The 280,841-nt window shown below is 37.1% G+C and overlaps 32 protein-coding genes, 3 long non-coding RNA genes, 1 other non-coding gene and 13 pseudogenes across 52 annotated transcripts; 31 read left to right on the top strand and 18 right to left on the bottom strand.

Annotated features, from left to right (window-relative positions):
• Positions 1–4,229: 4,229 nt before the first annotated feature.
• On the bottom strand, positions 4,230–8,928 carry LOC137742507 (gamma-interferon-responsive lysosomal thiol protein). Of its 3 annotated transcripts, none has more exons than XM_068482390.2 (6): positions 8,565–8,853; positions 6,399–6,702; positions 6,094–6,159; positions 5,584–5,724; positions 4,836–4,928; positions 4,230–4,672 (listed from the first exon to the last, which is right to left on the bottom strand). In XM_068482390.2, the coding sequence occupies exons 2-6, from the start codon at positions 6,684–6,686 to the stop codon at positions 4,463–4,465; spliced, it is 798 nt and encodes a 265-aa protein (XP_068338491.2). In that variant the 5' UTR covers positions 6,687–6,702; positions 8,565–8,853; the 3' UTR covers positions 4,230–4,462. The 3 variants fall into 3 exon arrangements, with proteins under 3 accessions (XP_068338491.2, XP_068338492.2, XP_068338493.2); XM_068482391.2 differs by having other exon boundaries at positions 6,399–6,777; positions 8,565–8,844; XM_068482392.2 differs by lacking the exon at positions 6,399–6,702 and having other exon boundaries at positions 8,565–8,928.
• A 425-nt stretch (positions 8,929–9,353) lies between these two features.
• Positions 9,354–33,716, bottom strand: LOC137741649 (phenylacetaldehyde reductase). Of its 3 annotated transcripts, XR_015952882.1 has the most exons (7): positions 33,395–33,659; positions 33,112–33,287; positions 32,822–33,007; positions 32,505–32,667; positions 10,961–11,147; positions 10,612–10,860; positions 9,354–10,470 (listed from the first exon to the last, which is right to left on the bottom strand). XR_015952882.1 is itself a non-coding variant. In XM_068481341.2 (6 exons), exons 1-6 carry the CDS (start codon positions 33,510–33,512, stop codon positions 31,346–31,348), a joined length of 975 nt encoding a protein of 324 aa, XP_068337442.2. In that variant the 5' UTR covers positions 33,513–33,716; the 3' UTR covers positions 31,188–31,345. The 3 variants fall into 3 exon arrangements, 2 of the variants coding, with proteins under 2 accessions (XP_068337442.2, XP_088535068.1); XM_068481341.2 differs by lacking the exons at positions 9,354–10,470; positions 10,612–10,860; positions 10,961–11,147 and adding exons at positions 31,188–31,490; positions 31,682–31,868 and having other exon boundaries at positions 33,395–33,716; XM_088678942.1 differs by lacking the exons at positions 9,354–10,470; positions 10,612–10,860; positions 10,961–11,147 and adding exons at positions 31,188–31,490; positions 31,690–31,868.
• Positions 11,607–15,282, bottom strand: LOC137743175 (disease resistance protein RGA2-like; annotated as a pseudogene). Its single transcript, XR_015953614.1, has 3 exons — positions 13,587–15,282; positions 11,862–13,123; positions 11,607–11,741 (listed from the first exon to the last, which is right to left on the bottom strand). The product of XR_015953614.1 is annotated as a disease resistance protein RGA2-like (transcript).
• On the bottom strand, positions 17,029–19,755 carry LOC137741461 (cinnamoyl-CoA reductase CAD2-like; annotated as a pseudogene). Its single transcript, XR_015952883.1, has 6 exons — positions 19,556–19,755; positions 19,261–19,436; positions 18,973–19,158; positions 18,579–18,741; positions 17,801–17,987; positions 17,029–17,331 (listed from the first exon to the last, which is right to left on the bottom strand). The product of XR_015952883.1 is annotated as a cinnamoyl-CoA reductase CAD2-like (transcript).
• Positions 19,936–22,864, bottom strand: LOC137741404 (putative disease resistance protein RGA1). Its single transcript, XM_088678941.1, has one exon. The coding sequence runs from the start codon at positions 22,785–22,787 to the stop codon at positions 19,938–19,940; it is 2,850 nt and encodes a 949-aa protein (XP_088535067.1). The 5' UTR covers positions 22,788–22,864; the 3' UTR covers positions 19,936–19,937.
• A 2,465-nt stretch (positions 33,717–36,181) lies between the features above and the next one.
• Positions 36,182–39,419, bottom strand: LOC137743178 (putative disease resistance protein RGA1; annotated as a pseudogene). Its single transcript, XR_015953522.1, has 2 exons — positions 36,542–39,419; positions 36,182–36,440 (listed from the first exon to the last, which is right to left on the bottom strand). The product of XR_015953522.1 is annotated as a putative disease resistance protein RGA1 (transcript).
• A 1,728-nt stretch (positions 39,420–41,147) lies between these two features.
• On the bottom strand, positions 41,148–45,111 carry LOC137741464 (cinnamoyl-CoA reductase 1). Of its 2 annotated transcripts, XM_088679289.1 has the most exons (8): positions 44,971–45,111; positions 44,457–44,642; positions 43,377–43,583; positions 43,094–43,269; positions 42,806–42,991; positions 42,463–42,625; positions 41,638–41,824; positions 41,148–41,446 (listed from the first exon to the last, which is right to left on the bottom strand). In XM_088679289.1, exons 3-8 carry the CDS (start codon positions 43,492–43,494, stop codon positions 41,302–41,304), a joined length of 975 nt encoding a protein of 324 aa, XP_088535415.1. In that variant the 5' UTR covers positions 43,495–43,583; positions 44,457–44,642; positions 44,971–45,111; the 3' UTR covers positions 41,148–41,301. The 2 variants fall into 2 exon arrangements, with proteins under 2 accessions (XP_088535415.1, XP_068337270.2); XM_068481169.2 differs by lacking the exon at positions 44,457–44,642 and having other exon boundaries at positions 44,971–45,020.
• On the bottom strand, positions 44,882–48,374 carry LOC137741463 (putative disease resistance protein RGA1). Its single transcript, XM_068481168.2, has 2 exons — positions 45,340–48,374; positions 44,882–45,254 (listed from the first exon to the last, which is right to left on the bottom strand). Exon 1 carries the CDS (start codon positions 48,170–48,172, stop codon positions 45,341–45,343), a length of 2,832 nt encoding a protein of 943 aa, XP_068337269.2. The 5' UTR covers positions 48,173–48,374; the 3' UTR covers positions 44,882–45,254; position 45,340.
• Positions 48,375–62,968: 14,594 nt separating this feature from the next.
• Positions 62,969–85,480, bottom strand: LOC137733253 (uncharacterized). The gene is made up of 24 exons (XM_088679405.1): positions 85,364–85,480; positions 84,937–84,960; positions 84,561–84,592; positions 84,409–84,477; positions 82,036–82,401; positions 81,898–81,936; positions 81,634–81,696; positions 80,466–80,520; positions 79,184–79,266; positions 78,920–79,026; positions 78,295–78,365; positions 75,950–75,979; positions 71,779–72,988; positions 70,656–70,742; positions 69,799–69,858; positions 69,104–69,186; positions 68,687–68,738; positions 68,494–68,578; positions 68,307–68,357; positions 67,484–67,668; positions 67,286–67,361; positions 67,123–67,199; positions 65,875–66,536; positions 62,969–64,647 (listed from the first exon to the last, which is right to left on the bottom strand). Exons 5-7 carry the CDS (start codon positions 82,395–82,397, stop codon positions 81,681–81,683), a joined length of 417 nt encoding a protein of 138 aa, XP_088535531.1. The 5' UTR covers positions 82,398–82,401; positions 84,409–84,477; positions 84,561–84,592; positions 84,937–84,960; positions 85,364–85,480; the 3' UTR covers positions 62,969–64,647; positions 65,875–66,536; positions 67,123–67,199; positions 67,286–67,361; positions 67,484–67,668; positions 68,307–68,357; positions 68,494–68,578; positions 68,687–68,738; positions 69,104–69,186; positions 69,799–69,858; positions 70,656–70,742; positions 71,779–72,988; positions 75,950–75,979; positions 78,295–78,365; positions 78,920–79,026; positions 79,184–79,266; positions 80,466–80,520; positions 81,634–81,680.
• LOC137735827 (small nucleolar RNA Z103) lies at positions 71,053–71,155 on the bottom strand. The gene has a single exon (XR_011068729.2). It is a non-coding gene; the product is annotated as a small nucleolar RNA Z103 (small nucleolar RNA).
• Positions 72,999–73,731, bottom strand: LOC148692703 (uncharacterized). Its single transcript, XM_088679406.1, has one exon. It carries the CDS (start codon positions 73,613–73,615, stop codon positions 73,097–73,099), a length of 519 nt encoding a protein of 172 aa, XP_088535532.1. The 5' UTR covers positions 73,616–73,731; the 3' UTR covers positions 72,999–73,096.
• Positions 76,176–77,477, bottom strand: LOC148692702 (uncharacterized; annotated as a pseudogene).
• An 860-nt stretch (positions 85,481–86,340) lies between the features above and the next one.
• LOC137742180 (small ribosomal subunit protein eS4x) lies at positions 86,341–88,452 on the top strand. Its single transcript, XM_068481967.2, has 5 exons — positions 86,341–86,468; positions 86,561–86,638; positions 86,965–87,145; positions 87,264–87,361; positions 87,752–88,452. Exons 1-5 carry the CDS (start codon positions 86,466–86,468, stop codon positions 88,184–88,186), a joined length of 795 nt encoding a protein of 264 aa, XP_068338068.2. The 5' UTR covers positions 86,341–86,465; the 3' UTR covers positions 88,187–88,452.
• Positions 88,453–89,640: 1,188 nt separating this feature from the next.
• Positions 89,641–91,580, bottom strand: LOC137743179 (uncharacterized). The gene is made up of 2 exons (XM_088679575.1): positions 91,576–91,580; positions 89,641–91,477 (listed from the first exon to the last, which is right to left on the bottom strand). The coding sequence occupies exons 1-2, from the start codon at positions 91,578–91,580 to the stop codon at positions 89,641–89,643; spliced, it is 1,842 nt and encodes a 613-aa protein (XP_088535701.1).
• An 854-nt stretch (positions 91,581–92,434) lies between these two features.
• Positions 92,435–95,357, bottom strand: LOC137743180 (uncharacterized). Its single transcript, XM_068483069.2, has one exon. It carries the CDS (start codon positions 95,083–95,085, stop codon positions 92,518–92,520), a length of 2,568 nt encoding a protein of 855 aa, XP_068339170.2. The 5' UTR covers positions 95,086–95,357; the 3' UTR covers positions 92,435–92,517.
• Positions 95,358–100,780: 5,423 nt separating this feature from the next.
• LOC137743686 (glucan endo-1,3-beta-glucosidase 9) lies at positions 100,781–103,492 on the top strand. The gene is made up of 2 exons (XM_068483617.2): positions 100,781–101,180; positions 102,198–103,492. The coding sequence occupies exons 1-2, from the start codon at positions 100,843–100,845 to the stop codon at positions 103,309–103,311; spliced, it is 1,452 nt and encodes a 483-aa protein (XP_068339718.2). The 5' UTR covers positions 100,781–100,842; the 3' UTR covers positions 103,312–103,492.
• Positions 103,493–103,837: 345 nt separating this feature from the next.
• On the top strand, positions 103,838–107,476 carry LOC137742207 (transcription initiation factor TFIID subunit 15b). Of its 4 annotated transcripts, none has more exons than XR_011069366.2 (8): positions 103,838–104,177; positions 104,275–104,392; positions 104,612–105,329; positions 105,531–105,681; positions 105,759–105,834; positions 106,280–106,400; positions 106,609–106,663; positions 106,771–107,476. XR_011069366.2 is itself a non-coding variant. In XM_068482001.2 (7 exons), exons 1-6 carry the CDS (start codon positions 103,952–103,954, stop codon positions 106,386–106,388), a joined length of 1,398 nt encoding a protein of 465 aa, XP_068338102.1. In that variant the 5' UTR covers positions 103,838–103,951; the 3' UTR covers positions 106,389–106,400; positions 106,609–107,476. The 4 variants fall into 4 exon arrangements, 2 of the variants coding, with proteins under 2 accessions (XP_068338102.1, XP_068338101.1); XR_011069365.2 differs by having other exon boundaries at positions 106,280–106,486; XM_068482001.2 differs by having other exon boundaries at positions 106,609–107,476.
• On the top strand, positions 107,474–110,920 carry LOC137743181 (protein DOUBLE-STRAND BREAK FORMATION). The gene is made up of 5 exons (XM_088679531.1): positions 107,474–108,336; positions 108,410–108,617; positions 108,861–109,004; positions 109,571–109,757; positions 110,366–110,920. The coding sequence occupies exons 1-5, from the start codon at positions 108,299–108,301 to the stop codon at positions 110,545–110,547; spliced, it is 759 nt and encodes a 252-aa protein (XP_088535657.1). The 5' UTR covers positions 107,474–108,298; the 3' UTR covers positions 110,548–110,920.
• Positions 110,921–116,906: 5,986 nt separating this feature from the next.
• On the top strand, positions 116,907–118,121 carry LOC137741334 (LOB domain-containing protein 12-like). Its single transcript, XM_068481061.2, has 2 exons — positions 116,907–117,197; positions 117,611–118,121. The coding sequence occupies exons 1-2, from the start codon at positions 117,039–117,041 to the stop codon at positions 117,980–117,982; spliced, it is 531 nt and encodes a 176-aa protein (XP_068337162.1). The 5' UTR covers positions 116,907–117,038; the 3' UTR covers positions 117,983–118,121.
• Positions 118,122–127,314: 9,193 nt separating this feature from the next.
• LOC137741430 (uncharacterized) lies at positions 127,315–129,286 on the top strand. Its single transcript, XM_068481146.2, has 3 exons — positions 127,315–127,915; positions 128,437–128,586; positions 128,691–129,286. The coding sequence occupies exons 1-3, from the start codon at positions 127,385–127,387 to the stop codon at positions 128,712–128,714; spliced, it is 705 nt and encodes a 234-aa protein (XP_068337247.2). The 5' UTR covers positions 127,315–127,384; the 3' UTR covers positions 128,715–129,286.
• Positions 129,287–135,168: 5,882 nt separating this feature from the next.
• Positions 135,169–137,810, top strand: LOC137742436 (UDP-glycosyltransferase 87A1). The gene is made up of 2 exons (XM_068482302.2): positions 135,169–135,840; positions 136,803–137,810. The coding sequence occupies exons 1-2, from the start codon at positions 135,333–135,335 to the stop codon at positions 137,708–137,710; spliced, it is 1,416 nt and encodes a 471-aa protein (XP_068338403.2). The 5' UTR covers positions 135,169–135,332; the 3' UTR covers positions 137,711–137,810.
• A 3,257-nt stretch (positions 137,811–141,067) lies between these two features.
• On the top strand, positions 141,068–142,947 carry LOC148692701 (uncharacterized). The gene is made up of 2 exons (XR_015953709.1): positions 141,068–142,626; positions 142,744–142,947. It is a non-coding gene; the product is annotated as an uncharacterized LOC148692701 (long non-coding RNA).
• Positions 142,948–144,880: 1,933 nt separating this feature from the next.
• LOC137743182 (UDP-glycosyltransferase 87A1-like) lies at positions 144,881–147,226 on the top strand. The gene is made up of 2 exons (XM_068483072.2): positions 144,881–145,528; positions 146,112–147,226. The coding sequence occupies exons 1-2, from the start codon at positions 145,021–145,023 to the stop codon at positions 147,017–147,019; spliced, it is 1,416 nt and encodes a 471-aa protein (XP_068339173.2). The 5' UTR covers positions 144,881–145,020; the 3' UTR covers positions 147,020–147,226.
• Positions 147,227–147,892: 666 nt separating this feature from the next.
• On the top strand, positions 147,893–150,247 carry LOC137743505 (UDP-glycosyltransferase 87A1-like). Its single transcript, XM_088678898.1, has 2 exons — positions 147,893–148,495; positions 149,184–150,247. Exons 1-2 carry the CDS (start codon positions 147,997–147,999, stop codon positions 150,068–150,070), a joined length of 1,386 nt encoding a protein of 461 aa, XP_088535024.1. The 5' UTR covers positions 147,893–147,996; the 3' UTR covers positions 150,071–150,247.
• Positions 150,248–155,894: 5,647 nt separating this feature from the next.
• On the top strand, positions 155,895–157,069 carry LOC137743183 (UDP-glycosyltransferase 87A1 pseudogene; annotated as a pseudogene).
• A 2,107-nt stretch (positions 157,070–159,176) lies between these two features.
• On the top strand, positions 159,177–162,493 carry LOC137742644 (UDP-glycosyltransferase 87A1). Its single transcript, XM_068482564.2, has 2 exons — positions 159,177–159,710; positions 161,508–162,493. The coding sequence occupies exons 1-2, from the start codon at positions 159,218–159,220 to the stop codon at positions 162,395–162,397; spliced, it is 1,383 nt and encodes a 460-aa protein (XP_068338665.2). The 5' UTR covers positions 159,177–159,217; the 3' UTR covers positions 162,398–162,493.
• Positions 162,494–170,506: 8,013 nt separating this feature from the next.
• On the top strand, positions 170,507–173,034 carry LOC137743184 (UDP-glycosyltransferase 87A1-like). Its single transcript, XM_068483073.2, has 2 exons — positions 170,507–171,052; positions 172,026–173,034. Exons 1-2 carry the CDS (start codon positions 170,560–170,562, stop codon positions 172,910–172,912), a joined length of 1,380 nt encoding a protein of 459 aa, XP_068339174.2. The 5' UTR covers positions 170,507–170,559; the 3' UTR covers positions 172,913–173,034.
• A 1,037-nt stretch (positions 173,035–174,071) lies between these two features.
• Positions 174,072–174,898, top strand: LOC148692700 (UDP-glycosyltransferase 87A1 pseudogene; annotated as a pseudogene).
• A 1,812-nt stretch (positions 174,899–176,710) lies between these two features.
• Positions 176,711–188,203, top strand: LOC137743797 (UDP-glycosyltransferase 87A1). Its single transcript, XM_068483735.2, has 2 exons — positions 176,711–177,295; positions 187,035–188,203. The coding sequence occupies exons 1-2, from the start codon at positions 176,803–176,805 to the stop codon at positions 187,916–187,918; spliced, it is 1,377 nt and encodes a 458-aa protein (XP_068339836.2). The 5' UTR covers positions 176,711–176,802; the 3' UTR covers positions 187,919–188,203.
• Positions 188,204–190,118: 1,915 nt separating this feature from the next.
• Positions 190,119–193,442, top strand: LOC137743575 (UDP-glycosyltransferase 87A1-like). 2 transcript variants are annotated; one of them, XM_088680112.1, is made up of 3 exons: positions 190,119–190,621; positions 191,639–192,139; positions 192,223–193,311. In XM_088680112.1, exons 1-3 carry the CDS (start codon positions 190,165–190,167, stop codon positions 193,140–193,142), a joined length of 1,878 nt encoding a protein of 625 aa, XP_088536238.1. In that variant the 5' UTR covers positions 190,119–190,164; the 3' UTR covers positions 193,143–193,311. The 2 variants fall into 2 exon arrangements, with proteins under 2 accessions (XP_088536238.1, XP_088536237.1); XM_088680111.1 differs by having other exon boundaries at positions 190,488–190,621; positions 191,620–192,139; positions 192,223–193,442.
• A 4,078-nt stretch (positions 193,443–197,520) lies between these two features.
• Positions 197,521–197,967, top strand: LOC148692699 (UDP-glycosyltransferase 87A1 pseudogene; annotated as a pseudogene).
• A 1,657-nt stretch (positions 197,968–199,624) lies between these two features.
• LOC137741301 (UDP-glycosyltransferase 87A1 pseudogene) lies at positions 199,625–201,128 on the top strand (annotated as a pseudogene).
• Positions 201,129–202,515: 1,387 nt separating this feature from the next.
• On the top strand, positions 202,516–203,717 carry LOC137743185 (UDP-glycosyltransferase 87A2 pseudogene; annotated as a pseudogene).
• Positions 203,718–203,826: 109 nt separating this feature from the next.
• LOC137742221 (UDP-glycosyltransferase 87A1) lies at positions 203,827–207,188 on the top strand. The gene is made up of 2 exons (XM_068482018.2): positions 203,827–204,290; positions 206,198–207,188. The coding sequence occupies exons 1-2, from the start codon at positions 203,846–203,848 to the stop codon at positions 207,073–207,075; spliced, it is 1,323 nt and encodes a 440-aa protein (XP_068338119.2). The 5' UTR covers positions 203,827–203,845; the 3' UTR covers positions 207,076–207,188.
• A 101-nt stretch (positions 207,189–207,289) lies between these two features.
• On the top strand, positions 207,290–209,004 carry LOC148692698 (UDP-glycosyltransferase 87A1-like). Its single transcript, XM_088678853.1, has one exon. The coding sequence runs from the start codon at positions 207,990–207,992 to the stop codon at positions 208,587–208,589; it is 600 nt and encodes a 199-aa protein (XP_088534979.1). The 5' UTR covers positions 207,290–207,989; the 3' UTR covers positions 208,590–209,004.
• Positions 209,005–210,035: 1,031 nt separating this feature from the next.
• On the top strand, positions 210,036–214,333 carry LOC137741442 (UDP-glycosyltransferase 87A1-like; annotated as a pseudogene).
• Positions 214,334–217,735: 3,402 nt separating this feature from the next.
• LOC137743189 (UDP-glycosyltransferase 87A1 pseudogene) lies at positions 217,736–218,242 on the bottom strand (annotated as a pseudogene).
• A 32-nt stretch (positions 218,243–218,274) lies between these two features.
• On the top strand, positions 218,275–220,647 carry LOC148692697 (uncharacterized). Of its 3 annotated transcripts, none has more exons than XM_088679760.1 (4): positions 218,275–218,310; positions 219,085–219,802; positions 220,124–220,235; positions 220,349–220,647. In XM_088679760.1, coding segments are annotated over exons 1-3 (789 nt in total). In that variant the 5' UTR covers positions 218,275–218,309; the 3' UTR covers positions 220,194–220,235; positions 220,349–220,647. The 3 variants fall into 3 exon arrangements, with proteins under 3 accessions (XP_088535886.1, XP_088535885.1, XP_088535884.1); XM_088679759.1 differs by lacking the exon at positions 218,275–218,310 and adding an exon at positions 218,491–218,632; XM_088679758.1 differs by lacking the exon at positions 218,275–218,310 and having other exon boundaries at positions 219,042–219,802.
• Positions 218,606–220,671, bottom strand: LOC148692696 (uncharacterized). The gene is made up of 2 exons (XR_015953333.1): positions 220,118–220,671; positions 218,606–219,798 (listed from the first exon to the last, which is right to left on the bottom strand). It is a non-coding gene; the product is annotated as an uncharacterized LOC148692696 (long non-coding RNA).
• A 3,682-nt stretch (positions 220,672–224,353) lies between these two features.
• On the bottom strand, positions 224,354–225,678 carry LOC137743188 (uncharacterized). 2 transcript variants are annotated; one of them, XR_015953332.1, is made up of 3 exons: positions 225,627–225,678; positions 225,085–225,427; positions 224,354–224,968 (listed from the first exon to the last, which is right to left on the bottom strand). It is a non-coding gene; the product is annotated as an uncharacterized LOC137743188 (long non-coding RNA). The 2 variants fall into 2 exon arrangements; XR_015953331.1 differs by lacking the exon at positions 225,627–225,678 and having other exon boundaries at positions 225,085–225,603.
• A 303-nt stretch (positions 225,679–225,981) lies between these two features.
• LOC137741315 (UDP-glycosyltransferase 87A1-like) lies at positions 225,982–228,810 on the top strand. Its single transcript, XM_068481035.2, has 2 exons — positions 225,982–226,832; positions 227,802–228,810. Exons 1-2 carry the CDS (start codon positions 226,340–226,342, stop codon positions 228,686–228,688), a joined length of 1,380 nt encoding a protein of 459 aa, XP_068337136.2. The 5' UTR covers positions 225,982–226,339; the 3' UTR covers positions 228,689–228,810.
• Positions 228,811–230,173: 1,363 nt separating this feature from the next.
• Positions 230,174–231,007, top strand: LOC137743190 (UDP-glycosyltransferase 87A1 pseudogene; annotated as a pseudogene).
• A 1,735-nt stretch (positions 231,008–232,742) lies between these two features.
• LOC137743544 (UDP-glycosyltransferase 87A1-like) lies at positions 232,743–246,578 on the top strand. Its single transcript, XM_088679082.1, has 3 exons — positions 232,743–233,272; positions 245,534–246,086; positions 246,124–246,578. The coding sequence occupies exons 1-3, from the start codon at positions 232,780–232,782 to the stop codon at positions 246,452–246,454; spliced, it is 1,377 nt and encodes a 458-aa protein (XP_088535208.1). The 5' UTR covers positions 232,743–232,779; the 3' UTR covers positions 246,455–246,578.
• A 2,772-nt stretch (positions 246,579–249,350) lies between these two features.
• On the top strand, positions 249,351–252,525 carry LOC137743585 (UDP-glycosyltransferase 87A1-like). The gene is made up of 3 exons (XM_068483508.2): positions 249,351–249,853; positions 250,878–251,378; positions 251,460–252,525. The coding sequence occupies exons 1-3, from the start codon at positions 249,397–249,399 to the stop codon at positions 252,377–252,379; spliced, it is 1,878 nt and encodes a 625-aa protein (XP_068339609.2). The 5' UTR covers positions 249,351–249,396; the 3' UTR covers positions 252,380–252,525.
• A 1,867-nt stretch (positions 252,526–254,392) lies between these two features.
• LOC137741647 (UDP-glycosyltransferase 87A1-like) lies at positions 254,393–257,466 on the top strand. The gene is made up of 2 exons (XM_088679491.1): positions 254,393–254,999; positions 256,188–257,466. Exons 1-2 carry the CDS (start codon positions 254,507–254,509, stop codon positions 257,063–257,065), a joined length of 1,371 nt encoding a protein of 456 aa, XP_088535617.1. The 5' UTR covers positions 254,393–254,506; the 3' UTR covers positions 257,066–257,466.
• Positions 257,467–258,595: 1,129 nt separating this feature from the next.
• On the top strand, positions 258,596–259,908 carry LOC137743192 (UDP-glycosyltransferase 87A2 pseudogene; annotated as a pseudogene).
• Positions 259,909–260,519: 611 nt separating this feature from the next.
• Positions 260,520–264,222, top strand: LOC137741646 (UDP-glycosyltransferase 87A1). The gene is made up of 2 exons (XM_068481337.2): positions 260,520–261,229; positions 263,144–264,222. Exons 1-2 carry the CDS (start codon positions 260,737–260,739, stop codon positions 264,019–264,021), a joined length of 1,371 nt encoding a protein of 456 aa, XP_068337438.2. The 5' UTR covers positions 260,520–260,736; the 3' UTR covers positions 264,022–264,222.
• Positions 264,223–265,880: 1,658 nt separating this feature from the next.
• LOC137741644 (CBL-interacting serine/threonine-protein kinase 10) lies at positions 265,881–268,557 on the bottom strand. 2 transcript variants are annotated; one of them, XM_068481335.2, is made up of 2 exons: positions 268,283–268,557; positions 265,881–267,869 (listed from the first exon to the last, which is right to left on the bottom strand). In XM_068481335.2, the coding sequence occupies exon 2, from the start codon at positions 267,459–267,461 to the stop codon at positions 266,058–266,060; it is 1,404 nt and encodes a 467-aa protein (XP_068337436.2). In that variant the 5' UTR covers positions 267,462–267,869; positions 268,283–268,557; the 3' UTR covers positions 265,881–266,057. The 2 variants fall into 2 exon arrangements, with proteins under 2 accessions (XP_068337436.2, XP_068337437.2); XM_068481336.2 differs by having other exon boundaries at positions 265,881–267,789; positions 268,283–268,435.
• Positions 268,558–278,740: 10,183 nt separating this feature from the next.
• LOC137743883 (LOB domain-containing protein 15-like) lies at positions 278,741–279,883 on the top strand. The gene is made up of 3 exons (XM_068483814.2): positions 278,741–278,834; positions 278,930–279,248; positions 279,332–279,883. The coding sequence occupies exons 1-3, from the start codon at positions 278,821–278,823 to the stop codon at positions 279,773–279,775; spliced, it is 777 nt and encodes a 258-aa protein (XP_068339915.2). The 5' UTR covers positions 278,741–278,820; the 3' UTR covers positions 279,776–279,883.
• The last annotated feature ends 958 nt before the right edge of the window (positions 279,884–280,841 follow it).

Genomic DNA, 280,841 nt, shown 5'->3' with positions numbered 1-280,841 from the left:
ATTAGAAAGGTTAATTTGCAACTTATACAATATCGTAATGCAGACGGTGTAAATAGATAGATGATCTTACACACCATGCTAGGGGATTTGTCTGATCCTTAATTTGCACTCGACATGAAATTTTGTCTAAATTTAATTAGAATTAGTTTATCTATTACGGCGTACTTAATCTTTATCTGGTGACTCCAGTATCATAACAGGAACTTTGTTTTTTAATGGTCATGCAACAGAAAAAAAAATCTCTTAAGTATTTGAAGAATCGCACCACACATAAATCCTTACATATAACTTAAAACCAATGAATTATGCATATTTTTTCTAAGCATTTCAAAAATCATAATCTACTTGCTTCTTGTATTATTCACTTTTATTTTCAATCTTGTGGTGTTAACCTTTACTTTAGTAACAACTACAGCAAATGTAATACCTGTTTCCCCTCCAGCTATTCATCCTAAATTCCTAATACTTTTCACTAATTTCTTTGTATCCAGGAAATAAGATGTGGTATTTATCTCCTTCAAGTATAATATGAGGAGTAGCCAAATTCCTTATAAATTCTTGCAAGATTTGGTCTTTTACCGATGTGAGACTTTGGATCCTTCACATTCTCACGGTTAATAGTCTGAAAAAAGAAATGAAAAGTGCAAGCTAACAAGATATTAAAGTTAATTAACATGTAAGCTGCAAGCTAATAATTAACTAAATAAACGTAGTATGATGGAATGAAGTATGTTATGTGATCATGTATTCTGAACACACCAAAAAGTTACTCGTACCATTAAACTATCATCCAATGCATGAGTTAAACAAATAGGGGTTAAACTTTCTTTAAATAAAGTAGGGTTAATCTAATCACAAACACTACACAAATCTAATCACAAAAACTGGAATAAAATAATTCAATGCAACAAGTTTAAAAAGAAAATATTAGGGATTTACCTTTCTTTTTTCTTGTTCCTCCTTTTACTTGAGCCGGTAGGGTAAAATAATTGCATAATACTCGTAAATATACAAGGCATACTTTCCAATCATCTTTTGCTAAATTTACCGATTACGTGATGAACAATTGTGAGAGAAACGTTGTATGCATACGTGACCAAACGCTATCCTTGACATAGATTAAACACCAATATTCATCGTAATTCATAGTTTATAATGTGAAAAAGGGAAGAATGAAAAGAAGGCTTTTTAGTCAAAATGATCTATGAGATTTGCATAACATATAACTTCGGTCCCTATGATTTAAAATTAATAGAAGTGGTCTTCGAGATTGTCCACCATCCATTATTTTGGTCATTCCGTTAAAAAACTCCGTTAAGTTGAGGGTATATATAACACATAACTTTGGTCCCTGAGTTTTGTATAACACCTAACTTTGATCCTTGAGATTATCCACCATCTATCATTTTGATCATTCCATTAAAAAACTCAGGGACTACTTAACGGAGTTTTTTAATGAAATGACCAAAATAATGGATGGTGGATAATCTCAAGGACCACTTCTATTGATTTTAAATCTCAAGAACTAAAGTTATATGTTATGCAAATCTCAAAGATCATTTTGGCTAAAAAACCTGAAAAGAATGATGTTTGATTCTAACTTGTTTGGAGGGAAAATATTGACCGAAGGGCAAAGGCCTTGTCAAATGGTGGTGCTTTCTTTTGTACAGAGTAACTGAGTAGGGCCTTTTGCTCTGAAGGAATTGGGAAAACAGTGGGTGGTGTCCCTTTGCATTCACGCATTAGCGGGGAGCCTAACGCGCAGAAAAAGCCAATGGCAGTAGAAGAAGAGTAATAATGTGCATAGATACGACCCTATAGTGATATATACTGATTTATGCACATATGTATATATGCATGGGTCCCTCCCGACGTTTTTGACAAACTGTAGTTTGAGTCTCCGACAAGATATATGAAGCGTAGATTTCTTCACAGACAGTATCCAATCGCTCTCAGCCTTGGATGCTCCAAGAAACAGACATAGAAAAAGGAAAATGCTAGTTTCAATCGCGCATGAATGAGTGATTAGTTTTTAACCGTGGATGTATTTGAGTCACGTGTTCATATAGGGCTAGAATCACTCACGCACGAATGGGCGACTGTGGTCGTCGGGTCGTGGCAGTCTTCTCATTTGCACAAAGTTAGTCCAACAAGCGAAGTTTGAGTTGCATCGTTGCTATAACTTAGAGAACAAGGAAATCAATGTGGTAGGACATGGGGTGGTAAGTGTTGGACTCTGGTTTTGCTTTGGAGTCATGGACCCTAGTGAGTACCACAAGGGTCTGACCTTTGCAGTACAAGACAAATTAAAGGAGCAAATTACAGAGTTTTAAATTGCGTGGCTCTTCGTTATTTTGGATGAATGTATCATCGTTGACCATTCATTCACTTGATGGGTTAGGGCAACCATATGATGTTTCTTGATAGAGACTGAAACTTTTGTAGTCCAGAGTCCCTAGCACCAGATTCTCGAGGAGGATCGGAGAGATTTGTACCGTATGTAACTGGGAAATTCCACGGAGATTTTGATTTTGCTTTAAGTTTACTGAGGATTTCACGTAATGAGAGTTACAGATACGAAGAAATATATTTCGATTGTATGTAAGAATTTTTCCAAAAAGAAGATGTCTTGAAAAGGAGAAATATGGATTAGTTAAGTCCACCCTAGTGCCAACAATCATGTTAAATGAGTGGCCGTTTTTCTTTTTTAGTAGTTTTTAGTTTTTGAAAACTAAACACTCTTTCAAGAAAATGAAAAACTGAAAATTGAAAGTCAAATTTTGAAAACTCAAAGAAAGTAGTTTTTTATTTTTTGGTTTTCAATTTTCATTTTGTTGAAAAGAAGTACGTATTTACCAAACGAGTTTTCAGTTAAAAAAAAAATGAAAACAACAATTAGAAACTGAAAACGATAGAGTTATCAAACTGTCCTTGAGAGTATTACAACTGATTGAAATTTTTACTACATGCTTATTGGAGATCGAGTTTGTAGACCCAAAACCAAAAGAGTATCTCCTTCCTGGACACTTCTTTTTCTTGTACTTTGCAATCAAGCCCTATCAAAAATCAAACTCCCAATCAGTCTCTTGACTTTTCATTCCTCTACGTTTCCTTCCTACCAAACATGGTGGTAGAGGCCACTTGATGAGATGTAGTTCTTATCAATTGTTTCTTAATGATTAAATCTTGTTGCTTCATATTTGGAAGATTCGAAGTGACCACTAGTTCAAAATCATAACTTCTCATAAGATAAAAATGGGATTAGACACGTCTTTGCCAAATTTGAGGGGTTTGTATTGAAAATTATTGAGGGCTACATGGAATGTGAGATTCTTTTTTGGTCTTAGAATGTGATATGACATAACCATTTCTCATTGCATCTCCGGTAATAAGACCAAGTGACGTATAAATTATGTTGTTCACTCATATTATAACATCTGAAATAAAAATATTAGGCGATTAATGTATGATCGGAACAAAGTTTATCCATATGAAAACTGACTATGCATGCTTAGTACAGTTTGGGGGAGTCTCTTGGCTTATATAGCACCTTGGAATCCAATCCAATTTGCAAGCAGGTTGAGAGTATTTAGCTATTGCGATTAGCCCATGAAAGCCAATGGGTTCTTCAGTCCGCCCAAATCACAAAAGTGTCTGGCATTGAGCAGTATAATAGAATAAAACATGATACTTTTTCAGTACGTAGTACTAAGTGGTACAAAAACCGAATGAAATTGAAAATAAAAAAATTTAAATAATAGTGGAAATGAAATCTAACAATTAAAACACATATAGCAAGCATTAAAACCACACCCCCCTTTAACATGATAACTATCTCTTGCCTCACTTATAGTGAGTTGCGAGCATTGTTAATTTGCACCATACATTACCTAAGCAATAATCAATCTGACACCATACATGGCACATCTAAGCAATAATCAAATCGTATGAGTAATTTAGATTTAGAATCCGATAACATAAGCATCAAAATACTTAAGTTCTTCAAAAGTCTCACTCAACAAATTGTCTTGAGACAGGCAAAGCAAAGAATAGTTTGGAGTGTTGGTGGGCCAAAATTTTAGAATGAATTGGCCATAGCGGCTGAAATCCATGACCTTCAAATTTCTAGCGAGGACTTGGATAACGGACTTGTATAACATCAGTACACCACCGTATATCGTCCTGTGCTAATAATACAAAAGTATCAATTGCAGAGACCCCCACAAAGCTTTTCAATACTAAAGTTTACAATATTATATATTTAAATTAAATAAACAGAATTCATTTACACGGCATATTTCTGTTCCTGTGTATTTATTGAGCACAGTAATGAGAAAGACACACTCCCAGCACAGTAAGGGTCTTAGTTCAGTACCAACAAACTCACAAAGTAACTGCACTCCACTGGAAACGGGAAATATGAAGAAGCTACATGAACTTCAAGCTATTACACCATGAACGTCTACATCCAAATTGCCAGGTTCATTTGACGGATCCACGATTTTATGGTCGATCCTATTCTTCCTAATACTGCTGGCATATTTCCCTCGCAGCCAACGGAATGGGTAGATTTGGAACTTTTCCTGGTATTGAGGGATATTTTACGGCAGGCCTCGAGGGCAGTGGTGCCATTATAGGCATTGCAGACATAGCTCAGGAAGTTTTCGTAGTCCTGCAACAGGAGAAGAACGCAATTTCTTGAAGATCCCAATGATAGAACGACAGTGGCAAATGTTCATCAATGGTCTAAATGAATAAAAACTACACATATGCATAACCAAACTTGGTGGCAATCGTAAAGCGTTGGGAATCTGATTTATGAGAAAGGAACAAACCTCATAAAGTGGCTGTCCATCCACAACTACCCATGGCACATACTGATGCGGAGGCTGGAGTGCACTGGTTTCAGTTGCATACTGTAGTTCAAGCTGCCAAAGAATAATTTCACTTATATTGTGTTCCTTTTTCATAAAAATCACATAACAAACGAGAAAACGAGAAAATGAGAAGCAGAATTTGCACCGTCCTACTCAACAGAATAACAGAGGTTGTTCCAACAATGCCATGATCAAGAATCAGTGAAATGTTAAAAAAAAAAGTGTTTTGACAGCGTGATGCATCCTACCCTTCACCTCTACTACCTATGCTGTCTTTGTGTACATGCTTCCTCTGTGTAATCAACTTGTTTCATGTAGTTTGGCCATATGCCACTAAAACACAAACTATTAGAGTAGTGGAAGGGTCAGGTTTCCAATGTTCTACAAATTTGAGGTACTACTTGCATGCCCAATTCGTACCATACAGTTAATAATCCAGTAATACAAGTGGCGGAAACATATACAGTCCGACAATATTTGGACACTACGCTTTTGCACGGCCTGCAATATACAACTCATATAATTGAAGAATCACCTTTTCAAACTCATACAGCAGAAAATCATGAGAGAAGACATAAAGTTCGATCCTTGTTAAAATACAATTAAATATGCATGCAGATGCATTACGAAGGCATGTTTTAAGTTGCAACTTTTTGAATTCTGTGAATAATTAATGAGCTGAATACAACAAGCACAGAAAACTAACCTCTTTACCAAGTCCACTGCTGTAGCATTCAGCAATAGGTTTTGAATCCAAGCCCAGTTTCTCGTAACATGACTCCCACTGGGGATACTTGTGCTTGTAAACCAAACTCTCGACGCAATAAATGAAAGGAAAATGATCGTTCTGCACAACAGTGATAGTGAACCAGAATTAGCGTTTCTAACTGAAATACTACTTTCTGTTAAGTCTGGCAAAAGTCCATAACTGGCATTCAAATTAGGATACATTTCTATAAAACCAACTGACAACCCTATATAGTACGAGCACTAATTATCCAAGTAGATTGAAAAATAATTACATAACGAATCCAAGGAAATATCACAAAGAATTCAGTAAATAATTCTAAAATGATTTATCAGTTTAACTAAACCACCATTTTATTACTATACAATAACCATCGAATAACAAACACCATTGCACCATGAAATATTTTGCAGGAAAATACTAAAAAAATGCTTAGTTAGGATTATAACTAGTTTGATCAAGGCTTACCAATGCAGGCCAGATCTCGATCGCACAGGCTTCCACAGTGTTCAATAAACATTCAGACGGACCATGCTGCAACCATAAAGAAATCCCAAGTTGACAAATTGAAATTGAAACACAAGTGAAATGCATAGCAACACTCAGAAAATTAAAACTTAAGAAAGAATAGACAAAACCCACATGTTACAATGTTTAGGCAAATTACTTTGTTCCAAAAATTAAGGACAATCATCATTCAAAGGACCGGTCAACGATTAAACCCCGATTTAAAAAAAAAGAAAAAAAAAAGAAAACAGGTTGGATTAGAGGACCTGGCAAGTGAATGTGTCGTTGTTTCTGAGCTTGGCATTACCCCAAGGAGAAAGCTTGAGATCAACAATGGAGATCAGGTCATCTTCGAAGAGCTTGACAAGGTAATTCACAATGAAGTTGGCACTGTAGGGGCAGAGGGACTCATAATACAAAGCCAACGAAACTTTACCAGAATCTGAAGGTGGAGTTCTGGCTGCAGAAGAAGGGGGTGTGAACACAGCAACCAAGACGAGGCAGGACATAAGAGAAAAAGAAAAGGTTCTACTTTCAAGCCGAGCGGACGCCATTGAATGATTAGGAAAGCTGAAAGAGAAAGGAAGAGCTTATTAGGTGTTTATGGGGTTGTTACTCAAGCGTTAATTACGCCATTTGTGAATCCTGTTGAACAGAGCAAGAACCAGAGATCAAGTCAGAGATTTTGCCTTTGCCCAAAATTGGTGGATAACAAGTGGAAAATTCAGACAAATAGTTGGCAGTTGATCTGTTTGTTTCTTTTTTAACAGTTGGCAGTTTGTTGTTACCTAAATACATGTACGATGTTTGACCAAAAAAAATACATGTAAGATATAAATTCATCGTCTATAATTTCGTTAATATTCCGTTATACCGTATTTTCTCCTTCTCTTCTTTTACTAAATTTTAGTCAATTATTTGGTGATATTTCAGTATTTCTCTAAATAGTGGTATTTAATAAATAATAGGTTTTACTCTTTTTCTCTTTATGCTTATGTTTTCAGAGTAAGATTCTCTCCCCTCTAAATTCCTCTGTCCTCCCCCTGTCCTCCAATCCTCTCCTATTTGTATGGTTACAATTAAGTCACGTTAATATTTTTTTTTTTTTTTTTGTTTTTTTTGTTTTGAACAAACGTTATTATCAACACTAAGAGGGAGGGGGTGGGCTACAATGGGCTGGCAATACTGTGGTTCAAATTCACCTTTGACAAGAATCGAACCTAAGACCTCTGACTTACAAGTGAATACCACTAGACCAGAGTACTAAGTGGCAGTCACGTTGACATCTGTTGACTATTTTTATAGAAAGAGAAAGACAAAGGTCAAAGATGAAATTACTGACTGGTCATTGGCACAGAGGTCACCTAGAAGCCTAAACTAAAACAAATATACTTAGTCTCTAGTCTCTACCCATGATAATTTGACAGTGTGCAAGAACTCTTCTTTGTGTATTGCCCTTAGACTTACTTCCTTGTTTCAATTTGCCCTTGTACTTTGTTCTTTCAATTTTTTTACGAGCCTCAATCTTTCAAAATGTGTCAATTTGTCCCTGCCATCAAATCTGTCAAGTTGGGAGCTTTTCTCATCCATTTAAATGTAGAACTAGCAGAAAATGTTACAACTTTGACGAGGTGGGGCAAACTGACATGTTTTCAAAGATTAAGGAACACATAACCAACTTGAAAGTCAATGAGACAAATCAACGAAATGTCATAAGTTGCGAGGCATTGCTAATTTACCGTTTTAAAACGTAATTTATGCATAAGTATAATTTAATATCAATCGCTTTATAGTGTTCAAACCAACATCATTTGATCGTCTGAATTCATCTCCTTCCGCAAATTACATTTTGATACGTGTAAAAAGTAACTAGTATAGCAAAATTAAATTACTTTACATGACATGTCAAATTTTAGGCTTTTTAGCCAAAATGATCCATAAATTTGCATAACTCCTCACTTTGGTCCCTATTATTTGAAATTAATAGAAGTATTTCTGAGTTGTCCACCATCAATCATTTTGGTAATTCCATAAAAAATCTCCATTAAATAAGGCTAAAACGATAAAAATACCCTTAATTTTTATCAAATCATTTGGCCCATTGTTTATTAAACTAAGGGCATTTTTATTAATTTGATCATTATTTAATATAATTTTTCATGAAATGATCAAAATTATTGATGGTAGACAAATTCAGCTTCTACTGATTTTTTATTTTAAACATCATGAACTAAAATGAAAAATTATGCATCGCAAAGAACATTTTGGCTATAAAGCCCAAATTTTAAGGTTTTAACACATGCAAAAGTAACTTATATTACTGTAAAAAAAAATACATTACTTTTATATTCCATGTCAAACTGTAATTTACCAACACAAATAATTTATCAACTCAAAGAAGGAGATAAGTATGAGCAGATAGAGAGAGGGACCTGGCAAGTGATGGTGCTGTTGGATCCAATCCTGGCGTTGCCGTAGGGATAGAGCTTCAGATCGGTGACGGAGATGATTCCGGTTTCGAAGAGCTTGATCAGATCATTAACAATGAATTGATAACTGTCGGGACACAGCGTTTCGTAGTAGAGGTCCACTCTGACTTTGTTGCTACTGCTGCTGCTTCTGCTCTCGGAATAAGCGGCGTAGGTTGGAGAGAGCGAAACGGAGCAGAGGAGGAGGAGGAGGTGGAGGAAAGAAGGAACAGATGAGGAGGCCATTTGGTGGGGGGCACTTGTATTTTGGGATGTTGTCTTTTGGGCTGAGGACTTACAGCCACCGCTCAAAATATTTTTTTATTTTTTATTGGAATTCAATGCCCGAAAATTCAGTAATGTACGTGCCCTGAAAAATAGTCCTAGTTCGAAGGTGGATGTTGGAAGATGGATACTTTGGGATGTGCCTGTTGATTTTCAGTGGGTAGTTTTTGTTTGTTATGTTGAGCTTCAATTTCAAATTTGGGAGTCAAGGCCCAATCCAGATACCCCAATCCGTGCCTGCTTCCCCATGGCCCATACACAAAACACACAGTAGTGCTTTGAGAAAGAAGAAACTTTTTGTCCATGGTCACACCGGTATAACTACTATCAATTTATTTATGAATTTGTTTTTATGTTCGCCAGACTGTCACATTGTGTTATTAGTTTTAGTGTTATAGTATGAATGAACGATATGATCAGTATTTGTGAGCATAAGGTCAAATAGTACATAAAAATACACATGCTGTATGAGTGAATTAGTAGTATTTTGTAAAAGTGTGATAATCACACAATAGAATTTCTCTATATTGAAAAATTCTCTTGGGTCAATAACCGTGCACATATCCAAATGTTTTAATGAGTAGATGACATGGTTGAAACTTTAGGAATGTAGGGTATTATATATCGGTATTGAAATTCTATACAGATAATAATACTGCTCTAAAAGTGAAAATTAATTGTTTCTTTTTTTAAGTGGATGAGCTAGTGGCTTCGTCACGTTAATTCATCATTCCAAAAACCAAAAAGACTCACAAAGATATTTAAGTCTCCGTAATCATGTGAAATCAGAACTAAACGACTAGGCTATCAATCAAGCCATGCTGTTGCCTATTGAGTAGAAGTTGAGACTTGGAGCGTAATCTTCAGAAACGATGGCGCTTCCCTTGAATGTCGTCGAATCCTTCTTGGAACTGTAAGTGTCCTGCAATTTAATCATCGCCATAGCTGCAAGATTTCACCACAAGACAGTTAAGAAAATCTCTTTTCGCCTTCTTCATGAATCATGATCAAGCTTTCCTTTTGTGGACGGAAGCATTAATGCTTGATGGTACCTCCTCCTCTCTTTTTCTTCTTCTGTTGTTCCTCGATGACCAAGGAACCTCTGCCTCTGTGCAAACAAAAACACGTCCGCTTTGTTTTCGATCAGCTTCCATTTGATACCGACTCTTCAACTTCTCAGCTGCCTTACTTTCCTTCTCGTTCACCTCCACTTTTGCCTCCAACAGTTCTTTCCATCTGAATGCAGCATTCGCGTTCTTAGTGTTTTTCGACAGCCTGATCGGCCCTTGAAGCACCGAACTCCTCCATGTAGAATTTCCACCACAACTTCTTGGTAACTGGACTCATATCTATGCCTCAACATTTATTTTTTGGGCCAAATCGTAATAACAGAGAAATAATGGCTAGAAAATTTCTTGACCATCACAGAACACTCCTGACCGGATCCGCCACAAACCATTTCTCTCCCTCCCTTGCCAACCCACCCGCCACCACCACAATCACCGCCTGGCCACAATCTGTTTTCGTCGAACTTGGAAATTGGATGGATAATAAGAGAGAAATTTGCAGATGAAAAAAGTGCAGGCTGCAGATGGGAAAATCAAACGTTAAGTTTATAATGCCATATTTGATAATTGATATGAACTGGTGCTGCAAAAACAGAATATAACAATTTGTCAAAATATAGGTTAACCATTTAACATAAAGCAAAACAAAATCGTCATACCAATCTGATTTCTACCTAAAAAGAATAGAACAATGTGTCGATGTTCGGGTCACACACAGAAAAATTCAAAGGAGTTGAAATCCAGTCATGCCTTGTAACATTTATTTTGTTCACATCCCTTGCTCTTTAGGCTCTCAACAACATTCTTGATATTTTGATCCATGGGAATGAATTCTAAATCCAAGTTCATTAGCTTCTTCGCTCCGTTTTTATTCCCTCAGCAAGCCGTGTTGGGTGTCCTTTGGCAAACTGCACAAAAGTACGCGCATTATCAGAAAACCAGACAACTAAAACATAAGATATGCACATAGTTTCGGTTGCATATCCATTTTGCAATACCAGAATTTACCTGGGAACCTTGTACTCAGGGTGAAGTTCAGCAACCTTCGCCATAAAGTCGCCATAATGTGATATAGCTTCAATGGACAAGTGCCTAGCGGTCGCTGATTTGTTCTCGTACACTAAAATGTGCGTGAGAGCTACATCTTTAAAATGCATAGATCCCATAAAGAAGTCCTCATATGTTTCAGTGCAGCCTACAGCAAAAATTGACAACCTCAAACCTTAACTAGAACAACATAGAAGGCGGCATGGATGGATGAACCCAGGAAACCCAACCAAACCTTATCGACATGAAATTTAAAACGTCAAGAAACAGGTGGTAGAAAGGAGATAGTACCCGGGTCACCATTTGTTGAAAAATATTAAAACGTCAAAAAATTCGTAGACGAACAAATAACAATGCTCAAAGTATTTTAAAGTCATAAATATATGAATGCCCTATTAGACAAATTGCTCTTTGAGTAATCATTCGAATTAAATTGACAAAAAAAAAAAAAAAAAAAAATACCAAGACTTCAGATTTGGTCTGACTGGAGGGAGCTAGAAATTAAGTAGTGGATAAAAAGCATAAAACCCTAGCAACCGCGGTTGTTTGCTTGGCATATATACATACATACGTACATATATATATATGCTGTCTAGCTTACCTTAATTAGTAACTCATTCAACGTAGTGGGATTTTGGAATTAATACAGCTTAATTTTGATCATAGTCGTGTCTTGAGGAGGGAACCAGCGCCGCACCAAGTGGCTTGGATGTTTATTTGACCTAGGCCTCTGCACAATTATCTGCAATTTAGAGTACAAATAATTATAATTGTTTTTTTTCATACTCTTTTCACCTTAAATAAATTGCATTTGTACATGCATATCCAAATCAAGTAAAAAAATCAAAGCACTGCAACTCACCAATATGAAACGTCATCACCGGCAAAGCATGAAACTCGATGTTTGGGACGTGAGAAATCTTGGGCCTCTCCTCATGCTTGCAACCTTCTTCAAGTTTCGGACACCAGAAAATGGTAAGGTTCTGCAGTGGTATTTTGCAGAGGAAGTCTGGCAGTGTTTCCAGAGCATAGCACTGACTTATTTCCAATGAAAAAAGGCATGGCATGATTGTGATTCCAGAATCCCCTTTGTTCCACCCTTTCACGTCTTCCCAGCGCTTCCAAGACGACATTTTGTAAAAGTGGAGTTGCTTCAGTTTTGGGAATAATATTGATGAGGATGACTTGAATGAAGAAGATGTTTGATCATCTTCTACTCCCAAAAACTCACCACCAACCTTTCTTACACCCGACATCTCCCCTACGTACAGTTTTTCGAGGAACGGCAATCTCCCAAGAGGAGGCAAACTTTCACAACCCGAATTATCCTGCAGAGTAAGGAATCGTAACTTTTTTAAAGAAAACATCCAATTAGGCCAGGTGGAGCCAAAATTCCCATCAATCCCTAAGGATTCAAGATTATCATGTGGTCGTAAGACATTCATTATTCGTACAATGCTTTCTCCAACCTCGCACAATTCAGCAAAATCAAGCTGGAGATGAAAAAGTTGCTTGTTGTCCCGCAATTGTGCTTCACCAACTTGGCTCCCATCTTTCAACTTCCCCAGTATTCTTATTGTGAGATTTCCCTGAAGGTGGTTCAAGGTTCTCAGATCTCCAACTTGAAATGCTTCGTCGTTGTCAACAGAAAGCAGAGGACACACGTCCAGTGTTTGCAAACTTGTTAATCTCCCTATCCCTTTTGGCAAGTGCTTCAATGAGTAACTCCCACCAATGTAAAGATGCTTTAAGCTTATCAACTTTCTCATGTTATCCGGCAATGTTTTAATTGATTTGCAGCTCCGAATGTCCAAGGTATACAAATTGTATAAATCACAAATGGTGTCTGGTAATTTCTCCAAATTTTGACTCCAAGACAAATCAATATGTCTCAAATGTATCAATTTACCAATCTCTCCTGGGAGTTCTTTGATAGAATTTTGAGACAATTTTATCGTCCTAAGACATTCAAATTGTAAAATGAAACTAGCGTATACCCTAGCAACACTTGAGTTAATTGTTTTGAGCGTACGTAGATTTTTGCAATTGCCTGAAGTGATAAAAAATAAAGCTTGACTGTCAGCTATAGCCATTATGGTCAAATGGCGAACCTTGCTACCCAATGTGTGACATCCCACATCGCCCAGGGGTGTAATCCTTATATGGATATTCCCATCCCTACCTAGCACGAGGCTTTTTGGGAACTCACGAGCAACTTCCCAGTGGGTCACCCATCATGGGATTGCTCTAGCCCCCTTCTCGCTTAACTTCGGAGTTCCTACGGAGCTCTGATACCAATTGTCACATCCTGGCCCGAGGCGGACCACTTCCCAAGCCCGCTCCACCACCGTAGCACGATATTGTCCGCTTTGGGCTTACCATTCCCTCACGGTTTTGTTTTTGGGAACTCACGAGCAACTTCCCAGTGGGTCACCCATCATGAGATTGCTCTAGCCCCCTTCTCGCTTAACTTCGGAGTTCCTACGGAACCCGAAGCCAGTGAGCTCCCAAAAGGCCTCGTGCTAGGTAGGGATGGGAATATCCATATAAGGATCACATCCCTGGACGATGTGGGATGTCACACAATGCCTCTATTTTATGGTTTGCACCCTCAGCCTCCGTAATTAAACATTCCTTCTTGGTGATAAATTGTACAAAGTCATGTACAATGTCATGCATTTTGCAACCTATTATTACACCAGTGTTGGAGTGTTTCTCAAAATCTTGGAAAAAAGATCGCGCAACTAAATTATCAAAAACAACTTGACCAATTTTTCCTTTATCTTTATTCTCTCTAGAATTAAGATAATCTTGTGCCATCCAAAGATTAATCAACTCATCTCTACTACACTCATAATCTTTTGGAAAAATAGCACAATATAAAAGGCAACATTTGTTTCTCGGGGCCAAATCATAATAACTTAGAAATAATGGCTGGAAAACTTCTTGCTCCACTTCTTCCCAATCCCATATTTTACTATTCAGAACCTTCAACCATTCACTCCTTGTTCTCTTATTGCGCATCATACTGCCTAAAGTCTTTGCAACAAGTGGCAAACCCTTACACTTTTTTACAATCTCCCCACTGATTTCTCCAAACACCTCAAACTCGCCTATTTCTCTATTAGAAAATGCCATGTGATTAAAGACTGACAAACAATTTTGTTCGCTCAACTCCACAAGATTGATCACGTGAGAGGTTGCCCTCGTCATATTAGCAACATTTTGTTTTCGGGTGGTTACCAATATTCTGCTGCCCTCAGCCCCATTTTGCATCAATGAAAATTTTAATTGATTCCACTTTTTACTGTCTTCGGTACACACATCATCCAACACAAGAAGAAACTTTACCCCCTCAATGGATCTAGACATATATTCTAAGACATGATCCAACTCATTTGAACTTGAGGAAGCATCACCACTAATCGCTTTGGCAATCTTTATCTCATCGAAAGGCTCTGACACACAAACCCATATTCTCTTTTGAAAATGAGCTTTAACTTGGCATCATTATAAGCTAGTTGAGCCAAAGTTGTCTTTCCCATACCTCCCATCCCTACAATAGGAATGATGAGGAGCCCCCTCCCTTCTCTACTAGTATCACTCACCAACTTCCTTATCAAACTGTCTTTTTTCTTTTCTCGACCAAATATCTCAGATATATCGACAAAAGACGAAGTTTGCTGTTTTTGAATGACTTTTTCAGTAAGCTGAAAATTATACATTTGTCTTTGCTTATAAATCTCAGCTAACTCCCCATTTAGATCCTTTATCTTGTGAGCAATTTCATGACGACTAATTACCTTGCCGACCGGGCCAAGACCAAAACAACGAGCGAAAATAGAGAAACATACCTTCTTCTGTGGAGCAAGATGAGTTGCACCTTCTCTTTCTCGTTTCTCAATTTGTTGTCTCAGAATGTCAGTGTTCCACTCATCCAACACATCCACCATCTGGTACGATATTTCCTTCAGGTTATCCAGCCAGTGTTGCACGTTGGCTTCCTTCATTTTCCTTTGCTCTGCATCCTCAAGCACAGCTTGAATAGCTTTGAGATTCCCAGCGAATTTTTCAACTTCTTTCTTAACATTTAGAACGAGTTTCACCTTGTCCTCTACGTACTCATAAGCCATTGCAGCCAGCTTCTCTAGTAGCGTGGAAACAAGCGCATCAGCCATATTCAGGTATAGAAACTCAGAAATCGGTTGAGAATGGAGAAGAAGTCGGCAGTGTAGGAAAGATATATGAAGAGGAAATTAATGCAGGATGGTTGTACTATTGCTTTTCTTCTTTGCTAGTTTGTATAGACAGTGGACACCTTTGGTTTCCCGTTTGCTTAAATAATGCAAGATTCTTTGCTCTTATTACCAAAAAGATTTGCGTTGATGCTGCTGCTGGTTTTGTTCTACCTAGTTATTTGCTTTGCTTTTAATCATAAAAAGAAAGATGGGAATATAACGTGACTTATTACCAAAAATATTTGCCTTGATGCTGCTGCTTACTCTCCTTGGATGAAAGGAATAACAAATTTTGAGGGATGAATCTATGGTGGCAGTGTCAGCAAGCAAGCTCATTTTTCAGAACGTAAACCTTCTTCCCCGAATCTGAATGTCTTTCTCGAGTGGAGTTAAAAGAAAAGCCCTGCTGTTGTCCGCTTTCAAATTATCAGAAATCTGAACTGTAGTGAACCAAAATACATAATACAAGATCATTGGTTTTGTATTTACTAAATTGTCTAACTTAAGCGTACAAAACTGGGAGAACATAGCCAAAGCGCTAAATTCAATCATGTCTATCCAAAAACTTCTTTATCGGCACCGGAAATGCAACTAATCCGGCACAACCAACACAGGCTACTTGCAGACCAGCTACAACAACACAAGAAATTAGTTTTGCACCAGAGGCTGGAGGAATAAATAAGTTTTGAACTTGCTAACTACGAGACTATAGGCAGGGTATAATTCTTTAAAGTAATGTTTAAAGATATTAAATCTTTTAATGACACCATTTGTCAGTTGTGTCAAAGACTCAGAAAACATTTATCCGTGTTCCTCTCATTCCTACATCTCAGGTTATGCAGTTTTTTGATAAAATTACAAATGCCTTGAATTTAAATAGAACATTGTCAGAAGAGGGACTGCATTTTATCAAAACTAAAATGGCCTCTAGGCTATCAAGCAAGCTCTGCTGTTGCCTGTTTTGTGGTAGTCGAATTTTGGAGCGTAATCTTCAGAAACGATGGTGCTTCGCTTGAATGTTGTCGAATCTTTCTTGGAACTGTAACTCTTTGCTTTCTTCATGTTCAAGCTTTCCTTTTTTCCGGACGGATACATTTTCGCTGCCAACCCCAAGGTGTTTCTGCTTCTGCTTCTACTTCTTTTGCTGGTCCTTGATGATGACGGAACCTCTGCCTCCGTGCAAACAACAACTCGCCGGCTTTGTTTCCGAGCAGCTTCCATTTGATACCGACTTCAACCTCTCAGCTGCCTTCTTTTCTTTCTTGTTGACGTCCTCCAGCTTTGTCTCGTAGAGCTCCTTCCATTCGAATGCGGCATTCGACTTCTTGGTGTTTTTGACCGCCTGATCAGCCCTTGAAGCACCGAACTCCTCCATGTAGAAATTCCGCCACAACTTAATCGGTGACTGGACTCAAATCTCTGCCTCTGGTACTCTTCTCTACGCACCTCAACTGCTCGACCGTACATTTAATCTGGTAGGATTTTCTCGAGAACATTGGAATCCACTTTGCTAACGTCCCCGCCAAGGTGGCGCATTATATCAAACACCGAAGATGGAGGAGCTGTTGCTGCTGCTTTTGCTTCCACAGTACTAGCCATGTTAGTAATTACTTGCTATTAGTCCTTTTAACTTTCGGTGCGGTGAAAATCAAGAGAAATTCTCTCATTATACAAAGAATTTGATGTAGACTGTGGGAGGACTTACGTGGAACTGGTTAGCCACCACGTAGCGTCCCAGTCCAACAATGCACTGATATTCTAACTTACAGCTACACCGATTAAGGTGTGAACTTTAAGGTAAACTTATCGTACACTCATATTAATATTATTTTCTTCACAGAACAAGGAATATTCAAGGGAGTTGAAACAACCATTCAGGTTACATATCCTCGCTACTAGTACAATACATACCTAGATCCCTGATCAGTTTCATATCCCTGCAGTTTTATTTATGAAATAAATCCCTTGCTCTTTAGGCTCTCAACACCATCCTTGATAATTTGATCCATGGGAATGAATTCTAAACCCAAGTTCATTAGCTTCTTCGCTCCGTTCTTTTCCCTCAGCAAGCCCGGTTGGGTGTCCTTTGGCAAACTACACAAAGGCAAACATATTAGCTCGATCATTTTCAAAATCAGGCACTCACACCACCTGAAATTTTTTTTAAATTCTGCCAAGGCAAGCAACAATGCACCAAAAGGTTGAAAAACTAGGAAATCAACATTTGGAAGGGATTCTGAATTAGACCAAAGAAAGACGATATATGTACATCTATACCCGCATGAAACTCTTTTACAGGAAAAAACAGATTTCAATTCGCTATTTTGGTCACGAATATCAAACAAGTGATGGGAGGAAAAAAAAGAAACAAAAAACCGTAGTCCTCCAGCCGTAGAAGAGTTCAGTGTCTCTAAGAAACCTCGGTACAAAATCAAGACAGAGTATATTTTAAGTTGTGCTTCTGAAAAGGGATGACACATTCACTTATCAGGAAACCAAACATCTAAAACATAAGATATGCACACAATTTCATTTGCAAATGCATTTTGCGGGCCAAAATTACCTGGGAACCTTGTACTCAGGGTAAAGTTCAGCAACCTTTGCCACAAAGTCACCATAATGTGATATAGCTTCCACACACAAGTGCCTACCTGCTGCTGATTTGTTCTCATACACTAAAATGTGCGCTTAAGCTACATCTTTAAAATGCACAGATCCCATAAAGAAGTCCTCATATGTTTCAGTGCAACCTGCAACAAAGATTGAACAACTCAAATCTTACTTTATACATGGTGTTTCTAGGGCCTCATCCCTTTTCTCAGTCCTCCCGAAGGAGGAATCCAAACAAACTTCATCAAAAATCCTTAGAACTTAAAGAAACGTGTGCTAGAAAAAGAGGTGTAGAAGAGTTCCTTTATGATCACACACATGCATGCACACATAATATACCTTCTCCAAGATTAGGGACTAACTGGAAAACAATCAGCAATCTCGACTGTTATGAAGGAAGAAATATTCCAAGTGCTCAGGTATCAAACTCAATCTTTCTTTAGCATAAATGTCTTAAGAAAAATAAAATACCTAATTTTTAGTTCATCAACCAACCGCAGCCTCATACATAATAAGTGGGAAATGTTCTCTTGCCATTTAGATGTTATATCATCGTACAAACTGTCAATTAAAGATCAAACTTCGTCTAAATTTGTGATTCGAGTGCAAATTTCACAACATTACATAGCATACTATCAGGCAAGAGAACATTAACCGCTAGTGGAGTATTCAAATAACTTAAGAGGGCAGTCCTAGAGGATATTCTAATACAAATTTGCAGAGCAAAGTACCCTCAAGAAGGCGAACGAGCATCAACATGCTAGCATTGAGCCTGGGTGAGATAACAGGGCCCATCACCGTGCCTGGATTCACCACAACCACATCCAGCCCCTTCTCCTTGGCAAATTCCCACGCAGCTTTCTCTGCCAGCGTTTTTGATAATGGATACCACAACTAGCCAAACACCAAACACAATCAGCATTACAGTCCCCAATTGTGATAACTTCAAGTAGTTAAAAATGAAGAATTAATAATCAAAGATGAAAGATACAATACAAGCAGGGGAAAAGCATACCGAAAGTTACAAACTTTCAATAAGAAAATAGAATGCGGACATTAGGCAGACAATAAACCGTATATAAACAGCGGTTTTTCAAAACACAACTAGGCATTGGAGTAACTCACTCCCTTCTGCTTGCAGTAGTCAATGTCTGTCCAGCAATCCTCGCCCTTGACCTTATCAGACGGCCAGCTTCGGCTGGGAGTGATGGCGGAAATGGATGACGTCAGCACCACACGGCTGACCCCAGCGTGCTTCGCCGCCGTCAGAACATTGAGCGTTCCTTTGATCGCCGGGTCCAGAAGCTCCTTCTGCAGATTAAACAAAAAAAGCACCACGCTTTCAAAATTACGCATAATTAATCAAACATAATCAAAATTAGAAGGAATCTGATAATGTGTACTCGTGCGAACCTCGGGGTCGTGGACTTGATCGACGATGCAGGGAGAGGCGAGGTGGAAGACGCCGGAGCAGCCATTGACGGCGGCGAGTATGGAGTTGTAGTCAAGGAGGTCAATCTGGAAGAGACGGAGGCGCGACTCTGCTCCCTCTACTAACGCTTCTAGATGCTTCGTCTCGCCTTCGTCCTCTGCAATACAGAAAATGAAGGCGTTTATTCAATTTAGACTGAAAGCGAATGGAATTGAAATGAAATGAATGACATTGTGGCAGTTGTGTAGATAAAGTGAAAAGACAGAGGAAATTTACTGAGATCCTTGACGGTGGCCTGGACGGTGTAATCACGGTGGAGGACGAGACGGACGAGCCACGATCCAATGCAGCCGCTTCCACCGGTGACGCATACGACCTCACCCTGCTTCGACATCCTCCCTCCTGTGTCCCTTTGCTTTCAGCTGTCGAGAGCTCTTCAGTTATTTCCAGCCGATTGTTGTTGGTGATCAAGTTGAATTGGACCGCGTGGATATTTTTCTTATAGAAAGGCCCAAAACAATAAACATCCATGATCTTATTCTTCTTCACTTTTTTTTTTTTTTTTCTTTTTTTTGCACTTTACACTTTACACCTTAAATTAATTGCATTTGTACATTATCCAAACGAAGTAAAAAAATAAAATCAAGGCATTAGAATACTAGAAATTATCAATCTCGACGTTTGGGATTTCAAAAATCTTGGGCCACTGTCCTTTTTTGCAACGTCCGGCAAGTTGCGAACACGAAGAAATGATAAGATTCTGCAATGGTGTTTTCCATAAGAAGCCTGGCAGTGTTTCTAGATCAAAGCACTGAATTATGTATAAAGAAGAAAGGCATGGCATGATTGTAATTTCACGATCCACGTTCCACCCTCTCACGCCTTCCCAGTCCTTGCAAGACGCCAGTCTGTGAAATTGGAGTCGCTTCAATTTTGGGAACAATATTGATGAGGATGATTTGAATGAAGAAGATGTTTGATCATCGTCTCCTACTCCCAAAAACTCGCCACCAACCTTTTTTACACCCAACATCCTCCCTACGTACAGTTCTTCAAGGAAGGGCAATTTCCCAAGAGGAGGCAAAACTTGACAACCCTTGTTCCCCGACAGAATAAGGAATCGCAGCTTGTTTAAAGACATCAGCCAATTAGGGAAGGTCGAGCCAAAATACACATCATTGTAATTCCAATTAATATCTAAATATTCCAGATCAACGTGCGGTCGGAAGACATTCATTATTCGTACACTGCAGTCTCCAGCCTCGTAGACCACTTTTCCAAAATCAAGTTTGAGATGAAAAAGTTGCTTGTTGTCCCTCAACTGTGCTTCACTCACATCTTTCACCTTCCCCAAAATTCTTATTTGGAGACTGCCCCGGAGCTGGTTCAAGTTTCCCAAATCCCCAACTTGAAATGCTTCGTCGTTGTCGACAGAAAACAGAGGACACACGTCTAGTGTCTGCAAACTTGTTAATCTCCCTATCCCTTTTGGCAAGTACTCCAACGAGCGGCACCCCCCAACGTAAAGATGCTTTAAGCTAATCAACTTTCTCATGTTATCAGGCAATTTATTCAGTGATGTGCATCCCCGCAGATCCAAGGTATACAAATTGTATAAACCACAAATGGTGTCTGATAATTTCTTCAAATTTTCACTCTCAGACAAATCAATATGTCTCAAATGTACCAATTCACCAATCTCTTCTGGGAGTTCTTCGATGGACGTATAAGACAAACGCAACTTTATCGTCCTAAGACTTTTCAATTTTGAAATAAAACTACCATACACCGTATCAACCCTTGAGTGAATTGTTATGAGAGTGCGTAGATTTTTGCAATTGCCAGAAGTGATAGAAAGTACAGCTTGACTATCAGCTATAGACGTTAAGGTCAAATGGTGAACCTTACTGCCCAATAACTCTATTTTTTTGTTTGCACCCTCAGCCTCGGTAATCAAACATTCCTTCTTGGTGATAAATTGCACAAAGTCATGTACAATGTCATGCATTTTGCAACTTATTATTGCACCAGTGCAAAGGTCTTTCTCAAAGTCTTGAAAAAAAGATCGCGCAGCTAAATTATCAAAAACAGCATGACCAATTTTTCCTTTATCTTTATTCTCCCTAGAATTAAGATAATCTTGTGTCATCCAAAGATTAATCAACACATCCCTACTCAACTCATAATCTTTTGGGAAAATAGCACAATATAAAAGGCAACATCTATTTCTTGGCGCCAAATCGTAATAACTTAGAAACAATGGCTGGAAAACTTCTTGCTCCACTTCTTCCCAATCCCATATTCTACTATTCAGAACGTCCAACCATTCACTCCTTGTTCTCTTATTCTGCATCATACTACCTAGAGTCTTTGCAACAAGTGGCAAACCCTTGCACTTTTTTACAATTTCCCTACTGATGTCTCCAAACACCCCAGACTCGACTACTTCTCTATCAGAAAATGCCATGTGATTGAAGATTGACAAACAATTTTGTTCGCTCAACTCGGCAAGATTAATCATGTGAGATGTTGCTCTCATCATACTAGCAACATTTAGTTTTTGGGTGGTTACCAATATTCTATTGCCCTTAGCTCCATTTTGCATCAATGGAAGCTTTAATTGATCCCACTTTTTACGATCTTCGGTCCACACATCATCCAACACAAGTAGAAACTTTACCCCCTTAATGGATCTAGACATATATTCTAAGACATGATCCAACTCTTTTAAACTTGAGGAGGTGTCATCACTAATCGCCTTGGCAATCTTTATCTCATCAAAAGGCTCTGACACACAAACCCATACTCTCTTTTCAAAATGAGCTTTAACTTTGGCATCATTATAGGCTAACTGAGCCAAAGTTGTCTTTCCCATACCTCCCATCCCTACAATAGGGATGATGAGGAGCCCCCTCCCTTCTTCACTCGTATCACTCACCAACTTCCTTATCAAACTATCTTTTTCCTTTTCTCGACCATATATCTCAGATATATCGACAAAAGATGAAGTTTGCTGTTTTTGAATGACTTTTTTAGCGAGTTGAAAATTATACATTTTTCTTTGCTTATATATCCCAGCTAACCTCACATTTAAATCCTTTATCTTGAGAGCAATTTCACGACAAATAATAACCTTCCCGACTTGGCCAAGACAAAAACTACGAGCGAAGATAGCGAAACTTACCTTCCTCTGAGGAGCAATATGAGTTGCACCTTCTCCTTCTTGTTTCTCAACTTGTTGTCTTAGGATGTCTGTGTTCCACTCATCCAGCACGTCCACCATCTGGTACGATATTTCCTTCAGATTGTCCAACCAGTTTTGCACGTTGGCCTCCTTCAATTGCCTTCGCTCTGCATCCTCAAGCATAGATTCAATAGCTTTGAGATTCCAGGCGAATTCTTCAACTTCTTTCTTAACGTTCAGAACGAGTTTCACCTCGTCCGCTACGTATTGATAAGTTGTTGAAGCCAACTTGTCTAGTAGTGTGGAAACAAGTGTATCGGCCATGTTCAGGGTTAGAAACTTAGAAATCGGTTGAGCGTCGGGAAGAAGAAAAAGTCGGCCGCGTAGGAAAGTATATATGAAGAGGAAACTAATGCAGGATGGTTGTGCAATTGCTTGTCTTCTTTGCTAGTTTATATAGACAGTGGACACCTTTGTTTTCCCGTTTGCTCTTTACAATGCAAGATTCTTTGCTCTTATTCCCAAAAAGATTTGCCTTGATGCTGCTGTTTACTCTCCTTGGATGAAAGGAATAACAAATTTTGAGTGTGAATCTGGAGTGGCAGTGTCGGCAAGCAGACAATTTTTTTAGAACGTGAACCTTCTCAGAATCTCAGATAAACAAACATGATCACTTACGAATCAATCCTCGATAACAGAAGCAAGCATTTATGTCACGGTGAAGCGGTATTTGGCATTCGTGCCGCTGTTTTCTTAGGCAATTATTTTTTTGGAAAAATTCTACTAATGTTATTTGATTGAGACTTTATTGTTTTTCTGGTTTTGATCGAAATTTCTAACATTAATTTATTAATACAACCATGTTTATATATATAAGAAACATTTAAGGGAAGGGATCCTCATTTTTTTTTTATAAAAATAAGGATTAGTTGTAGAGTCAACACCACATTGAACTTTAACGATCTGAACAGTCTATTTTTCAAATTGCACCTCATAGAACATCTTTGCAAAATATTTGCGTGGCGGTTTGTCAAATTACAAACCTAAATCAATGATCATACCGCTAGAAATACAATGTAGATTCTTATGGGAAATAAACCCCGCAGCGGTGGCTGATATGAACTACAATTTAGTGATTACCTTAATGACTATTAGGGGTTTAATTCAGAATTATTAGGCTCAATTTCTGTTGTTTAGTGAAGTTTGTTATGCCCGTTGGCATTTAAGGTGTCTTGTTTTGTTTAAAATGAACTGAGCTCCCCCAAAATGTATCAGATCAGAATTTACAAAAGAAATCAAATACAAAAATATTGAGCTCGGCTCTTCTCTCTTCCTTCCCTCTCTTCTATGTGTAATAGTTAAGGTTGAGCTAGGGTTGACAATTAGGTTCTATCAGGTGTATTCAAACTATAAAAATCTCGACTGTAGTCAAGAGAATGCATAATACAAAATCATTGGATTTGTATGATCGCCAGAACATCCTTTCATAAATTTGGGATAAATAATCATAACAAGGGCTCAAGTTGAACCTAAGCAAAAACATTTGTATCACCGCACAGGCAACGCGCTAAACTCAATCATGTCCATCCAAAAACTTCTCTATCAGCACCAAAAATGCAGAAAAGCAAGCGCAACCAACACAGGCCGCTTGCGGACCTGCTAGAACAGGACAACATAAGGAGGTATAAGAGTCTAATCTTAATATGCATGAAAACAAATTATGCAGATAGTAGGACTATGATGAGCATAACACTAACAAGGCCGGTACTTGTCCGGTTTATGCTTCTTTCACCCATGTTATATCACATATCTTTTAGGGCAAGGTAGTGTTCCATCAATGGAAATTACCAACATTCTACACAAGTAGAGTCGCGGACTCTGGATTCTTGTTTTGATGTCGCATGAGAAATAAAACCAGAATCTGTGGCTGAATTCATTGAATTATAAGGGTATATGCAACCTCTTAATATTTGAAATTATCGTGATGTAATAACAAATACAACAAAGAATCAACCTATAATGCTTGTCTAACTACTAGAATCCCTTATAAATAAACATGATGGCTAATGAATGAATTCCTTGATTCAAAATGAATCCTTCGACAACAGAAGAATCCACGAGGATTCTTATTCAATCTCCAATTTGATAAAGTAAACCAAATCTAATTATATTAAAGACACACAAACATGAAAATATAAACTCAAACACGAAAGTTGTGATGATTATATAAGCAAATAAAAACAGAATAGAAAATTAAAACTAAGATTAAATAGAAAAAAACGTTGGGTTTTAAGGCAAGGGATGAAAGTCTAGGGATTCATAATCAACCACAAGCAATCCAGATTAGGTTTCAATGCATTCAATGTTGAAGTTGTTGGAATCTCCTAGCCGTTAGGGTTAGGGTTCCTTGTTTTTAAGGTTTAGTTTTAGTCATGCAAATAATCTCTCCCATACTTGAGGGACAAGATTGCATTTTCCATTTCAAACCTAGTCATGCACCACAATCTTAGGCCTTGTAAATCGTGGGTTGTTATTTCCTTTCTTATATCATTTTAAGGCTATTTAACAGCCACAAGTGTTATTCAATTCAAGAAGAATCCGCCCAGTTTTCTAGTGCAATCAAGTCTTAAGCTCACAAAAGCTTTCTGCTATTTTCTTGGTTCTAAGATTTGGTATCAGAGCCCCACCATGGGGCCTGATCAAAGCCTGCAACAAAGTAACTAGCGTGAAGGAACAAAGATATGACATCTGAAAACAGTTTCGTGCAATGTGCCATTCCGAGGTTTGATGGACACTATGATCACTGGAGCATGCTAATGGAAAACTTTCTACGTTCCAAAGAGTATTGGAACTTGGTGGAGACGGGAATCACTGTAGAAGCAGAAGGAGCTGATTCAAGCGAAGCATAGAAGAAAGTGATTGAAGATCAAAAGTTGAAAGATTTGAAGTGCAAGAACTATTTGTTTCAAGGCATTGATCGTTCGATCTTGGAGACAATATTGAAGAAAGACACTACGAAAGACATCTGGGATTCTTTGAAACAAAAATATCAAGGAACGGCACGTGTAAAATGTGCCCAACTACAGGCTCTTCGAAGAGAATTTGAAGTGATGCCCATGAAGGCTGGAGAATTGATCAACAACTATTTTGGAAGAACTCTCATCATTGCTAATAAGATGAGGATTCATGGAAAGCACATGGAGGATGTGGTGATCATTGAGAAGATCTTGAGGTCTATGATTCCGAAATATGACTACGTTGTATGTTCTATTGAGGAATCAAATGACTTGGATACTTTGTCCATAGATGAGCTTCAAAGTAGTCTTTTGGTGCATGAACAAAGATTTAGCCGCCATGTTGTAGTGGAAGAACAAGCGCTGCAAATCACTTTAGGAGCCCAACAAAGAGGATGAAGTGGAGGTCGAAGTACCTATCGTGGAAGAGGAAGAGGAAGGGGCCGATTTGGGTTTGACAAATCAACCCAAGAATGTTATAATTGTCATGAGCTTGGGCATTTTCAGTAGGAGTGCCCAAAGAAAGCAATGGATCAAAAGGCAAACTATGTAGAGACAAAAGAAAATATGATGTTAATGGCGCATGTTGATTTTTAGGAAGCTGAAACTGAGCACATTTGGTTCCTTGATTTTGGGTGCAGCAACCATATGTGTGGCAAAAGGGATATATTTATTAACTTTGATAGCAGTTTCAAAGAATCAACAAAGTTGGGAAATGAATCAAGTCTTATTGTACAAGGCAAAGGCACGGTTCGAGTAGAGGTGAATGGAATAGTTCACGTAATCATGGAATAGTTCACGTAATCACGGATGTTTTCTTTGTACCAGAACTGAAGAACAATCTGTTAAGCATTGGGCAGCTGCAAGAAAAGGGACTCGCTGTGCTTATTCAACAAGGAAAATGTAAGATCTTTCATCTTGAGAAAGGTCTAATCATTGAAACTTAGATGACTCAAAATAGAATGTTTGTTGTGCTCACTCATTGCACACCACCAAGAGAGACAAATTGTTTCTCCTCTCTGACCACAGATCAGGTCACTCTTTGGCATCGTCGATATGTACACCTCAGCTGGAATGGACTCAAAGTACTCCAACAACAGAAGATAGTGGAAGGGTTACCGCAATTCAAAGACATTCAACGAGTATGTGAAGGTTGTCTGGTAGAAAGACAGCACCATGATCCATTCCCAAAGGAAAGCATATGAAAGGCTTCCAAAAGTCTTCAGTTGGTACATGCTGACATATATGGTCCAATCAATCCAATTTTGAACAGCAACAAATGGTATCTAATCACCTTTATTGATGATTTCAGTAGAAAAACCTAGGTTTATTTTTTGATAGAAAAGTCAGAAACCTTTGCTACTTTCAAAGCCTACAAAGCTAGGGTGGAAAAGGAAACCGGAGCATTCATTCGAAGTCTAAGAACAGATTGAAGGGGTGAGTTCACATCAAAAGAGTTCACAAGCTTCTGTAATGAGAATGGGATACACAGACAATTGACCACTGTATACACTCCCCAGCAAAACGATGTCGACGAGAGGAAAAATCGGACCATTATGAATATGGTACGAAGTATGCTGTCGGAGAAGCAAATTCCTAAAACCTTTTGGCTTGAAGCTGTGAATTGGACGATGCATGTGCTGAACAGAAGTCCAACTCTTGTCGTAAAAAGCAAGACACCTGAAGAGGCGTGGAATGGACTCAAATCATCAGTGAAGCATTTTAGAGTCTTTGGCTATATATCGCATGTCCATGTACCTGACAACAAGAGAGTTAAGCTTGATGCCAAAAGTCTCAAACGTGTATTTCTAGGGGTAAGTGAAGAATCTAAAGCTTATAGGATGTTTGATCTTATCTCAAAGAAGATAATTGTTAGCAGAGATGTAGTCTTTGAAGAAGACCAAGAGTGGAGTTGGGATGATGGCCACAAGCAAGCCATATTGGCTGATTTAGAATGGGAAGTCGACAAAAAGGCAAGTACAGAAGACGAAAACAATGAAGAAAAGTCTGAGGCAGTTGAAGAACTAGAGGAAAATGGGTTCGACAGCAGCAATTTTTTTGAAAGAGACACCTCAAATGTCTATGACTCACTTCCAGAATGACGAGCACGAAAACCACTTGCATGGATGAGAGACTATGAGACTGGTCAAGGTTTCTCCGATGAAGAAGGTGTGAATTTAGCCCATCTACCTTTGTTCACTAATAGTGATCCAATGACATATGAAGAGGCAATGAAAAGTGAAAAATGGAGACATGCAATGGATCAAGAAATTGAAGCAATAGAGAGAAATGAGACATGAGAACTAACAAATCTACTATCAAAAGGAAGGACGGTTGGAGTGAAGTGGATTTTTAAAACAAAACTTAATAAGCATGGGGAAGTAGACAAGTATAAGGTGTGGCTAGTTGCTAAGGGATACAGCTAACAATATGGAGTGGATTATGCAGAAGTATTTGCACTAGTGGCTCGCTTGGACATAATTCGTATGGTGTTTTCCCTTGCTGCATAGAAAAGTTGGATGATTTACCAACTTGACGTCAAATCGGCCCTTCTGCATGGAGAAATTAATGAAGAAGTGTTTGTTGATCAACCTCCAGGTTATGAACAGAAGGGGGAAGAATCAAAAGTCTATCGACTCAAGAAAGCATTGTATGGACTCAAACAAGCTCCCCGAGCTTGGTACAGTTGCATAGAATCATATTTTGTCAAAGAAGGCTTTAACAAATGCCCTTACGAACATACTTTGTTCAATAAAACAGCGAGTAGAGGTAAAATATTGATTGTTTGTCTGTATGTTGGTGATCTTATATTTATTGGGAATGATGAAGTTATGATTGAACAATTTAAAAAGTCCATGATGGTTGAATTCGACATGACTGATCTTGGAAAAATGAGACACTTTCTGGGAATTGAAGTGTTGCAAAGGGAAGATGAGATCTTTATAAGCCAACGAAAGTACGCTCAAGAGGTTCTGGAAAGATTCAACATGGATCAGTGCAACTCGGTACAAAATCCAGTGGTTCCTGGTTTCAAACTCACAAGGGATGAAGAATGAGTGGGAGTTGATGGTACTCTCTACAAGCAAATGGTGGGAAGTCTCATGTATCTGACAGCCACACGCCCTAATTTGATGTTTGTTGTAAGTCTAATCAATAAGTACATGGAACGTCCCACTAAGTCTCATTTGATGGCAGCGAAGATGATTCTAAGGTATGTGAAGGGAACAACTTGTTTTGGGGTGTTTTATAGGAAGGGATGAGATGAAAAGCTCTTTGGTTACACGGACAGTGACTATGCCGGAGATCAGGATGACAGAAAGAGTACGTCAGGCTATGTCTTTATGATGAATTCAAGTGCAATATCTTGGTCTTCAAAGAAACAGCAGTGGTTACTCTTTCTACCACCGAAGCTGAGTTCATTGTTGCAGCATCAAATCCTTGTCAGGTTGTTTGGCTAAGGAGTATTTTAAAAAGTTTAAGTCATGTGTAATTTGAATCTACGGTGGTGTGCTGTGACAACATTTCAACCATCAAACTCTCGAAGAATCCAGTAATGCATGGTCGTAGCAAGCACATAGACGTTCGTTTTCATTTTCTTCAAAATCTGGTCAATGATGGAGTAGTGGAGCTAAAACAGTGTTCTATCCAGGAGCAAATTGCAAATAGTATGACTAAGTAGTTGAAGCTCGAAGTGTTTTCAAAGATACGAGAAGCAATGGGTGTTTGCGAATACCTGGAATAAACTGATTGTTAATGGCATTCAGTTTAAGGAAGGATGTTGAAGTTGTTGGAATCTCCTAGCCGTTAGGGTTAGGGTTCCTTGTTTTTAGGGTTTAGTTTTAGTCATGCAAATAATCTCTCCTATACTTGAGGGACAAGATTACATTTTCTGTTTCTGACCTAGTCATGCACGCCGATCTTTGGCCTTGTAAATCGTGGGTTGTTATTTCTTTTCTTATCTCATTGTAAGGCTATTTAACAGCCACAAGTGTTATTCAATTCAAGAAGAATCCTCCTAGTTTTCTAGTGCAATCAGGTCTTACGCTCACAAAAGCTTTCTGCTATTTTCTTGGTTCTAACATTCAATAGAATATTTTGTCTCTTAGATGACAATTCTTGTATCTAAGTCTGGTTAAGGCACTATAGACCATAGTTCTCCTTACGTATATGATTCTCTCCAGTTATGACAGAGGTCGTATATCTTCAAACACACCTTCTTCTATGGAGCAAGATGAGTTGCACCTTCTCTTTCTTGTTTCTCAATTTGTTGTCTCAGGATGTCAGTGTTCCACCCATCCAACACATCCACCATCTGGTACGACATTTCCCTTAGGTTATCTAACTAGTGTTGCACGTTGGCCTCCTTCATTTGCCTTTGCTCTGCATCCTCAAGCACAACTTGAATAGCTTTGAGATTCCCAGCGAATTCTTCAACTTCTTTCTTAACATTTAGAACGAGTTTCACCTCGTCCTCTATGTACTCATAAGCAATTGTCACCAGCTTCTCTTGTAGAGTGGAAACGAGCGCATCAACTATTTTCAGTTATAGAAACTCAGAAATCGGTTGATAATGGAGAAGAAAAGGTTGGCAGCGTAGGAAAGTATATATGAAGATTCTTTGCTAGTTTGTTCTATTACTTTTCTTCTTTGCTAGTTTGTATAGACAGTGGACACCTTTGGTTTCCTGTTTGCTTCAAGGTCTTAAGTTCGAAAATCGTGGATGGCGAATTCGATACCAAATTAAGCTGCCCATTGTGTGATTTTGCCTAACTCCCTCTCCCTTAAGTGTAAAAATATCGATGTACTGAATGAAAGAAAAAATTAATGCAGTTTTTGATAAAATTACAAATGCCATGAATTTGAATGGAACATTGTCAGAAGAGGGGCTGCATTTTGTGGTAGAAGAAATTTGGAGCGTAATCTCCCGAAACGATGGCGCTTCGCTTGAATGTTGTCGAATCTTTCTTGGAGCTGTAACTCTTTGCTTTCTTCATGTTCAAGCTTTCCTTTTTTCGGACGGATACATTTTCGCTGCCAACCCCAAGATGTTTTTGCTTCTACTTCTTTTGTTGGTCCTTGATGATGACGGAACCTCTGCCTCTGTGCAAACAACAACTCGCCGGCTTTGTTTCCGAGCAGCTTCTATTTGATGCCGACTCTTCAACCTCTCAGCTGCCTTATTTTCTTTCTTGTTGACCTCCTCCAGCTTTGTCTCGTAGAGCTCTTTCCATTTGAATGCTGCATTCACCTTCTTGGTGTTTTCGACCACCTGATCAGCCCTCGAAGCACCGAACTCTTACGCGTAGAAATTCCGCCACAACTTATCAGTGGGACTCAAATCTCTGCCTCTGGTACTCTTCTCTACGCACCTCAACTGACCGTACATTTAATCTGGTAGGATTTTCTCGACAAGATTGGAATCCACTTTGCTAACGTCCCCGCCAAGGTGGCGCATCATATCTAACACCAAAGATGGAGGAGCTGTTGCTGCTGCTTTTGCTTCCACAGTACTAGCCATGTTAGTTATTACTTGCTATTAGTCCTTTTAACTTTCGGTACGGTGAAAATCAAGAGAAAGTCTCCCGTTATACAAAGAATCTGACATAGACTCTGGGAGGACTTACGTGGAACTGGTTAGCCACCACGTAGCGTTCCAGTCCAACAATGCACTGATATTCTAACTTACAGCTACACCGATTAAGGTGTGAACTTTAAGGTAAACTTATCGTACACTCATATTAATATTATTTTCTTCACAGAACAAGGAATATTCAAAGGAGTTGAAACAACCATTCAGGTTACATGTCCTCGCTACTAGTACAATACATACCTAGATCCCTGATAAGTTTCCTATCCCTGCAGTTTTATTTATGAAATAAATCCCTTGCTCTTTAGGCTCTCAACACCATCCTTGATAATTTGATCCATGGGAATGAATTCTAAACCCATGTTCATTAGCTTCTTTGCTCCATTCTTTTCCCTCAGCAAGCCCGGTTGGGTGTCCTTTGGCAAACTACACAAAGGTAAACATATTAGCTCGATCATTTTCAAAATCAGGCACTCACACCACCTAAAAATTTACAAAATTCTGCCAAGGCAAGCGAGAATGGAGCAAAACATTCACTTATCAGGAAACCAAACATCTAAAACATAAGATATGCACCCAATTTCATTTGCAAAGGCATTTTGGGAACCAAAACTTACCTGCGAACCTTGTACTCAGGGTAAAGTTCAGCAACCTTTGCCACAAAGTCACCATAACGTGATATAGCTTCCAAACACAAGTGCCTACCGGTCGCTGATTTGTTCTCATACACTAAAATGTGTGCGAGAGCAACATCTTTAAAATGTACAGATCCCATAAAGAATTCCTCATATGTTTCAGTGCAGCCTGCAGCAAAGATCGAACAACTCAAAACTATATATATGTTGTTTCTACTTTCTAGGGCCTCATCCTTTTTCTCAGTCCTCTCCAAAACAAACTTTATCGAAAATCCTTAGAACTTAAAGAAACATGTGCTAAAAAAAGAGGTGTAGAAGAGTTCCTTTAGGATTACACATATGCATGCTCACACAATCGACCTCCTCAAGCTTACGGACTAACTGGCAAAAAATTAGCAATCTCGACTGTTATGAAAGAAGAAATCTTATAAGTGTTGAGGTACCAAACTCAATCTTTCTTTAACAAAAATGTCTTAAGAGAAAGAAAATACCTAATTTTTACCTCATTTTTAGTCCATCAACCAACCACAGCATCATACATAATAAAAGGGAAATGTTCTCTTGCCATTGAGATGATATGTCATCATACAAACTGTCAATCAAAGATCAAATTTCGTCTAAATTTATGATTCGAGTGCAAATTTTGCAACATTACATGGCATACTATCAGGCAAGAGAACATTAACTACTAGTGGAATATTCGAACAATTTAAGAGGGTAGTCCTAGAGGATAAATAAAGTCAACAATCTACTTCTAGGTGCAGTCATAGAGCATTTTCTAATACAAATTTGCAGAGAAAAGTACCCTCAAGAATGCGAAGGAGCATCAACATGCTAGCATTGAGCCTGGGCGAGATAACAGGGCCCATCACCGTGCCCGGATTCACCACAACCACATCCAGCCCCTTCTCCTTGGCAAATTCCCACGCAGCTTTCTCCGCCAGCGTTTTCGATAATGGATACCACAACTAGCCAAACAACAAACACAATCAGCATTACAGTCCCCAATTGGGAAACGTGCACCGAAAGTTACAAACTTTCAATAAGAAAATAGAATGCGGACATTAAACAGACAATAAACCGCGGTTTTTCAAAACACAACTAGGCACTGGAGTAACTCACTCCCTTCTGCTTGCAGTAGTCAATGTCTGTCCAGCAATCCTCGCCCTTGATCTTATCGGACGGCCAGCTTGGGCTGGGAGTGATGGCGGAGATGGATGACGTCAGCACCACACGGCTGACCCCAGCCTGCTTCGCCGCCGTCAGAACATTGAGCGTTCCTTTGATCGCCGGGTCCAGGAGCTCCTTCTGCAGATTAAACAAAGAAAAAGCACCACGTTTTCAAAATTACGCACAATTAATCAGATATAATCGAAATTATAAGGAGTTTGATAATGTTTAATGGCGGGAACCTCGGGGTCGTGGACTTGATCGACGATGCAGGGAGAGGCGAGGTGGAAGACGCCGGAGCAACCATCGACGGCGGCGAGTATGGAGTTGTAGTCGAGGAGGTCGATCTGGAAGAGACGGAGGCGCGACTCTGCCCCCTCTACTAACGCTTCTAGATGCTTCGTCTCGCCCTCGTCCTCTGCAACAAACAAAACAACCGCGTTATTAATTTTGGACTGAACGCGAATGGAATGAATGGAACTGTGGCAGTTGTGTAGATAAGGGGAAAAGCAAGGGTGAAGTTACTGAGATCCTTGACGGTGGCGTGGACGGTGTAATCACGGTGGAGGAGGAGACGGACGAGCCAGGATCCGATGCAGCCGCTTCCACCAGTAACGCATACGACCTCACCCTGCTTCGACATCCTCCCTCCCTGCAGGTTGCAGTGTCCCTTTGCTTTCAGCAGTCGAGTGCTCCTCGGCTGATTGTTGTTGGTGATCAAATTGGATTGGGCCGACTGGATAATGAAGATAATGAAGATCGAAAATTGAGTGTATAATGTACACACAATATCTCGAGTTAAAACGCTTGCCCTCCCTTTAATATTTAAGGAAAACTAACCAAAAACGCTTCAAAATTTTGAGTTTTAACAAAAAATCATATATAAATTTTATTTAATGATAAGGACAAAAATTAAAAAATTAAAAATAATCCAACTCAACCGCGCGGAAGCATGCGCCAACCAATTCAAATATCAAATCAAACCTTTGTTGTAACTGTGAGCAGATAGAACTGATAAGAAGATTAACATGCAGTGCAAAATAAGTAGTAGGAGTAGTACAATGAATGATGAGATGGAATGGATGGATGAATTAAATTATTTTTAAAACATTTCATTGGGAAGGAAAACGTGAGAGTGAAGCTCAATGACTCTTTTTTCTTTTAGAGAGGGAGAGAGAGAAATCTGTTTACGTACAAAAAGAAAGAAAAGAAAAGTAGTAATTTTCAACAGAAAATCAACAATGCAAAATCAGCACCCAAATTACTTTTTAAATATTTCATCGGGAAGGAAGAGAGGGAGTGTGTAAGGAAGAGAGATTGTGAGGGTAAAGCCAACCAAATCCTTTCAAACTGACATCAACAGACTCCAAAAAAATTTAAAAAGAGAGAGAAATTTGAGATAAAAAAAATATATTGCTGACATCAATACATGACAGTAATTTGTAAGGAAATAGTTTAAAAAATAGTGATAGTGCTAGTGTTCGATTTTAAGAAATAGTCAGTGTTTAGTTTACGAAATAATTAGCTTTTTGTTTAAGAAATAGTCAGTGCTTAGTTTACGAAATAGTGACAGTACTAGTTTACGAAACAGTGATAATACTAGTGTTTGGTTTGAAAAATAGTCAGTGCTTAGTTTACGAAATAGTGATAGTACTATTACTTGGTTTAATATATATAGTCAATATATATATAGTCTATTGTGTTCAGTTTAAGAAATAGTCAGTGTTTAAGAAATAGCCAGTGTTTAGTTTACGAAATAGTAATAGTACTAGCGTTCAGTTTAAGAAATAGTCAGTATTCAGTTTACGAAATAGTCAGTGTTTAGTTCAAGAAGTAATGATAGTATTAATGTTCCATTTAAGATATAGTTAGTGTTTAGTTTAAGAAATATTGTTCAGTTTAAGAAGTAGTCAATATTTAGTTTACAAAATAGTGTTTGGTTTAAGAAGTAGTCAATATTCAGTTTAAGAAATAGTGTTCAGTTTAAGAAGTAGTCAATGTTCTATTTAATAAATAGTCACAGTATTAATGTTCATAAAACTAAATAATGAAATTTTTCTTTATTTTTGATTTTGTAATATTATTACTTAGTTTGTTCTAAAACAATTGAAAGAATAATCAAATAAACAAATAATAAAATAAAATAAAATGTTTATGGAGTGAGGTGAAAGGAGAGAGGTGTCACATCCCGGTCCGGGCGGGACTACTTCCTAGGCCCGACTCCACTACCGTAGCACGATATTGTCCGATTTGGGCTTACCATTCCCTCACGGTTTTGTTTTTGGGAACTCACGAGCAACTTCCTAGTGGGTCACCCATCATGGGATTGCTCTAGCCCCCTTCTCGCTTAACTTCGGAGTTCCTACGGAACCCGAAGCCAGTGAGCTCCCAAAAGGCCTCGTGCTAGGTAGGGATGGGAATATACATATAAGGATCACTCCCCTGGGCGATGTGGGATGTCACAATCCACCCCCCTTAGGGGCCCGACGTTCTCGTCGGCACACACGCGACCAAGGTTAAGCTCTGATACCAATTGTCACATCCCGGCCCGGGCGAGACTACTTCCCGGGCCCGACTCCACTACCGTAGCACGATATTGTCCGCTTTGGGTTTACCATTCCCTCACGGTTTTGTTTTTGGGAACTCACGAGCAACTTCCCAATGGGTCACCCATCATGGGATTGCTCTAGCCCCCTTCTCGCTTAACTTCGGAGTTCCTACGGAACCCGAAGCCAGTGAGCTCCCAAAATGCCTTGTGCTAGGTAGGGATGAGAATATACATATAAGAATCACTCTCCTTGACGATGTGGGATGTCACAGAGGAGAGTGGGGAGAGGTGGAAAAAAAAAAAAAGTTGATGTGGATGGGTGAGGTGAAAGAAGAGAAAAAAATGGATGTGAACATACCAAAGAGGGAGAGAGAGAAAGAGGTTACACAGTTAAGTGAGGAAGAGGGTGTGTGTGATGCTGATGCGCGGTCCCACGTGTCAGTATATGTTTTTTTTTGTTTTGTTGTTATGTAAAATTTTTATCCTTTTCATTAAAATTTGAGTCATTTTTATTAAAATTTAAGTTTTTTTATTAAATAAAGTTAGTAGATAGTTTTTGGTTAACTAAAAATTTTGAGAAGCCCTTTTCATTAAAATTCCCTAATATTTATGCCCAATTTGTTAAATTAGTAATATCGTTTGTAATAAAAATAAAACAACAATACCGGAAATAACTTGGATATATCAAAATTATTGCAGAAAACTCTGGTGAGCCACAATTTGTTAAAAAATATTAATATCTTTTGTATATGTCCTTTGTTTAAATTTTAACGGATCACTACATGGAAGTTAGCAACTGCAGTTGTTTGCTTGACATATATACATACATACGTACATACATATAATATATATATATATAGATATATAGTAATGTCTAACTTGCCTTAATTAACAACTCATTCAACGTAGTGAGATTTTGGAATTAATACAGTTTAATTTTGATAGTCGTCGTGTCTTGAGGAGGGAACTAGCGCCGCACCAAACAGCTTGGAGGTTTATTTGACCTAGGCCTCTGGATATTATCTGCAATTTGGAATACAAATAATTATAATTATTTTTCATATACTTTTCACCTTAAATTAATTGCATTGGTACGTATCCAAAATCAAAGCACTCCAACTCACCAAGATGAAACGTGATTAGCACAAATCTCGACGTTTGGGATGTGAGAAATCTTGGGCCACTCCTCTCCACTGCCTCCTTTGCAACGTTTTGCAAGTTTTGGACGGTAAAAATGGAAAGATTCTGCAGTGGCATTTTGCAGAGGAAGTCTGACAGCGTTTCTAGCTCAGAGCACATAGTTATGTCTAGGGAAGAAAGGCATGGCATAATAATAATTCCAGAATCCCCTTTGTTCCACCCTTTCACACCTCCCCAGTCCTTCCACGACGACAAGTTGTAAAAGTGGAGTCGTTCAATTTTGGGAATAACATTGATAAGGATGATTTGAATGAAGATGTTTGATCATCTTCTACTCCCAAAAACTCGCCACCAATCTTTCTTACACCCGACATTGCCCCGAGGTAGAGTCCTTCAAGGAACGGCAATTTCCCAAGAGGAGGCAAAATTTCACAAACACAATTATCCTCCAGAGTGAGTAATCGCAACTTTTTTAAAGACATCAACCAATTCGGCCAGGTCGAGCCAAAATACCCATAAATCTCTAAAGATTCCAGATCATCGTGTGGTCTTAAGACATTCATTATTCGTCCACTGCTCTCTCCAGCCTTGTCGCGCACTTCACCAAAATCCAGTTGGAGATGAAAAAGTTGCTTGTTGTCCCGCAATTGTGCTTCACTCCCATCTTTCACCTTCCCCAAAATTCTTATTTGGAGACTGCCGTGGAGCTGGTTCACGGTTCTCAAATCCCCAACTTGAAATGCTTCGTCGTTGTCAACAGAAAACAGAGGAAAGACGTCTAGTGTTTGCAAACTTTGTTAATCTCCCTATCCCTTTTGGCAAGAACTTCAGTGAGTCACTCTCCCCAACATAAAGATGCTTTAAGCTAATCAACTTTCCCATGTTATCAGGCAATTTATTTAGTGATTTGCATCTTCGAAGGTCCAAGGTATACAAGTTATATAAACCACAAATGGTGTCTGGTAATTTCTCCAACTTTCGACTTCCAGACAAATCAATATGCCTCAAATGTACCAATTCACCAATCTCTTTTGGGAGTTCTTTGATGGAACTTCCAGACAAATTTATTGTCCTAAGACATTTGACTTGTAAAATAAAACTAGCATATACTGTAGCAACACTTGAGTGAATTGTTGTGAGCGTACGTAGATTTTTGCAATTCCGAGAAGTGATAGAAAGTAAGTCTTGATCATCAACCACAGATGTTAAGGTCAGATGGCGAAGATTACTGCCCAATACCTCTATTTTACGGTTTGCAACCTCTGCATCGGTACTCAAACATTCCTTCTTGGTGATAAATTGCACAAAGTCATGTACAATGTCATGCATTTTGCAACCTATTATCGTACCAGTGTCGTAGTGTTTCTTAAAATCTTGAAAAAAAGACCGAGCAACTAAATTATCATAAACAACTTGACCAATTTTTCCTTTATCTTTATTCTCTCTAGAATTAAGATAATCTTGTGCCATCCAAAGATTAATCAACTCATCTCTACTAAACTCATAATCTTTTGGAAAAATAGCACAATATAAATTTGTTTCTCGGGGCCAATTCATAATAACTTAGAAATAATGGCTGGAAAACTTCTTGCTCCGCTTCTTCCCAATCCCATATTTTACTATTCATAACCTTCAACCATTCACTCCTTGTTCTCTTATTGCGCATCATACTGCCTAAAGTCTTTGCAACAAGTGGCAAACCCTTCCACTTTTTTACAATCTCCCCACTGATTTCTCCAAACACCTCAAACTCGCCTATTTCTCTATTAGAAAATGCCATGTGATTAAAGACTGACAAACAATTTTGTTTGCTCAACTTTGCAAGATTGATCATGTGAGAGGTTCCTCCCATCATACTAGCAACATTTTGTTTTCTGGTGGTTACTAGTATTCTACTGCCCTCAGCCCCATTTTGCATCAATGGAACCTTCAATTGATCCCACTTTTTACGGTCTTCAGTCCACACATCATCCAACACAAGAAGAAACTTTACCCCCCTTAATGGATCTAGACATAGATTCTAAGACATGATCCAACCCAGTTGAACTTGAGGTGGCATCACCACTAATCTCTTTGGCAATCTTTGTCTCATCGAAAGGCTCTAACACACAAACCCATATTCTCTTTTGAAAATGAGCTTTAACATTGGCATCATTATAGACTAACTGAGCCAAAGTTGTTCTTTCCCGTACCTCCCATCCCTACAATAGGGATGATGAGGAGCCCCATCCCTTCTTCGCTACCATCACTCACCAACTTCCTTTTCCTTTTCTCGACCAAATATCTCAGACATATCGACAAAAGACGAAGTTTGCTGTTTTTGAATGACTGTTTCAGTGAGTTGAAAATTATACATTTTTCTTTGCTTATAAATCCCAGCTAACTGCTCATTTAGATCCTTTATCTTGAGAGCAATTTCACAATGAATAATAACCTTGCGGACTTGGCCAAGACAAAAACAACGAGCGAAGATAGTGAAACTTACCTTCCTCTGAGGAGTAATATGAGTTGCGCCTTCTCCTTCTTGTTTCTCAACTTGTTGTCTCAAAATGTCAGTGTTCCACTCATCCAGCACGTCCACCATCTGGTACGATATTTCCTTCAGGTTATCCAGCCAGTTTTGCCTTTGCTCTGCATCCTCAAGCATAGATTCAATAGCTTTCAGGTTGCCAGTGAACTCTTCAACTTCTTTCTTAACATTTAGAATGAGTGTCAGCTCGTCCTCTACGTACTCATAAGTTGTTGTCGCCAACTTCTCTCGTAGCATGGAAACGAGCGCGTCAGCCATTTTCAGGGTTACAAACTTAGAAATCGGTTGAGAGTGGAGAAGAAGTCAGCCGCTTAGGAAAGTATATATGAAGAGGAAACTAATGCAGGATGGTTGTGCTATGGCTTTTCTTCTTTGCTAGTTTATATAGACAGTGGACACCTTTGTTTTCCCGTTTGCTTTCTACAATGCAAGATTCTTTGCTCTTAATACCAAAAAGATTTTCCTTGATGCTGCTGTTTGCTCTCTCCTTGGATGAAAGGAACAACAAATTTGAGGGGTGAATATATAGTGGCAGTGTCGGCAAGTAGTCTAAATTTGTTTTTTAGAACGTAAACCTTATGAAGAAATTGGAGTTCCACCATAAAACCAGTTGGCAATATGGGGAAGTAGCCCAACTTACTTGTAAGTCCATGCAAAGTTACTCCCATTAATGTAAGATTCATTCTTAACATCTTCTCAGAATCTCATATAAATAAATTAACATGATGGCTTACAAATCAATCCTCGATAAGAAGCAAGCATTATGTCACGGATATTTGGCATTCGTGCCAGTGTGCTCTTAGGCAATTATTTTTTTGAAAAAATTTATATTCGGTTTCTAGCTACTAATGTTCTTTAATTGAGACCTTATTGGTTTTCTGGTTTTGATATCCGAAACCATTTGCCTATTTAATTATTAAGATGAAATTTCATTGTTTCTTATAGAATAAAATGTTCATCAATTTCATTGTTTTTTGAAAAAATTTAATTTAATCTGAAACCATTTGCCTATTTAATTATCACGATGAAATTCAATCCGAACCGTCTATGGTGACTTGTTAAGATTCTTTGATCTTATGAAGCATGATTCTTTGATCTACCAAGATTTTGCCTTGATGCTGCAGTTTACTGTGTGGAGGGAAAGGATTAACGAAAACTTTAGGAGTGAATCTGAATGCCTATCCAGCAAGCAAGCTCATTTCTTTAGAGCGTATACCTTCTCAAAATCTGAATATCTTTCCCGAGTTGAGACTTCCTATCGGGAATTAATCCTTTCGTAAGGGTTTATTCTTAACATGCACGAAAACAAATTATGCAGATAGCAAGCTACTATGATGAGAATAACACCAACAAGGCCGGAGCTGTAAAACTTTATTAGCCTATATAGATTAAAACACAAGTAACTAACCTGAAGACACCATGGACGAAAGCTTGGTGCGCAAAGAATCTTGTATGTTGTACTGATCCTTAGCAATCAAACCGTATGGGGAGTTTGTGAATATTGCGTGTATCAGCAAATGCAGGGAACTTCACTCATATAGGCATGTTAACCTAATAGGCTTAGCCCATCATTGAGACCTAATAGGTAACTGAATATGTCTATATCTCCTTAACCAATCAGGATTAGGAACCCCTTTAACAAGAATAACAACTTAATATTACACTCTTTTTGCAACAGACAAAGTCCAAGTTAATTCCCTAATTCTAACTTGATCGTAACTTACAATGATTGTGAGACCACAAAATCTTGTGAGAACGGGATTTTACTCCAACATTCTCCCACTTGGTCGAAGCAAGCATTGTATGAAACTTAAGAGAAACCAAATTAGGATTACTTTAGTGGCCATGGAAATCACTTAAACTTAAAAGTTCCTTATAGCTTCTGTCAATTAGCACAATCACATAGAACTAACAATGCACTGATATTCTAACTTACAGCTACCACGTAGCGTTCCAGTCAAATAATGCATTGATATTCTAACTTACAGCTACCACGTAGCATTCCAGTCCAACAATGCATTGATATTCTAACTTTCAGCTACCCCGATTAAAGTGTGAACTTTAAGGTAAACTTATCGTACACTCATATTAATATTATTTTCTTCACAGAAAAAGGAATATTCAAAGGAGTTGAAACAACCAGATTACATGTCCTCGCTACTAGTACAAGAGATACCTAGATCCCTGATAAGTTTCATATCCGTGCAGTTTTATTTATAAAATAAATCCCTTGCTCTTTAGGCTCTCAACAGCATCCTTGATAATTTGATCCATGGGAATGAATTCTAAACCCATGTTCATTAGCTTCTTCGCTCCGTTCTTTTCCCTCAGCAAGCCCGGTTGGGTGTCCTTTGGCAAACTACACAAAGGTAAACATATTAGCTCGATCATTTTCAAAATCAGGCACTCACACCACCTAAAAATTTACAAAATTCTGCCAAGGCAAGCGAGAATGGAGCGAAACATTCACTTATCAGGAAACCAAACATCTAAAACATAAGATATGCACCCAATTTCATTTGCAAAGGCATTTTGTGGACCGAAACTTACCTGCGAACCTTGTACTCAGGGTAAAGTTCAGCAACCTTTGCCACAAAATCACCATAACGTGATATAGCTTCCAAACACAAGTGCCTACCGGTCGCTGACTTGTTCTCATACACTAAAATGTGTGCGAGAGCAACATCTTTAAAATGCACAGATCCCATAAAAAAGTCCTCATATGTTTCAGTGCAGCCTGCAGCAAAGATCGAACAACTCAAAACTATATATATGTTGTTTCTACATTCAGGGGGCTCATCCTTTTTCTCAGTCCTCTCCAAAACAAACTTTATCGAAAATCCTTAGAACTTAAAGAAACATGTGCTAAAAAAAGAGGTGTAGAAGAGTTCCTTTATGATTACACACATGCATGCTCACACAATCTACCTTCTCAAGCTTACGGACTAACTGGTAAAACAATTAGTAATCTCTGACTGTTATGAAAGAAGAAATCTTCCAAGTGTTGAGGTACCAAACTCAATCTTTCTTTAGCAAAAATGTCTTAAGAGAATGAAAATACCTCATTTTTACCTCATTTTTAGTTCATCAACCAACCACAGCATCATACATAATAAATGGGAAATGTTCTCTTGCCATTGAGATGATATGTCATTGTACAAACTGTCAATCAAAGATCAAATTTCATCTAAATTTATGATTCGAGTGCAAATTTTGCAACATTACATGGCATACTATCAGGCAAGAGAACATTAACCGCTAGTGGAATATTCAAACAACTTAAGAGGGCAGAGCTAAAGGATAAATAAGGTCAACAATCTACTTCTACGTGCAGTCATAGAGGATTTTCTAATACAAATTTGCAGAGAAAAGTACCCTCAAGAATGCGAAGGAGCATTAACATGCTAGAATTGAGCCTGGGCGAGATAACAGGGCCCATCACCGCGCCTGGATTCACAACAACCACATCCAGCCCCTTCTCCTTGGCAAATTCCCACGCAGCTTTCTCTGCCAGCGTTTTCGATAATGGATACCACAACTAGCCAAACACCAAACACAATCAGCATTACAGTCCCCAATTGCGAAAATTTCAAGTAGTTAAAAATGAAGAATTAATACTCAAAGATGAAAGATACAACACAAGCAGGGGAAAAGCCGTATATAAACCGTATATAAACCGCGGTTTTTCAAAACACAACTAGGCATTGGAGTAACTCACTCCCTTCTGCTTGCAGTAGTCAGTGTCTGTCCAGCAATCCTCGCCGTTGACCTTATCGGACGGCCAGCTTGGGCTGGGAGTGATGGCGGAGGTCGATGACGTTAGCACCACACGGCCGACCCCAGCCTGCTTCGCCGCCGTCAGAACATTGAGCGTTCCTTTGATCGCCGGGTCCAGGAGCTCCTTCTGCAGATTAAACAAAAAAAGCACCACGTTTTCAAAATTACGCATAATTAATCAGATATAATCAAAATTAGAAGGAATTTGATACTGTTTAATGGCGGGAACCTCGGGGTCGTGGACTGGATCGATGATGCAGGGAGAGGCGAGGTGGAAGACGCCGGAGCAACCATTGACGGCGGCGAATATGGAGTTGTAGTCGAGAAGGTCGATCTGGAAGAGACTGAGGCGCGACTCTGCCCCCTCTACTAACGCTTCTAGATGCTTCGTCTCGCCATCGTCCTCTGCAACAAACAAAACAACGGCGTTATTAATTTTGGACTGAACGCGAATGGAATGAATGGAACTGTGCCAGTTGTGTAGACAAGGGGAAAAGCAAGGGTGAAGTTACTGAGATCCTTGACGGTGGCGTGGACGGTGTAATCACGGTGGAGGAGGAAACGGACGAGCCAGGATCCGATGCAGCCGCTTCCACCGGTAACGCATACGACCTCACCCTGCTTCGACATCCTCCCTCCTGTGTCCCTTTGCTTTCAGCTGTCGTGTGTCCGTCATTTACTTGAGCTGATTGTTGATGGTGATCGGATTGGCCCAAAATCTAATTGGAATTTTCAAATAAAAAGATAAGGAGATCGAAATTGAGTATATAAAACACACTATATCTCGAGTTAAAACTCTTGCCTTCTCTTTGTATACCAAATTAGTAATATCGTTTATTTTTAGAGAACTGTTATTAATACTCTAAAAATTTTATTCTACGTTCTTCATAAATGTAATGTTTTTACTAATTATAGAAAGTTTAGAATGCAAAATGAGAATTTAGAGTGACAATAACAATTTTCTATTTTTATTATAAACAAGAGATAATGTCACCTAAAAAATTTGTAAAATTCCGCCAAGGCAAGCGAGAATGCACCAAAAGGTTGATAAACTTGGAAAGCGACATTTGGAAGTGATTCTAAACAGACCAAAGGATGCACCAAAGAAAGATAATGTATGCAAATCTATACTCGCATGAACATTCTATTATAGGAAAAATCAGATTTCAATTCGCTAATTTGGTCTCAAATATCGCACACATGATGGGAGGAAAGAAAGAAAGAAAGAATGAAAGAAAAAACCATGTTCCACCAGCTACAGAACAATTCAGTGTATCCAAGAAACCTCGGTTCAAGATCAAGACATAGCGTATTTTTAAGTTGTGCTTCGGACAAGGGATAAGACATTCACTTATTAGAAAACCAACAACCAAAACATACGATATGCACACAATTTCATTTGCAAATACATTTTGCCGACCAAAATATACCTCGGAACCTTGTACGTAAGAAAAACACAATACAAGCAGGGGAAACGCGCACCGAAAGTTACAAACTTTCCATAAGAAAATAGAATGCGGACATTAAACAGACAATAAATCGTATATAAACCGCGGTTTTTCAAAACACAACTAGGCATTGGAGTAACTCACTCCCTTCTGCTTGCAGTAGTCAATGTCTGTCCAGCAATCCTCGCCCTTGACCTTATCTGACACCCAGCTTCGGCTGGGAGTGATGGCAGAGATGGATGACCTCAGCACCACACGGCTGACCCCACCCTGCTTCGCCGCCGTCAGAACATTGAGCGTTCCTTTGATCGCCGGGTCCAGAGGCTCCTCCTGCAGATTAAACAAAAAAAGCACCAAATTTTCATAATTACGCATAATTAATCAAATATAATCATAATTAGAAGGAATTTGATATTGCTTAATGAGGCGAACCTCAGGGGGGTCGTGGACTTGATCGACGATGCAGGGACAGACAAAATTGACAAAAAAATCGCAAACAAATAACAATTTCAAAGTATTTAAAGTCATAAATATGTGAATGCTTGCATTGCATGGCAGTCATAAGTGTATATCCTATCCTATTGGACAAATTGTTCTTTCAGTAATCGTTCGAATTAAATAGACAAAAAAATAACTACCAAGACAAATTGCAACTCACCAATATGAAACGGTTCAACGATATATGCCAGTGCAGATGTATATTTGGGCCACCCCGAGTCTGAAAAATATACATGTAAAGGTTTTACGAGCACCCTCTGAATGTTTGGTGTTTGTCCTTTTTGTGCCTGTCAAATGTTTGATGTAGTGCCTAATAGGCATATGTCGACAGGTTACATCGACGACACTCAGACAAGTTCTCTTGATATTGCTCATCAGATAAGCTGGAAACTTTTTTGCCCCTGTGCACCATATCTGTGGAAGGTTTGATGTTTTAAAAAGGTTCTGCAATTTGGAAAGCAAATGGTTAAATTGCATTTGTACGTATATATATCCAAATGAAGTAAAAAATCCAAGCAGTGCAACTCACCTTATATGTCCTGAATTTGGATGTTTGGGATGTGAGAAATCTTGGGCCACTCCTTTCCGCTGCCTTTTTCGCAACATCGGGCAAGTTTCTGACACGAAGAAATGGTAAGATTCCGCAGCGGTATTTTGCATAGGAAATCTGGCAGTGTTTTTAGCCCATGGCACCCAATTATGTCTAAGGAAGAAAGGCATGGCATGATTGTAATTCCAGAATCCACTTTGTTCCACCCTTTCACGCCTTCCCAGTCCTTCCAAGACCACATGTGAATAAATTGGAGTTGCTTCAGTTTGGGGAATAATATTAATGAGGATGATTTGAACGAAGAAGATGTTTGATCATCATCTTCTACTCCCAAAAACTCACCACCAACCTTTCTTACACCCTCCATCCAGTCTACGTACAGCTTTTCAAGGAACGGCAATCTTCCAAGAGGAGGCAAAATTTCACAACCCTTATTCCCCCGCAGAGTAAGGAATTGCAACTCGTTTAAAGACACCAACCAATTCGGCCAGGTCGAGCCAGAATACCCACAAATCTCTAAAGATTCCAGATTATCATGTGGTCGTAAGACATTCATTATTTGTACACTGGTCTCTCCAGGCTCCTCGTTCACTTCACCAAAATCAAGTTGGAGATGAAAAAGTTGCTTGTTGTCCCGCAATTGTGCTCCACTCCCGTCTTTCACCTTCCCCAAAATTCTTATTCTGAGACTGCCCTGGAGCTGGTTCAGACTTCCCAAATCCCCAGCTTGAAATGCTTCGTCGTTGTCAACCGAAAACAGAGGACACACGTCTAGTGTTTGCAAACTTGTTAATCTCCCTATCCCTTTTGGCAAGTACTTCAATGAGCGACACCCATCAATGTAAAGATGCTTTAAGCTAATCAACTTTCCCATGCTATCAGGCAATTTTTCAAGTGCCCTGCATCCCCGAAGGTCCAAGGTATACAAATTGTATAAACCACAAATGGCGTCTGGTAATTTCCCCAAATTTTCACTCCCAGACAAATCAACATGTCTCAAATGTACCAATTCACCAATCTCCTTTGGGAGTACATCCATGAAATTTCCAGACAAATTTATCGTCCTAAGACGCTTAAATTCTAAAATAAAACTAGCGTCTACCCTAGCAACACCTGAAACAATTGCTATCAGCGTTCGAAGACTTTTGCAATTGCCAGAAGTGATAGGAAGTACAACTCCTTCAAACGTTAAGTTCAAATGGCGAAGATTACTGCCCAGTTCCTCTATTTTACGGTTTGCATCATCAGCCTCCGGAATCAAACTGTCCTTCTTGGTGATAAATTGCACAAAATCATGTATAATGTCGTGCATTTTACAACCTATTATTACACCAGTGTCACGGTCTTTCTTAAAATCTTGAAAAAAAGACCGCGCAACTAAATTATCAAAAACAGCTTTACCAATTTTTCCTTTATCTTTATTCTCCCTGGAATTAAGATAATCTTGTGCCATCCAAAGATTAATCAACACATCCCTACTAAACTCATAATCTTTTGGGAAAATAGCACAATATAGAAGGCAACATCTATTTCTTGGGGTCAAATCGTAGTAACTTAGAAATAATGGCTGGAAAACTTCTTGTTCCACTTCTTCCCAATCCCATATTTTACTATTCAGAACATCCAACCACTCACTCCTTGTTTCCTTACCCCGCATCATACTACCTAAAGTCTTTGCAGCAAGTGGCAAACCTTTGCACTTTTTTACAATTTCCCTACTGATATCTCCAAACTTCTCAGACTCGCCTACTTCTCTATCAGAAAATGCCATGTGATTGAAGATTGACAAACAATTTTTTTCGCTCAACTCTGCAAGACTGATCATGTGAGAAGTTGCTCTCATCATACTAGCAACATTTTGGTTTCGCGTGGTTACTAGTATTCTACTGCCCTCAGCCCCATTTTGCATCAATGGAATCTTTAATTGATCCCACTTTTTGGGATCTTCGGTCCACACATCATCCAACACAAGAAGAAACTTTACCCCCTTAATGGATTCAGACATAGATTCTAAGACATTATCCAACCCAGTTGAACTTGAGGAGGCATCACCACTAATCTCTTTGGCAATCTTTATCTCATCGAAAGGCTCCGACACACAAACCCATTTTCTCTTTCGAAAATGAGTTTTAACTTTGGCATCATTATAGGCTAACTGAGCCAAAGTTGTCTTCCCCATGCCTCCCATCCCTACAATAGGGATGATGAGGAGCCGCTTCCCTTCTTCACTACTATCACTCACCAACTTCCTTATCAAACTATCTTTTTCCTTGTCTCGACCAAAGATCTCAGACATATCGACAAAAGACGAAGTTTGTTGTTTTTGAATGACTCTTTCAGTGAGTTGAAACTTATACATTTTTCTTTGCTTATAAATCTCAGCTAACCTCACATTTAGATCCTTTATCTGGAGAGCAATTTCTCTACGAACAGTAACCTTCCTGACTTGGCCAAGACAAAAGCAACGAGCGAAAATAGAGAAACTTACCTTCCTCTGAGGAGCAAGATGATCTGCACCTTCTCTATCTTGTTTCTCAACTTCTTGTCTCAGGATGTCAGTGTGCCACTCATCCAGCACGTCCACCATCTCGTGCGATATTTCCTTCAGGTTGTCTAGCCAGTTTTGCACGTTGGCCTCCTTCATTTGCCTTTGCTCTGCATCCTCAAGCAGAGAATCAATAGCTTGGAGATTCCCAGCGAATTCTTCAACTTCTTTCTTAACGTTCAGAACGAGTTTCACCTCGTCTGCTACATATTGATAAGTTGTTGAAGCCAACTTGTCTAGTAGTGTGGAAACAAGCACATCGGCCATTTTCAGGGTGAGAAACTTAGAAATCGGTTGAGAGTGGAGAGGAGGAAATAAATGAGGATGGTTGTGCGATTGCTTCTACAATGCAAAGATTCTTTGCTCTTATAACAAAAAGAATTGAGTTGGTGCTGCTTTAAGATTCTTTGCTCACGGCTCTCATTAATCCACTTGTTTCTACATGATTTAATTATTCATTTTTCTAATATTATTCAAATATTAATTATTTAATCATTCGTGTTGAAATTTGAAATTTGGATGTTGATTTTGTTTGGTTGACGTCGTTTTCGGTGGACAATAATGCAAAAGGACAAGTAGTCGGAGACAAAAGAATTAGGGGGCGTTTGTTTGCCCTTACTAAGTTGGACTGGACTGGATTGGACTAGCTATTAGTCTAATACTGTGTTTGTTTCATGCTGGAACTAACATTAATGAGACTAAAGAGGACTAGCATGGACAAAACCCTTCACTAAGAGGTCTTAGCGAGACCCTCCAATACCCATGAACTAGCTAAGACTATCCACTCTTTCTCGTCCTCGTCATGCTCAACGACCACTCCCGACAGACTCCTCGTCATCTCCGGTCACCTAGATCAATCATTAACTTTCCGACTCTCTTTCAGATCCATTTCACAACCAACTTTCATATAAAATATACCAAATTGAAGCTGGGAGTGATAAGATTACGATTTTACCTGAATCGAGGCCAAAATGTGGTCGAATGTGGCCGGAAAATGGCCTGGAAGTCTCGGCCTGTTTGGGCTTCTTCAAATCCATGACAGATTCGAGCATTCAAAGCTAAGATCTTGGTCCAGGGATGGTGATGAATTTTTTGGCGGTGCTAACTTCATCCAATTTAACGAGGGTTGGCTGGAAAACATATCAGGAAACCTGCAACTCGTCGGGAAAATTGGAGCCGTGAAGTTCCGTTCGAACAACGCATAGCTAGAGAGGGAGGGAGGACAGAGAAATAGACACTGGAATCAATAAGGAGTTTGACCAGGAATGAGAAAAAGACATGAATTGAGAGGTCTAAAAGGAAAAAAAGAGGGAGAGGGTGCGACGATGAGGGAAGAGGAAAAGAGTGGGATGGAAATGGTAGGAAAAGATGGAGAAAAAGATAAGATCATAATAAAATATTAATAATTTATCTATTAAATAATATAATATTAGAATTTGTGATTATCCAGCTTCTTAGTCCAATACTGCACCAAACGCTTCACTAAGTTAGTTCAATTTAGTCTAGTCTAAGCCAGTCCAGCTTAGTCCTTGAAGTTAATCCAGTCCGAGATAGTCCGGCGCAACAAACGCCCCCTTAAGGAAAAGCTTGACGGAGACCAAAAGTTGACATGGGAAGGAGGAATGAAACTTTCGATGGAGGTGGAAATAATTCATTCACATACTAATATTTCCTTTCCTGCAGTGTCCCTTTGCTTTCAGCTATCGAGTGCTCTTCAGTTACTTCAGCTGATTGCTGATGGAGATCAAGTTGGATTACTTTATCGGTGCAAAAGTATAATTCAGGGGAATTATACTTTCGGTGCATTTAAATGATATATCTTATTGTTGGCCCAAAAAAAAAAAAAAAAAAAAAAGGTAAAGTACAAAAAACTACTTCAATTATTGGGATCACGACGATTTCATACTTCATCTTTTAAAATTGACAATGTCATACCGCATCTTACGAATTTGTGACAATGTCATACCTCCGTCAAATTTTCTGTTAGTTTTTCTGTTAAATGTTGACGTGGCAAGAGACGGGGACCACTTTCTATTAAAAAAATAATAAAATATTATTAAAAACTAAAAATATATTTAATATTTTTTAAATATTAAAATAATAAATAAAAGTAAAATAATAAAAAAAGTGTAAAGTACAAAAAAAATACCTCAACTATTGGGGTCACGACAGTTTCATACCTCATCTTTTAAAATTGACAATGTCATACCGCATCTTACAAATTTGTGACAATGTCATACCTCCGTCAATTTTTCTATTAGTTTTTCTATTAAGTGCTCACGTGGCTTGATTCGGGACATACGTTCTATTAAAAAATTATTAAAAACTAAAAAACAATTATTTAATATTTTTTAAAATATTAAAATAATAATAAAAAGCAGAGAAAAAAAAAAAAAAAACCATCAGTTTGTCTCTCCCCTCCCCCTCCCCCCCCTCCTCTCTTAGAAGGGAGAAGGAGAAGGAGGAAGTTTTAAAACCATCAACTCCCCTGCGGAAGAAGAAGAAGAAGAAGGAAAAAAAAAACTATTTTGAAAACTCATCAAACCCCAAATCCACCACTTTCATCCATTCTCCACATCTTCTTCCACACCCATCCTCCACCTTCTCTGCTCACCCATCTTCCCGCCGACGGGATCTGGGTTTTTTTTTTAATTTTTAATTTTTATTTTTTTTGGGGATTTGCAGGTGGGGGGAAAAGATGAAGATGGGGAGAGGAGAGAGGATGGAGGAGGGGGAGGGGAGGGACGAAATGAGGGTTTTTTTTTCTTCTGCTTTTTATTATTATTTTAATATTTAAAAAATATTAAATAATTGTTTTTTAGTTTTTAATAATTTTTTAATAGAAAGTAGGTCCCGAATCAAGCCACGTTAGCACTTAACAGAAAAACTAACAGAAAAATTGACAGATGTATGACATTGTCACAAATTCGTAAGATGCGGTATAACATTGTCAATTTTAAAAGATGAGGTATGAAACTGTTGTGACCCCAATAGTTGAAGTAGTTTTTTGTACTTTACCTTTTTTTTTTAATTTTACTTTTATTTATTATTTTAATATTTAAAAAATATTAAATATTTTTTTTAGTTTTTAATAATATTTTATTAATTTTTTAATAGAAAGTGGTCCCCGTCTCTTGCCACGTCAGCATTTAACAGAAAAACTAACAGAATTCGGAGGTATGACATTGTCACAAATTCGTAAGATGCTGTATGACATTATCAATTTTAAAAGATGAGGTATGAAATTGTCGTGACCCCAATAGTTAAGGTATTTTTTGTACTTTACCCAAAAAAAAAAATGACATATCTTATACTTTCAGCACCTTCATCTACATAATTGATATTTTTGCGCATTTAAAGAGTTGGTTTGAAAATGATTTTAAAATAATTAAAAGTTCTTTTAAAGAAAATGTTTTTAACCCCGAAAAGCCCTTCAAGTGCTTTTTAAGGATTCTTTTGCATTTTTACTTAAAGATTAGGTAGTATTTTAAAAATATTTCCAAACACAAATTAAATCTAACTACTAAAACATTTGTAATCAGCGTAACAATGAAGCCCCACCCTGTTTTTGAGGAAAATTATAATTTCTTTCTTGGGTAAGTAAAGCACAATGAGCTACGTAAGATGATTTTACTTTTAATGAAATTAATTGGTCGGGTGGTTTAAGAAATGTGTCCCATTCTTTTTTTGTTTTCTCTCGTGTTGGCCATGGAGGAGACAACAGGGATCTTTGAATATTTGGCTGTTGACAAATCACCCAAAAAATCACACAAATTTCTGAAGTTGATGGTAATCTTATTACACATTAGAAATGAGTAGGTTTAAAGATAAGACCATTGTCTTTTACACACAGATTTCACACTATTTACAACAATGCCACAGCCAAATGGGGCTGGTTGGGAGGGTAATTATTAAAAGGTAGGAGGGTAATTTTGTCTCTGTACATGCTTTCTTTGCCACTTGATTTCACGCTATTTACATTTCTGCCATTGTGTGTGTGGCTGTGCTGTGGAGGGATTTCAGGGGGAGAGGAGCGGAATGGCACAGATCCTTTTCCCATTCAACAGACATCCCTCTAATTTTTTTATATTATTTCCTATCACATAATGCTGTGCACCATTCCATAATCCTTTGTTTTATTATTATTAGCAGAGAGCATATATTTGGTGTGTATGAATAATTTCTTTTAATAAGTGTATATTTTTTTCTGTACTATTATATTAAGAGAAGTCTCATTGTCAACTTTTCCCCTTTTTTTTCCCTATTTTGTCCTCCTTATGTATCAAAAGTGTTATTAAGAGAAGCCTTATTGTCAACTTTTTTCCCCTTTTTTTTTTTCTTATGTTGTCATCCTTATGTAAATATTGTATATCAAAAGTGAGGGTAAAATTGAAAAAATAAGTATATGATTGTTATTTTCTCAAAAAAAAAAAAAGTAAAATAAGAAAAATAGAGATATGATTGTCATTTTGTCAAAAGATACAAAATTACTATTTTACCCTCATATTTGTCAACATTATGTATAAAAAATGAGGGCAAAAACGAAAAAAAAGGAAGCAAAAATTGACAAACCCTCTTCTCTTAGAATAACATACAACATATATATATATATATATATATATATATATATATATATATATATATTTGTTTTTATTATTTGTTCCACATGGTGCCGAAGCACCAAAAACCCTTTTTTGTGTTTTATTATTTTTCTTTCTTCTTTTATTTATTGTTGCTGTCATTTTTTTAGTAGGATTCTCTTCTCTTCTATTACCATCCCTTTCCATCATCTTCCCTCATATTCTTTTTTTATCTTATTTTTTATATAAAAATTTCAAAATAAAAAGAGAACTTGACGTAATTACAACCGTTTAAATATGAAGACATAAAAGAAGACAAGATTAGGATATGAGAGAATCTTACTTCCTAATAAACAATCAAAATCACCAACTTTCAAAAGCAAAAGCTGGTTTTTCCTGTGTTCCCAAAAAAAAAAAAAAAGCTGGTTTTTCCCTTTTTTAATTTTAATTTTTTTAATATTATTTCATATCACATAGTGCTGATGCACCATTCCATAATCCCTTGTTTTATTACCGTATTAATATCCACGCGTTCAGTTTTCCTTTTGTTTCGGTCTTGCATGCCCTCCAGCTAGATCCTGAATATCAAGAATTTTACTTTGGTTTCTATGGACCAGGATCCTCTCCTAATTTAAGGATGAGAATTCTCATGATCAAGGGATGTGGACCGTTGAATGAAAATTCAACGGTTACAAACAAAGGGCCCCTTTAAAATTATAATAATTATAATCGTTGGATTTTCATCTAACGGTCCACATCCCTTGGTCATGAGGATCCTCATCCTTAGATTATGAGAGGATCCTGATTCGGTTTCTATCACCCATCCATTCCATATGACTGTCACTCTCTCTTATCCCTCCGATAAACTTTTAGTTGTGACGGGAACATGAGTGGCACACCACATATTTTTATATAAATGGTGAAAATTTTTATTTTTTAAGTTATTAACTTTTTCACACACATATCCTACCATTTATATAATAATATATGATGTACCATTCCGTGTGACAGTTACATTGAAAAATTTCTCCATCACTCACTACTCACTGCCTCTACCATCTGTCCCCCTCTCTCATCTCTCATCCCTCACATCTCTCTCTCCTCATTTTCATTGTTTTTCCGCCTGCCTTTCTTTCTCTCTCAAACCCTCTTTTTCTCCGTTTATGATCTTCTCATCTTCTCATTTTTCTCAGCCAAATCATATGTGCAAATTTCTTACATTTAAAACCCTTGGAAAAGTAAATAGTTACTGCATCTTGCGTTTAAAACTCTTGGGTCGATAAATTTTTAGTTGTGACAGGAACACAAAGAGTACACCACGTATTTTTATATAAATGGTGAAAAAAATTATTTTTTAAGTTATTAACTTTTTAACACACATATCCCACTATTTATATAGTAACACGTGATGTACCACCCCGTGTATCGATCACACTGAAAAGTTTCTCCCCTAGTTCAGTACCTAATTTGCTGGTTTTTCAATTTTATCAGGGTGGATTTGTTACCTCCAAGATCCACCTCCGTTTGGTGGTGAGTTTTTTAAACTTTCATAGTATTGCTGTTTTAATTTTTTTTTTTTTTTTTTTTTGTTTTTTAATTTTTTTTTTTGTAGTTTTCCTTGTTCAAGTGGGATTTTTGTATGAATTTTTTTTTAATTCTAGGGGTTTTCTTTATATCGTTGGATCCAATGTTTGGATGTATGAATTGTTTGTGTTTTTTGTTTCAGAACACGTTGCTCTATGTTTTTTGGAATTTAGTTTTTGGAATTTTTGGTGTTTTGTTTATATTCATAGATATGTCGCTTGGTTGTATGGTTTGCTTCTTTTTTTTGTTTCAAGACACTTAGCTCTTCGTTTTTTGGGGCTTATGTGTGCAGTTTCGAAGCCGTTTATGCTTAAGGTAAATAATTTCAGTTTTTTCCCTTTAGAATTTTATGCAAATTTTTTATTTTTTATTTTTAAATATTGTGAAGTTGTGTTTTCTATAGTGTGAAAGTCGAAGACCAAAGAACAAAACCGACCCCAACTAGATTTTGTCACGTGATCACAGACTCCTAAACTTACTTAATTTTGATGTTTCTTATTATGAATTTGTTTGGGCCCAAAATAATATTGTTGGGCCGAGTGTAGGATTGTGCTCGGCCTAAAGCCGTGTCAAAAATACTATAGGCTGTCTGGTGATTCCGAGCCATTCAGCAGGGATGGTCGAGTCATATCATAAGAAAAAGTAGTTCAGATAAGCACAAGGGGTCAAGGGAGTCCTAGTGCAATTAGGAGTCTCAACTAACAATGAATAAAGCCGCAAAAAAGGGGTGAGTTCAAAGTCTTAATGGGGGTAGGGTTGTTCGAAGCAGAGTTGGAACGGAACAAGAAATCTCAATCCATATATGAGCTTAATTCGATCTCAAGAAGGAGTTGGTGCTATAAATACAAGACATCATGCAACAATTTGGAGGTCCAATTCAACACACAACTGCCCTGCGCAAAACCTCTCAAACATCTTGAGATATATTTTTTTTTCCAGCCGACACATCTTCAGTTTGGATAAACAGCACTGTTAAGGCAACTGACGAACACCTTTAGTTTGGATAAACAGCATTGTTGCCGTATAATCAGCCGACCAAAGAGCACCTTCAATTTGGATAAACAGCATTGAGTCGAGGCCAATTGGTTACCTATCCAAGTCTCGGTCGAGAAGGGTTTTCGAATCCTTATTGGCAAAGGTCATCTTATTAGCCTTCTCGGCGAAGTAAGGTTTTACGAGTTACGACATTCGGCGTACTAGACGCCGAGTGATTTTATGATTGGATACTCACAAGTGAGTTTCAGAGTTCGGCATTATGACGGCCGAACCACATTCACCATCAAGACATACATCACCTTTGAATACTTGTGTACGTATAGTCTGGTGTCGATTCGACGTGCTTATAGTCTTACGAATATAATCACTGTGACCGAATCGAGTGCCGACGATTTGTGAACTTCGCAGAACTAGCAGCCTTGTCTTCAGGCTCGAGAATCTAAAGGTCGAGATTTGGTCCTTCCTCGGCCGCATTCGCAAGATAAAGAAGTCAGCAACGCGCTTAACGCAACATCAACAAATTTTACTCCTCGGCCGAGCTCGGCCGACAAGTTGGCACGCCCCGCATTCAACCGAAGGACGTAGTTAGCTTATTAGTTACTCGGCCTGCGCGCCACGTAGGCTTTGTAATTTTTAGGGTCAACAGTATTCAGTGCCAATTTCATCTTTGTTTCGGAACTAATTTAGCTAGAGTTACGATGTAGCCATGATTATGAATGCTTAAATTCTGAATTTTATTATTTTCAAGTTTTCAATTTTCATTGGGTATCGTTTGTTGTGCTTTTATGTTTGGTTTTAGTCTCGATAACTGTTGTGGTTTTTTAGATTCTTTGCATATGAATGCTTCTCTTTTTTTAATCATGGCTCACAGATAGTCACATATATTTATTTTTTGTATCCACCGTGAAAGAAACTTGTACTATTGTTTGATATAGATGTAGTGTAATATTGATTTTCGGAGATTTTTTGTCTTTGCAGGGTTTTATCTGGTTGAGCAAATGCCTTTGACATCGTTTTGTAGGTATAAGTTCTTTTAAGCAAGGCAATATAACTATGATATTCAGAAAATGGTTGATGAGGCAACACTGTAACATCTTATTAGTTCCTTTATTAGTTTGATTATAATTTAATAAATTTGTATAATGTAGAGTAGAAATCTCAAACTTCTTATATGAATGATGTTTGCGTGACGTAGAGAATGGGTTGACCTTTGAATTGGGGCTGTTGCTGGATCGGCAGGTAAAATTTGAATTTCTATTGGAATTATTATTATTATATATTTAGGGGTCCATCGGGTTAGAGAAGTTTGTGAAGAAAAATCATTACCTTCTTTCCTTTTTTTTGAATTAAAATAAATGAATTAGGCTTTAATTTTTATTGTTGTTTGAGCAAGTGCCTGTGTTTGTAGTATGAAAAGGTTGGTTTTTTTAAATTCTTGGTTTGTGATTTTTTAATTTTTTGACTTTTTATGTAGGTAAAGGAAGAACCCAGAAGATATATGTTCACCGAATGACATAATAGAAGTGGTCTTCATTGGGTTAGAGAGGTTTGTGAAGAAAATTCATTACCCTCTTTCCTTTCTTTTTTTTTTGAATTAAAATAAATAAATGAGGCTTTAATTTTTACTGTTGTTTGAGCATTGCACATAATCATTACGTCCTATTACAATTATTAAAGTTAATTCAATTAACTAAAGTTGATTGGAATGTGATGATCACATAATCATTACGTCCTATTACAATTATTAAAGTTAATTCAATTAACTAAAGTTGATTGGAATGTGATGATGATGGAGATATTTGCATGGGCGATATAATCTCACTGATAACTTTTGATATTGAGATGGAATTTGTGTATGATTTGCTTCTGTTTTTTGTTTCATGAGACATTGTTCTACGTTTCTTTGGGTTTTTGTGTGTAAAAAGTAAATAATTTTAGTTTTTTCCTTTGAGGCTTGCTTATTAGGACAAACAAAAAACGTTTTGATAAATGGATGCAGATGGTATCGAGAGTTTTGGCTATTCCCTCAGTGTGTTAGGCATTTATTCACGACTGGTTTAGTTTTGGAATTCTCTTTTGCTTCATATGGAAACCTTCTTTTGGGTCAGTTTTGCATCTTCCTTTCGTAAAAGTTTACATGAACACTTCCATTGGAAAATCCAATTCTGCTTTATATGTAGTATGTAGCTATACTATTCTTCCAATTCTGCTTTTCGTTGTTCGTACGTTCGAATGACAGAACAGGAATGAATCTCCATGCTGAAGGGGTTAGGCACACGGAGCTGACCCAAAGATTCTGAAACAGGAAGGTTTAACGAAAAATCCACAGTACTGTTAACTTTAATGAAAAATCATATTTTTACACTAAAGAATCAATCATGATACTATTTACTTTACCCTTTATTTTGTCCTTATCATTAAAACTCAAAATTTTTAAGTTTTTTTCATTAGTTTTCCTTTTTTTAAATTCTTGGTTTGTGGTTTTTTAATTTTTATACAGCTAAAGGAAGAACTCAGAAAATATATGTTCACCGAAGGACATGATAGGAATGACCTTCATTGGGTTAGAGAGGTTTATGAAGAAAAATCATTACCCTCTTTTCTTTTTGAATTCATATAAATAAATAAATTAGGCTTTTTTTATATTTTTTTATAATGAAATGATAGCGTTAGTAAGTTAAATGTTAGATTGGCTGGGTTTGAAGCTACATTATCATGCAAAAACATAACATATTTCCCCTACTATTGTAAAGGTCCACTTGCAAATAAATTAGGCATTAATTTTGAAATGCGCTGGACATAATCATTACTTGCTATTACAATTATTAAAGTTAATTAACTAAAGTTGATTTGAATGTGATGATGATGGAGACAACTTTCGATAGAATCTCTGTTTTTAAAAAAAGCTACAAAACAAGGGCCAGACATCATGATGATGCCTCCTTTTTCCTTTTTCTCCTGCTTTAGTGACGTGAAAGAAAATTTAGAAGAGAGAAAAAAATCATCACCGATTGGTACAAAAGAGAGATCGTCTTGCTTTTAAAAAAACTAGATAAATATCATTTATCCTTATTCTTTTCTTTCGGTGTAAATTTATTTAAAAAAGATAAGATTAGGATATGAAAGAATCTTACTTCCTAATAAACAATCAAAGCACCAACTTTCAAAAGCAAAAGCTGGTTTTTCCTGTGTTCCCAAAAAAAAAAAAAGCTGGTTTTCCCCTTTTTTAATTTTAATTTTTTTAATATTATTTCATATCACATAGTGCTGATGCACCATTCCATAATCCCTTGTTTTATTACCGTATTAATATCCACACGTTCAGTTTTCCTTTTGCTTCGGTCTTGCATGCCCTCCAGCTAGATCCTGAATATTAGGAATTTTCCTTTGGTTTCTATGGATCAGGATCCTCTTCTAATATAAGGATAAGGATCCTCATGACCAAAGTATGTGGACGGTTGGATTTTCATCCAACGGTTACAAACAGGGGATCTCTTTAAAATTATAATAATTATAACCGTTGAATTTTCATTTAACGGCCCACATCTCTTGATCATGAGGATCCTCGTGACCAATATCTAATGTACCATTCCGTATGACTGTTACATTGAAAAATTTCTCCATCCCTCACTACTCACTGTACCATCTGTCCCCCTCTCATCTCTCATCTCTCATTCCTCACATCTCTCTCTCTCCTCATTTTCATTGTTTTTCCGCCTGCCTTTCTTTCTCTCTCAAACCCTCTTTTTCTTCGTTTATGATCTTCTCATCTTCTCATTTTTCTCAACCAAATCATATATGCAAATTTCTTGCATTTAAAACCCTTGGAAAAGTAAATAGTTACTGCATCTTGCGTTTAAAACCCTTGGGTCGAGAAATTTTTAGTTGTGACAGGAACACAAAGAGTACATCACGTGTTTTTATATAAACGGTGAAAAAAATTATTTTTTAAGTTATTAACTTTTTAACACACATCTCACTATTTATATAGTAACACGTGATGTACCACCCCATGTACCGATCACACTGAAAAGTTTATCCCCTGGTTCAGTACCTAATTTGTTGGTTTTTCAATTTTATCAGGGTGGATTTGTTACCTCCAAGGTCCACCTCCGTTTGGTGGTGAGTTTTTTAAACTTTCATAGTATTGCTGTTTTAATTTTTTTGTTTTATTTTTTATTTTTATTTTTATTTTGTAGTTTTCCTTTTTCAAGTGGGATTTTTGTATGAATTTTTTTTTAATTCTAGGGGTTTTCTTTATATCGTTGGATCCGGTGTTTGGATGTATGAATTGTTTGTGTTTTTTGTTTCAGAACACGTTGCTCTATGTTTTTGGAATTTAGTTTTTGGAATTTTGGGTGTTTTGTTTATATTCATAGATATGTCGCTTGGTTGTATGATTTGCTTCTTTTTTTTTTGTTTCAGGACACTTTGCTCTTCGTTTTTTGGGGCTTATGTGTGCAGCTTAGAAGCCGTTTATGCTTAAGGTAAATAATTTCAATTTTTTCCCTTTAGAATTTTATGCAAATTTTTTATTTTTTATTTTTAAATATTGTGAAGTTGTGTTTTCTATAGTGTGAAAGTCGAAGACCAAAGAACAAAACCGACCCCAACTAGATTTTGTCACGTGATCACAGACTCCTAAACTTACTTAATTTTGATGTTTCTTATTATGAATTTGTTTGGGCCCAAAATAATATTGTTGGGCCGAATGTAGGTTTGTGCTCGGCCCAAAGCCGTGTCAAAAATACTATAGGCTATCTGATGATTCCGGACCATTCAGCAGGGATGATCGAGTCCTATCACAAGAAGGAGTAGTTCAAATAAGCACAAAGGGTCGAGGGAGTCCTAGTGCAATTAGGAGTCTCAACCAACAATGAATAAAGCCTAAAAAAAGGGGTGAGTTCAAAGTCCTAATGGGGGTAGGGTTGTTCGAAGCAGAGTTGGAACGGAACAAGAAATCCCAATCCATATATGAGCTTAATTCGATCTCAAGAAGGAGTTGGTGCTATAAATACAAGACATCATACAACAATTTGGAGGTCTAATTCAACACACAACTGCCCTACGCAAAACCCCTCAAACATCTTAAGATTTTTTTTTTTTTTTTCCAGCTGACACATCTTCAGTTTGGATAAACAGCACTATTAAGGTAACCGGCGAACACCTTCAGTTTGGATAAACAGCACTGTTGCCGTAGAATCAGCCGACCGAGGAGCACCTTCAGTTTGGATAAACAGCACTGCATCAAGGCCGACTGGTTACCTATCCAAGTCTTGGTCGAGAAGGGTTTTCGAATCCTTATTGGCAGAGGTCATCTTATTAGCCTTTTCGACGAAGTAAGGTGTTATGAGTTACGACATTCGGCATACTGGACGCCGAGTGATTTTATGATTGGATACTCACAAGTGAGTTTCAGAGTTCAACATTCTGACGGCCGAACCACATTCACCATCAAGACATACATCACCTTTGAATACTTGTGTCCGTATAGTCTGGTGTCGATTCGACGTGCTTATACTCTTACGAATATAATCGCTGTGACCGAATCGAGCGCCGACGATTTATGAACTTCGAAGAACTAGCAGCCTTGTCTTCATGCTCAAGAATCCAAAGGCCGAGATTTGTTCCTTCCTTGGCCACAGTCGCAAGATAAAGAAGTCAGCAACGCGCTCAACGCAACATCAACAAATTTTACTCCTCGACCGACAAGTTGGCATGCCCCGCATTCAACTGAAGGACGTAGTTAGCTTATTAGTTACTCGGCCTGCGCGCCACGTAGGCTTTGTAATTTTTACGGTCAACAGAATTCAGTGACAATTTCATCTTTGTTTGGGAACTAATTTAGCTAGAGTTACGATGTAGCCATGATTATGAATGCTTAAATTTTGAATTTTATTATTTTCAAGTTTTCAATTTTCATTGGGTATCGTTTGCTGTGCTTTTGGCCCTGTTTGGCAGATCGGATAAAGGATCAGATATGATTAGTTATACGGACTCGGGTGTTTGGCGTTCACTCGTACTAAATAAACGCCGGATTAATTTAACCGATCGGATAGGATAACACGATATACACCCGCTTAATAAAACCAACCAAAACGCCCGGATTATTTAGTCTGGGAAGAAGAATATAAGAGAGAAAGGGAAGGAGTTTGGGGGGTGTGGTGGAGAGAGTTGGGGAACAATTATTTGGGATTCTTCTGCAGTTGGGGAAGAAGAAGGGAGAGAGAGGGATGGTGTTTGGGGGGTGCGAAGAGATCTAGGAACAAAAAAATGATTTCACTTTTTTTTAATTTTTTTTTTTTAAAGTTTGATTCCTCCTATCTAGTATAATACTAAACACATTATAAATAATACGGTCACTAATCCGATACTGCACCAAACACCCGACTAATTTAGTCAGTACTATCCGGTGACTATTTATCCTATCCGACAGAAATAGTCAGTACAGTCCAAGCTGCCAAACGAGGCCTTTATGTTTGGTTTTAGTCTCGGTAACTGTTGTGGTTTTTTAGATTCTTTGCATATGAATGCTTCTCTTTTTTTAACCATGGCTCACAGATAGTCACATATATTTATTTTTTGTATCCACCGTGAAAGAAACTTGTACTACTGTTTGATATAGATGTAGTATAATATTGATTTTCGGAGATTTTTTGTCTTTGCAGGGTTTTATCTGGTTGAGCAAATGCCTTTGACATCGTTTTGTAGGTATAACTAGATAATAATGACCGCGTTATTGCGGAATTACAAATTGTAGGAATAATTATGTTTGAACGACTACCAAAGTTTAATCTAATATAATCAGCTGACTTTTTATTTTCAGCTATATGAACACATGTTGGAAAAAAAAAAATAATTAGAGTATGTATAAGCATAATTACTTGGTGAATTACCAAATCATGAGAAAATGAAGGGCTTGCAATTAGATGCAACCAAACCCATTAGGCCAAAATGCTAAAACAATACCGAAAAATACAAACCAGAGTTTTAAAATTTGATAAAAAAAATGATTAACATCAGAAACAACGAACAACACATTGAGTATATTTTGTAAATATGATGTTCTCCTTAAGTCTTAACTAAGACAGCATTTTCAACTGCAAACAAACTCAATCAATGAATACCAAAGGATAGAAAAAACCTTGCAATCCTTGTCGGCAACTTTGGAGGTGATGTAGTTGTGTCAACTACAAAGACTGGAAATGCATCAAACAAAATAAATAGCAAACTTAGTTATAAGCCTTGAGCTTTATCCAAGCTAAACAACAGTCAAACTTTAGGCACTCCAAAAAATGACAGAAAAATTAATGAGTAACATAATTTACACAAATAAACTACCATTGAATTTTAAGTTTGGAATGACTTTCTCCATATTCTCCAAATCATTAAAACAATCTTATTTACATCATGTGAAAAATCTATTTACAACCCTAAAAAGTGTTTTAACTACAGCATAACAAAAGCGTTTTGCAAGAATCTTAGTAGGAATTAACTAATTGAACTAATAAATGTATCTCTAAGTTTCCAAAAGTGTTTAAATTGAAACTAACAGATCGATGACTTAGGTTTCAAAGTGCACTATAAAATTGATTAATTTAAACAGAACAATCTCAGCAAAGCAAGCATTTTTATATCCTCCAGAAATTTATCTGTTCTGTTACCTACCAAAGCTAATTTGTTCCCAAGATCGAAAGCAAATGGTTTTCAACTTTGAAATCCCACAGCATAAGTAGATTAAAGAAAGAGTTTCTCCAAAATCACAATAACAAAATTTGAACAGAAAATCTGTTTATAAATCCAAATTACACTTTTAAAAACTTCGGCAGTTGTTGTTTGTTTCATTTTGGTTTCGGTTTCGGTTTCAGTTTTGTTAGAATATAATATTGTAAACCTTAGTTAGTTAGTTAGTTAGAGACATTGCTCTCTCTATATATACATCATTGTAATAACTTCTTGAGGTAGAAATCAATACAACAGATTCTGCAATTCATCTCTCTAAAACCTCTTCTCTCTCTCTCCCCCTCTCTAGTTCTTGAAACCTTAATCATTTCTCAATCTCTCTCTACATTAACATGGTATCAGAGCCATTAAAGCTTGATCAGCTTCTTTGATCCTTTCTTTTGCTTCCGCTACATGAAATTCTTTCTTCTTTTGTCTTGTGGGTATATTAAGATTACCCAGTTCTTCATTCTTCGCTCTGAAAGGTTGTGCACACCAAGTGTTTGAGTCTTTTCCTCAGACAGATTTCTCTACAATTTTTCCGAAATGGCAACTGCGAATCAACTTCAAATCTTGCAATCACCAATCACTGGATTGATTTCATCTGTTTCCATGTCTGTTACTACGAAACTGGATGAGACCAACTATCTACAATGGCATTTTCAGATGCAGTTGATGCTTGAAGTCCATGGAATTATCGGGTTCGTTGACGGATCAAATCTCTGTCCTGCTCAGTTTTCTTCCAGTTCTTCAAGAGATTCAAAGGTAACATCTGGTACTTCATCTTCAAGAACTGAAACTGATGAGTACAAAGTCTGGAAAATGCATGATCATTCCTTGATGTTGTTACTTACTGCAACACTTTCTTCATCCGCTATTTCCTATGTGATTGGTAGTAAGAGTTCTCAAGAGATGTGGGTTCGTCTTTAAAACCAGTTTTTCTTACCAAGTACAAAAACTAGTATAATCAAATTACAAACTGATCTTTACACCATTAAGAAGGGATCAAATTCAATTTCCCAGTTTCTTCAAAGAATTAAAGAAGCAAGGGATGGACTTTCTATTCTTGGTGTCATTTTTGCTGATGAAGACTTTGTGATCATTGCATTGAATGGACTCCCTCCAAAATACAACACATTTAAATGTGTACTCAGAGGGCGTGAGAGTATCATTTCACTAAAGGATTTTCGTGCACAATTGCTCGCTGAGGAAGCCATTGTGGATTGTGCTCTTGTTGAATGTGAGACAAAAGGTTCTTTCTTTCCTCTCTTTAGCTCTCAATTTCATGTTGGCTTCAATGGTGGTTATTATGCTCAATCCAATTTTAGTTCATGCCAGTCAAGCTATGGTAATAATGTTGATAGTTATAATGGAATTCTTGGCTCACCTTCATCTCTATATCCTAGTTCCCTGCCACCTGAAATTACTACATGTCAAATTTGTTCACATAAGGATCATCTTGCTGCCCATTGTTCTACTCAAACTACCAACTCATCTATTACACAAGATCCAAACTTGCACGATCAGCTTCAAGTTTCTGATTCAATGGAGTCAATTAAGAATGACTCTGTTATGGTCAATTCTTTCTCTCATTACCTTGAATCTTCCCTGCCACTTAATTCCACAACAGGAGCTTCTATCAGTGCTCCAAAGCAGAACGATTGTGATAAACATATTATAATGAAAACCGAGGAGCAGCCAGCTAGTTCCGTTGGTGCAGAAAGTTCACAAACTAGCGGATCAGCTAAATTACCAACATCTTGTGAATCAACCCAGTTACTAGAAGTGCAAGGACTATCTATACTGCATTTTTCGACTAGGCTCCATCTGTTACATCAGTTTGCTCAGGTTCTTGCAGACCTGTCACAGGGAAAGTACAATGCAAAACTATTTTTAGACTCGTTTTTGGTTCAACTTGTTGTTTTGGCCATATGGGAGAAATCTATTCAAATTGATGCACATGAGTTCAGAGGATCTTATGTATTTCGCTTATGCAATGTTGGAGGTATATTTGATATTCAAGTAGGATACCATATGGGCATTTGTGATAAGGGTGGCGGCACCAGGTCTATGTTGATTTGGCTATTATGGTACACATGATATAGCATCAACCTCACTCTCCACTTGTAAGGAATACTGCACTAATGTTCTTTGACAATCTGACTGCTTCAACCTCATGATTGGGTGCCCCAATCTTGAGTTTGAGGGGGGATGTTAGAATATAATATTGTAAACCTTAGTTAGTTAGTTAGTTAGAGACATTGCTCTCTCTATATATACATCATTGTAATAACTTCTTGAGGTAGAAATCAATACAACAGATTCTGCAATTCATCTCTCTAAAACCTCTTCTCTCTCTCTCCCCCTCTCTAGTTCTTGAAACCTTAATCATTTCTCAATCTCTCTCTACATTAACACGATCCACATCGAATATTTCATTCATTTAATTGGAGGTTCGCACATAATTAGGTCAATTAATTTCATCTTATGAAGTCGCTTTTGGGATTATGAATGTGAAGGTATTTTGATTAAATTTTAGTTGCACTCTTGTAGTGGTTGCAAAGAGAAACAAAAGAGCTCTCTATGAAACTCTTGACAAACTGATCATATTTCTAAGACCCTGTCAAGAATCACTTAGTTGAGAACTCCATTGCTCAAATAAGAATATAAATTACGTACTTATCGGTTTCAAACAATTAGTCATATAAATTCTTTTTCTTGGTCAATGTAGTTATTTTTTTTTTTTTTTAACTTCAAAAAACTTGAAAATGAAGGGCAATCATATTGCCTGTAAAGCAACTATCTGAATGTTCATATGATTTTCTATCTTTATGCAATAGGATTTCCACGTATTATCATGAGTGTCTTGGGTGAACCACCATTCTAGACCAACCAAAGCATCAATTTATTATATTAACGTTTCATAACCATCAATTATCATGATATTATCAAATTGACTTAACCTCTATTTGGATAAATATTATCATGATTCAGCAACATCCCTAAACTTTCAAAAACCCAAATAGAAACAAAAGCATTGGTGTAAATTAACTATCTAACTGAAGAAATCAAAACAAAAGTATATACCTCAAAATGTCAAGCAGCCAAATTCTTCCTCCAACGACCCAAAATTCTAAAAATTCCATGAAAAAGGTAAACCCATTAGCAATTCATAAGACTTTATAATAGCTAAAAAATGGGACAATGGTAAAGACGTGGTGAGAACCATCCCTCTTTTTGCTTATGTATTTGAAAAGAAATTTTATAAGTAGTTTATAGAGTCATTTTGATCATGTTGCATGTAAATTCCTTTCCACAGAGTTTAAAAAATAAGGCAGTTTATGGTATCAGTTGAATAACATGGTTGAAAGATTTAAAATGGATACATTCAATTTTTATGTCAAACTATAACATATAGCTAAAGATGTTGGGTCTATATACCCACATCAATCATGTGCTAATTAAAAGTTTATCGATGTAAATAGATGATTTCAATCATGTGATAACATAGTTTGCTTCAACCTAAATGCATGTGCGTGCAGATGTTTGTTAATGCGTCTCTAAGTAGATGGTTAATCAATTCAAAAGACTATTCTGTCAATTTGCTACTGAACTTTATGATCACTGTCACTTAAATTATTTTAATTAGCCAATTTACTCTCTCCGTTAAATTTCTATATACTCCATCCAAGTCAGTGTTAAAATTTTGCAGCAGCTCCAATTAATTGTGCAAAATGCCCAAAAATTTTCTGCAAACAAAAGATTCAAGTGTTAGACAATCGGTATGAGATAACCATGATGAAGTGTAAAGAAGAAAGTCAATTGGCAGATCCGTAAAATAGCATGGTCAAAATCAGCAAGATTGTTAAAGTTATTGGCTGAGTTGAGTGTAATTGTACATGTAAAGTGAATGATTTCATGTGCAACTGTTTTTCAGTGAGGTTTAAGTAATCAGGCTTTAGAAAAATATTATTCAAAAATTTCAACAAACATAATTAATTTGGTGATTAGCAATAGCCTGCATTGATAGAAACAGAAACTTGAATTCCAATGTCATGATGATTCAGTTCCCATATGCAATTGTGATTCTTATATCATCTATACTGCAAAATTTGATCAAAATAAGATGATGATTAATCCAGCCGGTTTCTTCACTCCTATAACGGAAGATCAAAATACCCACATCAGCACTACATAAGTCCTCTAATTCGTAAGGAAAACTTGTATTTAACCAACCTACTCTTTTCAAATGGAATTTGGTGTATAAAAAAAAATGAGAAAATCAAAAACTTTGCAGCAGAAATATAAAATAAAAAAAATAAAAAAAAATCTTACCATGTATTAAGACTTTAATTCCAACTGCCAATTCAAGATCCCTAGCTTTTGATCCATCATGGTCATACTCATAAAACCTTGACCATGAAACCAAAATCATTATTTTGACAAATAAATATAACCAACAACAAAAACAACTAAACTTTCAAATGCCAAAACTTACCAGCTGAGTTACTGAACACCACAATATCGGGTCTACCTCATCTCTCTTCCTCTTATGCTCCAACGCAGTTGAAATCCTGACCATTTCCACCCATCAAAACATAGAAATAATTAGATTTCATTTTTGGGTTTACGGAATCAATCAGATATCAATCAAACTAAAAAAGATACAACAAAGCAAAGATTCTTTGGTTCTCACACATTGTCCCTGTCGAATCTTCCCATGAAAAGCCGGCTTTTGTGGCGATGGTGCCCTTTTCTTCCACACTATTGGAATACCATCTCATACTTGGCTTGCAAATTATTCTTCTCCATCTCCTTTGCATGTATCTTTTCCTCCGGTTTAGTATAGAACCGCCCAAAGTAATTGTAAACGTTACTTCGCTAACAGAGTTAGCACACAGCAAGGGAAAAAATCAGAAAGATGCAAATGCAGAAACAACCACCCAAAAATTCAATATTCGTTTTCCCTTCTGATGCTATTTTTAAGAAAACTATCATCTCCCTCAACAGATTTATTCATGAGATAATTTAAAAAATAAAATAACTTTCACCATTAACTCATGAGATAATTTAAAAAATAAAATAACTTTCACCATTAACTGTGAATATCCTCATAGGCTAACGATTCTCAAAATTAATCCCTACCTACCTCCCATCCAGGATTAAACTTAGTTTTCCAAAAACAAATTATACTGATTGATTAGTATTTAGGAGCAATATGGGCATATGCAATAACACACTCATAATTTGTGAGTTTTATGTAAATGATCCATTAATTTTCTATCTTAACAGTTAAAACATAAGAAAAGCTAAAATATATTTACTCAGATTGATCAAATTGCTTAGTCTAATTCCCAAACTATGTAATGTCATGATCATCTTTATACAATTATCATGGAACAAACCAAAACCAACTTGGTGGATTTTAATTTAAAAACAAAGGTCAAACATATGGTAAAAATTACATTATGTATGGACATTGCATTAAAAACAAAAAACAAAAAGAATGGATCACTTACCGTCCAGTTGATATTGGACTCTCTCATTACACTAATAAGGCCTTCTTCGTACTGCAGAGATAATAAACAAAGCTTAAGTCCTTGAGGCAAAATAAGAAATAAATCATAATTATAAAAATAAAAAACAAAAAAAAAGTCGATAAAAATTTGATCAAAGTGAACAGAAGACGATCTTACAATGCCATACCCTATGATCAATGATAATTTGATACAGTGCTTCATGTGGAAATTCCTCAGCCATCTACTGAAGACTGAATCTGTGAAAAAATAAGCTGCAGAAGAATAGTAAACTGAGCATAAGCTGAAAAAGAAATCTTGGTTGCAAATTACCAGATAGTTAAAAGTAAACTCATAACCAGGCAGTCTGCAAATGAACTGACTTTTCTCAATTGATTGAAGGCATAGTCTAGTGTCTGATTGATAGTAGACAGTCTGCATTGACATCATAATCAGACTACAAATTCAAATTCAAAACACAAAAGGCAAATTAAACACAGAATTCAGAATTCACAACGCAAAATGATGCATTCCAAAACCGATGTGTTATAACCCCACAATATTGACATATAATCTGTATTTGCGTGTAATCACAACATACCAAAAGGAGTAAATACTAAAGAAAATCTCCACAAACATATCCAAGAAAAGCTGTTTTTTTTTTCTTTCTCAATTTCCTTCCCCAGTTATTTTTATTATTAATTCAATAGAAAACAAATCTTCTCAAAAGAAAAGAAGGTGGACAGTGCAGTGGATAAGACATCAACTCAGCTAAGAAAACTATAATTGAATTCACTTACCGAGTCCATCAACTGATATCGCGAAACAACTTATCCATGAGTTCTAAAGAAACTGAGACCCGTAATGATGCCCAGAAGTGTACCTGATGCAGAATAAACCAGGCTTGGAAAATCAGAAACCCGATCAGTTTCTTATTTTTTAAGATGTAAAAGAATTCACATGTTTATAACTATTGTTGTATGAAAAATAAACATGTTCAAAATGTAATTAATGGGATTAAAAACTAATGAATGATACTAATATGGCAGACTCAGATATCAAAGCTTGTGATTTTAATGAAAAATTAAGCTGGTTCACTATCTGTTTAGGGAGCAATCCAACTCATAGAGTTTGCTAACAAACAGCGATTAACATTTTTCTAAATTATAATGCTTTTGTATTGTATAAAACTACGATTGAAGGGAGCATGACCGAGACCTGAATTGGTTCCTCTGCTTAGCCCAAATTTTTTTCAAGACTTACGGACAAAACCAAAAATTCTAGCAAACCAAATAACAAACAGAGACAGAATCGGGAAGCAGCAGAGGCAGGAAACCATACCCAAAACAACTCATAATTTCCAGTGCCTAAAATCCAACCGAAACAGAAGATAGCAAACTAAACATATAAAGATGCTTCCAAATTCGTTGATTAAAAATAAAGCTAAGATCTCATTACAGCTTTGCAATCCACCACCTCACCAGCTAAATCTTACCCTCAAGTGCCGAGAAATGGTGCAGTGGCCAAGTTGTCCTTGTCTCTGTATAAACGAAACCTGCAAAACAAACGAATCAACCAAAAAATCCAAATCATAAATCTCAAAAAGGCCAATGAACTAAACCCATAACACGATCTGGGTTAAAAAATTCACACAAACAAAGATTTAACTTTTGATATTTTTATATGTAACAAAATCTAACCCGCAGTTTTGAACCAAAGAAAACTGAAAAGTTGAACAACCTTACACTGATTCGGTGCTTTCTGAGCAAACCAAGAGCTGAGAACGACAAAAAGCAGGATTTGAGAGCGACAGAACACACATTCGCGACCAACGTAAGCAAGGGTTTGAAAGGGAAAGAACGTGAGGTCTAAAAGTGATAGAAATGCAGAGACTAATCTGGGAAGCAAAAGTAAAAGCGGGAAGAATATAGGGGAAACGCAACAGCCTACGATGATCAACACGTGGGCTGGGCAAATGAATTGGAGTCACGCGTGGCCTAGAAGGGTAATGTTGTCATTTAACTGTGCAACAAAGAGAAAAAAGCTTGCTGGAAAACCAAACTGAGGGCATTTTCGCCACTCTACTGTCCGTGAACAGTACACTGGCGTTTGGGTTTTAATATAGAAATAACTAGTAATAGAGCCCGCGCGTTGCTGCGGGTTTTAGAAGTTTATAAAACATGTATAAAGTTGTACTTCAATAGTAGAAAACGATAGTAGGCAAGAGAAGCAAAGAGCTAGGTGCATAACAAAGCTTCAGTAATGCATAAATGATTTCATCAAATGTAAAGGAAAGGATTGCTAACTACTAAGACATGCAACTAACACAAAAATAGTTACTCTTGGACTTACAATTATGATTGTTGTTTGACCGAGATTATTCAGCTCAATCTGCTTTGTTCATCTATTTCTTACGCTTTCTGTGTTGATCTCTCAACCCTGAAAGGAATAACAATATCAATACAAACATAGTCAAACATAGCCACAGAAGCCAAACACCAACGATCTCTCATATTCTCCACCCAAAAACACATAGAAAGAAAAAGGAAGAATATGTACGTGTTGTCTCCTCTTCTCTTTTCCTCCTAAGGATACTCACAATGGATATCATTGACAGTGATAATATATTATTGTTTCTTTGGTCAAATGTAATCTAATATTGTCAATTGGTAGTTAGTTCTAAAACATTGTTTTTGCAAAAAAAAAAAAAAAAAAAAAAAAAAAAACGAAAAAAGAATTTTGTAGAAAGATGGATCATATATGTTTGGTTTGGTGTCTCTATGTAATATAGAGATATAATTTGCTGAGTTGTTTCAGCTTTCATGATTTGGACAAATAATCATCACTTCCATCTTTTCTCTTCAAAGGAATTGATTGTTACCAATTTGTAGATAAAGATTTTGTTATTTTGTTTATTGTAAATACATGGCCAATCAGTTGATTGTTTACTGAGGAGTTTATGGACATCTAAAAGTATAAACAGAGATGTTCCCACCAAAGATATAGTCTCTCTACATGTTTTAACTAAGCCAAAAAAACATCTTAGAGGTAGGGGAATTGTTAAATCTAACCAATAAGTAATGAAAGTGATTTATGTATAGATTTAACAATATCTTTATTGCCAAGGTGTTCTTTGGCATGATTAAGGCATGTGGAGAGGTTATATCTCTAGTGGGGATCTCAAGATTGATACTTTTGGATGTCCAACTAAACCGATCAACGATCAGCCAAGTAATTGGTCATGTATTCAGACCAAACAAAAGGAAGATAGTTCTTACCTACATTGGTAACAGGCGATTCCCCTGAAGAGAAACATTTGTAAACATTGAATTTAAATGTAAAATATTAGCAGAAGAAAATTAATAATCTGAATTGTTTTGGCATACTATTGAATTGTATGATTGTAGACTGTAGTTTAGGATATAAGGTATGTAAGAACGAACTGAACATGTTAAATAAGTGCAAGTATTCATACCTTAATTTCAAGCTTAACTTTCTTCTTGAAAATTGTTAAGCTACAAAAGATTTATGAATAAGAAGCTTAACAACAACATCTAAGAGCAAGAAAAAAAAAATGGAAGATGGATTGGTACAAAATCTTACAAACAAAAAGGAAATTCATGTCCATTTTAATATGAATATAGAAGTAACATTACTTGTCATTCCAGTCAGACTGAAACCTATGAAAAGGATGAACAAAAGGCAAACTATCAACGCTGTCAATATCATCTTGTTTCCCAAGCATAATCCCAGAAATGTCTTCCTCTGTTTCAGGCCAATTGTTTCTTTGGGAAACATCCAAGAAATGAAAACAAAGGAAAAAAGAAATAATACATTTATATACCTTTAGCACATAGGGTTTTAAGAATCTAAATCAAAAATCTCAAAAAGTGAAAACGCACCGTTTCTTGAAAGAAAAACAAAACGCGTTGAATATGCACAAAAACGATCTGAAAAAGAAACACATCAAACATGAAAAACTCACCTAGAAACGCTGAATTAGATAAGACTCAGCCAAGTTCAAAGTGAATCCAAAGTGGGCACAAAATTTCTAAAATAAAAAACCAAAGCACATGAGATACTAAGAAAAGCTATTGAAAAAAGATGGAAAATCAAAACCTTGTGCGGCAACAAACATGCAAAAGTTAGTTGGAAAATCTAGAAAAAAAATTATATTCTAAATGTTGGAAAAAGGGAATGAGAATGTTACATTTGGCTAGATTCATAATGGCTTTGTAAGGGGAGTTGGTATCATGAGACATCATTTGATAATTTAAATTTTTGAAGAAAATGGGCCTATGTAATCATGAATATACAGTTTTAAAAGCGAAATAGTTTACAACATTGAAAGCTTGAAAATAAAAAGGAATTAATCTAAGTTGAATAAACAGGAATCAACATTCATATATAGGAAAAGGTTGAGTTTTTACCTATTGGTCCAGCCATAGTAACCAAGACTACAACTCCTATTCAAGGGTCAATTGTTTTTCTAATAGAAAATTGTATGTTAAGCCAAATTTATTCAATTAGAATGAAACTAATGAGATTAAAGTCAAAATTTAAAACTAAGGCGGAAAATGGATTTGATAGCCAAAAAATTGATGATAGGACAGGTTGCAAACCTTGGTAAAGCAGAAGGGTTTTGAAAGCTGCAGACATAAACCATATAAAATGCAGACCAACGTCTGTTGAAACATAAAAGAGAATTAAATTACATATTTAAATGATAAATCTAATGATATAAATATAGAAGATCTAAAATTGTGTAAAATGTTATGCATCCATTAATAAAATTAAGAATTTTCTTCTAAATTTTGTAGCACATCTTTGAAAACTATGTTTAGAGTATAGTTGTTCAGATCATTTTCTACATTTGTTATCAAAAATTTTAAACCTTCTCTTGATGTGACTCTAGATAATGCAACATATAATTGACCATGAGTGAAAACAGGTTCGGGAAGATATAGTCCAACTTGTTTTAAAGATTGTCCTTGACTTTTATTAATGGTCATTGCATAACATGGCCTAACTGGAAATTGACGTCTTTTAAAAATGAAAGGCCACTTGTTTTCAGTTGTTGTAAGAGTGATTCTCGGTATGAATACTTTGTGACCAACGTTATTTCCAGTAAGTATCTTAGCTTCAATAATTCTAGGAAATAACTGTGTGACAATTAATCTAGTTCCATTACATAAACCATAAGATTGATTTAAATTTCGCAACAACATAATTGGCATTCCTATTTTTAAAATTAAATTATGTGCAGGTAAACCATTAAAATCAAGCTTATTTAAAAATTCTGTAGGATACATTATTTCAAGATTCTCAACATTTCCATTTGAGGAACACAAAGAATCATAACTTAAAAATGTATGTTGTTCTCCAGGTAACAAATTGATTATATAATTGTTTATTTCTGTTACTGTTGTATTTCAAGGTGTAACAATAGCTCGTTCTCTTAAGTAAACAAAATTGTGAAACAAATTTTCAAAATTAGGATAAGTTGCTTCAAAAATTGAAGAAATTGGGTTTGTAGAAGGATGAACTATTAAATCTTCAGGTATTTGAATAAATGATGTATCACTGTCATTTGAATGATTTGCATCGTTAATTTTTCCATCACCTATTTGTAAAATCCAGTTTGCAAAATCACTGATTTTCTTTTTTTCTTCAATGTTTAAATCATTTCTTGATAATCTCATGTTTTCTTTTAAACAGAAAATTTTAAAATGAGACCACAAATAAGAACTATTTAGGGAAGCATTTATTATATCTTCTTTGGTTCCTCCAGGTAAAACAGGTAATATTTGTCGAAAATCACCACCTAGTAAAAGAGGTTTACCACCAAATGGAAGTTTCTTATCTGAATTTTGCACATGTGATAAAATGTCGGAAAGTGATTTATCTAATGCTTCAAAACAATATTTATGATTCATAGGTGCCTCATCCCATATGATCAAATCAGTTTTTTCAATTAATGTAGCAAGATGTGTTTTTTTTCTTTATTGGACAAATTGAAGAATCAGTAATAACTAATGGAATTTTAAATCTGGAATGAGCTGTTCTACCACCTGGTAATAACAATGATGCTATTCCTGATGAAGCTACAGCTAAAACAATTTTTCCCTCAGATCTAAGTTTGCTTATGATTGTATCCCACAAAAAACTTTTTCCAGTTCCTCCATGACCATATACAAAAAAGAGACCGTGTTTTTTTCTATGCACAGTGTCTATGACAATATCATATACATATTTTTGATCTTCGTTAAGCTGTGATTTTAAAATTGTATGTTTTTTGGACAATTCTTTACAATCATAATTTAACTCTTCTCTTAAAAGTTTGTTTTTAATTTCTATCATTTTATTTTCATTAGGCATTGATAAATTATATTTGTTCAAAGATGTGGAAGCATTGTTAAAAAGTAATTCTAATTCAAATAAGACAGAATTTTTTAGTTCTTCTTCTGGTATAGCCATATTAGGAATTTCAAAAGTTTTTTCCAGTTTGTATAAAATATCATCATACATGGTTTTCCAATGAGTATCAAAAAGAATTTGAGGATTTGCAACATCACAAAATAAAACAATTGTAACAAATAGTTGTCTTAATTGAGGAGATGATGCAACATTTACAGCAGTTGATAAAGCTTCTAACCATTCTTTATCATCGCCTAATAATCCTAAAGATTTACATGCATCATGGTACGAAGAATGCACAACACCATTAACAGTTTTAATATCATTAAAATCTAATGGGCCTTTTTTCAAGTTTAAAAGCATTCTTAAATAATATAATTCACCAGACGCATGATGTACATATGCTATTCTACCAATTGATCCTTTACGCTTTCTTGGTTTCCAAATTTTATTCCGTGTGTCATACAAAAATTTTGATGGAATTTGAGCATAAGTTAGTAAACGAGCTTCATTATAAATTTTATTGGCTTCAAACCAGCTTGTTAACATCGTATGTTCAAAAGCTTTTTGTCTAACAATTGATTGAAGTGATTGATCACCACTAAAAACAATATTCTGTTCTAATGGTAAATGAACAGGTAATCGTTCAACAGAGGGTTCTCTATGATGTATTGAGTATTGAAACAATCTCCAAATAGCTTCATAAGGTGATATACATCTACAATTCAAATATGCTAATATTTCATCATTTTGATCTTGTTGAAAAATTAATCGTGCTCTATCCGGACCCTTGTTAACATATTTGAACAAATATTTTATAAGCATTGATTGACAACAGGATTCAACATTTATATGAGCATTGTATCTTAGCAATAATTCAGCATTATAAGGAACAACAAATCTATTATCAATTTTAATACCATTTTTAATCACAAATTTTGTATCATCATCACGGCGCCTATAAATCGAAAAACCATTAGATTCAAAAACTGTTTCATTTTTATATGATTTAGGAAAATTTTTGGAACATTTATTTTCCCTCATGCATGGAGATTTTTAATTAATATGACCACATGGACCATGAATCATAAATTGATTAACAATTTCATAAAGTTTAGGATTGAGAATTTTGTCTGGTAATTCAGCTGAAATAATAGAATCTATATCAGATGGTAAAAAACATTTGAAATTTGATTTTAACCATATTAACATATGAGAATGAGGCAAACCTCTTTTTTGAAACTCAATCGTGCAAACATCTGCAAGCAAAGAAAAGAAAAGAAAAAAGAAATAGATAAAGTTAGTTTCATAAAAAAATAATAATAATGATGAATAAATAAATACCAAACAAAAGAATAAGTTCTAAATATTTACTTGCTTCAATTTCTCCAAAAGGCTTTCCAGATTTTATAAATTCAAGCATATCATCGAGTTTCATTTTAAATACTCTAGAAATTATATCAGGTCTATCCTCAGGTTTGAATCCTGGTTTTTTTTCAAATTCTCTTATGATTTCTGGCCATTTGACATTGCAAGTAAATGTTATAAACAAATCAGGATGTCCATATTCTCTACAAATTGCCATTGCATCTTGATAATTATTGATCATGTATCTAGGACTTCCTGTATACGAAGCAGGTAATATGATTTTTTGACCCACATTATTTGCATCATTATCACCTCTTGTGATTGCATCGTAAATTCCTTTATAAACTTCAGTTCTTAAATTTTTTTGGTTTTGCCTAATATAATCCAATCTATCTTCTTCAAGTGTTGCATAAGAATCTACTATATATTGTTGAAAAAGCCTGCCTCCTTTTAACAATGTAGTTAATCATGGTTGTCGCTCTTGAATTTGATAAGCTATAAAAGCTCTCATAGGCACTCTTTGTCTTTTAGTTTTTGGACCTTTATAATTTTCATTCCATTTTAAATCCGGTCTATAACCATCTTCACCATATGGAAAAAGAATAGGATATTGCAATGCCATAAATTTTGGATTTAATTTTGTAACACGCTTTAATCCATCACTTTTAGACTCTATAATAATATCTCTATTAGAATCAGAGAGTCCTATATCACCAACTATTAAACCACCAATTTCATCATTTGTTGGTTGATCATATTGTTTGCTATCAGTTGGTTGTCTTGCTAACAATGTCATTTTTAAAGAAGTGACGCCATCATTTTCAAATTTATCTCTTACAGTGCGAAAAAGTTTAACTAATTCATTTGATTCATCAAACATTTTAATCAAACTTTCAACAATTTGTGGATCCAATCTTCCATTGTTTCCATCAGAATCAACAGCTCTCAAGCGATTTTGTACTTCATTATACGTATCATAAACATATAACTGAGCAAATTTTGGAGGTTGATTATCAGGAGGTAAAAGAGAGCCCATTAAATGACAAACTTGACCACTAATTTTAAAAATGTAAGGACTTGATCCATCATTAATTGAATGATCAATTTTGGCACCCATAGAAGTAAAGGAAAACATGGAATTGTAAGCTCTAATATTTTCTCGAAATGATGAACTTTTTGGACCTCCATTTGGATCAAGCAATAAATCTAATAAATATGGAGCTGGTTTTGCAATTGAAAGGCTTATTTTTCCTTGTTGACAACAAAGAGTAAAAACGGGTTCATTTTTTGTGCATGTTTGTTTAAGAGATTCTTTTAACCAAAAATAAGCACCACAATAACTACATTTATAATTTTTATCCCCAAAGTCTGCATACTCTTTGACAATACCTATAGAAAAAGATATGTTAAAAAAATTAATATTAAAAACAAATCATTAAGTAGAAAATAATGTAAAATTTTGAGATAAGAAATTATTATATAAGACAAAAAATACATACCAGTCCTGTTTTTTTGGAAAAATGCTTGACCTTTATTTATAAGATTGGAATTCTCAACATGCAAAGCTTTTTTAACTGTGTTTTCAACATCCCTTGAGATATTAACAACATTTTTTCCTTTTTTATCATATGGGTCAGAAATTTGTCGATTGCAAATCACATGTTGTGTTTCACCATGAATAATATTTTGACCTAAACATTGCATGCCACCAGATTGATTGCTGCTAGATTGATGGTCTAAGAACAAATTTGTTTCTGATTGACTGCTGCTAGACTGATGGTCTAAGAATAAATTTGTAGAAACAAATTCATCAATTTGAGGTAAAAGAGCGTGCGCACAATTTTCCATATATATATTTCTACACACTTTTTTTGGTTGATGATTATGTTTGAAAACCTCAGTATATTCATCATCCACAGTATTTTGTTCGCGTTGGACAGGTGTAATTGCTAAATTTTTTGCAGGTCTTTTAGACATAGTGTGAAAAATTTGTTCTAAGCAATTTACAAACAGACAGTTGTAAATTAAGCTGTAAAAAAAAAAAAGGAACAAAATTAATAAATACATGAGAAAAACACTAAAATATTGGAATTTTAATGGAATGAAGGATAAATAAAATAACAAACATAACAATGCTTGTAAAAAGAAAAATAAAATTATATATTTATGCTTTAAAAGAAACAGTTCCAAAATTTAAAGCACTTGCCTTAAACACGAAAAGCCTTGCACCACAAACGAAATGCTTTAAAATTCTACGTTGCACAATTTTGTGAGAACCTGTAACAATAAAAATGAGTCAGCATTAGTACATTAGAATCAAACTATTCAGATTTCCATACAAAGCAAAACCATATGGGCCCCATTTTTGTACAATAACTTGCAGATGCTGTAAAATACGTCTAATACAGGGCAAATAAATACTGATAAAAAAATTGTCAAATGATAAATACAGGCTTCTCTAAGTAAGCCCATGCAACTACACACAGAAATAAATCGATAATAAGAATATAAATATGTATACCATGCCTTGAAAACAATGAATAAATTAAATCATCATGTTGACAATTATAAAAAAAAATCAACTACATGAATAACAAAAATTAAGCCTAAAAAGAAACGCAGGACATAAAGATCTATTATAAATTGTTGCTTACATCAGAAACAAATGTTAATTTATTCAAAATCAAACATGGAAAAAAAAAATATATATATATATATATATGGAAAGAAGAGAATAGATAATAAGCGCAAACAAATTTTGTTCAGATTATTAATTCATATTGCAAATCATAGGTCACAAATTGAAACCAAATGATATCATTGAAGAGTACCTTTTGTGTTATGTCTTTATATTGATTGCCAACAAAATTGTCTTCCTTTTTTCTTTTTTTTCTTTTTTTTTTTTTCCTTTCTCAACCCAAAGTAGAACCACTAAACCCTGTAATGAAACAAAATATTGTTCATCGAAAATTCCAAAAATTTAATTAGATTTAACCAATACAGTCCTAAACCTATTTAATCTGAAAAATATAAAAAGAATTTTTTACATTACAAAATCAAATCAAATCATATAATTTCAAACATTTTATTCATACCTTTTTTATTTTGTCTTTATACCAATCACCAACAACCTTTATATATTTTTACTCAATCTTTGAAGGTGAATTTTTGTAAAAACCTGCAATCATGACCAAAAAAAAAAAAATTAATATCACAAAGATAGAAAAAAATTGCAGCCTTGAATATTTATAACATCAAGAGAAGGACCACACAAAGATAAGATTGATCAACAAAGATACATTTGTCCACCAAAGTCGAATAAAATACATCCAGAAAAGCTGTTCAGTTTTTACACTTACTGATCAAATAGACTTTAAAAACGAATTCAAATGAACTAAACGGAAAAGAATAACAAAAATTATTGTAAAAAAAAAAAAAAAGAATTTAAGCATATTAAGACCATGCACTGACTAACTCTTTGACTAAATCATCAACACTCTAAATACGAATAAATAAATGTGCAAGTAGAGGTGTAAAGTAGAGGATCCCATAATTGTCCCAATGTTTATTTCATGAGTAGTTTATGAAGACATGTGAGGACAATAATTACTTTGTCAATGATAGAAAAAATTATAATAAAAAAGAAAAATTAAATCATGTTTTTGTTTTTTAACAAAATACATCTACTTTTTCCATATGGGCACTTTCGTATCCACGCATTCTCATGCTGTTTTTCACCGAGAAAGAAACCAACAAAAGCATCATGCACCTTTTATAAATCTATTTCAAGCACAAAACTGATGGTCACTCAATTAACTTAGTAATCTACTACTATCACTGCTTGAAGCATGATCTAGGTTAAAAAATTAAGGAAAAGAAAAAGATTTCGTTACTGATATCTTCGTACACAACAAAAGAGAACTCTTTCTTTCAACCAAACTAAAAATCAGAAAAACCTTAAACTGATTTCTTATTTTCCCAGCAACTGCAAGCTGCAGAACTGCACAAAGCACCGACTGAAAGCAATAGCATGAAAATCTACGATGACCTGAAGCAGAAATTTTTGAGGCAAAAAGGATTTAAGCTTTGAGACCGATTGCAAGCCAAAGATGGAAATGAGAGGAAACAAAACGGGTGAGAGCGACAGCGAAGCAAAGTTGGAACTGAGAGGAAACAAAATGGAAGAAAATAAGACACAAACAAAGCACCACGCGATGACCAACACGTGGGCTTGACAAAACTGTGCTGCACTGTAGCAAAAACAAATGCAACCGATAAAAAAAAAGTGAAGCAAAGTCCAAGCCAAGCATAAGGAGACAAATATAAATTAAGGGGAAAATAACGAAGAATAAAAAGATGAGGCTTTTCAAAGCTTACCAAATAGAATCACCAAGCAATTTTCCAAAGCATTAAGTGATCTTTTGCAATCCTTCTTTGTAAATTTACAAAAAACATAGGAATAATTATATAAGCAACTAATAAGCTAAAAAGCTGATACAAATTAACAAAGAAAGCATTGAAGTTAAAAAGATACAATATTTTAACACAAATTGAACGATTCAAATCTCTGTATAGTTATCAATAAAATAGGTGAGTGCATTTTCAACTGTTTGGGTTATTTACTTTAAGTAGATTACACCCTTCACATGCTCGGTGAGGAAAATCAAAACCAATTAATAGCAAATTTCGGAAAAACATCCATTCTAAATATGAAACAAAAGCACATATATCAAGTTAATGTTCTTACTATATTCATTTAATCCAATGATAATATAAAAATTAAATTATACCTCTACTTTGTAATGTTTTGATTTTGTTTTATCTGCGGCCAAACCTAAATTTCAACGGTTCAAAATATAATTATGTGAAAAACCAGATAGCAACACCATGTAAAAGTCATATTGGGTGTCCACACCCACACCTATCAATTTACACATAAATTTGAACTTTGAATTATTTGGGTTTCAAAAATATTTGCACAAAAATTTGAAAAAAAGATGAATAAATTAAAACAAAGTAATATCTTCTGGCAATTGAGACTGACCCAAACTTGGTATCAAGCTCTACTATACGAAATAGAAATGGGCAATACTGTTGTTAATGTAGATAAAGGTAAAGGACACAAACCTATAACAACTAATTCAAATATATCCCTTTCAATCTATAGACTAATTCAACGATCTGCTCTTCCTGGATATCTAGGGAAAGGAATAACATCTCTAATGTTGTCAATAGCAGTAGCAAACAGAACCATCCGTTCAAATCCTAAACCAAAACCACAATGTTTGACAGCCCTGAAGCGCAGCAAGTCAATGTACCACTCATATGGCTCAGCATCAAAGATAAAATCTTTTGCAACACATAAATGGAAACACCAAGTCATCCAACACGATCCAAAACCATAAAACAACACAGCAACGACACCAAAATTAAAAAATAAATAAATCCCACAGATTGGACTTTCACACTACAGAAAACATAACTTTCACAATATTAAAAAATACAATTTGTTGCAGAAAACGTGTAAAAAACCTAAATTATTTACCTTGAATATAATTGGCTTCCAAGCTTGTACACAGAAGTCCCAAAAAACTAAGAGCACAGTGACCTGAAACACCAAACAACAGAGCTAAGGATATAAACAAAACACCCAAAATTACAAAAACTAAATTCCAAAAAACGTTGAGCAACGCATTTTGAAACGAAGAACACAAACAAATCATCGACCCAGACAGCGGATCTAATGATATAAAGAAAATACCCAGAATAAGGAAAAAAAAAAAAAAAAAAAGAGTGAAAAAATACTCACCAATAAACGACGGTGGACCTTAGAGGTAACGAATCCACCCTGATAAAATGGAAAAACCAACAAAGACGAAAATTAATAGAAACAAATTATTGAAATTAACACCCAAATTCCAGAAACGAAGAAAAATTGAAGGTTTACTTGCAGATCGGCAACGGCAACGGCAAACGATATCTAGAGGCAGGGTACCTCAAGATTGAGAGAGACAGCTGAGAGATGAGTGAGAAACGCAGAGAGAAGTCCAGAGATGAGTGCGAGATGCAGAGAGAAGTCGAGATTTGAGATCGATGGAAAGTGATGAGAGAGACAGCTGAGAGATGAGTGAGAGACGCAGAGAGAAATCGAGAGATGAGTGCGAGACGCAGAGAGAAGTCCAGATTTGAGACCGATGGAAGTGAAGACGGAAGGAAAAGAGAAAATGCCGAAGCACCTTTTTGCACAATGCGGGCAAATCCAGAAGACGGAGAGGATGAACGCGTGGCCTCGGAGGGCAAGGAAGCCATTTCACTGCAGCAAAGTTGGAAAAAAATTAGTTTAACAAACGAATTGAGGGGCATTTTGGTCCGCACACTGCCCTAGAACAGTAACCACATGTTTGGGTTTTAGTATATATAAACTAGTCATAGTGCCCGCGCGTTGCTGCGGGTGTTATAAGTGTATAAAACATGTAAAAAGTAGGACATTAAACTACAAAATAAGGAGCAAAATTAGTGTCTTCAATATCTAAGTCTCTGCCAAAATGATCTTGGATCTTCAGCTCATGCTGTAAACCTGGGTACTCAAACAATGTAAATTATTGAAAAAATGACAATAAATAATGTCACCTGAATTTCATCTAGGTTTGATCTAGATTTGAACTACATGCTGATGATCTGAATGAAAGAAGGTAATGGCAACAGTAGAAATTGGTTTGAATTTCTGATGTCATGTGTCAGTGGGTTTTAATTTTTTAGACCGCTATGCCTATTATATTTGTAGTAAGGAATGAACATTCACATATAACAAAAGGTTCAGGTTTTATCAAGACATTTCAACACAGTTAACTATCTATGCAGAGCTTTTAAATTAGTTTCCAAAAAGAAAAGTAACGCCTCGTTTCGAATTTTATTATCAAAATCTTACCCTCAAGCAATTTTATAGTGATCCCCTGCAAAAGAAACCGGCAAACAAAGAAAAAGGAACAAACGATGAGCAATAAAACTCACAGACCATAATACACAAAATTCCCTATAACGTAAATTGATAAAGCATTTTACCCAATCCAATTGAATTCCTGATCACAACACATTAGACAAACTAATAAACCATTTTATCAAAATAACCATTTAATTTTAAACACTTAAAACCGAAGAGAACCAAACGCGCATATTTGGAAAAAAATGGGGTGTTTTGAGTATCTAAACCTCACCCTCATCACTTATAAAATGTAGTGGTCCCAAATGGAAAGAGAACTTGCAAAACGGCGTCCCAGCACAAACACAACATATTAAACAAACATATGAAGACAAAAAAAGTTTTAAAAACCGACAATGAACGATAAAATTCAAAAATCCCAGGACACAAAATCGCAAATGACATAAAAATTAGTAATAAAAGTTATGAAAAAACAGACACCACTTGACATCAAATGGCTTGACACCAATGACAACCCCAAAGGCAAGCAAAATCCCAAACCAGTCAAGAAAAAAATTAAGAGTCCATTCCTCTGTCATATTCTTTTCCCCTGTTTTGCTACCCCTAATCCCAAATGTGTCTTCGATGCTCTTTGTCCCGTTTTTCTCTCACCCTAATATCTCACCTGCAAAATCTTAACGCTACTACTTTCCCCCGCCAGCAAACCCTCAACACCCTGTAATGCTATGTTCTTCCAAATCTATAAGAAAAAAATGCACACATAAACACGATAGAAATTTGCGAAAACCCACAACACAACCTAACTAAAAATCTCACGGACCAAAAGTTTCACCCAAAAGAACCCCCCCTCCCCATCTCTCTTATCAAATGAATACTCCAAATGCAATTCAATGCTTGATAACAACCCATTTAAAATTGAACCCAAAAAAAAAAATTAAAAGTTTCTGAGATTTAAAATTGAACAAAACACAATCCAAACATTATAACAAAAACTGCACGCTTAAACATGCTAGAAATTCACCAATACCCACAGCACTGACCAAGATCCACAAAATCAGCCAAAAGATACAAAATAGGGAAAAAAAGCTAAATATGGAAAAGGAATAAAAAGAAGGGGGCTGCATATTGAAGAAGCTGAAAAGAAAAGGAAGAAGGGCGTTAAGGGAGTAGCCAAACAGCTTCGAAAGCAATTCAATAGTTGATAACAACACATTTAAATTGAACCCAAGAAGCTTCTACCATTTAAAGTTCAACAAAACACAATCTATACAGTCGGAAAAAAAAAATACAGTACCAGATGCGAGATTAGAAGAACTCACCAAAAACAAAAAACGATTCCATCCAACAAAAGATTCAGGAAAAAGAATAAAAATGATATACCTTGTTGATAAAGAGCTTGCAAAGCCGCAGATAAAAACTGGAAAATTCGAGCAACAACTTGTGCTGCAACTAAAAATCAAAGCAGATCAGAAAAGTACACCCAAAGCTTGAAACAAATTAAATCACACACAATCAGAAAATAGAAAATTCACCAGTAAACGTTTGATCGTATCCTTAACTTTTCCTGAAATTAAAAATAAAAACACATCAGAGAACCACACACAAACCACGAACAAAAAATATTAAAATCCCATGTGGCAAGAAAACCAAATAACTCACCAAAGAACTTTAGATCGCATATCTCACAATGTTATTGTTAACATCCTCTTCGGTTCTATAAAATCAGAAAGAAAATTTGCACAGAAAACCCATTTTGATATTCATATTTAATTATAAACTCACATCATGTGGCATTTTTCAGATGCAGGAAAAAAGAACACCAAATGAATTCCCACGAATGTAACTCTTAAAAAATAAAAAAAATAATTCTACAACAAAACCCAAAAGCAAGCAACCAAAGTTTCTCACCTTAAGCACAAATGTCTTCCAAAGCTACAGACAAAAGTTCCAGAAAAATAAAAACCTGTATCCCCTGAAATTCAAAAGAAAACCTGATTATACACCCACATGCAAAACCCGATGGCACAAAAAAAAAAAAAAAAAAAAAAAAAAAAAAAACCAAAAATGAGAAGAGAAACAATTCCAACAGAAAATCCATTTACAAATCGAAAATCCATTTGTCAAGACCCACAACACAACCTAACTAAAAAACTCACGGATTAAAAGTTTCTCCCCAAAAACCCCATCTCTGTCATCAAACGAAAACTCCGAAAGCAACAACCCATTTAAAATTGAACCCAAAAAAAATTAAAAGCTTCTAACATCTAAAATTGAACAGAACACAATCCATACAGTTGCATAAAAAAGCTGCAGATGCAAGATTAGACGAACTCACCACAAAACTATCCACTTTGAGACCAACAGAGGCGAAGAGAGGAGAGAGCAGACGGCTACGAAAGAAGAGAAGCAAAAGAAATGGGAAAAAAAATGGACCAAAAGCAGTGAAAAGGAATCACTGTAGAAAACAGGAAAGAAAAAGAACCGGACAAAAATGTTGAAGGGCAAAGTTGAAATAACAAAAAAGAAGCAGGGGCAAAAAGGGAAGTACACTGCTCTAGAACAGTGTCACCCGAGTTTGGGTTTTAGTATATATAAATTTCTTTTAAGCAAGGCAATATAACTATGATATTCAGAAAATGGTTGATGAGGCAACACTGTAACATCTTATTAGTTCCTTTATTAGTTTGATTATAATTTAATAAATTTGTATAATGTAGTGTAGAAATCTCAAACTTCTTATATGAATGATGTTTGCGTGACGTAGAGAAGGGGTTGACCTTTGAATTGGGGCTGTTGCTGGATCGGCAGGTAAAATTTGAATTTCTATTGGAATTATTATTATTATATATTTAGGGATCCATTGGGTTAGAGAAGTTTGTGAAGAAAAATCATTACCTTCTTTCCTTTTTTTGAATTAAAATAAATGAATTAGCCTTTAATTTTTACTGTTGTTTGAGTCTTATCGTTAATCGTGTTCATTACCTTATATGGTTAATTTTATCAAATATTATTTATTTTTATTTTTAAATAAAAATATTTAAAATAATTTCTAATAATTACAATTTACGAATTCACGGAATTGTAAGGATCCGACTCAAAAGGATGGGTTTTGGGTTCGCCGACGGACATGATCATTTATTTCTTCGGTTGTGGAGTAATCGGACGGTGGTTCTTGCTTCCATGTCCCCGAATGGAAAGAAAACAAATGAGTTGCTAGACTCAATGGGTCCCACATCCACAACCAATCAGATCCGCTCAAAATCCCCGTCTATTCTGAGCTCGGCCGCACTGAATCTCGCTCCCCACATCGCCCAACCCTAAAACCCCTCTCCGATTCGCTTGCCCATATAAATCTTAGCCTCTATCCGCCGTCTCGTTCCTCTGTCTCCTCCTCCTCCCCCTCCTCGCCTGTGGTTTCTGCATCTCACTCTGCAAACATGGTACCTCTCTCTCTCTCTCTCTCCCCTCTTCTTTCTCTCTCTAGAGGTCTCTGCTGTGTGTGTTAACTGTTGGTTTATGTTGCGTTTTGCAGGCCAGAGGACTGAAGAAGCATTTGAAGCGGCTCAATGCCCCAAAGCATTGGATGCTCGACAAGCTTGGTGGTGCTTTTGTAAGTACTAACACCCTCTTCCCCTAATTAAAAAATTGAAGAAATTTTCATTAAAGCTCCAATCTTGTCCTCCATTGTGATATGGGTTTAATTCAAATTTTATCGTTAAATGTGTTTGTTAAGGCTCCCGAGTGAAAAATGAAGTTTCCCGGTAACTATACAATTTTTGCTTCAGTTTGATTTGGGGTTAATGTGAAATTTGGTTTCAAATGTGTTTGCTTGGGGACACCAAGTGAAGAAATGATGAATTTTTACATTATCTTCAATTTTTTGCCTGATTTTGATTTGGGTTTAATTGAAATATTGTTCCAAATGTGTTTGTTTAGGCCCCCAAGCCATCATCTGGCCCCCACAAATCCAGGGAGTGCCTTCCCCTGGTTCTTATCCTGAGGAACAGGTTGAAGTATGCACTCACATACCGTGAGGTTGTTTCGATTCTCATGCAGCGCCATATTTTGGTTGATGGAAAGGTCAGGACCGACAAAACCTACCCTTCTGGCTTCATGGGTATGTTCTAGAAAATTTCGCTGTATTTAGTTCCGTTTTCTTATTTTGCGGAATGATTTTATTGCAGTGTATCTGTGATGCTTAGAAATGTGCTTAAAGTTATTTCATTTGTCTTCAGATGTTGTTTCGATCCCAAAAACAAATGAGAATTTTCGACTGCTCTTTGACACCAAGGGTCGGTTTAGGCTCCACTCCATTAGAGACGAGGAGGCAAAGGTTGGTGCTTAGTTTTGTAGAAATGTATACATTTTGTTTAACTTATGTATATCATGGGCATTTTGTACTGGGATTATTGGCATTATTGTTAGATTCGTTGTTGTGTTGATGCAAAATAAATGCTACAGTTCAGGTGTATCGGCGGTTCAGTTAACTAATTCTACAAATAGAAAGTTTAGGACCTGCTACACTATTTTTATCTTGTACATTTTGGGTTTTTTTTTTTTTTTTTTGGGAGTCTAGTTTTCTTCAAGTTTCTGTTTGTTCTTTTTCAATATTGACATGTCAGTGGTGAGGAGTACTTTCTGAAATATATGTAGTTCAGTTTTGTTGTCTACTCTTGGCTAGATGATTAACTATTCAACTTGGTATTATAAATTCCATGAGCAGTTCAAGCTCTGCAAGGTCCGATCGGTGCAGTTTGGGCAGAAGGGCATCCCCTATCTTAACACTTTTGATGGCCGAACCATTCGCTACCCTGACCCGCTGATCAAGGCCAATGACACTATTAAGCTGGACTTAGAGACCAGCAAGATCACTGACTTCATTAAGTTTGATGTTGGTAATGTTGTCATGGTGACTGGCGGAAGGAATAGGGGACGTGTTGGAGTCATTAAGAACAGGGAGAAGCATAAGGGAAGCTTTGAGACCATCCACGTGCAGGATGCCCTCGGCCATGAGTTTGCAACCCGTCTTGGTAATGTGTTCATCATCGGCAAGGGTACAAAGCCTTGGGTTTCTCTTCCCAAGGGCAAGGGTATCAAGCTAAGCATCATTGAAGAGGCAAAGAAGCGACAAGCGGCCCAAACACCTGCTACGGCTTAATCAATATGGCGTCGACTATAGATTGTTGTTCCTGTAGTTTTAGAAATGGTACTTAGTTGAGTCAGTTAAGCAGTTTTACTTAATCAGCTTATGTTTACGGGGTTCTATTTTCTTTCGTTTTGGGGCCGTGCATTGTGGATTATCTAAGTTGCTATACTGGCTTGAATCCTGTTATGTTTTGTGCTGGAATGAGATGTGTATTGAACGATTTTTAATCAACTTCCTGCCTGTGTTATGCTGATATTTGCGTAATCAGTTCTTTAAAAGTTATCGGTCCTAAAATTTTTCCAGTTTTAGACCTATTAACTTATTTTTGGCGCAAATTTAGGCCAGAAATTTTTTCTCAGTTAGTGAGCTAGCCCACCACATGTGTATATATTTTGATGCACTTTAACTTTGTATATAATTAGTTAAAGATTTTGGAGATTTTTGAATTGTAATTAATATTTAACATTGTGCGATTCTGTCAACGGAGGGCAAGCCTAAAGTATGATGGATTTTAATCATCCAAGGCAGTTTAGGCTTCAAAAACAAATTATGTAAAAAAAATCGGACCTTTTTCATTACCGTCCGGATTATGTCGTTTTTAATTTTCTAATGCCTCTGAGTTTTTCTGGAGTTGTGTTAGTATCTTTATAAGCCCCTTGGCTATCTGTGTAATCTCATCATTACAATCTTTAAACGAATACTGGTTTTTGAGATTTCTCTCAAACCAGTGGCATCCAGACTTTTGGTTCTTCAGGGATTTTTTCTCCACTTTAACGGTGTTCTGTCTATTCCGTCAAAATAAGATTAAATGTAATGTGCTGACGTCAAAATAGGGTTAAATCGAATTTTGCTCCTCTTTCGATTCGTTCTGGAAATTCCAGGAAATAAAACCGGTTGATGCCATCGTCCTCACAACTCATCCTCCCTCCCCACCAACTCACATATCATCTCAAATTTGATTCCAATGTTGCTTCCACCAAAAATCCCAGGAATTAAAACTACAAATTAAGAGCTTGCATATTACATTGATTTTCTGTAAGGAGATTTGCATGGTGTCCACCATCTTCTTGGGCGAGATCCAAGCTTTGCAGTTTTCACCTCCTAAGACACTTAAGAACTCTGTGACTTGATTTGCCAAAAGCCTCCGCCAAATCATCAAGTGCGATCGCGTTTGAGTTTTTTGGCTAAATTTTAAGATGAGTATACTTTGATCAATCTTGGTTTTGTTGAATTTTATTAATTTGAAGGATAAAATCACTTGAAAAATTGTTTCAAGGGATTGAAGGCTTATCAAATGCCTTTTGGATCTAAATATAATCGTGTACACAGCTCGTGTGTTTCAGTGCCACACTAAAGGTACAATCATTGCTCAGACGACAACATATCGGATGCTAACTCGACTACTACAACGTGATATATATAATCCCCAGTTGCACGTAAGAATCTCACCTAAACTTGCTCCGAAACTATGTCAATCGGCAATGTACTCCAGGATTTGGTATTGCACGGTAACTGCCACCAAAACTGTGACCAAAACTATCACTAAACTCACAGTTGTTGGCAGCTGTACCAGAGTGCCCGTAGTGTCCATAATTTTCATACTGCCAAGATGACGGATTTGGCCGTGGATAGACTGGGGTGAAGCTTGGCACTGGAAAAGGTGTAGCAGCTGATTCACATGTCCGAGGATACTTGCTTTTGTGCTGTTGTTGCTCTTGATACCAGCTGGGGTCAAAAGTGTTGGTACTACGCTTCGCACCTGTACCATCCCTATTGATGATGGATTGATTAGTATGTTCCAATTCTTTCTGCTTCATTGCAAGCTCTTTCGCCCGGTGATCAAGTTGCCTCTCTATCGATGTCAGGATTTGGGTCTGTTTTTTAGCGCCTTTTTTTATTGAATCGATTGATTTCTGCTTCATTACAAGCTCCTTGGACTGCTCTTCAAGTTGCCTCTCTTTCGTGTTCAGGTTTTGGGTACGTTCTTCAGCTGATTTTTTGATCGAATCAATTTCTTTCTGCTTCAACGCAAGCTCTTTGACCTGATCTTCAAGTTGCCTCTCTTTCTTGTTCTGGTTTAGGGTATGTTCTTCAGCGGATTTTTTTATCGAATCAATTTCTTTCTGCTTCAATGCAAGCTCTTTGGCCTGATCTTCAAGTTGCCTCTCCTTCGTGTTCAGGTTTTGGGTATGTTCTTCAGCGGATTTTTTGATCGAATCAATTTGTTTCTGCTTCAATGCAAGCTCTTTCATCTGCTTTTCAAGTTGCCTCTCTTTTGATTTCAGGTTTTGAGTTTGTTCTTCAGCGGACTTTTTTATTGAATCAATTTCTTTGTGCTTCAACTCAATTTCTTTGGCCTGATCTTCAAGTTGCCTGTCTTTTGATTTGAGGTTTTCGGTATGTTCTTCAGCGCATTTCTTCATCGAATCAATTTCTTTGTGCTTTAATTCAATCTCTTTGGCCTGATCTTCTATTTGCCTCTCTTTCGACTTCAAGGTTTCGGCATGTTCTTCATCGATTTTCTTGATAAAGTCCTTCTGCTTAAATGCAAGCTCTCTGGCCTGCTGCCGAAGTTGGCTCTCTTCCCTCTGCAGTAAACTCTCTTTCCCTTGCAGTTGGCTCTCTTTCCCTTGAAGTTCCCTGGAGACTGCATCCAAATACTTTTCGCCTTCTTGTTTTGATTCTTCGATTTGCTTCTCTTTCAATTCAAGCTCCCTCACTTTCAGTTCAAGCTTACATGACCACTCCTCCAGTGCCTTCTCACGTAAGCAAACTTCTCTCTCCTTCAAATCTTCTTCCCTAATTAACGCTTCTCTCGATTCGAGTTCATTCGAACGCTCTACTAATGATTGCTTAATCAAACTAAGCTTCTCCTCTTTGACTTCCAACTCTTTGCCACATTCGTCGATCAACCTTAGCACCAAATTCAATTCCTCCTCTCTCAAATCAAACTCCCCCGTACTCGCCTCAATCGACCCCAGAATCTCATTCAATTCCCTCTCCTTCTCCCTCACAGAATTCTCTACTTCCTCCAATCTCTCCTCCTTAGCACCAACCTCACCGTTGTGTTCTTTGATCAATGATTCAAGCGAGCGCAAGCGGTTCCTACTCTCTACAATCAATTCCTCAAGCACGCTTAATTCCTTGGACTTTGACTCCATCTGTGAATTGAGCTTCGACTCTTCGATTTCCAACTGCTCGTTGCGGATTCCGACTTCCTCCTCGCGGTTCTTGAGCTCCCGGAATCTGGCCTCGATGGACTGGCGGGTGGACGCTAAGTGGTCCTCGAGTAATGTAGTTGTGCTAAATGGTTAAAGCAAGTTCACGTATTTGATTAAATAGAGACTGTTTTCCTGAAGGAAAGAGGGTTAGGAGAAAACAAAGGAAAGTGGTTTTCCCACAGCATCTAGGAAAAATAAAGGAAATAGGATTAAAATGATAATGAGATAATAAAAATTATTCAAGAAACCAAATTAAATTATAAATAATAGCTCTCTTGTAGGCGGAGTGTGGTAAATTGCATGCCCTAGAGGAAAAAAAGAAGAATGTAATTCATGTTTTCAAGGATTTAAATACTTATTTGGCTTCTTAGTCGAAATGTTATTTGAGATTGACATAATTTTTCATTTGATCACTAAGATTTAAAATCAATAGAAGTGGTCACTGAGATTGTCTACCGTCAATTATTTTGGTCATTCTACTATTACAAGTGAAGGGGTTGATTTGACAAAAATACACTTAACTAATGGAGATTTTTATGGAAGAAACAAATGATTGACGGTGAACAATTTCAAAGTCTACTTCTATCGATTTTAAATATTAAAGATCAAAGTAAAGTTATATTAATCTCTGGTACCACTTTAGCTAAAAACCTATTATTTTAAAGTACCATGTCCTACAGAACAGGGGAAGGTAATTTGGAAAGATAGCTAGAAAGAGAAATTGAGATGTAAGGCTCAAGTCAACGTTTTATAAATTACCTAAAAAACTTCGAAAGTAAAAATGATGTATTGTTCTGGTGGTTAGAATTTTTTTGTTCAATCCTTTGTTTCTCAAATACTTTGCAAGTACACACCACTCAATCAAACCGTGCGCCAAATCCAACCAAGAAAGCATCTCATCTCCACCGTTAGATAAGCATCTCATCTCCACCGTTAGATATCTATCTAACAGTGGAGATGAGATGCTTTTTTAAGTTCATTCGGTCGATCCCTTCAGTTGCATAATATTGTCCTCGATTGCACGTAAGAAATAACAGTCTCTCCAAAATCAAGGTTTTTATTTTTTATACATCAAAAGTTAAAAGTTATATTTCAAAACTAGCCAAACTATGGCAAGAGCATTTATAACAAAGTCCGACCAACATATCCGCGATGGCGTGTAGGAGGAGGGCCGGGAAAGTAGGGATGCGGCCGGTAATGTATTCCCGGATCCTGACCAAAAGTATGGATGGCGTGTAGGAGGTGTCCACCATTTTTGTAATGCCGAGATGGATAGCCTACTGGGGTGTAATTTCGCTCTCGATAATGTGCAATAGCTGATTCAGATGGCGGAGGATAGCCTGGGTCGAAAGCTGTCAGTGGAACAGCTGATTCGTATGTCCGACGAACCTTCTTTTTGCGCTGTTGTTGCGGTTGGAACCCGGAGTCAAAAGTGGCGGTACTGCGTTTCTGACCTCTACCATCCAAATCGATGCTGGATTCGTTACTTGCGGGAGAATGATCTGCTTTGCTGGCAAGGGTACCTTCCAATTCTTCGATCGAATCTTCTTTCTGCTGCACTGCAAGCTCTTTCCTCTGTTGATCGAGTGCCCTCTCTTTCGAATTCAGGGTTTCGGTGTGATCTTCAGCTGCCTTTTTGATCGAATCCAATTCTTTCTGCTTCAATGCAAGCTCTTTCGTCTTGTCTTTGAGTGTCCTCTCTTTAGATATAAGTGTTACAGCTTGTTCTTCAGCGGATTTTTTCATTAAATCGATTTCCTTCCGCTTCAATTCAAGCTCTTGGGCTCTGTCATCGAGTTGCCTCTCTTTTGATTTCAGGTTTTCAGCGTGTTCCTCAGTGGATTTTTTAATCGAATCTAATTCCTTGTGCTTCAATGCCAGCTCCTTTGCCTGCTCTTCGAGTTGCATCTCTTTTGATTTCAGGGTTTCAGCTTGTTCTTCAGCCATTTTTTTCATTGAATCGATTTCCTTCCGCTTCAATTCAAGCTCTTGGGCCTTGTCATCGAGTTGCCTCTCTTTTGATTTCAGGTTTTCAGTGTGTTCCTCAGCGGATTTTTTGATCGAATCCAATTCCTTCTGCTTCAACTCAAGCTTCTTGGCCCTGTCTTCAAGTTGGCCCTCTTTCGATTTCAGGTTTTGGGTACGTTCCTCGGCGGATTTTTTTATAGAATCAATTTCTTTCTGCTTCAACTCAATCTCTTTGGCCTGATCTTCAATTTGCCTCTCTGTCGACTTCAGAGTTTCGGTGTGTTCTTCAACGATCTCCTTCATCAATTCTTTATGTTTCAGTGCAAGCTCTCTGGCCTGCTGCTGAAGTTGGCTCTCTTTCCTCTGCAGTAAGCTCTCCTTCCTTTGTAGCTGGATCTCTCTCCCTTGAAGTCCCCTGGAGACTTTATCTAAATACTTTTCGCCTTCTTCTTTCGATTTTTCGAGCTCTTTCTCTCTCAATTGAAGCTCACAACTCCACTCCTCCACTGCATTCTCAAGCAAACCCAAATCACTCTCTTTCAAATCCATTTCCCTAATCCTTCCTACCCTCAATTCGATTTCCTCCGCTTTTGCTCTCAACTCCCTCTCACATTCCTCAATCGACCTTCGCGCCGATTCCAGCTCCTCCCCGCTCAAATCAAACTCCGCCTTTCGCGCCTCGATCGACCTCAGAATCTCTCCCAACTCCCTCTCTTTCAGCTCAATGTCGGCCGCTTTCGCTCTCAACTCCCTCTCACATTCCTCAATCGACCTTAACGCCGATTCCAGCTCCTCCCCGCTCAAATCAAACTCCACCTTTTGCGCCTCGATCGACCTCAGAATCTCTCCCAACTCCCTCTCTTTCAACTCAATGTCCGCCGCTTTCGCTCTCAACTCACTCTCACATTCCTCAATCGACCTTCGCGCCGATTCCAGCTCCTCCCCGCTCGAATCAAACTCCGCCTTTCGTGCCTCGAACGACCTCAGAATCTCTCCCAACTCCCTCTCTTTCAGCTCAATGTCGGCCGCTTTCGCTCTCAACTCCCTCTCACATTCCTCAATCGACCTTAACGCCGATTCCAGCTCCTCCCCGCTCAAATCAAACTCCGCTTTTCGCACCTCGATCGACCTCAGAATCTCTCCCAACTCCCTCTCTTTCAACTCAATGTCCGCGTTGCACTTGTCCATCAATCCCTCAAACCGCTCAGCCGCCTCCCGCTCCTTCGCCTCCATCGAATTCAATTTTCTAGTCCTCTCATCAATGCGCCCCTCGATGATCTCACACTCCCTCTCCTTCTCCCTCACGAAATCCTCCACTTCCGTCAACCGCCTCTCCTGAACAGCAACCTCTTCGCTGAGCTCTTGAATCACCGATTGGAGCGAGATCAGCTCGTCCTTTCTCGCTTCGATCAATTTCTGAAGCACTTGCAACTCATTGGATTTCGCCTGCATCTCCGAGCGGAAACTCGATTCTCTGGCTTCCAAATCCTCGTCCCGGACTCGGACTTCCTCCTCGCGGTGCTCGAGTTCTCGGAATCGAGCCTCGACGGATCGGCGCGTGGACTCCAAGTGGTCCTCCAGGTCCTTCCACTGTCCGGAAAAGAACATGAGGGACTTCGCTTGGGCGTGGACGCAGTCGTACGCCTGGCGCAGAGTCCTCTGCTTCAACTCCGATTTTTTCACTGCGGCTTCTAGCTTCTCCATTGTATCTTCCGCCGCCATGGCTGCTTCTGCATAACCTCCTAGAGGTGAGGAATCGCCCGCAGTTGTAAGCGAGATAATTGAGCGCAGCGAACCGTACTCTCGTTCAAGGAGACAGCGTCAGAGTGTGTTGTGGAGTTCCGTAGATTTTTTTAATTTGTAATTAATTTGAGCCACAAACGTTATCACAATGATTTACACTCGAGGGGAGACGGTGGAAAGCGAGTAATGATTTAGGCCAACGGGTCACATATCGGTCTTCAACTCACACGGTATTAATAGAAGATAATTTTCAGTCTATTAAGAACACGGGCACAATACACTATTATACAATTGTAGGAAAGTTTATTTTTAATGTATTCTTTCAATTGCATAATGATATGTGTTGTTTTGTTCTGTGTTCTGCGTATCTTAATAATTTTCTTCTAGTTAACATCATATTTCTTCATTTACCATTCAATGCCAACAACAACAACAAAAGTCTTACTTCGTTAAGTAGAGTCGACTGTATAATTCTTAGAATACCACCACGCTTGATTTTGCGCCAAATCTTTCATTAACTCCAATGATTTCATATGTTTTCTTAAAAATCTCTTTTCAAGTCTTTCTAGGTCTTCCTTTATTCATTTTGCTCCGACTCTCTGTCTTATTGTTGAATTTTTTTTATTGGAGTATTTGTATGTCTTTAGCTCATGTGTCTAAATTATCTTAACTAATTTTCTCTCATTTTACCTTCAATTGCGACTATTCTACTTGCCTTCGGATATTCTCGTTCATTATTCAATGCCCTAGGACTAAAATTCACCATTCACCATTCACCATTCACCATTCAATGCTTAGGAGAAGAATTCTTCGTTCACCATTCAATGCCCAGGAGTCAAAAGCAATTGCATCAACGGTAGGAAATATGGTTCACAAGCAAGTGTATACAACACACTTCCATACGGGTCCCATTATGTTAGCTTCTCACCAATTGTCGGCAGCAACTGGCACGCAAAAGTGATCCAAAGAAAGAAATGCATTAGTGGAAAGTAAAAGAGTGAGAAAAAGATGTAAATATTTGGATCCTCGTCATATACCCTCCCTGAGGATTCTGGGGATCAACGTGGATCGTTGATAAAAAATCGTATGGTCATAGTTTTTTACTTTTTTATATTTTCACGTAAAACGAGGTTACTTTACTTTTTAAAATATAAAAAATATTAAATTATGGCCGCATGATTTTTGATCAACGATTCACGTACGTTGAACCCTATGATCCCCTGGGAAGGGATCCGGTGAGGATCCAAATCCTAAAGAGAGGAAAAGGATCCTGAACTGGCACGCAAAAGTGATGCAGTTCTTGGTGACATAAAGAAAGAAATGCATTAGTGGAAAGTAAAAGAGAGAGAAAAAGATATAAAGAAAGGAAAAGGCTCCTCGCCAAATTTTTTTTTGAAGATCTGGGAAATTCCGTGATCGTTTATTGTACATTGTGTAGTCAGTTTTTGTTAAGTACTATTTATATTTATTTTTAAATTTTTAAATTTCAAATGATTTCTGATCACACGATGTACGATAAACAGACACAATCACTGGATCCCCAAGAAAAGGATCTAATGAGGATCCTTTTCCACAAAGAAAATGAGTTGGGATTGTGAATAAATGTATCTGAACGGAATTGAGGAATCTTATTTTTAAGTTTATGAGTATTTTAGTTACAGACTATATACTTTTCTTAGGGATCCTAGAGATCCCGTGATCTCACATGTTCATCGTACGATCAGAAATCATTTCAAAATTTAAAATTTAAAATTTAAAATTTAATATGAATAGTATATAACAAAAACTGATCGCACGATATACGATAAATGGGTGAGATCACGGGATCCCTAGGATCTTAGGAAAAGGATCCTTGTTGGATCCTTTTCCTTTAGTTACGACTGTTAAAAAGACAGGTGATATCTTATTTTAAAAAGTGCATTTATGAGTGAAACTAATTAATATAAGTTGTATTGCGTAATTTTAAGATTTAACATGATCTTCTTCGGAATCTTTTGGTGAGGATCATGGGAATTTATGAATTATGTCCGTTCATTGTACATCGTGCGGTTAGTTTTTGTCAAGTACTGTTTATGTTTATTTTTAAATAAAAATATTTAAAATGATTTCTGATCACACGATGTACGATGAATGAACACGATTCACGAATCCCCCGAATCTTCACAAAGAGAATCCTAAGGTGGCCGATGTGTTGCGTTTCTCATTGTTCAACATGTCTCTTCACTTAGAACTATTATTTAATGCATCAAACGTCCAATCACTTTCGCATCAGTTATTCAAGCAACTTTCTTTGGTATTATGTTGAGATTTCAAACATAATGATTAATGGTTCGTTACTAAGTTCATCTCCAACTGAAGGGTCCAGAGGGCCGAAAATTGTCTGAAAATCGTCTCCAACTAAGGGTTAGGTCAGAGGTCTCGTGGGCCCCACTAAATCTGAAAGGGCCAACTGGTGGGCCCAATTTTTTTATTAATGTTGTCGGATTTCCATAAAGAAAATGAGTTGGGATTGTGAATAAATGTATCTCAACGGAATTGAGGATTCTTATTTTTAAGTTTCTGAGTATTTTAGTTACAGACCATATCCTTTTCTTAGGGATCCCGTAATCTCACATGTTCATCGTACATTGTACGGTCAGTAATCATTTCAAATTTTAAAATTTAAAATTAAATATGAATAGTATCTAACGAAAACTGATCGTACGTTATACGATAAATAGGTGAGATTACGACTATTCAAAAGACGGTTGATATCTTATTTTAAAAAGTGCAGTTATGAGTGAAACTAATTAATATAAGTTGTATTGTGTAATTTTAAGATTTAACATGATCTTCTTCGGATTCTTTTGGTGAAGATCATGGGAATTTATGAATTGTGTCCGTTCATCGTACATCGTGCGATCAATTTTTGTCAAGTACTGTTTATGTTTATTTTTAAATAAAAAATATTTAAAATGATTTCGAACCGCACGATGTACGATGAATGGACACGATTCACGAATCTCCCGAATCCTCACAAAGAGAATCCGATGTGTTGCATTTCTCATTGTTCAACATGTCTCTTCACTTGGAACTATTATTTAATGCATCAAACATCCAATCACTTTCACATCAGTTATTCAAGCAACTTTCTTTTGTATTATGTTGAGATTTCAAACATAATGATTAATGGTTCATTACTAAGTTCATCTTTAACAAAAGGGTTCAGAGGGCTGAAAATTGTCTGAAAATCGTCTCCGCTAGGTCAGAGGGCTCGTGGGCCCCACTGAATTTGAAAGGGCCAATTTCTTTTTTTAATGAATTTAAACCTTTTTTTTTCCTATAAGACCTAAGTCATTCATACACCATTTCTCGAATAATTTCACCATTCCATACTATCTCACTTCATTCTATTTCAATTCTTCACATTATATTTTCTTACCTCTTCCAAAAATATTTCCTTCAATTTTTTCAATAATTTTCAAATGGCCTCATATGCAATGAAAGGTAGGCCTTGGACCCGAAAAGAAGATAAGGCTCTTTGCAGGGCTTGTAGATGGGTCTCGGAAGATAGTGTGAGTGGGATTTCTCAAACAAGTGAAGGTGTTTGGACTCGTGTGTCCAAAAAATATTTAGAGTTCTACGAAGACACCATTCCACCGAATACCCAAAACCACGAGAGTTGTCCTTCAAGATGGAAGAAACATCTTCATCCAAATTTGAATAAATGGCATCAAGTACTATTAGCATCCGCAAGTAGGGCATGAAACCGGTGTCAATTACTACGACGAAGTTAGTGTTTTCACAGTTTATTTTAAATGTTTAATCATATTACCTTTAATTTCATAAATTAATTTCCCTTAATTTTTGTAATTATATTTTCTAGGTACACCAAGCGGAGGAATTCTATATGAAGGGCAGCTCAAAACCCTTTCAGTTTCACAGTGTTGTTGAGAAATTTGTAAAGGGTGGGTGTTATTTGAAGATCCACCTCAACATATAGTAGGTCCTATGTCGATGTTCAGAATTGCATCCCCATCTGTATATATGGATGAAGATGGATCTCATACCATTCAACAAACAAGGGTAGAAAATTCATCTATGGGCGAAGGTTCCTTACCTAGGGCTATGGGACGAAACAAGTCCTGAAGGTTGAAGGAAAAGGGTAAGGCAAATGATGATTACGCCGCTTAACTGGAAGTGGCGGCCTCATTGTGATTACTGGCGGAGCAAAATGCCATTGTCACGGAAGAAAGGAACCGTAGGCATGATAAATGGGCTAAACAAATACAAGAAGAGATAGATGATAAGAACATGGAAAAGAACATTACAAATTACACTCCAATGAGTAAGGCCTATTTTGAGAGGAAAAAAAAAAGAAAGAAATTATAACCCGACGGCAGTTGTTTACCTCTAACTATACTCCTACAATGGCAGATGATGAAGATGATGTTGATTATGGATATTAAATTAATTTGTAGTTTTTAAGTTAACGTTGTTTTTAAATTTAATTTGTAGTTTTTAAATTTAAGTTGTGGTTTTTAAATATAAGTTGTTGTTTTTAAATATAAGTTGTTGTAGTTTTTAAATTTAAATAATAAATTATGTTTGGCCCTATGTCCCTCGGTTGGAGATGGAGGCAAATATGACCATATATTGTTCATTAAAATATTAATATTTTAGAGGGCTAGAGGGCTAAAACGAACCCTCTGGCCAGCCCTCGGTTAGAGATGGTCTAACCACACTAATACTATCACCAAATTAACCACCTATTCAATCGAATAGGCGTGAGGTTTTGATCCTAAATTTTCTTAGTGCAATTAGAAGTAGAATTATTTAATATAAGTTGTTATTTGTTTTATAAGATGATGGATGTCGAAGTTTTCTCATGATTCATCAATCTTATTGTAGTAAATGAATAATGGTAAAAACGGTTTTTAATTAGGTGGAGAGATATTTTCTTGTCACTAATTAACCATGTAGCAAGTATCCTTTTGAATGGGCCGTCCATTTTTGAACATGTGACTAATACCTATTGAGGAGTGACGATAATGCTTTGGCTGCAAGATAGAATCTCTTCTTTATGCATAGGTCTTGGAAGAAGACTTGGTGATCGGGATGACATGATGATATTAAAAAATAATAGAAAGTGAATGAAACATGTGAGATATGTGTTTCGTAGTAACATTGAACAATTATTTCATAAACATGGTATGGAATACAATACTTGTTTTACTATTTTGAGCAAATTATATATTGTAATGTCATATATTAATTTATGGAATTCATTTCTATGTCTGACATTCGTTAAAAATTTGTTAAGCTAGCCGATAAGTGATGACATAATAACAATGATTTCTACATTCGTATTGAAATACTACCAACTTATAACATTGACAGTCACGTCAATACAAACGTAGAACCCACTATTATTATACTATCAAACAACTAAATTAACAAATTTTCTAACAGATATATGAATTTATTTTGTGACGCAAGATTAAAGTGGTACACACATTGTTAAGGGGAATTAGATCTCCTCCGAACTATACTCTATAGCCTACAGATAAAAAAATCTAATTAAACTTCATAATTTATAGAGAGAGACGAAATTGCCAAGTAGGACTGCTGAATTAGCGGAGAACACCGCTAACTGCCAAAAGCCTCCACCAACATTCTCACTCATATACTACTTTTCAGCATAAAAAACTTTAGCCTTTTATCTCCCTCTTCAAGTCCAAAGTACAAACCCAGAAAATGCCCCCAAATCTCTGCACACTCCTCTTCCTCCTGGCGACCACCTTCTCCACCTGCGGATCCATAGGCGTGAACTGGGGTACGACGGCGTCGCACCCACTACCGCCGACCAAGGTGGTGGAGCTGCTGAAGTCCAACAATGTCACCAAGGTCAAGCTGTTCGACGCCGACCCAGGCGTCCTCGGAGCGCTTTCTGGGTCCAAGCTTAGCGTCACTGTGGGCATTCCCAATGCATTGCTTAAATCCCTCAACTCTTCCAAGAAGGCTGCCGAGAGTTGGGTACATGACAATGTCACTCGCTACGTCTCCAACGGCGGCGGCGGCGGCGTTAAAATTGAGTGAGTTTTCGTCCTTCTCTTTGGTTTTTTGCCCGATGGGGTTTTAATTTGATGCTGCGTTTGGATTTTAGGTGGTAAATAGTTGATTTACTGTCGATGAAATTTGATTGTTAGAAATACCCAATTGCTGAATTGCATTGTATTTGTGTAACACATTTAGAAAGAATGCATCTTGTTACTGCTTTTGCTCAGATTAAGTGATATCGTTGGCATTGTGTTGCAATTTTGGGGCAATGTAGATGTTAAAAAATCGTAGTTTTCGATCAAAGTTGCATTGCGCATGAAGTGGGGACTTTTGTGAAATTATCCTTAGTTCAATGTCTATGAAAAGAACCACAAACGAAAGGAGACCATGTCAAAATATTCATCATTATGTTTTTCAGAGTAGATGCTTAACCATCACGTCAAGGTTACTCTTTTATGTCGTATGAGCCAGCATATGGAATTTAAAGATACTTTTATAGTGTTCTTCATGGTTGAAGAATAAAAGAAAAGAGTAGATAATGGTATTTGTGTTCCGGTGCTTCTAGTTCAAGTCCCCTGGCATGTTCAACCGCTGCATTGGTGCTTGATTTTTTTCAAATAAACCAATAAACTTTCTAGGAGATGAGAGTTATGCCTAGAGGCTAGAGCAACAAGAAACTTTCCTCTGTCTATTAATCTTTAAAGAGGAGCCTGTTGCCTCTCCAACATGCCAGTATCAGTGATCTCTCACTGGGCTTAATTGCATTAGGACTGATCGAACAAGCAAATTTTGTAGTGAGAAGAAATCTTTGCAGGATAATGGTAGAATATCGCTTTTTCCTTTTAGGTTTAGTCAGCCGTGCAAGGACAATTTGACAGATAAAGTTTTGTAGCAGGGGTTCCGCGGTTCATGAACTCATTAGCCTCGTAGAGTAACTACTGAATGTTTGTTTATTGATCAAATCAGATGTCGAATGGATTTTTCTCATTCCTGAATCAAGATATGGTTGTTTCGTTTTTTTATCTACTGGTTTCTAACTAGTCTATTTTCAGGTATGTTGCTGTTGGAGATGAGTCATTTCTGCAGGGTTATGGTGAACAATTTCACCCATTCGTCATAGGAGCAGCAATGAATGTTCACACAGCTTTGGTCCGAGCAAAATTGGAGAGCAATGTGAAAGTAGTGGTGCCTTGTAGTTTTGATTCCTTCCTGTCAGAGTCTGGCCATCCTTCGAAAGGACACTTTCGGGCTGACCTCAATAGAACCATGATTGAACTGCTCACGTTTCTCAGCAAGCACAATTCACCATTCTTTGCAACCATTTCCCCGTTCATAAGTCTCCGCCAGAACAAAAACATTTCCCTCGACTTCACTCTATTTAAAGATAATGCAAAACCTCATAACGACAGCCGCAAAACATACAAAAACAGCTTTGACTTGAGCTATGACACCTTGGTTACTGCTTTGTCAAAAGTAGGATTTCCTAAGATGGAAATTGTTGTGTCACAGATTGGTTGGCCTACAGATGGAGCAGCCAATGCAACCACTTCCACTGCAGAGACATTCATGAAAGGCCTGATGGCGCACCTTCGCAGCAAATCGGGAACCCCACTCAGACCTCGGAATCCTCCAAGCGAAACATATGTTTTTAGCCTCTTAGATGAGGACCAAAGAAGCATAAGCACTGGAAATTTTGAGAGACATTGGGGTGTCTTCACTTTTGATGGTCAAGCCAAGTACCGTTTTGATTTCATCCAAGGTTCGAAAAATCTCGTGGACGCACAGAATGTGGAGTACCTTCCGGCTAAGTGGTGCGTGGTGAACAATAACAGGGACTTATCTAATGCGACTGCTAGTGCTTCAGAGGCATGTTTGCATGCCGATTGCAGTGCAATGTCTCCTGGCGGGTCTTGCTCCAATATCAGTTGGCCTGGCAATATCTCATATGCATTTAACAGCTACTATCAGCAGCATAACCAGAGTGCAGATAGCTGTGACTTTGGTGGCTTGGGTTTAATCACAACTGTCAATCCATCCGTGGATAATTGCAGGTTTTCGGTTCAGCTACGCACTTCTCTTTCAGATTCCTTCCGCCCGGACTACCTTTCCCTGTGGATGACCTTGCTAGTGACAACCCTTTTGTTATCTTTACCCCGATTTACATAGAAGATAGATTTCGAGGAAAGTTTTGAGAAAATAGATATGTGAGGAATTTTTTTGCCGCTGTATGATCCGACTGCTGATCGATTGTTGCCGGTTTTGTTGTTGTAACTTGTGTGAGGTTCAAACACTTCTTGGAGTTATTGCTCTACAAACATTCAAGATAGTAAAAGAAGGGTTTGGGAAATCTCTATATTTGTTTCTTGTTAGTATGCAGTGTGTGTGAGCATTTCAATTTCCCAATTAGTAAGAAAAGACGAGATCTACAAGCGTATGTGTGGATTAGGTCAGTTGGCGGTGGAGATATCAAGAGCTGATTTGTAATTTAATTGGTTAGATTAATGTACCTGCCACTTATGCTTGAATTCGAATCTCCCTCCTCTGACTTGTTAAAAATAAATATAAAAAAAAAGAAAAGAAAAAGGAAAGCTGTAACGGGCCTGGAGGCCCAAAGAAAACCCAATCCGGACTCAAAGGGCTTCGGGTTTGGGCTTTGACATAATTAAGTAACACGTGTTGGAGTCAAAGTCTTGGAGACCTATATAAAGTAGATGCTCTCCAGCGCGTAAGTATCTTTGTTCCGAGTCTTACCCTAATCTCTGTGTCCCTGTGATTGTTTCGCTTCTCTCTCGCTCGAACCTAGATCATGGCTGGAATCTACGGTCAAGGGGGCGATGGTGCCCCTCCGACATACGGATCTAGCGGCGGCGGTGGCTATGGGGGTTCTGGCGGATACGGAGGCGGTTCTGGTGGTTATGGAGGTGGTGGTGGAGGCGGGAGCTATGGTGGAAGCGGTGGTGGTGGATACGGAGGTAAGGGCGGCGATGGAGGTGGTTACGGTGGTGGACGGGGCGGTGGCGGTGGTGGCCGAGGTAAATTTCATTACTTTGTTCCTTTTGAGTTTATAAGAGTTTATAATTGTTTTAAATTCTTTTGCTTTTGATTTGACGGATTTGGTTTTGATTGTAGGTGGAGGATATCAAGGCGACCGTGGTGGTGGAGGCAGAGGTGGCGACCGTGGTGGTGGCGGCAGAGGCGGCCGCGGTGGCAGTGGAAGAGATGGTGATTGGCTGTGTCCTAATCCAGGGTAAGCCCTTTCTCTTTTTCTATCTCTCTTTCTTTCTATTTGATTTTGATCGGTTTTATGATTTATTTAATCTTATCCGTATATTTTATTGGTTTTAGAATTCACTTCTTAGAATTAAAACTAAAAGTATTAGCTTTAAGTCGAAATTTGTATATTTTTGTTTATTTTCCTTATTGCATATGTATATGTGGTTTATGGAATCGGTATGGTTGTATATAGCTGTGGGAATTCAAACTTTGCAAGAAGAGTTGAGTGTAATAAGTGTGGCACGCCCTCTCCTTCGGGTGCCGGTGGTGATCGTGGCAGTGGTGGTGGTTATAACAGAGGAGGAAGTGGTGGGGGCTACGGTGGTGGTAACCGTGGTGGTAGGGGTGGTAATTATGATGGGGGTCGAAGTGGTAACTATGAAGGAGGTAAAAGTAGCAGTTATGATGGAGGCAGAGGCAGTAGTTATGACAGTAGAGGCGGTGGTGGTAGTAGAGGTGGTTCTTATGGTGGTAGTCAAGGAAGAGATGATGGTGGGTATGGTCAGGTTCCTCCAAGTGCTCCACCGTCCTATGGTGCAGCTGGAGGCAATTACGCACCATCTTACAATGCTAGTTATGGAACAGATGCAGTTCCGCCTCCTACAAGCTATACTGGTGGACCTGGATCATATCCCCCATCTTATGGTGGTCCTGCAGGTGGTTATGGTGGTGATGGTCTAGGTGATGCAAGGGGTGGTGGGCGTGGGGGCCCTCCAGCTAAATATGATGGTGGATACAGTGCTGGTGGTCGTGGTGGATATGGCAGTGCTGCTACGGAAGCCCCAGCTAAGGTGAAGCAGTGCGACCAGAATTGTGATGATACTTGTGACAATGCTAGAATCTACATATCAAACTTACCACCAGATGTTACCGTTGACGAACTTCAGCAGCTCTTTGGAGGCATTGGACAAGTAAATCCATACCTACTTCTGAACTTTGTGCATCCGAGTTTATAAGATTGAATTTTGTTTACTGATTTTTATAGTTTGAGGATCTGTATGGAAATTTATTTTTCATTTCTCTAGCAGTTGTAGGAACAAGTTAAATTGCCTTGTCAGCTCCACAAATTGGTATACATTTTTTCGGTTACTTAATGCTAAGTTATTGTTCAGGTGGGAAGAATCAAGCAGAAACGTGGCTATAAGGATCAATGGCCATATAATATCAAAATATACACAGACGAGTCTGGAAAAAACAAAGGCGACGCATGTTTAGCCTATGAAGATCCCTCTGCTGCACATTCAGCCGGTGGATTTTACAATGGTAACTCTTTTGCTTTTATTCCGCATGGTAAGATGATGTTTAAGTCGTCCTTTTCTAACTGGGTATTGTGCTTACAGATTATGACTTAAGGGGCTATAAGATCAGTGTTGGAATGGCGGAGAGATCAGCTCCAAGGCCTTCGTTTGAACAAGGGTAGATATCTATGTACATTTTACGTTTTGAGTGAAGTTGAAAGTAACTCTTTTTCTTGTTGTTCATGTTCTATGTTGCTTCCTCAAATTGGGAGAAATTTCCAGTGGATATGTATCCTGATGTTTAATATTTGCTTGTGGGTTTTATATTTTGTTCTTTTTCCTGATGTCACAATCACTAAAGTCATTGATTAATTCAATTGTGGTATTCTGTTAATGGGTGATACACTGAATTTCCGATGTGGTTTATGAAATTCTTTTGCAATATATGGTTTTCTGTAGTGAAGAGATGTAGCTTTTTTTTATTATGGCAATTTGTTTGCATGCTGGTTTATTTTAACTGTGGGTCCAGTGTTTTTGCGTGAATTGAGTTTCTGGTTTGCTTATTTAATTTTGTGCACTTGGCTGCATGCTGAGTCCTGACTTGCTTTTTCTTGTGCAAGCAGTGGTGGTGGCGGTAGAGGTGGATATGGTGGCGGTGACAGGCGCAACAGTTATAGAGATGGTGGAGCTGATAGACATCAGCACGGCGGAAACCGTTCGCGTCCTTACTGAGAGAATTTCCAGGTGAAGCAGATTTTATGTAATGAGAATTGTTGTCTGAGGGTTTTTGTAGTATTCTGTTGGAGGGTTCTTAAACTGGAGACTTAGAGGTAGGTTGTTCACTAACCCTGAGCAAGGCCTCTGTCCTCCTATATTAACTTTACCTAAAACTACCTGGAGGAGTTTCAGTTATATGCATGGGATTGATTTTAGTTGTGTGAATGTTTTATAGAGACAAGTCGATAATCTCCAAATTGCTTGCTGCTATGGTAGGTTGATATTTTCAGGTGAGTGCTGCTCTTTCGTAACCATTATTAACGTTTATTTGGAGATTGCCCAGATTTGCATCACTGGGTTCTTGATTGCATCTGATCATTTTATATCTATGGCTCAGATGCAAGCATTGATATCTGTACATGCTTTCTGACTGAAAATTTGTCGCCCGTATGAGAAATCACTGAAGATGCTTCCCGTGGCTGGGAGTTTATATTGGAATGTACTCGATGTTAGATGTGAATCCTGACCATTGGATTGGATTTTGCTTAACTTTGATCTCCAGCTGAACTTATTTAAGTTGCTACCATGTTACAAGGAATAGGTTTTCCATTTAGGATTTTGTTATATTGGATTGGTTAGAGATTTTTGATCATGTTGTGTGGAGGCTCTTTTCCTACATCGAGGCTTTTGCTTTGCGGTGATTCTACTTCACCACATCAATCTAGTGTTTTTAAGATCTAGTATTGTGCCAAAACGTCATGGTGCCTAAAATTTTGCCTACCGGTTGCCTTAATTGTTCAGCTACTTACTGGGTGGGGCTTGTCTTCCTTGTGGGTGACTGCAATGTACTTGTGGATGACAAGAATATCCGCGTAGCTACTAGCTCCTTGCGTCAACTATCCTGTCCTTCATTCTGTTGCTGATGGGTGCTTGCTGTCATGTGCTTCGATTGTATTCTTGGCATTTGCCTTGTGGTTTTCTTTCAGTTTTTAGTTTAGGCAATGATGGAGTACACCCTAGTAATCACTTTGCGGTCGGAGTTCAAATTGTTGTATTACATCCCAAACATTTGCATATTTGAATCAAACCGTTTGTTTCCTTGATGTCTTCTCTATTTTTCCTTTTGTTCTGAAGTGGTGATTTGCTGTTTGTTTGTAAATTGATGTGCTACATTGTTGGGCTTAAAACCGCCCGTCTCCGTACGATTGGCATTTTGCGATATGATTTGGTGTTTGTTCGGAGATGCATAAGCGGTCCGTATGGTGTTTGTTTTGCTTAAAACTTTTGTCGATGCAAGCAACTGCAGCCCTTTTTCCTCTATTTTGTGTTTGCCGAGTGTTCATCTTATTGGTTGTTAGTGCTCGTTCTATATGGACAACAAAACTCATACCACATCTTATGGTTGGTACTGCTCGGCACGTCGGCGACTCAACGCAGGCCCTCGGCCCCATCTTATGGTTTTTTATTATATCGGTTGCATTTTTTCTGATTGAATTTAAGACGTTTCATTTATAAATGGGAAAGAGTATTGTAAGCTTGTAGCATTGCGACGGTTTATAAAATATATTTCAGCGATGAGTCAAAAACCCGTAAACTTACTTTTTTCGGATTTTGACTTTCAATTTGGTTATGAATAATCTAATATTTTAAAATGTGCCAATACGAGTAATGAAAAGTAACATAAAATGTTTTTTTTTTTATATTTAAATATAAGCAACATTTTCACTACCCTATCAAGAGTGGATAATTCGAATATGGAGCAAGTTGAAAAGAAACGGAAAATCGACAGTTGATGGCAAATGAGATTTCGCCTCGTTTCTTTGATAAGTGGGCCTTAATTTTAAAGATTCAAGGCCCATTACGGCCCATCTTATGTTCATAAATCCCTCTCAAATTGAAATTCAGAGAACCATTTTGCCGCCCAAATGTCAGAGCTCTTTCGATCGCTTGTCCTGAACAGAAGGTCCATTTCTACTTCTTCTCCAATCTTTCATCTATCTCTCTCTCTCTGGTACTGAAAATCTTGAGTTATTCAGGTTTGATAACGCGACGCTACGAGTATTGGAATCAGCATTGGTTTCGAAGGACGTAAAGTCGTCGATGGAAGTCAGGTCCGGCTTCAGGCAGTTCATGAAATCTGAATCCCTCTCTGTTCTGCGAGAAACTGCAGAGAAAAATGTGGAGGAGAAGCTTCTGGTTCTCGAGTTTCTTGTTCGCGCTTTCGCACTAGTAGGCGATGTTGAGGCAAATCTTCTCAAAACTCAATCCTCTCAATTTCATTGTTTTCATCGTACCCCCTTACTTTGATTCAATTAAAGATTTCAATTTCAGGCGTAATTATTCCTAATTTTTTTTTTTTTTATGCCACTTCGGGCGAAATTGGTGAATTTTATGAAGTTAATTATGTCATAAGCCAAATCGCTGGGGTTCTTTGGAATTTGGTACTAATGATCTGTTATGTGCTTGTGGCTCGGTTTGTGATTGCAGAGTTGTTTGGCTTTGAGATATGAGGCATTGCTTTTGCGGGACGTCAAATCTTCGACGAATCCGTGGCTACAAGTTTCTTTAACGGAATGGCTGAATTTTGCTCACCAGTCAAGAGATAGTGGTTTCTATTCAGTTGCAGGAAAGGTGAGTGTGATCATCACCTTCATAACCATCACTACTTTGTATCAGTGTTCTTAATTTCCCAACTTATTCGTATCCGGAGAAGCAGTGCAGGTGTAGCTAAAGGAATAAAGAAGGAATTTTGTTTGATTTTTCAGATTATGATTGATTTAGTACCCAGATCTATGATCAATTGCTTGATAACTAAATCTGTGGTCGATACCCAAGTTATCGTTTTCCATGAGATTTCTTATTTTCAAGTTAACAAGATATAAATCAGTTGACAACATGCAGATTTCTTATTTTTAAAGCCTGGGACTACATGTTTTAAATTTGTTGTTATCGTTTCTTTTGATTGCTATTGATTCCTAAAATGAGCGGCACAAATCTTATATTTAGTGCTATACAAATGGCTTATTTACTACTAGATGAAGGTGGATTAGACACGCAAGACTATTGCATTTTTATCATGTAATTGCTCATGTTATATGTAATAACCAACTGCATGCTATGTGTGTTTTTCAACACACTTTTTGTATCGTCAATCTTTGTTATTGTGGTGTATATCCTGATTTAAGGTTTTTCTGTAGGCATGTGAACATGCATTGGATTGCATTAAGAGGAAATCTACTGAAGACCGTAAAACAGATGAAGTTAACGTTATGAGGAAATCTACTGAAGACCCAAAAACAGATGAAGTCTTCGAAAGTGCGCAAGCAATTGAAAAGATAAAGAGACTCAAGGATTGTGCCATGGCATCTGCTTCTTCCCACTCTGGTAATTCTTCCTAACCGTTTTGATTTTCTTCAATATGAATGCCGTGTTTTTGTTTGTGTTTTATGTGCCAGAATTGCTGATAGAGTCAACTTGAAATGTGAATTGATAATTATGTCCACACTTTACTGTGGTTGCTTTCCAGGCTTCCTATTTGCTTCGTAATATTAGGTCATAATACTGAATGCTTTCGGTTAACCTATTTGCGATGTGAGGTAAGTTTTTGATGCTATTATCTCTGCTTCCAAATAGTGAGAATTTATACCCGGTTTATACTCAGGTAACAAACCTCTCACTTTCGTCATATAGGGGCAATAATGAAATGCAAAGATATGGGTAGGTGGGGAAGTTGGTTAGGATTAGGCTATGTCAATGGTTCGCTACTCTCCATTGTAACGAAAACAAATGTACGATGTTGCAGTGTTTGCTGCAGTTCCTTAATCGATAGTTACTCCTGCTTAGGTATCTCTACAGGAAATCTCAATGTAGTTCTTCTCTTTGGTTTTATGTGACTCATATTTGGTAACTAAGTTAATGTATTAACTTATCCACGGCATTCGGGGGTTGTTTGCTATAATTTGATCATGGAAACTTCTGTTGGCTGATATCAGTTCAAGCGCAGACGGCAGACTACTTGAAAAAGAGACTAAAGGAGAAGAGCACGGAGCGTCCTTTAGATTTCAAGGAGCCAAAATGTGTAGCAAGCACTTTGTTCCGAAATGGAATCAGAAGGCGGAATCTACGAAAATTGAACATGAGTCGAAGCTTGCTGGGGATGACTAATGAATCATAGCCTAGTCCATTTTGGGGGACATTGTCAACGTCCTTGTGCTCGTGGATTCTATTTGCAGCCTAGAAGGGAACCCTGAAGTTTGATTTAGAGGTGCTTGTGTGCACCAAGTGCCTGAATATCTTAATCATAACAAAGATAAGATCTACAATCACAACAATAACAATTGGTCTCATGTAGTATGTCTTACATTGACATTGTAGCTGTCAAACTACAGTAACAAGGGGCGGACTTGTAGCTTATGTGGTTAAGAGTTGTTATCCTGTATTTAAGGTATTGTGTTCAAATGGCCTTCTTGCGATATTTACTTGCATCAGAAATAAACATAAAACAAAAGATGGATCCTAAAGCCCCACGGTTGGGTACATTTTGCTTAGATTACTTTGGATAGTACTATTCACACACTTCTTTTTACTTTTTGCACAACTTTTTTAATTTTTGTCTATTGATGTTTTTTAATTCATTCGATATGCTAACTGGAAATTAAAAAAAATATGTGAGAGTTAAAAATGAATGTGTGAATAATATCACTCTTTTATTTTAAGAATCACATTGGTTTTCCCTTAGGCTTGGAGTTCTATGTATCAGTCTGCAAGGCCCGATCGCAGGTACCTAGGTGGCATTCTCCGGCCTGCTCAATTAGAGGGCCATTCGGACAAAAGGTGCTCATACTTATTTGTCCTTTTTCGAAATTTTGTTTTTTTGTTTTTGTTTATTAATTTGACTCTCTTCTGCATTTTTTTGTGCGTGAAAATGGTTTATGTACTCCTCTATTTAATGAATTGAGATACTCTCTCGATATTTAGATTCGAAGTTTCTCCATCTTAGATTCTTTTTGTTTAAACTGAAAACTCCGAGCAATTCCCTCTGGTCAGTCTTGGTACTCTTTTTCGTTATCATCGAATATGTTCTGCTTTTTTTCATTTTAATGAATTTGAAAATTTAGACCACTCAATTTAAATTATACGATTCACATTGGCCCATTTCATACAAAACCAATCCTTGATGAGTAAGATCTCTCTCTCTCTCTCTTGACAGCCCGGCTTTTTTGATCCGTCTGCTCTAAACACAGAGATCTAAAGAGAATCTCAGCTCCTATTTACTAAGAAATTTTGGATCCGACAGTCGAACCACGTGTTCGTGTGGCTTCAGGCACCAAAAAATGCACCTATTCTACTCTTTTTTATGGGTGGTGCTAGCCACACACCCTTTCTTACCTTCTACACACCCCTGCTAATTTTTGTTCTTTGACTCTTCTCAATTTATTCAACCTGAAAATGAGAGGAGTATGTGGAACGTAAAAAATGATGTGTAGATAGCACCACCCTTCTCTAATTTGTCATGCTAGTCCTTGTCCACTTCTATTTCACCCCTTTCACACCACCCCTCATCTGGTGCTGCACACAAAAATCTCTCCTATTTAGTCTCTTGATTATTTTTTAATTCATTCAATTTAAATGCTAGGAAAAAAAAAAGTGCAGTAAGACAAAACAAAGTGCGTTAGTAATTTCCATTTCTACACACTGTATAGTTTATGTTGGCAATGGTCTTTTGGGTACTACATAGAATTTTGAAATCAAAACTTATGTACTTGCAACACACTTGTAGTTTAAGTGTTTGAGAGCAATTAATCATACTGCAGAAGTGCTAGGTTTAATTTTTCTATTTCTCGCTTCTATGAAAAAAGTTATGTAACTAAAAGTTAAGGCTATACTGATAATTAACGTGGCCTAGCTTTTACCAGCCGCATCATATTTGCCCTAATATTTTTAAGCTGAAAATACTTATTTTTATTTGTTTACGTGTTAACCATGCATAGTTTAACACGCGTGTATAAATATATATATATATATATATATATATTTTTTTTTTTTTATATACTTTTAATGAGTTACTTTTACTAATACTAGTATTTGCCTACATACTTTGTATGTATGAACTCATTTTTTAGAGAGAGAGAGAGAGAGAGAGAGAGAGAGAGAGAGAGAGAGAGAGAGAGAGAGAGAGAGAGAGAAAGTGGGGGAAGTGGGAGGTTTTTGTTTTTGATTTTATTTTTAAATATTAGAGAAATTTTAACATCATCTGCATGTAAGGCTTCAATAAAAAATAGTAAAATTTGAACATGTGAAATTATATTATTGCCCATCATTTTTTTTGTGTGATAGAAGACTAAGTTTTCTTTTCAATCTCTTTTGATTGACAATGAGGGTTTTATTAATTAATAGAGATGTCAAATTGTGGTTGTAATTTTGTAGAAAAAAAAGAAGAAGAAAAATATGACTCGTTTTAAGAATGCAAACCCAAACATATATAGTTATTTTCGTTGTATTGTGTTGATAGTGGGAAAATGGAAGCATCGGAAATCCAACACCACTCTGTTTCAAGCAAATTGAAATTGAAATTGAGGTGAGGATAGCGCATATGACCGAAGTTTGAGGGTGCCATTGTCAAACTTATATGGCTTCTAATGTTATCCACCATTTTAGAACATATATATATATATATATATATATATATATATATATATATATATATATATATTAAGAAAACCTGCATGCATATATCTCAAGAATCGAATCTTCCATATGACCAAGGCAAGCGCATTCAATGTTTGCATCGGAGGTTGCATGTTTTATTTTCCTCTAAGTTGATGAAAGATGTCTGTTTTTCCTCTACTTCATTCATTTGCTTAAAATATACAGTAAAACAAAAACTTCACATAGATCTCACCGTCTAGAGCGTAGAAGTTTTTCTTCTTCCTAGACCTTAGGGTTTGAAACTTGAAACACAAAACTGAAACTTGTATAATATTAATTAAAAATATATACGCGTTTTCTGAGGTAATGTGTTGATGAAATGAAGAAAGCAGAGGAATGATATATTGCAGAAGAAGAAAGAAATTCAACATTTTTTTTCCTTCGTATAATGATGTATTTGTTGAAAGTAATAATCGCTCATTAAGGAAAGAAAAGACTCTATATATTGCAGAAGAAGAAAGAAATTCAACATTTTTTTTTCTTCGTATAATGATGTATTTGTTGAAAGTAATAATCGCTCATTAATGGGTTTATAGTAAAACCTCAAATACTAAGGGATGAGGGATGAGGGATGAGGGATTTAAGTACGTCACATAATAATTTAGTATCGAACTTGTCATATCCACATAGTAGTCGAACTTAAAATCTCTTACTTATAAGTAGAGAAGAATATTATTTAAGTGGCAAAAAAAAAAATCAACATTATAGCTTTACATAATGAACAAGTCATAATAATTTAGTGTTGAACTTGTCATCCTCAGTCAAACCGTTAATGAGTCGAGTCATTATCAGGTCATCCGTTTAGAACTGGCCTTAAATGATTCGGTTTGTTATCGGATTACACATTAAGAACCCATTAAGATGACGGGTATGACACTTAAACGACCCATTTGTCAGGTCTAAACATTAGGCATAACAATTTATTGTAGGACCTTTTAGCCCGATAAGAACACGATTTGTTTGTCAGGTCACCAGTCTGTCAGGTCTAGACATTAGCCATTAGACATGACAATTTCTTGCATGACCCATTAAACCAACACGAAACAACACGATCTGTAACGAATCGAATCCTTATTAAGTCACTTGTTATTTGATACGATACGATCTACTAAGATAACAAATATGAAAAAACGATACAAATGCAACAATATGACCCGTTTTCCAAGTCTCAGTAGTCGAATCTAAAACTCTCTCACTGATAAATAGAAAAGAATATTAGTTATGAGACTCTAGTTTTAAGTGGCAAATAACTTCAAATTTTCGCCCCCATTTCAATATTAGAATAACACACATATATACATATATTGTGTGAGAGATCAGAGATGAGTCTCTAATTGAAAACACAGGCATTATTTATAATTTAAGATACATTAATTGATGCTACGACTTAATAATAAAAAACGAAAAACGGATATATATAAACATATGCGATGACAACTAGCTAGGGGAAGAGAGCTGTTTTCCTCGGAACAAAAGATTAGAAGCTTGGAATCATGTGGAGATCATTAAATGCAAGAGAGTGAGAAGAGGTCTTAGGGTTTCACAACTGCTATTTGTTTTAGTTTCAATCTCTCTCGAAACGGGTTTCCTTTTTAATAAATTCTTAAGCCTTTGCTTCATGTCGGATCTCATTAATTGGGTCACATTAATTTCTCTGTGGAGGCTTAGTATTATCTTATATGCTTATTTGTTTTTAACACAACGTATACATGTGACTGAGGATTTTTAAAATTATATAAAACTTAGTAGTACTGGTCACTCGTGTGACATGTTAATTCATGGATGGTTTGCGGCCATGCAATGTTTGAACATGCATGCATTGTGCCAAAAAAAAAAAAGTTTACAACTTGTATTTCTTTTTATTTTTTCTCTCAATAAATTTGAATTCGATTATATATGTTAGGTTTGAATTAAAATAAAACGTTTCATGCCTTGCATGACTGTGGTAGATGGATTGGTGCATATGCCTTAGGAACTTACTAGTTTACAAGCTAAGCTGTGCAATTTCTAGCTACTTCAAGAGGGGTTATTCCACCATGAAAGTAAGGTCAACCAATTGCCAACAGAAGTTACTAGTTGCTAATTGGTTTTGTATGATATTGGAGTTTGTTTACCCTAGCTCAATGGCCATATGTGCTTTGTCTACATGTTAGGTTTTAAAGTTTCGTCACATGTAAAGAAGTATTAAGGATGTGAAGAATTACACCAGTTTATTATTGCCAATAAATTTCAGAGTATAATCTACACATGCGTCCATCAGAAACGATAAACATGAGTTTACGTAACGCCAAACAAAAACATGTGCATATATAGCAGTCACAATCTGGTAGGAAAAAAAAATGGCAAAATTACCATTTTTCTATGAAGTCGTCATGAACTTTATTTTCAAAATTGATGTGGGGCTAGTCCCCCGAAAATGCTCATTAAAGTTGGGGTTAAAAATCTTTCTTGCTGAAACTTTACTTGTAGGATTGTACTAGAAAGACCATTTAGAGAAAGAGATAACCCGCATAATGTCTGTAGGCCTTCCCCTTAAATAACATTGTTTGAATTTTATTCAAGATCTGTATAGGAACTCTTGAGGATCCAATAATTTTTGTAAATTTTAAGTAACATGAAAACAAACGCGTTTTGGTTTAATTGTTATGATGAGTCTAATGACCGATGAGATCTAATCATTTTTTTTTAGGAAAACTAATGAAAATGACTTGAAAACTTTAAGTTTTAACGATAATGACAAAATAAATGATACAGTGAATAGTACTAGAATTGATTTTTTAGTGTAAAAATGTGGTTTTCGTTAAAGAATAGTACCGGAAGCTTTTCATTAAAGTTCATTTTTTTTTTTTTTGTTTTTTGTATTTCCGGAAAAGGGGTTAACATATATGTATATTTGATATTTAAAGAATGGTAGGCTTTATGTTTTTGGTATGTAAAGAATATTTGTAGTTGGTCAACATAGCTGCATGAAAAAAATAAGAAAAACTAAATCCATTATATTTGTTTGACAAAAAATAAAATCCATTATATTTGGTAAACATAAACTTAATAGAAATTAATATATTTTGGGTGAGTGAGAGCATTGATCGAAGATTCAAAAGTTCTAATATAGGCGTTGGGGGCTGTGAGATAGAAATGTTGTGAAAATGTATGTTTCCATGTGAATGTCCGCCAACAAACATTCACGTCGTTGAGTCCATCTCTCTCGGTGTCTTGGTCCCGGTTAGGGTTTCACATCCCTTTCAAGTTCTCTCTCTTACTAAAACCCTAACCTTAGTTAACCTCTCTCCCCAATTAATGGCTTTCAAATTAATCTCTAATTTAATATTCGTTTTCAATAATTAATCCTTTGTTTTTTTTCTTCTTCTCTTACTAGTTTTTGCTTATACCAATACAGTGCAGCAGAAGATAGAAATAGAAGAGTCAAACCAGAACGTGAGAACTACACAACTGCATGGCTTTTGCCAACCTATCTATATATATATATATATATATATATATATATATATATATATATATCATACAATTCACGCGCCTAGGCGGTGGTCAACTAGAGAAGAATCTATTCCCTCCAATATTGACCTAGTTGCCCTTGCTAATCACATTCAAATCTGTCACGCTTCATGGCTATAATCGTAATTTGACATATGAAATTGCTAATTTGCCTAGTTGAGGATATCCAGATTCTAGTTATTTTAAGTCTGAATTTGTTTTATGATTGTTAATTGTGATGATAATATTATTTTAATGGCGAAGCATGTGGAACCATTCTACCTTAAGGCTACCATCCTTGAACCAATATAAATATGCAGTTTCAGTTCTTTGGCTTGAACACTACTAAGCTTCCTTTTGTTACAACTCTTCAGTAGTAAGAAAGTGCTTTCCAGCTTTTCTTAATCACGCAGTTCTTCGGAGGGAAAATTTTCTTTTTTGGGGTTATTCTTTTTAGAGTAAAATATGGGATCGGGCTCTTCCCCGTGTGCTTCTTGCAAGTTGTTGAGGCGCCGGTGCGCCAAAGACTGCATCTTTGCCCCTTACTTCCCTTCTGATGACCCTCATAAGTTTGCCATTGTTCACAAGGTCTTTGGTGCTAGCAATGTTAGCAAAATGTTGCAGGTTTCTCACTCTCTCTAAACTTGAATTTCCACACACCCTTTTTCTCCCCTGCAGTCCCCTGTTTATTTATGGTTTTTGAATTGAATAAATTAAATGAGACTTAGTAGATATAAATAAACATGAAAGCTCACAAATGAAAAAGGGTGTGAGAAAACGCTATTTGCACTCGCTTCATGCACTTTTATGGAAGGGTACTGCAAACAAGACCAGCACAATTAATTGATGGCATGTTATTTGCTCTCATCCATAGAAGTGCAAGCATCCCCTAGATCAATGCCTAAGTTATATACTTCTTATTTGTTGTATATTTCTGATTTCGTTAAACTAGTGACAAGAGACGAGTTCAAACAAAGAACAATTACAAAATTAGGTTTTTTATGTGTCTATTAAGTTATGATTTCCTGTTCATTCAGGAGCTTCCCATTCATCAAAGAGGAGATGCTGTGAGCAGTTTGGTTTATGAAGCAAATGCAAGAGTGAGAGACCCGGTTTACGGGTGCGTTGGGGCAATTTCTTTCCTGCAGAATCAAGTTTCTCAGCTGCAAATGCAGCTTGCAGTGGCTCAGGCAGAGATACTTTGCATCCAGATGCAACAGGAACCTGTAGCCTTACCATCCCAGATTGATCAACACCAACACCATCATCATCATCAAGATCATGACCAGAAGTCCCTTCTTTTATCCAACAGTGACATCAATAGCATTCCACATCAATACTTCAGCAGCTTTGCTTCTCCTAGCAATGTAATCCAAGACCCTCTTAAAAAAGAGTCTCTTTGGACTTGATCATTTGCTTATCATCATTAATCAAAGCACTGCCAATCCATCTTTCCAATACAATTTCCTTTATCTTTGCTTGATCATTCAATTCGTACTGCTCTATTTGTGTGTGATCCGCATGTGCACGCAGGCATCGGTTTCATTTTGTGCACGTACGTATGAGAGAGAGAGAGAGAGAGAATTTTGTATATGGAATTTTGGGTCAACCCATGCATGTGGGAGATGGAGTAAAGTAGGGTTTACAAGGCTTCTTTTTCTTATTGTAGACGTCATTGTAGAATGTAAAGCTATTAGCGCTCTTTGACTAAAATTTCCTTCTTCTAGTTTTTTCACCATAATATTTGTTGACACGCTAAATGACTCACTGGGGTTCAACCTATCCCTCCCACCCCAATGTACAGTAATATAGCTGCTTATAACAAGTGCATATAATGTTTCTCCATATAATAACAGTTTGTGTGACAAGCACTCCCAATATTTTCTCCAAACAAAAAAAAAAAAAAAACCTACATATGAACCAATGTATTAAAAGGCGGGGGTGTGGCCGAAGTGTCCAATGGATAGTCCAGCCTAGGCGCGAGGCGAAGCCTCACGGAACCTAAAATTTTAATATTATATATATATAAGTATATTTATAACAATATAATACTTTGTAAAAACAAATATAACTATAACTAAATCAAAGATAATATCATCTTCTTTATTACTAAGTCTAGTTGTACTTGGAAACAATGTCATATAGTCTCAAAATGTTATAATTATTTATTTTATTGTAAGCGATTATAGAGAACTTCAAGGAAAATAAGGATGAATGGTCACAATTATAGAAAAATTTCAAGCAAAATAAAGGCTTAATGTTGCAATTATAAGTAAATTAAAAGGAAATAAAGGTTGAATGGAGTAGTTATAGGGTATTTAAAATGATATAAAGCAATAATTATGGGAATTTAAAGGAAAATAAAGGGTTGGGTGAAGTATTTATAGGGTATTTAAAATGAAATAAATGGCGAAAATGGTTGAGTGGAGTATTTATAGGGTATTTAAAATGAAATAAAGGCTAAGTGGAGCAATTATTATGGAAATTTATGGGATTTGGAGAGAGAAAGTATCTCCTTCTTCTTCGTTGAAACTAGAACAGCAAAAAACATTTCAGAAAACCTTGATTTTGAAGAAAAAAAAGGCCAAATGAATGCCTCGGATGCCCAGAGGTGCGCCGTCGCCGCCTAGACACGCTCCAACGAAGCCTTCCGTCCACTCCCTCAAAACAGAGGCGGGAACACTGACGCCCAGCCTCAGAGGCCGCCTAGGCGCGCCCTAAGGTGAGCCTTTTAAAACACTGATATGAACCAAGAAAGCCAAAGATGAAACCAATGGTTAGAGAGATAACCATATGTCTCTTTAGGTAATTAAATTTCTTGGAACTATGGGGTTTTTGGAGATGGTTTATGCACATTAATTAGAGAAACAAGACCATAATATTGAATGGATCCCACATTGATGCATGTTTATAATGAAACTCATAATCTTTGGCCTCCATTTCCGACTTTATTGATGACATATAAGTAAGTTGTACTATTTCCCATATTGTCAATTGATTTTATGGTAGAACTGATAGGAGCATATTTAGGCGACTTACTTAGCTTGTTTTCGTGCATCTATGTTGTTAATTCATAATTGTTTTAGTAGTTTAAGCCATTTTCGTGTGTTTTTAGGTTCATATGGCTAAGGAAGCAAAAAGATGCATTTTGGAGCAAAATTGGGCTTGGAATGGATAGCATATGCTTGGAGCCAAAGTGTTGGACGAATTTGAAAGCCTTGTATGCACTTTGGACATAAAACAAAGGGCCTAGCCCAATCAAACAATCCTTTGAGCCATGCAAAACCTCTAGCTCAATCAACAACCCTTAGCCACATGCATTCACATGCATCACAACCCCAAAACCATCAAGAAACACCATTCACACACACATGCACTTACTCTTTCATCATTGCACCACCAATTCAACACATGCATTTCCACCTTCCTACTTCATCATTTCATCCACATGCACTCTCAATCATAACAACCACATTCACTCTTAAACAATCACCCACATACACATGCATTTCCACCTTCCTACTTCATCATTTCATCCACATGCACTCTCAATCATAACAACCACATTCACTCTTAAACAATCACCCACATATTCTTCCATTCCCCCTATAAAAACCCATGCATTCATACACAAAAATCACATCTCATTTTCATACACAACACATCACAAACACATCCAATCTTCCCTCATTGCCGTGAGCTACCATTCCCTTATAATCCAAACACCACTCCTCATCCATTTCCATAATTCCCCAATCCATTCAACACACCAACAACATCCCTTAGACCTTGTGCTACGACGAAGAGGAAGATAAGAGGGCCTAAACGTTCATGCAATTCAAGTTTGAGTTGTTGGAATGTTTAGGTGTTTCTTTGATTCTCTTTGTTTTGTACCATGAGGAACTTCCTCTCGGCTTCATTCCATTAGATACACTCTCCCATTTCTTAAAGGATTTCGACATCAGTTTTGCTTCAAGGGTTCTTTCTTCTTAATCCTATGTTCACTCATATTATATATTTTTATGTCAAACCTTTTGTAAACATGAAGTGTAACTAATCTCTCTCTAGGGATTCGATGTAGCCTTGCAAGATTGCCATGTAGTTAATTCGGAATTCTCATTTAATCTATCTATTTCTTGTTTCATTCTCCGATTTAATTGTGACTTAGTGTGTTGATTTTAATGCTTGATCATCATTTGAATTAACCACAGGTTGTTTAGCCAAGATTAAAGCACACATCATGCATAATCTTGGTAGATATGTGAATGAATGAAGGGAATGTTTTGCAAACATCCTGCCGAGTGTTCCCTTTGGTTTTGTGAAAGTTTCTTGTGCACTACATAGTCTTGATTAGGAACCAAAGTTGCACATCACAATTAGGCTCATGATTAGAGACATTTGATCAAATCCACACATCATATGGCTGATCATATCTAAGTGAAACAAACCCAAGAAATAAGTAGAGGGATGAGTATAATCTGACTTAACAAGCATGGACTTGGCTTAGCAATGGTGAAATCGAATCTCTAGCTTCATCTCCATTTGTGCTATCTCTTTTTATTAGCTGTTGATTCATTCATTTTGTGTTTACTTCATTTCCTTATGCTTTAATTTACAATCTGTCATTTAGTTTAATCAAAACCTAAATCCCCCTTTACCTTATTGTTCAATTTAGTTAGAAATCAATTTAGTTTATGCTTTAAAGCATTTTGAGTCTTTGGTTTGTCTTAGTGTTTTAAAGTTTAGTTTTGCATTCTTTGAGTCTAGTATAGTGTTTTAGATTGTGTTTTTAGCGTTTTTGAGTCAAATCCAAGTGATTAACAATCCCTCCTAATCCCCGGTCCAGAACGATCCCTACTTACATACTTACTACAATTGTCAAAAAGAGGGTTTAATTTGTGTGCGTATAATTCTCGCATCAAGAACCTTTGTTGGATATTTAGAGAGACGAACATTGGGCCACTTCTAACCACACTGATACTATCCTAACTTAACCACCTATTCTTAAGTGTTGTGTTTTATCATAAAAGGCCTTGATGTTATTAATTATGAGTGGAACCGTACACTTATTTATTGTATTTTATTTTTCTTAATTTCTCGATGTGGGACATTTATTCAACAACCTCAACTTCTTCATGGTATCTGTTGACACTAAAGACTACCAAACCTATGTGGCACGCATGTCGAATAGCTAATGAGCTAACTACATCATTCGGTTGAATAGGGCTTGCCAACTTGGCGACCGAGCTTGGCTGGTGAGTAAATGAATGTGGTGGCAGTGATGTCGAATGTGCTGCTGACTTCTTATCTAAGCGATTGCGGCTGAGGAAGAAACTCCTTTCGGCCTCTGGCTTCTAAAACATGAAGATAGGGCTACTAGTTATTGCTAAGTTCACGAATCGTCTGCACCAAGCTTGGCTGCTTCGATTATATTTGTGCAAATATAAATGCGCTGAATCGGTACCAGACTGTATGGACACAAATACTCAAAAGAGATAAGTGTCTTTATCGTAAATGTGGTTTGGCCGGAAGAATACCAGTCTCTAAAATGCACTTGTGAATCTAATCATAAAATAAATTTGGCTTTTAATAGCTGAACAACGTAACCTAATAACACTTCGCTTTGCTAAGAAAGCTAACGATGTGGCCTCTTCAAACTAGGACTCAGAGATTCCTTGCTAATAGAAACTTGGATAGGTAGTCAAACGAACTTATGGTAGAGTTGTTTCTACAAACTCAAAGATGCTCCTCACTCGCCCAACTCTATAGCTCCAGAGTTGTTTATACAAACTGAGAGATGTTATCGATTGTCAATCAGATAACTGTTTATACAAACTGAGAGATATGCTTGACAAAGTTAAGAATGTCAATTGTCTTCTCAAAGGTGAAAGGGTTTCACGTATAAGGAGAAATTATGCAGGGCAGATTTGTTTGTTAATTTGAAGAGGCCTTGAATGTTGCAGACCGTCTTTTATTTATAGAAGTGATTTTCTACAGATCATTCCAAAGTAAAGTCTCATCTGGATTGTACTTTATCAACACCAATCCGTTATGATCCTTGTATGAACCTTGGCTAATCTTACCAGACTTAGGACTCTGAACCCAGTCCTTTTAATATATTTAATTCATTCCTGACCCTTATCAACTTCGAACCTAGATTCTTGGAATATTACAAATCCTAATAAAGCAGAACCCAATCTCAAAGACTCCTACTTGATTCAGGACTCGGCTGAATCCAATCTTGACTCTTAAAGAATCCAACATTGTCTAGAATTCGATTAACTCACCTTGGGCTGGACTTATATGTAAAAAACTATCATGGATACTCAAGACTTTTCACTTTAGGCCGAGCACAAAGTCACACTCGGCCTAAGCCCACTATTTCGAGTCTAAACAGTATCATAACAGGTTGTTCCTGGTGTGAAGTCAAATGGCCACATGTGCTCTATGTGTCTCATTTTGTTCTATCCACGTGTTAAGCTTGATAATTCACCATAAATGAGGGAGTGTTGATAATGAATCTGACATTGATGGAAGAAGAGACTTTGCATGAACATATTAGTATGTTAAGCTACTTCTCATATTATTAATTAATTTTATAGTGAAACCCTAACTTCTTCACATGTGGTTACAAGCAAAGAGGCCTTTTGTTCTAGAGCATTAATCAGATTTCGAGGAAATTTTATTGGGGTAAAATAAAAAAGCGAACGGTGCACGGTGCATCCTCTTTTATGTAGATGCCTTTTGTTTTGGTCTCCCGTACTCCTCGCCTCATTAGTACTCAAAATCATGTTTTATACAACTATGTTTCATTTTATGTTTTTATTTTTTTGTTGGTATCAAGCTTTCCTCTTTATCGTCTTTGGCCATTTTCTATCTTAATGTTTGAAAAGGTTTGCAGCTCAATCGATTAAGAACATCACTTTTCTCACATGAGATTCTAAGTTTAATTTCCGCTTCGCTTAATAATTTACTTGTATTAAAAAAAAAAAATTGCTTGCATTGTGGGTAATGTTAGATTTGATCTAATGTTTTAACATCTCTTCTATTAAAGATGTATCTAACGTTGATCACTTCTTATATATATATATATTTTTTTTTTTTTTTTGAGGTGGAGTTGAGTAGACTGTAGTACTAAGTGACAATTAAATTTTTTATTTTAAACTTAAAAAAAATTGCACAAAAGATTCTCCGTGGAACTTTAAACCATACATATCAAAATTAATTTCAAGTATAATTTCAGTGAAAATATTTAATTTCACTCGTATCAAAGAGTTTTTCTTTTTATAGCATAATCAATTGCATATCATTTTAACAAGATTTGTAAACATAAAAAACTGTGAAGAAACAATTTAAATTTCATCAGATTTTGTTTCTTAAGTTAGGATGTAACGGTCACTTAGTACTACGGTCATTGGTATTCCTCCTCACTTGTAAGTGAGAGATCTTAGGTTCAATTCTCATCAAAAGCGAATTTGAACCACATTATTGCTAGCCTATTGTGAGGCTTAGTCCATCCCCCACCACTTAGTGTAGATAATATTTTTTGTAAAAAAAAAGTCAGTATTTAACTGACTTTCAAATTCTAATTATGTTACCACGAGGGATATAATTAAGTGAAGAGTGTTGAAGTTTCACTATAAAATATACTGTTTAGATGAATCTTTTATTGGTTGAAGAAAGTTGAAGCCATGCATATGATACTAGTTAACCAAACTATTCATCAGAATTATGTGATCGATGACTTCTAAATTTCAAAGCCTTGGTGGAGTCTTGACTAAGCAAATATTATGTTGACAAAGAGATATATTCTGTTTTTGCGTTCCAAATCTCGACTGATCAGAGTGCATGGTGCCTCAAACGAGCATGTGTCGAAACCCCCTACAAATTAATACAGCTTGCAGCTGCTTGCTCTAACGTGTTCACATGAGGAGCTACAATCTCCAAAGAAGTACGCTGTTCTCTTCAAATATTTGATACAAAATTAATATTGTTTTTTTAGACGAAAACAAATGTTATTTAGACCACAATGATCAGTATATTTTAATTAAGAATAATAATATTTATGACTTGAAATTGTATTATATCAAACACCAATCTATGGTCGCCTAATGAACTGTCGAGGCAACACGCCTTGGAATGTATGGGCAATGGCTGTATGCGTGTGTTGACATAGAGAACACCTTTTATCCTCTATGGAATATTAAAATTTCTGAAGTACAGTGAAAGTTGGCTTCGTATTGATTCACATGAGTGGACTGGAAGTTTACGAGGAAACCAGCTAAACACGGTTGATTCGAAACTGATGCAAAGTTGAAAGGCAAATACCGTGAATCTGAATTGCACATCTTGGCAGACATTATCATGATACAGTGATCCACATTCACAATATGTGTATACAAAAACAATATATACGTATATAGGCAGAGAAGGGATTTATTTTTTATTTTTTATTTTTTTTTTAAAAAAAAGGGGATAGTTGTGAGGCCACACCACATTGAACTTTAACTAACTGAACCGTCTATTTATCAAGTTGCACCTCATAGATCATTATTCTTGCAAAATATTAGTCAAATCGGAAATATTTGATGCATCTATTTGTGTTTAAAGAAATTGTCCAACATTTTGTTCTCTAAGAAACATTGAAATTTCATTATGATAATTAAATAGGCAAATGATTTTAGATTGAATTGATTTTTGCAATGATGGTCTATGAATCGAGACTTACAAAATAAACGGTCAAATCATTGAAGTTTGATGTGGAGTGGGTCCCACAACTAATCCCTTTTTCTTTTTTTCTTTTTTTTTAAAATGGGGATCCCTTCCTGTAAAGGGCCTATATAAACCCTTGCAAGGTTTCTTCTTTCATTGATGTGAGACTATTTTATCTTCACATCCTCACACGCCCCTTCACGTATAGCGAATTTTAAGCAAAACATGTGGACAACTCGAATTGGGTAACGTGGAGCACTTGTGGTTGTTGGGGTCCGCACGTTGGTTAACCTGCTCTAATACCATGAAGAAAGTTGAGGCTCCACCATAAAACCAATCGTCAATGGGAGTAGCACAACCTCTTGTAAGCCCTTGCAATGTTTTTTCTTTCATCGGTGTGATACTTTTTTACCTTCACACATCCTCACAGTTAGTCAATCAAACAAACATTTCTATATATGTTGCATTACAAGATCCAAATGTTTTCTAATATAAGGTAACATGAGATAAATGTTTCAAAAATCTCACTCAAACATTTTCTCCATAAAACTTAAATCTTTTTTTTTTTGCTAAAAATAATACTTAAATCTTTATCCTAGCTAATATATGGGTCACACAATTCTCTTCAAATCAGATTGTAAAATTGAAATATGTTCAATAACATACTTATTTAATAGACTGCATATCAGATTGTGTGATTGAAATATGTTCAATAATATATTTAATTTAACAGACTGAAACTATCATGCTCTTGATACTCGAATACTACAAGAGCCTTGTCTTCCTCTCTCTAGCTTCTATAGATAGCACAACTCAATATATGGTTCTCAAATACCTTGAAGCCCGAACTGTTACCACGACCTAGTAATCTCCCGTCTAAGGTACTAAATTGTGATAGACACGCATGATAACTGCAAATAATAAGATGATTTAAAATATCAAACTAATTTAGGAGAATCACCAAAAAAAAAAAAAAAGGATCACAGAAATGTTTTTCAGCCGAAAGCACTAAGCTCACACCCTCTATGTATCTATATCTAGTCAAGAGCATTGTCTCACAGCAGGCCCAAAGTCTGTGTTATATATCACACACTAAAGATCTAAGGCAATATGGCTAAGAGATGATGGGCTTGCACGTCAAAGCCTTAATTGAAAAGGTCAACCTACTAAGGCAGCGAGGATGTTACTTAAAGTAACAGACCAACTTAAGTTTAAATCCCAATGACTTTGATGTGGAGTTTTAAGGGATAATTTATTTGAAAATATAATACAAAGACTTAATTTTCATTCGGATAATATTTCAAGATTCAAATTAACTCATTACTCTAAACCAACATATGATATATGTTGGTTAAGCTTCCTACTTGTAATTATATTTTTCTTTTTAATACTAAAAGACGACATACAAATGAGATATATATATATCCTCAAATTACTGAAATAACACCGAGATTTTTCAGTGTCACACCAGACAGTAAGATGGGCTGTAGATGGGGTTCCGAACAGTGACTTCTCTGAAAAAGCCCCATTTAAAGTAAAATGTCGTATACTTTCTAAGGTTACTTGTATGCTTTGCAGACTGCTACTACTATTCTGCTGCACACGATGGGCATGGGATATAATATCAGCGCGACCAACGACGCCCCACAAACTGTCGAATACCAACAACACTATATGGGGCTTCTTTATACGTTTTCTCCTCCTCCTCGAATGTACTAGTACTACGTATAGCTGCACATACAAAATAGAACCCTACTATGATCAAATATCTAAATTATTGCTTTCATCAACCCTTTTAGGTCACGTGCTTCTTGATGTAACAAGTCAACAAGTCTTTCATTTGGTCCCCAACTCCTCTTTTCATGGAGTAAAAAGGCATGTAATCGTAGGGTCCTCTTTAGCCTTTGTCCGTTTTCCTAGCTGGAGTCTTTCAACTGATATATATTCAGGCCTTGAACCAACCAATGGCTAGAAGATAAGATGCCACATAGGATAAACATACCATATATACAAATTCCCACTTACATCTTTATTCTCACATCTCTCATCATCTGTTACATTCAAATTTGAGTAGTAGAAAGAGAGTGGACAAAGATAAGATGAGGTACCGTTCTTTCTTAAGAAGCCCAAAGAAGGAAGAGCAACAAGTGCCGGACTGTACCCATAATTCTGGTGAAGAATTCTCTGACACTACTAATACAAAATTAGATGATGTTTACACCAATGGAGACAATGATCATGAGGTTGATATCATCGATGATTGGGAGAGAATTTTGGGAATCCAAGAGGAAGAAGATGGAAAATGGCCGAGCGATAACATGTACAGCGGGCACAAGCTCAATTGGGATTTTATGGATTGGGATGAGTTTCCCAATGGAGAAGAAGAAGGGGAGGAGATAGAGCAAAAGGTTTATCAAGGCACTGATAAGTGCTTTTTTGAAGAGGAGAGCTACTACAAAAAAAAAGTAGTAAAAAGTGAGAGTGTAGGGTTTTGGGATGATGATGATGAGAAGAAGGTGCAGCTGAATTTGAATTTGAATTATCAAGAGGTTTTGGATGCTTGGTCGGACCGCGGTTCTCTTTGGGCAGATGATTGTTCACTTTCTTCCATGGCTAGCAATGGCAATTATGTTAGTGCTTGACTAACTTTATTATATATTATCATCCTTTTACTTTTTTCTGACCTCGTTTCATATTTCTTATTTCCCCAATTTTAAATAAAATGGATTGATATAACATGCATTTCTTCTGCATTCTTTCTTCTTTGTTTCAAAAGAGATTCGCTATTCACACTCTTTGTTGTTCTCTTCGCTTTTGTAAAGAAGTGTAAATAACACTCATCATAAAAATGAGCACATAGTGCTTCCCTTTTCAAAATGCTTGAGGTGTGGAAACCCCTTTTAAATGGTCTACAATTTAGTTTTCTTTTTTTAGGTGAATGAGATTTAGTTTGTTGTTTCTAATATGTAAATTATTGTATTGATTTATTTTTTTTCCCACAGGATCACATTATCAATTGAGATTGGTTTTAAGTAACAAACTCCACAGATTGTAATAAATCAAGTGGGTTTTGCATATATCATGAGCCTCTTAATTAACCAGAATGTTATGTTAATCTTAATTATGTTAATTAATTGTGTATGATCATCAGATGGGCGAGGTGCCGGTAATGGAAGAAGACAAGACAAGAAGAGAGGCAAGTGTTCTAAGGTACAAAGAGAAACGCCAGTCTAGGCTCTTCTCCAAAAAGATAAGGTACCAAGTCCGCAAGCTCAATGCAGATAAAAGACCTAGACTCAAGGTTTTTGTCTTCCTCCCTATATCTCTCTCGTTTTTTTTCCCTAGCTAATTAATATTCTGAAAGTTTGAAATTAATTTTTTTGTTATATTTCTTTGGTGTTGCAGGGTCGATTTGTGAAGAGGGTTTGATTTGCGACGTGAAGATATTAACTCAACAAAAAGAGAGGACGAAATATCTCAACAAATATCTCACTCAAATATCCGTGGACTTAAGCTTTTGCATATGTTTGTGTTTGTCGCTTGAAAATATCTCTAATTTAACTACATGGAAAACAAAAATTGAATATATCTATTATTTTAGGGAGTTGATTAATTCCAAAAACTATCTGTTTCTGGGGTCTACTTATCATGAAATTGTATGGTTTCGATATAGTTTGATTCATAGCTATGTGGTATATATGGCATGATCTTTTCCTGGTATTTAGTGTTGGGAACTGGACCGCATGATCACGAGCTCGATCAATCACATGATGGGAATTGGACCTCATGATCACGAACTCGATCAATCACATGATGGGAATTGGACCGCATGATCACAAGCTCGATCAATCACATGGACTATCATAAGTGGTTAATTTCAGTGGATTGTCAAATGTGTAATTATTGGATATGGTGGGATCAATATTGGTCATATATATAGTGGTCCATGTCAAAGGCCATTTTCTTTTGTTCTTTATGGGATTTTTCTTTACGTTGTGTCATTTTCTTTATAATACGCCAATGCTAATGCCAGAGAGCAAATGCTATAATTAAAAGATTTTAAACTTTGGTTGCTGAAATAGAAAGAATGATATGAACAACCTAAATGATAGGGCAAGATAATGGAAATGTCTAAAGTACTCGGGTATATTATTCAGATGCCTATATTGTTGAAACGGTGTCTATAATGAACGACATTGTTGATATTTTGAATATATTGCCTATATGTTCACACAACAATATTGATATTGTTGATAATAGCTATAAATAGTTGTCAATACGAAATTGTTATGTTGTTGATTTAACGTGAATAATCTCCCTTCAGTTTCTAACACTTTGTCATCTTCATCTTCATCGCCATGAATTTCTCAAATACCTCGCAGCTTTTACTATCAAGAACAATCAAGTTATTTTCTTAAACAAACTTGCTCAACCAAATCAAACACCCTCCAAACAACCCAATTCACAAAAAGTCTTTCAAATATAGTCAAAGCAAGAAGCTTTAGATCCAATAATCTACACGAGAGAAACAATTACAAAACCGAAGACGAAGATTAATATGAAAGAGCTGCAAGTTGTAGAACAATGTTTAGATAAGACTAATTTTAGGGTTTTAATATATTTCTCTATATTCTGCTCTCATAAGAGGCAACACATATATATATATACACACACACACATACTCAATCCTTGTACTACAAGGAATATTAAAGACATAAAAAGAGAGTTATACCCAAATTAGGAAACACAATTACATTCCTATTGTATTATTGTTGACTCACGCCAACACTCCCCCTCAAGTTGGTGCATAGATATCACTTAGGCCCAACTTGTCGAGTGAGTCTTGAAACCTTCTTGCAGAAACTGCATGAGTTAGAATATCTGCCAACTGTTCTTCTGTTTTCACGAACGGAATGTCAACCAACTTAACTTCCAGCTTTTCTTTGATAAAATGTCTATCCACCTCAACATGTTAGGTCTTGTCATGCTGCACCAGATTGTTAGCTATCTCTTGTGCTGCTAGATTATCACAGTACAACAGCATAGAACCTTTTGGTTTAAACCCTATCTCAGTGAGTAGAATCCGAAGCCATAGAAGCTCACAAATACCATGTGTCATTTCTCTGTACTCAGCTTCAACCAAAGACCTTGCCACCACATTTTGCTTCTTATTTCTCCATGGCATAAGATTACCAGCTACAAATGTGAAGTATCCCGATGTAGATCGCCGATCAGTGATATTTCTAGCCCAATCTGCATCGGTATACCCTTTCACCTCCATATGCCCATGCTTTATATACATCAACCCTTTTCCTGGAGCTCCTTTTAAGTAACTTAGAATTTGTATTACTGTTGCCATATGATCCTCACTAGGAGCATGCATAAATTGACTTACCACACTTACTGTGTAAGCAATATCTAGCCTTGTAAGCGACAAATAGATCAACCACCTTACCAATCTTTGATACCTTTCCCTATTCATTGGGACTTGATCCTGATAAATTGCTAGATGATGATTCTGCACAATAGGTGTATCCACTGGTTTACACCTTAACATACCAGTTTCAAACAAAAGATCCAATACATACTTTCTTTGAGATAAGTATATTTCTTCCTGAGACCTATCCACTTAAATTCCCTATAAGTATTTAAGTCCTCCAAGATTTTTCATCTTAAACTCAGAAAACAACTGCTCTTGTAGACGTTTGATTTCCATTGTATCATCATATGTGATAATCATATCATCTACATATATGATAAGCAGAGTTACCTTGCCATCCTTGCGTTTGATGAACAATGTATGGCCTGCATTTCCCTTTCGATACTCATACTTCTTCATTGCCTGGGTGAACCGCTTAAACCACACTCTGGATGACTGTTTAAGGCCATATAATGCCTTTCAAAGTCTACACATTTTCCGACTGGAGTTTAAACGCCATTACCTGGTGGAATATCCATGTACACCTCTTCCTCTAAATCACCATGTAGAAAAGCAACTGTCTCAGAGGCCAATCATGGTTCGCAGCAAGAGATAATAAAACTCTAATGGTATTCATCTTTGCAACAGGAGAAAAAGTCTCTTGATAATCAACCCCAAAGGTTTGGGTAAAACCTTTTGCCACAACCCTCGCCGTATATCTATCAATTATTCCATCTGCCTTATGTTTAATAGTGAACACCCACTTGCACTAATTTCTTTCCTTTGGGAAGTGGGACCACACTCCATGTATTATTCTTTTGTAGTGCTTCCAATTCAACTTGCATTGCTTTTGTCCATTTCGAATCTTTTAAAGCTTCCTCCAGTCTGGTGGGTATTTTGATGGTTTCCATTTGCTGAACAAATGCACAGTATTTTGTTGAAAGTTGATGAGTAGAGACATAGTTTGAAATGGAATACCGCACATTTCCTTCTGGAGAGTACCTGTCTGGTGGTTTTCCACGATTTTGTCGAAGAGGCAACATATAAGATGGTTCAATAATTTCCGAGTGAGTACTTACCTCAGAAATATCCGTTGGAGTATGAGGGAGTTTGCTACTGTCTTCTAACTCATTTGAACTATCACTCGAATTTAGGGCAATTATCACCCTTGAAGGCCCACTCGGACCAACTCCACCATAATTTGGGCTGTAGACAACAGCGTCAGCATGCGACCCATCATTATTCTCGCTGGGTACAACATGCGGCCCACTTGGGCAAGCATCAAAAGGTCCTAGCCTACAACATGCGGCCCACTTGGGCAAGCATCAAAAGGTCCTAGCCCATTCCCTCTGCCCTGGTCAGCACGCCCATCAGGGCAGTCACGGTTAGCTTCATCTGGGCCAGTTTAGTCAGTAGCATCTAGGCTGATTTGGGCTAAAAGCCCGTTTGGGCTATTTACAGAAACAGTAGGCATAATATCGAACCAACCATAATCTTCACCTGAGGTTGTCTTCCCCTGAGGAGTATGGCTGGGAGGGGAAAATAATTCGTCTTCAGAGAAGGTAACATTCATGGTGATGTACGCTATGTCGAATGGATGGATGATAACATCTATAGCCTTTTTGTTGAGGATGAAAGCCAAGGAACACACATTGCACCGCACATGGATCAAGCTTGCTTCTTTGATTTTTGTGAAGATGAACATATGCCACATAACCAAAAACCCGAGGTTTGAGATGAAGAGTGGAAGGGAGCAAAACATGATCAGCAAGCACGGCCAAGGGGTTTCTAAAAGAGAGAACACGCGATGGCATTCGGTTCATGATATAAATAGCATAAATGACTGCATCAGCCCAATATGTCTTGGGTGCACAGCTACCAATAAGAAGGGCACGGTAATTTCAAAGATGTGCCAATTTTGTTCGACAAATCCATTTTGTTGTGGGGTTTGAGGACACATAGTTTCATGAAGAATGATATTTTCCGTAAAAAACTGAGAAAGTTCCTGATTAAGATACTCACTACCGTTGTCTGACCGAAACACTTTAACAGGGAGTGAATACTGAGTATAGACCATGTGATAAAATGCTTTGAAGATGTCACCCACATCACTTTTATTTTTTATGAGGTACAACCGAGTCATTCTAGTGCAATCATCAACAAATGTTACCAACCAACGCACACCATGCTGAGTAGTAACCGGAGATGACCCTCACACATCAGAATTAATTAACTCAAACGGAATTGTTCTTTTATGCAAACTCGGGGGATAAGAAGCTCGATGACTTTTGACTAATGTGCAAACATTATACCTTAACGAAGAATCTGAAATATTACCAAATAATGACGGAAGTAATTTTCCCAAATAACCGAAGGAAGCATGACCAAGACGACGATGCCACAACTGAATAGTCTTCAACTTTCCATTATCACGACCTTGAACTTGATGAACACGGCCTTGTGTAACATCATCAACAAAGTACAACCCCTTCCTCTTAGTACCACGCCTAATGATCGCCTGAGTTAAACAGAAAAACGGAAACATTTGCACAACACAGTCTAATTGCTTAGTGACTTGTTCTACAGATAACAAATGGCTAGAGAGTGTGGGAACAAGCAAGCAATTGTGTAAGGAGAAAGTAAGAGTGAGTGCAATCGAACCCGTCCCTGTAACTAGGGCAACACGTCCATTAGCAATGACAATACTATCCCGGGATGGTGGTGTTGTAGGGTTAAATAAAGTATGATCATAAGTCATATGATCAGTAGCTCCGGAGTCAATAATTCAACCCGTATCATAATCAACAGATGCAATCAAGGCTGTGCCTGTGTTACCTGGATCATCAGATTCCTCATTTGAAGCAGTCATATTTAATAAAGAGAGTTGCGGGCCCAATTCATCTAGGTCTGCTTTCTGACCGTTTTCCGCGGGTGGGCAGGTTGAGCCCATGCCTTTTGGACCGGCTGCATAGCCTGCTGTTGCTTTTCCATGGGAGTGTCGGGCTCCTGACTTGGCAGGCCCGCTTCCAGATGCTGCAGCAAGTTCTTTTCCTCATTGGGCCCCTGACTGGTCAGGCCTGCTTCCAGGCCCTGCAACCTTTCCTTGTTCGCATGGGTTGGTAAGCCCACTAGCAGATGTGACCCTCTCGTCAACCATAGGTTGTGGCTTTTGTGATTTATTCTTTCTGTTTGATCCTAATTCAAGATTCTTATGAAAGTCTCTTCCCTCGAGACTTTCAACTTTTGAAAATAGGTAATTGCTTTTGGTCTGTGGTTTTGGCAGCTAGTCAAACAACTCTTGGCTTTCTGCAGTCGGCTGGGCAGCGGGCAAGAATTTATTTATTTATTTATTTTACGCGGGCAATAACTGAGACTAGCGTTGGGGAAGTGATAGGCCGGAAGCTATTCTAATGTCAAGATAAAACTAATTTTAGAATTTTAATATATTTCTCTATATTCTTCTCTCATAGGAGGCAACATATATATATATATATATGGAAAGTATTATTGACACTAAAAAAATCTCATTATACACTTCTCACAAATGTATTTTTCTTTCTAAATATAGAAAGTTTGGAGTGTAAAATGAGAAATTTGGAATGCCAATAACAATTCATACACACATACACTCAATCTTTGTACTACAAAGAATATTAAAAACATAAAATGAGAGTTATACCCAAATTAAGAAACACAATTACATTCCTATTGTATTATTGTTGACTCACACCAACATGTTTGTCTACTTATATTATTGTGTTTCTTGGTTAAACTTGTACAAATGTTAACAAATCTCTTCAAAAAAATACTAGAGAGACCATGTTTTATAAATCACATTTATACCATACATATCTCTAATAAAACAAGACTCACATGTATTACGAACGATACTCCTATTAAAAATATAGTTTGGATGTGGTAGCATCACCCCTCTCTTAACAAACCAACAACAAAATAATGTCACCGCTATTTAGCTCAATTCACCAAATAATGAAACATGTCACTTAACAAATAACAAAAAGTAGCTATGTGAAGGTTTAGAGTGAAAATTTTTCAATGTGTTTACTCAGGAGCTTTACTCTTAATTAATTAACTAATTGCCAAATAAAATAGGATCAAAAATTTTAAACTAAATGATGTGTCATCAATAATAAATAAGTACGTTAATCAACACTTCAGTAATAATCTAATCATTAACTACCAGGTCATTTAATTTGTAAAATTTAGTCTCCCTAGCACCCTTCTTGATGATGTTGTAAAACAACTAATAATTTGATAAGGGTAATGCTGGAAAGACTAAATTTGTAAATTAAATGATATATCACCAATAAAAAAATAAGCAAGTTAATCAATATTAAATAATAATTCAATCGTCAACTTTCATGTTATATTTAGTTTACAAAATTTAACCTCACTGCATTAATAACTATAAAATAAAAGGTTTTCTTCTTGTTGGAATAAAATAAAAAAGTTCGAAAAACTTTGATGCTTTTGTGACTGTGCTGAGAAATATTTGCACTAAAATATATGTTGGGTTGGAAACCATTGCCCTGTGTTTGTCGTCTTCTTTCCGCGTTCTTCTTCTTATCTTCCGTCTCGGACCTACGGACTCTCCACCTTCCTATCCGATGGACTTCCCGAATTCCTCTCCAACCATCACACGCCATGTGGCCGCGCTGCCGATACCCGGCCGCGGCCACATCAACCCAATGATGTGCCTCTGCAACTCCCTCGCTTCCCTCAACGCTGCCGATAGCAACATCAACTTCCTTGTAACCTTCATAGTCACCGAGGAGTGGCTGGGATTCATCGGATCGGATCCGAAACCTGACAACGTAGTCTTCGCCACCATTCCCAACGTCATCCCCTCCGAGATCGGCCGAGGCGCCGACTCCCCCGGTTTCTACGAAACCGTCTTGAGAAAAATTAGAGCCCCGGTCGAAGACCTCCTCGACAGGCTCGAGCCGCCGGTTGCTGCCTTGATTGCGGACACGTACTTGGTGTGGTCGGTTGAGATAGGGAACCTGAGGAATATTCCGGTGGCTTCTCTTTGGACCATGTCCGCTTCAGTCTACTCCGTCTTTCATTTCTTCGATCTCCTCGTCCAACATCGACATTTCCCGGTAAATTTGGCAGGTACGTAAATAACAGCCCAAACTCAGTTCGTGTTTTTAATTTTAACCTCCACGTTTAGTAATAATATCAAACACGTATGTTTTTGTTTGTTGCCGAATGTCAAATTCAGTCATGTTTTATTTCAATTTGAGCATTGTGGCTTAACTAAATCTGCTTTTTTAGGTTTGTTTCATAACTATTTAGTTTTGAGTTTTTAATTTTCACGATTTGTGCTTGACATATGAGGAACCGTATATGAGGAAAATGAGGGATAAAGATGAGAGGAGACAGAGGAGTGAAAACGATTTGTTTTTTCTTAATAATTGAGATAATCTATTGAAAAAATCAAATCGAATCGGGTTGAAAGCACGACTGGATTTGACGTTTGTTACACACTGTGTGTCTTATTTGTATTATTGATAATGATATCCACGCACTTATTTTAATCTCTCCACCGGTGAAGCCACATTAAAAGCTATCCTGGAGTGTAGTTTAGGTAGCTTTCGATGAAAATAAAATTTTATATGTAATCTTTACTAAATGTAGCTCATCATATATTTAGTCTCTGAATTCTTTCGGTTTAATTATATAATACAATTTGCAAATCATCTTTTTTTCTCACATTTTTTTCTCATCGTTTTTTTGTACATGTATAAGTTTGAATTTGTTTGAATAACGAAAATACTTGGCTCAACTTGTGAAAATTTTCTTAAGCTAACTGATACTGTAAATAATACAGTCTCAGACTCTCAAGTTTCTTTGTTTATAAAGATTTAAATCTTTAAGCTAGCCCATTCGGTAAAAAATTTCTACCTCCACCATTGAATTCTCCCATACACCTTTGTTAACTTTTTGTCATTAATCGTTTTTAATTTATTCGATTCAACAGTCTAAAATTGAAAATGGTGTATGAAAAGTAAAATAAACGGGTGGATAACACTACCATTACCATGTAACATTTTGTCTTTTATTTTTTTATGTAGAAAGAGGAGAAGAGCACGTTGACTACATCCCGGGACTTCCTTCTACACGTGTGGCAGACCTTCCCACGTGTTTCTACGCCAAAGGGCTTAACGTCTTGGATCGAGCACTAGAAGCAATTTCAAGCCTGCCCAAAGCACGATGGCTTCTGTTGCCTTCGGTGTACGAGCTTGAAGCCCGAGTTATTGACGCGTTGAGGGAGAAAATTCTGATTCCTGTTTACCCCATTGGGCCCACAATACCTCATTTCAAGGTGGAGGCCCAGTCAAGGCCCATTGAGGCTCAACTTAAGCCCAACGAGTCCCAATATTTTGATTGGCTAGACAAACAACCAAAAGGGTCGGTTTTGTACGTGTCACAAGGGAGTTTGCATTCAGCTTCCAAAGCCCAAATGGAGGAAATCGCATGTGGCTTGAGAGAGAGTGGGGCCCGGTTCTTTTGGGTGGCACGTGAGGAAGCTTTGGAGTTGCAAGAGAAGTGTGGTGAGATGGGGATTGTGGTGCCTTGGTGTGACCAATTGAGAGTATTGTGTCACTCTTGTATTGGTGGATTTTGGTCTCATTGTGGTTGGAATTCGACCTCGGAAGCTGTTTTTGCTGGCCTTCCAATGTTGACTTTTCCTATATATTGGGACCAAGTGCCCAATAGTAAGATGATTGTGGATGATTGGAAGATAGGGTGGAAGGTGAAGAAGGGTACGGGACAAGAAGAAATTTTGGTGACTAGAGAGGAAATTAAAGGGATTGTTAAAAGGTTTATGGATTTGGAAAGTGAGGAAGGGAAAAACCTTAGGAGGCAAGCAAGAGAGATTCGGGACATTTGTCGGCAAGCAGTTCGAAAGGGTGGCTCGTCTTATTTCAACATTGAATCATTTATAAGTGACCTATCAAGATGTGAGAAGCATTGTTAATGACAATATAGTCTAGTGACATTTACTTTCTACTTTATTGTTAGAGATAATAAGTTAGCATCTTGAATTAAAAAGAATAAAGGAAGAAGCATTAAGGAAATTGTTGTTGTATATTAATTTGGTTTCATTGCCCATCACAAATATATATGTATGAGACAAATAGAAGAATCTAGGAGATGAACTTAGTACTCACTTGGGTGTTGTCTCAAAACGTGAATTATGACTTTTTGTATTGATGTGCAGAGAATATTACAATTATAAGTTACAATAAGGGTTTTTTTTTTTTTTTTTTTTTTTTAATAGAAACGGTATGATATTCATTAAACGGCAAAGAATACGTACAACCTGAGGATTGTGTGCATACTGGGCCTCAATAAAAACCTTGCCGGGGATTTCAACTCGGTCAAAGAGAAAAAGAGTGTCCTGCACAACAATGTAACCTACCCTCAGCTAAACAATAAAGAAATTACCTTCCCTCCTCAACTAAAACATCTTGGAGTAAATCCGAAGGCTCCTCAAATCACATAAACTCTTGAGAACTCCCAATACCCATACGAGCAAGGTGATAAGCTGCAAAATGACCCTCCCATTGCACATAGGTAAACCTTAAGTGATCCATCCCTTTGAGGAAGAATCTAACATCGTTTATTACAGACCCTAAGGATGAGCAATCTTCCCCTTGATCATTCATTGCCGTGAGTACCAAGCGAGAGTTTCCTTAAAAAATAACCTTCCAATCGAGAGGACAATTATTTTTAACCAATAAAACTGCACTTTGAAGAGCTATCAACTACGCATGAAATGCAGATTGAGTCATCTCAATCGGACTTGTAGAAGCAATCAAAAACTCCCCCAAATGACTACAAATTACCACCCCAAATCCCCCTCGACTCCCATTTTGACTCCATGCCCCATCAAAATTGCACTTGTCCCACCCAACTTCAAGTTTCTGCCACTGCTGCGCCTCTCGGCTAGCCTTCTTAGCAACTTTCTTATGCCACTTATGAAATTCAATCAACCAGCCTTCATCTCTCATCACAACCTCCTACGGTGGGAGCGACTTATGGTTCTAAATCATGTCATTCCTTTTCTTCCAGAGAGCCCAAATCAACATCAAACAAAATTCAAAACCAGATGACTGAAGTTGCAGAGATAACCGAGAGATCCAGTGCACTAGAGACAACCCGTGATCTATCTCCACGTTTATTCCTAAACTTCAAAACCACACCACCTTCACTAAAGTACAATCTCGTAAGGCATGCTCGACAAACTCGACTTGCCCACCACAAACTACACACAAATCTTCACTCATTACTCACCGTTTGCAAAGATTCGAGCGTGTAGGTAATGCGTCTAAACACGTATGCCAAACACAGATCTTAACCTTCCCCGAAACATATGTATCCCATAACTTCTTCCAAAACTTCTCTCCCACACTACCAAAAGATGAAGCCGATGTTGCTGCATTTCCCCCTTTAGAAACATTAAGGGCCTATGCTACATGGTAAGCACTCCTCACCATGAACTTGCCATTCCGTTCATGGTGCCATGTTCGATGATCCTCCACATTGCTCAATCTAAAAGGATTGCTACGAATTAACTCCACTTCCTCCGAAGAAAATAGCTCATCCAATAACTGAATATCCCAGAGATTTGAGCCATTCCAAAATAGGTCAGCCACCGTAGCTTCAATGCTCCAATGCGCCGGAGAAGGGGACAAAATCTGAAAGTAATGGTCTCTCGGCACCCAACTATCTTGCCAAATGCATGTGCTTCTCCCATTACCCACCTGCCACCGTGCTCATTTCTGAATCACCCTCCGTGAGGCTGCAATGCTTTTCCACATATAGGAGTAGTTGGCGTTAACCCGAGCCTCCAAAAAATTCGTCATAGGAGAATATCGAGCCTTGAATACTCAAAAGGGTTTTCAGTTAAGGGCTTTAGGGTTGGGCTTTTAATTCAACGGGCTGAAGACCCTAGTTTTGTTTAACCCAAATGGCCTGGTTTCTTTGGGTTTGGGCGAGCCGGCCCGTTTCTTGCTGAGGAAGAAGACCAAAGCTTCCCTAGCTCCGGTTGACAGAAAACCAACACCCTAGCCTACGATCTAGGTACGAAAATGAAGAGTAAGACGAGATGAAGGGATCCATACCTTTAGGGTCTCTTGTCATTGGCAGAGAAGTGGTCGGAAAGTCGACTTGAAGTCGTCGAACCCACAGAGGAAATGGGTGTGCTTCGTGTTTCGCAAAAGAGAGGTGGGAGAGAGTATGAAGTATGTGGGGGAGGTGGTAAGTGTATCCTTGGAGAAGGAGAGAGATATATAGATATGCGAGAGAGGGGGTACTGAGCTGAGAGAGAGAAAGAACTATGAGGGAGAGAACTCAGGGAAAGAGATGAGATGAGAGAGGTCGGGGGACAAAAGCTCCAGGGTGGGGCCCACTTGGCTCACCAACCAATCCCAAAAAGCAACAACCCAAAATAAAAATATCCCATTTTTGGTGAAATTTCAGAAATGGCCTCCCAAATCAAAATCTGTCAAAACGATCTGGACGGGTTGTTACAAACTATATTAGCTTCACTAGAGAAATCTTCTTCTAAGAGATCTTGGGTTTGGGAGCATGTCACTAAGTGTATTGTCTCGGAACTACAAGAAGTACAAAATGATGGAAAGAAATAAATGGTGGAGGTACAAACATTGAAGGTTAAGAGTAACCATTGTAACACCCTTTTTGCATGTAATACTAGTGGGGTGAAACTAGTACTTACATTAAACATATCAATAAACATTGCAAGAGTTATAAACCAACTGATGAGTTACAAACGGTTATAGGCAGTTATGGACCTTCTGGGGACATTAAAAATATGCTTGTTGCTAAAAGGCGGAGCCAAGAAGAAAGTGTGGAAGGTATTGTTGAGTATATTGTGATCGACGAGGTACCTTTTAGAGTTGTGGAGAGTGATGGATTTAGGCGGATGATGTGCAAAGTCCATCCTAGATTGCATGTTCCATTTCGGAAAACTATTGTGAGGGAGTTATTCAATATGTATGATGCCATAAAAGATTAGTTAAAAAAAGAGATACACAAGCATAAAGTTAGCTTGCCTACTGATACATGGACAAGTGTGCAAAATTTGAACTACATGGTGTTAATCGCTCATTTTGTGGATGATGAATGAAATATGCACAAAATGATTCTAAACTTTTGTTTGATTTCAAGCCATGAAGGCAAAGAAATAAGGAAGTTGATTGAGCAATGTTTGGTTGAGTGGGAGATTGAAAATGTGATGTGTATCTCAGTTGACAATGCATCAGCTAAGAAGGTGGCAATTGAGTATGTTGTTCGTAAAATGCAGAAATGGCAGAAATGGCCTAATAGTAAAATCATTATGAATGGCAAGTTTATGCATGTGAGGTGCTTAGCTCATATTATCAACTTGGTAGTGAAAGATGGGTTGAAAAGATTAGATACAAATGTGGACGCTCTTAGAAATGCTGTGTGGTTTGTGAAATCAAGTCCCCGAAGGTTTAGTTATTTCAAGAAATGTGTGGAGAATGAAAAGTTGGATAGTAGGGGTTTAGTTGTTATGGATGTGCCTACTAGGTGGAATAGTACATACATGATGTTAGAATCTTGCATGAAGTTTAAAAAGGCATTTGAAAGGATGTCCAAAGATGATGAAGCTAATATATACTTGACCTATTTCAGGGAAAAGGTACTTAATGATGAAGGAGAAGAAGTGGCGAGTAAAAGGAAGGTTGGACCACCTAAGGAGGAAAATTGGGATGGTGCAGAAGTCTTTGTGGAATTTTTTAAGGTCTTCTATCTTGTAACTTTGAAAGTTAGTGTAAGTAAATATCCCACATCTAATACAGTTGTTCATGATGTCATTGCTATGGAGAACGAGATTGAAAAGCTTTTTTTGCCTGAATATATGCAAATTGGATGAACTGTGGAATTGGTGCTACGTGATATGGCAGTGAGCATGAGAGCCAAATACCGAAAGTATTTTGGTTCAATTGAGTCCCTTAATCAGATATTTGTAGTTACCCTTGTCTTAGACCCAAGGTTCAAATTGATGCACTACATGCACTTGTGTAGCAAGCAATTACAGCTTCGTGAAGAAGAGATTCAACAGAAAAGTAATGAAGTGAAGACATTGTTGAAGGCGATGTGTGATGAATATGCTCAACAAGCTTTCGGTTCACAAACACAACAAAAGGGTAAAGAAGATTTAGTTGTTAACACTACTTGTTCAAGGGTAAAACAATCATCTTTTAGTGTACCAATAGAAAATCCAATGATATTTAGTCAAATGATGGATGATTGGGAGAAAGAACTAGAAGACACAGAGGATATTGCGCTTGCACATGAGGTGGATAGGTATCTCCTTGATACTCTAGAGAAAGTACCACATGGTCCATCATTTGACGTTTTGAAATGGTGGAAGTTGAAAGGGATGAGCACATATCCCACACTTGCTTTAATAGTGAAAGATTTGTTGCCAATTTAAGTGTCAACAGTTGCTAGTGAAAGTGCATTTAGTGTAGGAAAAAGAGTAATTGACCCATTTAGATCATCTCTCCTTCCTCAAATAGTGAAGTCATTGATATGCCTCCAAAACTAGTTAAGAAGTGAACAAATTAGCAACATTAAGTATGAAGTATGTCCCGCGGAGCTTGAATTTTATTGAGTGTGAATAAGGTAATTATTTTGTTTTGTATAGTTTGGTTTATAACTTTATATTAATTGTTGTCTTCTTCTATTCATTTACAATTAGCATGCTTCTTTTGTTCTTTGTTGTAGAATATAAAAGAAGAGAAGAAAATACTATATCTACAAGTTCAACCATCTCACCAAGTGTTCTTGAAATTGAAGCTCCTCAAACAACTCAAACGAATAAAGGAAAAAGGAATTGCGGTAATATTTTAAATTCAAATGAATAAACTTTAAATTTCAATAATTCAATGAGGATAATATGACATTGGACGTTAAAAATGTCATGTTTATATTCTCTTTTACCCATTATTCTTGTAGGATACTTGGAGCTTTCATTTTCAACATATGAGCGAAGGATTTTCACATTTCTTCATGGGCATCAAGATTTTTTTGCACTTACTATGCTTTTTTATTCTCCTCACACTTTTGAATGCATTTCTCAAGTTGATCTTGGATCTCGTCCAATTGGCTTAATTGAGCCAAATGGAAATCTCGATATATCATATGAACTTTGTAGTTTTAGTAGTAAATCCAACCAGGCATGCCAAATGGTTGACCCCTAAAAATTACAACCTACGCGGTGTGTATGGCGAGCAACTATTAAGCTAACTACATCTTTCTTGTGAATGTCGGCGTGCCAACTCGTGGCCGAGGTTGATCGGGCTAGTGAGTGGTTATGGTGGTGGTGTTGAACACGCTGCTGACTTCTGCATTTAAGGACTATGTTCGAGGAAGGAATACTTTTGGCCTAGGGTTATAGAACCTGAAGACAATGTTACTTAATTCACTGCAAAGTTTAAGATCTTCTGCACCAGGTTCAGCAACTTCAACTATATGCATGAGAATATAAGTGTGCCAAATCAGTATCAGGTTATATGAGCAAAGATAATCAAAGGAAATCAGTATCTTTATTGTGAAAGTTGTTCAGCCGTCTGAATGCCGAACTCTGAAATATATTTGCAAGTAACAGGTCATAGCTAGAACACCTCACTTCTCTAGGAAAGCTAATGAAGTAACGTCTTTAGGCAAAAGAATCAAGGACCTTTCGCCTGCTAAGACATAGATAACCAACTGAACCAAAAATAGTGTTGTTCAACCGAATTGAAGGTACTCCTAGACTGATTAGTTCAATGGTACGGTGTTAGTTGTCAACCTAGTGACGTTCAACCAAACTGAAGTGTTGAGGAAGGGGTTAGGATATTAGTATTTTTCTTAGACTTATGAGAATGATTTCATGTAGAACGTTTAAATTCTTTATTGAGTTGAAGGGGGCTTCCTACATTGTAAACCCTCTTGTATTATAGGGGATGGGTCCTGACAATGCCATATATTTCCACGTCAAATAATCCCAAATGAGAGACCACGCGATCAGTGACGGATCCAGGAAATAATATTAGGGGGGTCAGCACGTGCAAATTTTTTTTTATCAGAAATAGCATGCATATCGCTATTTCATCAAGTCATGGTAGGCCTAAAGTCATTTGGAAAGGCATACTGCACACCTGTTAATGTATGCAGGGGCAACATCCAAGGTATCCATGAACATTCACCGAGTCTTGGTAGGCCTGAAGTTAGTTGAAGGGCATGTATGAAGCCAACTCTAATCTTCAAAAGGGCAGCACCCAAAGTATTCATGGATATTCACCAAAGTTCAAAAGGTCAACACCCAAGATATCTATAAACGTTCAATGAAGTTAGGGTGGTCGTTAGAAACCACCCCCCGGGCGGGGGGCCCTCAATGCATCCGCTCCTGCACGCGATGATGCCAAAGTGATGCTTTCTAATCAAAAGATTCCATTTTCCAACCTGGTAGTCCAGATGCATCCATGCAACCATAAAGCGAATTGCAATTCAATTGCGATTCTACCTCTGAACCATTATCCTACGTTGTTTCATTCTTATTTCATCTTTATCCCGTGGAGGATTGACATTAACCAAAGAGGTGGCTAATTTCCTTAAGTTGGACCCCACCTTTTTATGTTCGTATGAGCGGTTGAGTTAGAGTTATTAATAATAAAATATTTGAAATTTGTTAGAATAAAGAGTGTTGTTAGAAATAAAAAGTTAAATTTAGTAGTTAAAATAGTTTTTACAATGTTCCTTTTATTTTTTATTAGAGTACATCGATATTTTTACACTAAGAGTAATGAGAATTCGGCTAAGCCACACAATAGGTAATCTAATTTGGTATCGAAGTCGTCATCCACGAAATTAAAACATAAGGCCTTTCACTTCCAATTGAAGAAAAATATCATCAAACCATAGTACTAAATGACTACAATATTCCCTTATTAGTTTAACAGAAATTTAAAACTTTTCTTGAAGATGTTCTAAAGCTTATGATGTTTGATATATTCTACCTCAATATCTTTTCCATAATAATAATTTGATAAAAAAAAAAATGGTTCTTTTTTTGTTGGAATAAAATAAAAAGTTCGAAACAGTTTCATGCTCTGTGATTGTGCTGAGAAAGATTTGCATTAAAATATGTTAGGTTAGAAAGCGACGCTTTGTGTTTGTCGTCTTCTTCCTGCGCTCTTCTTTTTATCTTCTGCTTCGGAGCTTCGGACTCTCCAGTCTCCACCTTCCCATCCGATGGACTTTCCAAATTCCTCTCAAACCATTACACACCATGTGGTCGCGCTGCCGATACCCAGCCGCGGCCACATCAACCCAATGATGTGCCTCTGCAACTCCCTCGCTTCCCTCAACGCCGCCGATAGCAACATCAACCTCCTTGTAACCTTAATAGTCACCGAGGAGTGGCTCGGATTCATAGGGTCGGATCCAAAACCCGACAACGTAGTCTTTGCCACCATTCCCAACGTCATCCCCTCCGAGATCGGCCGAGGCGCCGACTCACCCAGTTTCTACGAAACTGTCTTGAGAAAAATAAGAGCCCCGGTCGAAGACCTCCTCGACCGGCTCGAGCCGCCGGTTACTGCCTTGATTGCGGACACGCACATTGTGTGGTCGGTTGAGATAGGTAATCTGAGGAATATTCCGGTGGCTTCTCTTTGGACCATGTCCGCTTCAGTCTACTCCGTCTTTCATTTCTTCGATCTCCTCGTCCAACATCGACATTTCCCGGTAAATTTGGCAGGTACGTAAATAACAGCACTAACTCAGTAAGTTTTTAAATTTTCATCTCCACTTTTTGTTCTTGCTAAATGTCATATTCATTCATGTTGTATTTCAATTTAAGCATTGTGGCTTATGTTTGTTGTGAATTAAAACCAAAACTAACCAAATTTGCATTTTCATTTGATAACTATTTAATTTTTTATTTTTAATTTTCACGTTTTGTGCTGAACATATGAGAAAAGTAGGGATAAAAAAGGGAGGTGAGAAAGGAGGGAAAAACAAATCGACTAAAACAGATCGTTTGGTCTGATTTTTTTTCTTAATTCGGATAATCCATTGAAAAAATCAAATCGAATCGGGTTGCAAATATGACTGAATTTAACGTTTGTTGCAAACCATATGTCCTATTTATATCAGTTGGTCTTTTATTTTTGAAAGTTTTAACGAAAAGCTCACTGTACTGTTTACTTTAACGAAAAACTATATTTTTACATTAAAAAGTTAATCCTGTTATTATTTATTTTACCCTTTATTTTGTCCTTATCATTAAAACTCAAAGTTTTTAAGCGTTTTTCATTAGTTTTCATTTTATTTTTCTGTAGAAAGAGGAGAAGAGCACGTAGACTACATCCCGGGACTTCCTTCTACACGTGTGGCAGACCTTCCCACGTGTTTCTACGGCAAAGGGATTAACGTCTTGGATCGAATACTAGAGGCAATTTCAAGTCTGCCCAAAGCACGATGGCTTCTGTTGCCTTCGGTGTACGAGCTTGAAGCCCAAGTTATCGACGCGTTGAGAGAGAAACTGTCGATTCCTGTTTACCACATTGGGCCCTTAATACCTCATTTCAAGGTGGAGGCCCAAACAAGGCCCATTGAGTGCCAACCTAAGTCCAATGAGTCCCATTGTTTTGATTGGCTAGATAAGCAACCAAGAGGGTCGGTTTTGTACATGTCCCAAGGGAGTTTGCATTCAGCTTCCAAAGCCCAAATGGAGGAAATCGCACGTGGCTTGAGAGAGAGTGGGGTCCGATTCTTTTGGGCGGCACGTGCGGAAGCTTTGGATTTGCAAGAGAAGTGTGGTGAGATGGGGATTGTGGTGCCTTGGTGTGATCAATTGAGAGTGTTGTGTCACTCTTGTATTGGTGGGTTTTGGTCTCATTGTGGTTGGAATTCGACCTCCGAAGCTGTTTTTGCTGGTCTTCCGATGTTAACCTTTCCTATATATTGGGACCAAGTGCCCAATAGTAAGATGATTGTGGAGGATTGGAAGATAGGGTGGAAGGTGAAGAAGGGTGTGGGAGAAGAAGAAATTTTGGTGACTAGAGAGGAAATTAAAGGAATTGTTAAAAGGTTTATGGATTTGGAAAGTGAGGAAGGGAAAGACATAAGGAGGCAAGCAAGAAGGATTCAGGACATTTGTCGGCAAGCACTTCGAAAGGGTGGCTCGTCTTATTTCAATATTAAAGCGTTTATAAGTGACCTATCAAGCTGTGAGAAGCATTGTTAATGACAATATAGTCTAGTGACCTTACTTTCTACTTTGTTGCAAGAGATAATAAATTCACATCGTGAATTAAAAAGAATAAAGGAAGAAGGATTAAGGAAATTGTTGTTGTACATAATTTGGTTTCATTGCCCACCACAAATATGTATGAGACAAATATATGTTCACATCTCTTTCGCATGACATAAATCCCAACAACTTTACAGTCTCTGTATTTATTCTTGATGCTTCTTCCATGCTCTCTGAACTGTAGTCCAATTAAAACTTTGGTCTCTGAACTAAAATTTGTGTGTGTTAGTTATTGAACTTGTTATAATATGGAGCAATGGTTATTTTGGCTAGCTACGTTAGAACTTAAACCAAAATAAAGGGTTTAAAGTGGTAAAATATTAACATAAGTGTTAACAGATTTAGCTAAAAGGACAACTGTTTCACATTATAACAAGTTTAGGGATCAATGCTTACATATTCGTAGTTCTAAAACTAAAGTTCCAATTAAGCTAAAATTCACAAGTCATTGCTCCAATTAGCTAGCAAAGGGATTCCCATTTAAAAAAAAAAATAGGGATTAGTTGTGGGGCCCACTCTACATTGAATTTCAACTATCCGAACGTCTATTTTGTAAGTCTCGATTCATAGATCATCCTTACAAAAATTCAATTCAATCCGAAACCATTTGCCTATTTAATTATCAAGATCAAATTTCATTATTTTTTATATAACAAAGTATTCTTTCATTTCTTTGAACCTAATTAGATATCTTAAATATTTTCGATTTGGCTAATATTTTGCAAGGATGATCTATGAGGTACAACTTAAAAAATAGACAGTTCGAATCGTTAAAATTTAATGTGGTGTGAATCCCATAACTAATCCCTATTTTTATAAGGAAATGGGGATCCTTTCCGGCTTCCTATATATATGCAACACCAACCCCAGCACTAGTACACTTCAATATTTCAATCTTTCCACAAGAGAGAATGAGCACAGTGAAACTTGAGCGAATGCCAGTCTGCCACGTCATGGCTCTGCCCTATCCCGGCAGAGGCCATATCAATCCCATGATGAATTTCTGCAAATTACTATCTTCAAAAAAACCCGACATTCTCATCACCTTCGTCGTCACCGAAGAGTGGCAAGGATTCATCGGCTCCGACCCTAAACCGGACAACATCCGATTCTCCACGCTACCAAACGTGATACCCTCGGAGCTCGTTCGAGCAACCAACTTTCCAGGATTTGTGGAAGCTGTGAACACCGAGCTGGAGGGCCCATTCAACCAGCTGCTGCTTGAACGGGATCTCCAGCAACCGGTGACTGTCATAGTTGCTGACCCGTTCCTAGATTGGGCTGTGAGGGTGGGGAACGGAAGGAACATTCCGGTGGCTTCGTTTTGGCCTATGTCGGCGTCGGTGTTTACGGTGTTCCATCACCTTGAGCTACTCAAGCAAAACGGCCACTTCCCTGTTGATGTGTTAGGTGCGTGAATTATCATCAAGGACTATATTGCTTGTTATGAAACGTACATTTACATGTGGGTGTCAACTTCTGGATCCCACGTGCATTAATGGTTGAAATGACTCATGCTTGCCCCAACATCGAACTTTCTACATAATTTGTCGGAAAACAGACACGTGAGATAAATTTGAAAGTGATTACTTGACAGGTGTCAAGTACAAATCCCTTTTACTCACTTTTGTAATGTTCATGTAAATTCATTTTTAATTAGTCATGTCTAATCTTTTTTTATGATGTATTTTTTATTGGGAATTATTATTAACACTTCAAAAATCTTATAATACACTCCTTACAAATGTATTTTTCTTTCTAATTATAGAAAGTTTGGAGTGCCAAATGAGATTTTTAAAGTGCTAATAACATTTCCCTTCTTCTTTGCTATACTTAAATCTCCTAAAATTTGAAAATTTCTCACCCAAACACACCTTAAGTCATAGTGTCCTACCGTTATAAGAAACAAATTAGAAGCATAGTGTGATACTTGTCGGAATAAATGAACAACAAAGTGAGTCATGCGTGAAAAAAAGGTTATATGTCAGTCTATCACATAACTATTATGAATGAATTAGATTCATGCTATAGACGAACATATATGCAGTGTGGAAATTTATTTTGGGTTTAATGATTCTTTGTGCCTAATGTACAATAGAGCGTGGAGATGAGGTAATAGACTACATTCCAGGAATTTCCACCACACGAATAGCAGATCTTCCCACAGTTCTCTATGAAAACGATCGCCAACTCCTGCATAGAGCCATGGAAACTATTTCAAGCATGTACAAAGCACAATATATCTTATCCACTTCAATCTATGAGCTTGAGTCCCAAGTGTTCGATAACTTAAAAGCCAAACTTCCGATACCTGTCCATCCTATTGGTCCAACCATTCCATACTTTCAACTTTCAGAAAGCTCTTCCATTCCTCACGATGGCCTCAGTTATTTGCATTGGCTAGATTCTCAACCTAAAGCCTCAGTCTTGTACATCTCCATGGGAAGCTTCCTGTCGGCATCACAAACCCAAATGGATGAAATTGTTTTTGGGGTGAGGAACAGTGGTGTTAGGTCTTTGTGGGTGGCTCGTGGAGATGCGTCTAGGTTGAAAGAAAGTGTTGGTGGTATGGGTTTGGTGGTACCTTGGTGTGACCAATTGAGGGTGTTGTGTCACGATTCGATTGGCGGGTTCTGGTCACATTGTGGGTGGAGTTCCACTATAGAAGCTGTTTATGCTGGTCTTCCTGTTCTTACTTGCCCTATATTTTGGGACCAAGTCCCCAATAGTAGGCAAATTGTGGACGACTGGAAGATTGGATATAGAGTGAAGAAGAATGAGGGGACTGAACATCTTGTGACTAGAGAGGAAATTGCACAACTTGTGAGGAGATTTATGGATTTGGAAAGCAATGAGGGAAAAAAGATGAGGGAAAGAGCAAAACAACTTCAGAAGACTTGTCAAGAAGCAATTGTTAAAGGTGGCTCATCGGACACTAACCTTGAAGCTTTTATCAAAGATATTTCCCAAGGCTATCATCATTGAGTTCATAATTTGTATTATTGGGTGTGACAATGTAATTCTATTGAAAGACCATCGTTTTGTTTGAAACCAAATCAGGTTGAGTTTTATGTATTAATTTTTGTTCTTCATCAATCCTCGTGATGGAATCAAAGATATATGTTCACCATTCAAATAATAAAAAATAGTATCTTAACAAAATCTATCTTCTTACATAATTTTTACCCATCTCATTTTGTACAACTAATATTACTAACTTTCAAATTATCTACTTACATGATTTTACTCGCCTTATTTTGTACAACTAATGTTACTAACATTCAAATGATTTATATTTACTACTTAGAGAGCAATTACAACTAGAAGAAGATTTAAGACGGAAGAAACCTGGAAGAAAAGAGATGAAAAAACCCAAGAACATGGGAGTTCAATTGGCCCAAATGGAAGAAAGGAGCTCCATGGGTACTTAAATTACCTGGCAATCAGTGAGCCCTACTCTGCCCGATTTGGTGCAAGGCAAGTCTTGTCCGAGCTGCTCCGTCCGGGTAAAGCATTTATTTTTATTTTTTTGTTAGATGACAAAAGCCCACGCGCATAAGCCGAAAGGAGGAGAACTTGTTTTTCTATCAACTTTTGCCAAAAGGAGGAGAGTTCAAATTGAACTTGGCCAAACAGCTGCATAGTTAAATTTGGAAAAGGGTTATTATACAAAATGGTCCATGAGATTTGCATGATCAATAGAAATGGTCACTGAGATTGAAAATCAATAGAAATGGTCCTGAGATTGTCCACCATCAATGATTTTGGTCATTCCGTTAAAACTCTTTAGGCAATTTTCAAAGCTTCCTAACTCAATCGATTCTTTACCAAATTCGACTCATAATATATCAAAATGAAGATAAGAAAGTGTAGAACAAGATTATACTTATTTGGAAGCCCAATGATTGCCGGAGATGGCCTGAAAATAGCCTGAAAGGTGACTGGTCCGTGGGAAAATTAGCCGGAAACTGGGTAAACTTTAAACGTTCATAACTTCTTCAATACTCAATGAAATTGGGTGATTCAAAAACAAAAACCATACTTCTTGACAAGATGAAGAGAATGGTATCTTTCTTTACTGCTAACTCGCCGTGGTTTGGCCGGAAAACGGCTCAAAATTGGCTAATTCGAAAATGGTTAGCCAATTTTGAGCCGTTGTCAGACCAAACCACGGCGAGTTAGTCTTCGAAAAAGATATCATTCTCTTTGTCTCGTCAAGAAGTATTATTTTCGTTTTTGAATCACTCAATTTGGTTGAGTATTGAAGAAGTTATGAACGTTTAAAGTTTACTCAGTTTCCAGTGAGTTTTCCGGTTTTCCAGCGGACTAGTCACCCTTCAGGCTGTTTTCCAGCCATCTCCGGCAACCATTGGGCTTCCAAATAGGTATAATCTTATTCTACACTTTCCTATCTTCATTTTGATATATTATGGGTCGAATTTGGTTAAGAAACGATTGAATTACAAAGCTTTGAAAATTGCCCAAAATCTTTTTTTACGGAATGATCAAAATCATGGATGGCAGACAATTTCAGGGACCATTTCTCTTGATTTTCAATCTCAGGGACCATTTCTATTGATCATGCAAATCTCAAGGACCATTTTGTATAATAACCTAAAAATTAAAGTTTCACGCAATCGTGTGTGAAAAAAAAAAAAAAAAAAAACTAAAATATCTCTTTGTGAATAATTTAATTATGCATTTGTAAATAATAATCGCCATGACAATGACTAAAACGAGTTGAATTGCCCAAAATTATTGGGGAACTATTATTATAGCATGCTAAAATCTCATTTTGCGGTCTCACAAGTGTATTTTTCATTCTAATTATAGAAAATTTGAAATGTAAAATGAGATTGTTGAAGTGCCAACAACAATTTTCAATTATCATTTAGAGCAAATATTAACTTCAATTGCCCTCCCCTTGCCATTGCCTTGGCAAAATGGGCGAAAGTGCTCTATGCCTCTATGGTCAAGGACAGGCCCGACATTCTGTTTTTCTCTTTGGTGGCTAAGGTATTTTTAAGCTATTTTTTGTTTTGACAAGAGTGATAATCTGTTATTTTATTAATCAATTCAAACAAATAGAGAGGTGTCAATTGAGTATAATGTTCTAGCGACCAAGAAAATAATCTAGAGTGAATTTGCTCAAACAGACAACTATAGTAAACTCTTATACAGCTACAACATTATGAAAATTACAACGCCTCCTATACTAATTTGTCACAAAACAATAGACTCATTGTGTCAAAACTTGTGGGTCCCTAGACAAGTCTGAAAAGCATGAAATATTTCGAATGAAATCTCCCCTCAGCCATACACAGTTAAGGGCATCTCGAATGGTTTAGGCAAATAAAGTTGCCTATTCATTTGCTTTATGAAAAACTTTGGTCACTACTCCAATAAATTAGGCAAATCAAATAGATATCATATAATATTTTTTTTCATTTTTTTTTTTGTTTAAACTTGGCAAAACTGCAAATAACACAACCTAATTGAAGGACCACATAAAGTATTTTAATGTAAAATAGAATGTGAGGAAATATTGCTTACTTTGAGAGAGTAGGCAAATTTGCCTACACAGTTGAAGCAAGTTTTTGCCTCGTAGCTCATCAATAAAAAAGGGTTTGGCTAATCATTTGCCTACGCTAAGATTTTTGTCCACTCAGGTTTTATGTTGAAGCAAGTTTTTGCCTATATAATTTTTCAAACACTATTCTCAATTTTCGATCGTTATATTGAATGTATTAAAGAAAATCAAAGGACAAAAATTTATAAGTTGTGTGTAAAAAGTAAAAATAGGTGCCTAGTTATACTTCATATCTTCAACACCACCGTGTATATATATGCTTCATATCTTCAATGAGGACATTTTCGGCCTTTGAGAGTTTCATGCTTTTAATTAGGTACTGTTTGTGTTTAATTTTAAATAAAAAATTCATAATAATTTCTGACCGCACAATATACGATAAATGAATAAGATGTAAGGATTCTTAAAATCCTCACAAAAAAGATCCCATCCCCAAATCCAAATTTTACCACTTACTAACTTCACCCGTGATCAATATAATAATGTTTAAACTCTTGTTTTCTCAGAGATACGGTCGATTTGAGATATTTCAACACACCCCATTACGTGAGACCCAATTAGTAGGTCACACGTGAGAGATCTACACATCAACAATCACGTGGTGTCAAAGGGGACTCACCCTCCATGCGGGGCCAAGGTACCCACCATCATCGTGCTGGACCAAGGAGACCCACCCATCATGTGGCAGTACGTGCCCGTTTTTTGGCTCTGATACCATGTAGAATTATCAGAGAGACGGGTCGAAAGCCCACTTTCAACAACACCAATAATGTCCCCAACTTGGTAATTACTACCTGCACAATCCATCAGGTGTGAGGTTTTATCACAAAAGACCTCGGTATTAGTTGGAGTGGGAGTAGGATATTTAAACTCTTATTTTCTCAAAGATACGGTTGATGTGGGATATTTCAATAGTTCGCCACCAGTTATCCCCTTTTAAAATAAAAAAGTAGATTCTTCTTTAGCCTAAGACTATATATTATACTTGGATAAATTACACAAAACGACCTCGACTATGAGTTGAATCACAATACCATACCTCATCTTTTAAACATTACAATGTCATACATCAACTTACGAACCGGTGGTCACGATTGACCGGCTTAGTCTCCAAGACCTCGTCGGCATCTTCATCTTCCAATTCTTTCTTAATTACGATGCAATCGGAGTCATCGTCCTTGTCCTCCAGTTTTGGTTTAATCTCGACGCAGACAGAGTTTTCGTCATCGTCGGAGAGTTGTTGGGGCTTGGAGGATGATGGGAAGGCGAATGACTCGATTGGGTGCATCGTCGAGGTGTGAGGCTTCTTGAGGACGTAGAAGGGCTTGAAAGCGGAAGAGTGCTCCTCCCACTCCTCGCAAGAGGGCTTGGCCAGGATGAACTAGGAAAGAGTTTGAGGGTGAACTGGGAAGAAGGTTTGGGTTTGTTGTGGGTGGATCCCACATTTTCTTATAAAATATATAAATAATTTTATATTTAAATTATTAATGTTTAAATAATAATATTTAATTAATATTTTAGGCTTTTTATGTTAGCACCTCACAAAATGTTGAATGCACCCCACATTAAAATATAATATTAAATAACTTATTTACCCCACTATGCAATGTCAATTTTGACCTTATTAGGTTTAAAAAAAAATAAAAAATTTCTAAATACACCCCAAATCACTTTTACTGTATTATTTCTCTTTTTCAACTATCAAAACCCCTTCCCCTCCATTGTTGAACGAAACCCTAACCAATAAAACTACAGACATGTTGATTGAGAAAAATTATTTTTGACGAATGGAACACGAAATCGATGTACCTTCCACATGTATTGAGAGAAGGTAATTTTGAAAGTCTAATGGAATCATGTGGTGCCAATCCCTATCAAATTTGTTGGTTCTTTTATGTTATTTGTATTAGAAAGATGGAGATCTAGTTCTTCAATATATGAATGACAACATATGTCTGGGAAAACCCGCCTTGTCATCCCAAAGAGAAAAGTTTAGCGATTAAGAAGGGCAACATTTTCTATGGCCACCCTTGAGAAAAAGGGTAGCAACTATAGGAATCTATTTCAATTGAATGTTAGACAGTGTCAAAGAATGCAAAATGTAGTTAAAAGACACATAACCCTCTAGCCAAGAGAAATCAAAGAAAATGTTCACATTCAACAAGAAAGGGCATTCTTTAAGTCATTAGAAACTGAGACCCAAAACAATTCCCAATACTTATACTTTATTTTTTAATTCAGTCTCCAAATTTATGCTTAAACATCCTGGTATTTCTTTCTAGACAAACCATCTAGAACATTACCATTGCACCAGTCCCATAAAACTCTTACCTTTTTTTCTCTAATCTAAACATTTTTCAAATCATTCATTTTGAAATCATTCGGCAAACTAAACGTTCAGATAATTTGAAATCATTCAGCAAACTAAATGTTCAAATGTTTAGATTCAGTCCTCGAAAATTAATAATGAGTGTTATAAGATTTGAGAAATGTGGGGTGCATGTAGAAAATATAAGGTGTATATTGAGAATGTGGGGTGTGGAGGTATTATGGGGAAGTATGTGGGGGTGTATTAAGATAATTTTTAAGTGAAAAAGCAAATGTGGGGTGTATTAAGTATGTGGGGTTTATTTAATAATTTGTGCTGTTAATATAATAAGCTATATTTTATTCCATTTGGGCTTGCCACAAGCCAAGTTAGTATTTAATAGAAAAATTAACAGTCAAACTGATGGAGGTCTGACATTATAACAAATTTGTAAGATGAAGTATAACATTGTAATTTTTAAAACATGAGGTATAAAATTGTGATTTGACCCATAGTTGAGGTAGTTTTGTGTAATTTACTCATTTTACTTTGTTCAGATACTTACGACACTTATGTCTAATAGGTGCACAACATAAAATGGTGAGGTAACCAGAAATAATTGTATCAGTTTGAATAAATTGCATACAGCCTTTCTCTAATTTATAGAAATTGCATACAGCCTTTCTCTAATTTATAGAGAAGTTGATGTATTTGCGAGCTTAAGACATTCTTATGAATAATTTGTATTATTTAATTTAGTAATTAATTCTCAACTGTAATATGGCATGATACTTTTCTTTTACGTATGCTCTTTAATTTTGAGGATCTGACCGAGGCTTCTTGGTGCAATGTTGCTTAAATTTTATGGTTTTGTAAAAGAAAAAGCATTTTTTTTCTTGGTTGATAATTTGATATACAATATAATAATGTTGTACGACGAAAAATATTATGTGAGAATTACAGAGCGTGGAGATGAGATAGTAGAATACATTCCTGGAGTCAGCACCACATGCGTTGTAGATCTACCCGCAGCTTTTTTTGCAGACGATCAAAAAGTCCTCGACAAGGTCCTTGGAGCAGTTTCTCAAGCAGTAGAGAAAGCACACTATCTTTTGTTCACTTCAGTCTACGAGCTTGACCCGCAAGCCTTTGAAGCCGTCAAAGCCAAGTTTGCTTTCCCTATCTACCCTATTGGCCCATCCATACCTCACTTTTAGCTTTCAAAAAGTCTTCCCACTAATCAAAACGACATCGGTTATATCTGCAGTGGCTAGATTCTCAAGCCAAAAAGTCAGTTTTGTACGTCTCCATGGGAAGTTTCCTCTCAGTTTCGAAATCCCAAATGGATGAAATTATTGCTGGGGTGAAAAGTATTGGTGTTCGGGTTTTTTGGGTGGCTCGTGGAGGGTTGGCTTGTGGAGATGCTTGTGAGTTCAGAGATTGTGTTGGTGATCTGGGTTTGGTGGTGCTTTTGGTGCGACCAATTGAGGGTTTTGTGTCATAATTCGATTGGCGGGTTTTGGTCACATTGTGGTTGGAATTCAACCTTGGAAGCTGTTTATGCTGGTCTTCCAATTCTTACTTTCGCTATATTTTGGGATCAAATTCCCAACGGTAAGCAGATTGTGGAAGATTGGAGGATTGGATATCGGGTAAAGAAGGAGGGGGTCGAACTTGTTGTGAGTTGCGAGGAAATTGCAGAACTTGTGAAGAAGTTTATGGATGTGGAAAGCGAGGAGGGGAAAGATTTGAGGGAAAGAGCTAAACAACAAGAGGTTTGCCGAGGTGCAATTGCTAATGGTGGCTCATCTGATAGAAACCTTGATACTTTTATTAAGGATATTTCAAAAGGACATATGCCAGATGAATGTGGTAGCTCTTAGACATGATTACTTGCATTTCGAGACAATTGTTATATTCAACTTATAACGAGAGGTATCAATATGAGGAGACAATTGTTATATTCAACTTATAACTAGAGGTATCAATATGAGTGAGGAGTTTATTTTCTTTTTGCAGTTTGGTTGTGTTATATGTGCTTAAAAATCTCTTGGGTAAATGTCTATTGATAGTCGAATTTGCTTCAGATCATCTCACCACTAAAGGATTTTGCCATTATTATGTTTGTCATTGGTCATATTATTAAAGACTTCAAAAGGAGAATCACTTTTACACGCTTTTTTAATGCTCACGGAGGCAATGAGGGTATTTTTGTCTTTGAAGGAGTTTCATAAGCAGCTTCCCAATCTATTTGCATATATATTGAGCTTTAATGAAAAGAGTATTGTCTAAGTTTATTTTAACAAAAAATCATCCTATAATTTTATTTAATGAAAAAGATTTAAATTTTAAGGAAAATAACAAAAGTTTAATATAATAATAAAATAGAAAAAATACTGAAGCGCACGTCCATCACACACATTATTTCTGAAACTGAACGGTACTACATTATTTCTGAAACTGAACAATATTTCTAAAAATTAGACACTTATTATTTCAGAAACTAAACATGAATACTACACTAATTTCTAAAGCTGAACAAGGATACTATTTCTGAAATTGAATACAAGTTGGCATGCTCCGATTATTTCTTAAACTAAACATGGTATCTCTCTAGAAAATTTAACGACCATTCTTCTCTCTCCTCTTGCATTTTCTTGGCCCTTTCTCACCTTCTAACCACATTTTCTTCTTCTCATTTTCTTCAATTCTCATCAAATTTTCTCTAAATCCCTTCAATTTCATAGCTTTTTACACCAATTACTTAATTTTCTTCCATTAAATGCACATCTACTGTTTACTTTTCTCTTCCTCCTATAATCTCACCTTCTCCATCTGCAAAATCGAAAAATAACACAAATCAAATCAATAAAATTGAATACAAAAATATCCATCAAAAGTCCTCCTGGTTGGGTTGTGGTACTGTTTTTAATGAAGAAAACACCAAGTCCTCACAACTTGCAAACAAATCAAAGAAAGCAAATGACCAATTTCCAATATGAAGATGCCAACAAGAACAAGTGGAAGAAGTCTTCTTGGCCTGAAGTTCCTTGCTCGCACCTTTAATTTGGTTCTTTTTTTTGCTTTCTATTTTTCTCTCTTTTCCTTATTATCAAATAAAATTATTACAAGATTTTTAGTTAAAATTCAAAATTTTAAAGTTTTTTTTTATTAGTTTTTCTTATTATATACTAGTATATGGCTACACACAAAATGTGTGTGTGAATTTTTTATTTATTTATTTTTTTAAAGTGGAAGGAGAGAGAAAGAGAGTGAGAGATGAGGGAGAGCTTTAATTTTTATTTATTTTTTATTATTTTTTAATTTTTTAATTTTTTATTAAAGATATGTTAGAATTATATGTAAGTGAGGTTTTGAAAAGAAAAAAAAAAGCAAAATTTTGGTTATGTGAAATTACATTTCTACCCATATTTCTTATTCAATTTTAATTAGAAGGTTAAATTGATAATTTTATAGAATTTTGGTTGATAACGAGGGTTCTATTAATATTAGTTTAGATTATATATAAGAAGGGATAGCAATAGCTTCAAAGCTTCAATCTTCAATCTTCAGTCTTCAATATTCATTCTTCATACAAGGGAGAAATGGGCACATCGGAAGTTGAGACAATCACAGTCTGGGACGTGGTGGCTTTGCCTTATCGGGAAGAGGCCACACCATACCCAACATCATACCCTCCAAGCACGGTCGCGCGAAAGATTTTGCCACATTTTTGGAAGCTATGTGGACCAAGATGGAGGCTCCGATTGAGCAACTTTTGGATGGGCTCGAGCAGACGGTGACCGTCATAGCTGCTGATACCTTCCTTGTTTGGGCACCGAGGGTCGGAAATAGGAGGAATATTCCCGTGGCTGCGCTTTGGACTCAGTCGCCGATGATGTTCTCAATGTTGCATCACTTTGAGCTGTTGAAAGAAAATGACCACTTCCCTTTTGATGTCTCTGGTATGTGTACACTTACCGCGATCATTATTGGAGTATTTCCTAAGTTACTTTAGAGTATCTTATAATTCAAAATTTTTAATTATTAAAAATTTAATTAAATCTTTTGTTGATACTCTAATTGAGTAAAGTTGAGACATTGCTATAATTTCTTTTTTAAACTAACACTTGAGGGTATTTTTGTCCTTCCGTCTACTTACATATTATACATAAGATGTGTGGCAACGGCTTCATACCTTCAATCTTATCTTCAATCTTCATACAAGAGAGAAATGGGCACAATGAAGGTTGAGCCAATCACCGTCTGTCACCTAGTGGCTTTACCCTATCCAGGAAGAGGGCACATCAATCCCATGATGAACCTCTGCAAACAACTATCTTCAAAAAACCCTCAACTCCTCATCACCTTCGTCATCACCGAGGAGTGGCACGGGTTCATTGAATCAAACCCAAAACCCAACAACATCCGATTAGCCACCATACCCAACGTCATACCATCCGAGCACGATCGCGCAAAAAACTTTGCCGCGTTTGTGGAAGCTGTGGGGACCAAGCTGGAAGCTCCGGTTGAGCAGCTTCTGGATGGGCTCGAGCAACCGGTGACCACCATAGTTGCTGATACCTACCTTGTGTGGGCTGTGAGGGTCGGGAACAGGAGGAATATTCCGTTGGCTTCCCTTTGGACTCAGTCGCCGACGATGTTCTCAGTGTTGCATCACTTTGAGCTGTTCAAAGAAAATGGCCACTTCACTCTTGATGTCTCAGGTGCGTATCCACTTTACCACGATCATTATTGGAGTATTTTCTAGTATGCTTTAGCGTATCCTATCCTTCCAAATTTTCAACTATTAAATATTTAATCAAATATTTTTAATAAAAAAAAAAACATAAGAAGTAGAAGTGTATCAAAGCCTTGGGTAGTAATGAAAATTTGACTAATGTATTTTTCAAATTGGATTTCATATTCAAATGAATATCGTAATCATAAGAAAGTAGGTTTCTTTAGCTATGGGACTATCAAAAGAAAATTTTGGATAGGAGCTTATAGGATTTCCTTCTTTCAAAACCGGACGTGGAAGTTTTCTCTCATCTGACCCAAGTAATTACACCAACAAAGATATAGAGATGGGTTCCCACTTTAAAAGTCTATAATAACACAAATATTTTCTAAAGTTACTTTAGAGTATCTTATAATTCAAAATTTTTAATTATTAAATATTCTAATAAATTCTTTTTAATATAAAAATATAGAAACTAAAAATGAACTCTGGAATAACTAAATATTCCAGAGCGCCATAAATATGTTACCTAACTGATAAGTAGATGGTTGAATTTTTTTATTTCCAATTTCCAAACGGAAGATACAAAATTAAAATAATTGTAAATATTGCTGGTCTTATATTGTGCTCACCAAACATCCTGACTCTCATCTCAGTCTTGTAAATTGTCACACTCCAATTATTCTCAATCGGGCAATGCTAAGAAAAGTAATTTTGTAGACTAAATTTTATAAACTAAATAACATAAAAATTGATGATTAAATTATTACTTAAGTCTTCAGTAATGTGCTTGTTCTTTATTATTGATATATTATTTAGTTTGCAAATTTAATATACAAATTTTGTCTATATAGTGTTACCCATATTTTTCCTTCCAAGTTGGTTATTACTTGTAGCTTGCCACATGCCAAAAGGATAGAGCACGTGGCGTATTATTGGGATGTTAGAGACTTTTGAGATGAATTCGCTTTATTAACAATTTTACACTGAAAAAGACAAAGCTCAAAATTCACCAAGACTTACCGGTTAATATTACAGTTCAGAAGTATTTCTTTTCATTTGTAAATGAAAGGTTTTAGGTTCGATTATCATCAAAAGAAAATTTGAACCACATTATTGGTAGTCCATTGTGAGGCTAAGCTCGCCCCCCTCCCCTAGTCCATTGTGAGGCTAAGCTCACCCCCTCATCTCAGTGTAGATAACATCGTTTGTTCAACAAAAAACAAAGAAAAAAAAATTGACCATGACCTTATCAATTTAATATGCCTTGATCTTTAACTTATAAGTTGTGAATATGTTTGATCATGACTACGGGTAGGGTGCAATTCCTACCTCTTCCGAACCCGAAAGAAATGAATAATAATTCGCCACCAGTTGTCTTCCTTTTGAAAAAATACATTAGATTCTTCTTTAGCCGAAGACAATATATTATATTTGTTCGTATACTTAAGACACTTATGTCTAATAAGTGCACAACATAAAATTGGTAAGGTAACCAGAAATAATTGTATCAGTTTGAATAAATTGCTTAAAGCCTTTCTCTAATTTATAAGGAAGTTGATGCATTTGCGAGCTTCAGACATTCTTATGAACAATTTGTATTTGGTTAATTTAGCAATCCTTAACTGTAATATAGCATGATATCTTTTCTTATATGCATACCGAGGCTTCTTGGTGCAATGTTCTTAAATTTTATGATTTTATACAAGAAAAAGCATTTTTTCTTGGTTGATATACAATATAATAATGTTGTGCGACGTAAATTATTATGTTAAAATTACAGAGCGTGGAGATGAGATAGTAGAATACATTCCCGGAGTCAGCGCCACATGCATTGCAGATCTACCCGAAATCCTTTTTACAGACGGTCCAAAATTCGTCCGCAAGGCCCTTGAAGTATTTTCTCAAGCAGAGAAAGCACAATATCTTTTGTTCACTTCAGTCTACGAGCTTGATCCGCAAGTCTTCGAAGCCCTCAAAGCCGAGTTTGCTTTCCCTATCTACCCTATTGGCCCATCCATACCTCACTTTGAACTTTCAAAAACTCTTCCCATTAATGAAAACGACATCGATTATCTGCATTGGCTAGATTCTCAACCCAAAAAGTCAGTTTTGTACATCTCCATGGGAAGTTTCCTCTCGGTTTCGAAATCCCAAATGGATGAAATTGTTGCTGGGGTGAAAAGTAGTGGTGTTAGGGTTTTTTGGGTAGCTCGTGGAGATGCTTGTGAGTTGAGAGATTTTGTTGGTGATTTGGGTTTGGTGGTGCCTTGGTGTGACCAATTGAGGGTGTTGTGTCACGATTCAATTGGCGGGTTTTGGTCACATTGTGGTTGGAATTCAACTTTGGAAGCAGTTTATGCTGGTCTTCCAATTCTTACTTTCCCTATATTTTGGGATCAAATTCCAAACGGTAAGCAGATTGTGGAAGATTGGAGGATTGGATACCGGGTGAAGAAGAAGGCGGGGGTCGAACTTCTTGTGAGTAGCGAGGAAATTGGAGAAATTGTGAAGAAGTTTATGGATGTGGAAAGCGAGGGAGGGAAAGATTTGAGGGAAAGAGCTAAACAACTTCAAGAGGTTTGTCAAGGTGCAATTGCCAATGGTGGCTCATCTGATAGAAACCTTGATGCTTTTATTAAGGATATTTCACAAGGACATAATTGCCATTAAGCTGATGAATGTGGTAGCTCTTAGACATGATTGCTTGCGTTTCAATACAATTGTTATATTCAACTTAAATGTCTATTGATAGTCAAATTTGCTTCAGATCATCTCACCACTAAAGGATTTTGCCATTGTTATATCTGTCATTGGCCATATTATTAAAGACTTCAAAGAAGGAGAATCACTTTTACACGCTTTTGTAATGCTGACGAAGGCAATGAGGGTATTTTTGTCTTTCAAGGAGTTTCATAAGCAGCTCCCTAGTCTATTTGCATATATATAGGTATCGTCCAAGTTTATTTTAACAAAAAATCATCTTATAACTTTATTTAATGAAAATAACAAAAGTTCAATATAATAACAAAAGTAAAAAAAATTGTCGCGCTCACGTCCATCACACACACTATTTCTAAATCCGAACGGTATTACACTATTTTTGCTACTGTACAGTACTACATTATTTCTGAAATTAAACATTATTTTTGAAAATTAAACACTAATTATTTTAGTAACTGTTAAAGAAGATATCTCAGATTAGTATAGTAAGGGTTGGTTTGGTATTGCTGTGCTTTGAAAAAAAGCTGCTTCTGCTGTGCTGTGAGAATAAGCAGCTGTGAAATAAAGCAGCAGAGTGTTTGGTAAACTTTTTTGTAAAAATGCTTTTGAAAAAAAAAAAGCAGTATTATAGTGTTTGGTAAACTTTTATGTAAAACAGATGTAAAAAAAAAGCCAGTTTTTCAAAGCTGGGTTTTGCAGCTTCTTGTTTTTGGCTTTTTTTCATCCAAAACTGTGAAAAAAAGCTGAAGCTGAATGTTTACCAAACACAAAAACAGCTCCCAGCTTTTTTTGATACCAGCTTTTTTTAGAATCACCTCAATACCAAACCAGGTCTAAATCTTGTAAATCTGTAATTAGCCGTTACTTACCTGATAAGGTTTGACTTCCTTACTTTTAGGCATTAGTTTAGGATTAGGGTTGTGTCTTTCCTATATATATTGTAACCCTAGCTTTCGGTAATATATGAAAAACATTATGCAATATCACGTTTCTTTAGATGGTACCAGAGTGATCGATCTAGGAAAACCTCGACAGATATTTAAACCCTAGCAACCATAGCCATGGGTGATAAACCAGAACAGTCAACCTCCTCAGGCATGACTTTGTATCAGAAGTGGGAACACCCTAACCATCCACTTTATCTTCATCACTCGGATTAGTCTGGCGCCATTCTTGTACCGTAGCCACTCGTGGAAGACAACTATGGCACATGGGCGCAATCCATGACCATGGCCTTGATGGTTAAAAACAAGTTAGGGCTAGTTGATGGAACAATCACGAAGCCAACTGATGCGCAGGTTGAAGAATTACAGCAATGGAACCGGTGCAATAATCTGGTGAAAACATGGTTACTCGGCTCCATGTCAAAAGAAATCTCAGGAAGTGTCATACACTGCAAGGACGCGCGGCAGATGTGGCTTGACCTGTAAGAAAGGTTTTCTCATGTGAACATCGTTCAACTGTTTCACATAGAAAACGAAATCCATAATTGTGTGCAAAGCGACATGACGGTGAGTTCTTACTTCACAAAACTCAAAAGTCTTTGGGATGAACGTGATACCTTATGTTCAATCCCAACATGCCATTGTGAAGCAAGGAATGAGATAACATCATATGTTGAGACTCAGAAAACAATGAAATTCCTTATGGGCTTACGTGACTCATATGCTACGGTTCGTAGCAACACCCTCTTGCTGGATCCATTGCCAACTGTTAACAAAGCTTATGCACTTGTTCTTCGCCATGAGAAGCAAGTTGAAGTATCAAACGGAAAGGGCAGCATCGTGCAGCTTGAAGCTGCTATGTTTGCAGTGAGGGGCGCTGGTCGAGAACCCGAGACAGAAGATGGTAGTCAGCGATGCGCCAAATGCAACAAGACCAACCATAGCACCAAGAATTGTCGTGCTCATCTCAAGTGCACATTTTGCGGTTGGAAAGGACATATTTTTGACTCTTGCCGCAAAAGAAAAGCAGCGGCTGAGACTGAACAAAATCGGCCTTTCAAGGGCAACCAAGTCACGGCTCGTGACAAGAAGGACGCAATGCCCAACTTTCCTTTTTCTCCGGAGGACTGCAAGCAGATTCTTCAGCTTTTGAACAAAAGCAAATCCTCCTTTGCTAATCAAGTGGGTAACTCCTCGAATCATGAAAAACTCTCAGGTAAAGCATTTTCTTTCATGCGTAATAGAAAGCAAGTTATTTGGATTTTGGACAGTGGCGCCACCGACCACATCGTATGCAGTCCTGAGTTTCTCACGTCCTCAAAACGTGTTGAAAATCATAGTGTTGAATTACCAAATGGTTCCTTTGCTACCGTAACCCATGTCGGCCAAGTGGTTTTCTCTCCCAACTTTATCCTTGACAATGTTTTATGTGTACCATTGTTTAGGCTAAATCTCATATCTATTAGCAAGTTAGCCTACGATTCCCTTTACATCACCATTTTTCTCAAACAATCTTGTGTCATACAGGACCTACGTTCGGGGAAGATGATTGGGACGGGAATTGAATGGGAGGGACTCTACCATCTCGAACCACCAAGGAAGGGATCCTGCAACACCACCACCACCATGAGCTCTCCTTTTTGGCACCAACGCCTTGGGCACCTATCACCTAAAGTGTCCTCGTTACTTCCCTTTGTGCACAATAAGTCGTGTGATTCCAATAAATGTTTAATTTGCCCATTGGCTAAACAAACCAGATTGTCTTTTCCCTTGAGTTCTATATCTACTCGTTCATGTTTTGAATTAATACATATTGACATTTGGGGGGGTTATCAAGTTCCTTCCCTCTCAGGTGCCAAATATTTTCTTACCATTGTTGGTGATTACACACGGTGCACTGGGTTTATTTGATGAAACAAAAATCTGACACACAAGATCTTCTTGTTCAATTTATACATATGGTTGAGAATCAATTCAACACCACAGTTAAGGTGATTCGAAGTGATAACGGTCCCAAGTTCAAACTTGTCACATTTTACCAACTCAAAGGGATCCTGCAGCAAACCAGTTGTGTCAACACACCACAACAAAATGGTGTTGTTGAACGCAAACACCGACACCTGTTAAATGTTGCTCGAGCCCTCCTTTTTCAAGCCAACCTTCCTAAACATTTTTGGGGGGATGCCATTCTCACTTCGGCCTATCTTATAAACCGTACACCCACACCACTTCTCCAAGGGCAAACACCATACCACAAGTTGTTTCACAAGGCACCACATTACATGCATTTACGTGTCTTTGGCTGCTTATGTTTTGCATCAACCCATGCACAAAAACCCTCTAAATTTAATCCTCGTGCACGACGGTGTCTTTTTGTTGGGTACCCTTATGGTCAGAAGGGTTACCGCTTGTTTGATCTTACACTTAACAAGTTTTTTGTGTCACGGGATGTCATCTTTTTCGAAGACCATTTTCCCTACAAATTACCCCATCCTTCCGCTGCTCCCACTCCCAATCCTCCTCCACTTCCCATAGAACCCTACTCGCCATCCTTTGATCCATTCCCTATCATACCCATAGACCCTCCCATCGCATCCTCCCCTGACATCGCTCTCCCTGTTGAGCCTACTTCCCCTTCCTTACCTTCTCCACCACCATCCCCTCCGTCTTCCCCCCTGCTGCACCCCCGCCACCCCGGCGTGGCACACGTCCTACCAAACCCTCATCTTTCTTGCAGGATTTCCATGTTGAGACCTCTCTCCCATCCCGACTTGCTCCTTCCTCGAATATGGTTCAGGTATCAAGTACTGCTCACCCTCTGTCTCATTACCTCTCTTACAATCGCCTCTCTCTTATGCATAAACATTTTGTTACTAACGTCACCATCATCCGAGAACCTACCACTTTCCTATAGGCTGTCCAACATCCACAATGGCGTGATGCCATGCACCACGAACTTGCTGCACTTCAGGCCAACCATACTTGGTCCCTTGTTCCACTTCCTCCTCACAAAAAGCCGATTGGATGCAAATGGGTGTACAAGGTTAAGCTTAAACCTGATGGGACCATCGAGCGTTACAAAGCTCGGTTGGTTGCCAAGGGCTATAGCCAAGTCGAAGGGGTTGACTATCGTGAAACAGTTGCTCCAGTTGCCAAGTTAACCACTGTCCGTGTGCTCCTTAGTGTTGCTGCTGTGCGTCAATGGCATTTACATCAACTCAATGTCAACAACGCCTTCTTGCATGGCGATCTGGATGAGGAAGTGTACATGCACTTACCTCCTGGCTTTGGACGAAAGGGGGAGACTCGTGTCTGCAAGCTACACAAATCCTTATATGGTTTAAAACAAGCCTCAAGACAATGGTTCATTAAACTTTCCACTGCTCTCAAGGCTGCTAGATTTCATCAATCGTGTTCTGATTATTCATTGTTCGTCCGAAGTCAGCACGGTAACTTCATTGCTTTATTGGTATACGTTGATGATGTAATTTTAGCAGGAAATAATCTGCAAGAAATTGAAGCCACGAAGCAGTCCCTCTCACAACAATTCAAATTAAAGGATTTGGGACAACTTAAGTATTTCTTGGGGTTAGAGGTTGCAAGATCTACAAATGGCATCACCTTATGTCAACGCAAATATGCATTGGATATCTTAGATGATGCGGGATTTTTGGGTGCTAAACCTTCACGGTTTCTTGTAGAATCAAATGTTTCTCTTACACAGATGGAAGGAGAACTTCTTATTGATGCTTCATCATATAGAAGACTTGTGGGTAGGCTGATCTACCTAACCATAACCAGGCCGGACTTAGCTTATGTTGTGCACATGTTAAGCCAGTTTATGGACAAGCCTAGACAACCACACCTTGAGGCAGCACACAAAGTTCTCAGATACATCAAGGGTTCACCGGGACAAGGTATATTGCTGCCATCCAAGGGATCCTTGCAGTTAAGTGCATTCTGTGACGCTGATTGGGCCAGGTGCAAAGACACAAGAAGATCAATAACAGGTTATTATATTCAACTTGGTCAAGCACCGATATCCTGGAAAACAAAGAAGCAAACCACTGTCTCTCGTTCCAGTGCTGAAGCCGAGTACCGTTCCATGGCAGCCACATGTTGTGAGATCACATGGTTAAAGAACATTTTAAGAGATTTAAAGGTGAGTCATTCACAACCAGCCATGTTATTCTGTGATAACCAAGCAGCCATATACATTGCTTCAAACCCGGTATTTCATGAAAGGACAAAGCACATAGAGATTGATTGTCATTTGGTGAGAGAAAAGATTCAAGAAGGAATGATTCGTACAACATACATACGAACAAGTGATCAACCAGCAGACATCTTCACCAAACCGTTGAATTCTACACAGTTTGAAACATTGCTCAGCAAGTTGGGTGTTATTAACATACACTCCAACTTGAGGGGGAGTGTTAAAGAAGATATCTCGGATTAGTATGGTAAATCTTGTAAATCTGTAATTAGCCTTTACTTACCTGATAAGGTTTGACTTCCTTACTTTTAGGCATTAGTTTAGGATTAGGGTTGTGTCTTTCCTATATATATTGTAACCCTAGCTTTCGGTAATATATGAAAAACATTCTGCAATATCACGTTTCTTTAGAGTAACTAAACATGGGTACGACACTAATATCTAAAGTTGAACAAAGACACTATTTCTGAAACTGAATACAAGTTGGTGTGCCTTGATTATTTCTTAAACTGAATATGGTATCTCTCTAGGAAATTTAACGACCATTCTTCTCTCTCCTCTTCTTGCATTTTCTTGGCCCTTTCTCACCTTCTAACCACATTTTCTTCTTCTAATTTTCTTCAATTCTCATCAAATTTTCTCTAAATCTCTTCAATTTCATAGCTTTTTACACTAATTACTTAATTTTCTTCCATTAAATGCACATCTACTGTTTACTTTTCTCTTCCTCCTATAATCTCACCTTCTCCATCTGCAAAATCGAAAAATAACACAAATCAAATCAATACAATTGAATACAAAAATATCCATCAAAAGTCCTCCTGGTTGGTTTGTGGTACTGTTTTTAATGGAGAAAACACCAAGTCCTCACAACTTGCAAACAAATCAAAGAAAGCAAATGACCAATTTCCAATATGAAGATGCCAACAAGAACACAACTAAGCAGCAGCGTGCAAGAAGTCTTCTTGGCTTGAAGTTCCTTGCACGCACCTTTATTTTGGTTTTTTTTTTTTTTTTTTTTTTTTCTTTTTTTCTTCTCTCTTGTCCTTATTAACGGACAAGGATCCTCTCCGGATCCTCTTTGTGGGGATCCGAAGATAAATCAATCGTGTCCGTTTATCATACATCGTGCGATCAATTTTTATTAAATACTATTTATATTCAATTTTAAATTAAAATTTTAGAATGATTTCTAACCGCACGATGCACGATGAACATACATGATTGATTGATCATTCGGATCCCCACAAAGAGGATCCGGATAGAATCCTATTCCCTTGTTTTTAAATAAAATGGTTAATCTCAGTTTACTACCCTAAAGTTTCTTGGTTTTCAACATTTGGTACATGAAATTTTTTTCATCCCAGAGTGGTACATAAAGTTATAATTTTGGGACACTTTTATTCATCCGTTAAGGTTGCTATTAAGTTTGCCGTTAACTGATGACGTGGCATTCACGTGGACAATGACTGGGTGCCATGTGGATATTAAAAAATAAAATAATAAAAACTAAAAAAATTAAATTTTTTTTTATTTTTAAATTTGGGCGTTTGCACCCACCCTTCCCCCTCCCTCTTCGACTCCACCCACTCAATTTCTCTCTCTCTCTCTCTCTCCCCCTCCCATATCTCTCTCCATCAATGGCCTCCCTCTTCGACTCTACCGTCGTTGGAGGTAGCAGAGCCCGGAACACTACTCCCAGTAGAGGGCGAAGGCGGTACCGTCATTTTTATTTTTTATTTTTTGCTCCCAAAATTTTGTTTTTAGTTTTGTTTGAAAGAGGCAATGGCAATTCAAATAATTTTGTAGACAAAATTATGTAAACTAAATGATATGAAAATTGATAATTAAATTATTACTTAAGTCTTGAGTAACGTATTATTCTTAATTAATAACACATCATTTAATTTGCAAATTTAATATACAAATTTTGTCTATATAGTGTTGCCCATAATTTTCCTTCCAAGTTGGTTATTTGTCGCTTGCCACATGCCAAAAGGATAGAGCACGTGGCGTATTATTGGGATGTTAGAGACTTTTGAGATGAATTTGCTTCATTAACAATTTTACACTGAAAAAGACAAAGCTCAAAATTGACCAAAACTTGCCACTTAATACTACAATTTAATAGTATTTTTCTTCACTTGTAAGGGAAAAGTTTTAGGTTTGATTTTCTCCAAAAGCAAATTCGAACAATATTATTGCAAGTCCATTGTGAGACTAAACTCATCCCCCTCACCCATATTTACTCTACCTAATATTACTCTTTAGTTTTACTAACTTTACTTTTCACATTTCCAACAAAACAAAAAAAATACTTTTCAAGTTTACATTTGGGTGTCAACTTCTAGATCCCACGTGGGTTGAAAACTTGAAAGGCATGGCCCATGCTTACCCTAACATCGAATTTTCTGCTAGCTTTGTCAACAAAAATGATTCGCATTTTCCACAACATAACCATTACAAAGACATACGACAGAAATTAAAAAATGACTATTTAAAACGAGTCAATTAAAAATTTTTGTTATACAATTTTGAAAAAGATTAATGGAAATAGATTATCTCTGGATCCATTCCTCCTAATTCACCAAGTTCGAGAATCAAGACCGTTGAAATTTAATCCAACGGTTAAAGTTAATATAACATTTAAAGTGTGCCTTGTTTGTAGCCGTTGGATCAAATTTTAACGGTTCGAATTTCAGAACTTGGTGGATTATAAAGAAGGAATCTGGAGATAATCACTTTTCAAGATTAATTGGAAAAAGTGTCAATCACAAATACTTTTTACACACTTTTGTTACACTCATGGCGACCATGAGGGTACTTTTTACAAGATTAATATTTTCTATTAACATGTAATTTAGATTATATATAAGAAGGGATAGCAATAGCCTTAAAGCTTCAATCTTCAATCTTCAATCTTCAATATTCAATCTTCAAACAAGGGAGAAATGGACATAGCGGAAGTTGAGACAATCACAATCTGCCACGTGGTGGCTTTGCCTTATCCGGGAAGAGGCCACATCAACCCCATGATGAACCTCTGTAAGCTACTATCTTCAAAGAACCCTCAACTCCTCATCACCTTCGTCGTCACCGAAGAGTGGCACGGGTTCATCGAATCCGACCCAAAACCCGACAACATCCGATTAGCCACCATACCCAACGTCATACCCTCTGAGCACAGTCGCGCAAAAGATTTTTCCGCATTTTTTGAAGCTGTGTGGACCAAGATGAAGGCTCCGGTTAAGCAGCTTTTGGATGGGCTCGAGCAGCCAGTGACCGTCATAGTTGCTGATACCTCCCTTGTTTGGGCACTGAGGGTCGGGAATACAAGGAATATTCCTGTAGCTTCGCTTTGGACTTCGTCACCGACGATGTTCTCAATGTTGCATCACTTTGAGCTGTTGAAAGAAAATGGCCACTTCCCTCTTGATGTCTCTGGTGCGTGTACACTAATCGGCATCATTATTGTAGTATTTCCTAAAGTTACTTTAGCGTATTTAATTAAATATTTAATAATTCAAAATTTTTAATTATTAAATATTTAATTAAATTCTTTTAATAAAAATAAAATAAAAACTGAGAATGATTAATAACTCTGAAATATTAAATGCTGTCACTTCCACTTGCCAAAAGGATAAAGCACGTGGCGTGTATTATTTGGGGGTGTTAGAGACTTTTGAGATGAATTTGTGCTTTATTAACAATTTTGCACATGAAAGCTCAAAATTGACCATGACCTTATGAATTTTATATGCTTTGGTCTTTGATTTGTAAGTTGTGAATTTGTTTGATTGTGATTACACATAAGTTGTAATTTTTACTTTTTTGGAATCCAAATAGATGAATAACCGTGATTCGTCACCAATTATATCTTTTTTTAAAAAAAAACATTAGATTATTTCTTAGCCTAAGACAATATATTATATTTTAAGGAATATTAATGAAATATTCTTGGTACTGTTCACTTTTAACGTTAATGATATTTTTATCTTGAAAAATCACTCCTAGTACTATTCATTTACACCTTTATTTGTCAATTTAATTAAAACTAAAGTTTTTAGACATTTTTCGTTAGTTTTTCTTGTATTATTTTATTCATATACTTCAGACACTTAATATTTTATTCATATACCAGAAATAATTGTATCAGTTTGAATAAATTGTGTACAGCCTTTCTCTAATTTATAAACAAGTTGATGTATTTGCGAGCTTAAGACGTTCTTATGAACAATTTGTATTATTTAATTTAGTTGTTCTCAACTGTAATATAGCAGATACTTTTCTTACATGTATGCTCTATAATTTTAAGGATCTTAAATTTTAAGGTTTTGGAAAAGAAAAAACATTTTTTCTTTGTTAATATACAATATAATAATGTTGTACGATGTAAAATGTTATGTGAAAATTACAGAGCGTGGAGATGAGACGATAGAATACATTCCTGGAGTCAGCACCACAAGCGTTGCAGATCTACCCCCAGCGTTTTTTGCAGACCATCAAAATGTCTTCCCCAAGGTCCTTGAAGCAGTTTCTCAAGCAGTAGAGAAAGCACAGTATCTTTTGTTCACTTCAGTCTACGAGCTTGATCCGCAAGTTTTCGAAGCCTTGAAAGCCAAGTTTGCTTTCCCTAGCTACCCTATTGGCCCATCCATACCTTACTTTGAACTTTCAAAAACTCTTCCCACTAATCGAAACGACATCGATTATCTGCATTGGCTAGATTCTCAACCCAAAAAGTCAGTTTTGTACATCTCCATGGGAAGTTTCCGATCAGTTTCGAAATCCCAAATGGATGAAATTGCTGCTGGGGTGAAAAGTAGTTGTGTTAGGGTTTTTTGGGTGGCTCGTGGAGATGCTTCTGAGTTGAGAGATTGTGTTGGTGATTTGGGTTTGGTGGTGCCTTGGTGTGACCAATTGAGGGTGTTGTGTCACGATTCGATTGGCGGGTTTTGGTCACATTGTGGTTGGAATTCAACTTTGGAAGCTGTTTATGCTGGTCTTCCAATTCTTACTTGTCCAATATCTTGGGATCAAATTCCCAATGGTAAGCAGATTGTGGAAGATTGGAGGATTGGATACCGGGTGAAGAAGAAGGTGGGGGTCGAACTTCTTGTGAGTAGCAAGGAAATTGCAGAACTTGTGAAAAAGTTTATGGATGTGGAAAGCGAGGAGGGGAAGGATTTGAGGGAAAGAGCCAAACGACTTCAAGAGGTTTGTCGAGGTGCAATTGCTAATGGTGGCTCATCTGATAGAAACCTTGATGCTTTTCTTAAGGATATTTCACAAGGACATAATTAATTGCCATTAAGCTGATGAATGTGGTAGCTCTTAGACAAGATTGCTTGCGTTTCGAGACAAATGGCTATATTCAACTTATAACTGGAGGTATTAATATGAGTGAGGAGTTCATTTCTTTTGCAGTTTGGTTGTGTTATATGTTCTAAAAATGTTATAAACTTAAGATATTGTATTCAAGATGTTCATATGTTCTAAAAAAAACTAAGCTCAAAAAGGTATTTGGTAAACACTTAAAACAACTTATATTCAGAGCGGCTCTCTATTTTTAACCATTGGATCAAATTTCAATAACCTGAATGCATTGATTAGTGTGCTCAGATCCCTTGAATCCATAGAGGATCCAGTTACATAATTGGGATAAGTGTTGTTTGTCTACTGCTCTTAGAAACACTTTTCTTATTTAACTGTACCAATAATGGATATACTAAGTACTGGTTTAGTACTGAAGTACTTTTATAAAAAGTAGATATAAAAAAAAAAACTGAATTCAAAAAGATATTTGATAAACACTTAAAAAAGCTTATATTCACAGTTTTGAGTAAAAAAAGTTGAAAACATGAAGTAGCAAAAATGAGTTTATTCTCACAACACAATATAAATAATTTTTTTTTCTCAAAGCATATCAATACTAAATCAGCTCTAAAGGTTTTTCTTTTTAATAAATCAGCCCTAAAGGTTTTTCTTTTTAATATTTTATTTTCCTTTTCCTCCACTCCACCCGTTGGGTCCTCCGCACGTTGTAGGCCCAGGCTTGCGGGAGCTTGTCGTCACGATGTTGACGAAGAGATCGAGGTGGGAGTTTCCAGTGGAGAGGTAGGTGGTGTTGTTCTCCGTCGACGTACTGGGATCTAAGGTCGCTGGAGAAGAAGAAGAGGTGGATCCATTTTAGTTTCGGATAATGGCAGGGTGAATACATTTATTGACTAAATCTAATAAACTAAAATGAAAGTTGATAATTAAATTATTATTAAATGTTGATTCACATATTTATTTTTTTATTAATGATGCATTATTTAGTTTGCAAATTTAATCTACTTAATATTACTCTTTAGTTTTACTAACTTTACCTTTCACATTTCCAACCAAAAAAAAAATACTTTTCAAGTTTACATTTGGTTGTCAACTTCTAGATCCCACGTGGGTAGAAAACTTGAAAGGCATGGCTCATGCTTACCCTAACATCGAATTTTCTGCTAGCTTTGTCAACAAAAATGATCCGCATTTTCTACAACATGACCATTACAAACACGTACAAGAGAAATTTGAAAATGACTATTTAAAAAGAGTAAATTAAAAATTCCTTTTATACACCTTTGAAAAAGATTAATGAAAATAGATCATCTCCGGATCCATTTTTCCTAATTCATTAAGTCCGAAAATTCAACCGTTGAAATTTGATCATTATTGAAGTAATTTCTCTCAAACAAGGGAGAAATAGACACAGCGGAAGTTGAGACAATCACAATCTGCCACGTGGTGGCTTTGCCTTATCCTTGAAGAGGCCACATCAACCCCATGATGAACCTCTGTGAGCTACTATCTTCAAAAAACCCTCAACTCCTCATTACCTTCGTCGTCACCGAAGAGTGGCACGGGTTCATTGAGTCCGACCAAAAACCCGACAACATTCGATTAGCCACCATACCCAATGTCATACCCTCCGAGCACAGTCGTGCGAACCACTTTGCCGCGTTTGTGGAAGTTGTGTGGACCAAGCTGGAAGCTCTGGTTGAGTAGCTTATGGATGGGCTCGAGCAGCCGGTGATCGCCATAGTTGTTGATACCTTCCTTGCTTGGGCTTTGAGGATTGGGAATAGGAGGAATATTCCGGTGGCTTCGCTTTGGACTCAGTCGCCGACGATGTTCTCATTGTTGCATCACTTTGAGTTGTTCAAAGAAAATGACCACTTACCTCTCGACGTCTCAGGTGTGTGTACTCTTACCACAATCAATATTGGAGTATTTTCTAAAGTTACTTTAGAGTAACCTATCCTTCCAAATTTTCAATTATTAAATATTTAATGAAATATTTTTAATAAAAAAAAACATAATAAGTAGAAATTTCTCTATTTTAAAATGTATCAAAGCCTTGGGTGGTAATAAAAAGTTGACTAATGTATTTTTCAAATTGGATTTCATATTGAAATGAATATTGTAATCATAAGAAAGTAGGTTTCTTTAGCTATGGGACTATCGAAAGAAAATTTTGGATAGGAGCTTATACGATTTCCTCCTTTCAAAACTAGACGTGAAAGTTTTCTCTCATCTGACTCAAGTAATTACACCAACAAAGATATAGAGATGGATTCCCACTTTAAAAGTCTATAAAAACACAACTATTTTCTAGAGTTACTTTAGAGTATCTTATAATTCAAAATTTTTAATTATTAAATATTTAAACAAATTCTTTTTAATATAAAAATATAGCAACTAAAAATGACCACGAATTTTGGAATACCTAAATATTCCAGAGCGCCATAAATATGTTGCCTAACTGAAAATTAGATGGTTGAATTTTTTTATTTCCAATTTCCAAACGGAAGATACAAAATTAAAATAATTGTAAATATTGCTGGTCTTATATTGTGCTCATCAAACATCTTGACTCTCATCTCAGTCTTGTAAGTTGTCACACTCCAATTATTTTCGGTCGAGCAATACTAAGAAAAATAATTTTGTAGACTAAATTTTATAAACTAAATAATATGAAAATTGATGATTAAATTATTACTTAAATCTTAAATAACGTACTTATTTTTAATTAGTGACACATCATTTAGTTTGCAAATTTAATATACAAATTTTATCTGCATAGTGTTACCCATATTTTTCCTTCCAAGTTGGTTATTTGTCGCTTGCCACATGCCAAAAGGATAGAGCACGTGGCGTATTATTGGGATGCTAGAGGCTTTTGAGATGAATTTGCTTTATTAACAATTTTACACTGTAGAAGACAAAGCTCAAAATTGATCAAGACTTCCCACTTAATACTACAATTTAATAATATTTTTCTTCACTTGTAAGTGAAAGGTCTTAGGTTTAATTCTCGCCAAAAATGAATTTAAACCACATTATTATAAGTTCATTATGAGACTAAGCTCATTTCCCTCATCCATATTTACTCTGCCTAATATTACTCTTTAGTTTTACTAACTTTACTTTTCACATTTCCAACAAAAAAAAAAAAATACTTTTCAAGTTTACATTTGGGTGTCAACTTCTAGATCCCACGTGGGTTGAAAACTTGAAAGGCATGGCTCATGCTTACCCTCATTTTCTGCTAGCTTTGTCAACAAAAATTAACATCGAATTTTCTGCTAGCTTTGTCAACAAAAATTAACATCGAATTTTCTGCTAGCTTTGTCAACAAACATGATCCGCATTTTCTGCAACGTGACCATTACAAAGACATACAAGAGAAATTTGAAAATGACCATTTAAAAAGAGTCAATTAAAAATTCTTGTTATACAGTTTTGAAAAAGATTAATGGAAATAGATTATCTCCAGATCTATTCATCCTAATCCACCAAATTCGAGAATCAAGACCGTTGAAATTTGATCCAATGGTTAAAGTTAATATAACTTTTAAAGTGAGCCCCTATTTGTAGCCGTTTGATCAAATTTCAACTGTTTGAATTTTTGAACTTGGTGAATTACGAAGAAGGAATCTGGAGTTGATCACTTTCCAAGATTAATTGGAAAAAGTGTCAATCACAAATACTTTTTACACACTTTTGTTACACTCATGGCGACCATGAGGGTATTTTTGTCTTCAAAGAGTTTCATGCAAGCAGCTCCCCATGACCCTTCAGCCAACTTGCATATTATACATAAGAAGGGATGGCAATAGCTCCAAAGCTTCAATATTCAATCTTCATACAAGGGAGAAATGGGCATGGTGGCAGTTGAGCCAATCACAGTCTGCCATGTGGTGGCTTTGCCCTCTCCTGGAAGAGGCCACATCAACCCCATGATGAACCTTTGCAAGCTACTATCTTCAAAAAACCCTCAACTCCTCATCACCTTCGTCGTCACCGAAGAGTGGCACGGGCTGATCGAAATAGACCCAAAACCTGACAACATCCGATTAGCCACCATACCTAACGTCATACCCTCAGAGCACGGTCGCGCGAACCACTTTGCCGCGTTTGTGGAAGCTGTGTGGACCAAGATGGAAGCTCCGGTTGAGCAACTTATGGATGGGCTGGAGCAGCCGGTGACCGCCATAGTTGCCGATACCTTCCTTGTTTGGGCTTTGAGGATCGGGAACAGGAGGAATATTCCGGTGGCTTCGCTTTGGACTCAGTCGCCGACGATGTTCTCATTGTTGCATCACTTTGAGCTGTTCAAAGAAAATGGCCACTTCCCTCTCGATGGCTCAGGTGCGTGTACACTTACCACGTTCATTATTGGAGTATTTTCTAAAGTTACTTTAGAATGTCTTATAATTCAAAATTTTCCGTTATTAAATATTTAATCAGATTTTCTTAATAAAAGATATAATAACTAAGACTGATTACAAAGTCTAGAATATAAATAATTGTAAATATTGCTCTTCTTATTTTGTGTTAATCAAGCATCTGGTCCTCATCTCATTCTTGTAACTATTTTCTATATACGGGAATGCAACCTGGTACCACAAGCTGCCCATGAGTAACAACAACGGTTGAATGAAGTAATTTACTGCGTACATATCTCCAAGAATGAGAATCAAACAATGGGTGTAGTTCTAGAAAAGAGTATGTATGATGTGCTATACATCAGAATATATCATTGATGAATAATCTATGGCACGACGTGTATAGGAGATGCTTATCCACGTCTACGTAAATGAACGGTGTGTATGAGAGAAATAGAGACAGTCAGAGAGAAGTCCCTTGATAAATACCAAGACTATAGTATTTATAGAGACCTTGGGAGTAATTCCCATTCAATCGTGAGACTATCTATCCGTTAGCTCTTGATTATGCCATTTCATTCAAAAGTATTAGCAACATGTTCAGTCCAATTTCTCAGCTTCCAAGTCGAAGCACACAGGAGAGAATACACAGCCCATGGCTATAGGGGGAAAAGTAGAACCTCAAGATTACTCTTTGAGAACACAAAATTATAACCTCTTCGTTCTACCTCACCCTCCTGGAACGTCTCGTTCCACATCCGTGGAACACAAAATTATAACCTCTCCGTCTCCTTCTTCTTCCTCCTTGTTTCCATCCGAGGGCATCTTTGCCCCCGCTCCGTTCCGTTCCGTCCTGTCCCGTCCCGTCCCGTCCCATCCTGTTCCGTCCCGTCCCATCCTGTTCCGTCCCGTCCCGTCTGCATACCAAACGATACCGTAAGTTACTCTTTGAGAACAAACAAATAATATTAAACTTTTCTTCAATATGCGTATAATTACTCTTATTTTTTATATCTTATATATAATGAAATTGATTTGAGATTCTCATGAAATGAATTTTCTGATATGCACCATAATGTGGGGTATGTTTCATTGCTCGTACCAATGTTTATTCTAGTGAAGCTATGAATGATTATGCACCTTAAACAATTTATACGTGAAATTATGACTAAAATGTTTTTAGCTTGCAGTTAGTTATAACATGCAGGTTTAAGAGCACTGACGAGCAAATATATGACCAGAAAACTTATACATGCCTTGTGAAGGCAATCATAATTAACAAAATGACTTGTTAGTCATTTATCTATATGCCCGAGGGAGACTAAATGCAAAATTGTCGAGGGGGATGTGCTTAAACCCGTAAGGGAGTCACCTAAGTAAGAAACCCAACTTCTGTGATTGGAGATCCCATGAAGGAAGTTCAATGTGGTAGAAACAATCCAATTTGCGTGACTCATTATAGCACTCATATTATAATGAAGATATCCATGAGATATTCTTCTGCTCATCCCTAGGACAATAGTGCAATTTTATGTGACGTTAGGAAGGGGTATTAACCCTGAATGAGTTTCAAGGCGGGCAATCTCCCGCAGGATACATGTCACATGCACTCTTGGAGAACTCACCTAAGTGAGAGTAGCTGTGAGGCCGCAATTGTGAGGATTGGGCTGTTCTCTAATAACTCTCATGAGAATCAAGATTAAGCGCATGTTCATAAATAGCGCTAACCCGCGCCAAGTTTTTTATCAATACCATGTGTGTTACATTTAGTATTCTAGTCAAAAGGAGTCTAGTTCAAGACATAGTTCACTATGATTCCTTCAGATGAAAGTTGTTAACTCTAAGTTAGGTTCCAAAATAGACCTACACCCATTGCATGGTATACAAGTTGCCCAAATTTCTTCCATTAGTATCTGCATGTTTATGTCTTCTACATTTTTGTGGAGTTTTGAATCTTGTGGGGGATTGTTGGTTATTTACTTTATTTTATTAAAGATTCAAAACTTTATTTATTATTATTTTAAATAATAAATATGAAGAGTCATATTAATTAGACAAGCCATGTCTTTTACCAAAGGTTATATAGAGTTTTATAAACTGAAAATATGATTTTAGCCTTTGAAACTCAAGTTTATTTACATAAAACCCGACAAAGTCTTTTTATTTGAATAAAACCCAATGACTAAGCTCCACATAAGTAAATTCATTAATTTTGTTTGCCTTTACACATTTTGCATTTTTCAAATGCCTCAAATACCCCTAATTACAGTTTTGATGTAGACATTTAATTCTATGCAGATTTGAAGGGAAAATTTAATGAAAAGAAATGTATTAATGTTTAAAATCATTGCATTAATATATCAAAACAAATTGTATGTTAAGGCAAAAAAGAACTAATAGTGTTATACTTTCCTTAAGATTTCGTGATTGTTTTTCAAATTTGCATAAAATTAAACAATTTTAATTTAATCTTATCATATTCTTACCAAATGAAAATTTGAAAGAGCACTATAAAATAATTTACCTATATTTTAAAAATATAGGTAAATTAGTTTGGACATGTGAATTAGTAATAAATTTGCCTTGTATATGTAATGATACATGCAAAATAATTTACTCCAGGGTACCCTCTATCGTTTCAACTCAAAATAATAATAATAATAATAATAATGTTATTTGATTCAAAATAAATGTATCTATATTTTATATAATAATGACACACCCCGACCCAGAAAGTCCACTTGGACCCTGAATCGAGCTGTGCTGGCCGACACCTGGAAGGTGACGAAGCCATAAAATGTGATAGTGTATAAAAAGTGAATAAATTTGAACCTAAAAATTATTAATACCAGAGTGCGCTACGAGTGGGAGCGAACCCATTTCACACACGATGTCAGAGCATAAGTAAGGTACAGTAGTGTGGGTAAGAATCATACCCTCAGAAATATCCATCAATACTAAGATTCGCCACAGATTCTTGTCGATACAAACTCAACAGCTAAAACCTGGAGAGCACCAAACAGAAGGTGTGAGTAAGCAATAAAACCAAGCTTCCCAAAGTTATTACCTCTCTAAAAGTAATGCCCCTAAATGTAAAACCCGTATTGTTTTCCATAAGACAGTACAACATATATACATATATCCAAACCATACTCAGAAATGACCAAAACCACGGTTTGCCATCAACTCCACCATACATTAATAAGTAGGCCAAATGAACTAAATCAATACAAAGTGATATATCAGTCAGAGTCATCTAAAATGACAATCAATACAAAGTGATATATCAGTCAGAGTCATCTAAAATGACAATCAATACAAAGTGATATCTCATCAATCATGGCTAGCATATAAGTCGGAGTCACCTATAGTGACCTGTACGACTTATCCATATCTCATCAATCATGGCTAGCATATAAGTTGGAGTCACCTATAGTGACCTGTACGACTTATCCATATCTCATCAATCCTGGCTAGCCAATAGCTCAATAAGTATACCTGCACACGAGTCGGAACCACCTAAAGTAGTCTGTACGACAGGACTGGGTGTCAATAAATACGCTCAAGTGCTATGATCACGTGAAGACTGGGCGAATAATCGCGGGTCACCTACAAGTCGGAACCACCTAAAGTGGTCTGTACGACAGGATTGTGCACCTACCTTGGATCCAAGGTGAGCGTAAGGTGCGGGAGGTGAACATCACGTGAAGGACTGTACCCTGGCCACGGGCGGGAGCACTAACACCGGGGTGCAGGTTTATGAGCTCTCAATGCATCTCAATATAACATGTGCAACTCATGGCAACCAGTACGACAGTATCGAAGTTGCCTAACACATAACTGTAGTCATGCTATAACGCAATCGATTCAACTAGTACCATAAACTCACCTGAACTTACCTGGGTATCCTGAGTTCACCTTTGCACTTGAAAGCATTCCCAATAATTATATGCAAGTAATATACATATTGATATACCATGATGCAATCTAATACTCAACCATGTCGTAGCATTTTCAATTATAAACAATACGGTGTGAAGTGTACAATCAATAACGCCCTACTCCCGAACTACTTATTTTCAGGGATAATTATCCATGATAACCCAATTAACACTAATTTAACTAACTAATTCACAAAACTAAAACTTGCCTTTATCAATTTCCTTCGCATTTCTCAATTTCCCAAGCAAGGCTTTTGTCTCAAATATTTTATGGCTGCATCTAACGTCTCGTTAGACTGCCTACATACCCTAAACAGGGATCAAGCCATTCGTAGTTCATATAGGTACTTCAAGCATTCACAATAATTATATGAAGGTAATATACCTAATCAATTTAAAAGTGTCGATAGAACTCTCAATAATATGTACAATAAAAAGGAAAAGATCCACTCACCTGGAGTCCACGCTATGCTTCTTTAGCGCACGCATCAAGGCGTCCTGAATGATCGGCCCCTGTGGCCAATTATCAAATCACATCTCAGAATTCTTATCCGTAGAATACGTAATTCACATAAAACACAACCTCAACGACATTCTAAAATAGTTTGCGACCCATTGACCACAAGTCAACCGTCGATCAAAGATCGACGGTAGGGTTTACAACCCTGTATAACTTGACCCGGAAGATCCGCATATCAGATTTCCAATCTGCAACTCCCAACGATCCACAATATGTTTCTAGAATAACATATTAAAATTTCATTATGATTCAACGGTCATATTTCCGCCAATTGCCTAAAACAAGTGGCCGTGAACATTTATTTTACTAACTTACAAATCCAATTCAGGAAGATCCGTAAGTCGGATTCCTGATCCATAAATTCCTATGATCTTTAAATATTACGTATTATAATGTATCCAATTTTGGTGACGATCCAACGGTCGGATCATCGATTCCCATTTTTATCAAGTAACGTATCGTAACGAATTTAGGTTCCAACGATCAACCTACGTCATTCAAATGACAAAACTGAATTCAAGACATTCGATATAGCCTAAAAATAGCATTTGCGGCCCACTGGCCAAGCGCCGCCGCGGGTGGCGATCGGCCGCCCCGACTCGCCGGAAAATCCAACTATTTCCAAAAATTACCAAAATTTACAGAAATAAAGATCTCAGTGAGTAGAGTAAACTTTATACCTGTGGCCAAGACCAAATTGGCTTGGAAGTACCTCAATTTCACCAAAACCGTGCGGAACCCTAGGTTGTAGGTGTGTTCAATCCGACTCCAAAACAACTTCGTCGTCCAAACCATTGCTTGGGCTTTGTTCTAGGCCTCAAGAGGATGCTATGGGTGGTGGAAATTGAAAGAAATTGCTTCGGGATTGGGTGATTCGAAGCTAAAGCCGCCGTTCCCCTTCTTGTGAATTTCTCTATTTTCAAGGCCAAATCTCTCCAAATTTGAGATGGAATGGATAGAGGGAAGGTTATGGAGGAGTTCTCAAGAGGTTTATGAAAGCAATTGGTCGGAAAAATGGGTGAAAATCGTCGAAAAGGGAGGTGTTGCCGACCGGGTTGAAAACGGGTTGCGGGTCAAGGGAACCCGACTTCCCCTCCTTCTCCTTTTCCCTCCTTTCCCTCCTGTTCTCTCCTTTGGTTGGTTAGTGTCCTCATCTCTCTTCTCTCATCTTTCCCGATTGGGCAACTCGCCCAATCTTTTTTTTTTTTTTTTCTTTTCTTTTCTTTCTTTCCTCCATTTCTGATTGGGCTTCACCTTGAATAACCAATTTCTGATTGGGGATTTAATTTAATTAACACTAAACCTTGAATAACCAATTTCGAACGTCCGTAACTATACCGTTATAATCCGTACTCACAAACGGCTTTCGCCTATACGTTCGTACCAACGAGTACTACGAGGATATGCTAAAAGAATAAGTCCCACATCTCTCAAGTCGATGGTCAACGGAAGTCAAAGTCCTTGCCTCTAGGGCAATTTCGTAAATTCACGCTTTTAAAAATAAAATAAAAACGAAAAATTTGGAACGGGTTGTCACAAATAATATAAGTAAATTATTGCACACATATATATTAACAGTAAAATGTGCCCAATATATATAATAATGCATGAAAATAATTCACCTACTGTCACATCCCGGCTCAGGGCGGATCACTTCCTGGGCCCGCTCCACCACCGTAGCACGATATTGTCCACTTTGGGCCTACCATTCCTTCACGGTTTTGTTTTTGGGAACTCACGAGCAACTTCCCAGTGGGTCACCCATCATGGGATTGCTCTGGCCCCCTTCTCGCTTAACTTCGGAGTTCCTACGGAACCCGAAGCCAGTGAGCTCCCAAAAGGCCTCATGCTAGGTAGGGATGGGAATATACATATAAGGATCACTCCCCTGGGCGATTCTACCCCCCTTAGGGGCCCAACGTCCTCGTCGGCACACACGCGACCAGGGTTAGGCTTTGATACCAAATTGTCACATCCCGGCCCGAGGCGGATCACTTCCCGGGCCCGCTCCACCACTGTAGCACGATATTGTCCGCTTTGGGCTTACCATTCCCTCACGGTTTTGTTTTTGGGAACTCACGAGCAACTTCCCAGTGGGTCACCTATCATGGGATTGCTCTAGCCCCATTCTCGCTTAACTTCGGAGTTCCTACGGAACCCGAAGCCAGTGAGCTCCCAAAAGGCCTTGTGTTAGGTTGGGAATTGGAATATACATATAAGGATCACTCCCCTGGGCGATGTGGGATGTCACACCTACAAATAAAGAAAAATTGACTAAAAAATAATATATCTACTACTTTTTGTTTATGAATTTCAATTTCTTTTTTTTTATATTACAAACATAATGTACCTACAATATAATTTACCTATTGTTTAATCTTATAAGAAAATAATGTATCTACTGTTTTATTTATTTATTTGTCGAATATGTACTATTTTATTTTAATGGAGATAATTTGTCTTGGTTTAATTTTTATGAAATAATTTAGGCACTGTTTAACTTTACCAAAATAATGGAACTAATGTTTTAATTTACCTACAAAATAAATGCTATTTGATTCAAAATTAATTTACTTATATTTTACATATAAATATAGATAAATTATTTGACACATCCTGACCCGGATTGTCCACTAGGACTCCGAATCGAGATGTACACCCATCCGGACCAGGATGTGACATTATTTTTAACAAGTATATATGATAACAAACAAAAAATGCCTAATGTATTTAATAATCTAGGTAAAATAATATACCTACAACATAAAAGAATATTAATTGGTTCTTTGTTGTTTTTATAAAACAATATTATTATTTGATGCAAAATAACTAATTGTACAAAGGATTTTTTTTTTTCAAACGAAAAATGTGCCCATAATTGTTTATGAACATGGCTAAATTAATATATATATATATATTCCTAATATTTATCATACAAGAAAGGTAAAATTTCCATATGGAGTTAATTGCTAATCATAATTAGGGTGAGTAATAATATTTATTGACATAATTAGAGTTTTGTGGCATAAGTTGTAAATATGTTATAATAATTGATTACATATTTGTCTACATGGTGCTCTATTTGAAATTTAGGTTTTATTTGGATGTTTAATATTATGTGGGTTTTTGTTTGAAAAATAGGAGTTTCAAGGGCTTTTTTTTTCTAAAGAACCCTTTTATAAATGGGGAACTCCTCAATCATTAATAATATATTCAAATGTCTTCCTTCTCTCCCTACTACAATACTCATATATAATCCTTATTATCTTCCTATTCATCTTGATCATCAATGGGCAATTGATCACCACTTGGCACCTCATCTACCGTAATTGTGCTTATGGATTAGACACTTTGTGAGATTCAAGGGTTGTGTCTTAGAGTTGTAAATAGCCGTTATAACCGGCACGTAGGGAGGCATCTACGGCTTTAGGACAATGACAACACGCCTCTCTTGATATCACAGGCCAGATCATTCTTTACCTTTTCCTTTTTACTGCTTTATTTATTGATATATTTGTTTAATGCATTTGGGTATTATCTAATTGATTGAATTTACATGAATATTATGATCATAATCATTTATATTATCCTACAAAAAAACATATGAAATGGACAGATTTGGATGTGAGAAAATGCGTGACAACCAACAACACCACCTAAAAAAAGAAAACAAGTTGGAAGGGCCTATATACTTCTCAATCTTACTTTTTAGAGGAGGGGGATTTGAAAACCCGACTTGGGTAAATACTTTTAACCACGTGAGTCTAGGGTAAGATATCCAATTCTTCTAAGATTATAATTATGTTGTCTAATCTCAAGATATCCTAATTTTACACGAATTAGGGTTTTCTTTACTTGCTAGACAAGCAATATCTTCAACGGGCTTAGAGCTAATGGAGTCGTCCTCGACTACCATAGCATGTGGTAGTCCGATTTGGAATACCCATGTAGATGCTCCCATCTCACTTTGAGAGATTTTCGGTCAGTCTAACCATCCTGAGTGCCATGTGTCATGAACGTATAAAATCATGGTCCCACAAATGCCCCAACTATGCTTCCAAAATGTGCTCCACTTGAGTATGGATAACACAACGGACCATGAGCGAATCCTTCCAGAATGACCTTTATGGAATGTGAATCGAAATGACCTTCAAATTGCTTGTTGATTTGGAGCTAACCAGGTCCGGCTAGTCCTACTTGTTTGTCTCTAAAAAATTTGATATTCCTGAGTTCTGAACCATATTGTAGACCTCTAGTCAAACTTTCGAATGCTTAACTGAAAAGCTGGATGTAGGGCAGAATGCACCACTTACCTCTAGAATGACTTAGATGCCTTAAGAGATGCTTTTCTAACTTTATTTCACTCAAGTCTTTAATCACGTTAGAATAAATTACTTAAAAAATTTCTTCCTTTGCTTCTTTTTCGTGTAATATAACTTTAACTCGCCAATCTTGAGTAATTAGACTCGGAGTTAAGCAACATAGTCAAACACGAATAAGTTTGTTGGTCCGGGCTTTTATTCACCCTTGATAACACTGCAGCAGAAAAATATTAAACTTAATGTTTATAGAGATTTCTAACATTAACATTAATAGTATAGTAATTGAACCATGACACCAGTTCAGCTAAATTTATAATGAATTTTACCATGACCTTATCAATTTAATATGCCTTGGTCTTTAATTTGTCTCTACAATAGGGTATAATACACATTAGATTCTTCTTTAGCCTCAGACACTATAATATATTTATTCATATATATACTTCTTAAGACACTTGTTGTCTAATAAGTGCACAACATAAAATTGGTAACCAGAAATAATTGCATAAAGCCTTTCTCTAATTTATAAAGAAGCTGATGCATTTTCGAGCTTTACACATTCTTACGAAAATTTTGTATTTGGTTAATTTAGTAATTTTCAACTGTAACATAGCATGATATCAGTTACTATATGTATGCTCTTTTTGGATCCACCCGAGGAGAATTTTTGTGTATTGGAAACGCGGCCAAGTACACTAAGTATTATAATATCTGGTTGGATACTTGAACAAAAAAATACCAACTTCTAATATTATGACATTTCATGTACCAGACCGTGTTCCCGGCACAATAAAAAATCTTCCATAAGTTTATAACAAGTATTCTTGGTGCAATTTTATGTTTTTGTCAAAAGAAGAAGCAATTTTTCTTGCTTGATATACAATATAATAATGTTGTACAATGTAAAATTTTATAATCAATGTAATGTGAAAATTACAGAGCATGGAGATAAGATAATAGAATACATTCCTGGAGTCAGCACCACATGCATTGCAGATCTACCCGCAAAGTTTTTTGTAGACGATCCAAAAGCCCTCCAGAAGCCCCTTGAAGCAGTTTCTCAGGTAGTAGAAGCACAGTATCTTTTGTTCAGTTCAGTCTATGAGCTTGATCCGCAAGCCTTTGAAGCCTTGAAAGCCAAGTTTGCTTTCCCTATCTACCCTATTGGCCCAAGCATACCTCACTTTGAACTTTCAAAAACACTTACCACTAATCAAAACGACATCGATTATCTGCATTGGCTAGATTCTCAACCCAAAAAGTCTGTTTTGTACATCTCCATGGGAAGTTTCCTCTCAGTTTCGAAATCCCAAATGGATGAAATTGTTGCTGGGGTGAAAAGTAGTGGTGTTAGGGCTTTTTGGGTGGCTCGTGGAGATACTTGTGAGTTGAGAGATTGTGTTGGTGATTTGGGTTTGGTGGTGCCTTGGTGTGACCAATTGAGGGTTTTGTGTCATGATTCGGTTGGCGGGTTTTGGTCACATTGTGGCTGGAATTCAACTTTGGAAGCTGTTTATGCTGGTCTTCCAATTCTTACTTTCCCTATTATTTGGGATCAAATTCCTAACGGTAAGCAGATTGTGGAAGATTGGAGGATTGGATACCGGGTGAAGAAGAAGGCAGGGGTCGAATTTGTTGTGAGTAGCGAGGAAATTGCAGATCTTGTGAAGAAGTTCATGGATGTGGAAAGCGAGGAGGGGAAGGATTTGAGGGAAAGAGTTAAACAACTTCAAGAGGTTTGTCGAGGTGCAATTGCTAATGGTGGCTCATCCGATACCAACCTTGATGCTTTTCTTAAGGATATTTCACAAGGACATAATTAATTGCCATTAAGCTGATGAATGTGGTAGCTGTTACACATGCTTGCTTGTGTTTCAAAACAATTGTTATATACAAAATTATAACTGGAGGTATCAATAAGAGATATTCTATTATAAACATCTTGCTTGTGTTTCAAAACAATTGAATGTGGTAGCAGTTTGGTTATAAACTCAAGATATTTTATTCATGTTATTCATATTTAGAATAAGTGTTTAGCCACTGCTATTAGAAACGCTTTCTTATTTGACTGTACTCAAAACGGATGTATTAAAGGTTTTACTCTTGAATGTTTTATTTCCTATAAAAAAATGCATCGAAAAAACAATAAATTTGTACAATACATGTAACACAAACTAGGTTTGTACATGTCGTGGAAGTGAAATTAATCCACGAACAAATAAATTCTATTATTTGGTTAAAAATTGAAATCACATTTTATCCCTAGTGGATTTTTCAATTAAATATAGTGATAGAATACCCTAAATATAACCACGTGAGCAAACTATTCCTTTCAAATGAGTGCTTATTCTTCATTCATGACTTTAATCCTTTTTAAATCCTCATTAGAAAAGTATAATTTGATGACATTTTAAAATTTGATAAGAAAATCTAGAATCTTAAAGGCAATCCTTCGGAGAATGAAGCTAGAGGATCAAAGAAAGGGTTATACATGAAATAGTTTTCTACGCTGCTTGTGTTTCTAGTAGTACTAAATTTTCACTTCAGATAAATGGCCAATACCCCAATCGTGGGTGCTGCCCAAGTCCGTATGGAGTGTCATAGGCTACAATACCTTTTAGTTCTCATACAAAAAAGTGCTCATTCGTCATTCATGGCTTGAATCCTTTTTTAATCTTAAAAAAATGCATAGTAATTTGATGAAATATTTTAATATGATAAGAACAGAACTATTTGATGAAACATTTTAATATGATAAGAATAGAACTTTTTTTTCTTTTTAATACAACGATATATTTTACATTAAGAGAATGAAAAGTTGGGCTAAGTCACACAATAAGTGACTTAATTTGGTATCAAATTTGTTATCCACGAGATTCGAACTTAAGACCTCTGACTTACAAGTAAAGAGAAATATCACTAGACCGTAATACTGAGTAGCGATAAGAGTAGAACTTAAAGGCTACTGTTTTGAGAAGGAAGCAGGAAGACTATCAAAAGAGTTAAAAAATTTACTTTGGAGACATTGAGGAGCGCCGAGTGTAAATTGGACATATATTAACGAATTCTAAAAGACGCTAGGTGCTAGTTGGGCAGCGAGAAGGGGCTTAGCGCCTAGGTGGCTAGGCGGGACCTAGGCAAATTTATGTTAATTTAATATAAAATTTAAATTTATTATATAAATAATATGCTTTTTTAAATAATATATATGTCATGTTAGGGTTTTTAATATAAATGGTCTTATAAGGAAAAGGAATAGTAAAACAATACAAAAATATGTAAAAAACCAAAAATGATGATTGATTTGGATGAGAAAAGAAACAAAAGAACCTTGATAAAAAAAAAAAAGAAGAAATAAAAGAACGTGGAACGAAACAAGGATGGACCATAAAGGCCTAATTCGTCCATTTAAATTGAAAAAAAAAATGATGGTTTCCACCAGTCATCTTCTTCCTTGTGACTCTGTAACACAATTTTTCCAGACTCGAAATTTTTCCTGGTTCCAGCGTTTTTAGATACGGCCGACTAAACTCCGCCCAGCCCCGTCTAGCCCCATACAGACCTACATAACTTTGCCTAGACCCCCTAATCCCGCCCAATGTCCGTCTAATACTTTCTCCGATTTTACTTCCGATTACAACTTAATCGCAGCTGTTAGTCTTCGCCCAACACCAAAGCAGCCGCCTAGGCTTATTTTTATAACGCTCGAATGGAGTGACATGATCATTCTAATTAAAAACCATCAAAACCCTCTTCAAATAACTAGTGAAAAATGAGTGCACAAACTCAAAAAAGAAAAAAAGATTTAGAATTTGGTTGAAGTTTTATTAAAAGAAAATGTTATTGATACACCTATGTTTACCTCTTATGTATCTTTGTTAATCTTTTGTTATTGATTTTTTTTTCAATTCATTCAATCTTACGGTCTTTGAGAGAGTAAATAGTAAAATATAGTGTGTGAATAACATTATCTTTATTAAAATATAAATTCTACCTAATTTCCCCAAAAAAAAATCGGTTAAAAGCATTTATAAAAGGTGGTGTCGTGGTGAGCACCACCTCAGGACAAATGGACGCCACCTCCAAAGTCTGCCATGTGGTGGCGATGCCGTATCCCGGCAGAGGCCACGTCAACCCCATGATCAACCTCTGCAAATTACTAGCCGCAAAGAAAACCGACATTCTAATCACCGTCGTCGTCACCGAAGAGTGGCTTGGATTCATAGGACCCGACCCGAAACCCGATAACATCCGCTTCAGCACCATCCCCAACGTCCTTCCGTCCGAGCTAGTCCGCGGGGCTAACTATCCCGCTTTCTACGACGCCGTAATGACAAAGATGGGAGCTCCGTTTGAACGATTACTCGATCAAATTCAGCCTCCAGTGGCCACCATTATAGCCGACATCGAGCTTCTTTGGGCGGTTCCCGCCGGCCGCCGGAGAGATATTCCGGTGGCTTCTCTTTCGACTCCATCGGCATCGTGTTTTCATCTCCTCTTCCGGAATAGGGAGCTGAATTTGTTAGGTATGTTTGTTTTCTGTTTAGGTTGAATATGGCTGGTTAAAATTACACTTTTGAGAGTGGACACAAGATGAATGATAAAATGCCTCACAGACGAGAAACAACTTTGATGCTCAACTTTTTAAGCTAATTTCGCACTTTTATATGAAAATTTTTAATTTCATGATAATATGATCGCGTTTTAAGTTCATATATTGTTCATATACGAGAAATTTAAACTCCAAGAACTTTCAAGCGACGAGAATGACACTACTTATATAAGAAATTTTAAACTTGAAATGCATGATAATATGACTTATTTTTAAGTTAATTGGAGCAATCGTCTTTGATCTTTGGTCTAATTAGAGCTTAGATTTCTGAACAAAAAATGCGTGAGTATTTGTCTATGAATTTGTAATTGGAGCTTTGCTTTCTGAACTAAAAATCCGTGAGTAATCGTACTTGAATTTGTTATGATTTCGAGCAATTATACTTTTGGCGAACTCTCTTAGAACTCTCATCTATTTTTTTTTTTTCTCTTTAAACCCTTTGTTTTGGATGAAAGTTCTAATGGAGTTAATCAAAAAGGAGCATTGCTATGCATTATAACAAGTTTAGAGACATTAACTCACGAATTTTTAGTTCAAGATCAATACTCACTTTATTGCATGATAAATTAGAATATATAACAATATAAGTGCATGTTAAGTGAAAGAGTAATGCTAGGTGGATTAACATTTTAGACCAAATTTGTAAATTATGTATCACTAAGTGAAAATGAGCACGTAAATGAATATTTAAGTGATAATCCAATCATCAACAATCACGTCATATAATTTATAAAATTTAATTTAAATAGTCGGCCTACCTATCATTTTCCTGAGTGAAATCCTGTCTCATTGTCGTATAGGTTAACATATAGGTTATATTATATTATTTATGAGTGCTTAATGGAGTCTTAAAATATTGCCAAGTTTCTCTTCTTAAAGCCATAAGCCATAAGCTCATTCTCTTTTTCAAAGTATCAAAGTATCAAAGTAGAACATCTAATGCATCACTTCAACGTTGACTCAACTACCGTCGGCCATGTGGCGGCGATGCCGTTCCCCGGCCGAGGCCACATCAACCCCATGATGAACCTCTGCAAGTTACTAGCTTCCAAAAACCCTCAACTCCTTGTCACCTTCATCATCACCGAAGAGTGGCTGAGCTTCATCGGCTTCGACCCAAAACCCGACAACATCCGATTCTCCACCATCCCAAACGTCATCCCCGCCGAGCGGCTAAAAGCCACCGACTTCCCTGGCTTCTACGAAGCTGTCATGACCAAGATGGAAGCTCCCTTCGAGCTCCTCCTCAGCCAGCTCGACCCGCCGGCCACAGCCGTCATTGCTGATATAGAGGTCCGGTGGGGAGTCGGGGTTGGGATTCGGAGGAATATTCCGGTGGCCTTGCTCTGGACTATGCCAGCCACTTTCTTGTCAATGCTGCACCGTTTCAATATTTTCTCACAAAACAAGGACATCCCACTTGAATGTTTTGGTAAGTAAATATTTTGCATATATATTTATATAACACAAATTGAAATTAATATGGAAATTGGATTTTCTGTTTATATGTGATAGATTCTGGAGCCCAAATTCCAGGGATTTCTTCATCTGATTTAGCAGACCTGGGAGAAGTGTTTCGAAGAACCGACCCGAAAGTCATGAAGCTTGCTCTGGAATGCATTTCATGGGTTCCAAAAGCTCAGTGTCTTCTGTTCACTTCATTTCATGAGCTTGAACCCGAAATCTTCCACTCTTTACAGGCGGAATTCCCATTCCCTGTGTACCCAATTGGTCCTGCCATACCTTACTTGGAGCTTGGAAAGAATTCCTGTGTGTCAGTTGGTGACAATGGCATTGACTATATGAAATGGCTTGATTCCCAACCAAAAGCCTCTGTCTTGTACATCTCATTGGGGAGTCTTCTTTCTGTTTCAAACATGCAGATGGATGAAATCGCAGCCGGGCTGAAACGTAGCGGGGTTCGGTTCTTGTGGGTTGCGCGGGGGGAGGCGGCTCGATTGAGTGAGAGCTGCAGTGGTAGTGATGGTATGGGGTTGGTGGTGCCATGGTGTGAGCAACTGAAAGTGTTGTGCCATTCTTCTGTGGGTGGTTTTTGGTCACATTGTGGATGGAATTCGACTTTAGAAGCTGTTTTTGCCAGTGTCCCAATGCTTACTTTTCCTCTTTTTCTCGACCAAATTCCGAACAGCAGGCAAATAGTTGACGGATGGAAGATTGGCAAGAGGGTTAAATCAGAGGTACATGATGAAAGGTTGATGACAAGGGAAGAGGTTGCTGAGCTTGTGAAGAGATTTATGGACCCTGAAAGCAGTGATGGGATTAAAATGAGGAGAAAAGCGAAAGAGCTCGGAGATTTGTGTCACCGAGCAATTGCGAAAGGAGGTTCATCTGATACAAATCTTGATGATTTTATCAGGGATCTTGGCAAAGCTACCTGCAATCTTCAAATGGAGACACAAGTTCCTCATCCATGATCCATTTAACACGGCAGTGCGTGGTATATATCTACATGGGCTTGGACGTTCAGTATGCAAATTAGCCTTGTATCTTGTATGTAAAATAGTGCAGAATCTAAATAAGCTTCCTTCCAATGTGTGCTCTTAATTCCTTTTCCATCAAATAAAACTCAATTTTTTGTTGATATTTCTTATGGAAGTGTTTAAAACTTGTAGTCACTTGTTCAGTGGCAGATTTATAATTCTAACTTCGAGAGTTCAGTGTAAAGATCCTCCTTTTTTTAACAAAGATAGCACACAACGTGCAGATTTTTGTTAGGTTTTTTTTTCTTTTTCACATGGACATTTCATGGAGCACTTGGTGTGCCTATCGTTCTTCGTTGAGGCATGCTACGTGGATGTTGAGATCTACCAAGTGTTGTCAACACTCTATGCGGAGTGATGCATCTTGTCGAGAGATGTCAATGAGTCCTGCAGAGTGGTATCGAGATATGCCAAACATGCATTTCATTAAATGGTTTACACAAAAAAATTTCATACTAAGACATCTAAAGAGTCCATAGAGGACCTTCACTAGCATTTTTCCGACCTTAAGAGCGTCCAAAACCATTGGTTTCTACATGGATCTGCCCATGCACTTGTTCGCCTTAAGTGTTCATACCTGACTCAGTATTTACTGTGTGAACATGAATCATACGTTTAATAGACGATATATTCAATTGAAATTTTCTAGGATTTTAAGAGAGTTTGAAAAGTTTCGCAGTATAACATCTACACTATCTAACAAAGAAAAAAAATGAACTTGACATGCTATAGATAATTGAACAAAGAAGTTTTTTAACGTTCTAAGTAATATTAGGAAGGATAGTATACTATTTCTCATTCTTATTGAAGAGCTCATTCTTAGTAAAGAGGAAAGTTCTCCTTCCTCATTAATGCAACATCTTTCGTAATATGAGCATCATAATTGAAAGTGTTTATTCTCTTTATCATAATTTAATAAAATAATTGATATAAAATTATTTAATTATTCATACAAAACAAAGAAATTAACGATTTATCGAGAAAATACTTATAATCGCCTTTGTTCCATCACAAGCGATTCGCTTAAGATCATCTTGGCATTGAAGGATTCTTCCATTAATACGTCAACAATTGGCCGTATTATTGAAGATTCCAAAGACCTGGCTCGGAGGATCGCTGCAACTTCTTATACACATGTCAATCGTCAAGCCAATAGTGTTGCCATCGTCTAGCCCGCTATGCCCTTGGAGCTGTTAGTCCTTGTCTTTGGTTAGATGTACCTCCCGACTTTGTAGCCGATGTGATCTTGGAGGATGTTCATTAATTGTAATGGAGGTGACCTTTGTGTTTGCCTTTTGCACTAGAGAAATATTAAAGTTACTCCCTAAAAAATGAAACTCTTCATGTACTCTCTATCATCTTACAGTTTGACGTTAATTCTCATGCTAACATTATAAAATATTATACAAAAAGTATTAAGTGTTATGAAAAGTCTCACTTTTGAGAAAATCCGTAGCATTTTTCTTTGTACTATCTTTGCTATCAATGCAAGCTTTCATTAAAAACAGAGTATTTTGATCAAATCAAGCAAGCCAAGCCAACAATGAAAACTTAATTTCAGATATAATTGCCTTCTTTCTCCTCTGTATGTATCTACCTCTATAACCACTTATAAGTTATAACTACAGAGTTACGTCGTCTTCTTCTTAAACCCAGACATGATCTCCAACAGAGACCAGAGATCCCCTGTCTGCCACGTGGTGGCCATGCCGTATCCCGGTCGGGGCCACATCAACCCGATGATGACCCTCTGCAAGCTACTGACTTCACAAAAGACTGACATCCTCATCACCTTCGTCGTCACGGAGGAGTGGTTCGGTTGTTGGATTATGTGGCCAAGTGGCCATATCTTTATAATAAACAAACCAAAAAGAAGAAAACATCTTTCCTTCTTTGGGGAGAAAAAAAGGGAAAAGATGTTTTGTTGTCTTCACCACCCGTGGGTGTTGGTTCAAAGAAAGAGAGAATTTGCTTTTTATAATGAGAGCTCATTCATTTTCGGTTTGGAAGAAAAACAAGGAGGAAGAAAGAGAGCTCATTTTTCTGCAGAGAGAAGGAGAGTTGCAGAGAGCCCAAAAGGAAGAAGAAGTTGCTGCTTCATTTGGTTAGTAATCATCCATCAAAGTAGTTGTTGTTGTAATAGCTTTGAGCTAGATGTATAGAGAAGAAATTATTCATTATATTTCTTTCTCTATTTGTTTCTTTGGTGTGTGAGAGCTATTGGGTGTATTGGGCTTTTGGGTTGTGAGATTGCCAACACTTTGTAAACTTCCATTTGGTTGATAGTGGATTATTGGGTGAGCTCCTACTGCTCCGAGGACGTACTTCAGTTACACTGACTGTGGAGGAACCTCGTTAAAATCTTGGTGTCTTTTATATTTTGTTCTTGCATTTCTATTTGATATATTTCCTGTGGGTTAGCTTGAGTTGGTTCCAAAAGATTTTGGTGCTTTCTTAGCACAACAATTGGTATCAGAGCACTGGTTGCTCTTGGGTACTGTCTAGTTGCCAAAGATGTCAGACGGGCAAGATGAGAATCCTTTTGGAAGCAGCTCCGGGTTTGCAAGAACTACGGTGCAAAATGCAAAATTCGAAGTGGAAAAGTTTGATGGCACAAACAACTTCGGGATGTGGCAATGTGAGGTTAAAGATGTGTTGGCTCAACAAGATCTTCTTGCCGCCTTGGGAGAGAAGCCTGAAGCTATGTCGAAACTGGAATGGGAGAAATTAAATTTGTGGGCTTGCTCTTCAATTCGGTTGTGCCTTGCAAAAACTCAGAAGTATTTTGTGATGCGGGAGACTTTGGCAAGTGTGTTGTGGCAAAAATTGGAAGACAAGTATATGACGAAGAGTGCAGAGAACCGGCTACACTTGAAGAAAAAGCTCTACCGCTTCCAATACAAAGAAGGTACAAAAATGATTAGACACCTTGATGCTTTTAATAAGTTGATTGCCGACTTGTTAAATTTAGATGAGGATATTAAGGATGAAGATAAGGCCTTAATATTGTTGAATTCCTTGCCGGACTCTTATGAGCATTTTGTTACCACTATTATGCATGGTAAAGAAACTGTGAAATTTGAAGATGTGTCAAATGCCTTGATGAATTATGAAATGAGGCATAGAGATAAAAATCATGATAGTACCTCTGAAGCTTTATTTGTTAGAGGTAGATCATCGGAGAGGAGATCCTCTTCTAGCAGGAAAAAATCACAGTCTCGACCTAGAGGAAACTCTAAAGGTAGAAAACCTTTGGAAAGGGATGAATGTGCCTTTTGTCGTAATAAGGGCCATTGGAAGAAAGATTGTCCTAGATTGAAGACCAAAGGCAAAGAAAGTTCTGAAGCTAATGTTGCTGAGGTTGAAACAGATTTTTCTGATTTTGCTTTAACCACTTCCTCATCATTTGATTGTGCTACTAAGTGGGTGTTGGATACGGGTTGTACTCATCATATGACTCCTCACAAGGATTGGTTTTCAAGCTTGAAAGAGTTTGATGGCGGTGTTGTGTTCATGGGAGATGACAATCCTTGCACAACAAAAGGGATTGGTACAGTCCGTTTGAAGTTGCATGATGGCATGGTTAAAGAGTTGACAGGTGTTCGGTATGTACCGAATTTGAAGAAAAATCTTATTTCTTTGGGAACTTTGGAAGCCAAGGGCTTCAGGTTTCATTCAGATGGGCAGACATTGAAGGTAACTTATGGTGCACTTGTTGTGATGAAAGCTCCTCGATGTGGCCATTTGTATTTATTGCAAGGAAGCACTGTGACAGGTGAAGCATCTGTAGTCTCAAAAAATATGGGCACATCCGATTCTGATACTACTAGACTGTGGCATATGAGATTAGGCCATGCCGGTGAGAAAGCTCTACAAGGGCTTGTGAAACAAGGTCTTCTAAAAGGTGCCACGACTTGTAAGCTTGATTTCTGTGAGCATTGTGTCTTGGGGAAGCAAACTAGAGTGAAGTTTGGTACTGCTGTACATCAGACGAAGGGCATTCTTGATTATGTGCATTCGGATGTTTGGGGTCCTACAAAGACTCCCTCTTTGAGTGGTAGACATTGGTTCGTGACCTTTGTTGATGATTATTCAAGAAGGTCTTGGGTCTACACTATGAAGCACAAGAGTGAGGTGTTGAGCATTTTCTTGGGTTGGAAGAAAATGGTTGAGAACCAGACTGGGAGAAAGATTAAGATTTTGAGATCGGATAATGGTGGTGAATACACATCCGACCCTTTCTTTAAGGTTCTTGTGGGTTGTGCGGGGGGAGGCGGCTCGATTGAGTGAGAGCTGCAGTGGTAGTGATGGTATGGGGTTGGTGGTGCCATGGTGTGAGCAACTGAAAGTGTTGTGCCATTCTTCTGTGGGTGGTTTTTGGTCACATTGTGGATGGAATTCGACTTTAGAAGCTGTTTTTGCCGGTGTCCCAATGCTTACTTTTCCTCTTTTTCTAGACCAAATTCCGAACAGCAGGCAAATAGTTGACGGGTGGAAGATTGGCAGGAGGGTTAAATCAGAGGTACATGATGAAAGGTTGATGACAAGGGAAGAGGTTGCTGAGCTTGTGAAGAGATTTATGGACCCTGAAAGCAGTGATGGGATTAAAATGAGGAGAAAAGCGAAAGAGCTCGGAGATTTGTGTCACCGGGCAATTGCGAAAGGAGGTTCATCTGATACAAATCTTGATGATTTTATCAGGGATCTTGGCAAAGCTACCTGCAATCTTCAAATGGAGACACAAGTTGCTCATCCATGATCCATTTAACACGGCAGTGCGTGGTATATATCTACATGGGCTTGGACGTTCAGTATGCAAATTAGCCTTGTATCTTGTATGTAAAATAGTGTAGAATCTAAATAAGTTTCCTTCCAATGTGTGCTCTTAATTCCTTTTCTATCAAATAAAACTCAATTTTTTGTTGATGTTTCTTATGGAAGTGTTTAAAACTTGTAGTCACTTGTTCAGTGGCAGATTTATAATTCTAACTTCGAGAGTTCAGTGTAAAGATCCTCCTTTTTTTAACAAAGATAGCACACAACGTGCAGATTTTTGTTAGGTTTTTTTTTCTTTTTCACATGGACATTTCATGGAGCACTTGGTGTGCCTATCGTTCTTCGTTGAGGCATGCTACGTGGATGTTGAGATCTACCAAGTGTTGTCAACACTCTATGCGGAGTGATGCATCTTGTCGAGAGATGTCGATGAGTCCTGCAGAGTGGTATCGAGATATGTCAAACATGCATTTCATTAAATGGTTTACACAAAAAAATTTCATACTAAGACATCTAAAAGAGTCCATAGAGGACCTTCACTAGCATTTTTCCGACCTTAAGAGCGTCCAGAACCATTGGTTTCTACGTGGATCTGCCCATGCACTTGTTCGCTTGAAGTGTTCATACCTAACTCAGTATTTACTATGTGAACATGAATCACACATTTAATAGACGATATATTCAATTGAAATTTTCTAAGATTTTAAGAGAGTTTGAAAAGTTTCGCAGTATAACATCTACACTATCTAACAAAGAAAAAAAATGAACTTGACATGCTATAGATAATTGAACAAAGAAGTTTTTTAACGTTCTAAGTAATATTAGGAAGGATAGTATACTATTTCTCATTCTTATTGAAGAGCTCATTCTTATTAAAGAGGAAAGTTCTCCTTCCTCATTAATGCAACATCTTTCGTAATATGAACATCATAATTGAAAGTGTTTATTCTCTTTATCATAATTTAATAAAATAATTAATATAAAATTATTTAATTATTCATACAAAACAAAGAAATTAACGATTTATCGAGAAAATACTTATAATCGCCTTTGTTCCATCACAAGCGATTCGCTTAAGATCATCTTGGCATTGAAGGATTCTTCCATTAATACGTCAACAATTGGCCGTATTATTGAAGATTCCAAAGACCTGGCTCGGAGGATCGCTGCAACTTCTTATACACATGTCAATCATCAAGCCAATAGTGTTGCCATCGTCTAGCCCGCTATGTAGCCGATGTGATCTTGGAGGATGTTCATTAATTGTAATGGAGGTGACCTTTGTGTTTGCCTTTTGCACTAGAGAAATATTAAAAGAACTCCCTAAAAAATGAAACTCTTCATCTATTCTCTATCATCTTATTGTTTGACGTTAATTCTTATGCTAACATTATAAAATATTATACAAAAAATATTAAGTGTTATGAAAAGTCTTACTTTTGAGAAAATCCGTAGCATTTTTCTTTGTACTATCTTTGCTATCAATGCAAGCTTTCAGAGTATTTTGATCAAATCAAGCAAGCCAAGCCAACAACGAAAACTTAATTTCAGATATAATTGCCTTCTTTCTCCTCTGTATGTATCTACCTCTATAACCACTTATAAGTTATAACTACAGAGTACGTCGTCTTCTTCTTAAACCCAGACATGATCTCCAACAGAGACCAGAGATCCCCTGTCTGCCACGTGGTGGCCATGCCGTATCCCGGTCGGGGCCACATCAACCCGATGATGATCCTCTGCAAGCTACTGACTTCACAAAAGACTGACATCCTCATCACCTTCGTCGTCACGGAGGAGTGGTTCGGTTTCATCGGATCCGAAGTCACCCAGGACAACATCCGACTCGCCACGATTCCCAACGTTGTCCCGTCGGAGCTGGTCCGCGCCGCCGACATGTACTGCTTCATCGAAGCGATCATTAACAAGTTTATACGGCTTAAAATGATCTTTTCATCTTTGCACATGATGTCCACATGGGTTAAATTGCTCAAAATTAGGATAGAAAGTTCGATTTGGTTTAGATCGAGCATGCTTAACCACAAATTAAGTTCAGTTTGTACTAAGAATCTTTTTCACCACATGGGTCACAATTTTGTGCCCTCCATTTCGTTATTTAAATTTTATGCTATCCTGTGTGTTATAGAGAGGGGCAATGATCGTGTGGATTACATCCCAGGAGTTTCTTCAACACAACTGGCAGACCTGCCTCATTTCATTAGTGGAATCTCCCCAAACATTCTCCACCACATCCATGAAGATTTCTCATGGGTGCCTAAAGCACAATATCTCTTATTCCCCTCCATCTATGAGCTTGAACCCCAAGTCATCGACGTTTTAAGATCAATATTCTCACTACCCATTTACACAATTGGTCCATTAATACCCTACATCAAATCTAATTATCACCCGAGTGCTGGCATCGACTATCTACAATGGCTAGATTCTCAACCTTGCAGCTCTGTTCTGTACATCTCCATGGGAAGTTTTCTTTCATTTTCAGGTGCCCAAATGGATGAGATTGCAGGCGGTTTGCGCTTGAGTAGGGTTCGGTTCATATGGGTGGCTCGTGGGGAAACGGACAGGTTAAAAGATGCTTGTGGCGACATGGGTTTGGTAGTGCCCTGGTGTGAACAATTGAGGGTTTTGTGCCATTCTAGTGTTGGTGGGTTTTTGACACATTGTGGTTGGAACTCAGTTAGGGAAGGTGTTTTTGCTGGTGTCCCGTTTCTGACCTTTCCGTTACGTATGGATCAAGGCATGGTTAGTAAGATGATTGTGGAGGATTGGAAAGTTGGGTGGAGGTTGAGGAAGGCTGAGGACAAAATGGACCATTTGGTAACAAGCGAGGAGATTGCTGGGCTGGCGCAGAAGTTCATGGACTTGGAGGACGATGAAGGGAGAGAAATGAGAAGAAGGGCCAGAGAACTTAAACAGATATGTCATGGTGCTATTGAAGAAGGCGGATCATCTGAAACGAACATCAATGCCTTCGTTGGAGACATTTTTCAAGGCCATGCATAAGCATTGAGCACACTGAATCTTGTTGTTGCTGGCTCTCAAAAGACGGTGCAAAGCTTGTAGTGATTTGTCTTGTGCATCAATGAAAATACAAAGTGTCGGTGCAAGGGGTTGTACTTCAAGTGCATTCTCAGCTATGTGGAATGTTTGCATCTAGTTTTGCCAACCGACTCCACTCAGTGAGATAAGGCTTTATTGTTGTTGTTGTTTGTATCTGGTTTTGCACTTTTGGTTTTATTTAAGGGGCTGCTATCGGCACTCTAAAATACTTAATTGTGTTTCATATGAGGGTGTTTCCAGTTTGGTTGGGACCCTAGTTTGTACCAAACCTTGGATCAATTTGGTTCCCGATTATATTAATTGATTGGGATCAAATTCATTTGAGGAGTAATAAAAATTGGAATTCGGGAACTTTCCGAACTCCAATTTTCTTGAGAATTATGTTCTTATTATGTTTCATATGAGGGTGTTTCCTGTTTCACTTTGAATGGGTCTGGCACAACCAAACTGTATAAAAAGCGTTAGGCATGGCGGCTGCAAGCTTTAAAATCCCTGGAGGACTTATTTTTAAGTTCTAGCTTCCATATATGGATACAGTCAAGAAGAGAAGATTGCACACTGCAATTTGGTTTTATCACATCACATGTGAGAGTGCCATCTTCTCAGTGTCGCTACCACAACTTCTGATGACAGTAGTGTTGAATTGAGCCAACGTGCAGCAAGAGAACATTTTTCTTAAGATATTAGTGAGTGTCAACTAATAGATTTACGTATATGACAGTAACACATCCTCGTGTTGTATGTCTAACATTTCGTTTTAAGATTTCCTGTTTATTGTGTAACTTTGCTACTTAAAACAACAATTTGGCATTGTTAACGGATCAGGGAAATATACGTGTGAGCTGTTGAATATTTCAAGAATATATATATAGATATATGATTTGGTGCTGCATTGTGCATCGTGCGTGTGTACGATAAAGGGTGCTGCAGTGCGGAGCAAATGTAATTAGTTGAATGGTTACAACTTTTAGTTAAAAGACATGATGTTTACTCAAATTGTATGAGTAGAATTAAAAAAAATATAAATAATCAAAATTTATTTTCTGAAAATATTAAATAGAAGACATGTCTTTTGGGTAAACACTATTAAGAAGAGTTGTGTATCTTCAACTAAAATGAAAGGGCTCGATGAATAGGTACTTTGATGTCTATAAATACATGTTTGTGGCATACTGTTTCATACACAATTTCAGAAATTTATTTCTACATTCCTTACTCTCTTCTCTCTCCATCACATTCATACAATTTCTTTCTAGTTATTTCTAAAGGAATATAATTCGGTTTTGCTAATCGAATATTCCATACTTTGTTGTATCTTGGAAGTGATTTGCCAATAATCCTTTAGCAAACTCATTCGAGTAGGGGCAAATAACACTTTAAGAAAACGATTCAAGTCGTATCTCAAAGTCATTCTTCGGATTACTTTCCATAATTCTACATTTTCATTAACATGAGCTACATTACAGGAGTTTCTCCGACACGACTAGCGCACCTCCCTAGGTTCATCTATGAAAGCAACCGAAATATTCTAGACGTTTTGCTTAACTCCTTTTCCTAGGGACCTAGAGCACAATACCTGCTATTCTCTGCCATCTTCTATGAACTTGAAACCCTAACCATCGACATTTTACGATCAGAATCATCACTAACCATTTACACTATGGGCCCATCAATACCCTGCTCTGAGCAAAATGACCTCCCTACCCAAGTAACTAGTGATGCCAACTATTTCAATGGCTAGACTCTAAACCTTGTAGCTCACTTTTTTATGCGGGAGGCAGGCCTCGAAGAAAACAATTTGAAGACCACTACTACGCTTTGGGAATAATAACGGCTGTCTATTTTAATTACTTAGGAATTAGTTAAGTTCATCTAGATTATTGTGAGTCTCTTATGATGTAATACAAGCATTTGGGAGACTTGATTAATTACAAATATATTGCTTTGTGCAACCGAAGAGAGTATTTTCCTCCTTCTCAAAAGCGTTTGGCTTGATCGTGTGAGCGAATTCACGATTAGCGAGGTTGAGCGAGCTCCGTTGCCTTTGGTTGAGCGATTCCTAGGTTCTATCCCAACCCTTGCTTAATTTCCTGCATCCATTTTGCACCTCACCATGGGAAGTTTCCTTTCAGTTTCTAGCGTCCAAATGGACGAGATTGCAGCCGGTTTGCGCAAGAGTGGCGTTCAGTTCATTTGGACGGTTCGTGGGGAAACCGATGGGAAAAAGGAGATCTGTGGTGACATGGGGTTGGTAGTGCCTTGGTGTGACCAATTCAGGGTTTTGTGCCAGGGGGTGTTTCAAGTCATTGTGGATGGAACTCGGTTACGGAAGGTGTTTTTGCTGGTGCTTCCTTTCTAACCTTAGCTATACTATTTGATCAAGGAATGAATAGTACCCACATTGTAGAGGATTGGAGGGTTGGATGGAGGGTGAGGAAGGTTGATGATAAAATTGACCATTTGGTGACAAGAGAGGAGATTGTAGGGTTAGTGAAGAAGTTTATGGATTTGGAGGATGATGAAGGGAAGGAAATGAGGAGAGCCAGAGAACTTAAGCAGTTATGTCATGATGCCATTGCAGAAGGTGTATCATCTCATACCAACATCAAGGCCTTCATTAGACATTTCGCAGAGGGCGTGCGTGAGGATTGAGCATTTCTTGTTTTGTCGTTTGCCTTTGTTTCGTTCTTTTTTTTCTGTCAAATAAAACTCAACTTTTTGATGACGTTTGTGATGAAAGTGTTTAAAACTTCTTGGCCCCTATCTGCCACGTGGTGGCCATGCCGTATCCCGGTCGGGGCCACATCAACCCGATGATGAACCTCTGCAAGCTACTGACTTCACAAAAGCCTGACATCCTCATCACCTTCGTCGTCACAGAGGAGTGGCTCGGCTTCATCGGTTCCGAAGCCACCCCGGACAACATTCGACTCGCCACGATTCCCAACGTCATCCCGTCGGAGCTGGTCCGCGCCGCCGACATGGATGGCTTCATCGACGCCATCATGACCAAGATGGAGGCCCCGTTCGAGCGGCTCATGGATCGGCTCGAGCCGCCTCCGAGCCTGATCGTGGCTGATACTTTCCTGCCTTGGGCGGTCCGTGTCAGGAACCGGAGGAGTATCCCGGCGGCGTCGTTTTGGTCGATGCCGGCGTCCCTTTTCTCTGTTTTCCAACATTTTGATCTTTTCGCGGAAAATGGGCAGTACCCGGTTGACTCGTTAGGTAAGTGTCTTCGTCACTTTGAGTCGGGTAACATATTTGATTGTTAATATTTTCCTTTTATTGTTTTGCTTTTTAATCAGAATGGTCCCTGATTTGCATAATACATCACTTTGATCTCTGAGATTGAAAATTCATAGAAATGGTTCCTAAGATTGTCCATCATCCATTATTTTGGTCATTCCTTTAAAAATTCCGTTACGTGTCCTGGAGCTCTTGGTCGGAAGTTTGGGTAATTTTCAAAAATTTGTAACTCAATCGTCTTTTAACTAAATTCGACCCATAATATATCAAAATGAAGATAGGAAAGTGCAGAATAAAATTATACTTATTTGAAAGCCAAATGGTTGCCGGAGATGGCTGAAAAAGCCTGAAAGATGACTGGTCCGCAGAAAAACTGGAATACTCGCCGAAAGCTGGGTAAATTTTAAACATTCATAATTTCTTCAATACTCAATGAAATCGAGTGATTCAAAAATGAAAATCATACTTCTTGACGGGTGAAGAGAATGGTACCTTTCTAGCCAATTAACTCGTCGTGGTTTGGTCGGAAAACGACTCAAAAGTAGCTAATTGGAGACCAAGACAGTCACTTTCGAGCCCTTTTTTGGCCAAAAAAGGGCCAGTTAGCCAGTTTCCGGCTAGTTTCCAATTTTTTCGCAGACCAGTCACCTTTCATGCCATTTTCCGACCATCTCTGGCAACCATTGGGCTTCCAAATAGGTATAATCTTGTTCTACACTTTCCTATCTTTATTTTGATATATTATGGGTCGAATTTGGTTAAGAAATGATTGAGTTACGAAGCTTTGAAAATTGCCCAAACTTCCGACTAAAAGTTCTGGAACACTTAACGTAGTTTTTAACGGATTGACCAAAATAATGGATAGTGGACAATCTCAATGAGTATTTCTATTTATTTTCAATCTCAGGGACCAAAGTGATGTGTTATGCAAATCTCATGGACCATTTTGGCTAAAAAGTCTTTTTGTTTCTCTCTTTCCTTTTTGGTGCTGATTTTAGTTATTTTAGTTAGCTATCCAGCCTATACTAGTGTGTATACGTAATATATAAATAGATTTTAGTGTAATGGAAGATAAACAATTAGTTACAAAACAAATTGGTTAATGATTCAAAAACAGAGCACTCGTGGCACACACGCTATATTCGCAAGGATTCCAAGTATCTTGTTGCATAGTGGTATTTGCTAGCAACAAGATAATGGAGGCAGTCAATCAATATAGATTGATCCGAAATTGTAGCTATATATGTATGGTTAGAAAGTCGAAAGCCTAGATATTTAGCGATATGAAAAGAAAAGTACCACTGGGCCAAGTAGTAAGTTAACACGCATTTTTAGCCTCGTACATTCTTATGGGTACATGTTAATAAAATATGAGCGTCAAAATTGCTACATTCTAATTGCAAGTGGTTTATACTATTAGGTCACGTGGGGGGATACTCCTCCCTAATCTTATGCTTGTATATAAATAAAATAAAAGAATTGTAGCCTCTCCTAATTTTCGGGTCATATCTCAATGTATGTTAACAATGCCCTTATGGTTTAAACTTCTTGTTGATGTCATTCCAAATCAAACTTAAACAGCCTAATTTTGTTCGCTTTTAAGTTTTACCGGTGTGTAGAAGGGTAAAATGGTCATTTCAAGCATGATTTAGAAAATAAATTAATAAACTTCGTCTTAAAATGACCTTTTCATCCTTGCACGTGATGGACACATTCGTTAAATTGCTCAAAAATAGGATGCAAAGTTCGATTTAGACTAGATCGAGCATGCTTAAGTCTTAACCACAAAGTTCAGTTTGTATTAAGAAAATTTTTCACCACTTGGGTCACAATTTTGTGCCCTCCATTTCGTTTTCTAATTTTTATGCTCTCCTGTGTGTTTATAGAGAGGGGCAATGAACGTGTGGACTACATCCCAGGAGTTTCTTCAACACGACTAGCAGACCTGCCTCATTTCATGAATCGAATCTCCCCAAGCATTTTCCACCACATCCACGAAGATTTCTCATGGGTGCCTAAAGCACAATTTCTCTTATTCCCCTCCATCTATGAGCTTGAATCCCAAGTCATCAACGTTTTAAGATCAAAGTTCTCACTACCCATTTACACAATTGGTCCATTAATACCCTACGTCAAATCTAACGATCACCCGAGTGCTGGCATCGACTATCTAAGATGGCTAGATTCTCAACCTTGCAGCTCTGTTCTGTACATCTCCATGGGAAGTTTTCTTTCTTTTTCAGGTGCCCAAATGGATGAGATCGCAGTCGGTTTGCGCATGAGTGGGGTTCGGTTCATTTGGGTGGCTCGTGGGGAAACGGATAGGTTAAAAGATGCTTGTGGCGACATGGGTTTGGTAGTCCCTTGGTGTGAGCAGTTGAGGGTTTTGTGCCATTCTAGTGTTGGTGGGTTTTTGACACATTGTGGTTGGAACTCAGTTAGGGAAGGTGTTTTTGCTGGTGTCCCGTTTCTGACCTTTCCGTTACTTATGGATCAAGGCATGGTTAGTAATATGATTGTGGAGGATTGGAAAGTTGGGTGGAGGGTGAGGAAGGCTGAGGACAAAATGGACCATTTGGTGACAAGAGAGGAGATTGCTGGGCTGGCGCAGAAGTTTATGGATTTGGAGGATGATGAAGGGAGAGAGATGAGGAGAAGGGCCAAAGAACTTAAGCAGATATGCCATGGTGCCATTGACGAAGGCGGATCATCTCAAACGAACATCAGTGCCTTCCTTAGAGACATTTCTCAGAGCTATGCATGAGCATTGAGCACATTGAAACTTCTTGTTACAGGTTCTCAAAAGACGGTGAAAGCTTGTAGTGACTTGTCTGGTGCGTCGATGAAAATATACCTTAAAAAAAAAAAACATTAGATTATTCCTTAGCCTAAGACAATATATTATATTTTAAGGAATATTAATGAAACGTTCTTGGTACTGTTCACTTTTAACGTTAATGATATTTTTACCTTGAAAAATCCCTCTAGTACTATTCATTTACACCTTTATTTGTCATTTTAATTAAAACTAAAGTTTTTAGACATTTTTCGTTAGTTTTTTTTGTATTATTTTATTCATATACTTAAGACACTTAATATTTTATTCATATACCAGAAATAATTGTATCAGTTTGAATAAATTGTGTACAGCCTTTCTCTAATTTATAAACAAGTCGATGTATTTGCTAGCTTAAGACGTTGTTATGAACAATTTGTATTATTTAATTTAGTTGTTCTCAACTGTAATATAGCAGATACTTTTCTTATATGTATGCTCTATAATTTTGAGGATCTTAAATTTTAAGGTTTTGTAAAAGAAAAAACATTCTTTCTTGGTTAATATACAATATAATAATGTTGTACGATGTAAAATGTTATGTGAAAATTACAGAGCGTGGAGATGAGATAGTAGAATACATTCCTGGAGTCAGCACCACAAGCGTTGCAGATCTACCCCCAGCGTTTTTTGCAGACCATCAAAATGTCGCCCCCAAGGTCCTTGAAGCAGTTTCTCAAGCTGTAGAGAAAGCACAGTAGCTTCTGTTCACTTCAGTCTACGAGCTTGATCCGCAAGTCTTTGAAGCCTTGAAAGCCAAGTTTGCTTTCCCTATCTACCCTATTGGCCCATCCGTACCTCACTTTGAACTTTCGAAAACACTTACCACTAATCAAAACGACATGGATTATCTGCATTGGCTAGATTCTCAACCCAAAAAGTCTGTTTTGTACATCTCCATGGGAAGTTTCCTCTCGGTTTCGAAATCCCAAATGGATGAAATTGTTGCTGGGGTGAAAAGTAGTTGTGTTAGGGTTTTTTGGGTGGCTCGTGGAGATGCTTCTGAGTTGAGAGATTGTGTTGGTGATTTGGGTTTGGTGGTGCCTTGGTGTGATCAATTGAGGGTGTTGTGTCACGATTCGATTGGCGGGTTTTGGTCGCATTGTGGTTGGAATTCAACTTTGGAAGCTGTTTATACTGGTCTTCCAATTCTTACTTTCCCAATATCTTGGGATCAAATTCCCAATGGTAAGCAGATTGTGGAAGATTGGAGGATTGGATACCGGGTGAAGAAGAAGGTGGGGGTCGAACTTCTTGTGAGTAGCAAGGAAATTGCAGAACTTGTGAAAAAGTTTATGGATGTGGAAAGCGAGGAGGGGAAGGATTTGAGGGAAAGAGCCAAACAACTTCAAGAGGTTTGTCGAGGTGCAATAGCTAATGGTGGCTCATCTGATAGAAACCTTGATGCTATTCTTAAGGATATTTCACAAGGACATAATTAATTGCCATGAAGCTGATGAATATGGTATCTCTTAGACATGATTGCTTGCGTTTCGAGACAAATGGCTATATACAAATTATAGCTGGAGGTATCAATATGAGTGAGGATTTCATTTCTTTGGCAGTTTTGTTTTGTTACATGTACTAAAAATATTATAAACTTAAGATATTGTGTTGAAGATATTCATATTTGGGGGAACTGGATCCCCTTCGGATTCAAAAAGATCTGAGCCTACTAATCAATGCATCATGATTATTGAAATTTGATTCAACGGCTACAATTATTATAATTTTCAGAATGGCTCTCTATTTGTAACCGTTGGATCAAATTTCAGTAGCCTGAATGCATTGATTAGTGTGCTCATATCCCTTGAATCCATAGAGGATCTAGTTACATATTTGGGATTGGTGTTGTTTGTCTATTGCTCTTAGAAACACGTTTCTTATTTAATTGTACCGAGAATGGATATACTAAGTATTGGTTTGGTATTGAGGTGCTTTTATAAAAAGTGGATATCAAAAAAAGATAAACTCAAAAAGGTGTTTGGTGAACATTTAAAAATAACTTATTTTCACAGTTTTGGGTGAAAAAAAAAAACTGAAAACGTGAAGTAGCAAAAATGAGTTTATTCTCACAACACAACATAAATAGTTTTTTTTTCAAAGCACAACAATACATCAGCCCTAAGGTTTTTCTCTTTAATATTTTATTTTCCTTTTCCTCCACTCCACCCGTTGGGTCCTCCGCACGTTGTAGGCCCAGGCTTGCGGGAGCTTGTCGTCACGATGTTGACGAAGAGATCGAGGTGGGAGTTTCCATTGGAGAGGTAGATGGTGTTGTTCTCCGTCAACCTATTGGGATCTAAGGTTGCTGGAGAAGGAGAAGAGGTGGATCCATTTTAGTTTTGGATAATGGTAAAGTGATTACACTTGTTGACTAAATTTAATCAAGTAAAATGAAAGTTGATAATTAAATTATTATTAAGTTTTGATTAACATGTTTATTTTTTTTATTAGCGAAGCATTATTTAGTTTGCAAGTTTAGTTTACGTAATATTATTCTTTAGTTTTACTAACTTTACTTTTCACATTTCCAACAAAAAAAAAAATACCTTTCAAGTTTACATTTGGGTGTCAACTTCTAGATCCCACGTGGGTTGAAAACTCGAAAGGCATGCCCATGCTTACCCTAACATCGAATTTTCTGCTAGTTTTGTCAACAAAAATGATACGCATTTTCTACAACATGATCATTACAAAGACATACGAGAGAAATTTGAAAATGACTATTAAAAAAAGTCAATTAAAAATTCCTTTTATACATTTTTGAAAAAGAATAATGAAAATAGATCATCTCCGGATCCATTCTTCCTAATCTACCAAGTTCAAGAATCCAAACCGTTAAAATTCAATCATTATTGGAGTAATTTCTCTCAAACAAGGGAGAAATGGACACAGCGGAAGTTGAGGCAATCACAATCTGCCACGTGGTGGCTTTGCCTTGTCCGGGAAGAGGCCACTTCAACCCCATGATGAACCTTTGCAAGCTACTATCTTCAAAAAACCCTCAACTCCTCATCACCTTCGTCGTCACCGAAGAGTGGCACGGGTTCATCGAGTCCGACCCAAAACCCGACAACATCCGATTAGCCACCACACCCAACGTCATACCCTCTTAGCACGGTTGCGGTTTGTGGAAGTTGTGTGGACCAAGTTGGAAGCTCCGGTTGAGTAGCTTATGGATGGGCTCGAGCAGCCGGTGACTCAGTCGCCGACGATGTTCTCATTGTTGCATCACTTTGAGCTGTTCAAAGAAAATGGCCACTTCCTTCTCGATGTCTTAGATCCGTGTACACTTACCACGATCATTATTGGAGTATTTTCTAAAGTTACTTTAGAGTAACCTATCCTTCCAAAATTTCAACTATTAAATATTTAATCAAATATTTTTAATTAAAAAAAAACATAATAAGTAGAAATTTCTTTATTTTAAAATGTATCAAAGCCTTGGGCAGTAATAAAAAGTTGACTAATGTATTTTTCAAATTGGATTTCATATTCAACTGAATATTGCAATCATAAGAAAATAGGTTTCTTTAGGTTTGGGACTATCAAAAGAAAATTTTGGATAGGAGCTTATACGATTTCCTCCTTTCAAAACTGAACGCGAAGGTTTTCTCTCATCTGAGTCATGTAATTACACCAACAAAGATATAGAGATGGGTTTCCACTTTAAAAGTCTATAAAAACACAAATATTTTCCAGAGTTACTTTAGAGTATCTTATAATTCAAAATTTTTAATTATTAAATATTTAAACAAATTCTTTATAATATAAAAATATAGTAACTAAAAATGACCACCAACGCTGGAATATCTAAATATTCCAGAGCGCCATAAATATGTTACCTAACTGATAATTAGATGGTTGAATTTTTTTATTTCCAATTTCCAATTTCCAATTTCCAAACGGAGGATACAAAATTAAAATAATTGTAAATATTGCTGGTCTTATATTGTGCTCTACGGACTTGGATCCTCTCCTGAACTAATGGAGAGGATCATTCTCATCAATCATCCTGAACCGTTAGATTTTTATCCAACGGCTACAAACATGAGGGTCTCTTTAAAATTATAATGATTGTAGCCGTTGGATTCCCAAGATGATTGATGAGGAGGATCCTCTCCATTAGCTTAGGAGAGGATCCAAATCCCTCATCAAACATCTTGACTCTCATCTCAGTCTTGTAAGTTGTCACACTCCAATTATTTTCGGTCAAGCAATGCTAAGAAAAATAATTTTGTAGATTAAATTTTGTAAACTAAATGATATGAAAATTAATGGTTAAATTATTACTTAAATCTTGACTAACGTGCTTGTTCTTAATTAGCGACACATCATTTAGTTTGCAAATTTAATATACAAATTTTATCTATATAGTGTTACCCATATTTTTCCTTCCAAGTTGGTTATTTGTCGCTTGCCACTTGCCAAAAGGATAGAGCACGTGGCGTATTATTGGGATGTTAGAGACTTTTGAGATGAATTTGCTTTATTAACAATTTTACACTGAAAAAGACAAAGCTCAAAATTGACCGAGACTTGCTACTTAATACTACGATTTAGTAGTATTTTTTTTCACTTGTAAGTGAAAGGTCTTAAGTTTGATTCTCGCCAAAAGCGAATTTGAACCACATTATTGCAAGTCCATTGTGAGGCTAAGGCTCACTCCATTCCCCTCAGTGTAGATAACATCGTTTGTTCAACAAAAAAAAAAAAAAAAAAAAAAAAAAAAACCATGATCTTATCAATTTAATATGCCTTGATCTTTAACTTATAAGTTATGAATATGCTTGATCATGGTTACGGATAGGGTGCAATTCCTACCTCCTCCGAACCCGAAAGAGATAAATAATAGTTCGCCACCAGTTGTCTCCCTTTTGAAAAAGTAGATTAGCTTCTTCTTTAGCAGAAGACAATATATTATATTTGTTCATATACTTGAGACACTTATATCTAATAAGTGCACAACATAAAATTGGTAAGGTAACCAGAAATAATTGTATCAGTTTGAATAAATTGCTTAAAGCCTTTCTCTAATTTATAAGGAAGTTGATGCATTTGCGAGCTTCAGACATTCTTATGAACAATTTGTATTTGGTTAATTTAGTAATCCTTAACTGTAATATAGCATGATATCTTTTCTTATATGCATACCGTGATACCGAGGCTTCTTGGTGCAATGTTCTTAAATTTTGTGATTTTGTAGAAGAAAAAGCATTTTTTCTTGGTTGATATACAATATAATAATGTTGTACGACGTAAATTATTATGTTAAAATTACAGAGCGTGGAGATGAGATAGTAGAATACATTCCTGGAGTCAGCGCCACATGCATTGCAGATCTACCCGCAATCTTTTTTACAGACGGTCCAAAAGTCGTCCGCAAGGCCCTTGAAGTATTTTCTCAAGCAGAGAAAGCACAGTATCTTTTGTTCACTTCAGTCTACGAGCTTGATCCGCAAGTCTTTGAAGCCCTCAAAGCCGAGTTTGCTTTCCCTATCTACCCTATCGGCCCATCCATACCTCACTTTGAACCTTCGAAAACTCTTCCCACTAATGAAAACGACATCGATTATCTGCATTGGCTAGATTCTCAACCCAAAAGGCCAGTTTTGTGCATCTCCATGGGAAGTTTCCTCTCGGTTTCGAAATCCCAAATGGATGGAGTTGTTGCTTGGGTGAAAAGTAGTGGTGTTAGGTTTTTTTGGGTAGCTCGTGGGGATGCTTGTGAGTTGAGAAATTTTGTTGGTGATTTGGGTTTTGTGGTGCCTTGGTGTGACCCATTGAGGGTGTTGTGTCACGATTCAATTGGCGGGTTTTGGTCACATTGTGGTTGAAATTAAGGATGGGCAAATACCCATTAGTTATGGGTAACCGTGGTTACCCGCCCATTTAAATTAAACGGTTACGATTATGGGTAACCGTTTAGATAAATAAACGGTTATGGGTATAACCGTTTACCCATTTATTTTATATATGTAAAATTAACACAAACCATGTTCTCGATCCAATAATACTTAGCACCCAATAAATTAGCAAGGAATTCATCGGTCCTTCTCTCAATAACATTGCTACAGGAATGATGATTCTCATCATCAAGGAATTCGCCAAAATAATTTAAATTCCTTGCAGGTAACCGTGAAATTGACAGAAATGCTTTGACAGAAATGTCTTCTAAACAATTTTTGTAGCCCAATAATACTTGGCAAATATTATATTTACCTTCATTGGTAACAGTTAAAAATATCGTCCATAAACTATTATTTCAATTATTGAAATGGTATAAGGACTTAAAAAAATTAACATACGGAAATGTATGATGAATGTACCCTATAATGGTGTTTAATTGTCAAAAAAAAAGAAAATTATGACAATTTTTTTTTTAATTTTCAAGTTGTTAAAAAACATGTAGATGGGTGAAAAAGGGGTAATGGTAAAAAAAAAAGGAAGAAGATAAACGGTTAAAATGGGTAAATGGGTAAACGGGTATTAAACTGTTACGGTTAAATTGGTATGCGGCTATAGGTATGGTTAACCGTTTATAAACGGTTATGGGTATGGGTATAATCGTTTAGACAATTACCCAACGGGTAAACGGTTATGCGGGTATGAACATAAACGGTTATGGGTAAATAACCGCGGTTACCCGTCCACCATAACCGTTGCCCATCCCTAGTTGGAATTCAACTTTGGAAGCAGTTTATGCTGGTCTTCCAATTCTTACTTTCCCTATATTTTGGGATCAAATTCCAAATGGTAAGCAGATTGTGGAAGATTGGAGGATTGGATATCGGGTGAAGAAGAAGGCGGGGATCGAACTGCTTGTGAGTAGCGCGGAAATTGGAGAAATTGTGAAGAAGTTTATGGATGTGGAAAGCGAGGGAGGGAAATATTTGAGGGAAAGAGCTAAACAACTGCAAGAGGTTTGTCAAGGTGCAATTGCTAATGGTGGCTCATCTGATAGAAACCTTGATGTTTTTATTAAGGATATTTCACAAAGACATAATTGCCATTAAGCTGATGAATGTGGTAGCTCTTAGACATGATTGCTTGCGTTTCAATACAATTGTTATATTCAACATAAATGTCTATTGATAGTCGAATTTGCTTCAGATCATCTCACCACTAAAGGATTTTGCCATTATCATGTCTGTCATTGGCCATATTATTAAAGATTTCAAAGAAGGAGAATCACTTTTACACGCTTTTGTAATGCTGACAGAGTCAATGAGGGTATTTTTGTCTTTCAAGGAGTTTCATAAGCAGCTCCCTAGTCTATTTGCATATATATATATAGGTATCGTCTAAGTTTATTTTAACAAAACATTATCTTATAACTTTATTGAACGAAAATAACAAAAGTTTAATATAATAATAAAAGTAAAAAAAACTGACCCGCTCGCGTTCATCACACACATTATTTCTAAAACTGAATGGTATTACACTATTTTTGTTACTGAACGGTACTATATTATTTCTGAAAATGAACATTATTTCTGAAAATTAAACACTAATTATTTCAGTAACTAAACATGGGTACTACACTAATTTCTAAAGCTGAACAAAGACACTATGTCTGAAACTGAATACAAGTTGGTGTGCCCTGATTATTTCTTAAACTGAATATGGTATCTCTCTAGGAAATTTAACGACCATTCTTCTCTCTCCTCTTCTTGCATTTTCTTGGCCCTTTCTCACCTTCTAAACACCTTTTCTTATTCTAATTTTCTTCAATTCTCATCAAATTTTCTTTGAATCTCTTCAATTTCATAGCTTTCTACACCAATTACTTAATTTTCTTCCATTACCCGTACATCTGATAAGAGCATATTTAGGCGATTTAGTTAACTTGTTTTCTTACATTTATGTTGTTAGTTCATAGTTATTTTAGTATTTTGAGCTATTTTCGTGTGTTTGTAGGTCCAAATGGCTAAAGTAGCAAGAAAGTGCATTTTGGAGCAGTTTTCGGCTTGGAATGGATAGAATATGCTTGGAGTAAGGTGGATGGACGAAATTGAAGACCAAATGAGGCTAGGAATCTGCTAAAGAGATGGAAGAAATTAATTCAAGATATGGAAGTAAAGAAATCAGCCACAAAAAAGGAAACATAAGTCAAACTTCCTTATTTTGACTTTGTTTCCCTAAATCTTTCCTACATAAGTTTCAGCTGCCAAAGAGGGTTCCTAATTAATTTAGGACACTTAAGTACAAGTTCTAGAAGCCTTAATCCCAGCCAAAGGGGGACGCCGCACCCAACTTAGCCTTTATCCTTCCTTACCGTGCAAGGGAAACAACATTCCCTTTCCTATTTTCCTTACCGCAAGTTCCTATCCCTTTTCCCTTGGGATTCTGACTTTAATTCTCATTTTCCTTGTGGATTTGGGGTCCAATTCTTTCCTAAAACATTGAATTAAAGTTTAGATCCTTTCTCTAAAATATATACCTTGTGCTGCACCAATAGAGACACATATTCATTCACATACACAACCAGCCATCATTCATCCTTCTACACATCATCCCGCAACCCTCATCACCTTCCATACACCATTCCGCACCTCTTCTTCCATCATATCTCCCTGCCATTCACCTATCCTTCACCCTAACACACTATAACCCACTTTTCACACCCTTAAACCTTTGTGTCGCATCATAGCAAGGAAGAAGAAGAGGAGAAGCAGCCTTGTACGTTTTTGCATTCAAGTTGGATTATTGGAACGTTTTTAGGTGTAATCTATCTTTTGTTTTCAATGTTTAATTTAAGTTTTCTTTGTTTTGCTCTGAACATGAGAGGCTAAATTTGTTTTAGCTAGGGGAGACTTTGAAACCATGATTATATTTGTGATATGAATTGATTAATTCCCGTTGTGATTTCATAAATTGTGAATGCAATTTACTTAACCGTTTGATTAAGAACTTATTCTTGTATGTTGATTAAGGAGGCCTACTTAGTTTGCATGCTTGAATTTGATGCTAGAATATAAGGGAGTTTCACATAATCGTTACAAACTTATATTCACAAGTAGTAAAGGTTGCTTGTCACAATCATGTTAAGTTAAATTCCTGGCATGAGTATCATGATGTCATAGTTACGAATGCCTTGTCAATGCTTATGATTTTCACAAAACTTAATGATCTTTGCTTGTGTCTCTATTATGCAGTTCATGTAGGGAACTTGGGAAGAATAATTTGGTTGCCGATGCGTTGTCCATCCAATTCAATGATTTAAGGAAAATCTGAAGGTTAATTAGTGATTTCACGGTTAATCTGGGGTGTTGAGGCTCATGGTTTATCGAAAAAGCAACTGGAAATCAATTTGTGTTCAAGTGTGTCATGTGTGGAAAAGGATCCTCTAGCTAGCTAATCATCCATCCATTTACCCAATTTCGTATCAACTTTGTTTAAATCTTTAAGTTACTTGTTTTTATTCTAAATTCGTCAAAAACTCAATCCCTTTTACTTTGTTGTGTCAAATTAGTTATAATCTATCCTATTGTGTGTTTTTAAGTGTTTTAAGTCAAAACCAATTCAATTTTCGCCCAAAGTAAGTCCTAGATTCTAGTTTGAGTCTATTTGATTGTTTTGTGCTGTTTTGAGTCCTTTTAGTTGTTTGAGTGATATAAGTTTAGTTAAGAGTCTTTGAGTTTATTTAAGTATTTTTAAGCCTAATTTTGTATCTTTGAGTCAATTTTTATTAGATTAGCAATCCCTCCTAATCCCTAGCCTAGAACGATCCCTACTTACATCTTTACTACAATTATCAATAATAAGATTTAATTTGAGTGCTATTATTTACCACATCAAATTTTTGGCGCCGTTGCCGGGGATTAGCAACTTTGCTAATCCCCCGTTGTTTCTTTTTCGTGTGTTTTGTTTTAGTTGTTGACCTTGTTTTCTTTTCTTGTTTTTAGGTACTAGTTTATGACTCGTAACTCTCAACCTGGTCGTGCAAATATCTGACTTTGACGACGATTTTGAGCGGACTTTGAGAAGGAAGAGGATGGAGCTAGAACTTAACCCTCGAAGTTCTAGCTCAGAATCTGATTTTGAGGAGGAAGAAGAGGCCACAACAAGAGAGGAAGAAGAAGCAAAAGTCATAGCAGCGGACAATCGAACAATCAAGGAGCTTTCAGCCTCGGGAATGGACAATGCCGCACCCCTATGCATTCAATATCCTAGGGCAGCTCGAGATAAGACCGATGAGTTCGAATTTAAGTCTAGCTTGCTACACCACATTCCAAAGTACCATGGGTTACTGAAATTTGATCCAACGGCTACAAACAGAGAGCCGCTCTAAAAGTTATAATAATTGTAGCCGTTGAATCAAATTTCAATGACTCGGATGCATTGATTAGTGGGTTTAGATCTTTTTGGATCCGGAGGGGATCCAGTTCCCCTAAATATGAACATCTTGAATACAATATCTTAAGTTTATAACATTTTTAGTACATGTAACACAACCAAACTGCAAAAGAAATGAACTCCTTACTCATATTGATACCTCCAGTTATAAGGTGTATATAGCCATTTGTCTCGAAACGCAAGCAATCATGTCTAAGAGCTACCACATTCATCAGCTTAATGGCAATTAATTATGTCCTTGTGAAATATCCTTAAGAAAAGCATGAAGGTTTCTATCAGATGAGCCACCATTAGCAATTGCACCTCGACAAACCTCTTGAAGTTGTTCGGCTCTTTCCCTCAAATCCTTCCCCTCCTTGCTTTCCACATCCATAAACTTTTTCACAAGTTCTGCAATTTCCTTGTTACTCACAAGAAGTTCGACCCCCACCTTCTTCACCTGGTATCCAATCCTCCAATCTTCCATAATCTGCTTACCATTGGGAATTTGATCCCAAGATACTGGGCAAGTAAGAATTGGAAGACCAACATAAACAGCTTCCAAAGTTGAATTCCAACCACAATGCGACCAAAATCCGCCAATCGAATCGTGACACAACACCCTCAATTGATCACACCAAGGCACCACCAAACCCAAATCACCAACACAATCTCTCAACTCAGAAGCATCTCCACGAGCCACCCAAAAAACCCTAACACAACTACTTTTCACCTCAGTAGCAATTTCATCCATTTGGGATTTCGAAACTGATCGGAAACTTGTAGGAATCCTTTATTTGGACTCAACTAGTATTGATAATAGTGAGTCAGCATATTTGAAATTATAAGTCAGTTGGGGTTTTTTAAATACGTGGAAAAACCATATCATACAATTGAGGAAGTTCATCCATAGTGCTTGTGGTTTGAAGCACGTGTCAGTTTCACTACATGCACTGCGGAATTAGAGGCAACGGTGCAATAACCATCCTCCACGATAGATGGAAGTTGGGGAGCACTAACTCTATATAAAGGATTCCCTACTCATAGAGAGCTTGTTCTTCGTATTTGGGACTATCACCATAAGAATATTAAGGTCTCTAGTGAGTAGAAGAGTCTCTTTGAAACACGACAATGTCTTCTGCAGGTTAGCTTCATCTATGTAATTAAAACTACGATGTGTTATAGGGTTCAATGTTAGAAAATAATTGAATTATTCCTACATTTGGTATCAGAGCAAACTAACAAGCCCTGGAACCAATATGTTTGTGTTTAATTTTCTGTATGATGAGTTTTGCAATTTTAAATTCATATCATCATGCACTTTTTGCATTATTTAAGTTGTTTAAATTTATACACTTTATTCTCTGGTGATGAGATTCATGCAACGTCCACATTTTTCTCAAAAGAAAATATGTATGAGCAGGCAAGCTATTTAAATCACGCATGGTGTCTTTGTTCAGCATAAACTCTTGTCCAAAGGCCTGAGATATACGCATGAAAAGATTATCCTTCAATGGCAGTCTGTACCTCTTGCTCATAAGTATGGTACAAACATGCATTGGTTAGTTACTGACGATAATCAGTTGTCTTCTGCAGTGAATACTCCAGCCATGAATTTCTCTTCGATTGAGCCTTTAAGTGGAAAAAATTTCAAGAAATGGAAACAAGACATCGAGATTGTCCTGGGCCTGATGGACCTCGATTTGGCACTGAGGCAGGAAGAGCCTGAACCACTCACTGATGTTTCAACCGCTGAACATAGGTTGAAACATGAGAAATGGGAGAAAGCTAATAGGATGTCATTGATGGTCATGAAAAGGACCATGAGTGAGACTCTGCGTGGAGGAATTGTTGCTGGTGACAAGGCCAAAGTCTTCTTGGAGGCAATTGAAGCAAAGTACAGGGAATCAGAGAAGGCTGAAATGGGGAATTTGATGACCACTCTCACCACACTTAAGTTTGATGAAAATAAGAGTGTGAGAGAGCACATTCTTAAACTGGTGGAAACTGCTTCAAAGCTCAAAGACTTGGAGGTGCCTGTGGACGATGCTTTTGTCGTTCATATGGCACTAAATTCACTGCCATCAAGTTTTGAGCAATTGAAGGTCTCCTACAACACTCAAAAGGAGAAATGGATACTGGATAATCTCATCTCGATCTGCGCTCAAGAGGAAGCAAGAATTAAGAAGAACCAAATGATCAACCATGTCAATTTCATGCAGGCAGATAGGGGTAAGAAACCTATGTATCAACATGGTAAGATTCCTAAGCCATTCAAATCTTATGATACTGCCATGAATGCCTCCTCCTCTAGGTACCGTTTGGTACGTGGGACGGGACGGAACAGAGTGGGACAAGGCGTTTCGTTCCACGTTTGGTGCGCCTAAAACGGGTGGAACGAGTTGTTCCACGGGACGAGTTTTGGGTGAATTTTCGTTCCACCTTACCCCTCTGGAACGACTCGTTCCACATCCGTGGAACACAAAATTATAACCTCTCCGTCTCCTTCTTCTTCCTCCTTGTTTCCATCCGAGGGCATCTTTGCTCCCGCTCCGTTCCGTTCTGTCCTGTCCCGTCCCGTCCCGTCCCATTCCGTTCCGTCCCGTCCCGTCTGCATACCAAACGATACCCTAAGGGACCTGAGATGTCTAAGGAAAATATGGACAATGTCAAATGTTATTTTTGCAAAAGATATGGGCACATGAAGAAAGATTGTGATAAACGCAAGAATTGGAAAATTAAGAAAGGTATTTCTTTTGTTGAAATTTTTGTTTGTTTTGAAACTAATCTTGTTGAAATCCCTCCAAATTCTTGGTGGTTTGACACTGGTTGTTCGGTGCATATCACCAATTCTTTGCAGGGGTTCACAAGAGGAACTACAACAACAAAAAATGAAGTTTTTCAAGTTTATGTTGGCAATGGAAATAAAGTGGCACTGGAGGCTATAGGGAGTCTAAAGTTGAAACTGTCAAGTGGTCATGTTTTAGAGTTGTTTGATGTTTTATATGTACCTTCATTAAGAAGGAATTTAATTTCTGCATCTAAGCTTGTAAAATCTGGTTATGCTTTTGTTGGTGATAATGAAAGCATCAGAATTTCTATGAAAAATAATCCAAACGTTGTTGTTGGAATTTGCTTCTTAGTAAATGATCTTTGGCAGTTGTTGTGTTCCATTTTTCCCAATTCAAATTGCTTGAATGTTGAGAGCTATTTGCCGAGTAAAAGATTGCAATCAAACGAATCATCTGCCATGTTGTGGCATAAACGATTAGGCCATATTTCAAAAGTCAGAATGGAAAGATTAATAAAGGACAACATATTGCCGACTTTGGACTTTGGTGATTTAAAGGATTGTATTGGTTGTTGCAAAGGTAAACTAACTAAAGTCAAGAAAAAGAGTTCAATAAGGAGTGAAAAGCTTTTGGAAGTAATCCATACAGACGTGTGTGGACCTTTCCCAATTAAAACTCTTTGTGGAAATATATATTTTGTGACTTTTATTGATGATTACTCAAGGTTCACATATCTTTATTTGATCAAAGATAAGACTTCAGTGTTTGAATGTTTTAAAATTTTTAAAACTGAAGTTGAGAATCAATTGGATTTGTCCATAAAAGTTTTAAGGTCAGATAGAGGAGGGGAATATTATGGCAGGTACACTGAGATTGGTCAGGCAAAGGGTCCTCTGGCAGTCTATCTGGATCAGTGTGGAATTCAAGCGCAGTATACATCTCCAGGTACACCACAACAAAACGGTGTGGCTGAGAGAAGGAATAGGACTCTAATAGAGATGGTGAGGAGCATGATGAGTTGTGCAAAACTTCCACAATACTTGTGGGGAGAAGCTTTACAAATGGCAAACTATATCTTGAATAGAGTCCCAACAAAGGCTGTGAGTAAGACTCCTTATGAGGTATGGATAAGGCGTAAACCAAGTCTTAATCATTTGCATATCTGGGGGTGTCGTGCAGAAGCAAAAGTTTACAACCCAAGAGAAAAGAAATTAGACTCGAGGACAATTTCTTGTCATTTCGTGGGATTCCCTGCAAAGACCAAAGGGTATAGATTTTATTCTACTGATTTTCCTATGAGAATCTTTGAGACTGGAGTTGCCAAGTTTATTGAAGAAAGGGAGTGCTCACTAGAACCAGACATTGAGGCATCAAGAGTCAACCTTGAAGAAACTGGCAATGTATTGCCTGATAATAACATTGAATGGTTTGATAATGATGGAACTTATGGGACCCACATAATTGAAAATGATGGTGGAGTGATCAATATAACTCAGCAACAAATTGAGTTTAATATTGATAACTTTGATTATTCATTGAGTGGGGTAGGATCAGATTTTCATGCAGGGACCTCATCGCAACTCTTTGGTGGGTTACCTGAGCAACAAGTAACAATGGGGAATAGTGAGCAACCTGACATTGGAACTTCATCACAACCCACAAGTGAATTAATTGAGCCACAAGCCATAGCGGAAAGAAGGGTATTACCAGCAAGAACAAGAAAGTCAGCCATCTCAAGTGACTACTTGGTGTATCTTCAGGAAATAGAAATGTGTGAAGGCATGCAAGATGATCCAATGACATTTTATGAAGCAATGGAGACCCAACAGTCCAACTAATGGAGAGAAGCAATGATTGATGAACTAAGGTCCATGCAAACTAATAACGTGTGGACCTTGGCGGAAGCACCATTGAATGTCAAGCCAATTGGCTGCAAATGGGTCTTCAAGACCAAAAGAGATTTGAATGGTAAAGTGGAGAGGTATAAAGCGAGACTTGTAGCTGAAGGTTTCACACAAACAGAAGGGATCGACTCTTCTGAAACTTTTTCCCCAGTTTCTATGAAAGACAGCTTGAGGATCATTTTGTCATTGGTTGCACATTACGATCTTGAGCTCCATCAAATGGATGTCAAGACAACTTTCCTTAATGGAGAGTTGGAAAAGGAGATTTATATGCAACAACCTTTGGGATTCGTAAGAGAAGGACATGAGAATATGGTTTGTAAGTTAAACAAATCCATATACGGTTTAAGCAAGCATCAAGACAGTGGTTTATGAAGTTTGATCAAAAAGTCACTGCCATGGGTTTCATTGAGAACAAAATTGACGACTGCATATATGTTAAGGTATGTGGTTCGAAATTTGTTTTTCTCATTTTGTACGTGGATGATATACTTCTAGCTAGTAATTGCATGAATATGTTGTTGGAGACAAAAAGGTTGTTATCTAAAACCTTTGAAATGAAGGATATGGGGAATGCTTCTTTTGTTTTGGGCATTGAAATTGTGAGAGACAGATCGAAAAAATTATTGGGGCTTTCACAGAAGTCTTATATTGAAAAGGTGCACCAACGGTTCAACATGCAACATTGTTCGAATGGAGAAGTACCAATGGGGAAAGGAGACAGGCTCAATAAATCTCAATGCCCAAAGAATGAACTGGAGAAACATGGAATGTCAACAAAACCATATGCTTCATTGGTGGGAAGCCTTATGTATGCACAAGTTTGTACAAGGCCTGATTTAGCCCTTGCAATTAGTGTATTGGGGAGGTACCAAGCTAATCCAGGGGAACAACATTGGGCTGCAGCTAAGAAGGTCTTGAGATATTTACAAAGAACAAAATCCTACATGTTGGTTTATAGGAGAGTGGAGAACCTTGAACTAGTAGGATACACGGACTCCGATTTTGCAGGATGTTTGGATGATAGGAAATCCACGAGTGGTTATGTATTCACACTTGGAAGTGCAGCAGTAGCCTGGAAAAGTGTTAAACAAAAGGCTTTGACAACCTCAACTATGGAAGCTGAGTTCATAGCTTTATTTGAAGCAACGAAGAAAGGGTTGTGGTTGAAAAATCTTATTACTTTCATGAGATTGGTGGACTCAATTTCAAGACCTTTGGTTATCTATTGTGACAATAAAGCAGCTGTATTTTTCTCCAAGAATAATAAGAAATCTGAGGCAACACGCTTGATGGATGTCAAATATCTATCCGTAAAGGAGCATGTGAAGAAAGGTGACATATTAGTGGAGCACATTGATACCAAAAGGATGATTGCTGATCCTTTAACAAAGCCTTTAGCAGTGGGAGTGTTTAAAGAGCACATCACAAGCATGGGGTTATATGAAAGCTTTGATTCAGCTGGTATGTGGGAGTGAAAAGAATGTTGCTGGATAAATCATGATCACTGACATGTAGGTGTCGCTGCAAATTATGTTTCGAATTTCTTTCAAGCTTATGTATTAATTATTATTTATACTGCATGTACAGACTTATTTGAAGCACTAAATGCATGTGATCGATGTTTGTTCCAAAGAACACATTGTATAAGTTTGTTATGTACAAGAAGCTGGAACTGGATTTGAAGTTCAGTTGTTCGAAGCAAGAGTGTGATAATTGTAGTGCATAAAATGATATGGATTGAACATATATGTATATGCCATTGACATCATACATTAGGACTTGCTAAAAACGTGATTTAAGGGTGCATGCAGTTCTTTACTTGCATTGTTTTCTGGAGTTCATTTTTAAATAGGACTGTTGGTAGATGTGCATAAGATATGGATTGCGTGAAATAAAATAAAAAAACTCATTGTGATCACTTAAGGGTGACTTATAATTGAATATGTTGATTCAAATCCAAAGACTAGTGAAGTCCAAGTGGGAGAATGTAGGAATCCTTTATTTGGACTCAACTAGTATTGATAATAGTGAGTGAGCATATTTGAAATTATAAGTCAGTTGGGGTTTTTTAAATACGTGGAAAAACCATATCATACAATTGAGGAAGTTCATCCATAGTGCTTGTGGTTTGAAGCACGTGTTAGTTTCACTACATGCACTGCGGAATTAGAGGCAACGGTGCAATAACCATCCTCCACGATAGATGGAAGTTGGGGAGCACTAACTCTATATAAAGGATTCCCTACTCACAGAGAACTTGTTCTTTGTATTTGGGACTATCACCATAAGAATATTAAGGTCTCTAGTGAGTAGAAGAGTCTCCTTGAAACACGACAATGTCTTCTGCAGGTTAGCTTCATCTATGTAATTAAAACTACGATGTGTTCTAGGGTTCAATGTTAGAAAATAATTGAATTATTCCTACAAAACTTCCCATGGAGATGTACAAAACAGACTTTTGGGGTTGAGAATCTAGCCAATGCAGATAATCGATGTCGTTTTGATTAGAGGTAAGTGTTTTCGAAAGTTCAAAGTGAGGTACGGATGGGCCAATAGGGTAGATAGGGAAAGCAAACTTGGCTTTCAAGGCTTCAAAGACTTGCGGATCAAGCTCGTAGACTGAAGTGAACAGAAGATACTGTGCTTTCTCTACAGCTTGAGAAACTGCTTCAAGGACCTTGGGGACGACATTTTGATGGTCTGCCAAAAACGCTGGGGGTAGATCTGCAACGCTTGTGGTGCTGACTCCAGGAATGTATTCTACTATCTCATCTCCACGCTCTGTAAATTTCACATACCATTTTACATCGTACAACATTATTATATTGTATATTAGCAAAAACAAAAAACGATTCCATCCAACAAAAGATTCAGGAAAAAGAATAAAAATTATATACCTTCTTGATAAAGAGCTTGCAAAGCTGCATATAAAAACTGGAAAATTCGAGCAACAACTTTTGCTGCAACTAAAAATCAAAGCAGATCAGAAAAGTACACCCAAAGCTTGAAAAAAATTAAATCACACACAATCAGAAAAATAGAAAATTCACCAGTAAACGTTTGATCGTATCCTTAACTTTTCCTGAAATCAAAAATCAAAACACATCAGAGAACCACACATAAACCACGAAAAAAAAAAAAAAAATTAAAATCCCATGTGGCAAGAAAACCAAATAACTCACCAAAGAACTTTAGATCGCATATCACACAATAATGTCATTGTTAACATCCTCTTAGGTTCTATAAAATCAGAAAAAGAAAATTTGCACAGAAAACCCATTTTGATATTCATATTTAATTATATACTCACATCATGTGGCATTTTTCAGATGCAGGAAAAAAGAAGAACAAATGAATTCCCACGAATGTAACTCTTAAAAAATAAAAAATTATTTCTACAAAAAAACCCAAAAGCAAGCAAGCAACCAAAGTTTCTCACCTTAAGCACAAATGTCTTCCAAAGCTGCAGACAAAAGTTCCAGAAAAATAAAACCCGATGGCACAAAAATAAAAATAAAAAAAACCAAAAATGAGAAGAGAAACAATTTCAACAGAAATCCATTTACAAATTGAAAATCCATTTGTCAAGACCCACAACACAACCTAACTAAAAAACTCAAGGATTAAAAGTTTCTCCCCAAAAACCCCATCTCTGTCATCAAACGAAAACTCTGAAAGCAACAACCCATTTAAAATTGAATCCCAAAAAAATTAAAAGCTTCTAACATCTAAAATTGAACAGAACACAATCCATACAGTTGCATAAAAAAGTTGTAGATGCAATATTAGAAGAACTCACCACAAAACTATCCACTTCGAGACCAACAGAGGTAAAGAGAGGAGAGAGCAGACGGCCACGAACGAAGAGAAGCAAAAGAAAAGGAACCAGACAAAAATGTTGAAGGGCAAAATTGAAATAACAAAAAAGAAGCAGGGGGCAAAAAGGGAAGCACATTGCCCTGGAACAGTGCCACCCGAGTTTGGGTTTTATTATATATAGAATATAAGAAGGGATAGCAATAGCTTCGAAGCTTAGATATAGAATATAAGAAGGGATAGCAATAGCTTCAAAGCTTCAATCTTCAGCAATAGCTTCAAAGCCTTAATCTTCAATCTTCAGTCTTCAATTTTCAATCTTCAAACAAGGGAGAAATGGACATAGCGGAAGTTGAGACAATCACAATCTGCCACGTGGTGGCTTTGCCTTATCCGGGAAGAGGCCACATCAACCCCATGATGAACCTCTGCAAGCTACTTTCTTCAAAAAACCCTCGACTCCTCATCACCTTCGTCGTCACCGAAGAGTGGTACGGGTTCATCGAATCCGACCCAAAACCCGACAACATCCGATTAGCCACCATACCCAATGTTATACCCTCCGAGCACAGTCGTGCGAAAGATTTTGCCGCGTTTTTGGAAGCTGTGTGGACCAAGATGGAGGCTCCGGTTGAGCAGCTTCTGGATGGGCTCGAGCAGCCGGTGACCGCTATAATTGCTGATACCTTCCTTGTTTGGGCACTGAGGGTCGGGAGTAGAAGGAATATTCTCGTGGCTTCACTTTGGACTCCGTCGCCGACGATGTTCTCAATGTTGCATCACTTTGAGCTGTTGAAAGAAAATGGTCACTTCCCTCTTGATGTCTCTGGTGCGTGTACACTTACCCGGATCATTATTGTAGCATTTCCTAAAGTTACTTTAGCATATTTAATTAAATATTTAATAATTCAAAATTTTTATTTATTAAATATTTAATTAAATTATTTTAATAAAAAAATATAATAACTGAGAATGATTACGAACTCTGTAATGTTAAATGCTGTCACTTCCACTTGCCAAAAGGATAAAGCACGTGGCGTGTATTATTTGGGGGTGTTAGAGACTTTTGAGATGAATTTGTTCTTTATTAACAATTTTGCACTTGAAAGCTCAAAATTGACCATGACCTATGAATTTTATATGCCTTGGTCCTTTATTTGTAAGTTGTGAATTTGTTTGATCGGGATTACAGATATAGTGTAGTTTTTATTTTTTTTGAATCTGAATAGATGAATAACTGTGATTCGTTATCAATTATACCCCTTTGAAAAAAACATTAGATTATTCCTTAGCCTAAGACAATATATTATATTTTAGAAAATATTAATGAAACATTTATGGTACTGTTTATTTTTAACGTTAATGATATTTTTACCTTGAAAAATCATTCCTGATACTATTCACTTACACCTTTATTTTGTCATTTTAATTAAAACTAAAGTTTTTGACGACTTTTCATTAGTTTTTCTTATATTATTTTATTCATATACTTAAGACACTTAATATTTTATTCATATACCAGAAATAATTGTATCAGTTTGAATAAATTGCGTACAGCCTTTCTCTAATTTATAAACAAGTTGATGTATTTGCGAGCTTAAGATATTCTTAAGAACAATTTGTATTAGTTAATTTAGTTATTCTCAACTGTAGTATAGCAGATACTTTTCTTATATGTATGCTCTATAATTTTGAGGATCTTAAATTTTAAGGTTTTGGAAAAGAAAAAACATTTTTTCTTTGTTAATATACAATATAATAATGTTGTACGATGTAAAATGTTATGTGAAAATTACAGAGCGTGGAGATGAGACGATAGAATACATTCCTGGAGTCAGCACCACAAGCGTTGCAGATCTACCCCCAGTGTTTTTTGCAGACCATCAAAATGTCTTCCCCAAGGTCCTTGAAGCAGTTTCTCAAGCAGTAGAGAAAGCACAGTATCTTTTGTTCACTTCAGTCTACGAGCTTGATCCGCAAGTTTTCGAAGCCTTGAAAGCCAAGTTTGCTTTCCCTATCTACCCTATTGGCCCATCCATACCTTACTTTGAACTTTCAAAAACTCTTCCCACTAATCGAAACGACATCGATTATCTGCATTGGCTAGATTCTCAACCCAAAAAGTCAGTTTTGTACATCTCCATGGGAAGTTTCCGATCAGTTTCGAAATCCCAAATGGATGAAATTGCTGCTGGGGTGAAAAGTAGTTGTGTTAGGGTTTTTTGGGTGGCTCGTGGAGATGCTTCTGAGTTGAGAGATTGTGTTGGTGATTTGGGTTTGGTGGTGCCTTGGTGTGATCAATTGAGGGTGTTGTGTCACGATTCGATTGGCGGGTTTTGGTCGCATTGTGGTTGGAATTCAACTTTGGAAGCTGTTTATGCTGGTCTTCCAATTCTTACTTGTCCAATATCTTGGGATCAAATTCCCAATGGTAAGCAGATTGTGGAAGATTGGAGGATTGGATACCGGGTGAAGAAGAAGGTGGGGGTCGAACTTCTTGTGAGTAGCAAGGAAATTGCAGAACTTGTGAAAAAGTTTATGGATGTGGAAAGCGAGGAGGGGAAGGATTTGAGGGAAAGAGCCAAACGACTTCAAGAGGTTTGTCGAGGTGCAATTGCTAATGGTGGCTCATCTGATAGAAACCTTGATGCTTTTCTTAAGGATATTTCACAAGGACATAATTAATTGCCATTAAGCTGATGAATGTGGTAGCTCTTAGACAAGATTGCTTGCGTTTCGAGACAAATGGCTATATTCAACTTATAACTGGAGGTATTAATATGAGTGAGGAGTTCATTTCTTTTGCAGTTTGGTTGTGTTATATGTTCTAAAAATGTTATAAACTTAAGATATTGTATTCAAGATGTTCATATTTAGGGGAACTGGATCCACACCCCCACCCCCCCCCCGGCGCGGGATCCAAAAAAATCTGAATCCACTAATCAATGCATCCGGGTCATTGAAATTTGATTCAACGGCTACAATTATTATAACTTTCAGAGCGGCTCTCTGTTTGTAACCGTTGGATCAAATTTCAATAACCCGAATGCATTGATTAGTGTGCTCCCTTAAATCCATAAAGGATCCAGTTACATATTTGAGATAGGTGTTGTTTTATCTACTACTCTTAAAAACGCTTTTCTTATTTAATTGTATCGAGAATGGATATACTAAGTACTGGTTTGGTACTGATGTGCTTTTATAAAAAGTAGGTATAAAAAAAAACTGAGCTCAAAAAGGTATTTGGTAAACACTTAAAACAACTTATATTTAGAGCGGCTCTCTGTTTTTAACCATTGAATCAAATTTCAATAACCTGAATGCATTGATTAGTGTGCTTAGATCCCTTGAATCCATAGAGGATCCAGTTACATAATTGGGATAGGTGTTGTTTGTCTACTGCTCTTAGAAACACTTTTCTTATTTAACTGTACCAAGAATGGATATACGAAGTACTGGTTTGGTATTGAAGTACTTTTATAAAAGGTAGGTATAAAAAAAAAAAAAAAAAAAAAAAAACTGAGCTCAAAAAGGTGTTTGATAAACACTTAAAAACAACTTATATTCACAGTTTTGAGTAAAAAAAAGCTGAAACCGTGAAGTAGCAAAAATGAGTTTATTCTCACAACACAACAGAAATAATTTTTTTTCTCAAAGCATATCAATACTAAATCAGCCCTAGAGGTTTTTCTTTTTAATATTTTATTTTCCTTTTCCTCCACTCCACCCGTTGGGTCCTCCGCACGTTGTAGGCCCAGGCTTGCGGGAGCTTGTCGTCACGATGTTGACGAAGAGATCGAGGTGGGAGTTTCCAGTGGAGAGGTAGGTGGTGTTGTTCTCCGTCGACCTACTGGGATCTAAGGTCGCTGGAGAAGAAGAAGAGGTGGATCCATTTTAGTTTCGGATAATGGCAGGGTGAATACATTTATTGACTAAATCTAATAAACTAAAATGAAAGTTGATAATTAAATTATTATTAAATATTGATTCACATATTTATTTTTTTATTAATGACGTATTATTTAATTTGTAAATTTAATCTCCTTAATATTACTCTTTAGTTTTACTAACTTTACCTTTCACATTTCCAACCAAAAAAAAAAAAAACTTTTCAAGTTTACATTTGGTTGTCAACTTCTAGATCCCACGTGGGTAGAAAACTTGAAAGGCATGGCTCGTGCTTACCCTAACATCGAATTTTCTGCTAGCTTTGTCAACAAAAATGATCCGCATTTTCTACAACATGACCATTACAAAGACGTACAAGAGAAATTTGAAAATGACTATTTAAAAAGAGTAAATTAAAAATTCCTTTTATACACCTTTGAAAAAGATTAATGAAAATAAATCATCTCCGAATTCATTTTTCCTAACCCATTAAGTCTGAAAATTCAACCATTGAAATTTGATCATTATTGAAGTAATTTCTCTCAAACAAGGGAGAAATAGACACAGCGGAAGTTGAGACAATCACAATCTGCCACGTGGTGGCTTTGCCTTATCCTTGAAGAGGCCACATCAACCCCATGATGAACCTCTGCAAGCTACTAATCTTCAAAAAACCCTCAACTCCTCATCACCTTCGTCGTCACCGAAGAGTGGCACGGGTTCATTGAGTCCGACCAAAAACCCGACAACATCCGATTAGCCACCATACCCAATGTCATACCCTCCGAGCACAGTCGCGCGAACCACTTTGCCGCGTTTGTGGAAGTTGTGTGGACCAAGCTGGAAGCTCTGGTTGAGTAGCTTATGGATGGGCTCGAGCAGCCGGTGACCACCATAGTTGTTGATACCTTCCTTGCTTGGGCTTTGAGGATTGGGAATAGGAGGAATATTCCGGTGGCTTCGCTTTGGACTCAGTCGCCGACGATGTTCTCATTGTTGCATCACTTTGAGTTGTTCAAAGAAAATGGCCACTTACCTCTCGACGTCTCAGGTGTGCGTACTCTTACCACGATCAATATTGGAGTATTTTCTAAAGTTACTTTAGAGTAACCTATCCTTCCAAATTTTCAACTATTAAATATTTAATCAAATATTTTTAATAAAAAAAAACATAATAAGTAGAAATTTCTCTATTTTAAAATGTATCAAAGCCTTGGGTAGTAATAAAAAGTTGACTAATGTATTTTTCAAATTGGATTTCATATTGAAATGAATATTGTAATCATAAGAAAGTAGGTTTCTTTAGCTATGGGACTATCGAAAGAAAATTTTGGATAGGAGCTTATACGATTTCCTCCTTTCAAAACTAGACGTGAAAGTTTTCTCTCATCTGACTCAAGTAATTACACCAACAAAGATATAGAGATGGATTCCCACTTTAAAAGTCTATAAAAACACAAATATTTTCTAGAGTTACTTTAGAGTATCTTATAATTCAAAATTTTTAATTATTAAATATTTGAACAAATTCTTTTTAATATAAAAATATAGCAACTAAAAATGACCACGAACTTTGGAATACCTAAATATTCCAGAGCGCCATAAATATGTTGCCTAACTGAAAATTAGATGGTTGACTTTTTTTATTTCCAATTTCCAAACGGAAGATACAAAATTAAAATAATTGTAAATATAATTTTGTAGACTAAATTTTGTAAACTAAATAATATGAAAATTGATGGTTAAATTATTACTTAAATCTTAAATAACGTACTTATTCTTAATTAATGACACATCATTTAGTTTGCAAATTTAATATACAAATTTTATCTACATAGTGTTACCCATATTTTTCCTTCCAAGTTGGTTATTTGTCGCTTGCCACATGCCAAAAGGATAGAGCACGTGGCGTATTATTGGGATGCTAGAGACTTTTGAGATGAATTTGCTTTATTAACAATTTTACACTGAAGAAGACAAAGCTCAAAATTGACCAAGACTTTCCACTTAATACTATAATTTAATAATATTTTTCTTCACTTGTAAGTGAAAGGTTTTAGATTTAATTCTCGCCAAAAACGAATTTAAACCACATTATTATAAGTTTATTATGAGACTAAGCTCATTCCCCTCATCCATATTTACTCTACCTAATATTACTCTTTAGTTTTACTAACTTTACTTTTCACATTTCCAACAAAAAAAAAAAAAAATACTTTTCAAGTTTACATTTGGGTGTCAACTTCTAGATCCCACGTGGGTTGAAAACTTGAAAGGCATGGCTCATGCTTACCCTAACATCGAATTTTCTGCTGCTAGCTTTGTCTACAAAAATTAACATCGAATTTTCTGCTAGCTTTGTCAACAAAAATGATCCGCATTTTCTGCAACGTGACCATTACAAAGACATACAAGAGAAATTTGAAAATGACCATTTAAAAAGAGTCAATTAAAAATTCTTGTTATACAGTTTTGAAAAAGATTAATGGAAATAGATTATCTCCAGATCTATTCCTCCTAATCCACCAAATTCGAGAATCAAGGCCGTTGAAATTTGATCCAATGGTTAAAGTTAATATAACTTTTAAAGTGGACCCCTGTTTGTAGCCTTTTGATCAAATTTCAACGGTTCGAATTTCTGAACTTGGTGAATTATGAAGAAGGAATCTGAAGATGATCACTTTCCAAGATTAATTGGAAAAAGTGTCAATCACAAATACTTTTTACACACTTTTGTTACACTCATGGCGACCATGAGGGTATTTTTGTCTTCAAAGAGCTTCATGCAAGCAGCTCCCCATGACCCTTCAGCCAACTTGCATATTATACATAAGAAGGGATGGCAATAGCTCCAAAGCTTCAATATTCAATCTTCATACAAGGGAGAAATGGGCATGGTGGCAGTTGAGCCAATCACAGTCTGCCATGTGGTGGCTTTGCCCTCTCCTGGAAGAGGCCACATCAACCCCATGATGAACCTTTGCAAGCTACTATCTTCAAAAAACCCTCAACTCCTCATCACCTTCGTCGTCACCGAAGAGTGGCACGGGCTGATCGAAATAGACCCAAAACCTGACAACATCCGATTAGCCACCATACCTAACGTCATACCCTCAGAGCACGGTCGCGCGAACCACTTTGCCGCGTTTGTGGAAGCTGTGTGGACCAAGATGGAAGCTCCGGTTGAGCAACTTATGGATGGGCTGGAGCAGCCGGTGACCGCCATAGTTGCTGATACCTTCCTTGTTTGGGCTTTGAGGATCGGGAACAGGAGGAATATTCCGGTGGCTTCGCTTTGGACTCAGTCGCCGACGATGTTCTCATTGTTGCATCACTTTGAGCTGTTCAAAGAAAATGGCCACTTCCCTCTCGATGGCTCAGGTGCGTGTACACTTACCACGTTCATTATTGGAGTATTTTCTAAAGTTACTTTAGAATGTCTTATAATTCAAAATTTTCCGTTATTAAATATTTAATCAGATTTTCTTAATAAAAGATATAATAACTAAGACTGATTACAAAGTCTAGAATATAAATAATTGTAAATATTGCTCTTCTTATTTTGTGTTCATCAAGCATCTGGTCCTCATCTCATTCTTGTAACTATTTTCTATATACGGGAATGCAACCTGGTACCACAAGCTGCCCATGAGTAACAACAACGGTTGAATGAAGTGATTTACTGCGTACATATCTCCAAGAATGAGAATCAAACAATGGGTGTAGTTCTAGAAAAGAGTATGTATGATGTGCTATACATCAGAATATATCATTGATGAATAATCTATGGCACGACGTGTATAGGAGATGCTTATCCACGTCTACGTAAATGAACGGTGTGTATGAGAGAAATAGAGACAGTCAGAGAGAAGTCCCTTGATAAATACCAAGACTATAGTATTTATAGAGACCTTGGGAGTAATTCCCATTCAATCGTGAGACTATCTATCCGTTAGCTCTTGATTATGCCATTTCATTCAAAAGTAGTAGCAACATGTTCAGTCCAATTTCTCAGCTTCCAAGTCGAAGCACACAGGAGAGAATACACAGCCCAGCCCATGGCTAAAGGGGGAAAAGTAGAACCTCAAGGGTTGCCAAACTACTTGTACAAATTTACACAAATACAACATTCCTCTAAACTCTGCAGAATAACCATATGGTGTGTATGAACTTTGAGAATTAAATCAGTACGTTAGTCACCAAACATAACTCAGAAAAGCATGCATATGTTTAAACGCGATCGACTGTGCTAAAACGTACATTATTCTACACGAAACACAGAGGACTACAAAAACATTACAGATTCTCAGGCTAAGAATATTGCAAGAGAAGATATGAAAATGTTTGGACATACAGCTCAACCGAAAACATGAGACTGGTAGTTGCATACCATTAACAACTCCTACGTCCCACACACCGGGCGACGAAAACACATCAAATGAATCACACACAACCACAAAAAGAGGCCCTACACACAAACACGGAATCTTAGAAATATTGGTTATTTACTTTATTTTATTAATGATTCAAAACTTTATTTATTATTATTTTAAATAATAAATATGAAGAGTCATATCAATTAGAGAAGTCATGTCCTTTACCAAAGGTTATATAGAGTTTTATAAATGGGGAACTCCTCAAACGTTAATAGTATATTCAAATACCTTTCTTCTCTCTCTACTACAGTACTCATATATAATTCTTATTATATTTCTACTCATCTTGATCATCAATGGGCAATTGATCACTACTTGACACCTCGTCTACCATAATCGTGCTTATGGATTAGACACTCTGTGAGATTCAAGGGTTGTATTTTGGAGGTGTAGATAGCCGTTATAATCGGCATGTATGGAGGCGTCTACGGCTTTAGGACAGTGACAACACGCCTCTCTTGATATTACAGGCCAGATCATTCTTTACGTTTTCCTTTTTACTACTTTATTTATTGATATATGTGTTTGATGCATTTGGGTATTGTCTAATTGATTGAATTTACATGTGTATTATGATCATAATCATTTATATTATCCTACAACTAAAGCCGTATATTGCATCTCTATTGTTGTGGAAATCCCTATGAATTTATTTATGTTGTTATTTTGGTTGTGGGTTCAATTATCGCAATTTATTAATTTCGTAATTTAATGAAAAGGTGTTTGCATGTATATGCATCGATTATCCATGATACGTATTTCTATAGTGTTTCGTGATTGAGTAAGGTGGGTGATGATTAAAACATATGTTGCCTACATGGCTTGATTATCTCATATTATTGAGATAGTGATAAAACTCAAATGTATCTGAGTCTTCTGAGGCCGTCCTTCCTCTTACTGGGAAGAACAAGCTTTATTTATTTTTATGTTATTTTAATATTTGGGTAAAACGAAAGAAACTTGTATTACATTACATACCATGTCTTTTCATACGAATTTTCTATTCGTTTTATGGGAATATAGTATACATAGAAAATTTTTAAATTAGGGTTCTTACAGGTTGAATATAAGTTCAATATTCTTTGCGCTTTCTTGCTTGTGTAATTGTTTTCTTGGTACCTCCGATGACTTAGCATTGTGGTTTAAAATATTGAGATTAGGGGTTGGCATCTAGAATTATTTGGAAAAAAAAAAAAAAAAATCCTTCTAAGCTCGTTACTTTTCTTGCCTGGAAAATATTCGCACAGGCATCAAATGCCAACAAGAATTATGTAGTCTTGCAGATCTTTCCTAGTATTATAAAATCCATATATTATTTGCTAAATTTCGTTGTGAGTTGATTGAGTTATGATAATTTTAAACAATGGCTTAGAATCTGGAAATTCTGGACGAAAGCATGTTAATTTGGGTTAATTGGGTTTCAGATTCTATGTCGTCAAAAGGGAAAAGTAATGCTCTATGTAGCTATATATATATCATACTAAGAAATAAGTGTAATTGGTTTCCTGTAACCAGTCATTGGAACAATTAATTTTATATATGATTATTCCTACATGCTTCTTGTTCTTGAAACTGCATAACTGTTTGGTAATATTTAATTTGACCGAAAGGGGCCGGTATTATTGTTTGATTGCATCTTTACATGGTACACAACTTGGAAATGCAGTTATATCGCATCTCTTTGATATTAGACACTTGCCTCTGATCATGATTTTCGAAAATTTGCATGGTAGCAGTTAAAAAAAAAAAAAAGTTTAGACACAATCTGTCAAAAATTGTATAAAAGAAATACAGTATGACTTAAACGCTATAAATAAAAATTGTTTTAATTGGGTGGTAAACTAAATCATAGAATATGAATTCATTGAGTTTTCATGGCTCTTTGATTTCGTATGTTAGACACCTTGCTATGTCTTAAAATTCATTCATTGTGTATTATATCATCATCCTCATATATAGTAACCTGCAAACAGATTTGCAGTATGTATTTTCAGAAGTTTTACTTGCACTATTAATTTTTTTTATGTTACTAATATTGTCAATTATTATAAATATGAATGATTATATATTGACTATAGAGAAGTGTAATTTAGGATGGACTGCTGACTTTGTATGCCTTAGTTCTTTCAATGCATTTGATGATAAAATAAAATCATAAGCGTATATAAGAGTCGGTGCCGTGTTACTATGGGATTTGGTCAAAACAATATATTTGTTGATCATCTTGGTTTATACTTTTGAAAAAAAAAAAAAAAAAAAAAATCGTGGGAAAGTATATTTGGGTTTTATTTTTCCATCTCTTAATCACATGTTACAAATTGTGAATTATATGTTGTTTGAGTTTTGCTTTGTTGAGCTTTGGTATCACAGTGAGAATAAAGTCACAAGAACATATTAATATTTTGTCTTCATTGCAAGACATGTAAGTTACTCTTTGAGAACAAACAAATAATATTAAATTTTTCTTCAATATGCGTATAATTACTCTTATTTTTTATATCTTATATATAATGAAATTGATTTGAGATTCTCATGAAATGAATTTTCTGATATGCACCATAATGTGGGGTATGTTTCATTGCTCGTACCAATGTTTATTCTAGTGAAGCTATGAATGATTATGCACCTTAAACAATTTATACGTGAAATTATGACTAAAATGTTTTTAGCTTGCAGTTAGTTATAACATGCAGGTTTAAGAGCACTGACGAGCAAATATATGACCAGAAAACTTATACATGCCTTGTGAAGGCAATCATAATTAACAAAATGACTTGTTAGTCATTAATCTATATGCCCGAGGGAGACTAAATGCAAAATTGTCGAGGGGGATGTGCTTAAACCCGTAAGGGAGTCACCTAAGTAAGAAACCCAACTTCTGTGATTGGAGATCCCATGAAGGAAGTTCAATGTGGTAGAAACAATCCAAATTGCGTGACTCATTATAGCACTCATATTATAATGAAGATATCCATGAGATATTCTTCTGCTCATCCCTAGGACAATAGTGCAATTTTATGTGACGTTAGGAAGGGGTATTAACCCTGAATGAGTTTCAAGGTGGGCAATCTCCCGTAGGATACATGTCACATGCACTCTTGGAGAACTCACCTAAGTGAGAGTAGCTGTGAGGCCACAACTGTGAGGATTGGGCTGTTCTCTAATAACTTTCATGAGAATCAAGATTAAGTGCATGTCCATAAATAGCGCTAACCCGCGCCAAGTTTTTTATCAATACCATATGTGTTACATTTAGTATTCTAGTCAAAAGGAGTCTAGTTCAAGACATAGTTCACTATGATTCCTTCAGATGAAAGTCGTTAACTCTAAGTTAGGTTCCAAAATACACCTACACCCATTGCATGGTATACAAGTTGCTCAAATTTCTTCCATTAGTATCTACATGTTTATGTCTTCTACATTTTTGTGGAGTTTTGAATCTTGTGGGGGATTGTTGGTTATTTACTTTATTTTATTAAAGATTCAAAACTTTATTTATTATTATTTTAAATAATAAATATGAAGAGTCATATTAATTAGACAAGCCATGTCTTTTACCAAAGGTTATATAGAGTTTTATAAACTGAAAATATGATTTTAGCCCTTGAAACTCAAGTTTCTTTATAAAACCCAACATAGTCTTTTTATTTGAATAAAACCCAATGACTAGGCTCCACATAAGTAAATTCATTAATTTTGTTTGCCTTTACACATTTTGCATTTTTCAAATGCCTCAAATACCCCTAATTACAGTTTTGATGTAGACATTTAATTCTATGCAGATTTGAAGGGAGAATTTAATGAAAAGAAATGTATTAATGTTTAAAATCATTGCATTAATATATCAAAACAAATTGTATGTTAAGGCAAAAAAGAACTAATAGTGTTATACTTTCCTTAAGATTTCGTAATTGTTTTTTCAAATTTGCATAAAATTAAACAATTTTAATTTAATCTTATCATATTCTTACCAAATGAAAATTTGAAAGAGCACTATAAAATAATTTACCTATATTTTAAAAATATAGGTAAATTATTTTGGACATGTGTATTAGTAATAAATTTGCCTTGTATATGTAATGATACATGCAAAATAATTTACTCCAGGGTACCCTCTATCGTTTCAACTCAAAAAAAAAAAAAAAATATAATAATAATAATGTTATTTGATTCAAAATAAATGTATCTATATTTTATATAATAATGACACTCCTCGACCCAGAAAGTCCACTTGGACCCTGAATCGAGCTATGCTGGCCGACACCTGGAAGGTGACGAAGCCATAAAATGTGATAGTGTATAAAAAGTGAATAAATTTGAACCTAAAAATTATTAATACCAGAGTGCGCTACGAGTGGGAGCGAACCCATTTCACACGCGATGTCAGAGCATAAGTAAGGTATAGTAGTGTGGGTAAGAATCATACCCTCAGAAATATCCATCAATACTAAGATTCGCCACAGATTCTTGTCGATACAAACTCAGCAGCTAAAACCTGGAGGGCACCAAACAAAAGGTGTGAGTAAGCAATAAAACCAAGCTTCCCAAAGTTAGTACCTCTCTAAAAGTAATGCCCCTAAATGTAAAACCCGTATCGTTTTCCATAAGACAGTACAACATATATACATATATCCAAACCATACTCAGAAATGACCAAAACCACGGTTTGCCATCAACTCCACCATACATTAATAAGTAGGCCAAATGAACTAAATCAATACAAAGTGATATATCAGTCAGAGTCATCTAAAATGACATGTACAACTTATCCATATCTCATCAATCATGGCTAGCATATAAGTCGGAGTCACCTATAGTGACCTGTACGACTTATCCATATCTCATCAATCATGGCTAGCATATAAGTCGGAGTCACCTATAGTGACCTGTACGACTTATCCATATCTCATCAATCCTGGCTAGCCAATAGCTCAATAAGTATACCTGCACACGAGTCGGAACCACCTAAAGTGGTATGTACGACATGACTGGGTGTAAATAAATACGCTCAAGTGCTACGATCACGTGAAGACTGGGCGAATAATCGCGGGTCACCTACGAGTTGAAACCACCTAAAGTGGTCTGTACGACAGGACTGTACACCTACCTTGGATCCAAGGTGCGGGAGGTGAACATCACGTGAAGGACTGCCCTGGCCACGGGCGGGAGCACTAACACCGGGGTGCAGGTTTATGAGTTCTCAATGCATCTCAATATAACATGTGCAACTCATGGCAACCAATACGACAGTATCGAAGTTGCCTAACACATAACTGTAGTCATGCTATAACGTAATCGATTCAACTAGTACCATAAACTCACCTGAACTTACCTGGGTGTCCTGAGTTCACCTTTGCACTTGAAAGCATTCCCAATAATTATATGCAAGTAATATACATATTGATATACCATGATGCAATCTAATACTCAACCATGTCGTAGCATTTTCAATTATAAACAATACGGTGTGAAGTTTACAATCAATAATGACCTACTCCCGAACTACTTATTTTTATGGATAATTATCCATGACAACCCAATTAACACTAATTTAACTAACTAATTCACAAAACTAAAACTTGCCTTTATCAATTTCCTTCGCATTTCTTAATTTCCCAAGCAAGGCTTTTGTCTTAAATATTTTATGGCTGCATCTAACGTCTCGTTAGACTGCTTACGTACCCTAAACAGGGATCAAGCCATTCGTAGTTCATATAGGTACTTCAAGCATTCACAATAATTATATGAAGGTAATATACCTAATCAATTTAAAAGTGTCAATAGAACTCTCAATAATATGTACAATAAAAAGGAAAAGATCCACTCATCTGGAGTCCACGCTATGCTTCTTTAGCGCACGCATCAAGGCGTCCTGAATGATCGGCCCCTGTGGCAAATTATCAAATCACATCTCAGAACTCTTATCCGTAGAATACGTAATTCACATAAAACACAACCTCAATAACATTCTAAAATAGTTTGAGACCCATTGACCACAAGTCAACCGTCGATCAAAGATCGACGGTAGGGTTTACAACCCTGTATAACTTGACCCGAAAGATCCGCATATCAGATTTCCAATCCGCAACTCCCAACGATCCACAATATGTTTCTAGAATAACATATTAAAATTTCATTACGATCCAACGGTCAGATCTCCGCCAATTGCCTAAAACAAGTGGCCGTGAACATTTATTTTACTAACTTACAAATCCAATTCAGGAAGATCCGTAAGTCGGATTCCCGATCCATAAATTCCTATGATCTTTAAATATTACGTATTATAATGTATCCAATTTTGGTGACGATCCAACGGTCGGATCATCGATTCCCATTTTTATCAAGTAACGTATTGTAACGAATTTAGGTTCCAATGATCAACCTACGTCATTCAAATGACAAAACTGAATTCAAGACATTCGATATAGCCTAAAAATAGCATTTGCGGCCCACTGGCCATGCGCCGCCGCGGGTGGCGGTTGGTCGCCCCGACTCGCCGAAAAATCCAATTATTTCAAAAAATTACCAAAATTTACAAAAATAAAGATCTCAGTGAGTAGAGAAAACTTTATACCTGTGGCCAAGGCCAAATTGGCTTGGAAGTACCTCAATTTCACCAAAACCGTGCGGAACCCTAGGTTGTAGGTGTGTTCAATCTGACTCCAAAACAACTCCGTCGTCCAAACCATTGCTTGGGCTTTGTTCTAGGCCTCAAGAGGATGTTATGGGTGGTGGAAATTGAAAGAAATTGCTTCGGGATTGGGTGATTCGAAGCCAAAGCCGACGTTCCCCTTCTTGCGAATTTCTCTATTTTCAAGGCCAAATCTCTCCAAATTTGAGATGGAATGGATAGAGGGAAGGTTATGGAGGAGTTCTCAAGAGGTTTATGAAAGCAATTGGTCGGAAAAATGGGTGAAAATCGTCGAAAATGGAGGTGTTGCCGATCGGGTTGAAAATAGGTTGCGGGTCAAGGGAACCCGACTTCCCCTCCTTCTCCTTCTCCCTCCTTTCCCTCCTGTTCTCTCCTTTGGTTGGTTAGTGTCCTCATCTCTCTTCTCTCATCTTTCCCGATTGGGCAACTCGCCCAATCTCTTTTTTTTTTTTCTTTTTTTTTCCTTTTCTTTCTTTCCTCCATTTCTGATTGGGCTTCACCTTGAATAACCGATTTCTGATTGGGGATTTAATTTAATTAACACTAAACCTTGAATAACCAATTTCGAACGTCCGTAACTATACCGTTATAATCCGGACTCGCAAACGGCTTTCTCTTATACGTTCGTACCAACGAGTACTACGAGGATATGCTAAAAGAATAAGTCCCACATCTCTCAAGTCGATGGTTAACGGAAGTCAAAGTCCTTACCTCTAGGGCAATTTCGTAAATTCACGCTTTTAAAAATAAAATAAAAACGTAAAATTTGGAACGGGTTGTCACAAATAATATAAGTAAATTATTGCACACATATATATTAGCAGTAAAATGTGCCCAATATATATAATAATGCATGAAAATAATTCACCTACCGTCACATCCCGGCCCGGAGCGGATCACTTCCCGGGCCCGCTCCACCACCATAACACGATATTGTCCGCTTTGAGCTTACCATTCCCTCACGGTTTTGTTTTTGGGAACTCACGAGCAACTTCCCAGTGGGTCACCCATCATGGGATTGCTCTAGCCCTCTTCTCGCTTAACTTCGGAGTTCCTACGGAACCCGAAGCCAGTGAGCTCCCAAAAGGCCTCATGCTAGGTAGGGATGAGAATATACATATAAGGATCACTCCCCTGGGCGATGTGAGATGTCACAATCCACCTCCCTTAGGGGCCCGACGTCCTCGTCGGCACACACGCGACCAGGGTTAGGCTCTAATACCAAATTGTCACATCCCGGCCTGGGGCGGATCACTTCCCGGGCCCGCTCCACCACCGTAGCACAATATTGTCCACTTTGGGCTTACCATTCCTTCACGGTTTTGTTTTTGGGAACTCACGAGCAACTTCCCAGTGGGTCACCCATCATGGGATTGCTCTAGCCCCCTTCTCGCTTAACTTCGGAGTTCCTACGGAATCCGAAGCCAGTAAGCTCCCAAAAGGCCTCGTGCTAGGTAAGGAATTGGAATATACATATAAGGATCACTCCCCTGGGCGATGTGGGATGTCACACCTACAAATAAAGAAAAATTGACTAAAAAATAATATATCTACTACTTTTTGTTTATGAATTTCAATTTCTTTTTTTTTATATTACAAACATAGTGTACCTACAATATAATTTACCTATTGTTTAATCTTATAAGAAAATAATGTATCTACTGTTTTATTTATTTATTTGTCGAATATGTACTATTTTATTTTAATGGAGATAATTTGTCTTGGTTTAATTTTTATGAAATAATTTAGGCACTGTTTAACTTTACCAAAATAATGGAACTACTGTTCTAATTTACCTACAAAATAAATGCTATTTGATTCAAAATTAATTGACTTATATTTTACATATAAATATAGATAAATTATTTGACACATCCTGACCCGGATTGTCCACTAGGACTCCGAATCGAGATGTACACCCACCCGGACCAGGATGTGACATTATGTTTAACAAGTATATATGATAACAAACAAAAAATGCCTAATGTATTTAATAATCTAGGTAAAATAATATACCTACAACATAAAAGAATATTAATTGGTTCTTTGTTGTTTTTATAAAACAATATTATTATTTGATGCAAAATAACTAATTGTACAAAAGATTTTTTTTTTCCCAACGAAAAATGTGCCCATAATTGTTTATGAACATGGCTAAATTAATATATATATATATATATATATATATACATACATATATATATATATATTCCTAATATTTATCATACAAGAAGGGTAAAATTTCCATATGGAGTTAATTGCTAATCATAATTGGGGTGAGTAATAATATTTATTGACATAATTAGAGTTTTGTGGCATAAGTTGTAAATATGTTATAATAATTGGTTACATATTTGTCTACATGGTACTCTATTTGAAATTTAGGTTTTATTTGGATGTTTAATATTATGTGAGTTTTTGTTTGAAAAATAGGAGTTTCAAGGGCTTTTTTTTTCTTCTAAAGAACCCTTTTATAAATGGGGAACTCCTCAATCATTAATAATATATTCAAATGTCTTCGTTCTCTCCCTACTACAATACTCATATATAATCCTTATTATCTTCCTATTCATCTTGATCATCAATGGGCAATTGACCACCACTTGGCACCTCATCTACCGTAATTGTGCTTATGGATTAGACACTTTGTGAGATTCAAGGGTTGTGTCTTAGAGTTGTAAATAGTGGTAATAACTGGCACGTAGGGAGGCGTCTACGACTTTAGAACAATGGCAACATGCCTCTCTTGATATCACAGGCCATATCATTCTTTACCCTTTCCTTTTTACTGCTTTATTTATTGATATATGTGTTTGATGCATTTGGGTATTATCTAATTGATTGAATTTACATGTGTATTATGATCATAATCATTTATATTATCCTACAAAAAAACATATGAAATGGACAGATTTGGATGTGAGAAAATGCGTGACAACCAAAAACACCACCTAAAAAAAGAAAACAAGTTGGAAGGGCCTATATACTTCTCAATCTTACTTTTGAGAGGAGGGGGATTTGAAAACCCGGCTTGGGTAAATACTTTTAACCTCGTGAGCCTAGGGTAAGATATCCAATTCTTCTAAGATTATAATTATGTTGTCTAATCTCAAGATATCCTAATTTTACACGAATTAGGGTTTTCTTTACTTGCCAGACAAGTAATATCTTCAATGGGCTTAGAGCTAGTGGAGTCGTCCCAGAAATACCCATCTAGCTGCTCCCATCTCACTTTGAGAGATTTTCGGTCAGTCTAACCATCCTGAGTGCCATGTGTCATGAACGTAGAAAACCATGGTCCCACAAATGCCCCAACTATGCTTCCAAAATGTGCTCCGCTTGAGTATGGATAACACAACGGACCATGAGCGAATCCTTCTAGAATGACCTTTATGGAATGTGAATCGAAATGACCTTCAAATTGCTTGTTGATTTGGAGCTAACCAGGTCCAGCTAGTCCTACTTGTTTGTCTCTAAAAAATTTGATATTCCTGAGTTCTGAACCATATTGTAGACCTCTAGTCAGACTTTCGAATGCTTAACTGAAAAGCTGAATGTAGGGCAGAATGCACCACTTACCTCTAGAATGACTTAGATGCCTTAAGAGATGCTTTTCTAAGTTTATTTCACTCAAGTCTTTAATCACGTTAGAGTAAATTACTTATAAAATTTCTTCCTCTGCTTCTTTTTCGTGTAACTTTAACTCGCCAATCTTGAGTAAATTAGACTCGGAGTTAAGCAACATAGTCAAACACGAATAAGTTTGTTGGTCCGGGCTTTTATTCACCCTTGATAACACTGCCGCAGAAAAATATTAAACTTAATGTTTATAGAGATTTCTAACATTAACATTAATAGTATAGTAATTGAACCATGACACCAGTTCAGCTAAATTTATAATGAATTTTACCATGACCTTATCAATTTAATATGCCTTGGTCTTTAATTTGTCTCTACAATATGGTATGCCTTGGTCTTTAATTTGTCTCAACAATACGGTATAATACACATTAGATTCTTCTTTAGCCTCAGACACTATAATATATTTATTCATATACTTCTTAAGACACTTGTTGTCTAATAAGTGCACAACATAAAATTGGTAACCAGAAATAATTGGATAAAGCCTTTCTCTAATTTATAAAGAAGCTGATGCATTTTCGAGCTTTACACATTCTTACGAAAATTTTGTTTTTGGTTAATTTAGTAATTTTCAACTGTAACATAGCATGATATCATTTACTATATGTATGCTCTTTTTGGATCCACCCGAGGAGAATTTTTGTGTATTGGAAAAGCGGCCAGATACACTAAGTATTATAATATCTGGTTGGATACTTGAGCAAAAAAATACCAACTTCTAATATTATGACATTTCATGTACCAGACCGTGTTTCCGGTACAATAAAAAATCTTTCATAAGTTTATAACAAGTATTCTTGGTGCAATTTTATGTTTTTGTCAAAAGAAGAAGCAATTTTTCTTGCTTGATATACAATATAATAATGTTGTACAATGTAAAATTTTATAATCAATGTAATGTGAAAATTACAGAGCATGGAGATAAGATAATAGAATACATTCCTGGAGTCAGCACCACATGCATTGCAGATCTACCCGCAAAGTTTTTTGTAGACGATCCAAAAGCCCTCCAGAAGCCCCTTGAAGCAGTTTCTCAGGTAGTAGAAGCACAATATCTTTTGTTCAGTTCAGTCTATGAGCTTGATCCGCAAGCCTTTGAAGCCTTGAAAGCCAAGTTTGCTTTCCCTATCTACCCTATTGGCCCAAGCATACCTCACTTTGAACTTTCAAAAACACTTACCACTAATCAAAACGACATCGATTATCTGCATTGGCTAGATTCTCAACCCAAAAAGTCTGTTTTGTACATCTCCATGGGAAGTTTCCTCTCAGTTTCGAAATCCCAAATGGATGAAATTGTTGCTGGGGTGAAAAGTAGTGGTGTTAGGGCTTTTTGGGTGGCTCGTGGAGATACTTGTGAGTTGAGAGATTGTGTTGGTGATTTGGGTTTGGTGGTGCCTTGGTGTGACCAATTGAGGGTTTTGTGTCACGATTCGATTGGCGGGTTTTGGTCACATTGTGGCTGGAATTCAACTTTGGAAGCTGTTTATGCTGGTCGGCCAGAATTCAACTTTGGAAGCTGTTTATGCTGGTCTTCCAATTCTTACTTTCCCTATTATTTGGGATCAAATTCCTAACGGTAAGCAGATTGTGGAAGATTGGAGGATTGGATACCGGGTGAAGAAGAAGGCAGGGGTCGAACTTGTTGTGAGTAGTGAGGAAATTGCAGATCTTGTGAAGAAGTTCATGGATGTGGAAAGCGAGGAGGGGAAGGATTTGAGGGAAAGAGTTAAACAACTACAAGAGGTTTGTCGAGGTGCAATTGCTAATGGTGGCTCATCCGATACCAACCTTGATGCTTTTCTTAAGGATATTTCACAAGGACATAATTAATTGCCATTAAGCTGATGAATGTGGTAGCTGTTACACATGCTTGCTTGCGTTTCAAAACAATTGTTATATACAAAATTATAACTGGAGGTATCAATAAGAGTGAGGAGTTTATTTTCTTTTTGCAGTTTGGTTGTGATATATGTAATAAGAAATATCTTGGGTGAATGTCTATAGAGAGTTGAATTTCTTTGCTAACGCTATTATAAACTGAAGATATTCTATTCATGTTATTCATATTTAGAATAAGTGTTTAGCCACTGCTATTAGAAACGCTTTCTTATTTGCTTGTACTCAAAACAGATGTATTAAAGGTTTTACTCTTGAATGTTTTATTTCCTATAAAAAAAATGCATCGAAAAAACAATAAATTTGTACAAATACATGTAACACAAACTAGGTTTGTACATGTCGTGGAAGTGAAATTAATCCACGAACAAATAAATTCTATTATTTGGTTAAAAATTGAAATCACATTTTATCCCTAGTGGATTTTTCAATTAAATATAGTGATAGAATACCCTAAATATAACCACGTGAGCAAACTATTCCTTTCAAATGAGTGCTTATTCTTCATTCATGACTTTAATCCTTTTTAAATCCTCATTAGAAAAGTATAATTTGATGACATTTTTTAATTTGATAAGAAAATCTAGAATCTTAAAGGCAATCCTTCGGAGAATGAAGCTAGAGGATGAAAGAAAGGGTTAAACATCTTTACTTTAGAAACGTTGAGGAGTGCCTGTATAAATTGAACATTTAGTATACCCAAAACTTAACTACGTGAGCGAACTATTCCTTTCAAATTGTACCACATGTATTTAATTTTTGTTATACATGAAATAGTTTTCTACGCTGCTTGTGTTTCTAGTAGTACTAAATTTTCACTTCAGATAAATGGCCAATACCCCAATCGTGGGTGCTGCCCAAGTCCGTATGGAGTGTCATAGGCTACAATACCTTTTAGTTCTAATACAAAAAAGTGCTCATTCGTCATTCATGGCTTGAATCTTTTTTTAATCTTAAAAAAATGCATAGTAATTTGATGAAATATTTTAATATGATAAGAACAGAACTATTTGATGAAACATTTTAATATGATAAGAATATAACTTTTTTTTCTTTTTAATACAACGATATATTTTACATTAAGAGAATGAAGAGTTGGGCTAAGTCACACAATAAGTGACTTAATTTGGTATCGAATTTATCATCCACGAGATTCGAACCTAAGACCTCTGACTTACAAGTAAAGAGGAATATCACTAGACCGTAATACTGAGTAGCGATAAGAGTAGAACTTAAAGGCTACTGTTTTGAGAAGGAAGCAGGAAGACTATCAAAAGAGTTAAAAAACTTACTTTGGAGACATTGAGGAGCGCCGAGCGTAAATTGGACATATAGTAACGAATTCTAAAAGACGCTAGGCGCTAGTTGGGCAGCGAGAAGGGGCCTAGCGCCTAGGTGGCTAGGCGGGACCTAGGCAAATTTATGTTAATTTAATATAAAATTTAAATTTATTATATAAATAATATGCTTTTTTAAATAATATATATGTCAAGTTAGGGTTTTTAATATAAATGGTCTTATAAGGAAAAGGAATAATAAAACAATACAAAAATATGTAAAAAACCAAAAATGATGATTGATTTGGATGAGAAAAGAAACAAAAGAACCTTGATCCAAAAAAAAGAAGAAATAAAAGAACGTGGAACGAAACAAGGATGGAGGGACCATAAAGGCCTAATTCGTCCATTTAAATTGAAAAAAAAATGATGGTTCCCACCAGTCATCTTCTTCCTTGTGACTCTGTAACACAATTTTTCCAGACTCGAAATTTTTCTTGGTTCCAGCGTTTTTAGATACGGCCGACTAAACTTCGCCCAGCCCCGTCCAGCCCCGTACAGACCTACATAGCTTTGCCTAGACCCGCTTAATCCCGCCCAATGTCCGTCTAATACTTTCTTCGATTTTACTTCCGATTACGACTTAATCGCAGCTGTTAGTCTCCGCCCAACACCAAAGCAGCCGCCTAGGCTTATTTTTATAACGCTCAAATGGAGTGACATGATCATTCTAATTAAAAACCATCAAAACCCTCTTCAAATAACTAGTGAAAAATGAGTGCACAAACTTAAAAAAGAAAAAAAGATTTAGAATTTGGTTGAAGTTTTATTAAAAGAAAATGTTATTGATACACCTATGTTTACCTATCATGTATCTTTGTTAATCTTTTGTTATTGATTTTTTTTTCAATTCATTCAATCTTACGGTCTTTGAGAGAGTAAATAGTAAAATATAGGCCTCGTTTGGCAGTTCGGACTGTACTGACTATTTCTGTCGGATAAGATAAATAGCCACCGGATAGTACTGACTAAATTAGTCGGGTGTTTGGTGCAGTATCGGACTAGTGACCGTATTATTTATACTGTGTTTGGTATTATACTAGATAGGAGGAATTAAACTTTAAAAAAAAAATTTTTAAAAAAGTGAAATCATTTTTTTGTTCCCAGATCTCTCCGCACTCCCCAAACACCCTCCCTCTCTCTCCCTTCTTCTTCCTCGATTGCAGAAGAATCCCAAATAATTGTTCCCCAGCTCTCTCCGCCACACCCCCCAAACTCCCTCCCTTTCTCTCCCATATTCTTCTTCCCCGACTAAATAATCCGGGCGTTTTGGTTGGTTTTATTAAGCGGGTGTATACCGTGTTATCCTATCCGATCGGTTAAATTAATCCGGCGCTTATTTAGTACGAGTGAACGCCAAACACCCGAGTCCGTATAACTAATCCTATCCGATCCTTTATCCGATCTGCCAAACAGGGCCATAGTGTCTGAATAACATTATCCTTATTAAAATATAAATTCTACCTAATTTCCCCAAAAAAAATTCGGTTAAAAGCATTTATAAAAGGTGGTGTCGTGGTGAGCACCACCTCAGGACAAATGGACGCCACCTCCAAAGTCTGCCATGTGGTGGCGATGCCGTATCCCGGCAGAGGCCACGTCAACCCCATGATCAACCTCTGCAAATTACTAGCCGCAAAGAAAACCGACATTCTAATCACCGTCGTCGTCACCGAAGAGTGGCTTGGATTCATAGGACCCGACCCGAAACCCGATAACATCCGCTTCAGCACCATCCCCAACGTCCTTCCGTCCGAGCTAGTCCGCGGGGCTAACTATCCCGCTTTCTACGACGCCGTAATGACAAAGATGGGAGCTCCGTTTGAACGATTACTCGATCAAATTCAGCCTCCAGTGGCCACCATTATAGCCGACATCGAGCTTCTTTGGGCGGTTCCCGCCGGCCGCCGGAGAGATATTCCGGTGGCTTCTCTTTCGACTCCATCGGCATCGTTTTTTCATCTCCTCTTCCGGAATAGGGAGCTGAATTTGTTAGGTATGTTTGTTTTCTGTTTAGGTTGAATATGGCTGGTTAAAATTACACTTTTGAGAGTGGACACAAGATGAATGATAAAATGCCTCACAGACGAGAAACAACTTTGATGCTCAACTTTTTAAGCTAATTTCGCACTTTTATATGAAATTTTTTAATTTCATGATAATATGATCGCGTTTTAAGTTCATATATTGTTCATATACGAGAAATTTAAACTCCCAAGAACTTTCAAGCGACGAGAATGACACTACTTATATAAGAAATTTTAAACTTGAAATGCATGATAATATGACTTATTTTTAAGTTAATTGGAGCAATCGTCTTTGATCTTTGGTCTAATTAGAGCTTAGATTTCTGAACAAAAAATGCGTGAGTATTTGTCTATGAATTTGTAATTGGAGCTTTGCTCTCTGAACTAAAAATTCGTGAGTAATCGTAGTTGAATTTGTTATGATTTCGAGCAATTATACTTTTGGCTAACTCTGTTAGAACTCTCATCTATTTTTCTTTTTCTCTTTAAACCCTTTGTTTTGGATGAAAGTTCTAATGGAGTTAATCAAAAAGGAGCATTGCTATGCATTATAACAAGTTTAGAGACATTAACTCACGAATTTTTAGTTCAAGATCAATACTCACTTTATTGCATGATAAATTAGAATATATAACAATATAAGTGCATGTTAAGTGAAAGAGTAATGCTAGGTGGATTAACATTTTAGACCAAATTTGTAAATTATGTATCACTAAGTGAAAATGAGCACGTAATTGAACACGTAAGTGATAATCCAATCATCAACAATCACGTCATATAATTTATAAAATTTAATTTAAATAATTGGCCTACCTATCATTTTCCTGAGTGAAATCCTGTCTCATTGTCGTATAGGTTAACATATAGGTTATATTATATTATTTATGAGTGCTTAATGGAGTCTTAAAATATTGCCAAGTTTCTCTTCTTAAAGCCATAAGCCATAAGCCATAAGCTCATTCTCTTTATCAAAGTATCATAGTATCAAAGTAGAACATCTAATGGATCACTTCAACGTTGACTCAACTACCGTCGGCCATGTGGCGGCGATGCCGTTCCCCGGCCGAGGCCACATCAACCCCATGATGAACCTCTGCAAGTTACTAGCTTTCAAAAACCCTCAACTTCTTGTCACCTTCATCATCACCGAAGAGTGGCTGAGCTTCGTCGGCTCCGACCCAAAACCCGACAACATCCGATTCTCCACCATCCCAAACATCATCCCCGCCGAGCGGCTAAAAGCCACCGACTTCCCTGGCTTCTACGAAGCTGTCATGACCAAGATGGAAGCTCCCTTCGAGCTCCTCCTCAGCCAGCTCGACCCGCCGGCCACAGCCGTCGTTGCTGATATAGAGGTCCGGTGGGGAGTCGGGGTTGGGATTCAGAGGAATATTCCGGTGGCCTTGCTCTGGACTATGCCAGCCACCTTCTTGTCAATGCTGCACCGTTTCAATATTTTCTCACAAAACAAGGACATCCCACTTGAATGTTTTGGTAAGTAAATATTTTGCATATATATGTATATAACACAAATTGAAATTAATATGGAAATTGGATTCTGTTTATATGTGATAGATTCTGGAGACCAAATTCCAGGGATTTCTTCATCTGATTTAGCAGACCTTGGAGAAGTGTTTCGAAGAACCGACCCGAAAGTCATGAAGCTTGCTCTGGAATGCATTTCGTGGGTTCCAAAAGCTCAGTGTCTTCTGTTCACTTCATTTCACGAGCTCGAACCCGAAACCTGCCACTCTTTACGGGCGGAATTCCCATTCCCTGTGTACCCAGTTGGTCCTGCCATACCTTACTTGGAGCTTGGAAAGAATTCCTGTGTGTCAGTTGGTGACAATGGCATTGACTATATGAAATGGCTTGATTCCCAACCAAAAGCCTCTGTCTTGTACATCTCATTGGGGAGTTTTCTTTCTGTTTCAAACATGCAGATGGATGAAATCGCAGCCGGGCTGAAGCGTAGCGGGGTTCGGTTCTTGTGGGTTGCGCGGGGGGAGGCGGCTCGATTGAGTGAGAGCTGCAGTGGTAGTGATGGTATGGGGTTGGTGGTGCCATGGTGTGAGCAACTGAAAGTGTTGTGCCATTCTTCTGTGGGTGGTTTTTGGTCACATTGTGGATGGAATTCGACTTTAGAAGCTGTTTTTGCCGGTGTCCCAATGCTTACTTTTCCTCTTTTTCTCGACCAAATTCCGAACAGCAGGCAAATAGTTGACGGGTGGAAGATTGGCAGGAGGGTTAAATCAGAGGTACATGATGAAAGGTTGATGACAAGGGAAGAGGTTGCTGAGCTTGTGAAGAGATTTATGGACCCTGAAAGCAGTGATGGGATTAAAATGAGGAGAAAAGCGAAAGAGCTCGGAGATTTGTGTCACCGAGCAATTGCGAAAGGCGGTTCATCTGATACAAATCTTGATGATTTTATCAGGGATCTTGGCAAAGCTACCTGCAATCTTCAAATGGAGACACAAGTTCCTCATCCATGATCCATTTAACACGGTAGTGCGTGGTATATATCTACTTGGGCTTGGACGTTCCGTATGCAAATTAGCCTTGTATCTTGTATGTAAAATAGTGTAGAATCTAAATAAGTTTCCTTCCAATGTGTGCTCTTAATTCCTTTTCTATCAAATAAAACTCAATTTTTTGTTGATGTTTCTTATGGAAGTGTTTAAAACTTGTAGTCACTTGTTCAGTGACAGATTTATAATTCTAACTTCGAGAGTTCAGTGTAAAGATCCTCCTTTTTTTAACAAAGATAGCACACAACGTGCAGATTTTTGTTAGTTTTTTTTTTTCTTTTTCACATGGTGGAGCACTTGGTGTGCCTATCGTTCTTCGTTGAGGCATGCTACGTGGATGTTGAGATCTGCCAAGTGTTGTCAACACTCTATGCGGAGTGATGCATCTTGTCGAGAGATGTCAATGAGTCTTGTAGAGTGGTATCGAGATATGCCAAACATGCATTTCATTAAATGGTTTACACAAAAAAATTTCATACTAAGACATCTAAAGAGTCCATAGAGGACCTTCACTAGCATTTTTCCGACCTTAAGAGTGTCCAGAACCATTGGTTTCTACGTGGATCTGCCCATGCACTTGTTCACTTTAAGTGTTCATACCTGACTCAGTATTTACTGTGTGAATATGAATCACATGTTTAATAGACGATATATTCAATTGAAATTTTCTAAGATTTTAAGAGAGTTTGAAAAGTTTCGCAGTATAACCTCTACACTATCTAACAAAGAAAAAAAAATGAACTTGACATGCTATAGATAATTGAACAAAGAAGTTTTTTAACGTTCTAAGTAATATTAGGAAGGATAGTATACTATTTCTCATTCTTATTGAAGAGCTCATTCTTATTAAAGAGGAAAGTTCTCCTTCCTCATTAATGCAACATCTTTCGTAATATGAACATCATAATTGAAAGTGTTTATTCTCTTTATCATAATTTAATAAAATAATTAATATAAAATTATTTAATTATTCATACAAAACAAAGAAATTAACGATTTATCGAGAAAATACTTAAAATCGCCTTTGTTCCATCACAAGCGATTCGCTTAAGATCATCTTGGCATTGAAGGATTCTTCCATTAATACGTCTCCAATTGGCCGTATTATTGAAGATTCCAAAGACCTGGCTCAGAGGATCGCTGCGACTTCTTATACACATGTCAATCGTCAAGCCAATGGTGTTGCCATCGTCTAGCCCGCTATTGTTAGACAAATAAGGAATATGGTTGGAGTCCTTGTGTAATTGTATATAATATTATTATTGGAAGAATAAGCCGTCCTACAGCCGTCCTACCTTGTCCTACCTACACACTAGCCGTCCTATAGCCGTCAAGCCGTCCTACAGCCGTCCTACCTTGTCCTACCTACACACTAGGATGGCTACCTTGTCCTCTACAGCCGTCCTACCTACACACTAGGACGGCTACCTTGTCTTACCTACACATTTGTATCATGTATATATATCCTTGTAATCTTGTAGAGAATGATAATGAAAAAATAAGCATTCTCTTCCATAAACATTCTCTTCCATTTGCATTCTCTTCCATTTTTCCACATTCATGTATCAATAACAAATATAATTTTTAGCCTACATACCTTTTTCTACGGTTATGCCTATGGAGCTGTTAGTCCTTGTCTTTGGTTAGATGTACCTCCCGACTTTGTAGCCGATGTGATATTGGAGGATGTTCATTAATTGTAATGGAGGTGACCTTTGTGTTTGCCTTTTGCACTAGAGAAATATTAAAGGAACTTCCTAAAAAATGAAACTCTTCATGTACTCTCTATCATCTTACAGTTTGACGTTAATTCTCATGCTAACATTATAAAATATTATACAAAAAGCATTAAGTGTTATGAAAAGTCTCACTTTAGAGAAAATCCTTAGCATTTTTCTTTGTACTATCTTTGCTATCAATGCAAGCTTTCATTAAAAAGAGAGTATTTTGATCAAATCAAGCAAGCCAAGCCAACAACGAAAACTTAATTTCAGATATAATTGCCTTCTTTCTCCTCTGTATGTATCCACCTCTATAACCACTTATAAGTTATAACTACAGAGTTACGTCGTCTTCTTCTTAAACCCGGACATGATCTCCAACAGAGACCAGAGATCCCCTGTCTGCCACGTGGTGGCCATGCCGTATCCCGGTCGGGGCCACATCAACCCGATGATGACCCTCTGCAAGCTACTGACTTCACAAAAGATTGACATCCTCATCACCTTCGTCGTCACGGAGGAGTGGTTCGGTTTCATCGGATCCGAAGTCACCCAGGACAACATCCGACTCGCCACGATTCCCAACGTTGTCCCGTCGGAGCTGGTCCGCGCCGCCGACATGTACTGCTTCATCGAAGCGATCATGACCAAGATGGAGGCCCCATTCGAGCGGCTCATGGATCGCCTCGAGCCTCCGCCGAGCCTGATCGTGGCCGACACTTTCCTGCCTTGGGCAGTCCCTGTCGGGAACCGGAGGAGTATTCCGGCGGCGTCGTTTTGGCCGATGCCGGCGTCCTTTTTCTCCGTCTTCCAACATTTTCATCTTTTAGCAGAAAACGGGCACTTCCCGGTTGACTTGTTAGGTTGGTGCCTTTGTCACTATATTTTTTATGAACGTGTCTTTGTCACTTAGACTTCTATTTTGGACGACATATTTGATTGTTCTGAAGAATGTTTCATACTTTTGTTTTTTCCTTTCGATGTTTGCTTTTTTTTTTTTTTTTTTTTTGTTGGGAGTTTTAATGAAATTTGCGGTACTATTCACTTGAACGAAAAATCATATTTTCATATTAAAAAGTCAATCCTGATTCTATTCATTTTACCCTTTATTTTGTCATTATCGTTAAAACTCAAAGTTTTCAAACTCTTTTCATTAGTTTTCTTTTTTTTGTTTCTTCCTTTCGTTTTTGGATGATGATTTTAGTTAGCATACAGCCTTACTAGTATATATGTTATTTGTACACTTAATTTTATTCTTCATACACCTTTCTTAATTTTCGATTGTCAGATGAAATGAATTAAAGAAGATCAATGATTAAATTAACAATGAGTGTGGAGGTAAAAAGAAATGTGCGAATAGTACTATAGTTTGTGTAATATATATAAATTGTAGGTATATATACAGCTAGAAGGTCGAAAGCCTGAATATCTGGCGATATATGAAAGGAGAAATACAACTAGACTCAGTTGTAAGTTAACAAACATTTTTTAGTCCCGTGCACACTTATGGGTACATATTAATTACATGGGATGGGAGTGTGAAAACGCTACATTTTAATTGCAAATGGTTCATTCCATTAAGTCATGTGGCCGATACTCCTCTCAATTTAGGCTTGCGTGAATAAAATAAAAGATTTCTAGATAGTCTCCCTTAATTTTGGGGTCGTATCTCAATTGATGTTAACAACGTCCTTATGGTTTAAACTTGTTAATTTCATTCCACATCAAACCTAACAATCTAATTTTGTCCATTGCTAAGTTTTATCAGTGTGTGCCTCTAGTAAAAAGGTGAAACATTCATTTTAAGCATGTTTTAAGATATAAATTAACAAGTTTATACGGCTTAAAATGATCTTTTCATCTTTGCACATGATGTCCACATGGGTTAAATTGCTCAAAATTAGGATAGAAAGTTCGATTTGGTTTAGATCGAGCATGCTTAACCACAAATTAAGTTCAGTTTGTACTAAGAATCTTTTTCACCACAGGGGTCACAATTTTGTGCCCTCCATTTCGTTATTTAAATTTTATGCTATCCTGTGTGTTTATAGAGAGGGGCAATGAACGTGTGGATTACATCCCAGGAGTTTCTTCGACACGACTGGCAGACCTGCCTCATTTCATTAGTGGAATCTCCCCAAACATTCTCCACCACATCCATGAAGATTTCTCATGGGTGCCTAAAGCACAATATCTCTTATTCCCCTCCATCTATGAGCTTGAACCCCAAGTCATCGACGTTTTAAGATCAATATTCTCACTACCCATTTACACAATTGGTCCATTAATACCCTACATCAAATCTAATTATCACCCGAGTGCTGGCATCGACTATCTACAATGGCTAGATTCTCAACCTTGCAGCTCTGTTCTGTACATCTCCATGGGAAGTTTTCTTTCATTTTCAGGTGCCCAAATGGATGAGATTGCAGGCGGTTTGCGCTTGAGTAGGGTTCGGTTCATATGGGTGGCCCGTGGGGAAACGGACAGGTTAAAAGATGCTTGTGGCGACATGGGTTTGGTAGTGCCCTGGTGTGAACAATTCAGGGTTTTGTGCCATTCTAGTGTTGGTGGGTTTTTGACACATTGTGGTTGGAACTCAGTTAGGGAAGGTGTTTTTGCTGGTGTCCCGTTTCTGACCTTTCCATTACGTATGGATCAAGGCATGGTTAGTAAGATGATTGTGGAGGATTGGAAAGTTGGGTGGAGGTTGAGGAAGGCTGAGGACAAAATGGACCATTTGGTAACAAGCGAGGAGATTGCTGGGCTGGCGCAGAAGTTCATGGACTTGGAGGACGATGAAGGGAGAGAAATGAGAAGAAGGGCCAGAAAACTTAAACAGATATGTCATGGTGCTATTGAAGAAGGCGGGTCATCTCAAACGAACATCAATGCCTTCGTTGGAGACATTTTTCAAGGCCATGCATAAGCATTGAGCACACTGAATCTTGTTGTTGCTGGCTCTCAAAAGACGGTGCAAAGCTTGTAGTGATTTGTCTTGTGCGTCAATGAAAATACAAAGTGTCGGTGCAAGGGGTTGTACTTCAAGTGCATTCTCAGCTATGTGGAATGTTTGCATCTAGTTTTGCCAACCGACTCCACTCAGTGAGATAAGACTTTGTTGTTGTTGTTGTTGTTGTTTGTATCTGGTTTTGCACTTGTGGTTTTATTTAAGGGGCTGCTATCGGCACTCTAAAATACTTAATTGTGTTTCATATGAGGGTGTTTCCAGTTTGGTTGGGACCCTAGTTTGTACCAAACCTTGGATCAATTTGGTTCCCGATTATATTAATTGATTGGGATCAAATTCATTTGAGGAGTAATAAAAATTGGAATTCGGGAACTTTCCGAACTCCAATTTTCTTGAGAATTATGTTCTTATTATGTTTCATATGAGGGTGTTTCCTGTTTCACTTTGAATGGGTCTGGCACAACCAAACTGCATAAAAAGCGTTAGGCATGGCGGCTGCAAGCTTTAAAATCCCTGGAGGACTTATTTTTGAGTTCTAGCTTCCATATATGGATACAGTCAAGAAGTAAGAGAAGATTGCACACTGCAATTTGGTTTTATCACATCACATGTGAGAGTGCCATCTTCTCAGTGTCGCTACCACAACTTCTGATGACAGTAGTGTTGAATTGAGCCAACGTGCAGCAAGAGAACATTTTTCTTAAGATATTAGTGAGTGTCAACTAATAGATTTACGTATATGACAGTAACACATCCTCGTGTTGTATGTCTAACATTTCGTTTTAAGATTTCCTGTTTATTGTGTAACTTTGCTACTTAAAACAACAATTTGGCATTGTTAACGGATCAGGGAAATATACGTGTGAGCTGTTGAATATTTCAAGAATATATATATTTATATATATAGATATATGATTTGGTGCTGCATTGTGCATCGTGTGTGTGTGTATGATAAAGGGTGCTGCAGTGTGCAGCAAATGTAATTAGTTGAATGGTTACAACTTTTAGTTAGAAGACATGATGTTTACTCAAATTGTATGAGTAGAATTAAAAAAAAATATAAATAATCAAAATTTATTTTCTGAAAATATTAAATAGAAGACATGTCTTTTGGGTAAACACTATTAAGAAGAGTTGTGTATTTTCAACTAAAATGAAAAGGCTCGATGAACAGGTACTTTGATGTCTATAAATACATGTTTGTGGCATAATGTTTCATACACAATTTCAGAAATTTATTTCTACATTCCTTACTCTCTTCTCTCTCTATCACATTCATACAATTTCTTTCTAGTTATTTCTAAAGGAATATAATTCAGTTTTGCTAATCGAATATTCCATACTTTGTTGTATCTTGAAAGTGATTTGCCAATAACCCTTTAGCAAACTCATTCGAGTGGGGGCAAATAACACTTTAAAAAAACGATTCAAGTCGTACCTCAAAGTCAATCTTCGAATTACTTTCCATAATTCTACATTTTCATTAACATGAGCTACATTACAGGAGTTTCTCCGACACGACTAGCGCACCTCCCTAGGTTCATCTATGAAAGCAACCGAAATATTCTAGACGTTTTGCTTAACTCCTTTTCCTGGGGACCTAAAGCACAATACCTGCTATTCTCTGCCATCTTCTATGAACTTGAAACCCTAACCATCGACATTTTACGATCAGAATTATCACTAACCATTTACACTATGGGCCCATCAATACCCTACTCTGAGCAAAATGACCTCCCTACCCAAGTAACTAGTGATGCCAACCATTTCAATGGCTAGACTCTAAACCTTGTAGCTCAGTTTTTTATGCGGGAGGCAGGCCTTCAAGAAAACAATTTGAAGACCACTACTACGCTTTGGGAATAATAACGCCTGTCTATTTTAATTACTTAGGAATTAGTTAAGTTCATCTAGATTATTGTGAGTCTCTTATGATGTAATACAAGCATTTGGGAGACTTGATTAATTACAAATATATTGCTTTGTGCAACCGAAGAGAGTATTTTCCTCCTTCTCAAATCAAGCGTTTGACTTGATCGTGTGAGCGAATTCATGATTAGCGAGGTTGAGCGAGCTCTGTTGCCTTTGGTTGAGCGATTCCTAGGTGCTATCCCAACCCTTGCTTAATTTCCTGCATCCATTTTGTACCTCGCCATGGGAAGTTTCCTTTCAGTTTCTAGCGTCCAAATGGACGAGATTGCAGCCGGTTTGCGCAAGAGTGGCGTTCAGTTCATTTGGACGGTTCGTGGGGAAACCGATAGGAAAAAGGAGATCTGTGGTGACATGGGGTTGGTAGTGCCTTGGTGTGACCAATTCAGGGTTTTGTGCCAGGGGGTGTTTCGATTCATTGTGGATGGAACTCGGTTACGGAAGGTGTTTTTGCTGGTGGTCCCTTTCTAACCTTAGCTATACTACTTGATCAAGGAATGAATAGTAACCACATTGTAGAGGATTGGAGGGTTGGATGGAGGGTGAGGAAGGTTGAGGATAAAATTGACCATTTGGTGACAAGAGAGGAGATTGCAGGGTTAGTGAAGAAGTTTATGGATTTGGAGGATGATGAAGGGAAGGAAATGAGGAGAGCCAGAGAACTTAAGCAGTTATGTCATGATGCCATTGCAGAAGGTGTATCATCTCATACCAACATCAAGGCCTTCATTAGACATTTCGCAGAGGGCGTGCGTGAGGATTGAGCATTTCTTGTTTTGTCGTTTGCCTTTGTTTCGTTCTCTTTTTCTGTCAAATAAAACTCAACTTTTTGATGACGTTTGTGATGAAAGTGTTTAAAACTTCTTGGCACATGTTAGTTGACAGATTCAAAATTCTAACTTCGAGGGGTCTTGGTTTAAAGATCTTCCTTTTTCTAACAAAGATAGCACGCAACGTGCAGATCTTGTATTAGTGTTTCTTTTTTTTTTTTTTCAAACGGAAATTACGTCGAGCACTTGATGTGAATGTTGTCTTCTATCGAGCCATGGTATGTAGATGTATCTATCAAATGCTGTAGAGACCCTTTGCCAATTGATGCAACTTGTTGAGAGATGTCGACGCGTCCTGCAAAATAGTATCCATATATGCCAAACATTCATTTCATTACACACTGGATGGACAAAAAACATCTGAATAGTCCACGGAGGACCTTCACTAGCTTTTTTTCCTACCACAGGTTTGTCTTAGGACCACTCGTGCCTACGTGGATCCGCACATTGCACTTGTGCACTTTAAGACTAAGTGTTGATACCTGACTCATTATTTTTAATAGTTATACTTTTTGAACATGAATCACACATTCGAAAGACTTGGAATATTCGATTGAGATTTTTGAAAAATTTTTGTAGCGTCAAATAACAATTTTCATTTCTTAATATAATTAACAATTTATCGTGAAAATGCTACTGGCTGCTATAATCGTCTTGGCTCCATCACAAGAGAATCCTTTTACCAAATCAAGCAAGCCAAGCCAAATACGGAACCTTGAAAATTCAATGGAGTCCCCAACCATACCCATCAAGCAACCCCAACTTAATTTCAGTTCTAATTGCCTTGTTTCTCCTCTGTACCTACCTCTATATAACCACTCTTATAAGTTATAACTACAAAGTTACATCTTCTTCCTCATAAACGCGGACATGAACCACACCAGAGACCAGAGGGCCCCTATCTGCCACGTGGTGGCCATGCCGTATCCCGGTCGGGGCCACATCAACCCGATGATGAACCTCTGCAAGCTACTGACTTCACAAAAGCCTGACATCCTCATCACCTTCGTCGTCACGGAGGAGTGGCTCGGCTTCATCGGTTCCGAAGCCACCCCGGACAACATTCGACTCGCCACGATTCCCAACGTCATCCCGTCGGAGCTGGTCCGCGCCGCCGACATGGATGGCTTCATCGAGGCCATCATGACCAAGATGGAGGCCCCGTTCGAGCGGCTCATGGATCGGCTCGAGCCGCCTCCGAGCCTGATCGTGGCCGATACTTTCCTGCCTTGGGCGGTCCATGTCGGGAACCGGAGGAGTATCCCGGCGGCGTCGTTTTGGCCGATGCCGGCGTCCCTTTTCTCCGTTTTCCAACATTTTGATATTTTCGCGGAAAATGGGCACTACCCGGTTGACTTGTTAGGTAAGTGTCTTCGTCACTTTGAGTCGGGTAACATATTTGATTGTTAATATTTTCCTTTTTTTTGTTTTGGTTTTTAATCAGAATGGTCATTGATTTGCATAATACATCACTTTGATCATTGAGATTGAAAATCCATAAAAATGGTTCCTAAGATTGTCCATCATCTATTATTTTGGTCATTCCTTTAAAAATTCCGTTACGTGTCCTTGAGCTCTTGGTCGGAAGTTTGGGTAATTTTCAAAAATTCGTAACTCAATCGTTTTTTAACTAAATTCGACCCATAATATATCAAAATGAAGATAGGAAAGTGCAGAATAAAATTATACTTATTTGGAAGCCCAATGGTTGCTGGAGATGGCTGGAAAATAGCCTGAAAGGTGACTGGTCCGCAAGAAAACTGGAAAACTCGCTGAAAGCTGGGTAAATTTTAAACATTCATAATTTCTTCAATACTTAATGAAATCGAGTGATTCAAAAATGAAAATCATACTTCTTGACGGGTGAAGAGAATGGTACCTTTCTAGTCAACTAACTCGTTGTGGTTTGGTCGGAAAACGACTCAAAAGTGGGTAATTGGAGACCAAGACAGTCACTTTCGAGCTGTTTTTCGGCCAAAAAAGGGCCAGTTAGCCAGTTTCCGACTAGTTTCCAATTTTTTCGCAGACCAGTCACCTTTCATGCTATTTTCCGGCCATCTTTGGCAACCATTGGGCTTCCAAATAAGTATAATCTTGTTCTACACTTTCCTATCTTCATTTTGATATATTATGGGTCGAATTTGGTTAAGAAATGATTGAGTTACGAAACTTTAAAAATTGCCCAAACTTCTGACTAAGAGTTCTGGAACACTTAACGGAGTTTTTAACAGATTGACCAAAATAATGGATGGTGGACAATCTCAATGAGCATTTCTATTTATTTTCAATCTCAGTGACCAAAGTGATGTGTAATGCAAATCTCATGGACCATTTTGGCTAAAAAGTCTTTTTGTTTCTCTCTTTCCTTTTTGGTGCTGATTTTAGTTATTTTAGTTAGCTATCCAGCCTATACTAGTGTGAATACGTAATATATAAATAGATTTTAGTGTAATGGAAGATAAACAATTAGTTACAAAACAAATTGTTTAATGATTCAAAAACAGAGCACTCGTGGCACACACGCTATATTCGCAAGGATTACCTAATAGTATCTTGTTGCATAGTGGTATTTGTTAGCAACAAGATAATGGAGGCAGTGAATCAATATAGATTGATCCGAAATTGTAGCTATATAAGTATAGTTAGAAAGTCAAAAGCCTGGATATTTAGCGATATGAAAAGAAAAGTACCACTGGGCTAAGTAGTAAGTTAACACGCATTTTTAGCCTCGTACATTCTTATGGGTACATGTTAATAAAATATGAGCGTCAAAATCGCTACATTCTAATTGCAAGTGGTTTATACTATTAGGTCACGTGGGGGGTTACTCCTCCCTAATCTTATGCTTGTATATAAATAAAATAAAAGAATTGTAGCCTCTCCTAATTTTCGGGTCATATCTCAATGTATGTTAACAATGCCCTTATGGTTTAAATTTCTTGTTGATGTCATTCCAAATCAAACTTAAACAACCAAATTTTGTTTGCTTTTAAGTTTTACCGGTGTGTAGAAGGGTAAAATGGTCATTTCAAGCATGATTTAGAAAATAAATTAATAAACTTCGTCTTAAAATGACCTTTTCATCCTTGCACGTGATGGACACATTCGTTAAATTGCTCAAAAATAGGATGCAAAGTTCGATTTAGACTAGATCGAGCATGCTTAAGTCTTAACCACAAAGTTCAGTTTGTATTAAGAAAATTTTTCACCACTTGAGTCACAATTTTGTGCCCTCCATTTCGTTTTCTAATTTTTATGCTCTCCTGTGTGTTTATAGAGAGGGGCAATGAACGTGTGGACTACATCCCAGGAGTTTCTTCAACACGACTAGCAGACCTGCCTCATTTCATGAATCGAATCTCCCCAAGCATTTTCCACCACATCCACGAAGATTTCTCATGGGTGCCTAAAGCACAATTTCTCTTATTCCCCTCCATCTATGAGCTTGAATCCCAAGTCATCAACGTTTTAAGATCAAAGTTCTCACTACCCATTTACACAATTGGTCCATTAATACCCTACGTCAAATCTAACGATCACCCGAGTGCTGGCATCGACTATCTAAGATGGCTAGATTCTCAACCTTGCAGCTCTGTTCTGTACATCTCCATGGGAAGTTTTCTTTCTTTTTCAGGTGCCCAAATGGATGAGATCGCAGTCGGTTTGCGCATGAGTGGGGTTCGGTTCATTTGGGTGGCTCGTGGGGAAACGGATAGGTTAAAAGATGCTTGTGGCGACATGGGTTTGGTAGTCCCTTGGTGTGAGCAGTTGAGGGTTTTGTGCCATTCTAGTGTTGGTGGGTTTTTGACACATTGTGGTTGGAACTCAGTTAGGGAAGGTGTTTTTGCTGGTGTCCCGTTTCTGACCTTTCCGTTACTTATGGATCAAGGCATGGTTAGTAATATGATTGTGGAGGATTGGAAAGTTGGGTGGAGGGTGAGGAAGGCTGAGGACAAAATGGACCATTTGGTGACAAGAGAGGAGATTGCTGGGCTGGCGCAGAAGTTTATGGATTTGGAGGATGATGAAGGGAGAGAGATGAGGAGAAGGGCCAAAGAACTTAAGCAGATATGCCATGGTGCCATTGACGAAGGTGGATCATCTCAAACGAACATCAGTGCCTTCCTTAGAGACATTTCTCAGAGCTATGCATGAGCATTGAGCACATTGAAACTTCTTGTTACAGGTTCTCAAAAGACGGTGAAAGCTTGTAGTGACTTGTCTGGTGCGTCGATGAAAATACATGGCGTCGGTTTAAGGGGTTGTACTTCAATTGCCAGCCTAACCGACTTAGTGAATAAGACTTTGTTGTTGTTGTTGTTTGCATCAATAAACGATAGCATAGCCTTTCATTAATCAACACCAAACAATTACAGTGTCATTGGGTACATAATTCCAGTGACCAATAAATTGATCTGGAATGAATTTGCACAAAACAGACAAATAACATTAAACCCTTAGTAGACACTTACAAGCTCAACCACATAGTCGCCAAGTGCACAAATCTACCAGAAAGATTTGTCACAATAAACGATAGCCACAATAGAAAGATATCGGCAGTACTTAATTGTGTTTCATCTGAGGGTGTTTCCAATTTGGTTGGCCCCTAGTTTGTACCAAATCTGAGATCAATTTGGTTCCAGATTATATTGATTGACTGGGATTAATAAAAATTGGCATTCGGGAACTTTCCAAATTCCAATTTTTTGAGAACTATGTTCTTATTACGTTTAATGTGAAGGTGTTTTTCCAGTTTCACTTCGGATGGATCTGGCACAACCAAACTGTATAAAAAGCAGTCAGTTAGGCAAGGGTGCTGCAAGCTTTAAAACCCTAGGAGGACTTATTCATGTACACATAGTTTTGCTGTTACTATTAAAAGGGTGTAGTTTTGCTGTTACTATTAAAAGGGTGGGTTCAAGACAACAAGGCTCCCCGTTTTGCGAGGGTGGGGGGACAGAGAACGTCTATCGTACACACCCTTATTCTTGCTTTCCAAAGAGTTGTTTCCACACTCGAACGATGACCTTTATGTTACTAATAAAAAAGTGAAATTTGTTTCTTTGATTTCCAAAGAGTTGTTTCCACAACTCAACTCGAACCATGGGCAAATGTTAAGGGCGCGGGGGGTGGTGGGGTTGGGGGGACTTCTTGCCCCTCTCAATTTTTTGACATTACTATAAACTTGTTTTCGAGCAAGTACACCAAGCATTATGTTGGTTGTCCTCGCCTCCCGGAACAGATGAAGGTGAGAGTTTGAGCATCCTTCTGCAACAAACTATCTGTGACCATTTCGAAATGAATACATGGAAGGGGATGAAATGATGATATGAACTTGTTTTTGAGCCAGTACACCAAGCATTCGTTTGATGAGAAATAAAAAGAAATAGATTTGACGACTCCAGCACCCCAATCCAGAAGCGGTTTATGCGGCAATAAAAGCAGAGTAACTAGTGCTTATCCTGTGATTATTGTTAAGTTCCCACATCAGGTGTCGTTAGAGTGGAACAGGACCGGTGATCCAAAAATTTAACATGGTATCAGAGCCTACGGTTCGGGCCCATGCAAGCCAATGAACTTGTGTGCAAGCCAACGAGCTTGTCACCGATAAGGAAACAAGTCTGACCTCTTAATATAGAGACGACCGCTGAGTTCTATTGAAAACAAGTGGGCCCAATGGGAGCCAACCTCTGAGTTTCAATTACCGATGTAGATCTCCACGTATGAACCACCAAACGAGGTTACACGTGTGGGGAAGTGTTAAAGTCCCACATCGGTGGGTTCAAAGAAACCCAATAGGTTTAAAGTCCTACCCTTTTGTGGTAAAACCCTACACCTGACAGATTGAGCAGGTGGTAAAGTTGGGACAGTATCGGTGTTTTTAGAGTGGAACGGTCCCCGTGATCCAAAAATTCAACAATTATTGACTCGACTAATTCTCCAAATATCGTCAAATTATAGAACTGGTATCGAAATCCATGAAAAGATCATGGTTGCAGAAAAATGCAAGCACGTCGAAAACAACAATCGAGATTTCATATAATCATTGTGATCATGTACGTCTAAGAGGAACAAAGTTTATTGAGCTGGTCATGACACTTGCAAGGACAAACATGCAAAGTTGAATACTAATCAGACTGTAAAATGTACAAACAAAAATATGATCCCATGGGAAAGCTGGTAACATCTTACTATTGTGGCGGATGCTGAGGCAGTTGATCTTCTTGTGGCTGTGGCTGGATTTCTTCTTCTTGTTGTTGCTGCTCCTCCTGCAGCTGTTGCTCTTCCTCACCTTGCCAAACCCAGACTATGTCTCGGAGAGCGGGTCTTATGTCGTCCAACATCTTCTGGAATTCCAAAGTATCCCCACTTGATTTCTTCACCTCGACAAGATGGAAAGTTGGAGTGATTTCAAATATCTCTGTATCTATGGACAAAATCCCCTTTTTACCTTCCTTTAATCCATCCATTTTCAACAATCCGTCATCCTTCTTCTTCACTTTCAGCTTCAGTTGCTTAGCCATTTCTTTTAACTTGGAGATGATGACCATCGCAGGTTGTCTGGAAGTGAATCTTGCTTCTTTGTAAAAAGGATCTTTTTTAAACAAGCCAGACAGATCAAATCCGGCAGAAAGGGAGATAATATCAAAAGCATTCAAGTTCGGATGTCTTCCTGGTTCTTGCTTTTCCTCGGAAGCCACAATATTCTCACTGGAAGTAGAAGCTTCTGCGCTCGTACGAGCCACATCCTTGTTTCCTATTTCAGATTTCATATTTTTGGAGTATGGCGCCTTTCTGTACCAAGAACTTTCCCTAACTTTGGCTAAGGAAATCCTAGTATTGGGATTTGGATCAAACATCTTGCACAGTAGCCTACGTGCTTCCGGTGAGAAAAAATTTGGGCATTTAAATTCTGCCTTCCCAATCTTCCGGTACATCTCCATCAAATTTGAATCATGAAATGGCAGATAGCCTGCCAACAATACATACAAAACAACCCCACAAGACCAAATATCAGCTTTCACACCATCATAGCCTTTCCTGTTAATAACTTCTGGAGCAACATAGGCAGGAGTACCACAGGTGGTATGGAGTAGCCCATCTTGGTGCTTGCATTCAGCGAGGGCACTTAACCCAAAATCAGAGATCTTCAAATTATCATTCTCATCGAGCAACAAGTTCTCTGGCTTTATATCCCGATGATATACACCCCTACTATGACAGAAATCAAGAGCATTGATTAACTGCGCAAAATATTTCCTTGCACCGTCCTCCTTCAGCTTTCCTTTAGCAACCTTGTTAAACAGCTCACCGCCTTTAGCATATTCAATGATAAAGTATATCTTAGTTTTGGTTGCCATGACCTCGTAGAGGTGTATAATATTAGGGTGTCTAACCAGTCTCATAACAGAGATTTCTCGCTTGATCTGATCCATCAATCCAACCTTCATAATCTTTTCTTTGTCAATAACCTTAATGGCCACACCCTGATTGGTTATCAAGCTCCTTGCATAGTAAACCCTGGCAAATGTGCCTTGACCCAGCAATCTCCCTAGCTCATATCTTTGCATCAGCACATGTGATTTATTCTCCATCCCGATCAAAACCTAATAAACAATAAATACACTACTTCCTCCTGCGTATATGATCCACAATCTACAGAGCAGGAGTTTATAATACCACCAGAAGCTCAACCATCTTCACAATGGTCGTGCATTAACACAACCGGTGCTACGTGCATAATAAGAGGCCCAACTTGCTTCTGGGAACCGAGAACAAACCAGCTATGATTTACGGGTTCCCCACCAGCAAGAATCAAGAAGGGCAGTTCGATTATAGACACAACATCATGGAGTTGTGAGGCAGAGTCCACGCTTAGGCACATCTTCCAGCATTCCCTGGGCTTTTGCTTCCAAGACAATGCTGAAATTATGCAAACAAACCGTAACGCACCGACCTTCTATACAATACCCAAAATTTAGCTCAAATTTGTAAAGCAAAACCTGAAAACGCAAAAAAGCACCGCGATGAAAACACGAAAAAAGCAACAATCTTTGTCATTTCCATGAAAAAAAAACCAACCCTTTTAAACAATTACGCATAATACATAAGAAAAAGCTCTAATTTGACAAAAAATTGATAACAAACCCTGAATCAAAGTTCAAATTTTTATTCATCAAAACAATTAGAAGCCCGCCGATTAAGCAGAGGAACTAGAACAAGGTTATAAAACAACAAACCTTAATGAAAATAATTAGCAGTTAATTCTTCTATAAGCTTTTTGATCGGAAAATAATCCGGCTAAGTTCTTGACTGAAAATTCCAACTTCTTCCAGGTGTTTCGATCAATTCTCAAAAAGCAGCTAAAGACGATGAAAAATAATATAAAAAACAAATGGAAAATTGGAAATCATACCTTTTTGTTGACGAAGGAGAAGCTCCTGGGGATGGCGATCCCCAAAACCAAAGGCCGAACGGAAAAAATAAGAGAGAGAAAAGCAGGAAGCGGTGCTCAAATTCAAAATATTAACATTAAAATTTGAGAATTTTTTATCCAACCGTTCATTTTACCTTTTTATATTTTTCTTAATATTTTTTTTACATTTTTTTTAATTTTCAACCACTGAATTATATAAATTAAATTAATGATAAAAATTTAACAAAAAAATTGTTGCGATAAAAATAAATGTATGACCAAAACGAATGTATGGATAACACTATTTTAAAATTTACTTCAAAAGAGGCTTTCGATTTTATATTAAAATTTTGCAACTCGGTTTTTATATTAATTAATATATATTATCTGTATGGCCAAAAACTCAGTAATCGGGAATGTGCGGTCCTACGTGTGAGCCCATGCTCAAGAAGTAAATTGAGTAGATTTTCTCAACTGCGCACAATGATTCGGTTCAATCTAGTGACGTCGTAATGACATTCTACCAACAACAGTCTAAGATGTCACAATGACACTATAACGATACTTTAACATCCCACTGACACTATAACAATCCGTCTTGGGTTGTGCATGATCAACCTTTGACCTAATTTTACTGTTGTTGTTAGAGTTAGATTGTTGTTGTTGTAGTCTCGTTATGACGTCATTAAACACAACATGGTCATGCGCAACCCGTGCACACTAAATCCTTGCTTAGGAGAGAAAATATGGCAGATTGAGTGTGTGCCTAGACACGTTAAGATTTTGTGGGTTATTTGTTATTTTTACTTTTTAAGTTGATAAGATTGGTGTTTAATTCTTCCTAATTTTGCTCCGTTAAGTAAAATTTCTAGACCTGTCACGAATAGTGAGACAACTTCGACATAATTTGATTTGCCTTGAATTAAAATAGATTGCGCATCAATATCACTATGTATATATCAATTGAATATAAATGGATTGTCATACTCATCCATAACTCGTACTCATTCGACAATCTTATCTTAGGGATTATCATATTAGATTTGATTTTTAGATCAAATCCTTATTATTATATACTTACATGGAGAAAGAAAGGTTTTAAGGATAATTAAGCGTAGTATTATTAAAATGTTTTATCTTCCAACTGACTTAGTTATCAAGGAAGAAAGAGAATTAGTGAAAACTAACTCTGTACTAGAATGAACAAATATAATTACGTTCTGCAATTGCGGTAAAACGTATTCATATATGATTGATGTCACAAAAGCAGGGACAGGATTGGTTCGCGGTGGAAAATAGGTGTCAAAAGACCAATTTTGGCACTTGAAGTTCACGTCACCTTGCAAATGAAAAAAAAAAAAAAAAGACGTGGAGGGAGGTATAGCAGTAGCTCCTTTACCAAACAAACTCAAGCCCATTGACAAAAAAAAATAAAAAATCAAACTCTAGCCCAAATTAGCGTTCTTTATTGTTTATAGAACTGCAAGCCCAATAATGTTTCATCAGATAGAAAAACAGTCCAATGCATCAAAGCAATCGAAGCTCTTGACAGACTAAAATAACATTTGTTTTCATCTATGTATTGAATCAATCTACATGTGAGATTCCATGTGGAAGGGTTCCAAAACTGAAATACTAATTTGGTTGGTTAGTGAGGCATCCAAGCATGTTAGCAACTAATTAATTTCCCATTTTGTTCAAGCTTATTAGGGTTGTTCGATGCATCAAAAGATTCAAAACTAAATTATTCTCCCTATTTTGTTTCAAAATTCCTGTTGGGTGATCCGGAATGGATTTAATAACTCTTTTTGGGTTGGTAAGTGATTGGGTACGTCAATTTTAGAGGCTGTTAGTGTTATTGAGTTCGATGCTTCTCTATTTCACACTAAGGTCTCGTATATTATTAGCATGGAAAAATATTCAAATAAATTATTCTCTCTCTTTTTTTCTTCAAGGTTTCTAGAGCAGTCCATAGATACTTTAGAAGGACCGTTTCCTATTATAAGGAAAATGATTTGTTGATTTGAGAAGCTTTTTCTTCTGGGGCTTTTACTTTTTCTGATGGCTATGAAATTGTTGACATCGATTTTTGTTCAAAGTTGAGTTTCCATTATTTGGCGTTCATTCATCCCCCTCCTCTTTTTGATTTGGAGGATAATCTTCAATAAGATTCCAATGGAGGAGGTTGATTACTACAACTTTGAATCATTGATCACATGTACTTTTTACCTACGAGTTTGCACAACATGGTTGTCTTTGGTTTTCTTCTCAATTCGGCATTGTTTTTTTTCGCTAACTAGATCTTTTTCGGATCTCTAGCTCTTTTTATGTCAAAGCAATTTTCTCATAGCTCTGAAATGTTTAGCTGGCTGCATGGTTTATCTTGCTAATGGTTATCTAGAAAATATGAAATAAAGTGAAGTTTGAAAGCAAAATTCTTTATTTTACATATACGTCATTCTACTTTGGTTTGAATTAGGTAGTTTGAAGCTTTCTTTCCTAGTCATATGTTTGCGGATGGACCTTTTTAACTAAGTAGTAGAGTCGCGATCTTTAAACGTCCTAGGAAATAGACGTAAATCATCGGTTCCAATCAAATTCGAATAATGAGAACCAATATAAGCAACTTTTAGTCTCTTTATAATTTTGTCGATGAGCTATGTAAGCTCCTAATATTGTTCCCATTCTTTGGCATCCTCCTCTGTACCCTTGGGTCAAAGCGAATACAAATGGACTTGCTAACGATAACCCGTGTCTTGCATCTCATGGTGGGATCTTTTGACTCACTGCAACTATAATCCTAATTTATTGAACTAGTAAGTATTATTTTTGTATTATTTTTGTTGATCAAAGTCGTTTAATAATTTCCTGACAGAAAAAAAAAAAAAAAGAAAAAAGAAAAAGTCGTTTAATTACTTCGCCACACAAGGTAACCTTATTTTTTTTTTTTTTTTCATTTTTGTGTTTGACCCAATAAACCATCTAAAACTGTTTCATATACATTAGACCAGTCGGTGCCCTCTTATTCTGACACCGACTTCTCCACTGTTCCATATACACATGACAATTATCAATCGTTTGAAAATGAAGAAGGTTAATTACTACATAAACACAAGTTCAAACTTGTTTAATTAGGGCCAAAGCTTCCTTAGGCGCTTATCAATTCAACTTGCCAATAGAGATTAATTAACTCAACCCATGCATCTTGTTCTTGCTAATTAAGCAACTTCCAAAATCTAAAATATTCTCAAATAATTTTAATTAAAACATTTGACTTCAAATTATTTAAATGTACAGGTTGACTAAATAATTAATATCATGAATATGCCTTATATTCTTTAATTCTGTTGGCAATTATAAATAAGATTATAATATTTTGTTGACTAAGATTGATTAACAGATCGCCTAAGTCGCAGCTCTTAGGGCAATAATAGTAGGGAAATTGTCTCAAAAGGTTCGCCTAAAAGGGTTTTCAATTAATTATACAGTTATATTCAGAATTAAAGGAAATGAGCAATTCAATTAGTGTGCACATGATTATCAAGCTCAAATTAATTGCAAACATACGAAAGGCTCGTAACTTAAGTAATTGCGAACCTTTTTTTGTATATGAGGTCCTGTTTTTGATATCGCGTGTCGCATGCTGTTTGTATCAAAACATGATTTCATAAAAGAGGCACAAAGGCAAGAAACGAGAAACAAAACAGCCAAAAGAGCGATGGGCAAGCCAAAACAAAGGCATTAAGAATGCAGCAAAATGATGCGATGGTCGTCTTTTGATGAGAAGAAAGCGAAAAGGAGTACTCAAGCTGCTGAATACGATATTTATATTTAGGCTGACTTTTACACACTTAATCAGTCATCAGTTATAGTGGATCATTAAAAAAAGAAGGTTATAGTGGATCATTGATAATCCAAGAAATAATAGTATAAACCATTAAAAATTAACATTTGATTGATTTGATAAATATATATATGAAAAAATGGCTAAAATAATTAATAAGCAGTTCATTTAGCAAACCTAAATTTAAGCAGGGTTTACTGGCTTTTAATAAATATGCATGTGGTTTCGATTTTTTATTTTATTTTTAATTTTATTATTATTAAGGGAAGGGAGTGAGTTTGAAACTATTAGGGGAGGGTGGCGCTTCGAACCCAAGACGCACGAGTGGAAACAATGAGCCCAAATGATTTGACAAACATTAAGGTTATATTTGTTATTTTATCATTATTTAATATAAAATTTTCACGAAATGATAAAAAATGATTGATGGGGACAAATTCAAGAATCATTTCTATCGATTCCAAATCTCAAGACCAAAGTAAAGAGTTATGTCAATCTCAGACCATTTTGATTTAAAACCCTTTTATATATGAAATATATTAGTTGGCCAGTCATGGTCAAGTATATCACTCTCAATTTCATAAAATTATATTTTTATGTTCCACTAACAAATTTTTCAAACCCCTATTTTTATATAAAGTCATACACCAGCATGTTAGAGAATCGCATGTAGACATTTGTAAGCCACAAATCAACCGATTCTTGAAAGTAGCAAGAGACGCAATAGATTAATTATAATTCATCCACACTTTGCCCCATGTATACAAATTAGTATATCTAGTTATTAGTAAGACACTTTTAATTAAAACTGAAGCAAAAGATTGCTTCAAACCGAAGCACCACAACTTCTCTAAGCACCCAAATAAGAATTTATGGCTAACTCCTCATCAGCACTTGAAGGTCACTACCATGGAGAAGCCTCTGCCTTTGTTTCAGTTCCATTCAGTTGGGAATCTCAACCAGGTACTCCTAAATCCAAGTTCCGCCAAAACCCTAGTCGTTTAGCTCCTCTTACACCTCCACCTTCATATTTTTCCGATTCCCCAAAAAGATCCTCGAGGAAAAAGAACTCTAAAAGCTCTCCTCTTGTACCCAATATTCTTCCCAAAATACGTAGTACTAGTACAACTTCAAGAAAAGCATCAACCCCATCATCCATGCCAGCCATTTCATCAGCATCTCCTTCTTCTTTTTCTTCTTCTGCTTCTTCTTCGTCGTCACCAGCTTATTCAACAACATACTATTCAGTGCCATCTTCCCCAGTAACACCGACGAAAGTTTTGGCACGAGGTAGATCAATGTCAAGCCCAAAGGTTTTCGTTGATTCAAGGATTCTTCGTCATGATCAGTATGAGGACTATCATGGGTCCAAATTTTCAGCTAGAGGTTGCCATGCACCCTTCATTAAGTTGTTTCTTAGAAAATTTCATTAAGTTTTTAGTTTTGCTGATAGTAAATATGAATTGAAACAAGTGTAAGATCACCAATTAGCTTAATTGTCAGATTGAAACTTGGATATAGTGAAATTAATGCATGTTATATATATTAAGCTGTTAATTACATCTTAATTAGTCCTTGTAATGCATGCTTACCTGAATGAACATAGCCATGACTGGGGAGGAACTTCCCTATCCAGTTCATAGTTCCTCTTTCTCTATCAATCTCAAGTGAATCACTGAAAAACATAGGAAGTTAAGTGTGTAGTATTCTTCTCTCGAGTTTAGGAAAGAGAAGAACACAATGCTCTAAATATTAAAACCGCATAATGAAATTAATTTTTACGAGTTGGTTGAAGTTAATTTGTCAATGCGAAGAATGTGTGTATATTAATTTCTTTAACATAATTAATCATTTTTTTCCGTTGCTAAACGAAGAGCAAATGATACGCCATAATCTTGCTCGCGTTCGAGTGCATGTGTGACATGTCAGCTCAAACTTTTGGACATGCATCATGCTTGCTGGTACAAATCCATTTGCAATATTTGTCGCATGAATTTGTCAACTCCGATCTTCTTTCTGCATAACACTGTTCTTGTTTTGTGAGCCCCATTTAGGGCCCCGCCAGTAATATCGGCCCCTACCATGTGCTTCCGGCGAACAAGAAAATTACAATTTTTCTTTTGGAAATTCCAGCAACCAAAGAGAGCATTAAGGGCTGTGTTTCTTAAGTGTATGGCTAGTAGTATTGTTAAGATGGAAATAAATTAGAATAATTATTGGCTACTTAAAGGATGAGTTGGAGTTCCTATTCAAATAGTTTGTTCCTAATTCATAGAACATTTTGTTTATGATCAAAACCGTTTATATTATAATTCACTTTATAAAGATCGCCGCTACAAAAAATCAATTAAACTAAGGTCGTTTAGTCATCGAACTGTGTAAAAAAGACGAACGGAATTTGTATAAGTATTATGAACTGTCTATGTATTTGCTACAATAAATTGACTAATCGATCTTAGTTTTAATTCATTTTTTCATAAATAATTTTTATCGAGTGATTTATAATATGAATGATTTTGATCATAAACACAAAGCACTGTAATTGAAACGTGAAGAGTTTTGAATAGAAACTCCTACTCATCCTTGAGTAACCAAACATTGTTCAATAAATTATGCACCTTTATTAAGATCAATAGAATAGTGGAATACAATTGCAATTCTCTTTGCCTTCTCTCAATTTTTCTATTTTTCAATTATCTATCTTATTCGTCTTAACAATAACAAGCCCCAATAATTAACCAAATTTGACCCTATATATTAAGTTCACTATAGGAGGAGAATTAGGAGTCTTGATTCAAACTCTTATTGTACGCATGGAGGTAAATTCTTAGTTATTAGTTTTAGGAGAATTAGGACTTGCTCGCCTCAGGCATTGTCGACTGGTGGTCTGTGGGACTTCTTCCTTCAATGAAATTCTATCGATTTTCTTAAAAAAAATGAAAAGAAGAGTTGTGAGCCTCAGTTGATCCGTATACTCTTTAACGAATAACAATAAGAAAAATATATGGTGTTTTACATGTAAGGAATTATTCATTAATAAAAAACATGAATTAGTAAGGTTGAGATATGTGTATTCCTCTCTCTGTCTCTCATGGAGATACACGTATTATTCTTAATAATTTTCAGGATTTTGAATGGCAGAGTGAGAACAAGCCTTGAACCACGGGTCAAACAAGAAAAAGTTATCTCCTTTCTTTTCCTTAACCATATGTCAGAATACAAAAGTACATAATTGTCCATTTTCTTGTTAGATTTAGTATACGTACGCACTGAAACTAATATTATGAAACGAGTAATACTATACAACAACAACAGTAAAACCTTTTTTAATTAAGTGAGATCGGTTATATGAATCTTAAAATATCATTGTGCTTAGTTTTGTGTCATATCTTTCGTTAGATCCAAGTATTCTAAGTCTTTTCTTAGAGTCTCTTCCAAAGTCCTTCTAGGTCTTCCTCTACCTCTTCAGCCTTGAACTTCTGCCCGTAATCACATTTTCTAACCAAAGCGTTAGTAGGCCTTCGTTGAAATTAAATTTGTAAATTATAATATGTCACCAATAAAAAATAAGCATGTTAATCAACACTTAAGTAATAATCCAATCATCGACAATTACATCATTTAGTTACAAAAATTGTTTAAAAAATTTAATCTCTTTAATATTACCCTTATAAAATTATGTACCATTGGGGTTTTCCCCCTTTTAAAAAACTTAGTATTCTTAGTATTACCCTTATGAAATTATGTACCATTTGGGGTTTCCCTGTTTTCTTTACCTGCAGGAACCAAGCACTAATAGTGATACTGCTCGTTTGCCTTGTTAATTAATTAATTTAGGTCTAACAATTGCTAGAGAGTCCAAGGGGATCTACAGATAACTTGCCTTTGGTCTTTGTGGCCTCCTTAATTAATCAAGGTCCTTAAACTCTTGTAACACTGTTTGGGCCTGAAATAATATTGTTGGGCCGAGCAGAAGGTTGTGCTCGGCCCAAGGCTGTGTCAAATGTTATGGGCCGAGTGATAAATTATGGGCCGGTTAGCATGGTCGGTCGAGTCTTATCCTAAGAAGGAGTAGTCCACATAAACATAAAAGGGTCAAGGAAGTCCTGGTGCAACCAGGACTCCCGGACGGCAAAAAATAAAGCCTCGGAAGAGGGGAAAGTTCAAAGCCCTAGTGGGAGTAGGTTTGTTCGAATTAAAGTTGGAACGGGACAAGGACTCCCAATCCAGATAAGGGTGCGATTCGGTCTCAAGGAATGGGAGGCTATAAATACAAGAAATCATGCAATATAGAGGACCTTCGATTCAACATACAATTGCCCTGTGCAAAGCCTCTCATACATCTTGAGATTTTTTCTTTTCTTTTCCGCCAACACACCTTCAGTTTGGATAAACAGCATTGTGGAGGCACCCGGTGAACACCTTCAATTTGGATAAATAGCACTGTCACCGTAGAATCAGCCGACCGAGGAGCACCTTCAGTTTGGATAAACAGCACTGCGCCGAGGCCGACTGGTTACCTATCCAAGTCTCTGCCGAGAAAGGTTTTCGAATCCTTGTTGGCAAAGGTCACCTTGTTAGCCCTCTTGGCGTAGTAAGGTGTCACGAGTTCGTTATTCAGTGTGCTGGACGCCGAGTGATTTTATGATTGGATACTCACAAGTGAGTTTCAGATTTCAGCATTCTGAAAGCCGAACTATATTCACCATCAAGACCTACATCACCTTTGAGTACTTGTGTCCGTATAGTCTGGTGTCGATTCGACGTGCTTATATTCTTACGAATATAATCACAGTGACCGAATCGGGCGCCGACGATTTGTGAACTTCGCAGAACTAGCAGCCTTGTCTTCAGGCTCTAGAACCCAAAGATCGAGAGTGTTCCTTCCTCGGTCGCAGTCGCAAGATAAAGAAGTCAATAACGCGCTCAACGCGACATCAACGAATTTTACTCCTCGGCCGAGCTTGGCCGACGAGTTGGCACGCCCCGCATTCTACCGAATGACGTAGTTAGCTTATTAGTTACTCGGCCTGCACGCCACGTAAGTTTTGTAATTTTTAGAGACAACAAACACATTAAAGATGATTTGGAGAAACAAGTTCTAAGTTGAGGCACCTATCTAGCTATATAACTATATACCAAGTAAATTTTTTTCGTTTGTAACCGTAACACAAGAAGTATGACTCGTTTGGAAGTATTTTTAAAATGACAAAAAGTGTTTTTAGTGAAAATGTTTTTAAAACCAATCCTTAGTAAAAATATAAGTGAATCTTGAAAAAGCATTTGAAGTGATTTCTGCAAGAAATATATAACCAGTATTTCTTACAGAAAGCACTCGAAGTACTTTTGAAACCCAAAATTATTTTCTCTAAAAATGTTTATAGTAATTTTAATTCCACACGAGCCCATATATTGATATTACAATTTAATTAGCATCCAAAAAATTCAAGTTATATGTGATGGGTTATTAGATAATTTAAGATAATATGCGTTTTTAATTATTAGAAATAGAATATGAATAATTAGAGCACATCGTATACAAATGCTAGTGGCAGCCTAGTGCAAATGAGAAACTTAGGCCCGTTTGAATTGCTTTTTTTTTTTTTTTTTTTTTCCTCACTAAAAACTGCTTAACTTCAAGGTTAAACAGTAAAGTTTTTAGGTAAAAGTAAAGTATCCTACTTATTTTAAAAGTAATCGGCTCCAGAGTAGGTTTTAAAAGCAGCCTATAGTTTGCTTTTAAAAGTTGCTTTAATAAAAAATAAAGTTGAGTATTTAATATTTGTTTTCAACTGCTGTAATACCTTCATTATTTTTTTTTTCTTCTTTAAATAGCATTGTATAGCCTTCCACCCCCATTCTATTCCTTAGAGAATAAAGTAAACGCTATCACCTACCACTAAAAATACCAACCTTACACCATCACTGCCACCATCATTTTTGTCACCACCACCGCAATAACCACAACCTCCACCACTATCATCACTAGCATCATGTCACTACCATCACTACCGCCACCGCCACTATTGCCACCGCCCCTACTATCACTATTGATATCGCCATCGCCACTATTACCGCAACTGCCACCATTGCCATCACAACCATAACTGTCATTACCAACATCAGTGCTCCACCGCTGATACCACCATAACCACCACCACCACCACCACCATTGTTACCGCCATACCACCGTTGTTACCTTTCCACCCCAACCGACACATCACACTATTAGCACCATGCCCACCTCCACCGCAACAGCCACCACCATTGATGTCAACGCCCCCACTCCTACTACTATGTCCATCTATCATTGCATACAATTATATCACTTTTACATTAAATTTTATCAAACGCTTTTGTGCTGCTTTTCATACTCACATCACCCTTAAAATTCAGTTAACCAAACGCTTATCAATTTTATTTTACAACTGATTATTCTTAAAACACAGTTGAGGCAATTTTTAAAAACCTTTGGATGCTATTATATCACCTACCCGGGGAATATAATATCAGATTTCTTCGGCCATTTTTCTCATACCAGCCTTTCGTTGATTTCTTACAATTAAACATTGACCTACTGTACTTCCCAACTTGCCTTGGCTTATAAGCACTATCTTCCCCCATTCTCAAACTTTATTTTCCTTCTCCTTCTCCTTTCTTTGTTCCCAACTTCATCCAGACAGTACCTGAATATATGTCCACAAACAGGTACTTATAAGTATTCTTTTTATTTTTGTTGTTTCTTTTTACTTTTCAAATCCTTAAATGAATTTCGCCTAACTAATTTTCTTGTTGTTTTATAGGGAGATCACAACATTGGATGACACAGGAAAGAAGATCAGGAGAGAAAGTGATGCATCTGTTGATGATCAAATGGGGATCATGAGCACTACTCGAATTTCGTCATCATCGTCATCATCGTTTGGTGTTCCTCATCAAGGGATGATGATGATGAGTACAACAACTTTGAACACAATCACACCTTGTGCTGCATGTAAGCTCTTGAGAAGAAGATGTACTGAAGAGTGCCCTTTCTCTCCCTACTTCTCCCCGCATGAACCCCAGAAGTTTTCAGCCGTCCACAAAGTCTTTGGTGCAAGCAATGTTTCCAAGATGCTAATGGTACTATTAAATTTCTTAGGAACAAGCATTCTAATCTTACTATGCATTACTTATTTTTGTTTTATTTTTTTATGTATTTATAGGAGGTGGCTGAGAATCAAAGAGCTGATGCAGCCAATAGTCTAGTTTATGAGGCAACTCTGAGGCTGAGAGACCCAGTGTCTGGGTGCATGGGTGTAATTTTAGCCTTGCACCAACAAGTTCAATCTCTACAAGCTGAACTCAATGCAGTAAGGACTGAAGTATTGAGATACAAATACAAAGAGGCCACTAGTCGCAGTGTCGTTTCTCCTAGGGGTATTATTCACCATTCTGCTTTGGTTTCTAATTCTGGGATGGTGTCCATTGCTGCACAACCACAAGCGATTTCACCACCGCTGCCCCCGCCACTGCCACCAGCATCAGCTCCGTCTTCAGTTGTCTTTTCTTCGTCATCTTCATCTTCAGCTTCTACTGTATACAATCCATCTACAAACACGACGGGCTATAGCTCCATGTCAAGCGAAAATATTCCATATTTCGATTGAAGCGATATATAGTGTTACTGCTAATCAATTAGCCCCTTTCTGTCTGTTTGATTTCTATTGCTTTGTAGGAATTATCATGTTTGATAGATCAGTAGAAATTTTGCTTTATCCCTTTCCTTACGATTGAGAAGTCAAACATGAAAATTACAAAAAAAATTTAATTAAAAACACAAACTTGCTGTCTAATTACAAAAAGGGGGTAATAGATTACTCCAATCCCCAACCTGTTGTGAGTAGTACTCCCAAGTTTTCCAATTTACCTCTTTCAATATGCCTTAATTAACAAGGTTTGTTTTTCACTAGGGTTTTTTGCCTCTAAATGTTTAGCCTCATTCAATATGCTCACATATATATATATATATATATATGTATGTATGTATGTATGTATGTATGTATGTATGTATGTATTCTGTTGTAATTTTTACTCTATCTGAACTTGGCCATTGTCAATTAGGGTTTCTGTAAAAGCTCCGTGCATGACTGGACCAATATGCTTTCTCTTGTGGAAGAATTAGTACAACAGATTGTGAAATCTAAAATGCAGTAGCGATATCTGAAACTAGACAAAGAGAAGTATTAGAATTGTAATGGGGTTTTGGTAGCTATGTATTTCCCTGTAGGGTTGGCAGGCGCAGACAATCTGGAAGAAGTTGTCTATTGCACGTGCGGGGAATACGCGGGCTTTGACTTTAACTTTAATTAGCTAGCAAGGTCTACATAGTAAATAGCATAGGCATGTTAGTCTGTGCCAGTGAAAGATGAACCTGAAAAGTAAAACCTAACATGTTATTCGAGGGAGGCAAAAGGTATTTAGGGCTTTTGAATCCCCATGTAAATTAAGTTTGACACTTGACCGACAAAACCCTAATTTACATGATATAGTACTCTTTATATTTTCTTCCTTGATATTCGTCTAAAGCTTCCCATTGCTTTCTACGACACAAATTTAAACTCATTCAAGGTTTGCATCGGTGGCATGCTGCAGACCACTTTAATTTGTAACATTATGGAGGTATTGACATGCCTCGGAGTGTTCTGGTCCGCCTCAAACAATAAGAAATAAAAG

Source organism: Pyrus communis, chromosome 11 (genome assembly GCF_041283825.1).
Source record: "Pyrus communis isolate YQ-2024b chromosome 11, ASM4128382v1, whole genome shotgun sequence".
NCBI lineage: Eukaryota > Viridiplantae > Streptophyta > Magnoliopsida > Rosales > Rosaceae > Pyrus > Pyrus communis.
Note: the sequence above shows the minus strand (reverse complement) of the source record. Positions and strands in the feature narration are given on the sequence as shown.

Bases quoted from the DNA above. Each gene is read 5' to 3' on its own strand.
- LOC137742507 (XM_068482390.2), bottom strand. From the start codon at position 6,686: ATGGCGTCCGCTCGGCTTGAAAGTAGAACCTTTTCTTTTTCTCTTATG. The intron at 6,160-6,398 runs GTCCTCTAATCC...TTATGGTTGCAG, and splicing joins ACGACACATTCACTTGCCAG to CATGGTCCGTCTGAATGTTT. The intron at 4,673-4,835 runs GTTTGTTCCTTT...CTCCTGTTGCAG, and splicing joins ATGGACAGCCACTTTATGAG to GACTACGAAAACTTCCTGAG.
- LOC137741404 (XM_088678941.1), bottom strand. From the start codon at position 22,787: ATGGCCGATACACTTGTTTCCACACTACTAGACAAGTTGGCTTCAACA.
- LOC137741649 (XM_068481341.2), bottom strand. From the start codon at position 33,512: ATGTCGAAGCAGGGTGAGGTCGTATGCGTTACTGGTGGAAGCGGCTGC. The intron at 33,008-33,111 runs GTTCCCGCCATT...TTTAATCTGCAG, and splicing joins ATCAAGTCCACGACCCCGAG to AAGGAGCTCCTGGACCCGGC. The intron at 31,869-32,504 runs GTACTTTTCTCT...TCTTTGCTGCAG, and splicing joins GCTCCTTCGCATTCTTGAGG to GCTGCACTGAAACATATGAG.
- LOC137741464 (XM_088679289.1), bottom strand. From the start codon at position 43,494: ATGTCGAAGCAGGGTGAGGTCGTATGCGTTACCGGTGGAAGCGGCTGC. The intron at 42,992-43,093 runs GTTCCCGCCATT...TTTAATCTGCAG, and splicing joins ATCCAGTCCACGACCCCGAG to AAGGAGCTCCTGGACCCGGC. The intron at 41,447-41,637 runs GTAAGTTTCGGT...ACCTTTGTGTAG, and splicing joins CCTGAGTACAAGGTTCGCAG to TTTGCCAAAGGACACCCAAC.
- LOC137741463 (XM_068481168.2), bottom strand. From the start codon at position 48,172: ATGGCCGATGTGCTTGTTTCCACACTACTAGACAAGTTGGCTTCAACA.
- LOC148692703 (XM_088679406.1), bottom strand. From the start codon at position 73,615: ATGTATCCTACAGAATTTTTAAATAAGCTTGATTTTAATGGTTTACCT.
- LOC137733253 (XM_088679405.1), bottom strand. From the start codon at position 82,397: ATGGCTTCCTTGCCCTCCGAGGCCACGCGTTCATCCTCTCCGTCTTCT. The intron at 81,937-82,035 runs GTAAACCTTCAA...CCATTTTATCAG, and splicing joins TTGCCGTTGCCGATCTGCAA to GGTGGATTCGTTACCTCTAA.
- LOC137742180 (XM_068481967.2), top strand. The intron at 86,639-86,964 runs GTAAGTACTAAC...GTGTTTGTTTAG, and splicing joins ACAAGCTTGGTGGTGCTTTT to GCCCCCAAGCCATCATCTGG. The intron at 87,362-87,751 runs GTTGGTGCTTAG...TTCCATGAGCAG, and splicing joins TTAGAGACGAGGAGGCAAAG to TTCAAGCTCTGCAAGGTCCG.
- LOC137743180 (XM_068483069.2), bottom strand. From the start codon at position 95,085: ATGGCGGCGGAAGATACAATGGAGAAGCTAGAAGCCGCAGTGAAAAAA.
- LOC137743686 (XM_068483617.2), top strand. From the start codon at position 100,843: ATGCCCCCAAATCTCTGCACACTCCTCTTCCTCCTGGCGACCACCTTC. The intron at 101,181-102,197 runs GTGAGTTTTCGT...GTCTATTTTCAG, and splicing joins GGCGGCGGCGTTAAAATTGA to GTATGTTGCTGTTGGAGATG.
- LOC137742207 (XM_068482001.2), top strand. From the start codon at position 103,952: ATGGCTGGAATCTACGGTCAAGGGGGCGATGGTGCCCCTCCGACATAC. The intron at 104,178-104,274 runs GTAAATTTCATT...TTTTGATTGTAG, and splicing joins CGGTGGCGGTGGTGGCCGAG to GTGGAGGATATCAAGGCGAC. The intron at 104,393-104,611 runs GTAAGCCCTTTC...GGTTGTATATAG, and splicing joins TGGCTGTGTCCTAATCCAGG to CTGTGGGAATTCAAACTTTG.
- LOC137743181 (XM_088679531.1), top strand. From the start codon at position 108,299: ATGTCAGAGCTCTTTCGATCGCTTGTCCTGAACAGAAG. The intron at 108,337-108,409 runs GTCCATTTCTAC...TGAGTTATTCAG, and splicing joins TCGCTTGTCCTGAACAGAAG to GTTTGATAACGCGACGCTAC. The intron at 109,005-109,570 runs GTGAGTGTGATC...GTTTTTCTGTAG, and splicing joins TCTATTCAGTTGCAGGAAAG to GCATGTGAACATGCATTGGA.
- LOC137741334 (XM_068481061.2), top strand. From the start codon at position 117,039: ATGGGATCGGGCTCTTCCCCGTGTGCTTCTTGCAAGTTGTTGAGGCGC. The intron at 117,198-117,610 runs GTTTCTCACTCT...CTGTTCATTCAG, and splicing joins ATGTTAGCAAAATGTTGCAG to GAGCTTCCCATTCATCAAAG.
- LOC137741430 (XM_068481146.2), top strand. From the start codon at position 127,385: ATGAGGTACCGTTCTTTCTTAAGAAGCCCAAAGAAGGAAGAGCAACAA. The intron at 127,916-128,436 runs GTTAGTGCTTGA...TATGATCATCAG, and splicing joins TGGCTAGCAATGGCAATTAT to ATGGGCGAGGTGCCGGTAAT. The intron at 128,587-128,690 runs GTTTTTGTCTTC...TTGGTGTTGCAG, and splicing joins ATAAAAGACCTAGACTCAAG to GGTCGATTTGTGAAGAGGGT.
- LOC137742436 (XM_068482302.2), top strand. From the start codon at position 135,333: ATGGACTTCCCGAATTCCTCTCCAACCATCACACGCCATGTGGCCGCG. The intron at 135,841-136,802 runs GTACGTAAATAA...TTTTTTATGTAG, and splicing joins TTTCCCGGTAAATTTGGCAG to AAAGAGGAGAAGAGCACGTT.
- LOC137743182 (XM_068483072.2), top strand. From the start codon at position 145,021: ATGGACTTTCCAAATTCCTCTCAAACCATTACACACCATGTGGTCGCG. The intron at 145,529-146,111 runs GTACGTAAATAA...ATTTTTCTGTAG, and splicing joins TTTCCCGGTAAATTTGGCAG to AAAGAGGAGAAGAGCACGTA.
- LOC137743505 (XM_088678898.1), top strand. From the start codon at position 147,997: ATGAGCACAGTGAAACTTGAGCGAATGCCAGTCTGCCACGTCATGGCT. The intron at 148,496-149,183 runs GTGCGTGAATTA...AATGTACAATAG, and splicing joins CTTCCCTGTTGATGTGTTAG to AGCGTGGAGATGAGGTAATA.
- LOC137742644 (XM_068482564.2), top strand. From the start codon at position 159,218: ATGGGCACAATGAAGGTTGAGCCAATCACCGTCTGTCACCTAGTGGCT. The intron at 159,711-161,507 runs GTGCGTATCCAC...TTAAAATTACAG, and splicing joins CTTCACTCTTGATGTCTCAG to AGCGTGGAGATGAGATAGTA.
- LOC137743184 (XM_068483073.2), top strand. From the start codon at position 170,560: ATGGACATAGCGGAAGTTGAGACAATCACAATCTGCCACGTGGTGGCT. The intron at 171,053-172,025 runs GTGCGTGTACAC...TGAAAATTACAG, and splicing joins CTTCCCTCTTGATGTCTCTG to AGCGTGGAGATGAGACGATA.
- LOC137743797 (XM_068483735.2), top strand. From the start codon at position 176,803: ATGGGCATGGTGGCAGTTGAGCCAATCACAGTCTGCCATGTGGTGGCT. The intron at 177,296-187,034 runs GTGCGTGTACAC...TGAAAATTACAG, and splicing joins CTTCCCTCTCGATGGCTCAG to AGCATGGAGATAAGATAATA.
- LOC137743575 (XM_088680112.1), top strand. From the start codon at position 190,165: ATGGACGCCACCTCCAAAGTCTGCCATGTGGTGGCGATGCCGTATCCC. The intron at 190,622-191,638 runs GTATGTTTGTTT...GTATCAAAGTAG, and splicing joins TAGGGAGCTGAATTTGTTAG to AACATCTAATGCATCACTTC. The intron at 192,140-192,222 runs GTAAGTAAATAT...TATATGTGATAG, and splicing joins CATCCCACTTGAATGTTTTG to ATTCTGGAGCCCAAATTCCA.
- LOC137742221 (XM_068482018.2), top strand. From the start codon at position 203,846: ATGCCGTATCCCGGTCGGGGCCACATCAACCCGATGATGAACCTCTGC. The intron at 204,291-206,197 runs GTAAGTGTCTTC...GTGTGTTTATAG, and splicing joins GTACCCGGTTGACTCGTTAG to AGAGGGGCAATGAACGTGTG.
- LOC148692698 (XM_088678853.1), top strand. From the start codon at position 207,990: ATGGATTATCTGCATTGGCTAGATTCTCAACCCAAAAAGTCTGTTTTG.
- LOC148692697 (XM_088679758.1), top strand. From the start codon at position 219,042: ATGCATTGGTTAGTTACTGACGATAATCAGTTGTCTTCTGCAGTGAAT. The intron at 219,803-220,123 runs GTACCGTTTGGT...CGATACCCTAAG, and splicing joins ATGAATGCCTCCTCCTCTAG to GGACCTGAGATGTCTAAGGA.
- LOC137741315 (XM_068481035.2), top strand. From the start codon at position 226,340: ATGGACATAGCGGAAGTTGAGACAATCACAATCTGCCACGTGGTGGCT. The intron at 226,833-227,801 runs GTGCGTGTACAC...TGAAAATTACAG, and splicing joins CTTCCCTCTTGATGTCTCTG to AGCGTGGAGATGAGACGATA.
- LOC137743544 (XM_088679082.1), top strand. From the start codon at position 232,780: ATGGGCATGGTGGCAGTTGAGCCAATCACAGTCTGCCATGTGGTGGCT. The intron at 233,273-245,533 runs GTGCGTGTACAC...TGAAAATTACAG, and splicing joins CTTCCCTCTCGATGGCTCAG to AGCATGGAGATAAGATAATA. The intron at 246,087-246,123 runs GAATTCAACTTT...GCTGGTCGGCCA, and splicing joins TTTTGGTCACATTGTGGCTG to GAATTCAACTTTGGAAGCTG.
- LOC137743585 (XM_068483508.2), top strand. From the start codon at position 249,397: ATGGACGCCACCTCCAAAGTCTGCCATGTGGTGGCGATGCCGTATCCC. The intron at 249,854-250,877 runs GTATGTTTGTTT...GTATCAAAGTAG, and splicing joins TAGGGAGCTGAATTTGTTAG to AACATCTAATGGATCACTTC. The intron at 251,379-251,459 runs GTAAGTAAATAT...TATATGTGATAG, and splicing joins CATCCCACTTGAATGTTTTG to ATTCTGGAGACCAAATTCCA.
- LOC137741647 (XM_088679491.1), top strand. From the start codon at position 254,507: ATGATCTCCAACAGAGACCAGAGATCCCCTGTCTGCCACGTGGTGGCC. The intron at 255,000-256,187 runs GTTGGTGCCTTT...GTGTGTTTATAG, and splicing joins CTTCCCGGTTGACTTGTTAG to AGAGGGGCAATGAACGTGTG.
- LOC137741646 (XM_068481337.2), top strand. From the start codon at position 260,737: ATGAACCACACCAGAGACCAGAGGGCCCCTATCTGCCACGTGGTGGCC. The intron at 261,230-263,143 runs GTAAGTGTCTTC...GTGTGTTTATAG, and splicing joins CTACCCGGTTGACTTGTTAG to AGAGGGGCAATGAACGTGTG.
- LOC137741644 (XM_068481335.2), bottom strand. From the start codon at position 267,461: ATGGAGAATAAATCACATGTGCTGATGCAAAGATATGAGCTAGGGAGA.
- LOC137743883 (XM_068483814.2), top strand. The intron at 279,249-279,331 runs GTACTATTAAAT...ATGTATTTATAG, and splicing joins ATGTTTCCAAGATGCTAATG to GAGGTGGCTGAGAATCAAAG.